The sequence below is a fragment of the Mauremys mutica genome, chromosome 4 (genome assembly GCF_020497125.1).
Source record: "Mauremys mutica isolate MM-2020 ecotype Southern chromosome 4, ASM2049712v1, whole genome shotgun sequence".
Classification (NCBI taxonomy): Eukaryota; Metazoa; Chordata; order Testudines; family Geoemydidae; genus Mauremys; species Mauremys mutica.
The window spans coordinates 119857224-120097967 of record NC_059075.1 but is presented as its reverse complement, the minus strand read 5'-3'; the positions used below and the strand labels follow the sequence as shown (position 1 = coordinate 120097967).

The window sequence follows — 240744 nt, the reverse complement described above, 5'->3', positions numbered from 1 at the left end:
TGTAGTTCAAAGACATAGAAGCCAGCCGTTCTGGGAATTCTAAGTACAGTCACCAACCTTAACAGTGTCCCCAACTACCATCTACTTCTGAACCATGGACCACAGACCATCACCACGCTGCAGAAAACAGCCACTACACTGCCCCCAATGCTGGCAGTATGAGACAAAACCCCCACATTACCCTACACATGATCTATCCAATATCCTGTCCTCATCCACTAAAAAGAGCTCTGCCCCAGTCACTCTCCCAAAGAAACCCAAGGCCTCCACAACAATTCAGATCCAAGCCAAGGCCAACTTTCCCTACATTCATCATGGACATACAGGCCACCATCCCTTGATACAGGGGACTAGACCATCAACAGAAGTCTATTATTGTAATGCGAGCACTCACCAGAGAAAACAGCTGACAGTGGGTAGGTGGCCAGGGGAGGATAATGGAAGGCGAGGGGGGCCATTTGCATTGACGTGTACACCCCAGTGTTTATTTCCAGACTCTGGCATTTAGGGTTTCATTCTAAACCTCTGATTTTCCTACTTCTGATTATTTTAACCTTAACTCAAGCCTACCCAGAATGGCACAGTTTCCACATGCCCAAAAGCACCACGACGTTCAGATCCTCTTGGATAGCAAGGACTGACGTACAGCCTGAATTATGCCTGCTGGAGAGCACCCAAAACTTTGCCTCTGTCCCTTTTGAAGAGTGGATCTCAAAGCATCCCACAGGGACTGATCTGACCTCCTGGGGTGGGGGGCAACTTTCCCTACACTTCACAGGGCATGGGACTGGCTTGCTGAGGTCAATAGTGCTGCCTAAGGGCAGTGATAGAAGGTGTTTTTAAAGCACTACAGCCCTGAATGCTGTCTTGGCTGAGAGGCAGAGACCCACAACTCCCAAACACTGCTGCTGGTGAACGGTGTGCCCTTAGAGGGTCAGAAACCCCCAAAATCCCCCCTACCTGGGGAGGAGGTAGCCAGAGCGAAGCCATGGCCAAGAGGTTGCTTTCAGTCCCAGCCACTGCTGCAGAGTAGGGAGCAGGGGGCTGGGCTGGAGGTGTAGTTTAGAACCACAGACAGCAGTCTTGGCTGGGGGAGGGCGTAACTGGCCTAGTGTCCTAGGCAGCCTCCTATATACCTGACCATTAAATGCTGGTGCTGGTTCTGAGGACTCAGCACCTCTGAAAATCAGACCACAAGCAAGGCCAAGAACCCAGGAGTCCAGAATCCCAAACCCTAGATCCCCATTCACAGCACCAATACCACCATGACCCCGGAGAGAGAATATTATTCAATGCAGGTTCCGTAAAACAGCTCACACCCCATTTATTATTTAAAATATTTTGTTACAAAAGGAAAAAAAGAAAACATACAATGCAGTATAAAAGATTGACAACGTCATCAAGTTTATTACACAATTTCCAACCTATCAGAAAGAGACAAAAATCAAATCACCGAGAACTGGGGGAGGGGAATTGGGGCGTTGCTTTTTATTTTTATCATCCCCCCTCCCCCAACTATTCTGAAATAAACTAAAAATTTGTGTCATTACGTAAAAAAACAGAACACTCTCCTGTCAAAGGGTTTTCTGGTATTTTACACTTCTTTTTAATGTCACCTCACTTTAAGTTTCCGGTTTTTTTTTTCATTTTCTTTTTAAAAAGACATCCAGAGCTGGCCTTTGCTCACTGATCACTGTTCTTATGGAGGTGTCACTTCACTTCACCAGCCTCCAGGCAGGTTGTGCACTCTCGTCCCCTGCCACCCTCACGGATGTGCCCAACTGGAGACCCCTGCTGGGGGGATAGTGCCCAGGTTTTGCCCAGCTGTGTCCACAACTTGCCAGGAGGGCCACACTGAATGGCATGAAATGCAACAGGTGGTTGCTGTCCTCAGTCTTACATAAAGGTGCAGGCTCTGGAGACTACAGGTCCAAGCATACAATATGTTATAGCTTGAGCTAAGTGACTGGAGAACTGCATGCTGGGATGTGTAGTCTCCACAGGCTGCCGCTCAGATAGGCACAGTCTTGCAACACATGCAGGCTGCTCTCTGGCCACCTGTCCCCTACAGCATCCTTTGCTCAAGGGAAAATGGCTCCTTCCACACCACCTATCCTACCAGCCTTCGAGAATCACCAGCTGAAGGCTGTGGTGGAAATGGTGGTTATGTTTCCCCCTGGCCCTTCAGGCATCACACTGTCGGGCACAATCAGCCCCATGTGCTGGAACAGACACCAAGACTACTTAGCTAGATGCAGACCAACTCTCAGCTGCCCCAAACCCTTTGCTCACCGTCGCGCACCACAGAGCAATAGCGAGCAGCGGTGCTGTCTAAAGAAACCCCCCACGCAGCGCTTGACTGGGAGCTCCTATTCCTAGAGCGTTTATGAAGAGGCGGGAGTCTCCAGCAGAGTTCTCCATCCCTGGAATCAATGCACCTCCAACCACGCAAAAAGGTTAAGCAGCTCGCCAGGTTACCAGTGGTTGGGCTCATCCAGCCAGCCCCCAGCCCACCCCATCTCCATCCACCAATATCACAACACTCAAGTCTCTGCCCATGCTGCTTCCTCTAAAACAAGGAAGGCAGCCTCTCTGGGAGGAGGCTGGCTCTGGAGAAACAGGTGGCTAGGGCTTGCGGTAGGGAAAAACGTGAACTGGAACAGTTATTGCATGAGATCAGCATGGAGAGCCAGAGGTGTTGAGTCCAGCCGAGAGGGGCCACCTCTGTTCCGGACAAGCCCCCTAGAGGAGCCGTGGCAGAATGCAGAGGATTCAGAGGCGCCTACAGGAACGGCAACTGGGAGCAGAAAGAGGTGATGGGAAGTAGCAGCCAGCCTGCACTCCATGAGGTGGGGGGAAGAGGAAATGCTGTTATCTAAGCTGCGTATAATGGGCCAGCCAAGCCAGGCCTGGAACTGGCTGGGAGAAGGGATCGCACTCCTCAGGAGAGCTCCCCCACACAGGACAAGAAGACAGTGCACCATGGAAGGACATGAATACTGGCCCCAGTGAGCCAAGCAGGCCAGGCGCCAGACACCATGCAGGGATATCTGCGCCCCCACCTCCAACCCTCCCCAGCACACACGAGGGTGATGGATTCCCTTCCAGCTGTCCCCGGAAGGGCCACGGAGAGGAAGGAGCTCACAAGCTTCCATGGAAAAGCACCATTTCTCTTTGGGTCCAAGTATCCGTGGACTGGAGCACGCCCTGCTCACAGTGGCCCCGACGCTATCCCTCCCTAACTCCACGTCTTCCAGCATTTCCCCAGGAAGCAGCAGCAGCGAGTGTCGGTCCCGAGGCCACCGTGTGCCAGCTGGAGTCCCGCAGGCGACGTGGCTTTCCCTGGGTGCCTGGAAGGAGCTGGGGGCAGTGGGGAGGAGAGGGGTGGAGCGGCCTCCGTCCTTCAGTCCTGATCGAGGTGAGGAGATACAAGTCCATTAAAAACACTTACTGCCAACCAAACTCCTGGAAGGGACAGAACAAGACAACAGGTCACAGTCTCCCTGCTCCACTGACCAGGCAACTGAGTCGCTGCTGAGGCCAACTGCTCAGCAAGGATCTGCCTGGGGCCCAGTCAGCCTCCCCCACTGGAGGCAAAGGCCCCCCACAGACCTGCCTTTTAACATTTGTCTTCCTGCAAGTTTGGTGCTGACAGGATCAAAGTACAGGATTCACAGCCTTGGAGAGGGAAGTCCTCCACCCCCAGGACAGGCTCCATCAGATGAGGTGCCTTGTCCCTGCCCCGGTGGCCACGTCTAGGGGCAAGGCAGGCACTCTATCTCCACGGCCCCATTCTGGCCTCGGCTGAACAGCGGGGAACGCCAAGGAGGACAATTCATATCTAACAGAACGTGGACTCTCCAGCGAGGACACTTGTGCACTAGGAACTGGACTGAGATCAGCCAAACTTGCACAGGTCAAATCGCCAGAAGGTCATGGCCAACCCAGGCTGGATTGGAACCGGTGACCTAGAGGGGAGTTATTTCACCTGGAATATTTAATGACACCTAAAGTACATTCTTGGCTGATCCAGAATAAATCCTGCAAGCCACACAGGTTCTGTTGAGAGGGAACTTGCCCCAGGCAGTTCTCTACACCAAAGGACATGCTAAAGACCGGGTTACACTGGGTATTTCTAGAACGTCTTTCAGCCGAGGATCTGAGTGCTTCACAAGGGTAATGGGTTAAGCCAGAAGCATGTGACAGGTAGGCAAATACTACTGCCATGGGGGGGGGGGGCAGGGGGGACTGAAGCACAGAAAAGGGAAGTAACTTGCCAAAGTTCACTGTCAATCAGTGGCAAAGAGAGCTGGGCTTCATTCCTAACTCCCCCTTTCTTTGATTTAACCACCAGGCCCCCTTCATGCCTTGACAATGCTCACACTGGAAACATTTTGGGGTGGGGGATGAACATTTAAAAGCATAAAGCAATCGTGGGTTTGAAACCCAGGGCTCCCCAAGAGACCAATGGTTTGATCTGGGTAAGAAACACACAGCAGCTGGCCCAGTCGCAGTGGGGGGCCTCTCGGTCTTACCCTGGTACAAATCAGTAGTGTGTCGGGTGTGGCAGTGCTCAGAGGTGAAGACACTCCAGCAGTAGGCAGATTATTTAAGAGGCACCAGCCCATTGCCAAATAAAATCCTCAAAGCAGCACAAAACGCAGAGCACTCTCCCCGCAACAGACTAAGGACACCACCATCCTATGTCTCAGAGGCAGCCCAGCCGGTGCACTGAGACCCGCAGGGAGAACTTTCCCACACAGCAGGAACGGGACCAAAACACCATGGCCTCTCGGGAGGATACTGGAGGCTGGTCTGTAGTTCTAATGCCGCCCACCTCAGTACAGCTAGAGGTAGGGGAGGCAGCAGAAATCCTGGCATTAGTCCAGGATGGGGAGAGCTCCCATGGGATGTTATGTTTGCAGGGTTGATGCTTTGTAATTTCTGAGTCAGCTGGTTCCTTAGTGGCAGCCTCTCTCTGAGGGGAGCAGGGGCAGCGTACGGGTCATGCTGCCGGGCTATAGTCAAGACCTTCAAAGGCAAATCTAGTGGGTAACGGTTTTTAATTCTTTAGGACCGAGTGCTGTACAAAAGCCCCGACGCAAAGCAGGAGAGGCTGTACACGTGGGTGACACAGGGGAAACTGTGCCGTGCCCCCCCCCCATTCGCCCCACCCACCAAGTGATTCTGAAATAGTAGGAGTGACAAACCTGTTGTGGATTGAAAGGTACACATGGCCTGAAGCTGGCAGCCCTGACCCATCAGCCCTAATTTAAAAGGTTGCATGGCCCTCTCCAGTAGAGCTATAATAGAACCAGAGACCTATAGGGTTAGAAGGGACCACAAGGGTCTAGTTCCAGTCTGACCCCCTGCCAAGATGCAGGATTTGTTGTGTCTAAGCCATCCAAGACAGGTGGCTGCCCAGCCTCTTTTTGAAAACCTCCAGTGAAGGAGCTTCCACAACCTCCCTAGACACGTCTGTTCCACTGTCCTCCTGTTTTTAGAATTAGGAAGCAGATTTAATCTAAATCTGCAGTGCCGTAGCTTGAAGCCATTGCCTCTTGTCCTGCCCTCTGTAGCAAGAAAGAACAACTTTTCTTCATCTCTTTTATGGCAGCTTTTCAAGTATTTGAAGACCACTATCATGTCCCCCAACTATTGGGCGGGGGGACATGCTATTGACATTTATAGCCTAAAAATCCAAGAAGCTTTCGTAGTCTGCCCAGCTACCACCACGTGGGCAAAGCCACTTCTCCCCAGCCAAGCCACCCACCAACAGCAGAGCTCAATGCCCCTTGGCTCTGAAGATGGTTAACAGGAAGTGAGGACACTGCAGGGTGCTGTAACCAGCCAGTGAAGGACTCTGGCAGGCTAACCCCAGAAGGGAATTCCATAGCTGGAGGATACCTGACCAAGGAAAGCCCTGTCCCTCACACTGCCCGCATTGAACCTAGAAAGGAGGACAGAGTGCAAAGGGCAAGGAGCTCGCTCTCTGCTGTTCGGTGTGGGCAGTGTAGGTTCACAGCCTGCTACAAATCAATCAAGTGAAGACACTGAAAGGAGAGGAATGGGGCTGGAAGTGACTCTGCTGATGCATGTGAATGAGTAGCAGCACCAAGCTGGTTGCAGTTTCAATGGAAAACCACTAATGAGGGACTTCAGTGCTGGTTATTCAGCAGCCATCAGAGGAGATTAGGGGATATTCCCTTCTCTTCTCCCCTAGGGCTTTCCCTCTTGGAACACCCGTTGCGGGCAATGAAAGATCATTTGTTGCTTGAGATCCAGAGGGTGGCCACTGACTGTAGTTACCATGTTAGCCACGGACAGTCAACTGCTAAAAGCCAGGAGAAATGGACTGCATAACGTCCAGTCTGCATCCCTAGGAGGTTGCTATGTCCCTCTAGGGGAAAGGGTGCTCCATCGGCAGCAGGTAGATGGCCCCGCAGCACGAAGAGGATAGAAGGAGCAGGGCCTCGGGCCAGCTCACCTTTCTCAGTGGTGCCGGTCCCTTTCTCTGTCCCTGTCCCGATGTCTCTCATGCTCCCGGTTCCTTTCTTGGAAATAATCCTCGTGCCGATCCTCATTATGGAGCGGGTCCCGGTGCCTCCTGCTGCTCTCACGGGACCGACTGGGCGACCTCTCCCGAGACCGGTGTCTTTTTCTGGAAGACAAGGCCAGGCGCTGAGCATCTCCCAAGCCGTGCTCCCCTCCAGATCTTCAGATAAAGGGGCTGCTGCCTCCCACTCAGGTCTTCCCCAAAGGATAGTGAGCTATGCCTGCCCCCCAAATCTCCACCAGAGGCCCAAGATGAGAGCAAGGAGTTCTCCCCTTCTACTCTGGTTGGCAAGGATTTACCTGGAGGAGCTGCTGCTGGCACCCATGCTGTAGGACTTGGCTTCAATCCCATGAAGACAATCCTTGAGGGAGGAGATGAGGACGCGGCACCGCTCGTCGTTGGCTACGCGAGACTGTTTGATAACGGCGATGGCCGTAAGCAGGGTCTCTATGGCATCACTGTAATCCCCTGCAGGAGATGAGGAGAGGGGTGAGGAAAAGGACCGGGCAGGGAATGGAGGATGACAGGTGTCAGGGGGACGCTGTTACCTGCGCTGGCTCCGGACACTGCTTTGGAAATGGCACTGCTGGAAATCGCTCGGTTCCTGTTCATGATCTCCTCAAACTCGGCTTCGCTCACTGGGGGAAGCAGTGGGCCCAAATCTCGACTGCACAGAACAGAGCATGCGCCTGTTAGCTGGGCACAGGGAGAAAGCTCCCACCCCTGGGGACTGACCCGACAGGTGCTGAGGGTCAATGCCCACCTGGCAGAGCTCCCCAGGGGCACCAACCAGGGCGCATCCCAGGCTCACTGCCCACTTGGCAGAGGTTCCCCAGGACACCAACCTGGCACCCCATAGCAACAGCTTTTGCCCTCTTGGGGTCCAGTAGACCCAGATCTCCTGCCCCCACAATCCCAGCCCGTCCTTTCCAAATGCAGCAGAGGCTGCAGCTGCTCTCACCTGCTGTGGTTATATGCTGCAGAGGTCTTATAGGTGTCCAGCGGGGGGGCCAGTGCTGCATTTGGCGGGGGGAAGAAGGCAGGGTTGAGGTGCAGGGCAGGAGGGACTGCCCCTGGAGGTGGCACAGCCAGGTGGGGGGGCAGTCGAGGGGGAGGGGGCATTAGATGCTGGTAGTGGATTCCTGGCGGGGGAGGTGGCACTCCAAAGCTGGAGGAGAGAGGTGGCGGGGGAGGCATCGGGGGAGGGGGCAGGGCCATGAGGGGCATGGCGGCAGGGGGGCGGTTAAAGAAAGACAGCACAGAAGGGGGCTTCTCCACACGAGGGGGCGGCACGGCATTCTCCGTCGGCGTGGCTCGGCCATCCATCGTATCCCAGGAGTCCCGAGAGTGAGCCCTCGGCGGCACCCCTGTTAGCCAGCAGAGAAGAGGAATGGCCTGTGAGCATGGGGGTGACTTCACCCATAGGAAAGCCACCTGAAGGGAGCCAGCTGGTGCAGCAGCCCCCACAAGCCTGGGGAGGGGGGAAGGAGGTGGGGGATGGAATGACCCAGTGACTGAGGGAGGGACATATCGTCCCCTCGACCCTGCACCAGCCCCTATCACCTCCCCGCCTCGAGATCGGGGCACCCATCTCCCATGGCCACACGCCTGATTTCAGCAGAGTCTGAGGTGCCAAGAGAAAGATCCAGCCAGCCAAACGTAGCCTCCACTTCCACGGGCCTCAGCCAGTGCGTGATTGCTCTCCACCAAGACATCAGGAAAGCTTCCAAGGCAGTGCCCCAGTGAAGAACACAAGGGATGGAAGTTGCAAAGCAAACTGATTACCCGGGCAGAAGCCAAAAGCCCTGACAAATGGCAGGAGGCTGCAGCAGAGAGGTCACCGGGCACCGCGTGAGTCAGAGCGTGCCTGTTTGTTGGTTAATACAGCTGGTTTGGGCCTGCACAGAGGCAGAGACTGAAATCCTGCCAATACTTTAAGTGAGCCTGACCCAGAGAGCCTGCAATCCCCTAGGGGAGTGGATTATAAGGTGAACAAACTTAGAGGGACATAGCTTGGATCCAAAACTCCCATGGCTACCAAGTACTGGAGAGCAAGTAACCAGATGCTGACCATGAAGGAGTCTGAGGGGGTTAGATCTGCAGCAGACATGCAGATGTTGCTCATCTGCAGCCATGGGAACAAGCCAAGGAATTACTACTGCAAGGAAACTTTCCCTTCTCTAGCCCCTTTCAGCCCAGAATCAAAGGGCTGGAGACACACTGAGGCCTTGCCTGCCCTGGTGAGTGGTCCTGTAACAGCCACTGGTGCAAACCCCCTAGTGTCCATGGTAAACTGCTATGAGCTGGCCTGGTTTCATCCAGGTAGAAGCTCCATTAATGCCAGGTGTTGGTCGGCTCCATCAGGATGAGCACAGCTACACCAATGGCTATAGCCAGGGCAATTCTCCAGTGCAGACAAAGCCACAGCCTCACAACAGCCCTGTGAGGTAAGGGACAGAACACAGGAACCTCTCACCTACCACTGAAATGCAGCCACCTCCATGGCAGAAGGTGGCAGCGGTCTGACAGTGCAGAGCACTTCCTTTTGACAATTCAGGATGGGCAATGGAAAATTTGGTGTTCCACTGCAGCTGCCTGGGGCACGTGAAGGCTGCAGGACAGTCGCCCAGTTGGAATTTGTCCAGGGCACTGGGGGCAGTAATTCTCCTCTTATGAAACGTGCCATGTGATCGACAATGGCCACAGGTGACCAGTTTCACCATGTGTGTCCCTGGAAAGATGGCACCTCCAGCTGCACAGCGCCCCCTAGCTGGGCGGGGCTGGGATGTTGGGCCATCAGACTGAGGAAAAAGGCCATTGTACAAGGCCCATGGTGAGGCCCCAGCTGGATTACTGCGTCCAGTGTTGGGCACCTTACCTCCGCAGGGATGTACAAATTCTGGAGAAGGTCCAGAGAAGAGCTACTAATAGATATGGAGGGTCTTAGCTATGATGATAGGCTGAAGAGCTTAAGCCCATTCAGTTTGGAGAGGAGGAGGAGGAGGAGGCTACGAGGGATCTTCGCAGTCTATGAGCACCTAAAATGGGATCATAAAGACTCGGGTCAGGATCTGGTCAGACTCGGCAGCAACAGGAAAAACACGCAGAGACTCCTGGGAATTCAGCCCCCACCCCAGGGTTTTGGTTGGTTCAGGCTGCTGAAGCTCTGCTCAGGATCTCTAGGGCCCAATGGGAGTCTCCCCTTCCTCATGCACCCTGCGCCCCACCCTGGTGGCGGGCCTGTCCCACTTACGTTTCCGAGCCTGTGCCTCAAACTGTGACAGGTTCTGCCGGGTGGCCAGTCTCACCTCCACCTTATCCCCATTGAGGATCTTGCCAGGCAGCAGCTCCAGGAGCTTGTGGACTGAGTTCTCGGAGGCAACTACCACCTCTGCATACCTGGGGGGAGCCAGAGACAAGCAAATGATGGCAGGCCAGTACCCCATCACATCAAGGGACCAAGCCCGCCCGCCCTCCTCCCCCGACCACAATCTGTGGGGACAACCCAACAAGCAACCATGGGTGCTTCAATCTACACCTCTCCCCATGGCCCAGGCAGCATAGAGAGCAGCAATTCACACCTCTCACTATGGACATCCGTCTGCAGCTGAACCCAGCCCACCACCACAGGGTAACCGGCATTCCTATGTTCCTCCCATCAGCTCCCCACCACCTCTTCACTACCTCATCCTCTGTGCTTTGGCACACTAGCTCCATTCACACAAGCATCTTTCAAGCCTCCACACAGCTCCACAAGAAGGCTGACACCTTGCTGACACCTTGCCCACGGGGAACAGGCCGACGATCATGGTGACAAACCCATTGGAGAAAAGGTCCACGGTCTCCCGCAACAGTGTTCACTCTTTGGACTGGCCCAGTGCCAGAAGGCCTTGGGTCCCCCTCCAGAGCTCTCACCCTTTAGATTGCCCATTGGCTCGGTTCTCCGCAAATTTCAGCTCCACCACATCGTAGACCCCCACGGAGCGAATAATCTGGATCAGCTGCTGGTCAGTTGTCCACTGATTGAGAACAGGTGGAAGAGGACAGCGTTAGCAGCTGAGGCCCTATGGCAGGATCTCTGGCCCACACACCCTTGTTCCAGGACTAGCATTATCTATCATTCACCACCACCAAGGCCCACCCTGCTCAATCTCCCCCTAGGATCTTTAGCGTAGGCTCCAGTTTCTGATGCCACAAATGCTTTCAGCAGGAAGACGATACAGCCCAGCCTAGTAACCCTCTGTCTGGGAGACACCAATCCCCAGGGAGGCAGCTGTAAATGACAGTCGTAAGATCTGAGAAAGGGCATCATGGAGAGCTGTGGTGATTGAAGGGCTGTGCGTACAGAGTTTGAGCAGTAAGGTAAGATTCCCCCCCGTGCCACTCCACCAACAGGTCTGGAGCAAGAAGGATCACAGGGGTTGTGGGGCCAGAGCTCAGTCTCCAGGCCCATTCAGTCCTTGGCTTCTCTCAGGGACTACCAACAAAAGGGACAATAAGTCCCAACCGTGTCAGTGGCTTGTGTGGTGGGGACATCTGTTCTTCAGAGAGCCACCACCTCATGTCATATAAGCCAGCCCACAGCCACAAGAGCACATAAGTTGGCCCAGAGCCATCACCCTCCCACTGCACTGCTCTGAAGTGTTAAAGGCTCCATATCCCAGTCCCATGCAGACCACACCATGAGATCACCATTGGCCACAGGTGGTCCAGGTCTCTGTTCTACCACACCTCACTAACTGTTTGATCGCATGGCCCTTGCAAGCCCAGGATGGGGCACTGGTTCAGTATTGACACAAAGGGAAGAGAGCCCCCTATATCACACCCTTTTCTACAGAACATGGGTTTCCTTAGAGGATCCCCATCCACGTACAGACCAAGCTTGATTTCACTTCACTTGACAGCTACGACTGCAGCCCAGGCTGCAAGCACTGAAGACACCGCATCTGTCCCCAGTAAGTGGAGGACAGTCATACTAGGCCATGTGCTTCCAGCAGGCATCAGTGACCTAACTCACCCAGGAGAAGCTGCCCACATACACGGCAGCCCGTTTGTTGCGCAGGCCGCTGTAGGTGTACAGGATGGCAGGCGATTTGCTGTTTGACTTGGGGGACTGCTCCTGGCGGATCTCGGTCGGTGCCTCCGAGCTGCTGGTGCGGCTTTCGGGTGGCTGCGAGCTTGCTGCTAGCACGTCGTCGTACAGATCCATCTGGTCGGCATTACTGAATTCGGAGTCCTAGGACACACAAGATATCAGTGAGCATTTCTGTGACAAGCCCACGGGGCCAGTTTACCAGCTCGGCAACAATCAATCACTAGCCAGTCATGTCAAGGGAGAGGCTCCAGCAGGCTGGAGGTTTGCCCTGCCCAGTGCTTCTGATCTGCTGGTAAACAGCCTGTGCGCCCAAGAGATTAAACACTAAGCACAAAACAATCCTGAGGAGGAATCATTCTTTCCTGCCCAGACTGAGTTTCATTAGAACACCCACTCTCAGAAGCCAATGGGAAGGAACGCTACTGGGCTGAGAAGTACCATGTAACAGGGACACTCCTGGTTCTTCAGCCTCTCTGTGTCTTCCACATCCTAAATCTGAATTACCACCTTGGGTATAACATTTTTCCTGCCTGATTCAGACTGTAAGTGGCTTGGGCAAGGACTCGTTTCTCTACGTGCCTGCAAAGCTCCTGCCATAAATTTCAGATGAAGGAGTTCAATGACAGAGAGGATTTTTCTCATTGCCACCAACACTCTCTGAGAACCTCAAATCCAGATTGGTCTCACTAGCCCCACCTCCTCTGACGTGGAACAGAGACCACGATTCTGCCAACACAGGAGGCACAGTGGAATGTGGCTCTATCTCCTGTAGCTGTGTGGGCTCTGCAGCCTCATGGGAATAGTGTGTGTGTCAGTGTGCAGATGTGACTCATTCGGAGTCACAAAAAGGACAATGGTGTAGGACAGGAAGTGAAGAACACTGCATCCAAATGCAACTATGAGGAGAACTTCCAAACGCAGAATGGAATCTGGCTAGGGCTCCTCTTCTGATCACGAGTGGCCAAGACCTCTGTTTTACAACTGATCCCAGAGGCACAGCACCCCCGGGTATACTTTTGGGGCACTGATTCAGCACTCAGAGGAAAGAGCATTGCCTTCTGCAGCATGTGGGCTTTCCTCTGTGATCTCCTGGCCAGGCTTAACTTAGGAGACCTGAACCCGAGGTGGCAAGAGGCTTTTGAGGAAGCAGTGCATTCAATTTCCTCCTATCGCTCTTTTTAGACCATAAAGCATTAGAGCCCTTAGCTTATTTTACACCAGTTACTGTTACAATAAATGCTATGGTCCTTTCAAAACTCTTATAAAGCTGTTTGCTTTATTGACACCCCACAGCAGCAAGTGCCACAGGTTAACTATGCATTAGCAGCCATTTCATATGCTTGAAGTTAATTATCTTAATTCATCAAGTGCACACTTGTTCTTGTACTGAGACAATATAAGCAGGAGTGTAAATCCAGGATAGGCCAGAGGCATGAGATCAAGAGGACAATTCCTTTGAGAAAGAGAGCCATTTAAAAGCTATTACACACATCTAAGGGCCTGCTCCTGCTCCCAATGAAATCAAGGATAAAATGGCCAATGGGTTCAGTTGGGCGGGATCTGACTTGATGCATCATTTCTACGCTAAAGTTCCTGAAGTCCAGGAAGGTACATGCCTTAGTCCAGGGGATGAAACAGATCACCCCTAGTGCCTGGACCAGTCCATCTCTCCAGGGAGGGGTGACCATCCTCCTGCCTTGGAACACTAATCCTACATTCCTATAAAAGTCTCCACAGGGGGACCTTTCTGGATACTTGGTCTAAAACTGCCCTCTTTCAATCTCCTTCCATTCGTCCTAGCTAGACCTTCTACCACTCCGTAAGTCATCTTCAGATCCATGGCTCCCCGCAAACGGTTCTGCCTCCCCATAGTCATCGCTTAGCCAAGCCACAAATATTTTTTACAACTCAATCTCCCCAGCTCCTGGGCATTTCTCCTGCCCTTTTCTGAACCCCTCCTCCCCCAATATATTGCCACCTTTTCGATAACAAAGTGCCCAGAACTGAATTTTGTAGCTGGCATCCCACCACTGAAGTTGTACAGAGATTGCCTCCCTGCTTTGTAATGGGCTGTGTCTGTAAATGCAGTGCTGCAACCGCTGCTGGAATACTGTGTCCAGTTCTGGTGCCCACAGTTCAAGAAGGACGTTGATAAATTGGAGATGCTTCAGAGAAGAGCCACGAGAACGTTTAAAGGATTAGAAAGCATGCCTTACAGTGACAGACACAAGGAGCTCAATCTGTTTAGCTTGGCCAAGAGACTGTTAAGGGATGACTTGATCAGAGTCTATAAGTATCTACATCAGGAATGATGACTGGCAAGTAATCGAGATTCAGCCCTAGAAAGGACTTTGAATGCAATCCACTGCTTGGATCATGAGTACTCCCACTATTAACCAGGTAATCTTGGGTCACGCAAGGAGACTGCTGATCCATTGCTGTCGCAAACTGGTCTGGCAAGCTCCACATTTGATAAGAAGAGTATTGACATGAGGAACAAATATTTAATAATGGGCTCTTCAGTCTAGCAGAGAAAGGCAGAACATGATCCACTGGCTGGAAGCTGAATCTAGATAAATTCAGACTAGAAATAAGCCATAGATTTTTAATAGAGTAATTAACCATTGGAACAATTTACCAAGGGTTGTGGTGGATTCTCCATCACTGAAGATTTTAAAATCAAGATTGGATGTTTTCCTGAAAGATCAGCTCTAGGAATTATTTTGGAGAAGTTATCTGGCCTGTGTTGTACATCTGGTCAGACTAGATCACCACAATGGTCCTTTCTGGCCTTCGAATCTCTGAATCAATATCCAGAACCCCACATTTGCTACAATTCCTCAGTTGTGGAATCCACCACAGAACGCGTTTTCTCCCCCGACACAGAAATCCCCTTCCTTTGCATTTATCTGTGTCCAGCTGCCCTTTTACACTGCCTGTGTCTCCCCATCCAAGTCAAAATGCCTGCCCTCCAACCAGTCAATTATTAGCATACTTTGTAAAGCGGGGACTCAAGTCCCTTTTCTTTTTGGCTACTGTTGTGATTACAGGAGGATTGCAGCTAGCATCCCAAAGCGTAGCCTATCTTCTAAAGCCAGCCTCTTCCTTTCTTTAGCTTTCAGTCACATAGGGGGAGATATTCATAGGTACAACTGGTGTTAGGTGCCTAACATTGGCAGTCAATGGGAATTAGATGCCCACTTTTGAAAACCTCCTCCATGGGTTTTCCTCTTTAGTTTCTGCTTACAAATGTGTTGCTCTTTTCTATTAACCACCCCCCAACCCCCCGTTAATTTAATTTAACCAGGTGCTACTGTGTGCCACACAAACCCGTTAATGGAATGCTAAGGTGGCCTGGTTGTACTTTCAACATCTGCCAGACGACCAGAGCCAGGCCAAACGTGGTATTTCTAAGGTAAAAAGCAATCAGAAAACCCTGACCTTTAGAAAGGCACACCAAAGAGCAGGGGCTCAATGAAAGAAAACACCTCTGCAGATCAAACATCCTAAGGTCATCTCTGTGCCACTGCTCATGCCCCTCACAACAAAGTCCAAGCACAGGGCTGCAGGCTGGTTCTCAAATGCAGCATCTGGCAGGCAATTCTCTTCTACAACCTCAGACACACAAGTTTCAGAGTAGCTGCCGTGTTAGTCTGTATCCGCAAAAAGAACGTGTAGCATTTTGTCATTTGTTTTCATTGCCATCAAAGTTCAGTGTGTCATTATTGACTTAGATCTACCTATGTTGTATGCAGTGCTGTTATAGCCATGTTGGTCCCAGGATATTAGACACACAAAGCGGGAGAGGTAATATCTTTTATTGGCCCAACTTCTGTTGGTGAGAGAGACAAGCTTTCTAGCTCAAACAGAGCTCTTCTTCGGGGCTGGGAAACTTAATTAGAGTGTCACAGCTAAATACAAGGTAGAGCAGATTGTTAAGCGTAAGTAGTTAACCTGTATTTCAAGGTGAAGTGGCTTGTTAACACCCCACCAGTCACAGGGAGGAAAGGAAGGGGCGGGGGAGCAGCTGGGGTGTAGATGATAGTGGGTTACAGATTGTTGTAATAAGCCATACATCCAGTGTCTCTATTGAGCCCATGATTTTCAGTATCTAGCAAAGTTATAAATTTAAGCTCCCAAGCTCATCTTTTCAAGGTGTTGTGCAAGTTTCCTTTCAGAATGACGACTGATATTTTGATCATCATGGTAGTCCCTGAATATGACATACATACATTTGGGGGGGGGGGGGGGGGGGAGGAGACAAAAAACAGCAGCATCACCTTTCATGGGCAACCGAAGAAGTTTCTTAGCCACAAAACTGATCTGCCTTCAAATTCTTGCTCTAGGCTAGATTTAATTCTGATATATCTCTATGCTATATTTAACCTGGAGTATATGTGGAGTTCCACTTAATGTGTATTTTTCATACGTATGACTTGCCTGGAATCCTAAAGTACTAAGAATATTTCTCAGTATAAACTGCTATCTTATTTCTACTGCAGTAGTGCCTAGTGGTTCCAGTCCCAGAGCAGGACCCCATTGCGCGAGGCACAGTGCATCTACAGCAAAAGACAGTCCCTGCCCCCAAAGAGCTGACAATCAAAGTAACGAGCTGAGGCAGATATGGCAATTTCCTGAAATATTGTGTAAAAGTTCATGTATTATTGTGGGCCGGCATTGTATGTAACATCTTGGAGGGGGGCAATGCGACAGATAAGAGACCTGGGAGTTTAAAAGACTATACTGAAAATGTGCCAGACACATATGGACTTTGGGGGACAGTAAGTGTGAAGTCAATTTCCTGGGGAACCCCTAGGGAGAGGTTAATGCAAATTCCCCACCTCCTGTTATGCAGTTTTGAAGCTCCACCCTGAACAGATTTCAGAGTAGTAGCCATGTTAGTCTGTATCAGCAAAAACAATGAGGAGTCCTTGTGGCACCTTAAAGACTAACAAATTTATTTATAAGCTTTCATGGGCTAAAACCCACTTCATCAGATGCATGGAGTGGAAAATACAGTAGCAGGTATATATACACAGTACATGAAAAGATGGGAGTTCTAAGGTGCCACAAGGACTCTCCGTTGTTTTTACACTGAACAGAGGATCAGTGTCTGCTGATTACCCATTATTGCAGGTCAAGATCAAAGGGCTGAGCTATGTAAAGAAACAGCTGATCTGCCCAGATGGGGGTTCTGGATCTAAGACAGATGAACTTGTAACCAGGGGGAAAACCCAGTTCTGGGTTTTGAAGGACTAAAATCTATCAGAGCCCTGGGCGGGAGTTGGGGGTGCCCTCTGGTAAGCTTCTGAGCAGTCATGTGAGGTTTTCTTATTGTTTTAATAGGTTTTCTCTGTAGTCCTTTTTAAGAATAAACGTAGGAGCTGCATGGTAACTTATAACTGCTGGCAATACACTGGCCATAGCTCTTTGGAGAGGCGCTGTTCTTCTTAGGCAGTCTGGCTTGCTGGGGATATCACAGTCCAGGCTGAGCGCTCTGCAAATTAAACTGGGTGCCCCACAAAGGAGAAATACAGATGCAGTTGCCCTGACCCTGTGCCATGTGTCTCTAAGGTTGCAGCAAAGAGCAGTAAGATGCACTGCATTCCGTACAAAAGGAAGTGCCAAGACTGCAAGGTTAGACAATGTGAAGTTGGGAAATGCCCGTTAAGGTTCTACAGAAAAGCTATGCCAGGCCGTTGAACTCTCCTCCATTCCCATAACTGCCTCCCTGTCCTGTTCATCCCACCATACTTCAGCCAGCAATAGCCACCTGTTTCCAGCAGATATTTTAAGAGAGGGAAATAGAAGAAACTGGACTGTGCTGCATTGTACAAAGACCTTTCAAGATATACAGGGGCTGAGGCAAGGGCTACACAGCCACACTATGCTTGAGATTTTCAAAGCAGGCCAGAAGCTAACATATTAATCAATCACCTTTATTATCGTAGTGCCAGGGCCAAACAAGGGAGGAGCCCCATTGTGCTAGGGGCTATACACATTATACTAAATGGCCCCTGCCTTGAACAGCATACTGTTTATTTAAACAAGACAGACACAGTTTGAGGGAAAGGGGGTAGTACACACACAAGCAGAGAGAACTATGTGATGACAGCAAATGTCATGTTAACGCAGCAATTTTGGGGGGTGGGCAGGTGGGTTTATTTTGGAGGTGATCAGCTAAATGGAAAGAAAGGGGAAAGAGGTGAGGGGGGCAAAGGCAAAGAGGGATGAGGTAGGTGTGGACTGAGTGAAGCTGAAGTGAAGAGTCTATGAGGGAGGGGGAGGGTTGGAGCAAACAGACAATCTACACAGAGCAGAGAAAGTCTAGCCAAAATGTAGGAGGTTGTCTGAATACGCAGAGGTCCTTGCTTTGGCTGCTTCTGCTCCTACCAGCCAGAACTACATCTTCCATTAAAGTCAACCTGTGTGGCTGAATCCCCTATGTTGCTTTGACAATCTCAGCCTATACTCTTCAATGTGAAGGTAAGGGAGCTGTGCATGCACATATGTGCAGTCTGGCACTTCATGAGCTTGGGAAGAGAGGGTGGCAGAGAGACACAGCATGCAACTTTCGAAGGGTCACAGCTACATGAAATCATCTCCAATTTTCACAAGCCCTTCTCAAAAGCAAGGGCTATTTCCAAGACAAATTTCCATTTTCTGCCCCCAGCTATTTCAGTTGCAGAGGTGATTAAAAAGGTTACATGAATTTTAACAGGGAAAATAGTTTTGTACTCATTCTCAAAAACTGCTCAGCTGTTTCTGTTTCTCCACTCCCCAAAAAAGTCACCTTTGCACACAGACCAAGCCTGAAAGGTGAGTTTCAGAAAGTTACAAGTGCATAAAAATAGGGGGTTGGGATGGAAACCATTCTGCAGCCTTAATTATGCTATTTGCTGCTGCTCCAGCTATAACTTATCAAAGATCTTCCCAAGGTTTGTTCACTTTTCCATCTCGTCTCACCCTAATATTGTCTTTGCCATGAAGAGAACTGGCTTTTCAGGGCCTTTCCGCACATTGCCATGTGCTGGCTGTAAAAGACTGCCTTTGTCGCCTCATTCACTAGGACAACAAGAGCACTTTACAGCCCATCTCCACCTGGGATTGTATGGCAACAATGTTCTGCAGCTAAGATCTCCCTGCTGCAACTCAAATCCACAAACATGTCTTTATTTGAACCTTCCCAGGACCGAGTCCTTGACTAGTTGTATGTTGATTAAGTGGTGCATTTTTAGATTTAATTACAATCTTGTGCTCTGGAATTATTTCGTGAACAAATAGCTGCACTAGAATTTTTACTTTGCCACAGAATGTAACACTTATCACGGGGACCAGGAGTAGGGGTGTCTTGTCACAGGATTGAGATCCAACATGCAACAGGATACAGAAGCCCCGACTCACTAGCCACTATTAGGGCTTGTCTACACTTACATTTTATAGCCCTCTAACTTGCTGGCTCGGGGGGGTGAAAAATCACCCCATCTGCAGAACATTGAAGCGCTTTAAAGCGCTAGCTTGGACAGCGCCCCCAGAGCGCAGAGCTATTCCCCTCATGGAGGTGGATTACCAGGAGCTATAGCTCAGTGGTTTGGGCACTGGCCTCCTAAACCCAGGGTTGTGAACTCAATCCTTGAGGGGGTCATTTAGGGATCTGGGGCAAAAATCTGACAGGGACAGTACTTGGTCCTGCTGTGAAGGCAGGGGACTGGACTGGATGACCTTTCAAGGTCCCTTCCAGTCCTACACTTCTAGGAGCTCTCCCACTGTTCACGCATAACCACACACACACATCAAAGCAATCCTGGGGCAGCACTTTGAAGTTGACGTAGCCTTAGAGAGACAAGGTGAATGAGATAATGTCTTTTATTGGATCAACTTCTGGTGGCCAACACTTGTCTCTTTCATTATCTCACCCATCTTGTCTGTCAATATCTGTGGGCCAACATAGCTACAACTCTGCAAACTACCCACAATCACACCACAGCCTCTTTCTCTTAGCACTGTTGCTTTCTAGGTTTCGTCCTCCCAATGAAAATGAAATTCCATGGCCCTGGTTATGCAGGATAGACTAGATGGATCACAACGATCACTTCTAGTCTTAAAAACTACATCTATTCATGTGTGTTGGAGATGTTTTATCTGTGAATGTTTTCATCATGCTGTTTATTTCCAGAGAACCACTGAAGATGTTGAGTAAGACCACATCCAATACAGATTTTTTTTCTGCGTCCAGTAAACATCTTTCTCCCAACTCAACACATTGCCTTTTATTACCATTCTTGGTTTCTGCTTTTCCAGCCACTTCTGAAGCCATGTGAAAATACTCACAGTCAACCCAACCTGGATAATTACTGTGGCACAATAAGTGCTTTAAAGTCAAAATAACAGAAAGCCAATAAATGAGGGGCTTGATTGTTTTTCTTCATAATTCCATGATGCTTACGCTGCTCATATGTCTGCTATCCTCCAAGATGTTTATAGACTTTTATTTTAATTAGGAACTGATAGACCTTCCAAACAGTAATTGCCAGGGTCTCTCTTTTTCCCTTTTCTGAAGTCGGTAGCACATTTATTTTTCTCCAATCTCCTCCCCCAGGGCTTTTCAAAATAATCGCCAATGACTCAAGAAATCTGTTAGTCATTTTCCATTACCCTAGAATGCCTATAATCCTGATACACTAATCTGCATATGTTTGTATTTTCCAAGTTCTCTCATACCTACTCTCTTTATCAATAACTACTAGGTTCTCATACTGCCCAACTGTCCAAAGTTACTTTCTCGATTTTGCTTGTTAAAGGTTAACTGCAAGGAAACTAAATTAAGCATATTTCTGTGCTGAAATGTTTCAATGGCCACATCCCTGAACATAATTCTGACCTATCATTATAGCATGGGATCCAGTGAGACTTGGATAACCATGCTGTACTCTAGGATGCTTTCAGTTAATCAGAAAGTCCCAAGAGGATTCCAAACAAGGGGACATGTTTATTTTAAAGTTAAAACTGCTTTCTGTGGGGGGATGAAGCCTGGCTATTGGGGGTCCTACAGCACAGAAATACCATAATTTTTAAAAGAAATGCTTAAAAGGTAAGATTTCAGAAAGGCATTCAAGACCTCATCCATTTAGAACCATCCTCAATTAATGCATCTACTTCCAATCAAGCACTCCTGTTTCTCCCAGGATAGCTGTAAAAGCCTCTCACATTTCCCTTATGGTTAACATTCTTTTTTGCCACTGTTAACTTTTCCCTCAAGGCTTAACTTCTGGTATAGTCTCATTTGGTAACCTCCCACCTTTTCAGAACAGGGGGTTATTGCCTTCAAATTTCTGTTCAACCCCTCATGAGGCCACACTGGCAGTCTCTTGTTCTTTGCATTTTGCTCCTGGAAAGTAATCAAGATTGATTGCAGTTTCCTGTCTAAGAATCTCTAACCTTCTTCCATGATCTCAGACTTAGCATTTTCATCTTCAAGGAGCTGAACTTGCTTCCATTATACCCACCTGTCCAGACTTCTTAACTCTCCAAAATTTGCTCCTCTGAAATCTAATACCTTTGGACCACTGCATTCATGTTCCTTACTACACTGAATTCAAGTAGCTCCCAAGCTTCCTTATTACTCACACAGTCTCAATAATTTTCTCCTTGTAAATCTGGGATAGATTTTCAGTTCCTGGTATCATCAGGGTGATTTCTTTGTAATTTAGGGACCTCTCTGATTATACCATTATTCAAGCAGATAAACTTCCTTAAGAGCTCAGCATCTTGAAGTCCGGAGTACCCCAAATCAGGTGGTGTTCATGTGCCTACAGTCCCAGAGAGGTCTCTAGCAGTTACCCCATCTAGCTCTCTTCTGGTTTCATTTCCTGTCTCTTACCCTCATGTTTTGCAGAAGAGGATGGCTAGATTCCCAATCTGTTGTATCCACCACTGCCCTCTTCTCCAACAATACAGATCTCCCTGTCTTAAGGGATGTTTCAGTCCAATAGGTATTTCCCACTTCTTTCTCCCTACTGCCCATAGATTGTAACCAGACAAGCACAAGCTTCAGCTGAAAAAAACGTCCCAGCAGATTCCAGTCATGAACCCAGATAATGACTTAAGACTTCCACTCTTTGCAGGCTTCTCAAGCTCTGTGGGGATTTTCAGAGCCACCCTTCAGCACAATAATGCTCCTTTGCTGGCACACAAGCCCCATCACGTGCCTTTACCAGACGAGTAGGAACCAGACCCACCTCTGGTCCCTTGCAGCCTACTTCACAGCCTCTGAGTCTCGGGAGTTTAATATCCTCCGCAAGGGGGCCCAACCTTCTCCAAACGCCCCCCCCCCCAACTCCAGGAGGCTTCTCAGTAACTCTCTGCAAATCTCCGCCCCACCCCTTGCCGCGGATGGGGGGTGGGGCTTTCACTCGCCGCTCACCTGGTTGAACTCTTCGTCGGCGTAGATATCGATCAGATCCACCCCCTCGGACATATTTCCAGCCGCGGCGGGAGCCAGAGCCCGGGAGCACAGGAAGGAAGGAGGTGCGGTGCACTGCGGGGAGAGGCGGCTCAGTAACACGGGCCGGCCATGTGCGCCCGGCCTGAATCTACCCACCCCCCCGGACCTACCCACCCCGGCTCCCTTCATCTGCCCCCCCGCCGGGTTAGATCCACCCCTCCTCGGGTCTGCCCGCCAGTTTCACCCAACCCCCGGGAGAGCAGGGCCCGCCCGGCGCTGCCCTGGCGAGGCGGGCGCAGGGACGCGGCTCCCCCCGTCTCAGGGCCCTGCCGCCGGCCGACCGGCCCCCCCTCCCCGCGGGCCCGATCCCCGCGCCAGCCCCGCTGCATCGCGTCACCGGGGGCCCCCGCCGGCCCGTTACCGCGCCGGGGCCCAGCGTCCCGAGCAGGCCCGAAGCGCGCGAACCGCTCACCGCCACAGCCAGCGCCGTCACGCCACGCCCCTTCCGCCGCAGGCCCCGCCCCTTCCGCCCCCCGCCCGCCGGGGCCGGAGGTGCCATAGAGAGCGGGGGAGGGCGGAGTAGAGCGGCCGGGCCCAGGGAGCGGGATGGCGACGGCGATGGGGCTTCGGGTGAGCGGGGCAGGTTTCTCCGGGGGAGGGGCGGAGCCTGGCGTTCAACCCCCGCCCCGCGTGGGCTCCGGGCTCCCTGCGGGGGGTTGGGCGGGTCCTAGCCCCTCCCCCCTCACGCGCCCCCTCTCTCGGCAGCTCCTGTCTCTCTCCCGAGGGGCTCTCCGCGCCCGGCGCGGCTACCGGGGGGGCTCCCCGGCCGACTCGCGGAAGGACCTGCTGGAGATCCCCCTGCCCCCCTGGCAGGAGCGGCCCAGCGAGCCCCTGCAGGCCAAGAGAGCCCGGCTCCTGTACGAGAGCAGGAAGCGAGGCATGCTGGAGAACTGCCTGCTGCTCAGGTAAGGGCGGCCCGGATCGGGCTGCTACGTTCCCTGGGTGGCTTCGCTTCCTGCCCCCTTCGTGGGGCACGGGGCGGGCATGAGGGTCTCCGCCTCCCCAGCAGCTCTCCCGGCCCTCCTTGGCTCTGCCGGGCTTCCCCGTTCCCCCACGGCGGGGAACCGAGGTTGCCTTTAGGTTCCGGGCCAGGTCCTGTGCTGTTCAGTGTCAGTAGTGATCTGCAGAGCGAGGTCACAAACGTGCAGAGGACACGAAGTTACTGAGATTAGTCAAATAACAGGGCACTGCCTGGAACTTCAGCAGGACCGAGCCCAGTTAGGGGAATGGGCAGCACCATGGCAGGTGAAATTCAGTGCTGATAAAATATTTTAATGCTGTCCTATAAATCAGTAGTGCGGCCTCAGCTGGCTAATGCGTGATGTATTGTTACCCCATCTCCAAAAGGGTGTTGCCGAAAAGAGGTGGTTGAGAATGATCAAGAACATAAGAACAAGGGCCTGGAAAAACTCTCCTACAAAGAGAGAAATTAAAAACTGAGATTATTGTTTTAGAAAGGAGACAAGTAAGAGGGGACCATACATTGATAAAAGAATGGCTGGTCTAGAAAAGCAAGGTTGGGAGCTTCTGTTCTCCCTGCCTCATAACAACAGGGCTGCCGGGGGGGGGGCAAGTGGGGCCCTCATGAGAATATAGTATTCTATAGCATTGCAACTTTTTTTATGGAAGGGGCCCTCAAAATTGCTTTGCCCCAGACCCCCTGAATCTTCTGGACAGCCCTGCATAACAAGCACAATGGGGCAGTCAATTAACTAGAACACTGGGAAGTTCAGAACTGATAGAGGGGAATCCTTTTTCACACCGTACATAATTAGCTTGTGGAACTCCCTACCACAAGAAGTCGGTGAGGTCAGGAACATGGTAAGATTCCCAAGTGACCTGACATTTCTATGCATAGCTAAAATATCCAGAGTTATAATTAATGATAACAGATGATGGCAGGGATATTAGAGCTCCACTACAGGGTTACGCTGATCTTTAACTATTAGAGACCTGGATGAGCCCTTCTTGGGGGTAGATTATGTCACACCTGCCTGCTGCTGGCACTGGCCAGAGTCATACAGGATGCTGGGCTGGACGGACTCTGGCTCTGAGCCTGGCAGTTCCTATGTTCCTCGTGCTTCCTGGTTTCTCTCTCTCCTCAATTAGCCTCTTTGCAAAGGAGAATCTGAACAGCATGACTGAGAGGCAGCTGAACCTCTATGACCGTCTGATCAACGAGCCCAGCAATGACTGGGATATTTACTACTGGGCAACAGGTACTGTATTGCAACAGGGCCCTCTTCGGGGGAGGCAGTGTGGCCTAGATGATAGAGCAGTGGGCTGGGGCTCAGGAGACCTGGGCTCTATTTCCAGGTCAGCTACAGGTCTGCTGGGTCATTTCCCCCTCCCTCTGCCTCAGTTTCCCCATCTACAAAATAGGGGTAATGACACTGATCTTTGTAAAATCTACAGGAGCTAGGTTTTATAGCTGGGCCCTGTCTCCTATGAAGAGGTGGAGCAGAAAGCTTTCTGGGATGTTGAGTGTATCTCAGCTCACCTGGGCTCCACACACAGCAATATACAATATGGGGATCAGAATAGCAACTGCAGTGACTCTTGCTCAGAAAATGTCCAGGGCTTCCAATCCTCATGCTTCAAGGCACAGGATGATCATAAACTGAGGGCAGGAAGTAATTCCCCTGTACTGCACTAATTGAATGGGTGCAGGGTTTTACTCCCTCTGTATCCTAGAGCTGTTTGCTGCCATCTGAGATGGGTCTCACTAGGAGGAGTGGTTAGCTGCTCTGACCTGAGTTCCCATGGTGTTTAGTGAAGCAGACTTGAAAGAGGCATTACAACTTTAGAGGGATATGAGACTGGGTTCAGTGTGACTCCTGATTGGCTGCACAAAGATGAGAAGCTGGTGACTTTGAGAAATGGGGGTGGGGATGCTGTGTCTCATCCTGTGTCCTTTCTCCCTGAAGAAGCAAAGCCCACCCCGGAGGTGTTTGAGAATGATGTCATGGTGATGCTGAGAGAGTTCACCAAGAACAAGAACAAGGAGCAGAGGCTGCGGCAGCCGGACCTGGAGTACCTCTTTGAGCCTTCACAGTGAGGCACCCTGTCTGCTCCGGGATCCTCTTCTCATCCCTAGCAGCAGTGGCTGAGGTGCCTATACCTATTTGGCAGCCTGCAGTGCTGCAGTCCTGGTTCCTGGAATCCTCCACCCCGTGGTTGCTTCTACCCGGGTTTCCAAACCCCACTGAATAAAGTTTCAAGCACTATCCCTGACCGTGAGAATTTCTACGTGGATTTGTCCCACTGTTGTACGGGTGCAGCAGTCCACCTCAGAAGTGGCTGCATTTCAGTGGCACTGTATGTATATAGCTTGTAGAGCATCTTGGTGTGAGAGAAATAGAAGGTGATAGCATTATGACAGTGTGCTTTGATTCATTGTGTAATTCCTCTTGTTTGACCGTGGGGGCCTCTCTGATGGCTACAGTCTCTCCATTAACCATTTGTTGTAAATCCTTGTGGCCAGGGCCCACCAATGGGTAAATTCAGTGTAAAGGGAGGGGCGGGGTGGGGGAGAAAGATAGACCCATCCAGCAGGAAGAGTATTCACCACTCACTCTTCTCCAGCCTCCTATTTAAATACACTTGCTCTAGGAAGGGAACAGCAATGCTCAATCCCTTGTGAGGTTAATGACTAATTATGTGCCCAACCAACCCTGCAGGCTGAAAACGGTTTGCTTAAACTGAGCAGTCTCCAACCTTTTCCAAGAGTGAATCCTGTGCAATTATTTTTTGTTGCAGAAGCACCTATGAGTTGCAATCATGCACCAGGCCCCCATTGTGCTATGCCTGGGGTTGTGCAAACGCAGACCAGGTGGGCAGTTCCTGCCCCAAAGAGCTGCCCTTCTAGAGAGTCTCTCTCTTGGCCGCTCCCCTCCCACTGGTGTTCAGATTGTGTCCCTACAGCAATTGCTGCCATGGGAAAGATGCTAGGAGTCGTTTTGATGAGTTTAGCTTCATTTATCGCAATGTATCAGCTGGAGAGGAGGAGGAGCCAATGCCATGTGACCAGCCTGTTCTCATCTACTCCTTGGACTGCACTCCCAGGATGCACCTGGCCTGACTGCCATCTCTCTCTCTGGTGTTATCGGTAAGGCCCTGTTAAATCATGGCTTCAGGGACTGCATGGAAATTGTGAAATTAGCCCAATATTGTGATTTTTCCAATAAAGGGGGGAGACTGCAGTGGGGATGGAACAACTCACAGTAATGGGGTGCAGGCTGGGCTGGTTTCACCAAATGACACTGTCCATCCAGCTCAGGCTGTCATTAGAGCTGCCTGCCTGGCCAGCAGGGAGAGGGGAGCAGTGCTGACAATGCTGCGGTTAGGAGACATGGCCCAGCAGCAGGCCTAGGGGAGACATGGCAAGGGCTGAGCCCAGGATCTGCCACTGGGTGCGTGAGATGGTGTGTTAGGGGGCCCTACCCCAGTGCTGGGGAGCGGGGTGGAAAGATGGATTCCAGACTCACCTCCACTCTTTGCCAGGGCAGGGCCCCCTCATGCACCTGGTTGTGTGCCAAGTGCAGATCCTAGTCTCAGCTCTTGCAGGGTTTCCCCTGGGTCTGCCAGGGGCTGCTGTAGGTCGAGACAGCCCAGGGCTCCTAACCACTATGTGTTATTGGTGCCGTCCCTCTCTCCCCACCAGCCAGGCAGGGAGCAGCAGCTGCAGCCTAGACCGAGATGGCCTTGGACAGCTGGTGCCATGTGGTGAAACAGCTGCACCGGCCCACCATCCTACCGTGCTCCCCAGGATAGGACTGACCTGTTGCCTACCCCCATGAGTAGCTGTGGCTTCAGGCAGGAGGTGGAAGCCAGGATGCCTGCTTCCACCGCCCCATGGGAAAAATTGCAGCAGTTTGGGGCAGGGAAAGGGGAGACTTGGGGGTTGTGCCTGTCCTGTGAAATTCAAACATTGAGCTGTGACAAACACCCTGCAATTTATGCAGCGCCTTAGTTATAGTGGCCAGGCCTTCATTCCTCCTTTCTTTTTCTCTTCTCTCATCTTCCTTTCCTGCAAGCAGCCTCTGCAATGAGGAGACCGAAGGTGCTGGCCGGTGGTTGGCTTTCAGAGCCCTGGGATTGTGAAGGGAAGAGGTGGGGCTGGCTCTGGATAGCGGGGGACAGTAGGTTTTTAAGTATCTCATTGCTACAGGGAGGTGATGGGTCCTGTCATTTCATTGCAGGGCAGAAGACAGGACCTCTGGCTAGTGGAAAGAGGGGAGCAGGGACACACATAGCAACTGCTCTGTTCCCTTGAAGCTCTTGGGAAAGATTCCTAGCTCAGTGTCTTTGAGACTCAACAGGAGCTGTCCCAGGATCAAGGGAGATTAGCCTCAGCTGCAGTACCAAGGAATGGCTGTGGGGTGTTACTGCCTCCTGAATGCTGAAGGGCTGGGAGCTAAGCAAGGTGAAGGCTCCCCTGGGTTTGCTACCCGATGGCCTGGCCAATCCCTCCACCACTTGCTCTCAGCCAAGCACCTTGTGGCGGCATCTCCTCGCCCCTTGCTTTCTGTCTGCCTAATGCAGTCGCCACAGCCCCACTGGCTGCTCTCCCTGCCTCTGTTGCCTCACAGTAATGTGGGGACATGGGTGCAGCAGGCGCTTGGGTACTCTGGGCACCTGTGCCTGTGTAGTGCCCTCTGCGTGGCTCAGGGCCCATCCAGGCCAGATGTGCTGCAATCAGGCAGCAGGGCTGGAAATACCTACAGTCCTCGTCTGGGATGTTGGCCTGCTTTGTGAGTGCTTGTAAAGTGCTTTGAGATCCCCCTGCAGCCTGGGTCTCTGCTCCCTCCTGCTGGAAGCTGTCCTGTTTCTCCATTTGGTTGCTATGCACCGGTTGCTAGGATACTGGCTGTGACTGGACAGGCCTGCACATTCCTCCAGCGAGCTCCTAACCCTGCCCAGCGCCTGCCAGGACCTTGCCAGAGCCTTGCCTGGGGCAGGTAAGGGGGGAGCGGGAGAAGGGTGTGGGGTAGGCAGAGCTGGGAGGCGGCAGAGTGAGCAGGGGAAGCTGCCTGTGTGGTCCCTCTGTTCCCAGCACCCTCCCCAGCCCAAATAAGTGTGGCTCAGCCCTGTCCCTGCGGGATTGACCCTCAGTGCTAAGGGGGGACGGCTGGCTCCATGGTCTCTCTGCTGAGCGTGCCAACAGGAGGGGCAGCCAGTGGCAATAGCCATGATGGGTTTATACTGCTCACTGAGATCCCCAAAGCCCCCCGCCCCCTCAAAACCTCCTCCCTCAAGGATCTGAACAGCTGTCTACCAAGGTCTGCCTACGTGCAGCCTGGGGTCAGATGGGAGCCAGGGGAGGTGAAAGACCCGGAATTCCTTCTGTTGGGCCAGCCAGTGTCTCTGTTTATGGCCATTGGACTTAGCTGATGGTGGAAGAACGGGCTTCTGGCTCAGCAACATGTGCTGGAGCTGGGCTGGGTTCAGTGGCATGGCAGGGCCCAAATCGGCCCAGGGCTCTCCCCTGGGATCTGCCTCTCTTGCTCCGCGATCTGCCTGATCACTGAACAGGGAAGAAGTCTCACCCCCTGATTTTGTACAAAACACTTTGTGATGCAGCCCCTCTAAGGGCCTCTGCCTCAGCCTGCAGACAGCCTGGAATGATGGCTCTGAGAAGGGGCAATATCCCCATTCGTCTGCACCTGTTAACTCGGAAGCCGAACAATGCGGTGGCTGTTAACATTGTCAGTTCTTTCACTGTTGATCAAAGCAAATGAGAAAGAGGAGGGAGGATCAGATGATTGCCAGCTCTTTGGGGGCAGGTCTTTTTGTTCGGTTTGTACAGAACCTACTGGAATTCCTAGACACTACAGTAATACAAAGAATAATGACGGGGAATTTCATAACCTAGTGTGGGTAGCGCCTCCTGCCTGTGTCATGAGTGAAGGGGTGGAGCTTGGGTTGTGGGCAGAGCCTGGAAAAGTACCAACACGTCTTATTCCTGCGCTGACCCTTGGAACTCAGAGGTGGGTACAAGCCCCTGAGTTACCCAGGCAGCAGCAGGAAGGCCAGGTGCCATGAAGGGGGTTCCAAAGAGGATGGATCTAGACTGTTCTCAGTGGTACCAGATGACAGAACAAGGAGCAATGGTCTCAAGCTGCAGTGGGGGAGGTTTAGGTTGGATATTAGGAAAAACTTTTTCACTAGGAGGGTGGTGAAGCACTGGAATGGGTTCCCTAGGGAGGTGGTGGAATCTCCTTCCTTAGAGGTTTTTAAGGTCAGGCTTGACAAAGCCCTGGCTGGGATGATTTAGTTGGGGATTGGTCCTGCTTTGAGCAGGGGGTTGGATTAGATGACCTCCTGAGGTCCCTTCCAACCCTGATATTCTATGATTAAGTAGTTTGGAGGGGCCTTCTCTGGGGCTTCTAGAGTTCGTAAGGACAGCTCCTCGGGCAGAGTACAGCAAGAAGATGCTCAGCATGTGCCACTTCTTTATTGGTGGGGGGGATGCACATATGCTCCTGCCATCTGAGCCTCTAGTTGTGCTGGGCCCGACCCTCTCCGGTAAGTTCCTGGACTGTCTGCAAACTCCAGTCTGGGGCCAGATCATCCTCTCTGTAGAGACAGAGCCTCTTGCTAATCCCCAGCCTACACTGGATAAAACTGCCCCAGAGGCGATTGGGTGGATAACCAGACTTGGGGAGCTCCACCAACAGGTGCAGGAAGTTCTCTGCTGGGGAGCTGGAGCAGAAGGGCTCAGGGAGGGGGAAGAGAAGCCGAAAAAGGAGCCTTGGAGGAGAGGAGGGAAAGCAAAATCTCCTGGTAACTCTCTGGGTGACACTGTTAGTAGGTGACCCTCTGAACCCCTCAGTGCCAACTGTCAAAGGGTCCCTTATCCTGTAACAGCAATGTCTAACAGGCCTGACAAACCCGCTATGCCTAGCTGTCAGGCTATTTATCCAGAAATAGCATAGTGTAAGGTATCAAATGAAATCTGGCATCATGCTGGTCACTAATACCATTGTGAAATGTACGTACTGAGCATATAAATTAAAAGTGATGTGTACATCCTGGCACTGTGTCTTAAAGTCTGTAACCAGGCAGAGCTGACCCACAGGTTTCTGCCAGACAGGAGAGAAGATATGTCTCTGTATCATGTAAATTAAGCCAAATCTGTCTATGACATACACAGGAGGATGGGAAGACACTGGAGACTAGACTGCAAGGCCTGTCTTGTCAGAGTTGCAAAGACAATGAACTTGGGGGGCGGGGGCATAAGGGAAAGGCAAAAGGACACCTTCAGTCAGGCAGCAAAAAGATCAGCACTTTTCCCATTAATGAAAGTTGGCTTCTGGCCTCCTGGGCTAGTGATGCTGGGAGGTTGCCTCAGATGAGATTTTCACCTGTTAAAAGTTGTTGAGGCTCTAAGACACACACGTACCTTTGGTTTTATGTGTAACTGGCTGCTCTTATTACCCTTGCTCGGTAGCTCTTCAATCTTAACCTTTGTTAATAAACTCGGATTGGTTGTCCCTGTAAAGAGATGCCAGGGCTATGTTGTTATACTGGAGTAGACACTCGGTTGACTCAAACAAGCTGGTGGGTGTATTGTTCCCTTGAGAGTAGTGAACATAGTAGTTACTGTGAGGGTTCAGTGTCAGGGGCTGGACACTATGGGGGGATGATTTTGAGGAGTTTGTGGTGTACCAAGTATTGCCCTTCAAGGCAAGTAGGGGCTGGCAGAGCCCTGGGAGAGTGCATGAGTGGCTGAAGGGCTGGTGGGGTCAGGACACCCAGCTACCACCAAAAGTCTTCCTCTAACTGAGATGGGGGTAACACAGTGACTCATGGCCCTGGGCTCTCCCAGAAAGTGTCCCATAGCCCTGGGCTCAGCACAGTTCCCTGTCACCTCCAGGCCCTGGCAGGATCATAGACTATGAGGGTTGGAAGGGACCTCAGGAGGTCATCTAGTCCCACCCCCTGCTCAAAGCAGGACCAGTCCCCAGACAGATTTTTGCCCCAGATCCCTAAATAGCCCCCTCAAGGATTGAACTCACAACCCGGGGTTTAACAGGCCAATGCTCAAACCACCGAGCTCTCCCTCCTTGGAGTCAGAACTGTGATGCTGGGACTCAGGGCTCTGGGCCCTTCCCCTGTCCCCAGGAGATCCAGGTCTCTGCGGTCCTTCCCTGCCCTGACTCTGGGGTCCGCTGGCTTGCTGCCCCAGAAGGGCAATGGGCTCAGAGCTGGGCTTTGTCCTTGCCCCTGCTCTGACATCACAGTGCCACAGGTATGACCTCACACTCCGTTGCCAGGGAGACACCGGAGGAGCAGCTGAGCCGGGCAGGGTAGGTGGTGGTCTTCTTGTCCCCATGCTCAGCTGTACCACGTCCTCTGTCTCTATAGCCGCTGGGCAGCCTGGCCCCCGAAGATCCAGCCCTCCCTCCACCATGGGGCGCCTCCCTCTGGGCGGTGTCTCACCCTATGTGAGGACCAGCACTGGTGGGAGCGTGGACCCTCTGAAGTTCTACGCCACCAGCTACGGCACGGCTTACGGTAAGGGCCCCGCAGGAAGTGTGCTGTGTGCAGGGCCGGCGCAACCCATTAGGCGACCTAGGTGGTTGCCTAGGGCACTGAGATTTGGGGGGTGGCGACCGCGGCGGCTGGATGTTCGGCCGCCACGGTTGTCGGCAGTATTTTGGGGGCGGAACCTTCCGCCGCCTAGGGCGCCAAAAAGGCTGCCGGCGCTCCTGGCTCTGTGGTTGTGAAGGATTAGGGGAGGGGATGGTGAAGTCCATGCCAGCCCTGGAGCTGGTGCCCCAGCAGGCCATGTGAATGACGTTCCCTGCATCCCTGTGTGCTGGCCATCACTGACCCGCTGGGCTCAAGGAGCCAGCCAGCAGCACTTCCCTTCCACCGTGCACCACTTACCCACAGTGCACTGCTGGCCTGACCCCAGCCTCAGTATCCCAGTAGGGCCAAGACCCTGGGCAGCTTCCCTAGCAAGGCCCCTGTGTCCCCAGCGCTAACCCACTAAGGACTGAATCCCCCTCACAGCTCCCCACCATGCTTGGCCCTGGCCCTGTCCGCAGTCACATAGTCTTGAACTGCCTATCTGTGCTCTCTGGTCCCCTCTAGTGGCCAGAGCCTGTATAGCCATGTATGAGTCCTGCCCTGGTGCCAGTCTAACGGACCTGCTGCTTCAGCTCAGGCTCCCAAGTTTAATCCCTGGTGATGCCAACTGCCGAGGTGCCATTGCAATTTGGAGTTTGGGGATTGTCCTGGAAGAGCAAGTCCTTTCAAAAGCTCTAACAGCATTAAGGGCTCAGGAGGAGTCTCCCAACCTGAGCAAGTGTCTCTCTCGCCACGGGCCCCCCCCATTGCCTGTGTGGCTGATAGCTGCGATTCCCCTGTTCTCTTTGGCAGGGCAGGAGAGATTCCATCCTCGCGTTGGCTACCACTCAGGAGCTGGGTACAAGTCCAATTACCGTCCTGTCGTCTCTTACAAGGCCAGCCTGGATCAAGTGGATAATCCAGCTGTGGGGTAGGCTGTACTTGAGGAGATGAGAAGGGCTGGGTACAACTGGGATTGTGTGCAGGGTGGGGACCGTCCCATGGACTATAGACACCTCTCCCACCCTGGGTGTTATCCCAACAGGACAGCCCTAGGAGTGTACCCCAGGTTGGTACGTCTCCCTCACTGCTCCCCTCTCACCCCTTGGGGAGGTGGGTGTATCAGTGCAGAGCTGGGATCACGTTCAGGGAAGGGACTGTCCTGCAGTGTGGCCTAGCAGATGGAGCAACTTGCCTGGGCCTCGGGAGATCTGGGTTTTCTTCCCAGCTCTGTCACTGGCCTGCTTTGCCACCTTGGGCAAGTCACTTCCCCCGCCTGTGCCTCCGTTTCCCCATCTGTAATGACCCTGATCTCCTGAGCACTGTGAGATCTACAGAAGACCTAGCTATCATTATCCCACACTTGTTCTCTTCCTCCCGCTCTAGACAGCTCCTTCAAGATAACTATGACACAGTGACCACCAAGCACTTCCGGCCCCTCCAGCTTCCAGATGGCAAGTACCCCCTGCCCTGGAGCGTCTACCAGCCGGGGAGCGGGTTTGTTCGAGACAAGCCCATTTCCTTCCCCACCACCAAAGCCGTAAGTGTCCAGTAAGCCCTGGCTCTGTGCCTGGCCAGCTCATGGATCACGACCCTGTCCAATATGGGTTTGCCATTGGCAATGCAGCCTGGTGACATTGTGACTAGAGGATTGTGTAGATGGTACGTTCCATCCCAGAGCTAGTGCTAGATTGTGGGGCTGGGGACAGAGAGGGCCTTAACCCTTTAATAATTATAAACAATGCAACTCTTTTACTTTATTAACTACATGCAACAAGGAAAATGGAACTTACAAAATTAGCTTTGGTTGTATCCATCTGTTGTCTCTTGTCTTAGATCATCAGGTCTTTGGGACAGAGCTCATCCTGGTTTTGTGTCTGTACAGCACCTAGCACCTTTGGGTATGTCTACACTGCACACAAAGCCCAGGTTCTGACTCAGGTTTGAGCCCAATTCCCCCTTCCATCCACACACACATTGGTCTGACTCAGGTCAGCAAGCACCCAAGAGCCAGGTCATAGGACCCTGCTAGACTTTGACTTGGGGCCAAGCCCTGGCATTTTGCAGTGTGGACTCAACTTAAGCCACAGACCCGAGTCAGGAGGTCTGCATAGTGTAGTATGGACACATTAGCACAGCTATGAGACCCTGGTCCAGTGACTGTAAGCCCAGGTTTACAATGCCATGTGGACACTCCAGTGCAGGCTTGGAAACACAGAGTCCACAAGCCTGGGTCCCACAGACCCGGGTTTACAATGCAGTGTAGACACAGGGCCTGGTCAGTGACTGCAGCTCCTACATGCTACTACAACACAAATAATAAACAATAGCACACTTTGGTTCTGTTCAGATGGGAATATAAATACCTGACAGTGTTAATGAGCATCCACAGGCCTTGAAAGTGCTGCAGTCTGTCTCCTGAGCGCAGGCTCCGTCAGGGAGCGGGTCCCATTGGCATGATGTGACCTGAGAGGTGGGGGGTTACCTATGTGAAATGAGTTTGCGGGGAGGTCTCAGTCTGGATTGGACAGGTGCCCCTGCTACATGCAGCGCCCGCACAGGTGGGGTGGGTTGGCAGCTTCAGCAGATAGGGCAAGGACTGAATGGGCATGAAGTCTGCCCTGCCCTCTCCCCTTTAGAGGGGGGAGCAGCGTTGGGGCTTGCACTGCAGCTGGGGGCATCCAGAGACAGTCAGCATCTGAGGGTGCTGATTTAACACACGTACAGGGGTCTGCGCACTTGCGATGTTCCTCCCCTCCTTGAACACTCCCCATCACATCCTCCAGCAAAGGTCCAGATAAGCCAGGGGTAGGCAACCTATGGCACGGGTGCCGAAGGCAGAACGCGAGCTGATTTTCAATGGCACTCACACTGCCCAGGCCCTGGCCACCGCTCTGGGAGGTTCTGCATTTTAATTTAATTTTAAATGAAGCTTCTTAAACATTTTAAAAGCCTTATTTACTTTACATACAACAATAGTTTAGTTCTGTATTATAGACTTATAGAAAGAGACCTTCTAAAAACATTAAAATGTATTACTGGCACGCGAAACCTTAAATTGGAGTGAATAAATGAAGACTCGGCACATCACTTCTGAAAGGTTGCCGACCCCGATACAAGCCGTTCCTTGGCTCCGATCACCCCCCTGTGGGGATATAGAGGCTCAGCAGCACCCTGTGCAGCCTTGCCCATCCTTGCTGAGTGGGGACCTGGTGCTTTGCTGCCATGGAACTCACCAGAGGGGCTCACTCGGCAGGTTAAGAAAGTCCACTTCGATACACGGGACCAGGGGCCGCGAGCCATCACAGGGCTGGAGCCCAGACAACTCCCTGTCCTGCACAAGCCACAGGGGAAAGGCTCTGTCGAGGGGGAGAACGCCAGACACGTGAGTGCAGCACCGGCTCTCCCTGGGCCTTGACCCGCTGCTGGCACCAGAGCAAAGGAGATGGAATTGGGAGCCACCCAACACTTGTCTTGGGCATTGCAGCAAAGCAAGGGGGCAGCCCTGGTGTGCCTGCGTGCTGGAGTGAAGGGGAGATACCCTGGCACCAGACCAGAGGGCTCCTGCCAGGGCAGGCAGGGGAGGTGGGTGAGGGTCTTCTGCCAGGGTGTGTGAGAGCCCTGGGTGGGGGTCTTCTGGCAGGATGGGTACTAGGCTGGGAGGTGGGTAGGGGCCTACTAGCAGGCTGGGTGCAAGGCTGATTTCCCCCCCCCGGTTCACTCGCTCTCTCCTGCTCCTTGCAGGGCCCTCTGTACATGTCCACAGAGTATAACTCCAAGTTCCGCTTCGACTTTCCCGGCCAGCCAGGTACGGTCCTTCCTTGAGCCCCTCGCACCCTCCTGAGCCACGTCCTGGGGCAGCCAACCAGGCCTCTGCCATAGGCCCATTCATAGGAGCTACATCTGTACCCATGCCACCTTCCAATTCTCAGCCATCCCCCCTGTCTAAGCAGCACTGGGCCTAGCCAGGGCTTGGAAAGGCACACCGGGTACTCTGTAATGAGCCGTGCCCCAGCCTGGGGCCAAGGGGCATTGCGCTGCTGGAGGATGCTGTCTCTTGGCTGAGACAGGAAGCCAAGGTCCCAACAGCTTGTGGTTATTAAAGGTCCGCTGGGACTTGTGCTAAGAGCAGGACTTTTAACCCGTTTCCCAGCCAAATTCCAGTTCAGGCACTTACCTTCTGCCTCCCTAAATTCCCCTGGCAGTTTCAATTGGCCACGCTCTTTGTTTCCCCTGCCTATCCTACGTCGTTGTGTCATGTCGCTGTGAGCTGGTAAGCATGTTCCAGCCCAGAGGTGGCTGCATTGCAGTGGTGGGGAAGTGGTCCCATGTCTTAGTGGAAACCCCTTTACGGTCTGTTGGATGGAAAGTGCTATGTACAAGATGACTTGCTATTCTCATCCAGCAGCCCCTCTCCGTCCCCTGCCTGGGAGCACAACCCCCTGTCCCTCTAGCCTTAAGGGATGGGGTTTCCCTGCTGATGAGCTGTCTGACCCTGGGGAAGTAGGGAGGGGGAGTTACTGGAACCCCTAACACGAAGGGAACCCTAGGTGAACTATGCTTTCTACTGGCTAGAACCGTCTGGGAATGGTAAGGGGTGTGGGGTTCCCAGGGCCGGAGGAGCATGGGGAGCTCTCTGAATTGTCCCTCTGGGCATGAGCCATTCTGGGGTTCCCAGTTCCTGTCTCCTGCACAGACCATGCCAGCTGCACAACTTCACCCCTGTCATTCGCGTGGTTCTTTGTCCTTACGATCGCGCTCGCCTCCACGCAGCCACCTATGCTGAGGTCACCCTTCAGGCCGGCAGCGTCAGAGCCAGGGTTCCACGCTCAGCCCCCTATCCACCTGCACCACTACACCACAGCCAGAGCCCAGGCTCACTTGCTGTTTCTCCGGATCTTTCCTCCCCCTCCTGTGTGGCCTGGTCCCACCGTCGTCACGGCCCAGCTTATCTGAATCCATTGGTTTGTCCGGCGATCATTTCCTCTCTGGTGCTCTCAGCTCCCATGTGCGCCACATTTTTCATTCAACCGGCAACCCAGTTAAGTGTGAGGCTAATGCAGATGCAAGCCGGGCTTGCCCTATGGGAAGCCCTGTCTCCCTCTAGTGGCTAGACCAAATGGAGGTTGGTGAGCCAGCTCCCGCCTTCATTAACAGAGCTGATCTTTCTGCTCTGGCTGGAGATTTTAGAGACAGAGGTCGGAGGCTCAAACCCCAAGGTGCAGCGTTACGTGACTTCAGGGGCTTAGATATGTTGGTTGTTGCCCAGCTTTGTTAGACTCCCTCTGGGAATGTGGGTGACCGTGTACTCCCCCGCCTCGTCTCCCGTTCCAGATTTCTTACAGAGGAAGACGATAGGAGCCAAGGAGGAGACGGGATTCACTGAGGGCACCCAGCAGAACCCCATTGCAATCCTGCCACCTCCTCTGGGAGAGCCAGTAGGTGCTGGGCCCTGGCGCACTTCCCCGGTGGTCATCTCTGTGCTGGACTGAGTGGAGCACAGCACCGCCTTTGGACCTGGGGTGACCCAGCTGTGCATGCTCACACTTACCCAGGAGCCTGTGCAGCTTGCCACCCCCCCCCCACTCCCCTGGTTTCCCAGCCACTCCAGTGGGTTTCTCTTCCCCCTGCCCCTTTTGTTCGGAACCGTCTCTGAGCGGCAGCTGGGGTGAGGCTGAAGGCTCCTGTGCCCCGTCAGGGCTTCCCTGGAACACATGCCAAAGCTGTTTGGGGCCCAGCATCCCAAACACCATCCCCCCCCTCACACGCACACACAGCTCAGCTACATGGGGGAAGAGAGGAGAGGTCGCCTCCAGCCTGGCATCAGCCCTACCAGCCTGGGGCCTCCATGTCATGGGCCAGCTCCATACCCCGGCAGATTCCTTAGTAAGGTCTCAAGGGATCCCCCTTAGATCCCAAGGGGAGGAGCTGGCCAGGCCTGGCCCAGCCTGTCTGGGGAATCCTGGGCCCATCCTGCGTTGGGAAGGGGCCTCACTGCCAAGTGTTTCCCTTGCAGAGGAGCCAGCCTGGCATCAGCATCACCAAGACAGACTTCCTGCCCAGCGCTTGCCCCCATGTAAGAGGGGCCGGGAGCGGGGGAGAAGGAGGAGCAGAGGGAGGATGGCAAAGGATGGGAGGGGTGGGAGGGTCACCCAGAGATGGGGGGCAGGATGGGCAGAGTGGGGGAGTCACCCAGAGACTAAGTGGAGAGGGCAGAGTTAGGGTCTTTCCTGGGCTATAGCTCCATGCCAGGGAAGCCATTTGGGGTGTCCTCTCCCAGGATCCTGTAATAGGTGGCCAAGCCCCAGTGCTTGGGGGGCTTCCAGTTCAATCAGGGCCTGAGAACCCGCAGAGGCCGGGCTGTGACACCCTCTGCCCTGCTCCCCCATGCAGGCGAGCTGGGTGGCTGCAAAGTCCTTGGGATGGGGGAGGTGACACTTTGCCCCTGGCTGCATCACTTTGTCCCAACTCCTGTCAGGGCGATGAGTTCCTGCCCGTGCTGTCGAAGGGCTCTGAGCGAGAGACGGGATTCAGCCGGGACAAAGACAACGGCCTCAGTGCCATGGTGAGCGACCTGCCTGCCCCCCCCCATCCTGCCTGCCCCCTCCAATCTACTGGCATCCTGCCTGCACCCCCCATCCTGCTTCCAATCTGCCCCTGCCTGCCTGCCCCCTCCATTCCACTGGCACCCACCATCCTTCCTGCACCCCCCATCCCGCCTCCAATCTGCCCCCACCTGCCTGCCTGCGCCCTCCATTCCACTGGCACCTCCCATCCTGCCTGCACCCCCCCATCCTGCCTCCAATCTGCCCCTGCCTGCGCCCTCCAATCCACTGGCACCTCCCATCCTGCTTGCACCCCCATCCTGCCTCCAATCTGCCCCCGCCTGCCTGCCTGCTCCCTTCATTCCACTGGCACCCCCCATCCTGCCTGCACCCCCCCATCCCGCATCCAATCTGCCCTCGCCTGCCTGCCTGCCCCCTCCATTCCCCTGGCACCCCCCAACTTGTGCTCCCTCCATCCCACCTCCAATCTGCCCCCGCCTCCCTGCCTGCCCCCTCCATTCCACTGGCACCCCCCATTCTGCCTTCAGTCCTCCCTGCATGCCTGTATCCTCCTCTCTGCCTGTAACCTGTCTGTGTGCTGTCTCCTCCCTCCCCGTCTGTGACTGCGCCTCCATTCACCTGGTCTCCTCCCGCCCCCCAGGGCCCGCCACATGCAGCACCCCAGCCTGGGGTCGAGGGGTCAGGGCCCCTGAGCCACACTCAGTTCCGAGGGCTGCAGAGGCCCCTGCAGACCCAGACCACCCTGCTGGGCCGGGAGTACGTGGGGAACAAGGTGAGTGTCAGCATGGCCTGTGCTGCCTGCCCAGCATCCCGCGGGTCCCCTCGGGCCTAGGCCAGCTTAGCCCTGTGTCCCCCCTCTAGGAACTCTCCGGATTCAGCATCAACAACAAGAAATATGTGACGCCCCCCTACGACCCAGACTTGCCCAACAAGTACCTGAGCAGCTACAACTCCAAGTGAGTCTGAAATACTGCCACCTCCTGCCCCTGGGGGAGCTCTACCTGCCTCCCCACAGCCCAGCCTGCCTCTGGGGGAGCTCTACCTGACTCCCCCAGCCCGTCCTGCCCCGGGGGGGGAGCTCTACCCTGCCTCCCCCAGCCCGTCCTGCCCCGGGGGGAGCTCTACCCTGCCTCCTCCAGCCCGTCCTGCCCCGGGGGGAGCTCTACCCTGCCTCCTCCAGCCCGTCCTGCCCCGGGGGGAGCTCTACCCTGCCTCCCCCAGCCCGTCCTGCCCCAGGGGGAGCTCTACCCTGCCTCCCCCAGCCCGTCCTGCCCCGGGGGGAGCTCTACCCTGCCTCCCCCAGCCCGTCCTGCCCCGGGGGGAGCTCTACCCTGCCTCCCCCAGCCCGTCCTGCCCCGGGGGGAGCTCTACCCTGCCTCCCCCAGCCCGTCCTGCCCCGGGGGCAGCTCTACCCTGCCTCCCCCAGCCCGTCCTGCCCCGGGGGCAGCTCTACCCTGCCTCCTCCAGCCCGTCCTGCCCCAGGGGGAGCTCTACCCTGCCTCTCCCAGCGCTCTCCCCTCTCTCCATGTGCATGCCCTGTCTGTCTCTTGGTCTGAGTGGGAGTGGCCTGACTAGGTGTGTGTGTGGGAGGGAAGCGAAGGGGGTCGCCCGGCCTGTGGGGAGGGGGCTGGGCAGCTGACAGACCCAGCAGGACGCAGCGCTCTTTAACTCTGTTTCCTCCCCTCTGGCAGGTTTTATGACAACACCCTCAAGGGCGTGGACCGTGAAGGATGGACCCGTGGAGGAATCCAGCCCCAAGAGCCGGGCGGCTTCGCCACTAACAACCACGTCACTGGACTGGGCAGCAACCCCAATGCCACGGAGACTCTGAGACTGGTCCACCCCCATGTCGGCAGGTGAGGCTGGCCGGCTCCCACTGCCCTCCACCCTGCCCCTGACACCCTCCTGCCACTCCTCTTCCCTCTGTGACGCTCTCCCCCTCTGCTCCCAGGACGATCACAACGGTGGACCCATTCTATCGCGACACTCCTCATGACAACCGCTTCTCTGCTCTCTACCAAACCGCCGTACCTGAGTAGGTAAGGGGGCTGCGTGGGCTTGCTGGGCACCTCCCAGGGCAGCGGGGCTGGGATTGCGCTGCCCCCCAGCTATGCAGTGGAGCACCAGGGCACGCACCCATCAGAGACCTGGCCAGTCAGCTGTGAGCACTCAGTCCTGGTGCCGGGGCGGCTCCAGGCCCCAGCACGCCAAGCGCATGCTTGGGGCGGCAAGCCACGGGGGGCGCTCTGCCGGCGCCGCGAGGGCGGCAGGCAGGCTCCTTCCACGGCTTGCCTGCGGAGGGTCCGCTGGTCCCGCGGCTTCGGTGGACCTCCCGCAGGCGTCCCTGTGGAGCGTCCGCTGGTCTCGCGGCTTTGGAGGACCTCCGAAGCCGCGGGACCAGCGGACCCTCCTCAGGCAAACCGCCGGAGGCAGCCTGCCTGCTGTGCTTGGGGCAGCAAAATCCCTAGAGCTGCTCCTGCCTGGTGCTGGAGCTGATGAGGCCAGGTGTCAGGATCTGCTGGGCCTGGATCAGGCTTTCTGCTCCTTCCAGGGCACAGCTCATGGCATTTCCCTTCAGGGGACGCTGGGAAGGGAGTCCCAGGCCCTTATGAAGAGTGGGGAGCACGACTGCTGTGGGCTAGGCTGCCAATCCTCATCCCTGTCCTTTCCCCAGCCTTTGGGGAGGTGGTATGGGTTCCCCAGGGCCACTCCACATTCTCCATTCCCCTCTTGGGGTCCCTCCCCCGACTTTGCCAGATTTCAAGGACCGCTTTGCCTCTTCTTTGCTTTCTTGCAGATCTGTGCCTCCACCCCGCAGGAGCTGGTCTCCTCTGGCGAGGCAGGGACTCCAGGGCTGGTCTCCCCAAGCAAGGCAGAGGCTTCAGCATCTCCCAAAGACTTTACTTTTCCAAGGATATAAAGAGAAATCATCACCCAGTGAAGGCTCATTGGTTCTCAGTGGCCTAGCTGCCAGCCCCCTTCTCCTTAGATCTCATAGACCTCTCCTCCTCTTCCCCATGGCCCCCATAAACTTCTCCTTCTCCTCTTCCCCAGGGACACCAGCACGCCCTTCCACTCCCATCCCCTGCTGTTCTCACAGGGGAGCCCTCTGCTGTGAGAGCTGACCCCAGCTCTCACCCCACGCATGGTGGCACCCATGTGCTGCCATGAGAGTCGGCAGTTCCATTCTCCTGGCATTTGGGCCCCATCCCTCACGGTGCTGAGCAGTGGGAGAGGAGGGTGCCTGGCACCACGCAGGATCAAGCCCTTTGACTCAAGACGGGAAGCTGGGCCCTGTGTGTGAAGCCGTGAATGGAGTTAACCGCTAGACATATGCTGCAGCCACCTGGGCTACCCCAGCTCACCACAGGGTCTCTGCAGGGCCTGGCACCGTCCCTGCAGGGCCCTGGGGCTGTTATCAGGGGGCCTAGAGCTGTTCTCGCGGGGTCTGGGGGACTTGTAGCTTTCACTGGCACTAGGGTTGCCTTGATTTGGCCATTAAATCATCGCCATCAATGGAACAAGGCTCATTTACAGCAGTGGAGGAGCTGGTGATTTGTTCTTCAAATGTAGCCCTGTTGCTAAGGCCACCCAAGACCCAGCAGAGGCTGCTGAGCTCTGGAGACAGGGGACGGAACCTGCCCTGCAGAGGCACATTCGGATCCAGTAAGGCTAGGTCACACTATAATCACCCCCTGCCTGCTCGGCAGAGTCTTCACTCAACGGCTGCTCTCCAGACTTAAATCCAGGGCCCTGCACTGACTCCAGCTGAGTAACTCTGGGTTGCCTGGCAGGATCCCCCTCTGCCTGGCTGTTTCTCTTTCCCAGCTCAATCGCAGTGCTGCTTGTGATGGTGGAGGCAGCTGTGTGGTGATGCTGCCTGGCTCAGTTGCCCCAGCATGGCGGTAATGCCATCCCGCTCATGCACGTGTGTTAGGAACCGACTGGCGAGCTTTCCCTTGTGCCCTGAAAGGAGCAGCGTTTGGCCCAGCGGCACTGTGGCGGTACCCAGATGGGAGACGGGTAATAGCAGAGCGATGGGCTGGAATTGTCTCTTCAGCTGGTAACTGTTAATAGACAGTCTGACACACCACTGCGTTTCCTCCTGGTCCTGTCACACTGTGCATCTACACACGCATTTAATGACTGTCTTCCCACTGCTCCCCTCCCCATCTCAAACAGCTGGCAGCTCGATTCCCACACTCTCAGCATGTCTCATATTCACCGACACCGCATGGGGTGATGTACAGGTAATAGGATCTTTTCCCGTGCCCCATAACCTACTGTACGGTGTAGTGCACACACACACACACACAGAGTAGTCTCCACACTCCCAGCATGGTGTGATGGTACACACACAAAGCAGAGCTTACAGACACCCAGCATGCTGTGATATATATATACTCGCACCACATTCCCTGCATCATGTGATGCACTCACATACCATAGGGTCTCCACATTCCCAACATGGTGCGGTGTACATGTGCCCACACAGTCAGAGCTCCACAGTTCCAACATGGTGTGATACACACAAAGACAGAGTAGGGTTTCCAGCCTCCCAGCATGGTGTAATGTTATATAGATTCACAGTGGGGGTCTCGATTCCCAGCATGGTGCTATGCTTGCACACACACAGGTAGGGTCTCCACACTCCCAGCATGGTGTGATGCCTGCATATACAATAGGGTCTTGAGGCTCCCAGCTTGGCATGATGCACACACGCAGAGTGGGATCTCCCTGCATGGGGTGATACAAGATGTAGGCCTTTTTCCCTGCTTGGTGTAGTATTGACCTTTTGGCTCCTGGGGCTGCAATGCACACCCTCTGCACTCCTGCCCTTGGTCTCAGTTTCCACCCCAAAACATGATATCTCCCTCTTTCCAGCTCTCATGTTTCTCTCTGGAGGGTAGTTTCATTTCCTAGTGCATGTTCCATGAGCTGGTGTGGGGCCTCTGACTTTGACAACAACGAGCGCAATCAGTGATACCAAACAAGCTGGCCTCATGTTGCAGGTAACACTACCAGGCTGCAGCTCTGTTTTCCAGCACACCTGAGCCTGCTGACACCTGATTCCCCGCCACACTCTGCAGAGGGGAAAGCTGGCTGGGGGCTGTAGCTTTGCCCAGCAATCCTGCTACATCTCACAGCTTCTCTGGCTACAGCTCACTCAGAGCCTTGAATTAACACATGTAACACTAGATATTAAAGGAAACTGCAAGTGGGAGGTGAATTCTGAGTGACCGTGTGTGTGTGTGTCATGGCCTGCATCATGTTTGTAGTGTGTGCAGTAGTATTTAGAGATGGGTAAATCCTATTGGTTCCATCAGCCATAGCCCCTCCTGCACACCTGGGCTAGATTCTCCCCCATAACTGCATCTAGTTTCCATGTCCCAAGTGGCCAGCTTCCCACAATCTGATGGATCTCACCGCTGGGAACATTTTCCTGGTAGGCAGCCTAAATTTTCCCTCATCCCATTACTTCTACTTCCCCTCCCTCCTTCCACCCACATCCCTGCCCCCAAGAATCCCTCCATCAGCTTGACATGCTGCAGGGACTGCCAGACTGCCATATTCTCCACTGCCACCTGGCTCAACCAGGCAGGATGGAGTTCACTCCTTTAATCTCTCCTCATAAACCAGCCCCTCCAGCCCAGCTGGTTCTTTTTGTTATGCTTCTCTGACCTCCCTTAAGCCTCTCTGGTGATGTGGGACCCCAACCTGACTACAGTTGGTCTGTCAGCAGAGCCAGATAGCCGGATCTCCGTGCCCTTATGAGGATCATGATAATAGGTCAGAAGCATTATCCCCATTTTACAGATGGGAAAAATGAGGCATCCAGCAGGCTAGAGCTGGGAATAGAACCGAGGTCTCCTGAGTTCTAGTTCAGTGCCCTGTCCACTACCTTTGCCTGTATAGTACAGAATCACACTTTTTTATTTTTTTATTTTTGCTATCTTATCACATCTAATGTCCTGTCCCTTATAACTCAGATCTCTGCCTTAGCCTACTGCCTGCTGGATTTCTTGTTCCTATTGTGCATCTATCTATGGGATTATATTTCTCCAGCTGGATTAGCTGCACTTTCCCAAAATGGGTCTCCCTGTGCTGCTTGCATTTGTGTTTGAGTGCACAGCAGTTCTGGATCTGACTCTGTGTGTGTGTGTCTGCCTGCCTGCGTGAATCCCATGCCGGTGAGCATGTTTGTGTGTATGCATGTACATGGCAGGTGATTCCAGAGAATGATGATGCTCTAGGTAATTGACCATTGTTTCATGGCTGTTCAGAGCACCAGCAATGCCCTAGCACAGGGGAGGGCAAACTCCAGCCCGTGGGTCGGATCCGGTCAGTCAGGGCTTTCAGTCTGGCCCACGGGATTGCCAGCCCTGTGATGCAGCAGGGTTAAGGCAGGCTCCCTGCCTATCCTGGCCCCGTGCCACTCCTGGAAGCAGCCAGCATCACATTCCCTGTGGCCCCTAGGGGAGAGGTGGGGCAGAGGGCTCTGTGTGCTGCCCTCGCCTGCAGGCACCACCCCCCGCAGCTCCCATTGGCCAGGAATGGGGAACTGCGGCCAATGGGAGCTTCGGGGGTGGTACCCACAGGCAAGGGCAGTGTGTGGCAGAGCCGCCTGCCCCACCCCCACCCCCACGAGCCATCGCCGGACATGATGGCCACTTCCAGGGGCCAGGACAGGCAGAGAGCCTGCCTTAGCCCCACTGCACACCGCTGTTACCCCTGAGCCTCTCAAGGTAAGCAGCGCTGGGCTGGAGCCCACACCCTGAACCCCTCCTGCACCCCAACCCCCTGCTGTGAGCCCCCCAACCCCCTGCTGCACCCCAACCCCCTGCCCTGAGTCCCCCTGCACTCTGCACCCCAACCCCCTGCCCTGAGCGCCCTTCTGCACCCCGCACCCCTCCCACATCCCAACCCCCTGCCCTAGCCCTACAGTCATGGCCCTACATACAATTTCCCCACCCAGATGTGGCCCTTGGGCCAAAAAGTTTGCCCACCCCTGCCCAAGCATGAAGCGAGCATATGGGTGTGGAGCTGAAACGTATGCTGGTTGTTGATTTCATCTCAGAAGACAGACAGGGCTGTACATAGCTCTGAAAAAAAAATTCCCTGTTACCTTTACAACCATCTGGAGTGAGACTCATTCAGAGCAAGCGTTACTCATGACAACGGATATATAAAGGACTGAGGAGGAGTTAGTACCAAAATAACTAGCCTGGGGACACAGCCACCGAGTGACTGGGGATAAGGGGAGAGCTGGCAAGGACTGAACCATGGTACACTGTTCAGGGGGTGTATGAAGGAGGCTGACCAGCTTGATGGCTCATCCCGGTAGTCAGTCACAGTCATTGCCTGGAGTAAGGGCCTGCTCCAATTTCCCTTGAAGTCAATAGACAACTGTCCATTTCCATGTGGTGGGATCAGGGCCTGAGAGCAGCGTCCACCACAGCACAGGTTCAAGAAGTGTGTCCCCGTTGTGGCTGTGTGCATACACGTACGTGTGTGTTTATGACAGGCCCTCATACTGCCCTGCGTGTGATTCAGTGTTTGCGCGTGCTAGCCCTGTGCTGTGCACAAGTGCTGCTTGATATAAGTTTGCTAGTGAGAACAGGGTTAACTCCTGTACCACACATGCCCATGGGCTCACGTGAGCAGGCCTGGCAGAAGAAGGTGCATGCTTGTAGCTACTGTTCTAGCCTGCACTTGGCTTTGTGTAATTAATCCTGCAAAGGGGTGCTAGTGCACAGGCCGCTGGCTGATGAGCTGGTGAGACTGCTCTTTCTCCTTTGGCATCCTTTGCTGTGTTTAAAATGAAAATTGTCTCAGGCAGTGATCAATCAGGGTCTGTTACAGAGGCGCTTAGCGCCCCCAAGGAAAGCAATGGGACTTGCTGCACAAAAGAGAGGGTGGGCTTGGAGCTGAGGCACTGGAAGACCTGGGTTCAGTACCTGGCTCTGCTCCAGATGTGTGGGACCTCAGACAAACCACTGCATTTCTCTGGGCCTCATTTCCCCATGTGTAAAATGGGGATAACAATCCTTCCTTTGTCTGTGTAGACTAGGCACTCTTCAGGGGAGGGGCTGTCTCTCACTGTGTGTCTGTGCAACACCTGGCACAAGGGGCCCTGATCTCAACCAGAACTGGGACTGCTCCTGCTGTGTGTCTGTGCAGTGCTTGACACAACGGGGCCCTGATCTCTGCCGGGGCAGGGACTGTCTCTCACAGTGTGTCTGTGCAGCACCTGGCACTATGGGACCTGATTTTGGTCAGTGCCTCTAGGTGCCGCTGTAACACAAATAATAATAGCAGACCTCAGAGCCTGTGGAATTCAGCCCCTCGGGAACTCTGGTGGGGCACCCAAAATTAATGAACGGTTCTGAGATTCTGGGGCTCCCAGTTTTGTTACAGGTTGTTTAGTGTCTGCGCACTGTGAGTAACACCGACTGCTCCTGGGCCCTTCTTGTACAGCAGCAGTTCTTGCCTCCCAGTCATTCAGTGTGTGACAGAGTAACACCCGGACAAACACACACACTCTCGGGCTGGACAAACAGGCAGTGGCTGTTTGTTCTGGGCGATGCACCATTAACAAGGGTGGGGTAGAATGTTGGGCTGACCCAGGGGGAAAAGGGAAGTGAGAGGCTGGCCTGACCTGACCTAGGGCCATGAGGGAGGGAGTAAAGGGGATAAGGGCAGTCCGACCCAGGCTTGTGATAGGGGGTTGAGTGGCTGCTTGACTGATCCCCCACCCTGAAGAGTGAATTCTCAGCTTTTAAGTGGGTGCCACTACTAGTGGTGGTGGTGGGAATGGACCTCAGACTAGTTTAGCTAATCGAAAATATTCTAATCACATTCTTATCCCACGGTTAGTACTGAGGTATTGTGCCATGAGATGTGAGGGGCTTGGAGTCTCAGCCCCCACTACCAGAACATGGGACACTGGGTTGCCCCATCTGTAGTTGCAGCACAGGAACAAACTGGACACACATTACACTCTCTCCTTACTTGGACAAAACCCCCACTGATTTGGGTCCTTAGTACAGGCTCCGTCTTTAGTCTGGCAAACTCCTGTTGACATTGGTGGGAATTTTGCCTAAGTAAAGTACAGTATCCCACATGCAATCTATGGGAGATTGTCATTGGGACAGCTGCCACTGGAGGGCTGTCTGAGTATAATTTTTCCCAGGGAAGGTTTTTTGGATGACATGGCTGATTTGAAGAGGGAACTAAGGCAGGAGAGTGGCTGGGTACAAAACACCTGGAGGGATGTGTAAGAGGCAATAAAAGATACACAACTGCTGATAGATAACTATAGCTCAATGCATCCTTTGTCTTGGTGGGATGAGATGGGGCAAAAGTAGGGTGACCACTTGTCCTGATTTTATAGGGACAGTCCCGATTTTTGGGTCTTTTTCTTATATAGGCTCCTATTACCCCCACCCCCATCCCGATTTTTCACACTTGCAGTCTGGTCACCCTAGGCAAAAATGGGGGTAGGGGTTGGGATCTGTGGTACTAGATCAGCGGTCTTGGTTCTGCCCATGATCCTTTTCTGTGACAGTGGGGTCTCCACCTGGTACTTCAGAGCCTGGGGTTGTTAAGCTATTTCTCTAACCTGGGAATGAGGCAGGGTGTGTTGAGAGTGGTGTGAATGGATCTGGAGAAGGTGTCTGTCTTCTCCTGGAGAAGGGTGAGAGCTCACTGCCAGCCACAGGGAGAAGGGTAGAAAAAAGGGGAGGAGAGAAGATAAGCTCTCAGACTGAACCAAAGTAACTAGATTGTGCTGAGGAAGAGAAATTATGGCTTTTTTTAGTTATTTCTGGAGGAGAGGAGACTTAGGAATGTCAAAAGATGAGGAGCTGCAACAGTTTCCATGAGCAGAACCTGGATACAGGAGAGGAGCCAGGACTTGATAATTTAAAACTCACTGAATATGAGTGAAGCAACTAGTGGACAATGTTTGGGAACATTAGTGTAAGAAGAGTAGGTACTTGGGGTGGAACAGAATTGAGGGTGGCAAGGAATGAGCTGAGGGAAGGGCTAGATGCACAGCTCGTGTACATCTGCATAAATCCATTGACTATATCCATTCCCACCAGCCGAGGAGCCAGACTGTCATCTCCAGCAGGGCCACCAGCTCTAGGGATAGGTACATGATGCAGACCTTTGCTGTATTCTCAGAATGCAGTGGACACAAGGGTCAGTGCAGGGCAGTCAAAACCCAGTATCTCAAAAGGGATAAGCATGACTGAGTCTCTGGAAGAAACCAGGCTGGGTGACGTGGTAGTTTATGGACTGTCCCTTAACATGCACATGCATGCATGTTTGTGTGTGCATGGATGTTTGGTGTGTGTAAGCCTTCGGATACCACAGTGGTGGCATGGTATATGAATCTACACAGAATAGAATAGAAATGCATGCATGTTTGTATATGTTTGCTGTATGAATTTAGGCACGTTTGTGTGCAAATGTGCATGAGTTTTCTGTGTGTGTATGCATGTATGTTTGGGCAGGTAGGTGAATTAAATATTTGTGTATGGCATAGCTTGTGCATGGGTGTAAAGTCAGTGTGTGTTTGTTTGCATGTAATTTGAATGTGTATGTGTTCCTTACATGTGCATATTTGTGCACAAATACTGTATATGTGTGCATGTTTGCGCTGGGTACTTAGGGACACAGGTGAGTGTGTGAATGCAGATATGTATAGGCATGTAGGTGATTTCAGTATTTGTGCATGGCATAGACTGCAAATTCAGTGCGTTTTGTGTTTGCATGCAATTTTAATTTGTATGTTTGTTCTTTATGTGGGCATATTTGTGGACAAATACCATACATGTATGTATGCTTGTGTGCATATGCCCAGGTACATGGAGGTGAGTTCATTTGGTGTACAGATCTGCATGTACATGAGGTCAGCATGTTTGTGTATGTGCCTCTTGATTTTGTTGTAGGCACAGGAGCTCATGTATGTAGGCATGTGGATCTCTTGTGGGCTGCATTATGTGGGAGGAAGGGGATACTGAAAAGATACAGGATAAACCACATATGAGAGAATTTTGTTTTCAATGTGATTTGGTTGAAAATTAATGAGATTAAATGAGAAGGGGGGGGGGGTAAAGGCAGCTGCTATGACCTCTGGTAACCTCTGAGCTAATTGGCTTCACTCTGTTGGGAGATCAATAAACTCTTGTCAGCACAATTCCCATTCTAGCCTCTCACAGGAGCTCACAACAAACCTACCAGGCCTCTGGGTAACAAACAGAAATACCCCACCCCCAGCCAAGAGTTGGGACTGGGACACAGGCCTGATCCTTCTTTGGTATCAAGACATTCCTACAGGGAGGGGGACAAACAGGGTTTATTATTTATTAGATTGTCACTGCCAGCCATGTGCTCACAAGATACAGCTATACAAGATACAGCTATGAAGACAGTTCCACCCCTGAGGCTAAAGTGCCATAGGATTAATTGATAAAGGAATAACTCTCCTGATCTAAGGAACTTCCAGGGTACCAGCCCAATCCAAGCCATGCAAACTGCCTGCCTAATCCAAGCCATAAAAGCTGCTTGGCTTGGGAGAGCCTGCCTTTCTAAATGCCAGCCTAATCCAAACCATGTGAGCTGCCTGAGTTCCAACCAACTCAAGGCTGGTTGAGTGTATGAGAGATGGTTGGGGTCTTGTGGGAGGATCTTTGTTGAGTTTGTAAGGAAGAATGATTTTGTGCATGCACAGGAAAGCTGGTTGGGTGTATGCTGGAGGTTGTGGGTTGGATGTGAGTGTGGGGGGTGGATTAGGTGGAAGGAGAAGACAGAACTGGTGTGGTGCTGTGTGTATGTGTTGGTTGAGGGTGTGGAGGGTAAGGATTGATGGGTCCTGTTTTGTACACCTGGCTGCGTGAGCAGGGATTGTTAGTGTGGTTTGAGGTGTGCCCAGGGGGTTGCCATATGAAGGAGAAAGGACAGGACAGAGAATTCTAGGAGACTGAAATCCCATGAGATCGAATGCCATTAATAGGCTGATGACCCTCAGCTCTACATCTCTAGTGCAGGGGATGGCACTGATGTGTCTGAAGGAACCTGGACAAAAGGAAGCTGGCTTCAGTTAAACCCAGGGAAGAGAGTACCCCAGGTAATGTGAGTAGGAAAAGGAAAACTTTCTGAGGCAGTGGCATTTGCAGAGGCACTTGCCAAGCATTCAAGACAGGGACAAGTCTTGGGGTGCTCATCACTACTCCTGGATACACAACAACAAGAGTAGCCAGGGATATCTTCTTCCTGCTTTGACTAAACAGAAGACTCTCTGTTGTGCAGGGGTGTGTGTCTGTGAGGGAGTTGTAGAAAGGTGTGCGCATAGGATGTAGCAGAAGTAGGTTTGGCGGTGGTGGTATGCAGAGAGACCTGCGGTGGGTGTAGTGGGGGGAGTTTATCAGAGTAGCTAGGAGGGGAGTTGTGTGGTGGCTATAGGTGGGGAGTCCCTCAGTGTAGCTGGGAAGGGGGTTGTGTGGGGGCTGCAGGAGGGGAGGGGAGTTCCTCAGTGGAGCTGGAGAGGGGGTTGTGTGGTGGCTGTAGCTGGGGTATGGAGGTTGTGCGGTGGTTGTTGGAGGGTAGGGAATCTCGCAATAGAGCTGTGCTGGGGTTATGCAGTGGGTATAGCAGGGGAAGGGGTTGTGTGATGGGTGTAGCTGGGGTGTGGTGGCTGTTGGAGGGTAGGGAGTCTCACAGTGGAGCTGGGCTGGGGTTGTGTGGCGGCTGTAGGAAGACAGGGAGTCTGTGTAGTGTGGGAAAGGGTTGTGTGGCTGGTGTAGTGTGGCAAGGGGTTGTGTGATTGGGTGTAGCTGTGGTATGGGGGTTGTGTGGTAGCTGTTGGAGGGTAGGGAATCTCTCAGTGGAGCTGGGCTGGGGTTGTGCAATGGGTGTAGCTGTGGTGTGGGGGTTGTGCGGTGGCTGTTGGAGGGTAGGGAGTCTCTCAGTGGAGCTGGGCTGGGGTTGTGGTGTGGGGGTTGTGCGGTGGCTGTTGGAGGGTAGGGAGTCTCTCAGTGGAGCTGGGCTGGGGTTGTGCAATAGGTGTAGCTGTGGTGTGGGGGTTGTGCGGTGGCTGTTGGAGGGTAGGGAGTCTCTCAGTGGAGCTGGGCTGGGGTTATGCAATGGGTGTAGCTGTGGTGTGGGGGTTGTGCGGTGGCTGTTGGAGGGTAAGGGTAGGGAGTCTCTCAGTGGAGCTGGGCTGGGGTTGTGCAATGGGTGTAGCTGTGGTGTGCAGGGCCGGCTTTAGGCCAATTCCACCAATTCCCCGGAATCGGGCCCCACGCCTAAGAGGGCCCCGCGCCCAGTGAGAATCCCTTCCCTGGCTAGAGACCCCTTTTTAATTTTTTACTCACCTGGTGGCGCTCCGGGTCTTCAGCGGCACTTAGGCAGCGGGTCCTTCAGTGCCGCCGAAGACCTGGAGCGAGTGAAGGACGCGCCGCCGAAGTTGCACCGAAGACTCGGAGCACCGCCCGGTGAGTACAAGCCCCATGTGTTTGGTTTTTTTTAAGTCATCCCTGCGGGGGCCCCGCCAAAACTGTTTGAATTGAGCCCCGCACTTCCTAAAGCCGGCCCTGGTGGTGTGGGGGTTGTGTGGTGGCTGTTGGAGGGTAGGGAGTCTCTCAGTGGAGCTGGGCTGGGGTTGTGCAATGGGTGTAGCTGTGGTGTGGGGGTTGTGCGGTGGCTGTTGGAGGGTAAGGGTAGGGAGTCTCTCAGTGGAGCTGGGCTGGGGTTGTGCAATGGGTGTAGCTGTGGTGTGGGGGTTGTGTGGTGGCTGTTGGAGGGTAGGGAGTCTCTCAGTGGAGCTGGGCTGGGGTTATGCAATGGGTGTAGCTGTGGTGTGGGGGTTGTGTGGTGGCTGTTGGAGGGTAAGGGTAGGGAGTCTCTCAGTGGAGCTGGGCTGGGGTTGTGCAATGGGTGTAGCTGTGGTGTGTGGGGGTTGTGTGGTGGCTGTTGGAGGGTAGGGAGTCTCTCAGTGGAGCTGGGCTGGGGTTGTGCAATGGGTGTACCAGTGGAAGGGGTGCAGTGGGTGAGCCTGGGGCTGTAGCCCTGGCGTGTCTGTGCCCTGTGGGGACACGGGTTCTGGGGGGCGGGCCCCGAGTGTAGCCGAGGCTGTACACGGGGGGGAGGGGGGCGAGGCCCATGTCAGGTGCGAGCGAGCCCGCGCCGGGTACAGCCAGGACGGCAGCAGCCGGCCTCGGGAGTGGGCGTGTCATAGGGGCGGGGCCTGAGGACATCCCGCCCCCGCCGGCCCGAGCGGCTCCGCCATAGGCGGGCTGTCCCGCGTGGGGGTTGCCATGGAGACGAGTCGCTAGGCGCCGGGTGTGTGGGAGCCGAGCTCAGACCGAGCCGGGAGCCCCGGAGCGAGAGGCCGGGAGGCACCGGGGGCCGCGCAGCGCCAGGGCCGGCACCACGCGGGGGGGAGGCCGATCCCGGGTAGCGGCAGGCTGCTAGCCCCGGGAGGGCGATCCAGGGGGCACCGGTCCGGCCCTGGCAGGGGGATCCCGGGGCTCTGGTCCTGGCCCCGGGAGGCTGATCTGGGGGCACCGGCCCCATAGTCGGGAGGCTGTTGGGGGTCCCTGGTCCCGGCCCTGGCAGGAGGAGGCAAGCGGGCACCAGCCCCGGCACGGGGCACCCAAGGGGGCACGTGCCCTAGTCCCGGGAGGGCGATCCAGAGGGCACCAGTCCCAGCTCTGGCCGGAGGGGTGCAAGGGGGCACCAGTCCCAGCTCTGGGAGTCTGGTCGGTCCCAACCCTGACAGGGGGGACCCGGGGGCGGGAACACTGGTCTTAGTCCCAGGAGGCCAATCCAGGGGGCACCAGGTTAGCTGGTTGTCATGTTCCCTGTGGGCTGCCCCGCTGGAGGCGGTGGCTCTCGTTCTCCCAGCAGCCCTTGGCCATGAGAATGGGCAGCGCAGGGTCCTCAGGCAGGGAGGAACGGCTGCCATCGGGTGCGGAGGAGCAGCTGAGTGGTGGGGATCAGACACTGGAGCTGACCGGGCGGCACCTGAAGCGGCTGCCAGGCCCAGTGTGTGCCCTGGGCAGCCTGCAGAAGCTCTACATCAGTGGCACGGGGTTGCGGGAGCTGCCCGAGGAGATCGAGGGACTGCGGGAGTTGCGCATCCTGGCACTGGACTTCAACAAGCTGGAGGAGGTGCCTGAGGCACTATGCCGCCTGCCCCGTCTCACCCGCCTCTACCTGGGCAGCAACCGCCTCTTTGGCCTCCCTGCAGAATTTGCCCAGCTCCAGACTCTGCGCTGCTTGTGGATTGAGAACAACTACCTGTACCATTTTCCTCGGGCCTTGCTCCAGATGCCTGCACTGCAGTCCTTGCAGATGGGTGACAATCGACTCCGAGCGCTGCCGGGCAGCCTGCCGCGTATGACTGGCCTCCGGGGACTCTGGCTGTATGGGAATCGCTTTGAGGAGTTCCCACAGCCCCTGCTCCGCATGTCGCAGCTCCATATCCTTGACCTGGACCGCAACAAGATCATCGACTTCCCAGACCTGGCCCACCTGAAAGGGCTACGGCTCTTTTCCTATGACCATAATCCAGTTAAAGCACCACCCTGTGTGGCTGACACTGTCACCCTTGTGGGTGATGGGGCCCAGGAGCTGATGGAGGCCAGGGAGGAACGTCTCCAGAGCCTGCGGGAGCAGGAGGAGCAGGATGAGCAGGAGGAGAATGGCTCAGAAGCCATGCAGGGCACCCTGAGGAACGACTCCTCTCTGCTAGAGGATGCTGAAGGCAGTTTCTCTGCCCTGGAATGCTCCCCAGAAGAAACATGAGAATGGGCACTACAACAACATGGTTGCTGCTCAGAAAATCTGGTGGACACTGGTGGGCTGGTAGATCCGCTTCTGCGCTGCAAGGGGTGAGAGTTTGCATGGACCATCTCTGGCCATGGGTAGCCACAGTCTCCCAACTAGGGTCATGGGTAACTACCAGTCCAGGGAGTCATCATCTTCTTGCATGTGACAGGAAAACCATGAATCAAAAGGGTCGCTGTTTCCTTGCTGGGACCACAGACAGCAAAGGGGAGCATCATCTATCTGCAGGAGTGCTGGGAAATCACTGCACCCCTGAGGTATCCTGCATAGCCACAGGACGTGGGGGTTGGCAGGGTTGAAACCACAATGCTGTTGTGTTGGATAATCCCATTGGACCAGCTCTGTGGGAGGATGGTCCCTGTATGAGATGGGCATTGATAAGAGCTGGCCTTTTCAGAACAGCCAGCCTGTGGTGGAAGCCTGGAATTGAAAGGACTTTAATGTGACAATCTGTGGCTGTTTGGTTAGGTATCTATGAGTGATCCCTGCTCCTAGCCATCCGGCCCATTGCCACGGGACTCAGATGCAAGACAGGAAAAAGCCATGCTGTTTGGTTTGGTGGGGTTTTTTTAAATTCCCTTGGACTCCACACCCTGGAGGGCTACAGGGTTCGAGTATGAACAGAAAAACTTCTCACATCCTAGAGATTCCTATTCTGCTACTGGAATTAGACTCAGAGAGAAACGTCTCCCAAGCTGCTCCTTCCAGCTGTCAGCTTTGAAAAGAAGCTGATAGGAAAGCCTTGTTTGTGCGCAGCGCTCCCTCTCTGGCCTGGAAAGGGTTTTAGCCTCCGCTCTTTGTATGGTGGGAAAAGGAGCCCCGTGCGCTGCTTTGCAGGCTGCCTGGACTTTCCATTCCCTTAAATGGGCACAGAAGCAAAAGCTGGTATGAACTGGGCCACCAGGACTGTGTGCGTCTGGGGCATTGGGGTGGCAGCAGCAGGACTCTCTCTGCTTTCCTCCTGGGGGTGGCAGGCTCATTCTCCCATTCCCCCGCGGGCTAGATTTGTACCAAATCTAAGCAATAAAAAGTAGAAAACTGAGAAAATCTGGTAGTGAGAGAAAGAGGCTCCCAGGCTGATTCTCAGGGAGGCTGCTCCGGGAGGCTGCTGCCAGGATGGTTTATTTGGAAAGAGTATGTAAACAGAATCATATGGCCTGGGGAAAGGGAACTGGGTTCTCAAGCATCTGTGTTATTTTTAACATTTTGGGGAATCTTGTTTCCTCTCTCTGTCCGTCTCTGAACTGTACTGTCTTCTCTGCACTCTTTCTCGCTCTATTCCATCCCTCCCCCTGCCGCTATCATCTGTGACTCCCTCTGCAGTGCTACTCCTCCCTCACTTGGAGCTAGGTCCATTCTCCTTCCCTCCTTTCCATACCTCTCTTTGAGCTCCTCTCCACAGCTCTCTCTCCATCTCCTCCCCTCCACACTTCCCTGGGCTGTGTTCACTCTCAGCCCAGCTTCAATCTCAGTAACTTTATTGGCATGGCAAAGTATACCAGTGTTGCCAAAGTTAATACACTTTGTCAAATCTCTGTGCCTTGGTCAGGGTTTTAGAGGAGTAACTGGGTTTTATACCATGTGGCCACTATGATCTATTGTGAATTTGCTGGCCGGGGGCCAGGTAGCATTAAGACATTTCCACTGTCTTTTTCCTTTCACTCAAAGTTATGTCATTTTTCTTCTTTGCTTTGCAGCAAAGAGTCTTGCTATTTCTGATCACTTGGAAAAGTCTCCTCTTCTTTTGGATCTCATGCAGCAGAATAAAAAGTGCCTGACAGTTTCAGTCTCTCCTGTCACCGTGGGGTACAAAATTGGCCATCCCTGGGTTTCTAGTGGAAAGTGTCCTGGCTTCCATTTTTGCTTTGGGATCACTGCTTCAATACTTGGTGAGAGCACAGCTCTGTTTTACACATTGTCCTGTAGACAGGGGGTCTGCTAGTGTGAAGGGAGCTAGAGCAATCTAGCTGCTTGTGTTGACGATGTTTTCTAATCCCAGTAGCCAACATACTTTTCTTTTTTTGGGGCTTCATGCAGTGTCTGGAAGAAGGTGGGAAGATGCTGCCTGTGTAAAAGTGGAGGGTGATTTTAGCAGTGCTTATGTCCCTTCCAGTGCAGCCTGTGTGCCAGTTGCTGTACTCCACACTCCCCACCCATAAAGATCTAGCAGTAGCTTTATCTGTGGGTTGAAGGTAGCCAGAGGATTTTAAAGGTCTGTAGCACATCCTGTAGCCAGTTGGGCCCTTCCTGCTGCATTACTGTGAGGCCAAGGTGTGGCTTGTTCAGGTGGATTCTGCAGGTGTCTGCACAGTAACGTTTTAATTTGCTTTGGGGCTTTAAGCCTGTGATTTTTTGGACTTTTCTAGGTTGAGCTGACAGGGCCTGTGTGCTGCTGTAGCAGGTGTCTCTGTATCAGGTTCAGGTGCCTTGGGTGGGGATTAATCTGCCCAGTACTGATAACAGGAACAGTATGACTCGTGTCTCTCAGAACTGCTCTGTCCCTCTCTGCGTCATTTTTGCTCCGGGGGCTGAATTGGTCTGTGTGACTAGGGGAGGCCCAAACTGCATGGTCTCGGTCCTGGAGCTAGCCCACCTGTACCTGAAAACTACGTCCTCCCTCTCTGTTGTTCTGTCTGAGCCGTGGGGTATCTCTTTCTGAGCCGTGCTCCCTCTGTCTCTCTTTCAGTGGTGTCTTCGCTCGCTTGCTCCCACCTCATTTGAAAAGCCCTTGTGGCACCTGAGGATGTGCCATCCCAGCTGCGTACCCGTGGTCATGAGTAGAGAGGCTGGAAGGACAGGCCAGGCTGGGGCAGACACAGGCGGTGAGAAAGGCTGACTCAAGCTGCTGTTGGACAAATGGATTCTAATTGTGCTATCGAAATGACGGCGGGTGGAGGGGAAGACAATGACTCCTGACAGTTACAGCCCTTAGTGCTTCCCTGGCCCTTGTATTTCAAAGGACTGTACTGATCTGAGCTCCAGAGTTCTCCTGCCTCTTCCCCCCCGCCCCCCTGTGAGTTAGGGGTGTATTGCATGTTATCCCCATAGCACTCCGCAGTGATCTCCCCTCTAAGCCCACTGCTGCTGCCTGCCCTAGCTAGCTGTGTGCACTGGGGCATGCCTGCCTGAGGCTTAGCACACACATGGGTTTATTAAGCTGGGTACACTGAAACTGCTGCCTGGGAAGGGCCTTTTATTGCTGATTGTCCAGACTCCGATGAAATTGGTGGTGGGGATTCCTGTACCTCTTAGAGGTGTTTTGTTGAGATCAGGAATGTTGCTTGACTGGAGTAGTTAATTCATTCCCCTCTTCCTCCTGTTTCAAGTCATTTCTCTGCTCTCTTTCTCTTGATCAGCTTCAAGTGGTTTTATTAGGCTTCTTAAGGGAACAATTTCAAATGATTTCCTTTGCCGTTTCTTATAGTAACATCCGGAGTCAGCAAGAGGCTGCCAGGTCGGGGGAGGGGATTGAGACACGAGTTACCTTCCTCCCCCTCTGCCAGAGGGGGACACTGGACTGGCGGCAGCTGCTGAGTCAGCCCAGGAATCTTGTGTATGTGTGTCAAGAATGCAGGTACCCATAGGAACATTGCTTGTGCTAAGGGCTGACTCGCCCTGATTATCTTAATCCTCAGCCTTACTGAGCATGAAGTCTAAATCCTACTGCCCATTTGTGATGGTGAAGTGAATTTCTGCTGTCCTGCTCCAGCCAGGATGAGGGAAGGTCTCTTAGTCTTCCAAAGACCGGATCAGAGCAGTGAGTCTATCTCATCTGGTATTTCACCTCCTTGAGGCATCAGAGCAGATCAGGGATCAGCTGGGCCTATATCCCTCCTCCTTGTTATAGTATAATAGACCTGTGGTCTGTCTAGTCTGGTATCCTGCCCCGGCAGTAGCCAATATGCTCCTCCGCATGATAAATCTAATTGTGCAATATCATAGCAAGGCGGTAGGGGGTGATAATGTTTCCTGATCCCAGACGGTGATCAGCTTTTGCTGAAGCATAAGAACCTGTGGATCTCACTGAGCTCTTTTCCCCCATAACATCATGCAGCAGTGAGTTTCACAAGTTACTTGTTGGAACAGTCCAAAGACTGTTTCTGTGGAACAGTCCAAAGACTTCAGACCAAAGGTTTAAATTTTTTATTTTAAAAACAGTCAGAGTTGCAAGACGTTTTAACTAGAGCTGGTCAAAAAATGTTCAGATGAGACAGTTTTCTCAAAACTTTCTGCAGGAGCATAGGGATTTTGACAAAATGTTGTTAAGAAATAAAAGTAGAATTGAAGTGTTTCGTCAAAGTGAAGGTCAAAGTGGAATGTTTTGACCTTATTGAAATGGAACATTCTGATTTTTCATTTTGAAATGACTTTATTTGGAAATTTATTTTGTATTATATCATTAACATATAAACTTTTTCAAAAGTCAAAATCTGAACGAAATGTTTTGTTTGACCTGCAACTAAATTTTTTTGAAAATTTCATTTCACAGGAAATTTCATATTGTTTGTTTTCATGTTGGTGTGGCGCAAAACCAAATTTTGAAATGTTGGAATTTCCTGCAGAATAAAAAGGCTGCGTTTCAACCAGCTCTAATTGTAACCAATAAGACTGCAGTATGCAAATGAAGTAAAGTCAAGTGCACTGAGGGTTACCGAATGTTTGTGAGTTGTGAAGTTCCAGAATTATGTCGAGATCTGGGAGGCCTCTGTCTAGGGTTTCATCCAGGGTTGGCTTTGTTGTCTATGTATCAGGTATGACACAGCTATGCTGCCCAGTATCATAAGTTCACATTCCAGCTGGGTTGACTTAGCCTTTTTTCTGAGAGAGATAAACTGAGCACCAGGCATTAATCAGAGTGGTCCGCTCTGCTCTGTATGGACATTAAGGCTCCCAGGCACTTTTATAAAATTAGGATTTTCCCCTGCTCTCTGGTGTTCTAGCACAGTGGTTCTCAACCAGGGGTACGTGTACCCCCTGGGTGTACACAGAGGTCTTCCGGGGGTACATCAGCTTATCTAGATATTTGCCTAGTTTTATAACAGGCTACATCAAAAGCACTAGCAAAATCAGTGCAAACTAAAATTTCATATAGACAATGTCTCGTTTATACTGCTCTATAGACTATACACTGAAATGTAAGAACAATATTTATATTCCAATTGATTTATTTTATAATTATATGGTAAAAATGAGAAAGTCAGCAATTTTTCAGTAATATCGTGCTGTGACATTTTTGTATGTTTATGTTTGATTTTGTAAGCAAGTAGTGTGAGGTGAAACTTGGGGGTATGCAAGACAAATCCCATTCCTGAAAGGGGTGCAGTCACTGTTCTAGAGTGTGCTGTATCCTGGCTGGATCCCATCTTTCAGAGGTGCTATCTGAATGGTTTATAGCAGGGGAATTTTTTGATCAAGGTATAGTCAAGGTCCGGACTCCAGAGAAACATTTTTCACACCTCAATAACAATAATGATAGTTAAATAAAAAGATTTCATGGTCTGTTCAAAAGCCTCTGGCAGTCTGGATTTGGCTCACGGTCCGCCTATTGACTACCCCGGTTCATAGTGTCTGAAGTGCTTTGGGATTGAAGACGCTATAGTAATACAAGATAGTGGCATTCACACCTCTGTGTACGAATGAGACAACCTGCATGTATAGAGAGTGGCATGTATGCACACCACTGCTTTCTACTGAATAAAATCAGAAATGGTTTTCTGTATGTCAGAGGCACTCTACTGCTGATAGCTAAGGGAGATTCCCCTTTAGCTCAAGGAGCAGGCGTCTATGCTTTTTGAAGCAGTAGATCTGAGTTCTATCCTCTCTATCACTTTGAAGGTCTGATTGGCCCCCGTGTTCAACATAATGACAAGCACAAAGTTCATAGATGGTCACATTTTTGTTGCAATCCCATAGAAAGGCATTTGGATGCTGAAATAACACAGTTTCCCCTCCTTCTTGCCCTGCTTTTTTGTTGGGGTGATTACTTCTGCTGCTCCCCAGGTCTTCTGCCTGGATGCCCCATGCTACCCCCATGAGTCTGACTTCCCCAGGCTCCCTCCGTCTGGCTGCCTGCGCTGTGCTTCCCTTGTGGCATTAGACTGCCTATTTTTCACTCCCTTGGAGGGCATTAGCTGGAGGAAGTCGAGAGAGGGTCCACAAAAGGAATGGGATCCAATCTGGGAGGTCGGTTTCAGGCACAACAATTGCATCTGCACGGGGATCAGGATTGGGCCTGCATTCCAGGAGAGCATTTTCAGGTCTGGTCATGAGCTAATCTGACGCTGCAGGAATACAAGTGAGACTTCACAGCCCTAGTACTGTATGCAAATAGCTTCGGGATGAGTGCATCTTTGGGTCACAGTATAGAGCATAGGATTTGTATGTATATAAGCGGCATATTCTCCGATATCCAGCGTGCACTGCTTTGTGTCTTGTTTTAATCACAGTTGTTAGGAGCATGCTTCTGTTTCCATCTGCTCCTGCTGACTGCAAACATAAGGCAGCCTAGGAGAGAGGAAGTCTCTCTTTAGAAGGGCATGATTCTGAAAGGTTCAGGGTAAACAAAACTAGCAGGTTCACCGCAAAAGGGATTAGCACTTTTTGTTACCTCTCCCTTCAGACAGGGGCGGCTCCAGGCACCAGCGCTCCAAGCGCATGCCTGGGGCGGCAAGCTGCGGGGGGCGATCTGCTGGTCGCCGCTAGGGCGGCAGGCAGGGTGCCTCGGCGGCTTGCCTGCGGAGGGTCCGCTGGTCCCGCGGCTTCAGCGGACCCTCCGTGCTTGGGGCGGCAAAATGTCTAGAGCCACCCCTGCCTTCAGAGAACCCTTAGATGTACAATGTCTGCTGGAAGAGAAATGTGAATCAGTCTTATTGACTGTGGCAAGTGGGTTCATATGACCATTCTGCTCTTTACACTGAAACAATCCAAGCATACACAAGACCTGATCCTCAGAAGGTATCAATTGGTCTAGTTCCATTGACATCAGTGCAGCTACACCAATTTACCCTAGCTGAGGTTCTGGCTCACAACGTATACGTGAGAAGTCTCGATGTCTCAGGGCAATGATCCCCCTACGCCCAGTGGTCATAGGAGGGAATATACAAATCCCTAACTTTCTTGGGTTTCAATCTTGGGCCATATTTGGTACTCTGGCTTCTGAGGTAGAGGTGTTTGTGCTGTTCTAGTAGGTGACATTGGTGTGGCTGGCACAGTGCGTATTGTCATAGCGATTCACAAATTGTATGTGCAATAGGAGATGCAAGGTTTGGGAACACTGGCCTAGGGCTTTTTATCTGCTTCTGGCTCGCTCATGTAGAGTAGGGATCTTCTCAGCAGGTTCGGAGTGCTGCTATTTCAGCCATTTCTGCGTGCTGAGAAAAGGGGTTGGCACATGGACTGGTGATTTGAAGTGTGATTCCACTCTGAAAAGTGAGTCTGTAAAAACCGCAGGGGGTTGCTCGGCAGATCTACTCCCTGAGTGTTTTCAGAGTCCCAGCACATTTTGGGCACTTGAAAATATTTAATAATATCTGGTTGCTTTATTGAGAAAAATACATTTTGGCTGTTTTTCACACCGCTTAGCCTTGCGGTGCGAACACAGTTCCAGGAGAGTGAGCTGGATTCGATTCCTTCTGCACTGACACCATCAGCAGAATTGTGTACTCAGGGTCTGTCTGCATCGCAGTTAGGGGTGTGATTGCAGCACGTATAGACATACCCAAGCTAGGTTTTATGGAGCTAGATCAAAGCTAGCTCGAGTAACCATAGCAGTGAATCTGCGGCAGAATGGAGGGCAGCTGCTTGAGTGTGTACCTAGGGCAGGTGGGCCTAGCCCAGGCAGATGCCTGTGCTGCTGTAGCTTTACTATTCTTGTAACTGGAGCTAGATCAAAGCTCACTCAGGTCTGTCTTCACATGCTACAGTCACATCTCCTGATTGCAGTGTAGCCATGCCTTAGTTCCAGTCATTTACACATGTGCAACCCCATTGAAGGCAAAGGGATTTCACCAGTTTTGCTGAGGACGTAATCTGAAGATGGGGGCTGCAGAGATGTCAACAAAGGTCTAAATTGGCCTGCAGAAACTCTCTAGCTAGTGATGATGTAGAAGAAGGAAAGAATTAAATTTAGCTTTCAGAACCTAGGGTGAGTTTTAATGGCTGGCTTCTTTTTACTTGTATACTAAGGACATTTGACCTGGAATCATTGAGAGGCGACAGATGTAGAATGTCACGGTGCCATTTCTATAGTGTCACTTTTCAGAATAGAATCGCACTTTAAAGTCAGTAAGTGAATTCTGATAAAGATTGAGGAACCTTTGCCATCAACCTTGGCTTTGACCAGTATACGTTCTGTCCTTTGGACTGGTTCCTTAGCCAGACTGTTGATTTGTGGATAAAACAGATTAACTGAGCTGTTTACAATCTCTTGCACTGGCAAAGTTTGCAGATTCCTCTGAGAAATAACAAAGGCCGTTGTCTAAGATAATCTTTTCAGGGGTTCCGTGTCTAGTGAGTTTGGCCCTCGGTTTGTGGTACTTTCAGTGGTGTTCAGGATTTCCAGTTCCAAGAAGTTAGTGTAATAATGCACAACACTCATATCGAGTCTGTTCCACACAAGGAAGCAAACAACTGTCAATGGTCTGCCATGGTCTTGTTGGCATTCCATGAGGTATCATTGACTCACTTGTATTTTTGGTGTACTTAAAGCATATTGGACAAGCTGGTCAACTTGCTGACATGTACCAAACCAAAGGAATAGGTCAGTTTCTTTGCTTGCCTTTCTGCATGCCCATTAGCCAGTGGTTATGGGCCTACTACAGGAGTGGATGGATGAGGATGTGTGGCCTGCAATATGCAGGCGGTTAGCTTAGGTGATTGTGATGGTACCTTCTGGACTTAAAAGTCTCTGAGTCTATGAACCCAGTTGGAGAGCTTCTCAGTACATGTGGAGCACCTGTTCTGGCCAAATAACCCATCTCAGTGGATTGCCACCCTTGGGCTCATGCTGCCAGCATGAGACAAAGCCAGAACTGCCTGAGCTCGGAAGTGCTGAGGTATGGCCAACTCTTGCCATCCCCTCCTGCGGAGTATGGTCAGCTCCTCAGTGTTCCATGGCCAATTCTTTTCAGACTGCCTTTGGTGAAGGGGCTGCCTGGGGACTTGCCAGCTCTGGCGGTGTTCGTTCTGGCTTTTGGTGCCGCTTCAGCAGTATTGTGCTAGTTTAGCCATGTATCTTTTACTGGTTCCTTAAGTAGTCTTTCTTTCTTTCTTTAACTGGGTGTTCAAGGCCATGACCATTGGTGGTGGTGCTATCAGAACTTTGATTCCTGTGCTACTGCTCCTTCCAGAGTGCCTAGGCAAAGACTGACTGGCTGCCTGGTGCCCTCAGGGCCTTGGGCCTATCTCCTCTCCCGAGTATCCTTCTGTGGGTGCAGCAATGAGACACTTCTCTGAACTCATTGCAGCTCTTTGGCACTGAGATTAGTCTTGTAGTACACTGTCCTATTAATGCGCTTGGGCTTTGTGCCTTTGAGCTCCCTCTCCGCTGGAGTTTACCCTTGACACCAGTATGCATATAGAATTGTAGGACTGGAAGGAACCTCGAAAGGTGACCTAGTCCCCTGCACTCATGGCAGGACTCAGTATTATCTAGACTGTCCTTGACAGGTGTTTGTCTAACCTGCTCTTAAAAATCTCCAACGATGGAGATTCCACAACCTCCCTAGGCAATTTATTCCAGTGCTTAACCACTCTTGACAGTTAGGAAGTTTTTCCTAACGTCCAGCCTAAACCTCCCTTGCTGCAATTAAAGCCCATTGCTTCTTGTCATATCCTCAGAGGTTAAGGAGAACAATTTTTCTTCCTCCTCATTGTAATAACCTTTTATCTACTTGAAATATATATTATGTATATGACTGGCCGTTGTACCTGACACTGACGCCACAGCTTCTTGTGCGTTGTCTTGTGGCTGTGGGCTCTTAATGATGTGTGAACGCCTATGTGTGAGGCTTTTTAAGAGAGAAGTCTCACTCTCTTGGCTGCTGAAGTCAAAGACCCAGGGTGCAAAAGGTCTCAGTGACTGGGAACTTCATTAGCTGTAGTGGGTAGGTTGACATCTTTTGCGCCTGGTCAAGTCTTCCATATTCCACAATATGCTGGTGCAGTGCCTTTCCAGCCATTGGACCAGGAGGTCTCCTTTGCCCAGTCTGCCAAAGAAGACTTAGCATGCTGGCGATAGGCATTTCCCTGCATAGCTGCCTTCTAGGGGAATATAGGGTATAGAAGGGAGAGGTAGTACTTCTGAAAGTCAAGACAGTTGCACTCTTTGAGAGGTTCTTTTTCATTGGTCTTCACTTTACACCCGACTCTCACCTGTGACCCCAAGTAGCAGCTAGTATGCCACAATGGCCACACCACACCCCAGAACACTGCTTTGATTGATGGGCTAACCCAGGGAGAGGCAGGCTTTGAAACCAGTACAATAGATTCTGCTGTTCCCAAGAGAACTGTAGCTAAATGGCTCTTTGGATTTGCTGCTACGACCTGTCAAGGGTCCTTCCATTCACATAAGAGCAGTTTTGGAACTGTTGTCAAATCTGTCTCTGTTCAGGTTTGCAGTGCAGCCACCTGGCTTACTCTGCATTCATTTACCAAGCATCACTGTTTAGGCTTGGCTTTTCGGCAACAATCCAGGCTTGATTTATCAGTGCTTAAATTGCCTTCAAGGTTGGGCGCACCATGATGCTCGTGCCCCCCTGGATTTTATTTAATTGAGATATCTCTTGAAATTGTCCAGCAGTTGCATTTTTAGGAGATATCTTATTCTTCCATGTTAAAAATCTATTACGTTTCAAGGCACACATATCCCTTGTTTTACTCTATTATTAGTTCCCATTGCAGTATCTGGTACAGTTATGGTTTAGTATTCAAGAAGAGAATCAAATGAGATGGTATCTTTGGAGAACAGGAAATCACTTGTCTGTAATTTTTGTTCTCCTCCCAGTGGATTACTGCTCTCCTCTCCTCCCTACAGACCTAAGGGCTCTGGAGTTTCTGCCTAATAGTTTTGCTAATTGGCTGGTGGGATTATTTTTGCCTCTTGCTTTGGAAAGAACTGACCAGGGAACAAGGAGAGGCAACATAGTTATTGAGTGAGGGGGAAATGGGTGCGTGACATGAGACATCCCTTTACGGGTACCTAACTGCTTAGAACTTCACAGCTAGGAGAATTCCGTCCTGGTCTTATGCTGGTTTTATACACATAAAATCAGTAATCCACTGACATTGATGGGCCCGATGCCCAGCTGGTGCAAATCAGCATAGCATCATTGATTTCAGTAAAGCTATGCCAGTTTACACCAGCTGAGGATTTGCCCCTACATCTTAAGAACATATAAGAACATAAGAATGGCCCTACTGGGTCAGACCAAGGGTCCATCTAGCCCAGTATCCTGTCTTCCAATAGTAGACAATGCCAGGTACCCAAAAGGGAATGAACAGAACAGGTAATCATCAAGTGATCCATCCCCTGTCGCTTATTCCCAGCTTCTGGCAAACAGAGGCTAGGGACACCATTCCTGCCCATCCTGGCTTATAACCATTGATGGACCTATCCTCCATGAATTTATCTACTGGTAGTCTTTTTTGAGCCCTGTTATGGTCTTGGCCTTCACAACATCCTCTGGCAAAGAGTTCCACAGGTTGACTACGTGTTGTGTGAAGAAATACTTCCTTTTATTTGTTTTAAATCTGCTGCCTATTCATTTCATTTGGTGACCCCTATTTCGTGTGTTATGAGAAGGAGTAAACAACACTTCCTTATCTACTTTCTCTATACAAGTCATAATTGTATAGATCTCAATCATATCTCCCCTTACCCTCTCCCCTTCAAAAATGAGACTTCATCTCTCTGTTTCTATTTTTTGGCAATGAAGCAGGGACATTCCTTTTTCAATATCTAGCAGTCTACCCCCTACTGCTAATTCCAAAGTTTTATTTTGTTCTTCCCCTTTAGTTGCCTCTGTCACTTTCTGATGACTTCCTGGCACTTCAGAATTTCCCATGCGGTCCTGCATGTTCATTCTTTCACTGGTGTTATCGGTGATGGATTTTTGTTTTTTTTTAACAGCTTGTCAACAGGCCTCTCTCTCCGTGGATGATACACTGCGTGGCTGTCACATCTGCCATTGGAGAATCCTGCAGTGAATGGTTATTTCTGGATTGATCGAAGTAATTCATGGCTGGATTTAACTCTAACATGGGGATCAATACATATATTGATGAAAGCGGTCGTAGCCAAATACCATTGCCTGTAGCTCCTTTGCCATTTGTGCATAATGTTCCCCTGTTGGGGTGAATGAATTGGTTGCGTAACAGAGGGGTGGCACTTCTGGAAGAGCAGAATAAGTTCATTCTTAAATGCATCTGCTTGTAGCATCCACTGTTCTTTTGGATCAAAGTAGATAAACACTGGACCTACTTCTTTTCTGATACCTTTGAGCATGAGTTTCTTCTGTTTTCACAGACCTGGGCAGGTTAGGCTAAACAGACCAACCTCTAGCTCTGAACAATAGTCCTGTGGTCGTTCCTTGTTCCTGATTGTAGCAATGGTAGTTTGATCCCACCTGCAGCAATGCAACATCTGGAATGCAGATCACACTTTTCCTTGGCCTAAGATGTACCCCTTTGGCAGGTGATTTCTAGAGCATCCACCAAATATTTGGATGATGTCAAGTGACTGCAGCTCTGTTGAGTCTTTCATGTGTCTCATCAGTCTGGTACTGGAATTTCTCTTATGCTGAACTGATGCCAAAAGGTGGACAAAGGAATTTGTACTGGTTAAAATCAGTCGAAAATAGACTCATGATGACTCTTCAGACAGTTGAATTGCTTAATACTCTGGCCTCCCATCCAGCGCTCCAAAGTCATGAGCAAGTTAGCGTAGGTGAAATGTGCCAGATGCTCAGCACAGACATGCTGATCGGCACTAGCTGAGGATCTGGCCCATTGTTTTCCAAGTCTGGCGTAACGCGGACATTGTGGTGCTCACCTACGCTGCTGAGGGTTTGGACAGACTGAGTTTGCCTGTTTGAGGCTTTTTCTCTAACTGGTAAATAACAGTTTGTAAATGACTGTTTGTAGTTCCTGTCATGCTAGTGACAATCCCTGCTTTTACTGCGTGGTCTAATTCCTGCTGGAGGCAATTGCAGTTTGCAAGCGGTATTTTTCTTGGTGTGCTGATGGCAGGGGTGGCTGCTGGATCAAGATGAGAGAAATGTTTACCTGAAAGAATATTCAGTTCTCGACAACGTCGGCATGCTCTGTGAGAACAGCAGGTTTTGTAATCTCAGCTGGAGCTACAAAGAATCCCAATATAATACATTCAAGGGACTGAAAAGCAGCCAGATCTCGTCAGCTGAGAATTCCTCTGGCAGCACATAACAGAACCCCTGCACGACCACTCAGCCCCAGTGTAGGGGGCATGTCGGGGTTCGGAGGGGCAGTGGCCAGAGTGTGCTGCATTGTGGTTATGCTCAGCTTGTGTAGGTCACAGCAGCCCGTCCCAGGCGAAGAGTGGCGCGGATGCACTCTGAAAATCAGGGAGCAGTAACCAGCTCCCCAGTGCCTCCCCATGCTGAACAGCTGCCAGTGAATCTGTGCTCAGCTCCAAACATGCTTCCAGGCCCGTAACTGGATGTGGCTGAGTGTTTACCACAGGCTTACGGGTGGCATTTTTCAATCCGCTTTCTAGTTCTTCTGTACCATTGTGCTTAACAGACCTGCAAAGGAGTTACAGGAAATTGGGCTGATGCCCTTTTCTGCTTCTTCATGGTGGATAAATAAAATACCAGGAACACCAACTCTGGTCTTGTTGGGGATCTTGGAGGATGTGTACTTATGCCGAGTGCCTCATTTTTATGCCGTAATTAAAGGGGAGAAGGTGCTCAGGCTTTAACAAAGTCACTTGCTCCACAGTGTTAATTAGACATTGGAGTTAACAAAAATGAAACCAACCCGAAAGAATCTGAAACAGTCTAACTCAAAGTCCCTCCTTGGGGCCTGAGCCAAAGCCCGTTTCAGGTCAGTGGAACAACACCAACGGTCTTTGGTTCAGGCGTTTGCTCAGCTTTCACTCCCTGTGCTCCTCTGATGGCCGCCATGTTACTAGATTTCTAATCACCGGGGAGCCTTCCAGGCTTAATCCTGAATTCCTAGTGAAAAAAACAAGCAGAAAAAGCTCTTTATCCATAACAAAGGATCAATAAAAGCCACAAGCCCCCCCCCCCCAGTGATTCATCCTGGGCCCATCACCTATAAGCCATTCACCTCCACAGACTGACGCACATTTGTTGGCACGTGAATGTCAGGGTTTGAAATGTGCAGGGCAGTCTGAGTAGCTGTGCCTAACAGGAGATTAGTAGGTGTTTGGCTTGAACGTGACTTATTTGTTTCTGAGGCACTGTTAGTGACGAATATCAATCAAAAGCTCCCTGCTGTCAGAAACACGGTTCCTGTCACCTGCAGTCTAATGATGGGCCTGGATCTGTGTGGCTCAGAGCTGCAGACCTGTGCAAAGCGATGGCTTTTATTACACTTGGGATAATTTCGGCATTAGCAGGTTTCCTTCCTGCACATTTTCTGTGCCCATGGGGAGAGGGGGAGGGGAGGGTGAAGACTCTGTGGCTTGCTTCAGTTCCTTCAGCAATGGGGACTTGCCAGTGTTTTTGCACGGCTCTGCCTTGCCTGAATGCGCTTCAATCATCTTCCATTCCAGCAGCCATTGCTTTTAGCTGGGCTTTTGTGACTTCCGCAGGTCTGGAGAAAGCCCCATTTCATCGCTGTCTGTGCAGCTGCTGTCCTTAACCGCTTTCATTCACTTCCATGCTGGTCAGGTGCCTCTGTGAGTCACTCCTTGCTCTTCAGGGAATATCACAAAACTAGGTTTGCCTTGGGCCTCACGTATTTTTCCTATTAACCATAATACACCTTTAGTACCGTGACATCCTCGCCAGGTCTTTTTCACCAGTCCTACAGTAGCAGTACTTTTCTCCTTCACATTCTGATCTGGGGGACACAGAAAATGTCAACTCTGCGAGGTATCTGAATATTTGTTCCCTTTCTGGGCAGCTCCCAGATTTCCAGCCCATTGGAGGTGTGGGAAGCCAGTCAGATCTCTGGCGGTGTAGATTGCCATGGAACTGGTTAGTGCTGACGCAAGAGCCTGTTTGAAGCGCCCTAGGAAAGCAGTTAGCAGCATGCTGCCATTTCCATCTGCTTCTCTCAGACAGAAGGTTGTCGAGCAGGCGCCTAAGTGTGAACACAATTGATAATTGCTGGGCGGACCAGAGGAGCCCTTTCTGTCACACAGTTGGGGGCAGGCGGCGGGCAGCGCAGTGCGTTGTGGGCCTGTAGCGCCAGGTGTTTAGCCTTGCAGCAGGCAAACCCTTTGCTGAGCAGGTCAGGGAGTGGCTTTGCAGAGTGTCAGGGGTAGATGCCCCAAATTATTAAAGTGAAAACCTGGGGCAGTTGCCAAAGGGAGGGCGGGGGCAGGGCCGCACTTGCCTTTATCCATCCCAGTCAGCCCCATGTCCTCTTTCAGTCTAAACAAAGGACTCAGTACAGTGAAGGACCCAGGGGTGGGGGAACCTGTTTCTTCTTTGGCGTCTCCTGTCTGTGCTCTCCCAGCCCCTTCACTACCCCGTATTCCACCCTGCTCAGAGTCCTGCTGTGGGTTTGTCTCTGCCCTTCTGCTGCTGGGATTTCTTGGAGCCTCTTGTGCCGCACTCGGCTCCTCACTCTCATTTCTTTGCCAAGCCAGTGCTGCTGGCTATAGCGCCAAGAGCACACTGGGCCCTTGGCAGACCCATACGATCCATCCCCTCCCCCAGTCGCTCAGTTCTGACACCCCAATCTCCTTTCCTGTGCTTCAAAAGCCTCCTGCTCCTCTCCACAGGGTCCTCCAATGCTTTCCCTCTGGCTCCATGGCCCCAAATACTTCTCGCCATGGCTCCGAAGGGGTTGGGAGGTCTGACAGAATCACCTTCGACCAGGGTTAAGGGGCCTAGAGGCCCATTGGCAAGCGGGTATGTGGCAGGCAGGGAGCAGAGGCCCGAGGGAGAGCGGGCATGCAGGCGGCAGGCAGGGAGCAGAGGCCATGCTCCCAGCGGCAGGGTGACTGGCAGAACACTGCTGTTCAGGAGGCCAGGCAGAACGGTAAGAGAAAAGAGAAGCCAGCCAGGTCAGCACTGGGGGCTGGATCTCCCGGGTTTCCAGTGAAAATCGGAGCGATCCATGTTATAAACATGGGTCAGGAGGCTGGGGTCACCCACTCCAGCTAGACAGTCCCCAGCCTTTGGAGAGCATCAACATCTGGCTAGGCTTTGTAGCCCTGTATCTATTGGGTTTCTGGGAACCGGGCGGGCGGAAGCCCGCCCAATGCTAAAGGATCCCCCCCCACAGCCTAAGGGGAGGATCTACAGGACCTCAGAAACCCACTAATTTCGGGGGACAACTAATAAAAGAACAGGGACAGGAGTGTGGTCAAAGGGTCATAAGAAGGGAGCCTGATGGGGACACCGAGCAGAGAACCCTGGACAGCACCCACTGCTCCTCGAAGGCGTCAAGGGAGCCAGTGGACGCCGCCCAAAGGAACTCTGCCCGGAGACGTGAACGGACAGAGGATCGGAACCAAGCCCCACAGTCACAGGAGTCTCCATTGGCCAACCGCCTCTCCCTGGTCGCATAGATGGCCATTTTAGCCAGGGCGAGGAGGAGGTTGACCAGCCAGTTTCCTTAGCCCACACCCGCTGGGGGCAGGAAGTGCATTTTGCACAGCATTTTGGGTCTCCTTACAGCCCAGCCCACCCTACCCCACCCCACCCCTTGGCCACATCCAGGCCATGTCTTGGCAGGCTGTTAGGGAAGCTGAAACCACAGAGAAGATGAAAATGCCTCAAGAGGGTGAGGGCAGAGAGAGGATCCATTGAGCCCTGGATCGCCCCACGGTGGGAACACCCCTTCCATCCCATTCTCCCACCTTGTGTCCCTTGGTGGGGCTGTGCATGAATCACGCCCTTCCCTCCCCTCCCCTCCCGCATCCTCAGCGCCCTACTGCAAGTGACCAGAGAGAATGCTGAAACCCAAGTTATTTGCTATCCTTTATTATTCAGAAGAGAGGCCGCCTCCACAAAACGAGGGGCCAGGTCTCCAAAAATATGGTTCTTCAAAAGAAAACGCTCCTACCTCGTAAATATCCGAGATGATGAAATCACGCTGGCTTAGTAGTTAGTAGTTGAGTTATTTGTCTCCCTTTATCATTTTTTTTGGTTTGTTTTCTCTGTTTCTGTTATAAAATTACGGCAACGCCATGAGTTTAACATCTCTTCAACCCAAACACAATAGAAATGAGGCAGCAGCAGTGTCTAGCCCAGCTGCTGCTGTTGCTGCTAGCAAAGAAGTCTACAGTTTAGTCATTATGTATTTTCGTTTTCCTGTATTTTACACACCAGTTCGATGGTTATCAGCACATGAAGAAGAGCTACCCGAACAAGATACAGCAAAGAGCTCTAGAGTTAAAAAGGAACACGCAACTCCTGGAAATCCAGCCATACAAAAGAAACCACTTCTGGGGAAGGGAAGGGAAGCGGGTTAGCCCTGGCTGCTAACCCAGTGGGAACATGGGCAGAGAGGCCATTTGGTCAATAACGAAAATAGTACTTTGCATGTCTCTAGCACCTTTCATCGAAGGATCTCAAAGTGCTTTACTCAGAGGCCGGATTTGTCTCCTCTTACTCGTGTTAAGTAAGCAACTTGCTCCACAAAAAATACCACTGAAATCAGTGGGGCTTCTTGTGGCATTGGGTGACAACGCCATGCTCCTATGGGGATCCAAAGCTGGTTCTTGTTGATTAAGCCTCACAACCTACCCCCCAGCAAGGTAGAGAAGTATTATTAGCCTCATTTTACAAGTGTGGAAACTGAGGCACGGTGAGGTTTAGTGACTCGCCCACAGTCACACAGTGAGTCAGTGGCAAAGTCAGGGATAGAGCCCAGGAGTCCTGGCTTCATGTCCCCTCTGTACTAACCATTAGACATGCCGCCTCCCAATTAGTTGAATGGCAAATATTGCCCCTCCACATTACTGCCCTGCTTATTATCAGCCAGTCAGTGCCACCATTGCTGTTAACCAGCGGCATGAAACCCGTTCAGCTCATCTTCCCCTCCTCCTTATAAAGTCTCTTTTATTACAAAAAAAAAGAGAGAATATGAAAAAAATACAAATATTCTTTAAATGATTATTTCTGTCAAGACTGTCCAGCACTTTAAAGAGGGACTTTCATCGCAGGCAAAACTTTACTTTGATGCATAAATACATTCCTTTTGTGGCTTTACATCTCCACATGACATTAGCTGTGTACATTTGTCACATGGCTGCCAATGAAGGAATGGGCACCTGGACTTCTGGGATGTTAGCTACCCCTGTCCCTTTGCTAGCCTGGATCTCCCAGCACTTCATGAATTCAGCCTGGGCTGGCAGTAGGAGGATTGTTGTTGTACCAAAGAAGAAACAGAGTCCCGTTTAGGTGCAGCAGTTTGCCTGAGGTCACATAGGGAGGGTCAAAACTGAATCAGATTCACTGAGAATTTTGGGAGTTGTGGAGCCAAACCCCAGCCTGGGGGCGGGGTGGGTGGGGGGTGGAAGGCCGCCAGGGAGCAGGAGTTTGGAGGGCAGCTCCACTTCACAGACCCACAGGACCCCAGGGCTGGCCTCACCTTAACACCTCCACAAGTGACAAGTTTACTCTTTCCCAAGGGAAATTGGTTGGGGTTGCACACGTTGCCCTTCTGTTTCTTCCACTGTCCAGCAAGAGCCACAATGCCAAAGTTGAGACATCGCAGTTGTAACCATGGCTACAGCCTGTGAAGCCACAGAGGCAATGTTCTGACAGGAGTGGGTGGACTAGTAAAACGCCCCTTGAGTCCTGAATATTTTCGTGCCCAAATGAGCCCAATTCTGTTCATGCTACTGCCTGTGGGTTGTCGCACTCGTAATTTGGCAGTGTTTGGTCAGTGGCCAACCATACAGGATCCTAGTCACAATTTTAGCACAGGTTGGTGCAAAAGTTCATACCAGAAAGTTGGTTAATTTTTTTTCTCTTGTTACGAATGGTCCCATCATGCAATCAGTGGAGCAGAAACACCAGCATGTGCTTTAGATGACCAGTTACACATGCTGACTAACTGAGGAGTTGATTCAGTTGTGAACCACTGCTGTCACCCGAGCTATGGCTGAATAACAAATAGTGTATATTAGAAAGAACAGGGCTCTGGATTACGATAATTCATACCATAGTTGGACTAGCTCTAGCTCTGACTTTCCCGGAGGCTCAGGAAGAGGCAGTGAAAGGGCTGCAGGCGAGAAACCGTTCCCGTCAACATAGCTCAGCTCAAATACTGACACGGGAAGCTGCGTATTTTCAAGTTTGCTTTGGCACGAAAGTCCCCCTTTGCAAAAAGTATCCCTCTGGAATGTTTCCTTGCATCTGATTGGCTGAGAGCTGCATGGGTGGGGCACAAAAATAAAAAGACGCTGTTGCCCCTCCCACATCAATACGAGTTTGGTTTTTATTTCTGTAGTAAATTCGTAACTATTTCACCTAATGAGTGCAGATCGCTAAATGCCGTCTCACCGTCTCTCTCTCTCTGTGTGTTTTTAAGTGGTCTTTTCTTCCCCACGGTCCCTGCTCCCACAGACCAATAAATAAATCTAACAGCACTTCCTCGGCGTTGAAGAACTGGCTCAACTGAGAAGAAGTGATGCCACAAAATGGGGGAACAAGAAAGAACCGAAAGTCCACCCAGCCCTTCCTAGGAGATCCCAACCCTTCCCCCCATCACCCGTAGGCCTTCCTCCGTCCTCCTGTCATGGGTTTATTGTTAATTTTATAAAAATGTGCCTATCACAAATGTCTCTAGGCACCTGCACATCATGTAGAAAAAACACCATAACACAATGACTATGTCAACCAAATAAAAGACTCTTATGCCCTAAAAAATAGGCTAACTACTGTACAGAGCCTATCAGTCACCCCACTCGGAAGGCCTGAGAGAGTAGGTGGTCCTTACATCACACTCACAAGGTTAGGAGCCTTGGTCTCTCTTGGCTGGATGGAAGCAGAAGTGAATGCGTGCTTTGAGAGCCTTCCCCAAGACTGCCCCATAACATCTTAAAACACTTAAGATCATGAATGACCTAAGACTGAGAGTGACATCAATTATCAAGGTGGCACCCAAGGAGGTAGTCACACAGGTAGCGAGGAGCTAACCACGCTGGGATTTATACGTTAGTAGTGACACCTTGAATCACACCTGGAAGCTCATTGGAATCTACTGTAGCCTCTGGAAGAACAGGTGTACCATTTTCACTGTTTTGCACCAGAGCTACAACCCAGATTATCTCCAAAGGACTGCCAATGTAGAGTGCACTGCAGCAATCCAGTCTGGAGGCCATCAATGCCTGAATAACAGTCAAGGTCCAAGTGAGATGGTCACAATTGTCTGACTACAGGCAGAAGACTAAAAGCTGCCAGTGATGCCTGAGATTGCAGGGGGGGGGGGGTGGAGTTTTGACAGCACCTCCAAATTGGACTTGCACTGATAAAAGGTGGAAACAACTTTTCAATAACCCCCTGCCATACACTCTAGCTGGGACCCAACCTACTAGCATCATTGGACCAGGAAATGGAGACTGTGCGCTACCTGCCACTGACATAACAATGACATTGCTGTGGCCTGTAATGTCTCAGTCTCCTCTGCCCCGGTGGCCTCACACACAAACTGAATAGGACCTGATGGAACTGCAATGTACCACACATAAACATGCCCTTGGGTCAGTAAAGCAATTGCCCAACACCATCTGCCCCGAGCAGACCTACGCAAGCGCCATCTCATCAGCCCTAGCTATAATCTTCAATAGACTCAACCAGCTCTCAAGGTCCTCAGCTCCAAAGGCTGCTGGCAGATCTACAAGGAACATGGTAATACCTGACCTTTGTCCACCACTAGGAGCTCATCAGGCAGCAAGGCTAGTGCAGCCCTCCATGCCACAAACTGAAAGGAATCAAGGCAACTCGTGGACTCTACATGACACCGAAGGTGGCCTCTCACAATCTCTTCAGTGATCTCAGCTAAAAAAAGGGTAGATTAGAGCGAGACCAGTGAGGCAGACAGTGTCAAGCGAGGACAGCGTGTGCACGGACCTAGTGAGGACTGCTAATGAGCTGCAGCTGGCCTGGTAGGTAGGCATTAATGATCTCACCCAACAATGGCCACAGTGTTCCCTGCTCCCCACCCCAGCTCTGAGGGTTCTAGAACATCACAAGGGAAACTGAATAGATGTTGGCGTCACCCAGAGCAGCATGCCAAATGACTCCATCATCCAGCCGGGCAAGAGTGCAGCAAGGCAGCCTGGACACCACTAAATGCAGAGCTCCCTTGGTTTAGGGGAGCACCCTGATACCTGGTTGCACCCCTGGAACCCCCCCCCGCTTTCCCCCCACCTAGGTGCCCTAGTACCCGCCCTGATACCTAAACATCCACTTAGCACCGAGACACCCCAGCACCCACCCTATCACACCATTCACCCACCCAGTAGCCACCCCAGGCACCAGCCTACCCAGTGGTCTCAGTACCTAACTCACTCATCCACCCAGCTGCCCCTGCAGCAACCCCAGGCACCTATCAATCCCAGTATCCTCCCTGACACCCTCTCCCTCTATCAGGTCTGCACCCCTTAACCCCCCTCCCCCATCTAGCAGTCTTGGCACTCCCCCCCCCAAGGACCTCCATCCTCCCATCTATCATTCACAGCACCCTTGCATCTACCCCGCTCAGTCTACCCAGCAGCCACCCTCCCACCCAGTGGCCTCAGCACCCATTCCACCACCCAGCCAGCTGCCTAAGCACTCAACACACCCTTGGTGGGCAGAGCAAGGTGTGTGTGTGGGGAGGCAGAGTGAACGAGTCCCTTCAAGCGCCCAGCAGTGGGTGCTGCAGCCCTGTGTGATAGGGGGCTGGGGGGAGGGGGGGCTGGGAATGAGTGAACTGGTGACAGGAGCTCGGGGGGGACGGACTTTTTTGGGGTGGTGGTGGTGTGGAGATGGTGAACCATTGTATGGGGCCCCAGTGAGAGGAGTGGCTCAGTGGGGAACGGATGACGTGGGGATGCAGAACAATGGTGAGGAGCCCAGGCCTCAGCAGAGGAGCAGCCATGGTGCCATGGAAAGAGGGTCCCAGAGGGCCATGCATAGCAAGGGGGCAGCTGTGCAGGCCCAGGGATTGGGGTGAGTGGGCTGGCACGTACCGGCCTCCTGCCGTGAGTCTAGTTCAGGGCCTGAGCGCTGTGTTTCTGCCAGCGGGGGAATCAGGGACCAGCCCCATGCGCTGATCGGGGACGGGCAACTCTGGAAGCACCTAGTCTCTGTGGGGCTCCCTGGCCAGCCCCCCGGGCAGTAACTCCAAGGGTGCTCAGCCGGAGCCAGAGCCCCAGCACCGCTCTGCCTATGGCCCTACAGTGCCCCCTGGTGGGGGCTTTGCGGCTGTGCAGGCCCTATGGTTTGCTCTCTGCAGGCCAAGGGCTCGGGCTCCCCTCCCTGTGCCAGCGCCGAGTCAAAGGGCTGCAGGAATTAAATGAGGGCTTCTTGCCCTTGCCTGAGTGTAAGTGGCTGTTCAGCGGCTCCTAGTCCCATGGCTCAGCACCAGCCCTGGCTTGCAGCCCAGTTGGGCAGTTTCCAGCTAGCTCTCTAGCAGGGTCCCTTGCTGGCTGAGTGAGGCCAATGCTTAATTCAGCACGCCTGCCCCCCAGGCTCAGGCCTGATGGGAATAGAAAGGCACAGTCCCTTCAAAGGGGCCGGGGAGGGACCGGGGCATGTCAGAGCCCTGGGGCTGAGTGACGTGCTGGGCAGCAGGCAGGGCCATATGGGGAGTGCTGGCCAAGGGGTGCTCCTGGCTAGGCCAGTGCCAGCCGCTCCTTGCAGGTGGCGGTGTAGGCAGTGGTGTAGCAGCAGCACTGGCGCGCTCACAGCTATGCCAGTCTGGCCCCCTGCTTGTGGGGAATGATGGGCGGCAGGGTGGGATGTGTCCGCAGCATTCCCATGCCCCAGCACCCAGGGCTCTGGCGTCCTTGGACACCTAGCAGGCTCCTCAGGGGCTTCTGGGCGACATTAGTTATTTTGTGCCCATTTGTGGGCGATGTGCAGCCCCTTTGCCCCAGTGTCGCGCTGCCAGGAAATGAGCAGCAATGCCCAGAACTGTGGGGGTGAGGAACAGAGCACCCCTGGGGCCCAGTCAGCCACTGCAGCGGACATGGCCCAGTGAGGCACCCGGAATGGGCTCAAATGGGCCACCATGAAATAGCCGCCTGCGACCTCAGCCCACCCAGGAGAGCCCATCATGGGGCCGCATCACTACTGGATTGAGGAGAAGGGGTGGGGGCATATCCAGCCCCACAGCAAGTGGGAGACCTTCACAGACAGCACCTCTGAGGCCTAGGTCAGGTTGGGGGCTGGGTGCTGAAGGGGTGGGCTGAGTATGGGCAGGGTGTGGGGTGTCTCGGGTCAGGTTGGGGGATGGGTGCTGGAGGGGTGGGCTGAGTATGGGCAGGGTGTGGGGTGTCTCGGGTCAGGTTGGGGGATGGGTGCTGGAGGGGTGGGCTGTGTATGGGGAGGGTGTGGGGTGTCTCGGGTGAGGTTGGGGGATGGGTGCTGGAGGGGTGGGCTGTTTCGGGGTCCATATGCCTGGGAGTGAGGCAGTGTTTCGGAGCTGGTTTGGGAAACTCTCTCAGTTCGAGCAGGACGAGGCCCTCACCAGCCAGAGGGCGGTGACTACAGTCAAGCTTCATTAGCCCTAAAGCCGAGCCCAGTTTGGCTACCAATCCATCTGTTATGGCTTCCAATCCCATATACCACAGAGTGGTCATGAGGGGAGACCCTGCCTGGTGGGCAGCTCCTTCCACCTCCCTCCCTATCAAGCATGGACTGGCCCCACTCCCCATGTGGCATCAATTCCTTCAAACCCCATGCACCAGCCAATTAAAAAAAAACACATCCCGCATTGGGATCATCACCATCCTGTGGGATCAGGGGTTGCTCCCAGGCAGGGCAGAGAGAGAGAGAGAGCGAGCGAGACGTGAGCAGCCTGCACGCAAACATGTGACACTTACAACACGCTTATACACACACACAGCAAACGCACAGGAGGCTGTTGGAGTGGCGCGGATTCCCCCAGCCCTGGCCGGGATGGGATTCTAGCCGCTATTACTTATATTATTCTTATTACTCTTACAAGTTTTATTGAATTAAAAATAAATGACCTCAAGGAGACCGAGGGCGTGTCCCCCTTGCCGGCCCCCCTTTTAGGCCCACGCGCCCCCTAGGAGATGCTGGCTTCCTCAGGGGAGCGCTCCCAACAGGCCTTGGGCTGGAAGAACTCATAGGAAGTCTTGTGTGGCGGAGGTGTCTCCTCCTCTCACCACCTCATGGAGCCAGTTGCGCCAACACCACTTCCCCGACCTCCAGGGCCAAAACAAACCAGCGCCGAGGCTCCTTCCCACCTAGAGGGCTGGCATCTCTCTCTCGGCGTAACGAGTCAGGAGGAAAGGTTAAAGCAGGAAGTCGGGCACTAAAGGTGCTCCCATTGGTGCCGGGTGCCCCGTGGACACAGCGGGCGGCCAACGCTGCTTCCCAGAGTTTGGAAACGTCGCCAACTTCAGACCCTCAGCTCCTTGTCAGCCCCAAGCTTGTCCCCTAGGGGGACCCCAGGTGCCTCTGTTGTGCATAAAGTAGTGAGAGCATGGCCAAGAAACGTCTACTTGGAGCGGTGAAAGCCAGACAGAATTCTCAGCTGCTGCCGCTCAGGCCTTCAACTGGTGCCACTGTGCCACGGCCTGCCGGGGATGGGCGATCATATCCTTCCAGTGCTTCACCTCGCCGGGGCCACTCTTCCAGGACAGGTAAATCTACAGGGAGAGAAACCCAAGAGTCACTCACTCCCCCTCCTTCTGTGCCTGGACCACAGCTCAGCTCTGTACCACCCCCTGCCAACAGTGCGGCTAGGGTCACCTTCCTCCCTGCTGCACTGACCCCTTCGGCCTCCCTTTAGCTTACTGGATTCCTGCTCAGAGACTTTAAAGGCCAGAAGGGAGCATCATGATCATCTAGTCTGACCTGCTGCACATTGCAGGCCACAGGACATCACCCACCCACTCCTGCAATAGACCCTGAACCTCTGGCTGAGTTACTGATGTCCTCAAATCTTGATTTAAAGACTTCAAGTTACAGAGACTCCACCATTTACACTAGTAATGTCCTGCTCTGGCTCCTCATCCACACCCTTGTGGTCCTACCCATGCCCGTATCTCTCCTCTCATTGTCCTCCTCCCTGTATGTTCCTTCCTATTCTAGTGCTGTCCTTCCTCTTTCCACACTAAGTCCTACGGCCCCCATGCCTGGACCTGCCTCCCAATTCTTGTCCCCCAAGCAAGCCCCTGCCCTTGTGGGAGCCGGCCTGATGGACCGGCAAAAGAGGCATGGTCAGGCCAGCGAGGTGGTTGGCTGGTGTGTCTGGGGGAGAAGAGGACCAGCTGGCTACGCAGGCCCACTGATGAACGGGAAGGGTTGCAGCTGCCGGGGAGCTGCCCTTGAAATGCTCTGGCTATCTGGAGATGACCCACGCTCTGAAGCTGACTGATATTCAGCAGGACGTGAGGCTGTGTCACTAACACGACACCTCTACATTGCTAACCACTGGCAACACCCTTCAGAGAAAAGCACCGACGACCCGCTCATTCCAGGCAATCTGGCACAGTGCAGAGAAGCTTTGCAATTAGGCACTAGGGTCCTCTTTGGGGCATGCATCTCTAGCCACTAAATCTCATCCTTCCCCCCCCCTTGGGCCTCCCATCCACAGCCTTGTTCCACGGACCTCTTGTGATAACATTGGCTGATATCCTGCATCCCTCCTCTGCCAAGCAAATTTGATGGAGGCGTCAGAATTAGCTACAAGGCAATGCAAGTGAGTGAAAACCCCTCTGCACAGGCTGGGTTATTTTTATCTGCCGATTTTCTATACAGCCACGTTGAAAATGTGCGTGTCAACCCTCCTGCATGCTGACAGCTGAGACATGCACTAATGGAGCCTTGTGATTGTCACTCAAAGTAACAGGATTTCATAGCTTGACTTAAGGTATGGTATATACTGGTAATTATTCAATCAGAAGTTATTATCATGTTGCCAGCAGCAGAGCTGTGGTTGAAGTTGTGGAGGGCAATCTATTCTCAATCTTGGGCTGCAGTTGCCTAGAACATATTTGACAATTTTCCTTTGCAAGTTTTTTTCAAGTTCTTTGCTCTGTTGCTTGGAACTTTCTCAATAAATTTCCTTTAGTAATGAAATGTCTCTCTCTCTCTCTTGCCCTGCCTACTGTACCACACTCGATCTACCTACCTACCTTCTGACACAGACATGCCCAGGCAGGTATATTACATCTGTGTCCAACCATCCTCCAGATATTTCAACCAAGGGGTCTTGTGGACTCTAAAAGCTAAGAACAAGCTAATTATCATGGTTATTGCAGGATGTTTGTACATACGGGTCCACTCATTCATTTCCTGAATACCAGATACTTCTGGGAATGGCATGGGCCTGATCCCGCTGACGTGACCCCACGCCTGCTGATGTGAGGGTGCATGTGAGGTCACACCAGTGGGGGCGGAGTGGCGCACTCTTCAAAATGGTGTCCTCCGTCTGATAACGGACAAAGCCTTGTCTGGTTTTGTCTCAGTACCGGAAGTGGGACAAACCACCCAAAAAGAGAACTGTCTGGTTCAAAACTGGACAGCCGGCCTCCTATCTGTATGGGAAACAATTGTAGAGTTACATCACTTGTAGAATATTGGGTTCCAAAGCTATGGGAGGTGAAACTTGTCGCCTGAGGCAGGATGGGTCTCCAAAGTGGACTCAATCAACACTGAGAACAATGGACATCCATTGACCCAGCCCCGTTCTGGGTTTGCAGTCAAAAGAACGCCAAGGAAAGACTGTGACTAGGGGACCATCAGGACTTAATTAAATGCCCCAATTCTGAACTGAGACAAATATCTGGGACTGTACAAGGGAAGGAAAAAGTGCATCCTGTTTGTGAGCCAGCAGAAGTTCAGGCTCAAGCCATGTACAACGTACATTGACAGACCTACCCTAACGGCTCGAAGGTAATACGGTTAGAGACAGGAGAGAAAAAGGAGCCATTTTATTGGTTTCTGTCTATTTCGGGAGGGCCACAGAACAAAGGACAGCGCAAAGTGGCCATGAAACACACTGCAAATGAACTCCGCAGCAGTCAGAGCAGCTGTGCGCCTGTCAGAGTCTACCCTCACTTGAAACTGGGCGGTTTCAAAGTGAGGACCCGCATGTCTTCCCCCCACCCCAAAATCCTAGGGTAGGTCTCCCCTTCGGCTGCCACCACCCGGTCAATTCCGTGGGCCGGGACACCCCTGTTTCCCCCCTTGGGAACACAGATCAATTCACAGAGGAGGAACCTCCCCCCTCTTCCCTCTCTCCAGCCTGCTCTGGAGACAGAGGTGCCTGGATTCAAACGCCTTGAATCTCACACACACAGGGAAGCAGCCCACTTCCCCCTCCCGTTCCCCTGAATTTCCCCAAGGGAAGGAATTAACCAAGTCCAAAGAAAAGAAAAGAATTTATTAAGAGAACAAAAGAAAATACAGAATCTCTATGAATCCAAGCTGGGCACTCATAGGGTATAACCTTGCTAAGTTCTGGAGAGAATCCTCTCTCTTTCTCAGTACAACCAGTACAAGCAGAATTAAGAATAATCAATAACAAACACACAGAATTGCAAACATAGGATTATTAGATAAGGACACAAAGTATCTTTCTAATACTCACTATCTTGACTAGAAGAAATTAGTTCAGAAAGGTGGAACTTGTAGGGACTTGATTAACTCGTCTGGTCTCTTGAATTCCAAACGGCCAAAGACAAAGACCCCCCCAAACAGAGGGAAAAGTTCCCTCCTAGGAGTTTCAAATTCTCTTCCCTGATTGGTCCTCAGGTCAGATGCCCACCAGGTACTATGCTTTAACCCTTTACTAACTATTCATGACAGCGCCCAACGTGGATCAGCTGCTGTGGGAATGAGTTGTACAGAGAGCGGCTAGATCCCTCAGGAATGAATGAAAATGTGGGGAATGCAGGTCTGGGTGTGACTCCCAGCAATGGGGCCAGCCTGGCACAGCCCTCAACAAAGCAGCCTTTCGGCTGGAGATGGGGTCACGGAGTCACAGGCTGGGTGCTCCGGAACTGCTCTGAATGAAGTCAGACAGGACTCTAGTGCAGTGTGTCTCCCCTGAGGGCACACTCTCACCAGGGCACGCCTCCTTGGCTTCAGCACCTCCTGGGTCTGACCTCGGAGCGTTCAGCTCCCATGTTCACAACGTGGACACCTGGGGAAGCCTTACATGCCCCCAAAGGGACCGTGCACCCCCACTCCGCAGTCAGCAGTGATTCCCAGCCAGCGTGGAAAACAGAAGGTTTATTAGTCGTTGGGAACACAGTGTAGAACAGAGCTTGTTAGCACAGAAATTAGGAACATTCAGCAAAGTCCATCCTGGAGGGCAGGGGGTAATCCAGAGCCCTGGGCTTTCCCCTCTTCAGTCCCCCCAGCACAGACTAATCAGCTTCCAGCAGCCCAGCCTCTGTCACACCCAGTTTGCCCCTTCTCCAGGGCAAACGGGTCACCTGGCCTCCACCCCTCGCTTTGTTCTCCAACATCTCCGGCTGGCTCTTGCAGAGGATGGGCCCTGGCGATCAGTTGCCAGGATACCAAGTGTTGGCCATTGTCTGAGCCCAGGCAGCCACACCTGCCCTCTGGGGGTCTCTGTAATGATTACACACCCTTGTCCCACCACCTAGAAGTAGACACTTGAGTAACACCTAGGGGAAACTGAGGCACACCAGAGTATTCAGAACATCAAGAACATTCCAACTTCATCCCAGATGGCCAGAAACTGGTGAAATTGGAAAAAGAATGAGAGCGCCAGAGGTGGATGGAGGAGAAAGGCTGCAAGAGAGAGAAGGCAGCCCAGGAAGCCGCCCATTGGAGACTGATGGAACTGGAAGACTGAAAGCATGAACGCAGGTGAGCTGGAGCTCAGAGTGCTGGAATTACAAAATAAGAGCCCTCAATCCAGAGGTACTGCCCAGGGATCAACCAGCTATGATAAGCGATGCCAAAGCTGCAGGGACAGGCAATGCATAGATTACCTTTGAGAGGAAACACAGAGTACACCAGATTCCTGGTGCACAAAAATGACTGTCTTGCTTCTCAAACTCTCTGTTAAAGCCTTACATGTGTTTAATTATACGGATCTGTGGGAGGCTCTGGTTTATGATCGGTCCAAGGAAACTACTGAAAACGTTTCAAATCCCCCGAGGTATATCGCCTACAGTTTAGAAACCTTAGCAAACATGATCAGATGAGTCACGGGAAGGAACTATGTTTATAAAGTGTGTGATTATTGAACAAGTGGATAAGGAGTAAAGGGGCAGAGGATTGTGAAAAGCTGGTCGACACGTTTGCCCATGAGCAGTGCTTTGATGCCTGCAGCACTGATGAAGTAAGGGCTGCAGTGTGGGATAAAACCCCAATGACTGTAAAAGATGCAGCTGATCTATAGGTGCAAGACCATTTGTGGAGCGCACGCCACAGAGGGATGGGCAACGTCCCGGCATAAAGGAGGGTCCCTGATTTGTCCCAGGGAAGAAGGCAGGAGATGGTGTTGCCAGGACGGGACCAATAACAGGTTCCCAGCCCAGCGGGATGGTCCCAGAAGCTGTTATCTGTTTGAGTCTACTGAATGCATGCGGAAGCAATGCACTTCCTATGTGGAATCCAGACGCCAACCCTGAACTGGCCAGGTTTAGGAACCCCCACTCTGGAGCCCCCCAGGGTCCATGAGAGGGTCCCAGTTAATTTTGTCCAGATTGACCTACTGGAGGTGGACAAAGATGCCAAGGTAAGCAGCAGAATGTGCCGAGGCTGGAGGGACATGGGGGTCCATGACCCACTTGTCAAACAGGATATGATTAAGGAGTCTGATGTGCTCCCAGGGGAGAGGGTAAAGCCCCTGGCCCTGGGAGAATCCGAAACCATGGGGCCTTTGGCTCACACTGAGCTCGAGGGGGAAGGTTTAAAAGGTATTTTAAGGCGGGGTTCTCCAGAATATACCTGTGGATGTGCAAGTGGGGAAAGATATTTCACTGCCTAGGGCTGTTAATATTGTGACCTGCAGCAAGAGGGAATGTCCTCCCCAGATCCCAGACATACACCCTGCAGAGGGGAGGCAGCTGAAGGGGGAGGTGAGACCTCCACACCCTTAGCAGCGGAGAGCAGCGAGATGTCCACAGAGGAGGGGGACGAGGGATCAGCTCCCTTTCATAAGGCAGCCCTCAGTATAACTAAGGCCAGGAGAGTTTGCTGCCGGACAGAATGCATGGCTTCCGCAGCGGCAGCAGATTGGTGTACATTGCAGGTGTCTGGAAGACCAGGGACTGGGCACGCGAGTGTAACAAGGTCATACAATTGTAGAGTTGAAGGCCAGAAGGGCCCACCAGGGCATCCAGTCTGATCTCCTCCATTCCACAAGCCGCTAACGCCACCCAGCACCCGCACGCTACACCCAGCAGGTGGGTGTGCTAACTGCTAGCCTGCAGAGGGGAAGAGTAGCAGGCTTGCGGAGCCTGGAGCAGAGCACTTGGGTTGCCTATAGAGTTGGGAGACTTTCCTCTGGTGGGCACAGAAAAACCTCTCTTATGCTGAATGCAGGTGGTAGTGATTCAGCCCGGCCACCTGGGGTAACCCCCAGAAGTGTCACATCTACCTACTTACTGTGTGTGATCTATCTAATTTAATCTGTCTATCTACATGCCTGTCACTGTAGCAAAGTCTAGGAAGCTTTTCTGAAAAGTTTGTGCATAATTGGTTCATCTATTTTTGAATTATAAGAGAGGAGAAATCCCCCCCTTTTTTCCCCTTTAAACAATCCTGGGTCAGACACTCAGCTGGTGTACATCAGTGTAGCCTGTGCTGAGCTCACCAAGGTGATGCTGGTTTACACCAGCAGGGAATCTGGCCCCCTGTCTCTCAAGGATGGCGATGGTTAGAAAAATGGCTGAAAATGGCTTGTTTGGACTCAAGAGACCTTGCTCCCCAAGGCCCTGGAGAGCCCTCCTAGCTACAGGACAAAAAGTCAAAATCTCAAAAACATTTGTGAACTCAAAAATCATTTTTTCCCCCATTTCAGGTAAATCAAAACACCAGGTTTCCATTTTCACCTCCCACCCACTTTTTAAAAACCTTTCTTTCAGTCTAGTTAGCTTACATTTCAAAAGGTGTTTCACACCACAATGCTGGAATTTGTTGTTTTGAAAACGATGACATGAACCATTTCAACAATTTCAAAACTTTTTCCTTTGACATTTTTCCAGTTGGGAAAGGCACTGGCCCCAATCCTGATTTGAGAACAGCTTCAATTTCAACGTACTGGCATTTTTGTGACGAAAAACTGAGTCACGGAAAAATCCCATCCCGCTCTCATTCTGGCCTCCTGGTGTTTCTGGTTTGAATATCATAACCAAACCTGATCCTGCCTGATTTTATAGGAAAGAGGCACCTGTTCCATAAAAGAGTGTCTATACTTGAGCTGTCCAGCTCAAGGAGTCATACCTACGCTAGTGCTGATCAACTAGCATGCTAAAAATAGACGTGTAGTCACAGCAAGCACAAGTGGTGGGAAGGGTTAGCTGCCCCAGTAGGATCCTGTCTGAGATGCTAGGTATATACTTGCTGCGGCTAGCCCTGCCCACAGCTTGCACCCCCATGCTGATGATCTGTTTTTGGCACCCTAGCTCCATCAGAGCTAGTGTGGGCATATTTACTTGAGTAGGAATTATGCTCCAGCTCAAACTGTGGACATACCCACAGACATGAAGCAGCCCTGCAGGGGGCTGGGAGGGTCTTGGGTGATTGGAGGCTAGTTGTTCAAATGGCTCCTAAGTCACATAGGCACTTTGGAAAATCCTACCCATGATGACGCTGTATTTGCAACGTAGCTGAGTTAATGTTGCTGCAAACCTTGGAGCAGAATCCAGCCTCGGTTATGCATGTGTATCCTCACTGATGGTCACCGGGTTGCATTGGTACAAAGGGGGACAGAGTTTGGGCTGTCTACTTGTATCACTATCATGGTAGCACCTAGAGGCTCCAATCAAGCTGTGCTAGGTGCTGCACACACACTTAGTGAGAGGCACCCCCTGCCCCACCGAGCTTACACCCTAAATAGACAAAGGGTGGGAGAAGGGAAGGATCCTTCCCCGTCCTCGGACACATGGAGAACTAAGGGCCATAGAGGTGAGGTAACCGGCCCTATGTCACACAGGTGGCTACGGCGGAAATGAACACACAGCCGCGGCTGAGGCCCAAGCCAACGCAACCAGCCGTCCTCTCACTTTGTGGCCTGACTGTGCTTAAACTCTCAGCTTCTTAATGCCACCTTCATGTTTCACTTTTAATGTAATAGACGTGGTGTTTGTTTTATTGCAGCCCGGCATGAGGGAATAATTGACTCCCTGCAGCATGCAGTAATAATAATGAGATTACCACGTCAATGTATCATCATTACCCTAATGGGGGAAGAGTTATAGATACTTAGTGTAAATCAGATTTACAACAGATTTATTTTTTGTAAGTACCGCCTGTAATTTTGTCTTTACAAATAAGGGGCCAGCTCCCCAACTGGTGTAAACTGGCTGTACCTCCATTGGAATCAATGGGTTAGCTCCTTCCCCAACTGGTGTAAATCAGCATCATTCCACTTGAGTCAATGGGCCAGATCCCCAGCTGGTATAAATTGGCCGTAGCTTCACTGAAGTCCATGGAGCTCGTCTGATTTACAGCTGCTGAGGGTCTAACTCAAGGTTGTTAACTGGTTCTTTAGTTAGGACTTGGGGTGACTCAGCCTTGGAATATATGTGCAGTGAGTGTTTGATGTAAGATCAGAAGGCGCTATATCCAAAGTATATATCCCATCTTACTGGTCCCGATCTTGTCTCCATTACTCACACAAGCAGCCCCATTAAAGCCAATGGAAGTACTCTCCTGAGTAAAAGTCACAGGATCATTCCCCACAGCACGAGATATTTTTCCTCCATACGACAGCTTCGTTGTAGGTGGAGATTACACTCTACCTAGAACTGCAGCGCACTGAGCCTTTCATTTTATCTCCCTATAAATAGAGTTTCATTAGATTCAAGTTCACCCTAAAGCAGGTTCTGCAGTACACTGGAGAGACAAGTGTAGCAGAAAAGCTTAGTCAGAGAGATCCATTAGACACAGTGGATGGCTCATTTCCTTGGTATCTCGGTTGTTGGCTGGATTAGCAACTCTTGGATCATGTCAAGTTGGAAGCTAATACAAGGAGCTGAGACAGTGGCTGACTGGTTGCAGAGTTTAGTGCCAGATCCAAACTTTCCCAGAATTCAGGTGCCTTTTGGGACCTGGGGTTTCTTCCAGGATTGGCTGTAGTTCTTTGGGTGGCTCCCCCCATGCGTATGCAACAAATGACTAGTGTTTGTATTCCGTTGCCATTCCAGGGCCAGGAAGACATGTTGGAAGGTCACATGGCTTTTGGGATGGGATCTCATCAGCATAGGGTGATGGGAGCAATAGGAGGCTGTGGGAAAGGTGAGGAGACTGAGACACTGAGGTGTGGCTGCTGCAAGCAAAGTTGTTTCGGCTTGCTTTTTATTGACTGATGAACCTTTGTTTATGTTAATAGAGTTACCTGGAGAGATGGGGGGCTCAGTGGATGGGTACCGGGCTATGGGGACTTTTTCCTCCAGGGCACTAGTTTGAATTTAGGTAGGTAGGTTCCCATCTGACATCTGTTTGGTGGCTTGGGTGGGATGAATTCAGTGGTCTCGGTCCACTTCCTAGTGGATATATATCTACATCATGAAACCAATACTCTCTTGACGGCAGTCTCAAAAGAGAGGTTAAGGCTTGAAGGGGGCAAGGACCATGAACTCCCACCTTTCCATAAAGGTGATCTTCCCAGGTCAGAGATGAGGGACAGCACTGTTTTTGTCAGCTGTTCCATATCAAGTGGCATGACAAGGTCAGCAAATGAGGATATTCATAGCTGAACCTAGAAACTGCCTCCCATCAGCCCAGGTTTAGGTTCAGTAGTTTTCTGAGTACAGACGTATCATCAGGAGGGAAGATCAATGAATTATGAAGTGTGTGTATCAAGGAATGCTGCTACACAGCTGGCAAGCCCGTGGATAGCAAGCACTTCAGTGGTGCAACAGGACTGCCGATGATGGGGACAGACTGAATATTCAGCCTGACCGCCTTAAGGACCTAGCTAGAGATCAGTCTGGGCGGTGCCCAATCTGCAAGGAAGCGACATTCCTTTGGGATTTGCCTTGATGATGATGATGATGATGATGATGATAGTGATGGGGTTGCTCATGCTGTGCATGCTGGGGATTAACAGAAGATGCCCCATGCCAGGGCTGTCAATCTAGCATCTTTCACCAGCACTAACCTCACATGAACATTTAAATAGTTAACTGCGGGGGAGGGAAGGGAAGGTGGTCAGCCTCTTCTTGCTCAGGGAGAAGACTTTAGACAGACCGTTTGACCTGAGCGCCCCCATGTGGTCACTTATTACTAGCGGTTGGCCTCTCAATTGCCTTGGCTTGCCCACGGACTTTCAGGCCATCTTCACAATTGGAGCTGTGCAGTGCGATAGCTGGGCTCCATGCTGCTAGCTGAAGGTTGATTCCTTGCCCAGCAGTGTTCCTTCTGGAGCATCGGGGAGTGGTGAGACTCGCTGTCCCGATGCAGCTCAGCTGTCCTCATTAGAGGCAGCTATTCTCGAGTCGGTGTAAAGGAAGTGGTGTCTCTTCTGCCAGTGAAATCCTAACTGCGCAGGGAAGGACAGACTGGTGTCTAACAAGACACTTGTGGCCAAGATTCTGGACTCAGTAGTGGTAACAGAGCTGGAGGAACATCTAGACAGTCATGTTCAGTAATGAAATAGCTGCCCAGATTCAGTTGAGGACACAGCACCAAGAATCCCCTTGCTAGTGTCAGGGATGATTTACTTACCGCTTTGCAAACACAGAGCAGTTCTTGCTGGTGTTATTAGATCTATGGGCAGATGTGGATATTGTGGATAGTTGATGCTACTGCCTCACCTAGATGATTAGTGGAACAACACTGGGACTGCACAGGACTGCTACCAGTCATGTTTTAGGGAGCTGTCCCAATTCGTATTGTATTTCTGGGTTGATACTCACCAGACTGTACTGGGATAATGTGCCATGTTCTCCACATCTGTGGGTTGTCTCCAATGCTCTTCAGATGCGGCTTCTTGGAAGGATACGTATCATCTATGGTCTGGGATTTCACTGCTATGCTGATAATACCCAGCTCTCTCTCTAGAAACATACTGATATTTTCCTCTCCAGACTCCGTGAGGAACATGCTATGAAATCCATGATTAGATAACGTGAAGGTGGCTAAGACTATACCCTGGCACAGCTGAAATAATGCAGACTGAGTCAGGCTGGAGATATGAGGAGAGCATATCTCCCTGGGCTGCTCGGCCTTCAATGGGCTGAATGTCGTTCACACACTGATATGACTCCCTATCCCCACGTGCCCTGAAGATGGTCCTGGCCATGTTATAGCGATTCCCTGACTTATACATAGTTTCTCACAGTAAATCGATTCCCCGATCCCTGAAGGCTTCACCTGATTCCAGGCTCTTCACAGTCCAGAATTCTCTAGGTGGCAATGGAGGCATTGGGCACTTTCTGGCTTGAGCACCATGAGCTTGACACTCCAGACAGGGTATTGTTGGTGAGTTTTCCTCCCCTACAGCACCATCATTTCCACATTATGCCCTCTGTGTGACGGACTCCTCTGTGTGCTGAGAGATGAGTTCATGAATCTCTTATTTCTGTTTAAGGCACTTCCGGACTTCCCCATTATACTCCTAAGACATGGTTTGCATTAATGTCCCTTCTTACAAATGGACAGTTGCCCTCTCTTCTTGCCTGGGGCTACGTTGCTTTGGTGGCACCAGTTCCAGTGGCCTGGTACAATTCCCTTTTCTTTGCATCAAGCTAGCGCAGGGCAGAGGAGCTCTGTTCGCCATGTTGCTGAGGCACATTTGGGGTGCTTGCAGTGAACTCTGCAGAGAGCTTTTGGGATTCCCCAATTGGCTCTGCTGGCTGTGGTGTTGTGCAACACCTTGATCTCTGTGGAAGGTGTGATATGGATCCCCAAACTCCAGAAATGCCTTGCAGAGCCACCTAAAAGATACGGGTGTTGGAAAAAGGCCCAGCAGATCAAACGATTGTTGCTTGTATTAGCAGCTGGCTGATGAACAGGGAGCAGAGAGTAACTGTTAAAGGGGAGAACTCTGAGCGGGGAGCAGTATCGAGGGAGGGAACCTCAGGAGTCAGTGCTAGGACTCCCATCACTTAATATTCTCCTTGACAGGCTAGGGGAAGGTGAAATTCACCAGCTTTGCCTTTGCTGCCCAAACCAGCCATAGCAAATTCAGGGGAAGGGGACGCCAGCAGCAAAGGGAGATCAGTGAGGTTCAGGACAGCCATATGAGGCCATCCGCCTTGGCAGAGGAAGAAGTGGCACAGAGACAAATGTGGGAAGGGACCAACTATCTACAGAGCAAGGAGGCTGGGAAAGACGCAGGGAGGAATAGCAGCTGAGTGTGAGCTTGCAGAGCGGCCCCATTGTGAGAGGAGTCAGTGCTGATCTAGGATTGGGTGGATTGGGATCGTGTGACATTAAAGATAGGGAGGAAATAGCGCCATCACTTGTTTGTCCCGGCTCTTCCTGCTAACACAATCCAGCTGGGTCAAAGCCCTGACGAGCACAATTGCCACTGCAAGCCTAATTCGAGCAGGCTATTACTACACCGGTAGGGGTAAAAGTCAGGCAGCTGTATGTGTATGTGGCGGGGAGGGCGAGTTGACGTACAACCAGCCATTTGCACACACAGTCCTGATTAACTGCGCGTACAGACTAGGCACGCAACTGCATATGCATTTTCGTATGTACGCAATGGAGCACCTGGAATATCACGTCCTTTGGGACTGAGTCCCACTGCTGGCGTGTGTCCGGCTACTATCTTCTATAGCTCCTCATCTGTATCACAACAGCCAAGCTATTAGCCTCCCCTGCCTCTACCGTCCATGCAGCTCTTCTTACACCTCCCTGGACAGTTTCCAGCCCCTTCCACCACCTAGCGGCTTTGTACTGACTGGTGACTGAATGCGCTTGGCAAGAGTTAACTCGGGAGCAGTCAGGAGGACAAAGCCCTCTCTATGAAGCATTAGCATCCCAGTGTGGCCCAGCAGGGGTTAACAGTGTGCCCCAGGCTCCTGCGAGCCCTCTTTGCTTTGGCTGTGTCTCCCCTCCACTCTGTGAGTCCTTAGTGAAAACACTGGCCAGTGCTGGAGCCAGAACAGACCCCCGCAGGACCCCACCTGACACTGCCTCCCAATGTTGACAATGCCTATTATCTATACCTGTGACGTGTGCAGATCAGCTGCCCTTATGGTCTCTGCCAGTGGTATGTGCCAGTGGCCTAAGCCCTTACTGCATATCCACCGTCTACATGCATGTGTGTCACCTATGCATACGGCCTAGGGCAATGCTGTGAGCCTGTGGCCTATGGCAACGGTGTGAGCCTGTGGCCTGAGGCAATGATTTGAGGCCGTGGCCTATGGCAATGCTGTGAGGCCGTGGCCTAGGGCAATGTTGTGAGGCCATGGCCTAGGGCAATGCTGTGAGGCTGTGGCCTACAGCAATGTTGTGAGGCCATGGCCTAAGGCAATGCTGTGAGACTGTGGCCTAGGGCAACGGTGTGAGGCCGTGGCCTAGGGCAGTGGTGGGAGGCCGTGGCCTAAGGCAATGCTGTGAGCCCATGGCCTATGGCAATGGTGGGAGGCCGTGGCTTATGGCAATGCTGTGATAGTGTGGCCTAAGGTAATGCTGTGTGCTGGAACAGGCATTTTAAATGGAAGCATTTCAAGGTTTAAAGCCCTCTCCCTGTCCCAGAGGTGGGAATACAAAATATGCGTAGTGTGCCCCTCTGAGCGCTGCGCTGGGACACTAGTGAAGGTCCAGCCTTGGCCTCCCACAGCCCCTCCTCTCTGTGCTGACAGAACCCACTTTCCCGCCACCCCTGTTACCTGCAGGCCCAGGAGACCTGTGGCCCTGGGACTGTCTGGCGGGGGACTCACCTTGCCAATGACGTCATTCCGGCTCAGCCTGTCCTTGTCCATGACGGTGATGATGATGGTCGTCTCTCGCAGCTTCTCGGTGGGGATGTCGAAGATGAAGGACTCGTTGAAGACTGGGTTCAGGCACCGCTTCATTACCACCGTCTTCTTCTTCTCCACCCTCTTGTCCTTGTACATCAGCCACACCTTGACGTAAGGGTCTGCCACAGAGAGGAGAGGGCACAGTGCTCTTAGGCCAGGGCAGGGCTCCTCCCCCTTCTGCTCCTTAACTTGGCCTGTCCTCAGGTTTCCTGGCTCTCATGCCAGGGCCCTCTCTTTCAGCTGGTAGCCTGCAGCCTCCTGCTCAGTGCAGGAGAGAGGGGTCTGTGGGGTAGCTCCCCTTTTTGCTGCAGGATGTACTGGGGAGCTGAGACAGGTCAGGGGGACTCTTGAGTTCCTCCCAGTGTGGGACAGAAGAGTCTCAGAGCTGACTGTTCCCTGTGGAAGACAAAGGAGGACTCTCTCCCTGGTGTGGGACAGAGGCACTCCGGACAAGTTCCTCCCTGAGGAGAGGCAGAGGGGGACCTAAGGTGAGGAAGAATAGATTGCAGTTACCCTGCATCTTAGTATGCTGGGGCGAATGGCCCCTTCCAGGACCCCTAGCTCGGTACAGAAGAAGGGCCCTGATTGCCAGTACCTGACGTTCCCCCGATGTCCATGGCTTTCAGATTCCGTGCTTTGATGATATTCACAATGATGGAGTTACCAGAAGGGTTGTAGCAAAGGGACAGGAGAAGTTCTCCCCGACTTCCCTGCAGAGAGGAGAGGTTGTTATAGACTGGGAGAACTCCCCGGGACACCAGCTAGCCTAGCTCAACCAGAGCACCTCGGCAGCCCCGTCCTCACAGAAACCACCTTCAAACATATTTATGGCTGTAACATGCTTTGCTTCTCCCCCACATCCGAAGAAGCTGGCTGTCTAGGGGTGGGACAGAATATGTAGCATGGCTTCAGCTAGCACCATTATTGGAAACAAATTCACATCCACATGGATCAGTGAAAGTATCCCACAGCTGGTGCCAGCCCACGTGTTTGCAGTTGGCTCTAAAGCATGGCCGAGAACTCTTTTCTGTTAGCAGAGTGTCTCCTACAGGATGCACGAGGCCTTAAACCCCTTCTCAGCTGACAGTGGGTAAGACCCATAGGCCTTTGGATTCTGGATAAAGAGTGGATGCAGTCCCCAGGGCTGCCAATACTGCCCCTTTACCGGTACCAGATTCATGGGACCATCATAGATTCATAGATTTTAAGGTCAGAAGGAACCACTCTGCTTATTGTGTCTGACCTCCAGCATAGCACAGGCCAGAGACATGGCTCTCATCCCAGCCTCCAGGAGTGTTGCTGGGATAGTGGTAGATCCCTCTGGGTATCTCACAGAGGTGAGGATTCGGGGATGTCTTCTCAGGGACCCTTGCTGCGGCAGCTCCAGGATGTCCCCTGGGAGCACTAGGCTATTCTAGTCACTGAGGCCAGCTAATAGCCACGTACACTAAGCCAGGGCATTAGAACGCTGGCTAAGCCTCTCTCTGAACACAAAGCAAAGGCCTTACACTTCCATCGCTGCAGGGTTTCAGCTCCTTCCAGAATGTCTGCATCTGGGTCAGGTCCAACTTGTTGAGTGGAATGGACACCTCTCCGATGGGGTCATTGCGACTGAAGCGGTCATAGTCCAGAACCTGGAGATACAGCACCCGCTGCACCACCTTCTCGTATGGGAAACCTGCCAAGGAGACCAGAGCGGGAGGTGGCTACCCAGGAATGTGGCAAAACGGCCAAGTCTGGCAGAGCCATTCCAGATCCATACACATATGTAAACCCAGGTGGCATTCACACAAAAGAGACCATCACTGGCATGCGTCTCTCTAGCCAGTTCTGGCTAGTATATGTTGCTGGGATCAAACAGTGAGTGGAGAGGGGGCACTGGGTAGAGAGAGACACACTTTTCAGTAATTTTATGGCCTCTACTAATATCTGTGGTTACGAGTAATAATCCCTCATGCTTCATGCCACCAGCTGGCCACTGCCAGGGTCAGGAAGGAATCCGACCTTTCACAAACATCATTCCACAATTGGCTGGGTGCATCATAACTGTCTGTGGAGGGGTTTGTATCTTTCAGTGAGTGATCAGGTATTGACTGTTCACCAGAGGCTGGACCCTGATTGATGGTGTGATCTGATACGGCAGGAGGTCAGATCCCAAAGGTGTGATCTTATAGGTCAGGAGGCAGGACGGTCTAATATGGTTTAGCAGAAGCGGAGACAGTGGACCAGGTAGGCCAGAGATGTGGCACACAAGGTGGGACACAGGACTAGTGTGACCAGTGGTTCAGTATGGGGAGGCAGGAGAGGGGATCACAGAGCTGATTGTCCATTGGGGTTGCTGTGGGGGGTAGGTCACAGAATCCCACGCTGGAAGGACCAGGAGGCAGGACATTTGGCCAGACAGGGCAGTGGCTCAAGTTGGGGAGGTAGGAAAGGGTGTACTGGTGCTGACTGACCATGCTGTGATCCAGCATGGTGGGGAGAACAATCGTGTGGAGAGATCAGCTGTGTGGAGAGATCAGCCTAGCAGGAGCTCACTTTGGGCTCCAGTCTGGCAAACCCAGGAACTCGGACTCACCTTCTGTCTCTCTAGGTGTTCATATGGCCAGGGCCGTCCCTAACTATTCTGGGGCCCTATGCAGCTCCCCTGTGGGGTGTGTGTGTGGGGCCCCAGGCCTCCATGGGGGGAGGGGGGCTGGCCTCAGGCCTCTGCATGGAGGGGGAGGGGCTGGCTTGGGGGACAGTGGGGAACCACCCCCCAGCACTCACCAGCGGCATGGCTGAGGCTGGGCCGCTGCACTTCCCGCCACCAGGGAGTGCAGGCCCAGCCCTGCCCGCATTCCTCAGGGGAGTGGGGGTGGGGCTGGGGCGGAGCAGGGGCAGGGACCATGGGGAAGAGATGGAGCAGGGGCTGGGGCAGCATGCCCCAAATTGCCAGGTGCCCTACGCAGCTGCGTACTTTGTGTATGGGTAAGGACAGCCCTGCATATGGCCCTCGTCACCACAGTATCTGAGCGCTGGGAGGCATGAAGTGCTAACCCCATGCTAAAGCTGGGGCCCAGAGGCAGTGGAGAGGCGGTGACTTCCCAGGGTTAGCCGGGGGTCAGTGGCTGAGCTGGGACTCGCTCCTGACCCACGCCCTGTCTGCCCGCCTCTGCCACCTACCTTCAAAGAGGAAGGTCTCGTTCCAGTGCGGATTCAAGTTCTTCCTCTTCACTTTGGTCTCCAGCTTGTTCTTTTTATCCGGCAGCAGGTAGATCTTGACGAAAGGGTCACTGGTGCCACTGAAGTCCTTGGCTGGCAGCTCCTGAGCCTTCATGATCTTGACAGTCAGGGTGGATTCCTGGAAGTTGTAGCCGACGCTGAATTGGATTCGGCCGAGGTTCTCCCTGCTGGAGCTGTCGTGTCCCTCATCATCCTCAGAGCCTGGGGAGAGCTGAGAGGGGACAGAGAATGGAGAGTCAGCCTGGAGAGCTCAGCATGGGCTAAGCACCATCGCCAGGGAGAGACCCAGAGATCTATCTATCTACCTGTCACCTCACCAGGGTATCTATGATTTATGTTCAGTCTTTGAGCATCTCCTCCTGTAGCTGCCCTTCCCCCGCCCACTCTGTCCCCCTCCCTCCCCAAGATGGGACCAGAGCGGGAGACTGGGCTGATTTCTCCCCATCAGGCAGCTCGGACTCTGCAGACCCAAGAGGCATCTCTAGTCGGGGCAGAGTGTAAATCTGCAGTGAGGAAGGGGGGTTGAATGCTCCTGGGGAGGGGAGATCACAGCAGTGGGATGGGTAACTCAGTCACTGGGTGGATGAGGCTGGCTTCCATCTGCCTCTGAGGAATGTTACGGTATTGCTTAAATAGCCAGGGCCAATCCTGCAGCCCTGATGTGAGTGTAACGCGAAACACAGCACGGGCTGGGTGCCCCTCTGGGGCGGTTCCCCATAAAGAGGTTTCTTAGGTGGCAGCTGCTGTTTCCACATGGCAGAGCTAGTCCTTTAGCTCAACCAGTAGAAGCTCATGCTTTTAGACCAGGTTCAATCAGCTGCTGCCCCAGCCAAGGGGAGGGTGAGAGGTGCAGTCGGTGAGAGGGAAGCATGCAGGGTCAAGCTCTCCGAGGCAAGGCTCTGCTGATTATCAACCTGCTTCCTGATAATCAGCAAAACTCCCTGGGCTTCGGCGGGGCCAGGTTCTGGTTTGGGAGTAGAGAAGGTGTCTATGGTCAGAGAGGGAGGTGAGTTTCTTCTGGAGCCCTCTGTATGTCTGGACAGCTCTGCAGAGCTGGGCTAGCATTTCATGCCAGCGTCCAGCTCAGTGCCCTCCAAGAACAATGGACAAAATCCCACCCTTGCCTGAGAGAGGGCAAGTGCTGCCATGCATGGCTCAGGCACAAGAGCTGGCTGAGATGGCCCCCTGCTGGGAGGTGGGGCCTGGTGACTGGTAGACCACACCCCCTGGAATGTGAGGCCAGCCCCCAGCTGGCACGGGAGCCCTGGGAATGCTATGCACAGGCCCCATCACGCTGCTTGCACCAGAGAAGGCGCTTCTGACAGCCAACTAGCTGCATAGCCCATTTCCCTTGCTGTCACCACCCGACTGCCCCTCTCAGCTTGGAAACCAGCACAGGCGTGTCAGCTGAAGCTGGGGAAGAACTGGCACAGAGCTGTGGGCAGGCAGGGCCTGCTGGGGACAGGTGCTGCATCAACACAGCAAATGAGTCTCTTCAGGCCGCTAGTGGAGCTGAACCCAGGACTGTCTGTACAAAAAGCACAGGCTTCTACCATTTGAGCTAAAGGACCGGACCTGCCAGCCACCTGGAGTAGCATATATATAAGCTCTGTGATTTAGCCACCAGAGCACTTGGTTACTCTGCTTCTTGTCAGCGACGTGTTGAGCCAACTCACTAGCCAGCAATTTACCCTGCTTGGCCTCAGCCGCCGGCTTGCCTGCCCTGGCAATCAGCACTGCCTGTTTCTCATGGGCCTCTCCAAAATGCCCTTGCTTCTCCAGTACCAATTGCTAGCAGGAACGGAGCTCACAGGCCGCCGCAACCCAGCTCAGCTCCCTCTGCTTGTCTCATCTAGGCTCTTTGTGAGCATTTCCACTGATGGGACCTCCCCAGCCTCAGTCCATTGTCAGAGCATCAGCAGGCACCTCATCTAAATGTGCTCTTCCCATGCTTAGGGCCCTTGCTTCTTGTTAAACTCCAGTCATTCCCAGCTTCCTTTCTCTTATCTCTGCTCTGCTGCTGGCACAGAGGCCTATGCCTCCCTGCTCCCTGCATTTCTTTAAGGCACGTATGCATAGCTCCTGTGACGGTCTCTTAGATGGGAGGCCTTCCAACTCTCCCAGCTCCCACGCTCCCCTTTGTACTCCCTGTTTTACTGCTCATAATAACGAATCAGCGATTAATAATGACTATCTCAGTTGCACCACGGCTTCCCCCTGGTGGTGTGCAGGGGAATTATCATAATTCTGCTTTCACACTATACTGTATCGCTCCCCAGATCTCTCCGTATTCCATGACGAAAAGCTTCCTTATGTTGGAGTTAAGGTTGAAAATACACATCAATCATTTCCAGGGAAATGGTCTTAAAAGGATGTTTTGTTTTAAACAAAACAAAACAAAACCCTAGAATGCCAGGAAAATCAAAATCCAAACAAACATCTGAAAGGTTGAAAATGTCAACAGTCAACGAAACAGACTTTACATTGGCCTGTCCCTCCACACCCAGGGCATGCGCTGTACAAAACATGCCTATTTTGCTGAGGACTTTAATACACATGCCGGCACAGGCTAGGAACATCTTTGATCCTGAGTGGCCCAGATTGTGGTTTGGATGACAGGGCTGTGGAGGGGAGCGACTTTCCTTGCATCTCTGCATGTTACCCAGAGCTGGGGACTGAGCAGGCAGGAGTGAGCAGTTGCTGCGTACATGGAAAGGGTCTTCCCTCTATTCCCTGACCAGAGCAGCCAGTACACGGGGTGTTGTAATTTGCGGCTGGTCCGGGCCTGCAGTTAATCACTACCCTGCAGAGCAAGGGGGAAGCGGGGGAGGGACTGTAACACAAAAGGGTGTCTCTGAACTATGATGCCCCCTGGGCATAGACACCAACTCTGTGAGTGCTCTGGGGCTCAAGCACCCATGGAAAAAAAACAGTGGGTGTTCAGCACCCACGAGCCACAGCTGTTCTGCAGCACCACCGACCAGCTGGGGTGAGGCAGTTTGGCAGCTGGGGAGAGGCGCTTGGGGGAGAGTGGAGAGCAGCGAGCAATGGGCGGGTGGGGCCTCCGAGGAGGGGAGTAGAAGGGGGGGCTCAGGGTGAAACAGGGGTGGAGCACCTACAGGGAAAAATAAAAGTCAGTGCCTCTGCCCCTGGGGCTTCTCAAGAGGTGGCGCAGTTGATATACCACCCCTTGCATAGGGTGGTGCCTAGAGGCACAATGTAACCCTATAGTTGCCTGCTTGCGTATGAGGGTTCAAAAAAAGAACTAGATAAGTCCATGGAGAAAAGGTCCATCAATGGCTATAAGCCAGGATGGTCAGGCACGCCACCCCATGCTCTGGGTGTCCTTACATTGGCACAGACTCTGTGGGTGCTCCACCCACCGGCAGCCCCCCATCAGCTCCCCCCCACCCCGTCAGTGCCTCCCACCCGCCGGCAGGCCCTGCGGATCAGCACCTCCCGCTCCTGCCCCATGCCTCCCGCCCACCACAGTCAGCTGTTTCACGGCATTCAGGAGGCTCTGAGAGGGAGGGGGGAGGAGCGAGGACATGGCCTGCTCGGGGGAGGGGGCAGAACTGGGCGGGAAGAGACGGGGAGGGGGTGGAGTCATGGGGGAAGGGGTGGAGTGGGGGCCTGGGGCAGAGCTGGGGGTCGAGCACCCCCTGGTACTTTGGAAAATTGGCGCCTGTGTGTCCTTAGGCTTCTGACTGCCAGATGCTGGGACTGGACGACATGGGATGGGTCACTCGATAATTACCCTGTTCTGTTCATTCCCTCTGTAGCATCTGGCACTGGCCACTCTCAGAAGACAGGATACTGGGCTAGATGGGCCATCGGTCTGACACAGTCTGGCCGTTCTTATGTTCAAGTTCAAAGCATTTGCTAACCCTTATGCCCAGTCTCAGCCAGTAGTGCTCTGGCATGAGGCCTTGGAACTGGAAACTCTTTAATAAGGACTTTAGGCAGGGTGAGTTTTACATTCTGAAATGCTGTGTGTGTTCAGAGTTTCCCTAAGCCCTTGATGAATGCTACGGTGGCTTCAGGAGATACAAATCCACAGCACGTACAAGATGCTAAATGTCTCTCCTGACTCCCATGGCAAGGTCAACACTTTCCAATTACAAATCTCCTGCTCCTCAGCACCTGGCCTCAAATCATATAAGTTCTTCTAAAGAAGTTCTAGTTTGGCGGGCTCCAAACAGATATAACAAAGGACCGAGCGCTCCTAAGCTGGGGGACTACAGTTTTAATGTTGGTTTCCTGAATGGTCCTAGAGTGGGCCAAAAATGAATTTCTATCCCATTGAAAGCTCTGGGATTTTGAAATTTGGTTTCGCCCCCAATTGGGACAAAGAGTCAAAATCTTGGAATTTTTGGCAAAACAAAATATTTGGAAATATCCCCTTTCAGTCTTGTCAAAACACATGATTTCAACCAGGTCACGTTTCATTTTGACTAACAGAATGGAATTAATACAATATAAATGTAGAAATCTTTCAAAATCATCCATCTTTTTCAGGTTTTGAAAAACAAAATGAAATGAAAATTTCAATTAAAAATGAAACAAACATGTTAATTTTGTTTCGAAATGTCCTGTTGAAAAATTTAGACTAAAACAATATTTTCCTGCAAAAAATGTTTTCAGTTCATCCCTGGCAAGAAAAGTTTTTGGTCAGAACATTTCGGCCAGCTATACATGTGGGTTTTAGATGCTTGGGTCTCCTGCCCCCCACTAACAGACACCCCGGTTCTGCTGCCCTCGCCCCACCTGACCCTTCTCCACTGCCTCACACATAGAAGCACTGCAGTAGTCCAGCTTAAAACACTTGTGAACGTGCATCTAATGACTCATCCCACCAGCCTCTCCTGACTTTGCCAAAGTCCACACTGAGGCCAACACAGACTAAAACAAACAAGGAGTTTCCAGACTGAGCTCTCTTTGGCTGAGTCTGCGCTCACAGAGCTGCTTCTAATTGAAGACATAGGAGAGATCTGGTTTAAGCACAGTCGGTTCAGTGTGTCCATGCTGGAGACCTGTTACAGTTTTCCCCATACCCACACTGCCCTCTAGGTATCTATCCCACAGTTCCCAGAAGCAGAGGCTTTTGGAAGATGTTGCAAGGCCAATGGTGCCATGAGGGACAGTTGTGGGAGGACTGTTTGAACCATGTGGGTTGTTACGCCAGCAACCTCTGTTCACGCTGCCATTATCATGCTGCAGACTGATTTCTTAGCCTGTCCCATCCTAGTGCTCCATGGCAGGAATGGGCACTGTTTAGGACACTTTTGGGTGTTGATGGGAGGTATTTCACAAGCGAGGGGCTCAGGCTGCGCTCTGGTCAGCCCCAAAAACCCTCCCCAAGAAATGAGGAAGACGGCTGTTCTTAAACCCTCACATCTCCCAGACGCCTTGTGCATTTTGCGTCCAATGTCCCACAGCTTTGTACGTGAGCCTCGGAGCAACAGCCTGACACTAAGGAAGGAGAAGTTCAGGCAGAGATATTAGAAGCAAGGTTCTTAATGGGTACGGTAGAAACCACAGCAGGAACAGACCCATTAAATCACCTGCTGGCCAGTGCAGGAGCTTCCCTTCAGGGCATCTAATAGTGCTTTGCACTGGTTTCTAAAGGACTATCTGGTTTCTAGACGACTCAAGTGATAAGGCTTCCACCCCTACCCCGGGACCAGTATGGAGCGGCCTGGCCTGGTGGTCAGCATGGTGCTCAGGAACCAGAGACCAAATGGCAGGTCTGAAGGCAGGAGCCAGTGTTAGAGCCAAAAATCGAAGCCAGGAGGAACAGGAAACAGAAGCTGAAGCCAAAGGCCATTGTTGCGTCAGAAACCAAAGAGCCATAGCCTATGGTTGGAGCCGGAGCAGTTAGAAACCAGGGCGAGGGGGTCCAGGGACTGGAAGGAGGCTGAGGGCGGGAGCTGGGAACAGGACAGGGTTGGAGTCCGGAATTGGGGACGAGGCTGGCACGGCAGGTAGGAGACGGCAGGGTCTGTAGCAGCAGCAAGCCAGGAGCCACCTTTTTGCACAGACAACTTCCTCTGTCTCTTTCTGGCTTAAATAGTGTACGTGGCCCAATAAGGGACTCCAGAACTCCTCCAATCACATCCAGGGTGCGGTGCCTTTAATGGAGCATAGGCCTTTCAGGCTCCCAGTTCTCCAGTCACTAGTAGAGCTGTTGAGTGGTGTTGTGGTTGTGGCCGCAGCCTGAAGGCCCAGACTTAGGACCCGTGGATCCTCCCACTGACAGGCTCATTGTTAGGAAGTATGAGCAACCATGTGGCTGACCAGGGAGGAGGTGGAGGTGCTGTGGCTGTGCAGATGCAGAATGGAGAAGTCATTAGTGGGGATGAACCAGGGGGTAGGGGTAGGTGAGCCAGCCGGTCTGTAGTAGCCCTGTCTGGATTGCTCGGATTCCTGTCCTGGCTGGACTGGATGAACTGAGAGGCCTTGTGGGTGCTGGTGGCTCTGCACTTCTCCATTAATGACAAAAGCCCCTTCTCGCCTCTGGCTTCTCCGGATCCACTGGGAGCCTGAGTCACTCAGACAGAGCAGATGGCTTGGTGCTGTGGCTTGCGGCCCAGGGACTGTTGGGAGGGCTGGCCGGGGCTTCTCTTGAGGAATGGGGAAAGAAATAAGAGATGCAGACATATAAGAAGGGCAGCACATGCCTCTGCTCCATTATGGGTAGTGACGCTGCCAGCTGCAAGCCATTCCATCAGTACAAAGGCAGCCTGGAGGAAGCTGGAGCCATTGGCCCAAAGCAGATGTGGAGGGCTTGCCCGGGAAGTCCCCAGGGACTGAGCAGAGGGAGGACTGCATTGGCACATAGCTGACAGATGTGCGTGCTCTTCGTGCCATACTGTGCACCGAGGAGAAACCTTCCCGGCATCTTGTCAGCAAGGGGAAATGTGGAGCACAGTCTGAGCACTGCCACCAGGAACAGGCATTGCCGGCCTCTTCAAGACCAGTACCTCTCCTTCCTCCGGAGCTCTCAGCTCAGCTAGTCACCTCAGCGAGAGGTAGAGGAGCTGCCGGTGAGAGGAGCACCAAGAAAATCTCAGGCCCTGGCTCTGACTGAAGCAAGGGTCAGGGGCAGCTCTGATTAATTCATCAGTACGATGCCACGCATGGAGACCCCAGGCCCCGTCTCCTCAAGTGCTGATGCTGAGGTCCCTCCTCTGCATGTGGCCCTCATGTCTCTGTGGGTGTGCACATGGCCTTGGGACAGGGTATCCATGTCTAGTCACAGGCATGGGCTCCCAGATCTCAGAGAACAAATCCCTTCATCCTACAGGCTTTGAGGGGTTTTAGGGGCTGGCCATTCACTCCTGGCTGACTCTCCTGGATACACAGCGTGGAAGCAGGGGCACATCCACATCCGCGATGAAGGAGCAATCTCCTCTGCATCTTGCCAGGGCCTAGCTGAGCTCCTCAGCCCAGAGCCCCCTGTGCTTGTTGCACTCTCTGGCAATCCTGTCTGTCCCCAGCAGAGATGCATCTGCAGGGCATTGGGGAGCGGAACTCTTCCCATTACGTTTAGACAACTAGATAATATCTTATGGATTCCTGGGCCTGTGGCTTCATTGCTGTCCAGGCAGCTGTCAGAGGGGATCAGTCTCTCTCTCTGTCACTGGCGTCTCCTCAGACGGCTCCTGGCTCCGCTCCGCGCACTCATTTCCCTAGGGTCGGGAGCTCCAATTAGCCAAATTCTTCCTGACAGCCTGCCTGTCACATCACAGCAGCCATCTCCCCAGAACCAATCCAATGACCCAGGCTGCGTCTTGTCGCGAGCAGCCCTGGGATAGCTTGGCCTCCTCGACCCAACACAATGGAGGCACTGGGACCTGGCAGAGGACGGGACCCTCACGCACACAGCGGCTAATGGCGGGGGCGTATGGCCTGAGTGTGTGAGACAGAAGAGGGCTGAGCGGGGAGAGAACTAACATACCCAGCTATCTATGCAGGGGCGGCTCCAGGCACCAGCACGCCAAGCGCGTGCCTGGGGCGGCAAGCTGCAGGGGGCGCTCTGCCGGTCGCCGCGAGGGCGGCAGGCAGGTTGCCTTCGGTGGCATGCCTGCGGAGGGTCCACTGGTCCTGCAGCTTCGGCAGACCTCCCGAAGCCTGCCTGCCATGCTTGGGGAGGCAAAATACCTACAGCCACCCCTATATCTATGGGGAGGGATTTCCATGCAGTACCATCTATCAGGGAGGTGGGAAGAGATACCTAAAGGCCCAAAACCAAGCTGGGATGATGCTCTTCAACATCCCTAAATAAAGGCTCAAGAGCAAATGATGGGGCGGTGGGAGATGATAATGGCTGGTGCTAGTGGAGTTCCTCATGTGTGAGAACTGTTGAGAGAAGGCAGAAGAGCCAGGTATTTCCTGTGCTCCACTCTCAGTCCCCACATGCTCCAAACATGAGACCTCCTGACATCCGCCAGGCCCTTGCAATGCAGCGTTTGCCATGCGTCCCTTGACAGCCCCATTCACTGTCTGTGTGACTCAGCTCTACATTTGTGGTTTCACGCGGTCATGTCACCCCAGGGGGGCATACACTGCATCCCCAGACACTCACCCGCTAGGACTGGATCTCAACCCCTTCACTGCTGCCCTCTGCCGGTGCTCCTGTGGTACCATCGGCTGGGGCCGGTGTTCCTGCAGGGCAATGGCACTGCGTTCCAGCAGGGGCTTGGGGCAGCACAGGAGCTATCGAGGAGCCAGTCGGTTCAGATTTGTCACAGACTGATGCTGCCTTAGGAAGCTGTCCAACCATCTCCTCCATTGGATGGCCCGCCCCCCTCCACCCCCCACACCAGTGCTTAGAGAGCTGTTGGATGGATGGACACTCCCCGCCCCCAGTGCATTAGGGACCCACTAGTCCGCCCCTCCCTGCACCACACACTAGTGCATTAGAGATACAAGGGTACACCTGCATTGCAGCCAGAATGTGATTGCAGCTCAAGCACACATACCCGAGCAAGGTTTAATCTAGGTAGCCTGGGTGCCGGAGCAGTGGAGCTGCAGAAACACGTGCTTCAACCCGGGCTAGCCCTGCGTGTAATTACCCAGGGGTCTGGGCAGGCTGGTACTGCTACTGCTGCTTCACTGCTCCAAGACTCACGCTAGCTAGATCACCACTACCCTGGTTAGGTCTACATGGGCTGCAACCAAGTGTAGACACCCTCAGAAGCAGAGCTGGTCAAAACATGGCCCGTGAAATAGCTTTCCCTCAGAAAACATTGAGCCAGTGAAACCAAACAAGGGGAGATTATCAAAGCTTTTCACTTTGATGGCATCATTTAAAATGTAACATTGTAACATTAAAGTCCCAGTGAAACCACTTTTCCATAAAGTTCTTTCAGTGTGTCTCACATGAAAGATCTCTGACTCTTCGTTCTGTGGTGAATTCTGTCGCTCCGAGGTGGGAGGAAGGGAAATCTTGAAATGTCAGATGGAGGAGAAGTTCCCTTTCCTGACCAGCTCTGCTCAGAAGTAAAGAACGCTGGACATGTCCCATTTCTTGCCATCCCCGCGAGTATCACACTTTTCCAGGAGCCACCAGGAGCTGGGCAGGGAGGCAGCCAGTGAGGCTGCTCTAGCTTTTTTGGGTATCGCTGATGAGCACAGTCAAAATACACCTCTGAGGACACATCATCAGATCCCTTGGGATGCCTGGTTAGGTCATCGTATAGGTCCCTCCCTGAGTCACTCAGAATGCAGCTTGCCGGGTTGCTTGGAGACCTCCCAGGGTCGTTTGGAGGATTCCACCATCAGCCTTTGAAGCTAGTTGTGCTGGGTAAGGAATCTAGCACAGACTCATTCAGGGGTCCCAGCAGCAGTTACCCTGATCTCCCTGAGACAAATCCACAGGGCCCCCTCTCATTTTGCCTTTCCTCAAGCCAACCACTGAGGAGGGCACAGAAATACATACATCGAGCAGCAGGGAGAAGGAGAAACCCAGGCATTGCCTTGCAGGGTTTTGCTGCCCTGCCTATACGGAAGAACTGACCCTGAGCCTGCCCTTAAAAGTTATTGAGCCAAATTCTCAGCTGGTGCATATCAACGCCGATGGACACCAGCTGAGAATCTGTCCCCTCACCTCCTGCATCCTTGGGAAAAAGCAGGGAGTTAAGTGGCAAAACAATTTTGTTTCCTTGTCCTTCTGCTGTTCTCCCTCTCTGCAATCATGTTATGTAGCTGGGTAATGTGTTTGGGGAAGGATAGAGCTTGTATCAGATGCGGCACTGGATTGTTAGCTCCAGCCGGGGTAATTACATTCCGTCTCCCCCGCACGTGTCCCTGTCGGTGGTGCAGGGACACAACTGTCTAGGGGAACCTGAGGAATGTGAATTTCGAGCGGGGGAGGAGAGTGTTTAAAGGGGGTCTAGGAGCAAGGGGCGACACTGACGAGCAGCGATAGTCTCCAATGGCAAGGGGTTAGGCTGTGGAAGAGTCTCCCCAAAGGCAGTGGTGGAAGCAGGGAATGAACATGTGTTGTCCAGGGAGGGGCAGGGGGAGGTGTATTCCAGCCAGGTCCTCACAAGCCTTGTTCATCTCTCATTTCTACAAAGCTTCCCGCCAGCGGTGCCCTGTCTATGCCAACATGTACTCCAGCACTGTGAGCTTCCCCACAGCAGTGTCCTGTCTATCCCAGCACGGACTCCAGAGCTGTGAGCTTCCCCTCAGCAGTGCCCTGTCTATCCCAGCACGGAATCCAGAGCTGTGAGCTTCCCCTCAGCAGTGCCCTGTCTATGCCAACATGTACTCCAGCACTGTGAGCTTCTGCTCAGCGGTGCCGTCTATCCCAGCATGGACTCCAGCGCTGTGAGCTTCCCCTGAGCAATGTCCTATCTATCCCAGCACAGACTCCAGCACTGTGAGCTTCTGCTCAGCGGTGCCGTCTATCCCAGCATGGACTCCAGCGCTGTGAGCTTCCCCTGAGCAATGTCCTATCTATCCCAGCACAGACTCCAGCACTGTGAGCTTCCCCTCAGCAGTGCCGTGTCTATCCCAGCACAGACTCCAGCACTGTGAGCTTCCCCTCAGTGGTGCCCTGTCTATCCCAGCACAGACTCCAGCGCTGTAAGCTTCCCCTCAGCAGTGCCCTCTCTATCCCAGCACAGACTTCAGCGCTGTGAGTTTCCCCTCAGCAGTGTCCTGTCTATTCCTGTATGGTGCCAGCCGTGTGAGCTTCCTCAAAGCAGTGCCTTTGTCAATGATGGCTCAGATCAGGCTCTTGCTAGGTCTCTGGGAATCTGTATGTTGTGGGTCTGGAAGGCCAAGTGGTGCTATGGTAACAGTGTCTTGCTCATGACCTGGAACGGACAAGGGGACCTCCAGAGCCAGGGTGTGCGTCTCCACAGCCTGAGCTAAAGAGCCAAACTCCTCCCCTGTGTGGGCCAGGCACTGAGCAGTGGGCTTTAGGCAGGCAATGCTGCTGAGTGGGCCGGGCCCCCTGAGGAACAGCCTGAGGAAGGGTGCTGGGGAGCTGAGAGAGCAGGGTGCCACCATCCTACAGAGCAGCTTCCCTCCTCATTACAGGGCTGGCAGGCTCAGCCACCCAGAGGGATTCCTCCCCTCAGTCCAGAGAGGCAGGGTCGGGGAGCAGTGAATGGAAGGGAGAGGGGCTGGCAGAGTAGGAGCCAGGGCCCAAGGAATTAGTGAGCTGCCTGCTGGGGGAAAGGAGACTGCCTGAGAGGGAAGGGGAGGCAGACGGTAGAAGGGGAGGGGCAGCAGGGCAAGAGGAAATGGCGAGTGAAGGAAGAGGGGAAGGAGAAGGAGAGTGGAGGAGGAGGGGTAAGGGAGGGGGCAGGGTGAGTAGGGAAGGTGGATGAGGAGGGGGAGGGGAGGAAGAGGGGAGCAGGATGAGTAGAGGAGGGGAGTGCAGGAGAGGGTAGGAGGGCATGGAGGGGTGGGGAAGTAGGGGAGAGGAGTAGCCAGAGGGGGAGGGGAGGGGCTGGAGGAGTAGGGGAGTGGAAGGGAGGGACTGGAGGGGAAGGGGAGGGCAGGAAGCTGTGGAGGGGAGGGGCAGGGGCTGGAGGAGTAGGGGAGGGGAGGGGCAGGAGGGCATAGAGGGGAGGGGCAGGAGGGCTGGAGGAGTAGGAGAGTGGAAGGGAGGGGCAGGAGGGCAAAGAGGGGATGGGCAGAGGGCTGGAGGAGTAGGGGAGGGGAGGCACAGGAGGGTGTGGAGGGGAGGGGAAGGGGGCCAGAGAAGTAGGGGAGGGAAGGGGAAGGGCAGGAGAGTGTGAAGGGGAGTGGGAGGGGCAGAGGGCTGGAGGAGGAGGGGAGGGGCAGGAGGGCGTGGGGGGGAGAGGGCTGGAGGAGTAGGGGAGGGGAAGAGGGCTGGAGGGGGAGCGGAGGTCAGGAGGCCGTGGAGGGGAGGGGCAAGGGGCTGGAGGAGAAGGAGAGTGGAGGGAGGCACAGGAGGAGTAGGGCGTGTGCAGTGAAGTGAGGCAGGGCAGGGCAGGGCAGGGCATGGGGAGCACAGGAGGAGAGAGGCCACTGGTTGCTAAAGCAGGGCACATTGTCCAAGGTGTCTCTGTGCCCAGGCAGAGGGCCCTGCCCCGTACCATGCTCCAGGGGCTGGCCTGAGCATGGGGCCAGGGTAGGGGGCAGGAGATGCAGGCTGCCACTCAGGGCCCTGCCATAACCTGTGAGGTTTGGGTGGCTTGGTGGCAGCCCATGGCCTGGCTGTGCATCTTCCTATGGGGCAGGTGCACTTGGCGGTGGCCCAGCAGTTCATTAGCTCCAGCCTCTGACTCCACCAGTGTGTTTAACACGAGTGAGCCACTTCCTGCAGGGGGAGACACCAGGGGATCAAGCAGGGGCTCCTTGCTGGGCCTAGAGGCCTCCCCCAGGACTGGTGCACCCAGGCAGGCTGGTACATAGGCAGCCAGAGTGTACGTGAGTGTGGGGGGCCACGGGTAAGACACGTGTGACCCTATGGGTGTGTGTCGAGGCCAGGAGGCTCTGGGTGTGAATGTCCCTGCACTGGGTGTATGTGCACCCCCATGGGCATTAGCCTGGCTCGGGGTGGAGGGGCGCTGTATGACTGGCTAGAGCATGGCTCTGTGCTGTGTGTATCTCTCTGGGCTTTGTGTGTGTGCGTTGCTGCATGTCTGTGTGCTATGGCCATTTGTCTGTCTCTGCTGCATGTGGACAGGGCCGGCTCCAGACCCCAGCGCGCCAAGCGCGCACTTGGGGCGGCATTTTGCCGGCAGGGCGGCAGGTGGCTCCGGCGGACCTTCCGCAGTCATGCCTGTGGATGCTCCACCGGAGCCGCGGGACCAGCGGACCCTCCGCAGGCACGTCTGCAAGAGGTCCCCCGGAGCCGCGGGACCGGCGTGCTTGGGGCGGCCAAATTCCTAGAGCCGCCCCTGCATGTGGAGGTAATGCCCCCACACCATGCAGGGTTCGGTCCCCACCACAGGGTCCCCAGCCTTTAGGGGGAAGCATATCCATTTCCTAGACCACACGCTATCTTCCCTGCCCTGCAGCCAGGCTCCTCCCCCTGCCCGAGCCTGCCATGGAAGCTGAGCTGCCAGTCCCGGAGCCCCGGGTGGGGTGGCTGGACTGGACTGCGTGACCGAGGGCCCTGGCAGTGGCACTGGCCTGCGGGAGGTGCCCTCCCTAGTCCCTCCCATGTCCCTGGCTGCCTGCTGTCTCCCCCGGCAGTAGGAGGCAATGTCCCATTCCCCACGGTGGGCCCAGCTATGTGACCCAGTCGAGCAGAGTGCCCCATCTGCTTACAGCTCAGCAGGGATGTTTTAAAGGGCACATGTAGCCCAGACAAGGGTGCTGGATTGGCCCCTGGCTCTAAGCTGGGCAGCTCCGGCCTCAATCCACGTACACACGGGACCTAGGGAAGGAGCGGGGTCTCAGGCCCACGGGGTGGTGCGTTGATCCAGGAGGGTGGACGCTCCCAGCTCCTCCTCTCCCACTGCCTGGTCCAGGCCCAGGTGCTGGGGTCTTCTGGGCAGAGAGGAGGGCGCAGTTCTGGCTGCCTGGGCCAAGGAGCCTGGGCTCCCAAGCCCTGGCCATGCAGCTGGGGGTGGGGAGCAGCCAGTCTGTCCTTAACCTCTCTCTGCAGGGGTGTGCTCGTCCCGTATCCCCTGGATGGGGCATCCCAGCCCCCGGGGCACATCACTCTCATGCTGCAGTGCGGAGGGGCGTGGGGATTGCTTTCTGGCTCACCCCTCTTATCGCTGCCCTGCACCCCAGTTCAGGGAGACGTTGCTTGGTTACTGACACTGCTCTTCTCAGCTATGCCACAAGGGGGCACCACATGATGCCATAATGTCCATCAAGAGAAGCAGAGGCCATTCTTCTAGCTCCGGATCTTGTGGTGAGACAAGACAGTTTGTGAGTTTGGGATGGCGCTGGGGTGTGATGGGGGTAATGTTTCTGCCCTGCTGAGTTGGTGCCATCACTACAGCCCTGATCTTGAGCCATGTGATGCCGTGGCCAAGCTCCCACTGGCGTGAATGGTGCAGAATCAGGGCCCAGTGAGGATCACCCCCAAGGGCAGGTCCTGGGTTTGGGCCCATCTCTCTTTAGCCCCCAGCAAGAGGGTCACACAGAGGGAAAGAGCCAGCTGTGTGTGAATTCCCCCCTGAGCAAGCTCCTAAAGCAAGTGTCCTGTCTTACCCCCCAGCCCCAGCCTCTCCCCAGGCTCCCCACTAGTGTTCCCTCTAATTTTTTCCATCCATGTGCGGAAGGAATTTTGTTATGTGCACCATAGGGAGGTAATGTGCGGATGTGCACCACCAGTAGAAACCAAAAACCTAGCTATAATATATATTTTAAAAAAGTTACCATAGGGATAATTACTCCAGCCAGGACAGTGTAGGCATTTTAGAACTCGCTACTCAAAGAATTAAATTTAAGCATAAAAAAGAAATAAAATGATGACATGCACAGACCAGTCAAAACACTAAAACAACACACTTTGAAAGAAGTATCAAGTTACAACAACAACAATAATACAAGTATGTGTTGGGAGGTGAGCGTGAAAACTGTGTGTGTGTGAGAGAGAGACAGAGACACGCTGTGTATATGTGACAGAGACACAGTGTGTGTGTGTGTGTGCGTGTGACAGAGAAAAACACAGTGTGTGTGTGACAAAGAGAGACACACCCTACCCCTTTAAGTAAGCTGTCCTTTAAGTAGCTCAGCACTCAGCAGTCTGAAGCCTGCTTGTTCAGACACAGCAACAGCTGCCAGCAAGCTCCCTCTGGAGCCCTGTCGTATCCCCCCCCAACTCTGTGGAGATGAGGTACAGTGGGTGGGGGGGGGACACCCTGACATCAGCGCCTCTTTCCCCCGCCCCACTCTGCACAGCAAGCAAGAGGCTCCCGGGAGCAGCTGGCCAGGGGCTCCAAAGCAGAGAGTAGGAGCAGCGAGGCAGTAGAGGCACTTGATAGCCTGCTAGGCAGCCACCTGGCTGCGCAGCTTAGAGGGAACTTCCCCACTGAACATCCCTGCTCCAGATTCTTCCCCCCACAAATGGTTGGTATCTTCCCAAGAGGCATTATTTGCTGCCTGCATGTCTAAGGTCAGCACCTTTGTCTCTCTTCTCTGTCCGCATGGGTTGCTTGCAACTCCTCCAATCTCAAGGTTGCAAACTTTAGTGAGTTTCTTGGCATATTTCTCAAAGCCCCAGTTCCTGGAATTAGGGGCTTCTATGAGACTCTCATCTTTCATTTAAAAAAACAAAGCAAGTTTCCTGCCCTCCTGGCAGCACAGAAAAGATTGAAAATATGGCCCCCTGAATACTCCAAAGCCAGACAAGAAATGAAAAGAACCCCAAATACAGTATTTTTGAAATCTTGTGATTTCTTTAGCCAATCTCATGATTTGGGGGATGATCTTTGAATGCATAGGCTGAATCGTGTGATTTTTGAATGCATGGGAAGGGCAATCCTGACACTGAGTGTTCTCAGCATGTCATTAGCTCCATCAATAGTGATGGCAAATAAAACCCCTCCCTAATAAATAGATATGTCACCTCCATCCAGAGTGGTGCCTCCCCCTTGGCTGGGCACCCTCTTTCCTTCCTGCCTGCTCTAGTGCAAAGCTCCCCCTGGCCTCCTTGAGATGCTTGGGAACCCTGGGCTTGGTGTCTCTCTTCCCCGTCCTGCCTCACTAAGGATTCAGCACAGAGCTCTGGAGAAGGTTTATTTACTCATTTCATCTGTGCTGGGCATAGGGTGACCAGACAGCAAGTGTGAAAAACCGGGACAGAGGATGGGGGATAATAGGAACCTATATAAGAAAAAGCCCCAAATATCGGGACTGTCCCTATACAATCGAGACATCTGGTCACCCTAGCTGGGCAGGTGCCAGAACACACTCAGCCACTTCAGCTGCATCCCGGCCTGTCAGCAAGGAGCAGAGTGAGAGCTTCACAGTTGCTGATCCAACACACTGCCCAACTCTGTGACAAGGGGGTGCCCCTGGGGGCCATCTGGGGTTTGCTCAGCCCTCACAAAGGAACAGAGAGCTGTCCGCGAGATGAATGAGCCTGGCCAGCCCTGTCTCAGGCGCCCCTGCCACTATTGCGCATGTGGCAGGCTCCGTGCTGCCTGCTCCCTGAATGAAGGGCTTGTCAGGGCTGACTCCAGGGAAATGGATACACAGGGTTTGGGGAACAAAGGCTGGCCTGAACCCCCACTTAGCCGTGTCCCAGCACTGGCCCAGAAGGGAACGGTAGCTTGGCACATCCCAGTGGAGATCCCCCAACCAAGTGTGAGCCTGGAACGACCTACCCATCACCCCAAAGAACGGGAGCCTAGAACATCTCAGCAACGATCCTTGGATGAAGCATGAGTCTAGAACAATCTGCCCATTACCCACAAAGAAAATGTGAGTCTAGAACATTTCCATGATCCCTGAATGAAGCAGGAATATGGAACAACCTGCTCTTTGCCCCCAAAGAGAGTGCAAGTCTAGAACATGTTGGGAACAACCCAGAACAAAGCAGGAGCCTAGAACAACCTGCCTATCACCCCTGTAGGGTTTGGTAGCCTTCAATGTCTTGGCAACAGTCTCTAGAACAGCCTGGCAAACCCTGAGCCTTAAAGTTCCCAGAGTGCTCTTTGCAGTGTCACCCACTGAGCCCTGCAGCCAAGGGCACAACTGGACCCACAGTGATTGGTTTTCAGTGGAGATGTAGCTAGGCTGCAGAAATGGGGTAGCAGTGCTGGCTGTGGGGGAGCTCCTAGCTACTCCAGTCCCAGCAGGAGGCACTATAGGGAGTGGAGCAGGAGTATTGGGCATAGGGCAGTTCAGACAGGATCAGGGGTATCTCCAAGTGAGAGGCACAGAGGTTCTGGCCTGCACTCACCATTAGCATCTCACTGGTCAGGGAGTTCACCAGGTCCGAGACGGACGAGCGAGGCTCTGTTTTGCGGTCAGACTCGTCATGCTGGGTCTGCCCGGGCATAGGGGCTGTGTTCACCATCTTGCCTCCAGATGGCAACCTTGGGAGAGAGGAGCAGTATGTAAGAGAAGGGGGCAGGGTGCCACGTCCGAGCGGTGGGTCAGGCCGTGCCAATGCAGCCTCAGCTGCTCTCCATCATGGCTGTATCCTGATGCCAAGATCCCCCTCAGCATCCCCTGAGACATCCCTGTGTATCCCTCACACCCCGGGGTGACTCCTCACCCACTTGGCCCTGAGAGAGTTCTCCTCATACCTCTCACCCATTTGACTCATAACCATGGATCCAGGCATGCCCCTCAGATGGGCATCTGCCCATCTCGTTCACTATTGCCTTCAGCCTGGTGCTGATCCCATTTGTCCTGGCCTCCGTCTTGCTCTGGCCCTATAGATAGAGGCCTTCGTGTCTCCCCAGCCTCCAGTAATTCCCACCCCTTGGATGCGGACCTGGGCACTGCAGGCCCTCCTGTCTTGCACTGGGAGAGATGGGGGAGTGGAGGCAGAGCCTAAGCTATTGCTTCTGCGTCTTTCCACTGACACCCTCCCCTGCCTCTCATACCCATTAACCTCTGTGAACACACACGCTCCCTCTCACAAAGAGGCAGCTGCCTTTGTTTGCTTTCTCCGCCAGGCAGGCACTGGCCTGACAGATGAGTTGTCTGCCAGCCCCGGCACATGCAGAGCACCTGGGGGAACCCGAGTGCCAGGTGCTACAGGACGTCAGCTCTGCAGGCCAGCGGCGATGGGACAAACTCCCCCAGGGCTCGCAGGCCAGCAACATGGCAGCTGTGCTGCAGCTGTGAGTCCACGCCAGCCCAGTCCTGGCAGCCCCATTATGGCCTGTAACCTACAGCCAGGTCCTGGCAGCCCCACTATGGCCTGAAACCCACCAGCCTGGTCCTGACAGCCCCACTATGGCCTGTAACCCACCAGCCCGGTCCTGGCAGCCCCACTATGGCCTGTAACCCAGCAGACAGGTCCTGGCAGCCCCACTATGGCCTGTAACCCACAGCCAGGTCTTGGCAGCCCCACTATGGCCTGTAACCCAGCAGCCAGGTCTTGGCAGCCCCACTATGGCCTGTAACCCACAGCCAGGCTGTGGCAGCCCCACGCCCCCCCCCCATGTGACATCCCATTGCAGTTCCTGGTGTGTTGGTGGTTCTCATTTACGGTGCTGGGGGAAGCTGCCTGGCTATGCCTCCTTTGCTCAGCACCCTGCCATGTGAGCTGCCGTAGCCTTGCCAGGACTCACCACCCCACTAGGAAAGTGACTTTAGGGTCTCCCACATGCAGATAGGCCTTGCTCAGTGTCTGTCAGCAGGGCCTCGCCCTCCGATCCATGGCTCCCCTGCCCATGCCTGGAAAGGGTCTGATCCCAGTAGGTGCTGACTCCAGGAGCCTCTCTGTACATATGCTAGATCAGGGGTGGCCATCCTGAGCCTTAGGAGGAGCCAGAATTTACCAATGAACATTGCCAAAGAGCCACAGTAATACGTCAGCAGCCCCCCATCCGCTACCCCCCTCCAGCCTCCAGCTCACCGGCAGCCCCGCCTCCTCCCTCCCCACAACTCCTGCCCACCACAATCAGCAGTTTTGCAATGCGCAGGAGGCTCTGGTGGGGAGGAGCGAGGGCATGGCAGGCTCAGCGGAAGGGGCAGGGGCTTTGGGGGAAGGAGAGGAGTGGTGGCAGGATCTGGGGCAGAGCAGGGGGTTGAGCAGTGATCACCCCACAGCACATTGGAAAGTTAGCATCTGTAGCTCCAGCCTCGGAGTCAGCTCCTATGCGAGGAGCTGCATATTAACCTCTGAAGAGGCGCATGCCACCCCTCTGTTAGATTGCCAATATCTCCTCTACCTTTCCTCTCCCACTGGCTGCCCCCATTCCCATCTCTCCCTCTTTCTGCCTCTAGAAGCTGGACAAAGCACACAGCACCCAGGAGCTGTGGGTTCACTGGGCCAGCTTGTCCCTAATTGTGAGCTGGGTAGAACCATATAGCACAGGGAGCAGGGCTGGGTCAGCCCAGACATCTTCCCCAGACATCCAGGAAGCCAGATCCACCCCTGATACACTAGCAGGGATGAACCCATCCTGTAAAGACACTAAGGAGCAGCCTTCACTGGTTCCTCCATTTTCCTGACCATGGTGATGGTGCCGTCTCTCTGGCCCGGGACAGCCAGGCCCCCAGTGGCCTGGTGTTCATTCACATACACACATGGGAGGTCCTGGCTATGCTTGTCCTGGCCTAGCAATTCAATGGCCTTTCTGTGACAGCAGCTGGATCGCTAGGTGCAGTGAACAGCAGTGCTGGGGGGGTTTGACGGCAGCAGCCCCAGCGCAGATGCTGCAAGAGGAGATGATGCACATAGGATTGGCAGTAAGGAGAGATCCAAGGGATGAGGGCACAGGAGCAGAACACTGGAAAAGGCACAGAGGAGAGACACACAAGCCCACATGCTGCTCAGTGTACATGGAAATAGAACAGCAATGGAGAGACAGGCACACAGGGAGACACAGGCACACAGGGAGACACAGGCATACAGTGAGACGCACACGGGAGAAAAATGTAGAGACACCAACATGCAAGGAAATATACACAGAGACACACATACACACATACACACAGACCCACGTGCAGAGACACAAAACAAAAGCATAAAAAACCCTCAAAGAAACACACAGAATCAGACACAGATACCTACTGACCCACTCACAGAGTGACACATATCTAAATCTTCTAGACAGTGGCATCCACACACAGTCTCTCTCACACACCTAGATCCAGGCACACTGATACGCTCACAGATAGATACACAGATCTAGACAAAGTGACACAGACAGTGACACTCATAGACCTAGAGGCACTGATACACTAAGTGACACACACAAAGATCCAGATGCACCAATACACTTGTAGACGCATAAGACAGGCAGATCTAGATACACTGATCCACTCACAGGCAGACTGACACACACAGAGATCCAGACACGCCGATACACTCACAGACAGAGTGACACACACACAGATAAAGAAAGAGACTGAAATAGCTGGAGAGGTAAAGTCAGGTTAAAAACAAAGAGAGAGAGAAAGTGTGTGATTGATAGCTGGAGGTGTGAACAATTCAGAGGTATTTTGTCAACCCCAGCGCATCGACACAGCTGCAAAGCTATCTGGGAAATGGTTAGCACCGGCGGAGCTCACAGGACAGCAAGAGAGAGAGAGAGAGAGAGAAGGGAAGAGCAGCAACTTCCACCACAGGGCCTGGCCTGCCTCCTGAGGGAAGGGAAAATGGGAAGAAAGCGTGAGGGGAGAGAAGGAGACACAGAGAGAAATTAGTAAACGAAAAGCAATCACCACACCGACAGGACTAGGCACTGGACTGGTGCCACCAGGGCTGACAGGGGGACAGGGCTGAGCAGCAGCAGCAGCAGCAGCAGCAGGGCTGGAAGGAAGAAGCAGAGAGAAGGGAAAGGAGGAGACATTACAATGTGATACATCACATGACCACTGTGAACAGAAGTGCTGGGATGGGGGGTAATGGGAGACAGAGAGAAAGAGAGACAGGGCCTTCCATGGACCCCAAGCCTCAGGAGCCCTTAGCACTCCTCCCTCCCACCACACCGGCCCCCACAAGCTACATCCCCCTATATCCCACTGAGACTGGAGGGGCAGGGGAGCTTGTGGGGGGAGCAATAGACGGGCTGGGAGGATGTAGAGGAACAGGGAGGAAGGGAGAGTGTGAGGGGGAACAGGAGATAAGAGTGGGGGGAACAGGGAGAGAGGTGAGGGTGTGGGGGGAGCAGGAGCCTATCATTGTCATCAATTCCAAGGCCAGAAGAGACCAGTGTGATCACAGAACTGCCCCAAAATAATTCCTAGAGCAGAGCTTTTAGAAAAACATCCAATCTTGCTTTAAAAATTGCCAGTGCTGGAGAATCCACTATGACCCCGGGGTAAATTGTTCCAATGGTTAATTACCCTCACAGTTAAATATATACGCCTTAGTTCCAGTCTCAATTTGTCTAGCTTCAACTTCCAGCCATTGGATCATGTTATACCTTTCTCTGCTAGACTGGAAAGCCCATTATTAAATATTTGTTCCCCATATAGATATGGACTGTGATCAAATCACCCCTCACTCTTCTCTTTGTTAAGCTAAATAGACCTTATAGTGCTTGAGTATAGCACTATAAGGCACAGTTTCTAATCTTTTATTCATTCTCGTAGTTCTTCTCTGAACCCTCTCTAATTTATCAACATCCTTCTTGAATTGTGGCCACTAGAACTGGACACAGCATTCCAGCAGCAGCCACGCCAGTGCCAAAAGTAGAGGTCAAATAACTTCTCTGCTCCTACTCAAGATTCCCTTGTTTATGCATCCAAGGATTACATAAGCCCTTCTGGGCACAGCATCGCACTGGGAGCTCATGTTCAGCTGATTATCCACCATGACCCAAAATCTTTTCCCAGGATAGAGTCTGCTTCCCAGGATAGAGTCCCGCAACCTGTAAGGGTGGCCTACGTCCTTTGTTCCTAGCTGTACACATTTACATTACATAGTAAAATGCAAATTGTTTGCTTGTTACTTACAATTACATTTTGAGACCTATCAGCGAGCCAGCTTTTAATCCATTGAATATATGCCATGTTAATTTCATATCATTCTAGTTTTTTAATCTGTCATGTGGTACCAAATCAAATGCCTTACAGAACTCTAAGTCTATAACATCAACATTATTACCTTTATCAATCCAACTTGTAATCTCATCAAAAAAAAGATCTCAAGTTAGTTTGACAGGCTATATTTTCCATCAACCCGTGTTCACTGGAATTAATTATTAATTATCCCCCTTCAGTTCTTTATTAATCTAGTCCTGTATCAGCCGCTCCATTATCTTACCCAGGATCGATGTCAGGCTAATGGGGTATGAGGAGAACAAGGGTTAGGAGGACATGGAGTGGGGGCATGGGGGGGGGCAAAATGGGGTCACTAGGAAGATGCAGGGGAAACAGGCTGGGAGATGGGGTCCCAAGAGGCTGACAATGGCAGGCGGTGCCTGGGCTATCAGAGGAGGAATATGGAGAGGTGGTGAGGGGAAGGGAAGGAGTGGGTGATGAGCTCACTCATTGCAGAGAAAGAGGAGGAGGTTGCAGGGCATGGACAATTTGATCACCTCCCCAAGAAATCCAGCTCCCGAGGGACCCCCATCCCATCCTCGCACTGCACAGGGGAGGTGAGACTGGTCCTGTCTGGTCAGGGTTCCAGGATGGCTAGACAGAGCCCACCTACCTCTCCCCAAAGTCCCCTCTTGCAGCTCTTTGTTTTCATGAATGACAGGGTCTCTGTAAGGACAGGCTGATTCTTCCTAATAGGGACAGTGCCCTATTCCAGCTGGATCTGACAGCGCAGCCTTCCCCCCTCGCACACAATTCCAGGAGCATGCCCCCTGCTTGCTAACTCCCACTGCAAAGCCAAAAGCAACTGCCTGTGGCTAGAGGAGCTTGCAGCAAAGGCCTAGGGCCAGCAGAATGTGGTCAGTGTGGGTGTGTGTCTTAGAAGTGAGCCCCCTTTTCTAAGTATGGACACCCCAAATTCACTGGCCCTTGCGGCTTAACAGCACTGAGAACTGGCCACTGAGGACGATCTGGGCAATTGAGTCGGGCACTGACTGGACCTCGTCATCTGTGATGAGATGTTGAGCTTTCAGGGTAGGCTGCTTAGGGTCAGGGCAAAACCTTGCTTTGAATAATGGGCATGAGGCCTCTGCTGGAGTTGCCTTTCTCCACCCCTCTTGTCTCAGGCTGGATGACTGCAAGCACCATCCCAAGGACCAAGCTGTTGTGCACCAAGTGGAAGTCAAGTCCAGCAAAAGTCTTCCATTAAAGGCAATAGTTTAAGACCAGGAGCAAGGTCTGCTACAGTGCTGAGGAGAACCTAAATACAACCACAGACCTGGTCAGGGTAAGAGGGGAATTTTCTGTGGCGTTTAAACACACATCCACCAGTGGATCCTTCGGGGGCAAGAGGGGGACTGTCCCTGGGGTTACACACATACAAACACACACACACACACTCCTTCCTGGGATGAGGGGAACTGTCCCCATGTTTGTTCACTGCAGTTTCTCCCACGTATGCCTCCCCACTGGCCCATCTCTGTCTGCTGAGGAAGACGAGGTATGTGTGGGCAACTTTTCCTTAAATTAATCCATAAACAGATTCACGAGGCCTCAGGTTGTGGAAAAGGGACTTGCCTCCCTAGCACTACAGGGGGTGCTCTCACCAGGTCAGAAGGAGGGTGCGGGGTGGGAAGGAGGGCAGGCTATTCTCCTAGGACCAAGGTGGAAGGTACAGAATGGTATCAGCAGGGGGCGCTCTCTCCAGATTGGAGCATGCTGAGCGCCCAGTGGGAGATCAGCTCCTAGGTCAGTGTGCACAGAATGGATATGTGCCAGCAGGGGATGCTCTCTCTGGGCTGTGGCGATCTGGGCGGGACATACTCAGCCCACCCCCGCTAACAGCATCAGATAGGGACAGACTGTGCAATTAGATGATCAAATTGGAAGTGCTAAAATATGTAGTGAAATATAACCACAGCGAGGTATAAATAGTGTGTGGGTGAGAACGGTGCCAGCTAATTAACACACTGATCATGTGGAACCGACTCTTTCCTTCTTCACACCTCCTCGCAGCTAGAGATGGAATTTAACACGCACTTGGAGCTGCTCGAGGCCTCTGCCTCCAGTCAGCCAGGCCCCCTCCCCTCCTGATCCCAGCAGGGGAATGAGATGGCACAAAACCACACAGGAGATGGGGTGGGGGCTCGTGGCTGTCACATCACTCCCCTCCCCCCCCCCCCCACGAGGACAGCAGGTAGCTAGCAGGGGAAGCAGTCCCTGCTGGGGAGCAGCAGAAAGGCAAAAGGATGCTGGCAGATTTGCTGGCCATGTGGCTTAGGCAATGGAAAGATCAGGGTATAATGTTCTGGGGGGTGTCTCCCCCCAGTTTCCTGACCAGGACTTTGGAACAGCCCAAAAAGCATGGCTCCACCCCCACACTCACTGCTGAGCCCCGTGCCTCCCAGGGCAGGACTCAAGGAGTTTAGGCAGGGCTGTGTGGATGCCCCTGCAGTGCAGGCATGATCCATAAAACTCAGAGGGTAGCACGCATAGACACAGCAGAGCTAGCTGTGATCTAGCCAGCTGGGCTACCAATAGCAGTGAAGCCGCAGCAGCATGGGCTGGCCACCTGAAGGCCAGCCAGTGTGGGTACGTACTCAGGCGGCTAGCCAGTGCTGCAGTCCATGCTGCTGCGGCTTGAGTGCTATGCGTACCGAGCTAGCTAGATCGGAGTTAGCGCGATTATGTCTACACAAGCGGTAATCAGTCCCTAATGACAGTGTAAACATAGCTATGGTCTGAAAGCTCCCCACAGACCTAAGGCCTGCTTCCCATCTTTCCCTGGGGTGAATCTGGAGTGACTCCAGAACAGTCCAGGGGCTGCATTGGTAAAGAGTGAGAAGAGACTCAGCTCCCTGGAGCTCACTGCCCTGAAACACCCAGTCACTCCACTATTGACTCATGGCTGCCAAGGTGCTTGCACATCTGCCCACATGGGATGTTTCTTGCCCAGCACCTCAGAAGCTGGGCCTTGCGGGGGGAGGTGGTGGGGGGGACCAGGAGGGAGTCAGGGCTCACTTGGAGGAGGCTGGAGTGAAAGAGGTTGTAAGGAGAGAGCCTGGAGCGTTACTGGAGATTGGAGAGGGCTTGGAGCAGCCTGAGGAAAGGGGTGATGGGGAAGTTCTGCCCTCCATTTTGTCCCATTGCAGCCCTGGCCCCCTCCTCCCTGGGGTCTCCATACTGCCCAGGAGCCAGCTGTGGGCCCAGGAGAGGAGAGGCTGCCAGAAGCCAGGGAGTGGCAGTCAGGAGCGGTGAAAGCAGCTGCTTGCCACCGGTCCATGCGGCTGGCAGCAAGAGGAAGGGAAACCTTAGCCCCAGAGCTGCTAGGAAATATCCTGCCATCCCTCTAGCCAGAAAGAAACCCTGGGATCCTGGGAAACAAAGTATCAGAGGGGTAGCCGTGTTAGTCTGGATCTGTAAAAGCAGCAAAGACTCGTGTGGCACCTTATAGACTAACAGACATATAGGAGCATGAGCTTTCATGGGTGAATACCCACTTCATTGGATGCATGTGACGACGAAGTGGGTATTCACCCATGAAAGTTCATGCTCCATGTGTCTGTTAGTCTATAAGATGCCACAGGACTCTTTGCTGGGAAACAAAGGTAATTCTCAGATCACAGCTCAGCAGCCAGCACGGTGGCCCAGGGGCATGTTCCACCACAGGAGGTGTATTTGGCAACAAACAACGGGGCGGCTGTCACCTCTCTGGGTCTAATGTGCAAATACCAGTGACTGTGTCGGGTCTCTCAGGAGAACAGCATGAGAGCAGTAGATTCCCTCTTCACTGACTCTTCCCTCCCCTCCCTGCAGTTCTACCCCTGCCCCAGGCCAGCCAACACCGCGGAGTTAAGTTAAATGCATGGGATGGAATGTTGGCCCCACTGAAGTCAATGGCAAAGTTCCCCTTAACTTATGGGGCTGGGATTCCAATCATGGAGGTCTTGGTTCTCCAGGATGTGGTGTACAGGGGATTGAATGAAGCCAGGAACTTCCTGGCAGGAGGTCATTCTCCAGCTCTCTGCTGAAGCACACAGCACCTCTGAGTGACCACAACCAATACCACCTGATAATGCACCAAGGAACTGAGACTGGGGGACTTGCCATGTCCTTTACTAATGAGCCCAGTGGACAACAAATTGCCCTGAGGTCCTCCTCTCGTCCTTCTCCATTCTATCGGTCTTGTTCCCCTCTCTCCCCTGGATCTTTTCAACTCCTCTCCTTTCATGTCTTCGCTTCCCATTGTCCTTAGCTAAACAGGGTGACGATGCTCAAAGGCGGGAATCAGTGTGGCCACCACCCTGCTCCCTGACACCCATCAGAAGGGAGGGGAGGGGATGAGACATGGAGGTGAATGAAGCAGGGGAGGTGGCAGAAGGGAAGGGAAGAAGGAGGATGAGGACAATTCATTTCTGCCTGAGGGAGGCGTGATTCCCAAGCCCCAGCGCTCCCCCAATAGGGATGCAAACACCAGGACTAGGTACTAGGGAAAGACGAGGGAACCTGCCACACGGCTTTGAAACAGCACTGTGCCCAGCACCCGAGCTGCTTGGCATTCCCTGCCTCCTGCTGCGCCAACCTTCCACTCTCACTGGCAGTGGGAGCTGCCACCAGCCTCCTCCGACCCTCGGTGGGGCCCTCTCTTCTCCTCCTGCTGCTGAAGCGCCCTCTCCCTTACTCATACCTCTTGTCCCCCTGAGAGTTCTGCGCCTGCTGGTTCCCAGCGGTTTGCAGATCGGGTATATTGGCAAAGTCGTCCTGTTCCGAGAGTCCCAGAACCAGGGATAACACCACCATCCGGCCTTCCCTGCCCAGGCGGGAGCCGCCACAGAGAGGACGAGAGCAGGAAGCAGAAAGGAAAGAGAGAGAGAGAAGAACAAAGCATGAGAAACAAAACTGAGAGGAAAACAGCACCTTAGAGACAGAGTGTGAGGCTACTCAAGGTTGGGATAGATATCCACAGTACAGAGCCACAGGCTCCCCACTTGGAGATAACATGGAATACAGAGTAGATTGTTGGACAGAGAATCTCCATAAGGTGGCAAATGCACTTGGCACTTCTTTCTGGCCATGGAGACCAGGGCTAAAGTCAACCAACCATGGTGCCACTTTTCAGTAGGAAAGAGGCGCTTGCATTATTCGTGGGGAATACGTCACCAGTGGACACTTGAGAATCAGCTCCAGAAAAGATTGTCAATCTCATGCAAGGCGTCTCAGACCTCTCTCTAGTGTGGATTGCATCTTAACAGAGAGGCATCCCTCAGGGGCAATTCCCCTCCCATTGGTGATGGCCTCTCCTCTGGGAGTTGTGACTGTGCAGGGGATGAAGGTTAGCAGAGAAGACAAGATGGAAGTGAAGGCAGGTGAACAGGGGCTGAAGGGGTTGGAAGGCAAGAGAGACTGGGTAACATGGGAAGGATGGGCATTAAACAAGGATTGCTATGGCTATGGGAGGTGTCCTGGTTCTGAAAGAGAGGAGTAACGGTGTGCAGCGGAGAGTGATCCTTGGTGGTTTGATAGCTGGGGCTTGTTGACGACCAAAGCTCAGCTGGTCTGTGGATAAAGGTGAGTTGGTATTTTACTGTTGCACTGGCAACCACTGCACAACTTGCCAAAATGCATCCTGGCCAACTCCAGAAAATCTCCCAGTGACTTCAGGAAGAGTTTCATCTGGATTTGGACCTTCTTCCAAAGCATCACATATTGGCTGTAGAAGAGGGAGGATACCACGCTAGACAGCCCAATAGTCTGATCCAGGATGGCAAAGCCTATGGTTATATGCTTTCTGAAGCACATTCATTTCGGGTGATAGCTTTCCGTAAAATTACCCCATCCTGGGATGATATTTCTCTCTCTCACTTCTCAGCCCAAACAAGAAGATTTATTTAATGAAAAGTTTGGGAAAATTCCCTGTGTCTGTATTTGAAATTATCCTCATCTAACTGTAATCTAATCTAATCTAATCTAATTTGAGGCAGGTGTGTATTGGAGAGATGGTAGTGAGGAATGGATTGACAGCTCTGCATTGGGGAGCTGCCATGGGGAACAGTGGTGGTTGGATACAGGGATGTTGGTTCTAGCAGAGGAGGTCACAGAAATGTTGATTACTGAAGGCAGCCTGGCTTTACTGCAGCTGGGTGAGCTGGTGCTGGAGATGGATGGAGTTGGAATAAGGTGGCTATTGGGGAGCTGGTACTTGAGAATGATTATAGGAGGCTGCTGTCAAATCAGGGTGGGTATGGAGATTACCTATGATGCAAGCTGATCTGGATGCTTGGGACAGAAATTGGCCTGGTAGCGTGGGTAGGTTGGGTCAGAGGGTGGGGATACTGGCGGTTCTTAGTCATATGCAGATTGCCATGGGAGGCAGTGAGTAGTAGGAGCTAGAATTGAAGGAGCGTTCATACCAAACGGGGGAACCTCTGGAGAGCTGGTGTTAAAGGGCAGGTTTTCTGTGAGGGGAAAGGGCCTAGCTTAACACATTGGGCCCAAGCCATCTCTGCTTTAGCTCTGCGGGGGTCAAAGGCATTTCCCAGGTCTGGACTGATCTGTTGTTTCCCCAGCTCAAGCTGCATGGGCTAAGTGAATAGAAAGGTTCTCCGCAGAGTGCTCATCGCTCAGAAGCATGGACCTTTGGAATGAGTGTCAGCTCCAATTTAAACCTCACCCCTGCTGGGAGGCACAAGGGCTTTTCAATTCTGAGTGAGCAGGACTTTCTGACCTTTGTCACTGGGCAGCGGTTCTGTGGGTCCCAGGCTCGTATGTGTTGTGGAGACAACAAATAGCGTCATGACTCCGGTTCAAGAGCAGTGCCTTTGCCGCTGAAGTGTGATGCAGCCGCTCTGACACGTACGTGCCACTACTTATTACGGCTGACGAGAGTGTCTTGCAGATGCTTTCGCATCTCTGAACTCACCGCTCTCGGCTGGCTTAAAAAGGTACTGGGGCACTCTGGGCAGGGGCGCTGTGTAATTGGATTTGAAGCTGCTGCGTGGCTTGAGATCAGATGATCATTGTGCGAGGCAGGAAAGGCCAGGTATGGGAGCAGGAGAGGTCAGGACAAACAGCATGACACTCGGGAAGGAGCCAGGGTAGAAACAGCCTCCTCTTGCTCCTCACAATTCTAAATGTATCTGTGTTACAGATCATGAGAGATGGTTCGCTATTCATCGGAGAGGGAGCACTGTGCTGCGATTAAGGCACAGAGTAGGAGTCAGGCCATCTGAAATTCCAGGGTGGCCTTGGACAAGTGTAACCCATGCGAGTTAGGCACCTAAACACCTTTGAGGATCTGGGCCTCAGCTTCTGGGCACCTCAGTTTCCCACTCAAAAGGGGGTTCATCATACATTTCTGTCTCACACTGCAGCTGGGAGGACGATCTCATTCAGGTACAATGACCCAAACTAGGTGCCCTACACACCTGAATCCACCTTTAGGCCCCTCACTAAGCGGCCTGATTTTCAGACGTGCTGACCACCTGTAAATCCCACTGGTTTTTAAGAGGAGCTGGCACCTCTGAGAATCAGGCTGCTTCAGCGCCTAGTTTTAGGCACCCACTTTTGATGACATTGGCCTGCTTGAATAAGGCTGGGCTTTTCAGAAAACCTAAAGATCCGAAAGCTGGTCGCTTAATTCCCTTCGTTGCCTTTGACAACCCCAGCCCTTAATCCTCCCAGCAGCAAAGCAGGACAGAAAGGCGTTTTCATCCTGCTTCACAGAGCGGGACGTCGAGGCATGGAACAGTGCAGCCGTGTGCCCAAGGTCACACTGGGTATGTCTGCACTGGAGCTGTAGGTGTAAATGCCGGCTCGTGGAGACCTACCTGCACTAGCCTTCGCGTGCTAAAAATAGAGTGTAGCTGCGGTGGGAGGGACTAGCCACCCAAGTGTGTGCCTAGCATCTTGTATGGGCTCGTACTTGGGGCAGCTAGCTCCTCCCACCACTACACTTCCATTTTTAGTGCACTAGCTTGATCAGAGCTAGCAAGGACATGTCTCCTCGAGTGGGAACTGCCACCTCTTGCTCCATACTCAGTGTGAGTCAGTAGCAGACCTGGGGTTAGAACCCAGTCCGCCTGACTCCTGTGAACCCCTAGAGTATGCTCGCTCACTGACTGATGCCAAGGGTCTCCCCTCTGATCAATGGAGGCCTGGTATCTGTACAGCACTTTGAGAACATGGGTTGGAAGATGCTAAGTGCATGGAGTTACTATTATTAATGTCCTGGGAGCACACCCTTCCTTGCTGAAATAGGGAGAAGAGAGGGTCTATGCAGGAACCTCCCCAAGGCTGGTACAATGTCCATCTGGTCCCCAGGGCAGTGTCAACTAGTTTGGACTAAAAGGAGCCCAGATACTCCTCCATCTCCATTTAGAACATTTCCCTCTCCAACATTTCCCTCTCTCCTCTGTCCCCCAGGTTCAGTCTGACACTATCTGCTGGGATCCAGCCCAGGCAGGACTCTTTAAAGGGAACATTTTGAAACTCTGGGGGAAGTTGAACTTCCAGGTGAGGGAGGGACCATGGCCCAGGGATCACTGTTGTTACCCTACAGTCCCAGTCCTGCAAGGGGCTGGGGGGGGCGGTGCACTAGGTGGCCTCAATTCCCCTCTCAAAGTCATTAGGCACTGAGGGTGTTCAGCACCTGGCAGGACTGAGCCCCACATTGCTGGATTGTGCTCTAGCTCTACCACAGGTTATGGGGTGGGATGCCGGAATCACTGGGTGAGGTTCTCCGCCCTGTGCTATGCAGGAGATCAGATTAGATGATTAGAATGGGCTTAAAGTCTATCCAGCTGTGCAAAGGATGGCACGCTGAGGTGCTGTGACTAGCCAGGGAGCCTGCACCAGCCAAAGCAATGAGGACTAGACAGAGTGAATGGGGTCTGATCCTGTTGGAGCTGCTGCCAACAGAAGCATGGGTGATTTTGCGTTGGCAGAGGCCTAGTGCCATCTGACTCCACTCCTAGGTAAAGCGCTTCTCAGAAGTCAGGACCAGCCAACAGCATGGCAGCAGCTGTGGGGCAGGGCCCTGCAAAGATGCTTGTCTTGGGTTATGGGAGGATTAGGAGACACCGAGTGCAGAAAACAGTGGCAAAAATACCCCTGGGCCCTGGTCCTGTTGTCTCACTCTCTGAGTGTCACTGCTGTGTTTTGTTTCTTAATGGAACTAGAAAGGTTTCCTTGGGTGAATGGGAGGCAGCTCAGATGGGGGAGAATACTGAGAAAGGTCACACAGGGTGAGACAAAGGCCAGACAGTGGGAGGGGGAAGGAGAGGTCACATGGGGCCAGACAGTGCTCAGACAGAGTGGGAAGGGCTATGGAAGGTCACATGGGGCCAGACCAAGTGGGAGGGGCTACAAATGGTTGCAGGGGATGAGAGAGAGCTCAGACAGAGCTAGTGAAGATCCGGATGGGCTTCTACTGCATGGTTTGTATCTCAGAACTGCACTGCAATAGACAGAAGGAAGGACAAGAGAGATTGAGAAATTGGCTCCAGACATACACAAGAGAGAAAAGAAGGGGAGAGAGAATGCATAGGTGCTGGAACTAAGGGTGCTGCTGCACCCTCTGGCTTGACATCATTTCCATCATATACAGGGTTTACAGTTTCATTCAATGGCTCTCAGCAACCCTGCTATACAAATTGTTCCAGCCCCCGAGAGAGAGTGAGGATCCCCCAGACCAAAATGGAGTGAGAAAGAAAGAGAAAGACCTTGACCAGATACTAACTAGGGCATGCACTCATCTCTGCATCTAGAGACAGGGAATGCAGGCTAGCCCGGTGTGCAATGTAGATTTGATCAGTGAGTCTGGGATGGCTGCATTGCACATGGTGAGACAGGCACATCATCCCAACCAAGTTCCAGCTGAGCCTTTGAGTCTCCTACAGATACTGGACATTTTAGGAAAGCTTTAGAGATTTTTTTAAGCTGTTTTATTGGGACTATATTTTGTATTCCTCCACCTGTCATGAGCCTGACTGCTCAGGGCTCAGAGAGAGCCATGAAAGAACCCAAACTAGCATGCATGTACCTGAACATGCCACAGATTTAAAGTCCATTATTCTGGGCCCTTTGAGGGCCAGAAGTGCTGGGTCCCATTGGGAAGCAGTTGGAGATCGCCCCTTCCTGAAGGTATAAAGCTGGGGCTCTCCTAGTCTGGATCACATCTTCCTAGAGATTTACCAAGCTTCCATCCTCTCCCATTTCTGATCACACCAACCAGCTTCCCTCATGGGCAACTCATCCCCATGTCAACCACAGCAACTGCTTGCATGGAAAAGCAATACTAGGCAGATATTTCTGTGCTCTGCATAGCTACAGAATAGCCCACTCCGCTCCTGCCTACTGGTTATGCGGGGGGGCACTGGCATGCCTGCCTTGCTATTTAAAGGCTCAGCTCCCTCTCTAGCAGCGAGCGTTTTCACCCACTTGAGATCCCAGGATGCTTTGCACGGATGACGCAGCCTCGTTAGTGTAGCCTCCTGTGGGCCTCCAGAGGTTAATAAATGCATGTGCATTAAAATGAGGAGGAGCGGGAGTTTGATGGTAAACAAGATGAAAAACAAAGTTAATGTTTTTTTGGAAGTAATGGAACTAAATGGCTGTGCTCCTTGAAGGGCAAAAGCAATAGAGCTGCTCAGCTCATTCTCTTTCTGTGGGTACTTTTTTCAACCAATTAAGGCTGGAATAAGCAAATGAAGCTGTGCAAACAGAGAGGTCTATAATCCTCTGGAGGGCTAATGAGATTCATCTATAAATCAGGAAGCAGGCAAATGGAGCCTGCTATGAAAATCTTTAAGGCTAAGGCCAGGAGGTAAAAGGGCCTTGGTGCTGAGCAGGGTGTGAACAGCCACGGAATTGGCTGAATTAATAGCAAATTAACCCCAAGGATTCTGATCACCATCATTGGTGTAGTGAGTTTGCAACTTCCATCCAAGGATCTGAAAGAGCTTTACGTATGAATTACACCTGACGCTCCGTGCCCTCCATTAGGCAGGATGGATTCCCTGCCGTGAGTCAGAGCCTCAACTGGCGTCAGTCAGCGTGGTTCCTTACCCATCTAAGTAGTTACCTGGCATCTGAGCACCGCCCACTCACTAATGGGTTTTAGTCTCAGAACACTGCTCTGAGGTCAGGAAGCATTATGCCATTTCACAGATGGGGAACTGAGGCACAGAGCAGAGTAAGTGAACAGCCCAGGTCTCTTGAAGCCCAGTCCAGAGTTCTAACCACCAGACCATCCTTCCCACCCACCACTGAGTCAAGGGAGCAATGCTGACTTACACCAACTGCGGATCTGGCCTATTCACTCCAATGGTGTTACATCAGTTTACCCCAGCCGAAGATCTGGCCCAACGTGTAATACACTCCATGGGAGTTACAATGTGGTTCCCACTGTATATGATCCCCACTGGCTAAAGAGTGAATGGAAGAGCAGGGCACCTTGGGAGAGTATTGGCAGGGGAGGGGCACATGCTCAGAAGATAAGTGAGATTGTCATAAGCAGCAATACAGTGACAGCGAGGGACTCGGCTTAGTCCATTGCGCTGGGAATGTAAAAGCCATCACTGATAGGAGACGCATTTACAACTGATGAGAGATCGCCCGCCTCCAGCTGCTCTGACACAGCTGCATTTAGGGATCACAGCCGTGAAGGATCTGCGGGCTAACACTCCCATGGATAAGCACAGACAATTGCCTCCTTCATGGTGGGAATGTTAGTTTCCAAGCAGTACAAAGAGAGTCCACCCCACGGCGGGAAGAGAATTCCTGTCCCTGAGCTGACAGGCTTTCTCCTCTCCTGAAGGCAAGATCATGTACTGTCTGCAGCTGCACCTAGGGATGGATCCAGGACCACACGGGCACTTTCTCCCGGGTCTGATCCAGGATTTGGTTCAGCCCATTCTATAGACAGTGAGGCAAATGCGGAGCGAGGAGCCAGACCTGCAGTTCCCCAAGTTTCTGGGGTTTTGGAACCAGGATTCAGCAGCTCTGCTAAGACGGACTCAACAGGCCTGTTCTCCTGCTTTGGTAGAAGGAAGTGGATGGAACTTAGTAGTTCCCTGAGGCAGGAGGGCTGGGCCCCAAAAGTTCCTCTCCAGCCAAATTCACAGAATGCTTTAGTCTGAGATTTTACTGGATATGTGGGGTAAAGTGACTGGATTTGATGGGAGCAGAGAGGAGGGAGGGAGAGAACCTTTCCCCAGACACATTTGGAGGGAGAGGAAGGAGAGAGAGCCCCTCTCTTCCTCAGTGTCTCATGGATTGGGGACAGAGAGCCACACAGGGTAACAGCTGCCTCTGCCATGTGCAAATAAGGATCAGAGCAGTGAGAGGGCTGGTGGCGTTGCCCACGAGAGAGGAAAATTCAGTGGCCGGCATGGCATTGGGTGCCTGCCACTGGCTAGCAAAGAAGGAGCAGGTGAAACAAATGAGAGAGAGAGAGAAGAGAAAGAGAACTTACAGGAAGGACTTCACGTCCAAGCCTCGGTTGCGAATCTGCCCCACCACGTGGTCCCAGCTCCCGGGGTTGGAGCGGCTTCGGCCGCCAGCCGTCCGGTGCTTGGAACCAGCCGAGACCCCTTGCCGCGACTGGCTGCTCCGGCCCCGGGGGTTGCCGCCGCTGGAAGAGGAGCTGGTGTGAGACTGTAGGTGCCCCAGGCTCTGGCTGGTGGTGGGCTGGCTGTGGTTGCTTTTCTGGTGCTGGCTAAGCGGCTGCTGGAGGCTCTGCTGGCGCATCAGCGTGCGGGGACGCTGGCATTTCAGGTCTCCTGCTGAGGTGGGGATATACTCAAGGGTAGTGGCTGTGGACATGGTGGAGTCCTCGAAACTTAGGGAGGGGGAGGGCAAAGGAGAGGAAAGAAAGGAGAAGAAGGTGAAGGGGCAAAATTGGAGGAAGCAAAAGAAGAGAGTTAGACAGCAGATGCCCCAGCGTGGCGCGCTCTCTGCCGGGGGCCTTCGGAACCAGCAAGCCGGCCCTCTAGGTCTTGGCCCTGTCTCTGCCTTCCCAGAGGCGCAAGCTCTCTGCCCCATGGCCATCTCGCCTGCCCGTCCGCCCCACTCCATGTCTCCTAGACTCTGTCCGATCCTTGAGGGCTTGGTATGTCCGTGCCCGTGAACCGACGCTGGGGATACTGCTGTCCCTGTTCCTTTCCCACTCGGCTCACGGGAAGCCTGCGCCTTCTCAGTACACCGGCCGACCTCCTTTCTGAACTAATTAGGCTGCTGCGAGAAGGCGAACCCCCCAGTGTCTGTGCTGCTTCCAGTCACGTGGGAAACGCCTCTCTCCCCATTGGCTGCAGCTGGGCAGCCACTCAGTCCCTCAAAGCGACTGTGAGGTTGGGGGCTCTCCAAAGTCTTGGAACTGGGCTCCTCAGCAAAATTCAGGCCAAGCTGGTGTGAAAAAGGCGCATTCCCAGCCACTCATGTTCCAAGGTCAAACACCACAGAAGCCCCTCAAGTGTACTGTGCACATTCCCTGGGGCACAGCAGCAACGTCAGGCCTGGCGCATGCATGGGGCAATGACTTCCCAGTATTCTCTCTCCTGACTGGCTGCCCCTTCCTCTGCCCCCACCACAAACATGCCGGTGATGGCATAGTGCCAATTGGGAGGCAGCCCAAAGCCCAGCCATGAGGTGAAAGCTCCTGGACTCAAGCTTTCCTTTGCCCTGCAGAGAGGGGGAAGATGCCTGCTTGTCTCTTGCATCTGTGTTTTTTAGCTTTCGGGATGGCTCTGCATTTAAGGGCCAGATGCTCAGCCGGGGTAAATCAGGGCTGCATCACTGACTCCAAAGGGACAATGGCCAGGTGCAATGTTTGAACCCTGGTGGAAAGGGCTGGTGGAACAGCTGAAAAATACAGCCAGCTGCCCACATGGGGACAGGGGCACATTTGGGCATGAGATACGGAGCGCATGAGCTGACCCAGGACAGAGCACATGGCAAGATAATGCAATGGTACAACTAGCTCAGGGGTCGGCAACCTTTCAGAAGTGGTGTACCGAGTCTTCATTTATTCACTCTAATGTAAGGTTTCGCGTGCCAGTAATACATTTTAATGTTTTTAGAAGGTCTCTTTCTATAAGTCTATAATACATAAATAAACTATTGTTGTATGTAAAGTAAATAAGGCTTTTAAAATGTTTAAGAAGCTTCATTTAAAATTAAATTAAAATGCAGAGCCCCCAGACTGCTGGCCAGGACCTGGGCAGTGTGAGTGTCACTGAAAATCAGCTTACGTTCCGCCTTTGGCACTCGTGACATAGGTTGCCTACCCCTGAACTAGCTAACCATGCAGCCAGACCCATGGGTGATCACACGGCTAAACATGCAGCCAGGCACATGGTAGAGCACCCAGATAAACACACAGTCAGATACATGGTAGAGCACCCAGACAAACACAGCCAGATACATGGCAGAGCACCCAGATAAACACACAGTCAGATACAGGGTAGAGCACCCAGATAAACACACAGTCAGATACATGGCAGAGCACCCAGACAAACACAGCCAGATACAGGGTAGAGCACCCAGATAAACACACAGTCAGATACATGGCAGAGCACCCAGATAAACACAGCTAGATACATGGCAGAGCACCCAGATAAACACACAGTCAGATACAGGGTAGAGCACCCAGATAAACACACAGCCAGATACAGGGTAGAGCACCCAGATAAACACACAGCCAGATACAGGGTAGAGCACAGCCAGACAAAACTGAGCATGCAAAGTAGCACACAGCTGGGCACACGATGGAACACGTGGCTAGCGCCCCAACTGGGAATGCAATGGAGCACCTGGCTGAAGACATGATGGAGCCCACAGCTGAGCACACAGTTCCTGGATATTTGACAAAGCCCATTGCTGAGCACACAGCTGTCACATGAGAGCATGCACCTGGAGCACATGGCTGGGCTCAAGGCAGAGCACATGGCTGTGCACGCATACAGAGCACCCAGTTAGACCCTCAGCTGGACAGTCAATGAAGCAGGTAGCTAAACGTGGTTGAACAGAGGAGCATGTGGCCAGGACCCAACTAACCTCTTTGTCCCCCAGCTCTGCTGCTGCCATGAGGACATGCCTTCGGCTGAGACGTCCCTGTAGCAGCCGGCTGGGGTGAGGCCAGGGTATTCAGCATCCACCCTGATGGTCATTTCAAACCTAAGACCCTGCATGGTTCCCAAGAGTACAAAGGAAGAACAGCCCAGCCACGGTGGCAGCAGATGCCACCTCCGTGGCACATACCAGCCGGGCCCTGGGGGAATCGCTTCCACCGTGGCAGCAGCAGGAAAACCTTGTCTACTTTCCATGTGGGTTTGGGCTGTAATTATGGCTGAAACACAATGGTGAAGCTGCGCCTTCGTGCATCACGCAGAGAGCAGAAAGGAGAGAGGGAGAGAAAAAAGTAAGATTGAGAAAGAGAGAGATCAAGAAAGAATAAAGGGAAAGAGAAAAAGTGAAGTCCTGAATAAGCAGAGAGTCCGCCTCAAAGACCCAGGTGCCCTGGAGAGGTGTGTCACACAGCTGGCATTGCCTCTGGCTTGGTGTATATTTTTGGGTTCCTTGGCAAACGTGATTCGGAAGGAGCAACGCCATCTGGGTGACGAGTCCCCAAGGGCGGCCCCTGTGCTGCCTGGTATGAAGCAGAGATGGGCCTTTCCCAGCCGCTGCCTTCGCTTCCATGCTCGGCGACCTCATTTCAGTTTTCTATCAAATCCTAAATTAGTCCAATTTACAACCTCTCAATCACAGGAAACTAAAATTGGCTGGTCTAGGCCCTGAGCCAGCGGAATATATAAATTTCTATCAGCAGTAACTGACGCATGGGAGCTGCTTCTGATGCAGAGGGGACTGTACGAACCTGGCATCAAGCACACCTGGCACTCTGGCATCTGCTAGTACCTACTCTCACTCCCACAATACTGCTATTCCTATGGCACAAGCGAGTGAAGGTCGACCTCCTCCAGACACACAATGCAATGGAGAGCCCCATCACAGGTGTCAGCTATAGGAGCGGCTGTGTTACTCCCCAGCAAAAGGAACTTCATTAAAATACAACCAGGTCTGTAAAGCAGATCAATTCCCTCTGCTAGAAACCTTCTTAAAACAGGGGACATTGTATTTAAAAAAGCAGTAAAGACAAAGCCAAGGGGAAATTCATGACAATGCAATTACAGTCTAGAAATTCAGAGCTAAATTTTCTCAAACACCCTAACTCTGTCCCATTTCCCACTCTTAAATGCACTAACCACATGTCATAGATTGGTGCCTGTGCCAAGTGCTTCAAGTCATTTTCAAAAGTTTGTCAAATCTATCTATCTATCTAGTTACACCCCGCTATCTATCTATCTATCTATCTATCTATCTATCTATCTATCTATCTATCTATCTATCCTTATGCACACTCATCCATCCATCCCACCTTCGATGCATATATCCATCCTTCCATCTATCCATCACTACTCCCACCCCCATGGTAGTTGAACACCTGAGCAAGTCCTCTCTGGAACAGGTAATCTGTCTGGGGACCATATATAGAAAGTGTGATGTGAGTGTTGTCCTGTCTTACTCCAGTGAGCATCTGTGGGTGGGAAGGAGAGATCTTTACTCTGTATCAAATGGATGGGGGCAGGTGCTCTGCTTGGCACAGTCCAGAAGCGTGGATTTGAGGAGGGATTGTAGCTGGGTATGTTGTTTCAATGCAGCGATAATGCAGTTTGCATGTCATAAGACAGAAAGGGGTCTCTATAGTAGGGGCATGTAGCTCATATAGGAAATGTATGGAAAGGGCCATTGGAAAAATGTCTAAGGGATACAGAAGGTTGTTCAGGGACAGAGTTAAGGTTATTTATGGAACCTTAACTCTGAATTTCCACAGTTTCTTTCTTTCTTCTCTTTTTTTGTAAATTGAATCTTAACTTACAATTTCCTGGCTTTCAAATTATTCTTTATAACAATAAGACTCTAACAAAATTTTAAATGACGAATTTGAATATGTTATTAAAACCTTACTGGCATCTTAACAAAGCATTTTGTCTGGGAATTTCCTTAGTTTTTTTTTAAATGAATATATTTCAACACAATTATATGTGAAAACACACCATACATCAATATATGTTCTTCTACTTTGCTGTATTTCTAGTTAGGGTGCAGAATTATATATGATATTTAGTGAATTACAGCACAGCATAGTATCTGAGTTAAATACTGCACCATTGGAGTCTGTATCTTCCTGGATCTTGGGCAGTTTAACCAACAGAGATTAGAAATTTAAGGCCAGATCCTCAATCTGATGCAAATCACTGTAGTCCATGTAAATGAATAGAGCTACGCCAATGTACAGCAGCCGAGAATCTGGTCCAAAACCTTTAAGCCAAACTGAGTTACGAGTGTTCTAAAGAAACTCTGTTTTTTTCTAACTCTGATAAACCTCAAACTTTTCCCCAAGTTCCCCTCTGACATCAGACTAAGGGAGCAAAATTTTGGGGCCCCAAAATTTAGTTTATTGCAAAAGTTAGGCCAAATCTGGACATAGAATGGACTCCAAGAAGTCAGTACTGCTGTTAGCCCCCTCCATGGGGATGGGGCTAAGAATGGTCCTGCCCCCAAGGGTAGGAATGGGATGGCCCAAGAGTGGGGCAATCTACCAGCTGTTTCACTACACAAACCAATGACTCCATATTGGAGTGTTCATCCATTGGAGCAATCCACTAGTAAATTACCAGAGCATCATCTTTGCCTTGGCCCTTTCTGTAGGTCCTCACATCCAGGCTGGGTCTACACATTCTCCTGCACACCATCTCTAAGATCCGGCCTTCCTTTTCCATCCATACCTCTAATAGTTTCATCCACGCGCACCCCGTCTTGCCCAACCTCCTCCTCTCTGGCCTTGACAAAAGCAGTCCTGCCCCACTTATCTCCTGTTCAAAACACCATCACAAAGATCATTTTCCCAGCTCGTAGCTTTGACGTTCTCACCCATCTCCTTCCACCGCTCTGCTGGCTCCTCCTCCACCACATCAAAGACAAATGACTTCTCACTTTCAAGGTCCTCTCCGGCTAAGCCCCATCCTACCCAATGTCTCACCAATGCCGCCAAGATGTCGGATCCCCTTCCACTTTGCCAGGGCCTCCATCATCCACTTGTTAAATGTTCAGACAGGCCCCTTCATGCTCTCTCCCTCACGCACGGCAGAAGCTCCCCATGGACATCCACAAAGACACCTCGGTGTCCTCCTTCAAACTCTCCTGTCTAGACCCACCTGTGGTCTCTAGCCTTCTACTTTGATTGTAAGCTCTTTGGGGCGGAGACTGTCTTTTTCCTGTTTGCACAGCGCCTAGCACAATCACAGAAATAGAGGGCTGGAAAGGACCTCGAGACGTCATCCAGTCCGTCCCCCTTACCTAAGGCAGGACCAAGTGTACCTAGACAAGTGCTGACAGGTGCTTGTCAAACCTGTTCTCCAATGACAGGGACTCCACACTGGGGCCCTGGGTTCTGACTGGGGTCCCCCAGATGCTACCGCAATGGAGATAATGACAATGCTTTGCCAAGGATCAAGGGGATTCTCATCACACAGGGGGTTAAATCCCTATCAGGTGACGACGTGTTTCCTGCCATCTCAGACATTCCAGACTGCCCTGTCCGATCCCACTGGGGTGGGGTAATCCCCTCACATGACCCCACATTCTCCTGGACCCTCTGCCTGACCCCAGTGTGGGGGATAAGCCACTCAAACAGCAGGATATTCACCCAACCCCGTGCTCTGCTGGACCCCACGCTGCAGTGCCTCGTGGGGCCGGGCTGGGCCTGTGAAGCACTCTCACTCACTTGGATAGGCTGAGCTTCCCTGCTGCTAGGTGGCTCTGCACCGTGTGCCATCGGCCTCTCCCCGCCTTCCCATTGCTGGGCTCGCTGTGGGCAGACAGGCTGCTCTTCATGCCGTCCTCTCGGAGCTGCTGCTTCTCCCCCAGGCGTCCTTCTCGCTCCCCCGCCAACCCCGAAGCGGAAGAGGCGGCCAACTTAGCGCCCGACAGCAGAGAGCCACTGGGGTGGGCCAGATCCACCAGGATGGGCGCGAGGGGGGGGGTGGCGGGGAGGAGGCCACACGTGGGGGGAGAAAGAGAGAGAGAGAGAAAGAGAGAGACAGACAGACAAGAGACAGACAGACAGAGAGAGAAAGAGAGACATCAGCACTGCAAAAGAAAGGGCTGAGGGGGAGCCTTCGGCAACAGGGAGAGGAGAGAAAAAACAACAGGCGGCCCCGGCTCGGTGGTGAGTGTGTGATGGCAGCAAAGTTACGTTATCCCATAGACAACGAGGGGTTAAACGATGGAGAAAACTGTTAGGAGAGGCACCAGTACAGGCAGAGGGAGAGAAAAGCCATGTTAGTGAGAGCTTACCAGCACCAGAGTCACCACCACACAGTGCAAATGCAGAGTACACGCTGAGGGGGGACCCAAACGCGCAACCCCATCCTGTGCTGCAGACAAGGGGGGCATGGGGGTGGGGGAGGGAGAGCAGAGGGGACCTGGGGCAGCGGGAGGGGGGCGCTAGCCTCTCTCAGCGAGTCACTTAGGGCAGTGGTTCCCAATCCATTGGGGCAGCTGTTCCAGTCTAGCAGGTGAAGGGCCTGAGCCGAACCTTGGCCAAGTCAATGGCAAGCTTCTCACTGGCTGGCGTGAGCTTTGTATAAGGTCCTGAGGCCACCGCTGTGCCAGCCGGTGCCCACCACTGCTTCCCATTCGGTGGGCTGTGCTCTATCCCACCCTGGACCTTGGGTCCAGCCTCGAAAGGGGGCAGCCCGATGCAGCGGTGCCTTGTGAAGGGCCACTGAAGTCCCTGGCAATGCTCTCTCTGACCTGGATTTGAGCCTAAGGGAGTGAGGGGCTGAGCCCAGGGAACTGGCCTAGCGTACCAGTACTGGCGCCCGTGACAGTGGTTGGGAACCACTGAGATGGAGGGGAGGGCAGGAGGGGTTGCTCGTCTCCATGGCTGTCTGCCCATGGGGGTGGAGTGTGTCGGGAGAAGAGGTGGAGCAAAGAGGAAGAGGAGGAGGGTGAAGGGGAGGAGAGGGTGGGTGGGTGGGTGGTGGGTTGCGCATATACTCACTACACATGATCAAACCAGGTAACGAGAGACTCACTTGAGGGAAAGTCGTGGATCACCGTATGGGGCGTAAGGTGAAATGTTTAGTATAAACTCCTTGGGAGGGTAGGAGCTCCATTTCTGCTGCACTGTGTTGTCATTGTTATTCCAAAAGTCTCTGTCTAGATCACTACATCAGCCGGAGAAGAGGGGAGAAAGAAAAGGGAAATACAAGAGAGAGAATCTGAATTCCTGCGAGGGGAGGAAGGAGAAAAAAAATCAACCCCCTCCCCCCCAAAACCAGAAAGAAGCCAGGTTAGAAAGGAGAGCAGCTCCGTCTCCTCCTGCGAAAGAAAAGCCACAGCGGTAGCAGCATCGGCCTGCCACACACATACACACCCACGCACACACGGAGGGAGGATGGACTGGGGACAAACGGAGGAAGAGCATCAGAAAGACGGAAGCAGGCGCCTCCAGAAGCTGGTAGGAGAGAGAGAGAGAGATGGAGCGCAGGTTAAAGGAGAGTCCGCTGGACACAGCAACCTGGTAATGTCTCGCCAGGCTCCCTGCTCTGTCCCTGGGAACAGCTTCAAGGCAGTTCTCGCCACATCCCAAGTATCCTGCCCCCTGGATGATGGCAGAACTGATGGCTCCAGGCATTCAGAAATCAGGAGGCACACCCTCAAAAACATGAGATTGGCCTAAAAATGAGGCAGTTTGGGAGTATTAGGGAGTCACGCTCTCAAGCTTTCTTGGCAACCATTACTGGGCTGGAAATGCACTGTAGGTGTTACCACAGAAGCTGAGATTCTCACAGACTCATGAGCCCAAGAGATGGGGTCATCAGGAAAACACCCAGTTGCTTGAGACTCGCAATATAATCGCTAGAGCTGGCAATGGGGCAGTGCAAAATGTAGCCCCCCAGCATTGAGACAGTAGCAGAATCCACTACAGTCTTGGAGAACGACTGACATCTTTCAAGACACTGGAGGTCAGCATGGTGTGGGGAATGTCATCTTCAGACAAGGGGGAAATGAGCTGGCAGGACTCAACACCCAGTTCCCAAGGCATGGGAAGAGGTGGGATTTGGGGAATGGAAAGATTCTAAGAACATTTGATAAAGTTGGGAGTCAAGCTAGGGTGATGGTCCATCAGGGTCTCCCCAGATTGGCCTCTGAGAGACACTGAGCCAGGACCATAGTCAGATTTGCTCAGCCATCACTTCGCGATTTGCTAGAAACTTGAGCTGGAGAGAGGAGAGGGACCTGGGGAGCAATTCAAGAGACACACAGGACTAGTATTTGAAACTAGCCACTAAAAACCTGAGAGGGATGGCAGATGAATCCACCAGGGGGTTCTTATTCCCTGTCTGTCTTCCACCTAGATAGGCATTGTCCATCACCAGGACTCATCTTAATACAGCAGAGGTGGAGAACCAAAAGCTAATAGCACCCTGCTCCAGATGTAGGGCCCTTCTCTAATCCAGAGCTACTGACACCTGCTCCAGATGTGCAGCCAGGATCCAGAGCTACCGACATTTTGCTCCAGTTGTGCAACTCCTCCCTGAAGGATCCAGGACAGATGAAACCCTGCTCCAGATGTGAAACCTCTCCCTGCAGGATCCACAGCTGACACCCTGCTCCAGATGTGCAATCCCTCCCTGCTGGATCCAGAACTAATGCCACTCTGCTCCAGATGTGAGACCCTCCTCTCCTAGAAAACCTGTACCAAGGGTAACCCTCTTGTCCCATCCTGTGGGACAAGGTCAGTCCCCACTTGGTGGTGCAGCGGGAGCCAGGGAGCGTGATTCAGCAGGGCGTGCACTGCGACTGCCTGGCTGTACATCTCCTCAGACTCTAAATAGGTCACTTCATGCCACGGACAGATCAGAGACAAGCCGTATCTACCCATCGCCTCCTGACTTCAGAGAGCCGCCAATGGCTTCCTGGTGCTCGACCTGAAGTACGTGGGATCCGACAAGCAGCACCTTTGAAGTCAAGTGGTACTGCGGCAAATTCATCAGAGACTTCAAAGGTCCCCGGCAGGCTGCATGCCTGCACTCAGCCCCAGCTCCCCTCATTAATTCCTCCAGTCCTCCTGCGGTTCTGGCATGAAACGGCCTCTCCAAACACACAGAGCGAGATGAAAGGCCGAGGAGAGGGGGCCGTGCGTGCCCCAGGGGCCACTGCCTTTAGCCTCGGAGCACAGGGCTCGCTCACAACCCGGTGGAGGGAAGGGGGAAAGGGAGAAAGAAAGTGGAGGGGAGGCAGGGAAGGGAAAAGAGGGAGGTGGGGAGAGAAAGAGAGAAGAGAGGGTGGAGGAGAGAGGGAGAGACAAAGGCTCTCTGATTTGCAGCTCTCTCCCTCAGTCAGGGCCAGCTAGTTGGGCATCGGAGGCTGAGCTGTCTGGAGAGTCTCTTGTCACTGGCGTTGGAAGACCCACGAGGCTTCTGGGAAGTGGCAGCTTTCGAGTCCCGAGGAGAGAGAGCGAAGAGTCTCGAGTGGGCGGCGTACCCCTTGGGGAGTAGGCAGACCCTTCCAGAGAGAGAGGGTGGAGTGTCTGAGGAGTGGATGGGGTGAGTGTCTGCAGTGTAGGATGGCATGTCTCAGGCTAGCTCTTTGTCCCCTGAGTGACTCCTCTCCTCAGGGGGCAGCCTGCACACCACTCCTCTGCGACTCATCACGGACCTCGCCTCTCATCACTTCACCCATCAGCGGGGTCAGGAACATCAACCAGGTCTGGAGCACGCAACGGGGCCGCCATGTGGGCACTGCGTGAAGGGGCATGTTGCCCAAGGTCCCCTGGCCCATATGAGGACAGGCGCTGCCACCCTTGGACCTATGCTAGGGAAGATCCCATGCACCCAGGGACCCTCTGCGCACATACTTGATCCACCAGCCAGAGTGCCACAATAACTGCACCACTGGCAGGCCCATGGAGGGGCAGCCCTGGTCACGGCGGGTGAGGAGAGAGCTTGGCATGACGTAAACTCTGCAAGGCACCACATAGGCTTAGTGGCAGGAGGAAGCAGCCACAGGCCCACTGGAAGTGGCCGCTCCTCAGTAAGGCAGTGGAAGGCGACAGGCTCAGCCTGGAGGAGCAACAGACATGACAATGTCCCTCACCAGGCTGAAGTGCGTCAGTCATCCACCCATCCCTCCTCACAGGGCTGCCCCCTCCCCGGCGAGCTGCCCTCCCCCCAGCCGCGCAGGCCACACAGAAGGGAACAGCAGGTTTCCAGGGCGGGTGTGTGGGGAGGAACAGGCAGAGGGCTGACTGATATCGCCGTCCAGGTGCAGGTGGGTAGGAGCCACCTAGGGCCCAGTCATAATCACATGGCCCAGTTCCCCTGAGGGCCCATCTTACTGCCCCGGTGGGCACTGCCCTATTGCATAATGTTACAGCACCCCAGGCCCATCACTAGCCCTTCACACCATTTCTCGACCCAAGTGCACACGTCCTAGGAGCCCTCCTGCAGCACAGCCCAGTCACGCATTACAGCCCTTGGCCCCACATCCTTTGCAGAGTGGGTGTGGGAACTGCCCCACTGGCGTCTCTGTCTTTGGATGCTGCCTTGGCCTCTGAACAAAGAGAAGCACCGAGACAAGTCCTGGCTTTGGCTGATATTCCACCAGAGCGCACCATGGGAGTGCATGAGAATGGGGTGAGACATCCTGGAGACAGCCGAGTGAACAGCAGGGCCCCCACTTGTTGTGAGACAGAGAGAACCTGAGGTGTCCCCTATCCCTGTAGGGCAGAGGGGACCCTGAGACGTCTCCCCTCCCTCTGTAGGGCAGAGGGGACCCTGAGACGTCTCCCCTCCCTCTGTGGGGCAGAGGGGACCCTGAGACGTCTCCCTTCCCTCTGTGGGGCAGAGGGGACCCTGAGGCACCTCCCCCTCCCTCTGTGGGGTAGAGGGGACCCTGAGGCACCTCTCCCTCCTTCTATGGGGCAGAGGGGACTTCTGGGTGCTGAGATGTGAATAGAGAAGAATAAATCTCATTGTGGTTGGTTCAAGCCAAGCAGGCTTCTGCAGAAGGATGTGTCCAGCGGGGCTGGGATGGGGTGGGCATGAGAGCCCAGATTCAGTTGGTTACCTCAATGGCTGTCAATGTGGAGAGCAGCTAGGATCTCTGCCCCTCCATGTGCCCTGGCTGCCCTTTGGGGAACATGGGCCATGCAGGAAGAAGGAAGAACCAGGGGAACTAGCTGTTGCAGGACCTGGTCTTTTATAGCAGACCCTGGCTGGCAATCAACAGCCCCTGCGGGCATGATGCAGCATGATGGCCTAACAGCCTCACCAAGCCCTGCCACCATGGCTACAAGCCTGGCATGAGGGACCTGAGACCCTGGCTTTGCCCACCCTGAGGAGACAGCTCTGAGCACTCGCAGCCCTGGGGACAGTCCCCTGGGCTCCCAGGAGGTGGTTGCCTGCTGCCTGAGGCGGGCAGGGAGACATGAAGCCTGATCTGGCTTTGGTAGGCTCTGTTCTCACTCAAGGCTGGCGAACAGGAGCAGCACTGGAGTGTTTAGATGGGAGGGGGGGGTGTTGGGGCAAGGGAGAACAGTTTGTGGGTCGTGACTGGGTGCACATGAGGCAGTGGGGCAGTCTGAGGTTGGTGTCTGATCGGTGTGGGGGGCTGTGTGTGTCAGGGAGGTGTCTGAGCTAGGGGAGGAGATGGGGGTGTTTGGGGGTTAGGCAGCTGTGTGCCTTTGGAGAGGTGTGTGTGCTAGGAGTGATGGGTGAGAGAGTTTGGGGGTGCAGTGGTGGGCTAGTTTGTTTGGGAGCACAAGGGTGTATTTGGGGGTGGGGCTAAAAGAAGTATTTTGAGGTGCAGAAGTGTGTGGAGTCTCTGAGCACGGGAATATTTGAGGGTGCAGGAGTGGGGGGGTGGGATGGGATAGTCTGGAGGCATAGGAGTGTGGGCAATGCTCTGGGGAGTGTTGGGGTGCAGAGGCATGGGGCTGTTTGAAGGCATCACGGTGTGGGAATGTTCAGAGTTTCTGGGTCTATGGATGTGTTTGTGGACATTGAAGGAATATGGGGATGTGAGGGTGTTAGTGGTGTGTTAAGGCTGTGTGGGAGCAGCGTGAATGGGGCACAGTCTATGGGGATGTGCAGGTATTGGTGGGGTGTGGAGGCTGTGGAGGGTGAGGTGTATGGGGCACAGTGTGGGGGGATGTTTGGGTGTTGGTGGATTGTCTTGGCTGTGTGGGGGCAGGGTGTGAGGAAGTGTGGGTGTTGGTGGGGTGTGGAAGCTGTGTGGGGGTGGAGTATATGAGGCACAGTGTGTGGGAAAGTGTGGGTGTTGGTGGTGTGTTAAGGCTGTTGGGGGGCAAGATGAATGGAGCTCAGTGTGTGGGGATGTGCAGGTGTTGAATTGTCATGACTGACTATGGAGATATGTGGGTGTTGGTGGGGTGTTAAAGCTCTGTGGGGGCAGGGTATATGGGGCACAGTGTGTGGGGATGTGCGGGTGTTGGTGGATTGTCTTGGCTGTGTGGGGGCAGGGTGTGAGGAAGTGTGGGTGTTGGTGGGGTGTGGAAGCTGTGTGGGGGTGGAGTATATGAGGCACAGTGTGTGGGAAAGTGTGGGTGTTGGTGGTGTGTTAAGGCTGTTGGGGGGCAAGATGAATGGAGCTCAGTGTGTGGGGATGTGCAGGTGTTGAATTGTCATGATTGACTATGGAGATATGTGGGTGTTGGTGGGGTGTTAAAGCTCTGTGGGGGCAGGGTATATGGGGCACAGTGTGTGGGGATGTGCGGGTGTTGGTGGATTGTCGTGGCTGTGTGGAGGCAGTGTGTACAGGGGCACAATGTGTGGGGATATGTGGGTGTTGGTGGATTGTCATGGCTCTGTGGGGACAGGCTGAATGGGGCTCAGTATGTGGGCATGTGTGAATGTTAGTGGGGTGCTAAGGCTGTGTGGGGGCAGGGTGAATGGGGTGCAGGTTGTGGGGATGTGTGGGTGTTGGTGGGGTGTTGAGGCTGTGTGGGGGCAGGGTGAATGGGGCGGTGTGTAGCGATGTGTGGTTGTTGGTGGATTGTCATGGCTGTGTGGGGGAAGGGTGTACAGGGTGAAGTGTGTAGGGACGTGCGGGTGTTGGTGGATTGTCATGGCTGTGTGGGGGCAGGGTGTACAGGGTGCAGTGTGTGGGGATGTGTGAGTGTTTGGGGTTCAGGAGTTCTCAGCTCCTGGGAAGCTGCCTGGAGCAGACACCACTCCCCAGGGCAACACCTGAGGCTTTCATCCCTTCCCGCGCTGTCCCATGGCACCTACTTGATGGTTTTCTTTTCACTGCGCCCTCGGCTGGAATCCGGGGTCCCCACCGTCTCCAGGGAATTTTTATAACGTTTACCCTATGGGAAAAGAAGGGAGATAGGTCAAGGGGTAGGAGCCAAGAAGTTTCAGACTGAATTTTTGGACACAGGCTCACTTGTGCTAAAACCTGTGAATTGTCTGGGATTTGTTAATTTTGCTGAGGCCAGTCTGCCCACTGCGAGCCCCAGGTACCCGAGATAATCAAACTCACAGTTTTCATTTGCTGCAGATCAGTTTTCTCCCTGTCCATCTGGCTCTGATAGTGATTATGATATAAACACTTTGCTGGCTAATGTGATGGTAGCCACATGACTTTCTTAAGGTCCCACAAGGAATCTGTGGCAGAGCCAAGAATTGAATCCAGGTCCCCCGCATCCTAGTCAAGTCCCCTAAACACAAAGCAGTCCTCTCCCCCACTGACAGATAGCTATTTTAAAACAGCCATCTAATCAGGGAGACGAAACAAGATCATGTGACTTAAGTGCCCAAACTCCCCCACCCCACCCTGAATAATGTCTATTTAATGTGACTAATTCTTGAACCAACAGGTTGCCCATGAGGCCAACCAGAGCTTTCCCTGGTGCCATCTCTATCAGCACACTGTCTGCAGGGTGAGGGGAATGTGCAGCTGAAGATGGGTGCTGGATTTTGGGGGATGTTCATTGGATGAGGCCATGATTAAGTCTCATGTCACAGATTGTCAGGTATATTCTGACCTAGTTTTTGCTCCTTTGTGGCTTCCAGTTTGTCATTCACTTCAGCTGCCCACCTGGTTTTGCTTGGAAAAATCCTGAAATTGGTCAAACTCTCAACATTTCCGGTGTGTTTCCCTAGACATCTGAAACAGGCAGAGAGCATCATGGGAAAGGCATGCCCCAGAATTCTCCTTGCTTGGCCATCACAATGGAGCTCTTCCAAGGAGTTAGTTTGGCTGACCTGTGGCCCCCTACTGCTTCTGCTTAACGAACGCAAGACAGAGAGCCACAGTCTCCAAACCCAGCCTTCCTCCCTGCTGCCCCATCACATCCGCAGCAGGGGAGGAACAGCAATTTTAGGATTAATTTAACTTTAATTAATTAAGTTCACAGTAAAAAAAAATACCCATGTCACAAGATAATGAAATGTGCATTTGTTCCTAATTGGGGCTTGATAATAAGGCCACTTGGTAGTGATTTCCGATGGCAGGTTCAACGTGCTGCGCGATTCCAGGGCAGACAAGAGCACAATTAGTGCTGATTAGCAAACAATCAGTGGATGACACCGTCCCACACAGGTGCAGGTAAAGGGCCCCCCCTCACAGCTCTGCGGGGAACCCACCTAAGAAAAGTGAGAGGCCGCCAGGGGCTTTTTAAAGTCTCAGCTGCATGAAATATGCTGGGGGGGGGGGGGAAGAGGACAAGAAAGCAGCAAAGTTTGGGGGTGCTCTGGATCCAACAGGAGCTCTGGATTGAGGGGTGGGAGAAAACAGGACAGCACTGGGGGAGAGGAGGGGAAGGGAGCTGGCTCCAGGCACACAGATAGAGCAGGATGGGGCAGGAGAGAATTTGGATCTAGGTCAAGGTGGGGATGAACAGCAGAAGATAATTTGGATCTGGATCAGGGCGGGACGACAGAGAGTGGCACAGCAGCAGATGTGCATGTGAGGGAATCTGGGTCTGGACTGAGGACGGGGGTGACAGTGGGATAAAGCTGGTATGTTTGTGGGCAGGAGGGTCAGCAATTTGGATCTGGAAAGGACTGGACTGAGGGGACAATAGAGAGTTGGAGAATGACCAGTCTGATCAGGGTAGGGGAAGGGATTCTGTGGCCGGGGAGGGGTAGGCTACCCATGTGAAATGTGGAGTCAGACTGACTGCTCTCTCTCCCAAGGCCTTTCACCCCACCCACACTGTCCCTGTGAGCTCTCCAGGCACCCACATACAAGAATGGCTCACTGCGGTTAGTTGGGGGTAATCTGCCCACAAATTAAGAAAAAGCCTGGGGAGGATCACAAACGGCCTGTTAATCACCATGAGAAATGCAGCCCACAGGGGAAAGGGGCTCATTTACAGAGCCAAGGCAGTGCAGCTACTCCATGGCTAGATTGTGGTTTGCTTTTTCCATCCTAAGCCTCAGCCCCTCATCTCCCTCTGTGCCCTTCAGAAACACCTCCATTCTGCTTCCGCTTTCTCCCGTGTGGTCTCCTGGAAGAAGAGAGAGTTCTGGAGGTCACTCAGACAGCCACAAGGGGTGCAAATGGAGACGTTTTCCTCCTGATGTGCTTTTGGGAAGGCACCTCACCAGAAATGGCTTGGCCTAGAAACTCCAAGTGCCCTCCACAAGAGCACGTCCTCGAACATGCCCTAGAAGGCCAGGTGGTTAACTTCGGAGCCAGTCACCACGAACGTCTGAACTTTGGAGAACTTTGCCAGGACCCAGTTGAGCTGATAGCTTTTGCCAACATCAGGTTGAATTCAGCATCTCCAGAGCTCTACAGCTGCTGGCAGAGCGTAAGGTCCAGCAGGTGAGCTCCTGTCTTTGCTAGCAGCACAACTCGGAGACTTTGTCACCTTCATCAGCCAACCAGCTTCGGTTTAAGCTGCTCCCTAGCCAGCCACACTCCCTCAGCCCAGCCGCTGCAGTTCAACAAGGCTGCAAATGCCCCTGGCCCAGCTCATGAGATCTCTGAGCTCCATCATCCAAAAGGTCTAGGTTAGAGGAGGTTACAGACACGGCCAGAGCTGCCTGCAGCACGTGGAAACTCTGTCCTGGGAACCTCTCGTGTTCCAGGCCCCTGTAAGCTCTGTCGTTAAATGATGCAGGTTCCAGAACGGCGCAGACTCTGCCAAGAGCAGGCTGCAGTGTCCGCAGGCTCCATTAGTGGAACTGCTCAGGTGTGAAGCAGGTAGGGGCTCTGCCAGCACGGCCTCCAGTGAACTCCATTCATCAAAATGTTCCCATCCAAGGAGGTTTCAAGCTCAAGCCAGTGGAGTAGTTCTTTCCAGTGAAATGCTGAATACCAAGTACAGTGCCAGCTTGACACCACATTTAGGACTGTAGCAGAATATAGGGGTAGATCCCTGTCTGTGCCCCTGGGATGGTGCAAAGGGGAACAGAGCCATCAAGGAGCCTAATGACCATCCCAGCAGGATTAGAAGTGGGCACTTCAAGAGGTGTCTGGCTGTTGTTCATACTAGCTGGAGAGAAGCATGAGTTAGAGGCAAGTGATTTAGGGTGGTTGGTACAAGGGATAACTGGTTGCCTTGGTTACAAAGGGATGGGTCTTTGGGGGAGGTCAAAGGAGATGCAACTCACAGAGCAACTTCCACCAAATTCAATGGGAGCTGGATCTGCTTCCTGCTGAATGTGGCCTACATGCCAATCTAGGACGGTTGTGCACACTTCCTGAGCTGAGCGAGACACATGACATTGCTGCTGATGGGTGGGCTGAGAAGAGCTCTGGTATCTGACATGCTGGGACAGCCCTTGCGGGCTGGCTTCCCTTTCCTCAGTACGCATCTAGCCGCCTTTCTGTCCTAGCCCATTTTGTCCTTCACGCTTTCCTCGCCCTGCTCCCCCCTTTGCCCATCGCATCTGCTTTTAGATAAGACAGCGGGGACTGGGCGAGGAAACTGTTTAGCTGGGGACAATCACTAGTGGGCACCTCAGAGGCAAGGATACAGGGAAACTGAGTCAGAGTGGGATAACCGCATGGCCATGGTGCCTTGTCAAGGGCAAAAAACTCCCCTCCACAGACACTGATGAGCAGGGCGCCGGTGCAGACCAGCGTGGGGACGAGATAAACCTGAACTGCTGGCCGGCACCCACTGCACTGTCAGTGCTCCCAGTCAGAGCGCCCCCTGCTGGGCCCAGGGAAGGCTGCAGCTCACCTGCTGTGACTCCAGCTGGTTGGATCTTGTGCATAAGGCACAGGATGGGGACGCAGAAGATCTGGATTAAATTCTTTACGCTGTGTGACTGTGGGGCAGGTCACTTCATCTCCCATGGGAGTTAGAAGCCTAAACAGCTTTGAGAGTCTAGGCCTCAGTGCCCCACCTGCAAAAGGGGATTGTGGCGCTCCCAGGGTTGATTCGGGCTGTAAGCTCTTCCGGCCAGGTGCTGACTCTGACTCTGTGTCTGTGCAGCGCCTGGCAATGGCCCAGCAAGCTTGGTGGGGGGCCTCTAAGAGCTATTAGCACAGAGATAATAACGAATCCCAGAGCCTACTCATTATCTCCCCAACCCCAGGTACATCGCTGAGTTGAGCCAACCTGGCCCCAGGGCCAGGCTATGAGGTGTCTCCCCTTTGTCCACTTCCCTGCCCGTTTGTTCCATGCCTCCGCCTCCTTCTCAGCCCTTTAGTCATTTCAGGCCACGGCCCGGGCTATGAAGGACCTGGATCCCTGTGCTGGAGGTGAAGCTGTGTCACTCCTCTCTGCCCTCCTCCTGCATTCTCCAAACTCTCTCTGTTCTCTGAGCCTTTCCCACTCTACCCCCCCCCCCCCAGGTCAGCAGCATCAGGCCAGCCACGTGCTGAGGTAAGGGGGTGGGGGGAGCAGCTCACTCCTCCAATGCTTCAGTACAGGCTGGTCTGTGCAGCAGCAGCTTCACCCCTGCAGGAGCTAGGCAGGTGCTCACCGGTCAGTGCTGGCTCTGTTGGGAAACTCTAGTTGGGCAAGCCTGCTCCCTGTGTCAGGGAGACGGGGCCACACCCTCAGCTGGTGCGAACGTGTGCAGATCCAACAACTGCCATGCACCCGCTGGGGCTCTGGCTCATTGTGCTGTGGAGACGCGGTGCCCGGCTGGCCAATCCCTGGCTCCCTCGGCCAAAGGGGTGACTGCTCTGTCTGTCAAGGTCTGAGGGCAGCTGGGCATTGTGGAGTGGGGTGAGTGTCTCTGAGGGCAGGAGCCTGGGTCCCCAGGAACACAGGCTCAGCCACCCTCGCCTCCCCTCGGGGCAGCCTTGTGCAATGGCTCCCATTACCAGAGTGCATGCCCACACGCTGCAGACGGGGGACTGACTGGCGGGGGAGAGGGAGCTCTCACTTCAGGCTCTCCCAAAGGGCATGCTCTGCTGCGACATCCAGTATCTCTCTGCACAGGGGACAGGAGGGACTGGGGTGCAGGGAACTGAAAGGGGGCTCTGTGGGCAGGCTGCTGGACGGGGACAGAAGACAACCAGACAGGCAGGTCACACAAACCCTTGTGCCCAGCTGCCACAAACCCAACAGGAGGAGTCAGCAACCTAATCAGTCAGGAGGCGGAAGAGAGGTGGAGGGTTCTTTGCCAGGAGTGCAATGGAGATGCTCTGTGACAGCCGATTTCTGCCACTGCTCCCTGGCACCTGCCCCGCCAAAGTCACAGGGCAAGATGGGAACTTGATTTCCCAAACTCGGCCAGCAGGATGGAAGAAGCGCTCCCCCCCCCCGCCCCCGGGCCTCCTTCCTCCGCTTCATCCCAACCCTTTCCTCAGATCCTGCCCCCCAGCCCAGTCTCTTCCACGCCCAGCACCTCTTCAAGGAGGCAGGGAATTGACAACCTGTGTCCCGCTCTTGGGTAGCGGGTGGAGGGCTGTGATTTCACCTCTGGGGCATGGAGGAGCCTGAAGGCACGCTGAATCAGAAGGGCAACCACATGCTAGCTACCATACCCTGGGATGTCTGCCAGGTTCGGTCGGACTGGCTCAGCAGCCCAGCTACAGAGTACTGCCAGGCCAGCGTGACTCAGAGCAGCCACAGCGAGCAAAGGAAGACCCGGCACAAGCCACTGGAGGACACAGCAACACTGGAGAACTGGCCGTTGTGGGAGCTCCTGGGTACTTCAGGCCCAGCCTCTCCCAGCAGGGGGCACTGTAGGGAGTGCTGGCTGTGGGGGAGCTCCCAGCTATTGCCGTGCTAGCCTCTCCCAGCTGGGGGCGCTGCAGGAAATGGAACAGGAGTCATACCAGAGGTTCCTAAATTGCGATCTGGGGAGCACTTGTGCATGGGCCATCAGGTAATACTGCTGCTCCTCGTCCTCCTTATTCAGTCGCATTAAATGAAGATAGAAACACATTCAATACGTTTCCTCAGGTCACTGCTCCATGGCGGGGGGGCTGGCGTTGCCCAGGGCTGTTGCACCTGGGAGGGCAGGTGTCCCTGAGACAAGCTCAGGATGAAAATATGGGCCATGCTATGAACCAGGAGGACAATCCCCTGGCCTTGATGCTGTGATTAGAGTAGCCAGACAGCCAATGGCCAGGAGGCCCTCAGAGCATCTCTGGTTCCAGCCTCCCTGACAAGCCAGCACTACAGGAGTGAGTGAGCCGGCAGCTGGCTGCGGACAGGCTGGGCATGTTTCAGCTGCGTTTGGGGAGGAGGTGAGAGGGTTTCACCTTCTTGCTTTTGCTTCTAAATTTAGCCCGCTGGAAGAGCGGACTCACTCGTTAGCAGTCTGTGCTGCTTGCGCTCCCCGGCGCGTGCATACTGACGGACTGCGGTGGCTGTGACCTTCCCTCCTCATCAGCTGCTGCTGCTCCTGGTCCCCACAGGAGACTCCTGACAGGTGGCACATGGCAGCAGCGTCTGCATTAACTCTCATTAGCCCCGGAGAAGCTAGTGGACCTGCCAGAGCTCTTTCCCTTTAGCCAGACAGGACTCGGAGTAGGCGAAGCAGGGGGAGGAGAGCCAGTGGTCAGGTGCTGCTGCTGCTATAACACAGAGATACTTCTGAGCTGGCCCAGCTCTTCCTCCATCTCCCTTGGATTGGATGGAGGGGAGGCACTGCCCTGTGCTGCTGGCCAGGCAATGCTCTCTCAGCATAGTGGCTGGATGCCTGGGTGAGGGAGGAGGCCGGCTGGCTGGCAGACGGCGGTAACTATGGTTCAGGATAGACAGGTAGATACATGGGCGGCTGGGGAGTGCCAGGAGACTCTCCTCACCATGGCATGGATCTTCGGCCTACCAAGGGGACCTGTTAGGGGCTGTGGCTCTGTGACCTTGGGAGAGGATTCCTCCCTCTGTCCTCAGTGCCCAGCCCAGCTACTCTGGCTTGGCACTGGTTGGGCATGGATTTGGCCCTGCAGCGCTTACGCAGGCAGAACTCTATTACCTTCCAGGGCACTGGCCTGGCTACTGGGAACAGGATGCTTCTGAGGGATGGAGGGAGGGTGTTGGGGGTGGGAACAGCGGCAGAGTCTTCAGGACGAGGAAGTCACCCTTCACCATAGGCAGCTGATCACTCCACGGCTCCCCGACCCCACTGAGCCAGCCACTAGCTCCCTATCCCTTCTCGTTACCCTCAGGCCGCCTGGAGAGCTGGCCCCAGGCAGCGGCCAGGGCTGTCCTTCCCCTCCCAGCGAGTCCTTGTTTCTCTTGTGTGGCTGGCTGAAGTGTTTTTGAACCTGGCCCCAGGCCCAGTTACCACTGAACAGGGAGCTCTTCAATTCATCTCACTTCCTCCCAGACTGCCTGGTTTATTAATTTGGCTCCCGGCCGCAGGGCTTTACTTATTAATGTGGCAGTATCGCCGCTTAACTCCCTTGTTTGTGAATGTAAACATCCTCGGCCCTCCTCGACATTCCACACGCCAGCTTCCCCCGGCCATAAATCACGGGAAGCCAAACAGCCTGGATCCGGGCGGTGGGGTGACGGAGCCAGAGAGTTGGCAGATAGAAGCTGGGGTGGGGCTGCGCTGATACCTGCTGGAGGGCTGGGGACGGAGAGCTGCCTGTGCGTGTGAAGGTGCAGCAGGGAGACGATCCTAGGAACGTTCCTCTGGAAGTACAGATGCTGTCTCCTTTTAATGCCAGTTTTAAAAAGAAGGTGCTATGGCTTTTTAATTGCTCCTGGTGCCCTGCCTCTCCCTCTTGGGCCCAGGCAGGCGGAAAGGGGAGGTGACATTATTTCTAGCGCGGTGTTTGTTGTTTGGAGAGTGAAAAAACCCCCAAAATAGCCGCCTACTTGACCCACTTTCCAATCTCAGCCGTGCGCAGAGAGGCTTCATGGTGGAAGGAAATGAAAGAGAATGTGCTACTGAATCCTGGACAGGAGGGCACTGTGGGGAATTGGGGTGGGTGGGGGCCGCAGGGCACTCTGGGAAATCTGGCCAGGCAGGGGCCACAGGGCATTGTGGGGAACTGGGGTGGGCGGGGGCCGCAGGGCAGTGGGGGCCTGCAGGTCCATTCATTAGCATCATTAGGGGATAACGCAGCAATGCTGTGCAGCCTGCCTCCCCCTGTGCTGCTCATGCCAATGCAGAGCCAGAGCGGAGCAGGAGAGGGGCCAGCTCATTACCATGCATCACCAATATATATATTTATTTCGAAAACTTCCCTTTATGCTGTACAAACATTTTCACCCAAACATTTAATTATCACATCTTTGAAGGAGCAAAATAAAAGCTGCAGCCGCCGCCACCACAGAGCCTCACTTAGCAAATGCCTCTCACGGCTGCGCTGCTGTCACTGTGGGATGGGACTCCAGTGGCCCCGGACACCAGTTTGCCCACACATCCAGGGGTGGCACCTCTACTAGCCCTCCCCTGTGAACCCCAACTGACTGCTCTTCTACCTGTTACTAACACCCCAAGTGGCTCCCCTTATCCCCCCACAGTACACCCCAAATTACCTCCTTTATGCCTCTCACTGCATACCCCAATGTGTCTCCATAGACATCTCATTGTGCACCCCTAATTAAACTCCTCTGCCCTGTACCCCAATTCCTCCTCTTATGCCTCATACTGGGCCCTCAGTATCCGCCCTTCATTCAAATCATGTGCAGTTTTCTTTACACAGAAGAGGGAGCATCTTACCCCCCACTCTCATACCCCAGTTTGTTCCTGACCCCTGACACCCCATGAGCTCAATTAGATTTATTTAGTAGTGGTTTATTTTCATAACAAGCAACTTTCTTTCTGCTGGGGAATGTGAGGGCTGTTAGGAAAGTTACATTTTGTCACTCTGCTATTTAATTAACAATCTGAATGAATTAATAAGTAAAGGATCTTGCTGAGATTCCAAATTAATGAAACAACTGCTACCCCAATCAGAGGTGAATGGAAGAGCTGCTACTTCTCAGACAGACAAGTGCATTCTTAGAAATGGTAAGGTGGAAAATCAAGCCTTGATCGTTTCCAATTTCAAGAGGCATAAAGAGCAGCATCAGAGAGTGTCTAAATGAAACATCTTATTCCCTGAGATTAAGCTTTGTTAGACCAGAACTAAGTCTGAAAATAAAGTGCCCTGTAAAATAATATTAGGGGAAAGTTACAGGTGTTTTAAAAACTCTCCAAACTCAGGAACTGCATGGTTAAATTTCTGACAGTCACCTTAACTCTGCCCCAGGATCCCTGCCCATCCTCTATCAGGGGCACAGTGGTTCTCAGCAGCTGTCACATGGAACTGAAGAAAGTCCCATGAGTACGAATTATCCAAATAGCACCTCCCAACCACGCCTCCTACACGGTACAGGGGAAGGGGGCTCTGTGAGGTATTAGGTGAGTGCTAGGGTGAACTGAGGGCAGAGATTCTTCAGATCCAAGCCCTTAGCCGGTGAGAGCCCTGATTCCATCAGCAGGCAGCACATAGCCAACGGCCAGCTGCTAATGCCATGTGCCAGATTTTGCAGGACTCAGGAGGTGGCTGGGCATGACACCCCCCGCCCCGGGTATATATGTGAGGGACTGTGTGGGGAAAGGCATGTGCTGGCTAAGGTATGAGGAGGCTGCAAAGCCAGGACTACCTGTCTCCTCCATGGGGAGAGGGGCAGAGGTACAGGCCCAGCTGAGATGGATGAGGCACCTGGGGATTGACAGCCAGCCTGGGGGAGGGTAGACCTGGAATGTAGGGGGCAGCTGGAGACTCTGACCCTTCCAGGAAGGTGGGGAAACCACATGGGCCTCTCCTAGGGATGCCAAATTTCCCCAGCCCAACTCCCTGCTGCAGCCCAGGAGCCACCCAAGGTAGTTGCACAAAACTGAACACCTTAGCCCCGTCCCTTCCCTGCGGCCCCGCCCCTGCCCTGAGGCCCCACCCCCGCTCACTACATTCCCTCTCCCTCGGTGGCTTGCTCTCCCCCACTCTCCCTCACTTTCACTGGGCTGAGGCAGGGGGCGTGGGCTCCAGGATGGGGCCAGAAATGAGGGGTTCAGCGTACGAGAGGGGACTCTGGGCTGCAGCAGGGAGTTGGGCTGGGGATGAGGGGTTTGGGGTGCAGAGGGGGTGAGGACTATGGGTTGGGGGATGAGGGGTTCAGGGTATGGGAGGAAGCTCTGAGCTGGGGCAGGAGGTTGGGGTGCAGGGTGGGTGAGGGCTCTGGGTTGGGGTTGCGGGCTCTGGGGTGGGGCCAAGGAGGAGGTGTTTGGGGTGCAGGAGGGGGCTGGGGCAGGGGGTTGGAATGTGGGTTTACCTTGGGTGGCTCCTGGTCAGCGGTGCAGCGGGGGGGCTGCACACGCTCAGGAAGTGGTCAGCAGGTCTGGATCCTAGGTGGGGGGCTCCATGCACTGCTCTCGCCCGCAGGCACTGTCGCTCCTCCCCAGCTCCCATTGGCCATGGTTCCTGGTCAAGGGAAGTGCAGAGCTGGTGCTCGGGCAGCATGTGGAGCCCCGTGGCCCCCAGCCTAGGAGCCGGACCTGCTGGCTGCTTCTAGGGTGCAGCGCGGTGCCAGCCAGGTCAGGTAGGGACTAGCCTGCCTTAGTGCTGCAGCATCGCTGACTGGACTTTTAATGGCCCAGTTGGAGGTGCTGATTGGAGCCACCAGGGTCCCTTTTTGACCAGGTGTTCCAATCAAAAACCAGACACCTGGTCACCTTAACCTCTCCAGCCAGTGCAGGGTGCGGCAGGTGTGACCAAAGCCTGTTTGCACTGGAGTGTAAGGCTGGGCTCTGCTGATCATAGAATCATAGAATCTCAGGGTTGGAAGGGACCTCAGGAGGTCATCTAGTCCAACCCCCTGCTCAAAGCAGGACCAATCCCCAGACAGATTTTTACCCCAGTTCCCTGAATGGCCCCCTCAAGGATTGAGCTCACAACCCTGGATTTAACAGGCCAATGCTCAAACCACTGCGGTATCCCTCCCCACGAATGCCTGGCCAATGTCTTCTCCTGGTCAGCTGTGTGCCTGGACTCCCCACGCATGCTGGCCTTGTGCAGGCCGTTAGTGTGGCGTGGGGCTCAGAGAAGCCTGACCTCCGGGCTCGGCCCTTTCCTTTGATCTTGATTGCTTTCCCTGTCTGCAAAGGAAAACCCAGAGGCGCAAAGTGGGGCCTGAGAGGGGCCTCGGGGCTGGTCCCTCCTCAGTGCTCTGACCCTTCTGGCCTCTTCCAGGCAGGGGGACTGTAGATTTGTGTGTGTGTATGTGAGAGAGAGAGAACATGATCATTCCCATCACTGGGAACATGTCTATACCAGCTAAGGCAGGGGATCACACTGTCACGTTTGAGAACTCAAGCACACCACTGCATGGGCCAGGAAAGCATTCCTGCCCCGACTCCCCCATGCAGTCTGGGAAGGACTGGCCTTCCTCTGAAGAATTCAGGTACAGCTGGGAGAAGGATCTTGCTAGACCCATGGCTTGATCCAGGGTGGGACACAGAGAGAGAAATGTAAAGAAAGGAAACTGCCAGGTGTTGTACCTGGTCGAGCCAGCCAACCACGTCAGCGACAGCACCGCACGGCACCCGGGCTTCTAGCAGCGAGATCCCTCCCTTACTGACTGCTCTGAGTTTGGGGCTGCCCCACATTCTGCAGGGAGCAGGGGGTGGCTGCTCTGAGTTTGGGGCTGCCCCACATTCTGTGGGGGGTGGGGACGGATGACAGAGGACCTGCTGGCTGTGCTATATTCTAAGCTGTGGTTCAGAGGTGAAGGAAGCTGCAGCAGCTGAGGTTGGGGGGGGTGTCTCCGGAGTGGGGGTGGTTCCACCCCTGTGCTCTGGTGAGGGGCTGGGTTGAGGTCCTACCATTACAGGTGAGGAATTGCTGGGGACTGTGGAGTCTCTGCTCTGGGCCGTGACTCATTCAGGAGACGCTACCCCAAACTCCCTCTCTGCTTTAAACCAGCGGCTCTGCCAGACCCTAGTCCTCTCTGGCCGAGCACTGGCCCTGGGCGGCTGCTCCTCTCTTGGCTGCCCTAATTTCCCTGCCCTGCGTCTCATGCTGCTCTCGTTCCCCACAGTCATGGATGATGCTGCTGCTGCGCGGATTGCCCATGCCGTATCCCGCGTGGTGTAATTAAATCCCTGCTGTTACCTGCCACCCAGCAGCCCCACCCCCTGCCTGGGGCAGCCTCACCCCCCAGCTGTTCCTAACCCAAACAACCCTCGGGCAGCGAGTCCCCCCCCCACCAAGTCATGGCACTTACCAGTTTGCGCTGGCACCACTGGCAGATCCCGCACAGGACGATGGTGACGCTAAGGCTGACGGTGATGATGGCTGAGACCAGGAGGACATCGCGGGAGGGCACTCCTGGCAAGAGGAAACCACAGGATCAGGCCCCTTGGCGAGGGGGGAGAGCAGGCAGAACAGGGCTGGCAAGGGAGGGACACAAAGCTCCCACTGGCCTGGTCTGTCCTGAGCCGAGCTCCTGGCACAGTCCCTGCAGGACGGTCCCAGGCACAGATGCTGGGGAAAGCTCAGCCTTCGGGGAGAAGGACAGGCAGCACGGGCAGAGCGCTGAGGATGGCAGTGGCCATGTGGTTGGTCAGACAGAGTCTGGACAGGTCACCGGTCACACATGGGAGCACATGGACCCACCCCCACCTTGCAGCACTTGAACTCTGGCACCATGACTCATGTCCCAACATGGTGCCCAATCCACTCTGACACCTGATGGTAACGTAGACCATCAGGGCCACCCCGCTGTGGCCTCAAAGGATGAGGTGTTACACCGAACACCTACCCAGGCATGCATCCAGACGCATAAGCCGCCCGACAGCGAGATCCCCTCACCCTCACCCAGACGGAGGGAGCAGCGTGGGACAGCCACCAGCGAGAGCCACCCAGACATGGTGCTACACGGGATGCCCAGCAATGAGAGCTGGTCCATTCTAACCCAGACAGAATGCAGTCTGTATATCAGAGCCATTGGCTCACAATTAGTTAGTGTATAAGGGCAGCACCTGCATTCCAGTCCAGATCAGGCTCCCACACTCTAAAAACACTCCCTGAGAACAGCCCCTGTCCAGAGAGTTTATAATCTCGGTTACACACATCCAAATAGAGCACAACAGACTACGTCAGGTGTCAGGCCAAGCCAGGGCCCTGCTTGTTCGTGGATCTCACAAGACATTGTAGCCAGATATATCGAACCTCCTCTCTAGATCACATTGTAGTGGGATAGCCCATCTCTAAGCCAGACACCATGCACTGCATACAGGGCACGATAGTGAGGATTCACTCTGTCATTTGATCTGTTTATTTTCTAAAATGTGCCAGCCTGACGGGACATGGCTGACAAAGTACAATGGGGAAGTTCATCCCTGGGCAGCTTGAATTACGTGCCTCTCCAATCTACTGGAATTCTCTGGAGGAGTCAACTAACGAACGCAGAGATTCTGGGCCTGACAGTGTGTGTCATCAATAGGTAACAGAGTGTTGCAGTCAACCTGCCCTTCCCATATTTCTAAACAGCAGGAGGGGGCTGGCTAGACAGAAGGAGAGGGTGGAAAGGGTTGAGGACAACTGAACTAGTATATAAGGGAGGCATGGCTGATGGGCTTTCAAAAGAGTTGTGACCAAGCACATCACAAGATGTTTTAAGGAAATTACCGGTAAGTCATCACAGGGTGAAAGGTAATCTGTCCTGGATTAGAAACTGGGTTAAAGACCGAAAGCAAAGGGCAGGCACAAATACTCTCTTTCTGACACAGCTAATGGTGTCATGCTTCAATGTCCCATCCACTGGTAGGACGCCTGGCTGAAAAGTGAAGCAGCAAAGTCTGCAGCTGCCACGGCACTGATTTAATTGAGTGAATACTAGCAGAAGCCGCAAGGAAGGGTTCAGTGAATCTAGGAGATTAGGGCAAGGCAACGGGCTATGAAATTCAGCGGAGATAAGTGCAGGATAATGCATGTTGGAAGGAACATTTTGAACTACTCCTACCCCGTGATGAGCTCTAAATTAACCATAACCACTCAGGAAAAAGGCTGAGGCGCCATCGCAAACATTTCAATGGGAACCTCTCAGTGCGCAGTGGCAGGCAGGCAGAATTGCAAACAAGATGTTTAGGCAGGAAAGGGATAAAGGAAAAATAGAGTATAAAAGTGCAGCTATTCTAACACCGTTCTGTACATCAGTGATGTGCCCTCATCTGGAATACTGTGTGCCACTCTGGGTGATCTATCTACCCACCTCATTCATAGCCATCTATCACCAAACAATACAGCATCTAGACCAGGGGTAGGCAACCTATGGCACGTGTGCCGAAGGTGGCACGCGAGCTGATTTTCAGTGGCACTCACACTGCCCGAGTCCTGGCCACCGGTCTGGGGGCTCTGCATTTTAAATTAATTTTAAATGAAGCTTCTTAAACATTTTAAAAATGTTATTTACTTTATATAAAACAATAGTTTAGTTATATATTATAGACTTATAGAAAGAGACCTTCAAAAAACGTTAAAATGTATTACTGGCACGCGAAACCTTAAATTAGAGTGAATAAATGAAGACTCGGCACACCACTTCTGAAAGGTTGCCGACCGCTGACCTAGACCCTTCCAAAAGGATATTGCAGAAATAGAAGCGATCCAGACAAGGACAATGGAAATGATCTGATGCATAGAAAAACTTCCATGTGCATAGAGATTACAAGGATTAGGACTGTTTGGTTTAGAGAGGAGGTGAATAAGAAAAGACGTGCCAGAGGTCTATAAAACGATGAATAATACAGACAGGATAAAGTTGGTGCTCTCACTCGCCTTGACTAGGGCAGATCCAATTTAGTTAAAAGGCAAGACATCTAAAGGTAACAAAAGTAAATACCTTTCTATACAAAGTGTAATTAACCTGTGGAACTCCTTGCCACAAGCTGTCAGGAAGGACAAGAGCTTAGTAGACTCCCAAAAGGATTAGACGTGTATATGAATATTAAGCATCTCCACAGTTACACCAGCTGTGATACAAATATATGGTGAGAGGCGTCAAATTCTATCCTTGAACGATTCTCATGGGCACTTCCCCACCCAGTAAAGAGCATGTGAACCTGCTCCCCTCCCATCGGCTATCTCCTAGCTCCGGCTCACCTCCCCTATTGATGATCATACAACTGTTGCCCTTATTCACATGGAAGAGTCCCATTCAGAAAGTATTTCATGTATTTTTAGCTTTTTAAATTGTAACTTAGCAGCTGGCAAACAAGGAGGAAGAGCCAGCTCCCAACAACAAGTGCTGGGAACCCAATCTCTCATGTTTCAAGACCCAGGCTCTCCACTATCAGCTTGGGGCTAGGAAGAGACCTCCGCTACGGGCCACTTAGTGTGCAGCAGTCCATTCGGGGGGAAGCACGTGGAACTGAGCGCTGCTGACACAGCACAGCTGGCTAGAGGCACTGCTGGCCTGGTATTTGGCAGGCCCTGTGCTGCTAGGTGAGTCAACTCTAGTGCAATGGATTTACACCAGGCAGGGTCCGATTAATTTCATTGCTGGTCACGGTGCATTCCCCTAAGTGACAATACATCCCGGGGGAGGCCTGCCACAGCATCTACGCTGCATCACTCCAGTCTCATTGCAAATGGGCCTGATTACTCGGCTGCGTTGTCTGGGCTCTCCCTGAATGTTGGCTTTGGGGAATGAGTCACTTTTGTTTACTCAAGCCTGAAAGCTGGATTCTCCCTGTCTCCTGAACCCTTCCATTATCTCCCTTATTGCTTCCCCTTTAGGAAACGTCTGCGAGTGGAGGTGGGGCTGGGAGAAGAGGCTGGAAGGATGCCCAGGCCCAAAGTCAGACATTTCTCCCCTCACCAGGCAAGGTCTATATAGCCTGGGCCACAGCAATGCAAGCGCCCCCAACTGCCCCACTAGCTAGCCTGGCCTTGGAGCAGGGATGGAGAGGGCAGAATCCCATGTCAGAGGGCTGTCTCTGCCAACAGAAGTGCCAGTTGCCATGGTGCCCTTAGTGGAGCCCTGACCCTCTGCTATAAGCCTAGGCCTGACTGGACCTAGGGGTGGAGGCTCTGCACCCCATTCTACATCTTCTGAGCTGTTCAGTCTCCCCAGACCTTGGGGCCTGTGAGAGCCAGCGACCTTACAGCAAAGGGCTTTGTACTCCAGGTCTCCTCTTGATGGTCCTCCCCCGTTGGGTGATTGACATTCCCATTGTAGGGAAAGGCTGCCTGGGCCCAGCAGGGTGCCGGCCCAGCACTGCAGGATCGATGCTGACAAGGGAGAGCGAGAAAGACCTGGCAGCCCCGGGCATTGACACACTCCCTGGGAGCCCACAAGAAAACCAGGTGACAGCACAAACAAATCCCAGTTGGGTGCCTGCTAGTGAGCTAGGCTGGGGCCACAGATCTCTGTGCGTGCGGGTGTGTGAAATGGAGAGCGTTACACGTGTAGCCCCCCCGCCATGATACTGACCGACCATCCCAACCTCACTGGGCCCACTCGTGCAGCGCCAACACAGGGAAAGCTCCTGTTGACGGGAGCTGGGCTTCTGGGTTGACTAGAGGCTACAGGATTTGGCACACAAGCACAGCTGGAGACACACCTGTCTCTCCCCGTTTGAGGGTTGCTCCCTGCAGCCCCTTGCCCACGCCTTGTCCTGTGTTCAGATCCCTGAGCGACAGAGGGGGCGGGGGGAGAGGTCACAGCACTTTCTCGGGGAGGTCATTCTGCGGCCTAGTAACACACACTTCAGGCGCTGTCCAAATAATCATCAATGCTAATGAATAATTAATCGCTGTAATAATAGTCTATTAATAATTCATAGAGCCATACGCATGCCACTCTTAGGAGCTGGCTCCTGAGGCCCAGCCAAACATCAGCTCCACTCCTTGCTATCCCATGAGACCCACCTCAGAGCTCTGTCTCATGCTTTGTCATGCAGGGTGACCCTGGGCCTCCCACTCACTGGGGGTGTCTATGAAGTTGGTCCCACATGCGCCATCACAGAGTGGGAGGCTCCACCCTCGCTCGCACCCCATTCTCCCGGCTCCTGCTCCCCTGCTCCCACCCACCTGCCGACGCACGCTGCAAACTACACGCCTCAGCCCTGAGAGGGAGCAGGGCTGACGGCAGCGCTGGACCCGCCCTGTGTAACTGGTCTGCCAAGGCAGTGGCAAGGTGGGGAAGCCTGCGCTTGCTTAGTGTGCTCGGCAGGGGTGGGGGAGGCAGTCACTGGCACAGCCCCCTCTGCTCCTGTAGGGGACGATCAGCAGGAACATGGACAGAGATTCCTCCCAACCTCAGATCAGGCACAGAGCCTAAGACTAGCCTCCTCCAACCCAATGGCGAGAACACAAAGGGGAATGATCTCAATAACACAGAGCCATGACCCCCTTTCCCCACCCCCTGTAAGTCGTCAGACCCTGGGATGCTGCAGGTTTCCTAGGGGCATGCCAGATTCCAGAGCTGGCCAGGGCTGAGCCGCATGATCAGATAGTCACATTCATGGAGGAGGGACCAGGGGTAGGACACCAGTAGGGTGACCAGATAGCAAGTGTGAAAAATCGGGACAAGGGGTGGGGAGGAATAAGGGCCTATATAAGAAAAAGCCCCAAATATCAGGACTGTCCCTATAAAATTGGGACATCTGGTCACCCTAGACACCAGGCAGGTCTGCAAGGAGGATACAGAACAGTCGGGCTGCTCCTGCAATATCTCGCTGTGTTCTCCGCTTGCACAACCGCACATCCCTCTGGTGTTTACATACCCTCCCTGTGTCTGTCTGCTGCATCGTGCCTCCATGGGCAGGAGAAAAGACAGCCTGGGGATATGACGCCTTGCAGGCGGGCCGGTTGGTTCTCCCAGGCACAGCCAGGATGAGGTGGGTCAATGCTTGATCACGAGACCTCAGACAGTCAGATGCCAGAGTGTGGCTAGACAGGCCCCATGGAGCAGCGGCGGGCTGCCCGAGGCAGTGCGGCTGGCTGGTGACGCAGAACATGACACTTTTCTCTTGGAGTCTGTTGTGAGCTAAAGTCCCAGCACGGTGCTAGGGGAACCTGTGCAGCTGGAGATACTGGGCTAAACCAATTACTGATGCAGCTACAGGGACTTCTCAGGGGAGTTACCCCATGGTGAAATCGGATCAGCTGGAGGAGTAAAGGTCAGCGTTCTGGCCTCTTGTGGTCACCAAAGCTCCTCTACAGAAACATGCCCAGAAGAGCCCTCAGGTCCTGGCCAAATTCCAAAGCCAAACAAACTCTCCCCAACCAGGGTAAAGTTCCTCTGTGCAGGAAACAGAGCTTTCCTGGGGGCCAGTCCCAGCCCATGGAATGAACTCCCCCAGGAACAAAGGACCACCCCAAACCGCCCCCAGCTTCCGCTCCAAGTGCCAGGTGCGTTTCTTTGCCTTTGCCTTCTCTGACATAAATACAGAGCAGCATGCACATGGAAAAACCCCATCACACAGGACACTCCCCTGCACACACTCTTGCCCCCGGGGAGAGAACAAACATGAGACACGTTAGTCACACTGGGTAATGCACGATTGGAAGGCGCTCGGACACTCCAATGAGCACGGTAGAGGAACCTCAGGGAAGAGAAAAGAACTCTGTTTCCTTGCAGTTACAACCCCAGAACAGAGATTCTCAACCTTTTCCATACCGTGACCCCAGCCTACAACACAAAAAATGTCAGGACTCTTCTCCCCTGCTTCCATCTAGCCATAAAGAAATGGAGGGTTATTTAGTGATCCCCTAAAACCTGTTGGGAGTCCAGATATCCAGGATAGAAGATTCTTTTCCACCTCCTGTCTCTCACACTGTTATGCTGTGGAGAAACAGCTGCCTTTTCCCACCACTGAGGTGGCTGCATTTCAGCCGAGAGCAAGTGACCCCTATTATAATTCTACTTGCCCCATCTCCCTGAGGAGACTTCCTGTGCTTTGAGGTTCTTAGAGGAAAGTGCTGTGGAAGTGCACAATGAAACAGGGATGATCCCAGGTGAGACTTGGGCGCAAACGGCGGGGGGCCAACGGGCTGCGCAGCTTTGCAAATGCTCCCAGCTTTCCTCCAAAAGAAACGTTTCTTCTAACGTGTCGAAGGTGAGGGGGAAGCTTTAGCTGAAGGAAATGTCCTACCAGTAACAGAGGTTGCATTCCTAGAACACTCCCCAAAGATCCCACGAGAGTGTCACAGCCCTGCAGGCGAGCATTATTCTCCCCATTTTATGGATGGGGAACCAGAGGCAGAGAGAGTGAAGTGACTTGCCCTGGCTCATACAACCAGCAGTCTTACAGCTGGATCTCATCGCTCTGGGCCTTATTTGGACATCGGAGACAGTGGACACAGAAGCTAAATTAAGTCACACTGGAAATTGGGTTAGGAACCATTGGCTCAGCTTTCTGAGAGAGGTGGGGGATTCTCCATCATTCAAAGTCTTTACATCCAAACAAGACATAGTCCAGCTCAATCAGTGGTTATGAGCCAGACGTTGTAATCACTGAGGGATGTTCTGTGGCCTGTGACTCACAGGAAGTCAGACTAGATGGTCTTTTCTGGCCGTAAAATCTATTAATCTACCTGCATCGACGCCGATGGGGTCTCTAGGGTGCTTGACACTAGTGAATGTCGGGTCAGTAGCTGCCTTCCTCCTGCAAGCCTTGGAGTTTTTAAATAAAGCTGGATTTTGAGTGAGCTGAGCCCTAAAAAGAATCTGACAAGTATCTTCCCTGGTGACAGCTTTGTCCCCACACATTTGGGTCTCTTAAAACAGCCTCAGGGGGTTTCAGCAGGCGACACTTTAATGACTCGCTGCTGCGCAGAGGGACAGCAGTACAAACTCCAGCCCAATGGGGTCACTCTTCCTGGCACTCAGAAGTGGGGCCTGCAAAGGGAAATACCCCACAGCCGTAAGCTGAGCGCCGTTCATAAATCACTGGGGATGGCTGGCATTTGTTGCAGGGCTCGGAAGGAGACGAGGAACAAAGTCACTGAGCTGCTCACAAAAAGGTGGAATTTATCATTCAAAACAGCCACTCTCCCGGTGCACTGGAGAGCAGCCAGGACCGGGTCCCTCTCCAAACAAGGATGTGAAGGGTGATGCTGGCATTGACCAACCGGAGACCTACACATCAGTGCTGGGAACAGAGGGGGGAAACTAGCACAGATGGGCCAGGACTGATTTTCAAATGTGGCTTTGGAATCCCACAGCTGGGCATCGGCAGCATCCATCATCAGCATCTGTCAGGGGCTCAAATGCCTGGCTGAGTCGCCCAAATGTAAGCAGGAGCTGGGCTGGAGTCCTGCTGAGGTGCCCAGGTTTGAAAACTGCAGAGGGACAAATTCCTGCCCTTCACTACACCTTCCCCCGTACTGCAATCAATGCCCCGGTCCTGAGACTCACCATCCTGGAGTGCCCCCCTCACAGGAAGACCCAGCACTGTTGCACTCTGCCTCAGTTTCCCCACAGCTATCTTCAGCCTCCTCTAGCCACAGAGGTGACTTGCTACAGTGTCTTTGTTCTCTGAACAAAAGTCCAGCCCACCCAGGGCATCCCCGTCCCAAACACATACAACACAAAGTCTTTGCCTTAGTCTCCACCATAGCCCAGCCCCTGCTTCCCCAGGGGTCTGTCTTCTCTCCTCTGATTCAGGCACTCTTCTGCCCACCCTCTGGGCTCAGCTTTCACCCTGCCTGGGTCCTTTCTATCTCCCTCCTGGGCTCCTCTGGGTTGCTCTCTGCCCTCTCCTGAGCAGCCACTCCCAGATCCTGACCTGGAGTCTCCCACCCTCTGCCAGCCTCATCACAGCCCTCTGCTGTCCTGTCCAGCCAACTCTCTACCGCTTCCTCCTGGGTCCGACACCCAACACAGGTGTAGCAGGGCAGGGCTAATTAACAGGGCTGTCTGGCCCAGGGCTTCCTGGCCCTTAAACGAGTGGGCTGCCTTGTTCCAGCCTCACATACCTGCCCTCCACTGCACCTCTGCACTCCCCGTGGGGGACCATTCTGACCATCAAAGCTGACCTTTGCATTGCAGAGCCCAGAGAGTTTCAGCGAATCCCACCTCAAGCCCATAGCTCCTGGCTGAACTAGGGAGACGCCCTCGTTTTGCTTTAAGGACTTTGAGCCCCATGTCCCAATGCAAATTGTTCCCATGATTCATTACCCGCCTCCAGCACCCAGGGTTAAAAATCTGCACAGGTCTAACCTGAGTTTGTCTGCACAGGTGTGGCCGAACCCTAGCAGATGCCCTCCCTTAGCACTCAGCTGGCGGGGAGATATTTATTACTTCGGGGGTGGGGAGGTTATTATATTACAGGTCTGCAGGCCTTTTGTCAATGTCTGTGGTGAAATTCCTGGGGCCAGGAATACACTTTGCGCAGCCTAAGGACAACACACAGGGATACCAGGAAGCATTGATGATTATTTTAAAGGACCTAGTTGAGTGTGGTATGCTAAGGACAAGCCAGCATGGCTGCTGGCGCCGTAACCTGCTAGGACCCTCCTAAAGGCTTAAGACAGTGACTGAGGGAGGAGCAGGCAGCAATATCATTCACACTCAGGAGATGGCTGGGAAGCTCAGGGATCCAGGGGTGAGAGTTTAAAGGCCTAGCATGGATTCAAAGTGGGCTGTCAGAAATAAGGACCTGATCCAAAGCCTGTTACATCAATGGAAAGACACCCATTGATGTCACTGAGCAGTGGATCAGGCCCCAAAGGAAAAATAAGTGGCCAGTTCTCATCAAGGAAGGCTTGTCTAGTGGTTAAGCTACCAGATAGGGCTCAGGAAACCAGCTTTCACTTTCCAGCTCCGCCACAGACTCTCTGTGGGACCTTGGTCAAGTCACTCAATCTCTCTGTGCCTAAGCTTCCCATCTGTACAATGGGAATCATCGCTATTCCTCTGTTCAGAGGGATGGTCTCTCACTCTGTGTCTGTGCAGCACTTTTGTGTGGCACTTTTGTCCTCTTCTGGTAATGGCTGTGACCCAGAGATTGATGAGCCCACTACAGGCTAAGCTGACTGAGGCTGGTGTTTTAGCTCAAGCAGTTGAGGCTCATGTCTTAAGATGGAGAGAGTCCAGGTACAATCCTCACTGCTAATGACCCACCTAGGGCATGGCGTTACCCTACCATCACACACACAATGCACTGTCACTACAGCGAGCAGGAATTCAGAGCAGGGTGCCCCACGGACCAAGACGAGGACCGGTGTCCAGGAGGTTTATTAATGATTTGGAATGGGAGTTGAATATTAAGGCAGCCAATCTTGCTGATGGTACAGAATGCTTTCGGTTAGCAGACTTTGGAGGGCAGCACGGCCATCCAAAGGGAATGAAGAGAACAATGTAATTGGACAACAACGCGGCAGGCCAAATTCCTGCTAGACAAGTGCAAAGAAATGCCCCTTGGAAGGATCTATTTAAACTCCTCACACCCTGATTGGTTCTGAATTAGTTATAACCCCTGAGGACAGAGACCAAGGTGTCACCGCAGACAGCTCCGTAAAGCCTGCTGCTGAATGCACAGAAGCGGTTGGGGGTAGGGGAGCAAATAATGTGCTAGGCGCAGTGTGTACGTGAGGCCAGGGCATGAGAGCAAATATAAAATAGGAGAACGCCATTCTATCCAGCAGCCGCGCGACTCCGCTGCCTTCTGGGCACCTCCGCTCTGAAGCAGGGAGCCGGAACAGGGGAGAGCAGGAGACTGGCGGTGAGAGGGAGTGCAGGCACAAGGAGCGGTTCACAGGAACAGACAGCACCAATGCTAAGGGTCTGATGCTTAGTGGGGCAGAGCTGAGGAGGATGTAATGTAGCTTTAAGCCACTTGTGTGCTGGGCCAAGATCCTCAGCTGGCGTAAACTGGTGTAGCTCCACTGGAGTCCATGGAGCTATGGCAATGTACCCCAGCTGAGAACCTGGCTCCCTGTATTCTGGGGCTGTGCTGGCCCCTCGCCAGTGCAAATTACAGCAACCTCAAGGATGCTTCAATGTATGAGGGCCGCTGGGAAGCAGAGAACAGCCCTGCACCCTGGCCATGCCCCCTATGCTGGGGATGGGGGGGAGCTGGCAGCAGGGCTTGGGCAAAGCCCTCACACCAGCCAGGCAGGACAGATTCCCTACGGCTATTTAGACGAGGAAGGAGAAGGGCGAGAGAGAGGGCTCTGCACACCAATGAGAAGGTCCCATGCACTGTCTCCCATTGGACGGGCAGGCTGTGAAACCAAAGGGGAACAAACATGATTGGGATGGAAGGAAACACTGCTGCTTTACACAGCTCGGAAACAGCTTATGGAACTCGCTTGTCCACATCAGAGCTGTGGAGCAGGGACAGGCTCTTCCTATGGGCAGTTGCATGCAGAGAGGTCCAACTTTTTCCCTGCCACGGGCTGGATGCAGTTGTGTGGGGCACCTTTACGGGCCACACAGGGAAATATGTGCATTACACACCGGCATCCTCCACGCGGCGCGACCTCACGCCGACGGTGTGCGCGAGATCACATCATGCGCAGGACCCCCGTGTTGTAGAGCAGGTCTTCAGGGGGGGTGAGGGGGCGGAGGCATTCAGGGAATCATCCCATGGGCCGGATCTGCCAGTAGCCACCCTGGCCTGGCTGACAGGGCACTGGGCTGGAAGTCAGGAGAGCTGAATTCCTTTTCCAGCTCTGCCCCGGACCTGCTGTGTGACCGTGGACGAGTCCCTGTGCTTCAGTTTCTCTGCCCCCCTTTTTTTCCTATTGAGACTGCAGGCTCTGAGGGGCAGGGACTGTCTTTCACCAGGTGTTTGCACAGCACCTAGCATGACAAGGCCCCCATCTTGGCAGGGCTGCTTGGCTGGGTTTGTACAATGCCTGGCAAACAAGCCCCCCTCCAGCTTCTAGGCTCTCCTGCAATATAAATATTAAATAATAACCGATCATTCATTCACCAACCACCCTTGTTATCGAGGCAAATAGTTTAATGAAATTCACCCAGGGATCAGCCGCTTCTCTGTCTCAGGGCAGCTGTGGCAGTGACTGGGGCTGTCCCTGCATGCCAATGACAAGTTAAGGGTTATCAGCCCTCATGTGCCAGAGCATAATTGTGATCACCCGAACTGTGCCCCCTGCTATGATGTAGCACAACAGATACCCCCTGGGCTTTCACCTGCTTCCTTTTCCTGCAGCCTCGCCAGCACAGCAGGGATGCCTCTGTGGAGCGGGATGCAGAGCATCAAGAAGCAGGGGCCTGGGACTGGGTCTTGTGGGGCAGCGCTGACAATAAACACTGCTCTTCTGCTTTACATGGCTACAGAGTCGCCACAAAGGACCTGGCCCAAAGCCCGCGGAGACAAAGGAACGGCTCTCGGCAGCTCCAGGCCCGGCTAGTTTACAATGTTGACACCAACAGTGCTGGTGTATACACCCTCCTCCGCACTGAAGAGGAAGGCTGGCCCAGTGGTTAGAGCACCAGCCTTTGCTTTGGGAGATCTGGGGTCAGTTCCCTGGCCTGCTGTAGGCTGCCTGCTTAACCATAGGCAAGTCACTGCCCTCTCTGTGCCTCAGTTTCCCAGTCATGAAATGAGGATGATAGCACGGCCCTGCCTCACAGGGGAGATCAATCCAGTGAATGTCATGAGATGCTCAGATCCTATAGCAAGAGAGAACTACTTGAACAGGGGCGGAGAGAGAGAGGCTTTCTCCAAGGACACTGGGGTGAGGCCCAACTCTTGCAAAATCAGGCTATGGGCTCTTCAGTGCAGAGGCAACCTCAGGTGTCATTGGTTCATCTACCAGTGAAAAGCTGCATTACCCCTGGTGGGGCTTGAACTTGTCACTCTAGGAAGTGGAGGCATTGCCAAGCCTAGCTCCAGCAGGGAAGGCTGGGCAGCTGTGCCCAGCACACTCAGCCCCCTGGGGACAGGACTGGCAGGGCAGAAAGAGCTGGATCACTGTATTTCCTGCTAGTTTAAGATCTCCAACAATGCGAGGCCTCAGACGCTTGGGCAACCATCTTTGTCCTAGAGACCAGCACCTACAGAGGCTGCAGGTACAGTAAGGACGTGTCTGAGCACAGCTCAGTGGCTGTCTATTGGTGAACACATCTGGCCACCAACCCGTCTGCCCTCACCCACAGCTTCTACACCTGTACATCAGAGCACATGGTTCAGCAGAGACCATCCAGCCCCAGCTTCCAGCATTGCTCCAGCGAGTCTGCCTCCAGCTGTGCCTGCCACCTGCACCGTGCTTAGAGACCTGGGGAGAGGGTGGCAAGACAATTTCCAAATGCTTCGGGCCTTCAACCAGCGGAGAACGGGAGAAAGCAGGGCACTAGTTCCACCAGTTGCTGCTCTCCAGAACTCTGCTCCCCACTGGAAAGCCACTGCATGGGCTGTGTTCAGCACTCGCCAAGCTAAGCGAATGCAGCAGTGGGGTCGCTGACGGCGCCCCAGTGAAACAAACAGCTGCTCCTGGGGAACTGGCAGGGTCCCAGCACCTGCCTGGATGGCTGCTCTGAGGGCTTGACACCCGCCTAGGCAACTGAGATCACTTGGTGCGGCCTGGCCAGCATAGCCCTGCTACAGCACAGGTAACAGCTCCAATTCTCCATGTGGCCCCTCCATCCCCTCATATCCGATCGCTCACCCACCCTGTAGCACCGCCCGATACCAGACGGGCTCATTCCCCATGCACCAGGGACTGTCCTCAGTGGGGCCAACCCCGCCGTCATGGCGGGAACACTAACCCACCTGGCTAGTTGCTGTTGAGACTGCGTGCGCTGTCAAAGGCTCCAGGGGCCCACGGGGAGGCTACAGCTCTGTCTGATTGATGATGCATCTCTTGCTCTCGTCACTCCTGGCTGCCAATTAGCGCACATCTCTGTCCCACTTTCAGTGGGCGCCTGTGCCAGATCTCTCCCTTTCATCAGCTCCTGCAGCTGCAGGCAGGGTACAGGGAACTCCCCCTGCCCCCAGCACATCCAGGGGTCAGCTGTCAGGCGATGGCCAGACTCCAACCCATGGTGCAGGAGGACCTCGGCTCCCAGTCCTGCCTGCCTTCCCCTGTAAGGACGCTTCACATGGAACGGGGCCGTACGGGTGGGTGGCGGGAGCAGCGCTGGGGCAGCCTGGACCCGTATGGCTGGATGGCGGGAGCAGCACTGGGGTAGCCTGGGCCCGTACAACTGGATGGCGGAAGCGCATTCACTGTTGAATGCTGTCATGTTTCTCTTTGTAAATACTCTTCTGCTGGGAGCTGGCTGTCACCCTCCCAACGTTATCTCATTCTCACCGCCGAGACCCGAGAGCTGATTGGCCGTGACACACGGAGAGCTGCCCACGGCTTGTCGGCCTTCTCCCCGGAGCTTCCTGTAGTGTGTGCTGATCTTCAACCTGAGCCAATGTGTCACCACTTCTCCAGTGCTGGCCTGAGGGGGCAGCCTCTCGGGACCTCAGCGAATTACACTAATGACTCCGTCGCTGTGTCACCACAACAGAGGAGCTATTCCTAGACCACAGACGCAGCTTTTATTAATAACCCTCTGCAGAAGAGCAACCTCCCACACCCCTTCCATCATGTTCTGAGTGCTTTTTTCTCCTTCTGCCCTGTTTAATCTCATCCTTTCTCTCCTCCTCTCCTCTGGACAGAGGCAGGAGATGGGAGGAGAAGTCATACCCACGTAAAGAACAACAGCCTGCCAACTGCAGATGATCTAGTGACAATCTGGCCAGCAAACAGCCACTGAGATCCACTAACCTTTGCAAAGCTGTCTCAGGTCTTTGGGCATGGATGGTCTCTAGCAGCATCAAGTATTATTCCCAACCCCAGTCCAGTCCAGTAATGCTCACATACATCCCGAGGGAGGAAGGGAGTGCAGGTAAAACATCTCATTCGGCGTGGACCCAGGGGCAGATCTGGTATAAGCAGGTGTGACCCACTAAAGTGAACACAATCTGCTCGATCAGGGCTGAATCTGGCCCATGGAGTACACTACTGGTAGAGGAGAGCCAAAATCAAGTTCAGAAGAGGCAATGTGTCTGGAGGAGGGGACCCGGGGCGTGGTGGGAAAGCAGGCTGTGGGCCTGAGAGGATATGGCAGGGGGATGGGGGGAATCGCACTCTGAGCAGGGTATGCTGAAGGTGGGGGCCGCAGAGTGGTGCCAGACAGGCTGTAATAGGCCAGTTGTACACAATGCGGTCTGGGAGGGAATGGGTATGGTTGCAGTTTGATGGTGCTGAAGGGGTTGGATGAAGACACCTGGGCCTTGGTCAGGTGTGTGGGGCTAGATGGGGTGACAGTTGGGCTTATACATTTATCCTAATTATGAGCTGAGCTCCACTGTAAAAAGTGAGTGAAAGTTCATAAAATGTCACCATGACCTGTAACCACAAACATTGATGGGAAATGGTGCAAGGGCGGGAAAGACAGACGGAGTCCAAACCGGCCCCCTGCCATAACAAGGACTGCGTGAAGATCATGCCTGGTAAACAAAGTGTGGAACCAGAAATCAATGAAGCAACACAGGTGTGTCAGAAACGAGGCCTAAGTGGTGGACAAAATAATGAGGGGGTGGATCACTCCACCCATCGCTCCCTGCAACTGAGACTTTGAGGGGGTAATTGCCTAACAGGAGCAAGCTGCACCATCCTGACCGCCACCTCCGCTGTCTCCTGGGCCTTCATCATCCTGAGCCTGATGTGTCCTGACCAGACCGGGCCACACAGAGCGACACAGAATACATCGCCACCTCCGCCAGCTCCGGCTGAATCCCAAACCGCATGTGGGATGAGACTGTTTCCCACCATGAGCCCTTTTCCTTCCCCGCCTTATTTCTTCTTTCCTATCCCTCTCCTCCTTCCCTCTCTCTAAGCAGTCTGGCTTAGCCGGCCATGACTGTACATTCTGCAAACACTGCTGTAAGCCTGTGACCAAGCTAGATGAGACATGTGGGCCTCAAGCAGGGTGTGCGGGCTGTGGGCAGGCTGTGAGGGGCTGGATGGGGCATGCGGGCTTCGGGCAGGACGTGCGGGGTTGCATGGTGTATGGGGGCCTCGGGCATGGCATGGGGGGCTGGAAGGGATGTGTGGGCCTCAGGCAGGGGCTGCAGGGCTGGATGGGGCGTGTGGGCCTGGATGGGGCATGTGGGGCTGGATGGGGTGTGCGGGACTCGGGCATGGCATGGGGGCTGGAAGGGATGTGTGGGCCTCAGGCAGGGGCTGCGGGGCTGGATGGGGCGTGTGGGCCTCAGGCAGGGCGTGCGGGGCTCGAGCAGGGCATGAGGGGCTGGATGTCATTTCTTGCACTCTCAGAGACAGGCTCTGCTCCCCGGCCTATCTAAAGAAGCAGCCCTTGTGAGCGCTGGTGCACTGTGGAAGGCAGAAGGCGGGAGGGGAGGGATGGGGAAGAACAGCTCTTTCATACTTCCACACGGGGAGCCTGAATCTTTAATGGAGTTTGGTAATGAACAGTAAATCACTGAGATAAACGAGCAGCGCACAAGCAGGGCTGAACTGTCAAAAGGAAAACAGCACTGCTTAGCGAGCGGGACTGTGCCCTGGGGGCAGCCTGCAGCTGCCTCCCTCCTGGCTGCCCCTCTCAGCACTGCACTGCCTGCTAGGCCCAAAGCCCTCCCACTTCCCTGGCCTCTGATTCCCTCAAGGGTCCTAGGCCCAACTCCCCTTAGCCAGGACTTCAGGGTGTGCCCCAACTGCCCCTGTGCCTCCCTCTCAGACGGGCTCTGAGCCCAGACTCCCCCAAGGCCTCAGAATCTGCAACCTTCTGCACTCTCAACCTGGGCTCACCACGAACCTGACTCCATGTTGTGCCTTGAGCCCTGGTCCATCCCGAGCCTGGACCCCCACTGTTGCATGTGCTTAGCTAGCGAGAGCTGAGTTCCCCTCCCTGATGTGCCCTGAGCCTCCCCCTGAACCCTCCCTGAGCCCAGCCCACACCCTGGCTCTGAACACCCTGACCCTGGCTCCAAATCCAGATCCCACTGAGCGAGCCCATCTCTAAGGGACAGATCCCAGAGGAGAAAGCAACCAAGTAGAGCGCCTGAGCCACCGCCAGCCCTGTGCCCTGGGAGAGGATGCTCCGAGGGGTTTCTGGTGATCCCTGACCATGCCCCACAGCAGTCTCAGCCTGCTGGTGGGGAGCAGAGACCTGTGCTCCCTTGTGTGGGGCTGGCAGCGCGCTCCTAAATCCCTGGCACCGGGTGCAGCCCTGTTGCTGGCAGAGCTGACGGAACACAGTGTAACAAAGGCTGATGGCTTGACTGGAGCCCAAGGAATGGCTGCAGCAGACGCCGCTGGTTAATGGGGTACAGCAGGGACAGGGAGAGCCGCAAGCATGGCCCTTCAGTCCTTGGCTTCCCCCGTGGAACTGAAACCCCTGCCCTGAGAGGGACAACCCCTCCCCCTGCACACCTCTGCTGGGGGCTCCTGTCTCCAGGTGGTAGCTAGTGGAGAACAGCGGCTGCTTTCACAGTCTCTCTGGCCCCATTAGTTCTGCTAATGCAGCTATAGCCCCACTCAAGCCTCCTGGGAGCTGGTTAGTGCATCCAGCCCAATTAGAGTCAGTGGAGCTAGTTAACCCCATATTGGAGGCTTATCCCCCAGGGGCTCTCAGCACGGTGATACAGAAACTGTCTGGGCCAGTGTGGACACTAAAGGTATCTAACCAGAAGTGGGCAAGGGTTATGGATTGTCGGGGCAGACACATCTGTATTGTTGATGGGGTTGGCCAACAAAAGCCTGGTGCCGAGTCGGCATTGCCCGAGGCTTCAAAACTCATGATCCGGGCCCACAAAAATCATGAGATGGGCTTAAAAACCATTTGAGCTTTAAACAGAAGAAGGTGGGGGTGGGGGATGCTCCTTAGTGGCATTCTGGGTTTGGTGCCATGTGGGGGGGGTGTCACATTTTCAAGGGCTCACACTGGGGACTGAGATTCATATGCAGGCACCTGACTCCGGTAGCTAGGGCTTGAAGTCTCTCTCTAGCATGAGCAGAACTGGACCCGATGTCCCCTTTGATGCCTGTTGTGCTCACAGATGAGCTGGCGAAGGATCTGCCGTAGCCCCACTACTCACACTATTGCAGAAGAGGTTCAACCCCGTGGGGGCTGGGGGAAGAGATGAACACTGGATCCAAGGGGCCATTGGGGAGGGATACTGCAGGGCTCACAAGGCATTGCTTTCGGAGCTGGGATTCTCAGAGGAGCCTAAAGAGTCAGATGCCTGGATCCATTAGGTTCCTTTGACCATCCCAGCTTCAGGTACCATGTCTGCCCCTTGAGCCAACGCCTTCAGAAAGCCATGACAAGTGCTTCCCCCTGGAGCTGTTGCCCTCAAAGACTCTGGTCAGAGCTCTCGGCTGACTCCCTGCCTCGTCAGACGAGGACAGGGTCTGGCTGGGATTTCTTGCATCCTGGAGGCGACAGCCACCATGGCCCTTCCTGGGGTGCAGGACCTAGACACTGTATTCCTTCCCCAACATCAGCCCAGCTCCCATGCAGCTGCCAGCACCATTCTGTACTGAGCCCTCCCTCTCTGCTCCTGCTTCACACAAGGCTGCGGTTCTTTATTTCACCAGCCTAGCCCCCCTACAGCTTCCCTCCGCAAAGCCTGTGCTAGACATGAAAGCTGAGGAGGAGGCAACCAGATATTCACGGTGCTACTCACGAGGCACTGAACTGCTAAAAGGAGCTCCTCCAACACAGGCTGCATTTAGGCTACAAATGAGGGATCTGTCCCCGCTCTCATGAACCATGGGGTGAGGGGGAGGGACGAGCGCAGGCCCCATGGGATAAAGAAGAGACAGATGCTCGGCTGCTTTGATTAGAGGCTGCAGAGCTGTGAAGAAAGATTTCTCAGCCTGCATTTCCCCGGCAAGAGAATTTGTATCTACAGATGTCAAACTGCCTGCTAGGAAAGGCATGTTCTGCCCCAGGGACTCCTGGGCCTTGCTGTGCTCCCTCATTTCCATGACCCCAAGCAGCTGAGGGCACCCCCTGCTGGTGCCATGGAGACACTGCCATTCCTGACAGGTGGGCCAAGCGATGACTTCACCTCAAGCAGCTGAGGCGGTAACCCAGTGCACAGTGTGTATTACAGGCCCCCACTGTGCCTGATCCACAGAGGATACGAGTCTGCAACAGCCACTGTTGGGAGTTCTGGCTGGTCCAGTCTAGCTCATAATTTTAGCTCTGGAGGTCGCCGGTTCAAACCCTGCTGTTGGCCACCACGGCAGCTGTCTGATGTGCGGTTCTTCCCAATCTCAAGCCGCTGCAAGCATCCCCTGCTGGTACCAGAGACACATTGTTATACCCTGGCCCCCACCCTGCATGGCTGCCTTGTCTATTTAGATTGTAAGCTTTTCAGGGCAGGGATCTTCTCCTACTCTGGGTTTGTGCAGCACCTAGCACAATGGGGCCACACTTTTGATTGGCCCTTAGGTCCTACCATAATAAACATGAATAATTAATCCCCACGCTCAGTCCTGGAGAAACGCTTTCCCCTTTGCACAGATTCAAGGCCACCCCACGAGAGCGCCCCCTGCTGCTAACACGGCTCCAGTCCTCAGCGTTTCAGGTGGGAGGGTTCTCTCCCCCAGAGCACCCCCAGCTGGCACAAGAGGGAAGTTTCTCATCCTCTAGCCACTGTTGCAGCCCCCTGTCCCACTGTACTGGCAGAGCAACCCAAGCCAACAGCAGAAAGAGTGCCACCTGCTAGCACTAACCTAACATACCCCATCACATGCCCCAGGCCAGGGGATAGAATGGCATTTGTCCCTCAGGTGCCTGGTTGCTGTTGCGAAAGCCAAGTGGCTCAGAAATGGAGCCTGCAGTCTGTGTGCCAGATGCCGCAGCCTGCCCAGTCGCAGGCTGTGTAAGGAGCTCTGGCAGAAAGAGCCAATTCTGACACCCTCTTCCCAGAGCAGCCCGGTGCTTGGCAGAGGCAGAATGCCCCCAAATTGATTCCTGATGTCTGTTCCGCCTGCATTTTAAGGGGAGGACAAAAGGAAGCAAAGAGACAGGAGAAAGAAGAGAAAAACCCAAGCCCGTCTGTGACATTTTGAAACACGGCTCAGATTATGGTACCAAATGGAGACAATGGCTCCCGTCTGTTCCCCTACTGCCGCTGGCAGCTGCTGCACCGCCTCCCCTCCCTGCCATTGTCACACGGGCCGTGGTGACATTTGAAAAGAGACACACACTAAAAAAAATAGTCAAGAAGATCGGGGGAGAGGTTTTTTAAAAGAGGCTTCCAGGTGGAAGCACTGCCTCCCCTGATCCAGCAGGACACGTGCTGTCCTCAGGAAACCTGTGCCGGGAGTGTGCACTGACAGCACCACAGGGGACTGACTAGGAAGGAAAGCAAAGAAGATCAGTCTAGGGGGAAGTTCCGGGAGGAACAGAGCTAAGAGCTCCAGGAGCTGCGCTCAGAGCTTTCTGCGACCCTGGGTGACAGTAATGCATGGCTCACATCCACACCACCTTATAGGTGGGGGGACAGGCACAGAGGTTGAGGTAGCCGGTGGGGAAGTTTGCGATGAAACTTTTTGCATCGGAAAACACCCATTTGTCCAAACCCAAACTTGTCACAGAAATGGCCACGTCTGATGATGATCCAGAGAAAGTGGGGTACTGCCAGAGGGGCAGCATCCAAGACAAGGGCACTGGGGTCCGGGAGGGACATGGGGCCAATGACAGGCGGGACACCTGGCCTGCAGAGGGTGCTTTGATGACTGGTGAGCTAATTCCTGAGACGACCAGCAGGAGGCGCCGGCAGGTGAGTCTGATTACAGGGCCCCAGCCAGCCAGCATCACTGCAGCAATGACCGGCCTGCGGCTGACCAGCTGCAATCCGTGGGATCTTTAGAGAGGGATTTGGTGTTTTCCCAGCAATGAGAGAATTACACCTGGCCCCTGCCCTGCCATCCCATCTCATCGGGGCAATGGGGAGCATGCAAAAGACATACTCATCCTGAGGTTTAGCCGGCTCGCTTCCTGATGAGGCAAGCTAGGGGGATAGGATCAGCTCCCTGGGCCTCAAGCTGTGGGAAGCCTATTCTCAGGCACCCAGAGCAATAGAGACCAGCTTTTTGGGTCTGGCCCAGGGGGAGACCCATTCCCCAGGGCCCAGGACAGATAGAGACCAGCTCCTTGGCTCTGAAGCTGGTGGAGACTGGTCCTTGGCCACCTGTTACGATAGGCCTCCAAGAACCAGTTTCTGATAGCTCCAGGCATGGGGAGCTGGTCTTCTGCTGTGCCAAGTCTGGAGGAACAGGTCTCTGCTTTTCCGAGCTGGTCTCCTGTTGTTCTGGGTCTCTGACGCAGCAGGAGATGTGTTCCTCAGGACCCAGAGCAGCAGCAGGCCAACCCTGTAGGCCCAAAGAAGCAGGAAGGCAGTTCCATGGGACCCAGCACAGACAGAGACCAGCTCCCTACACAGAGGGAGCAGTACCTGGAGGCCTAGAACAGAGAGAGATTGACTGCTAATGACCCTGAAAGGAAGATGATACACTGACGAAGACCCAGGACTAGGGAGCAGATCTTTGTTCTAGGCCTGTCTCTGCCACTGAGTCATTGTGTGGCCATGAGCGAGTCACTCCCACACTCTATGCCTCAGTTCCCCCATGCAGGGACACTCCTTGAGTGCAGTGGGATTTAGCCCATCTCCCTTCGTCAGTGTCGTCTGAGTGCGGTGACATCCCAGCACTGCAGAGCACTGGGACCTCAGTCTGGTCAATTTGGCATCCCTCTCTGGGTTGGTATGTTTCAGATGAAAAGCCAACGTGAGCCAGTAAGTGGGGCGGGGGCAGGGAAACGGGTGGGCATCTCTCTCTCTGCTTCACAATGCTCAACAGAGTCTTTGCCAGGATGGCGCCCTAGTCTCACATCCGGCCTTATAATCTAGTATTCTTCCCTTGTATTTTATTTGGAAAACGTGATTTATTTTTGAACAAAATCGAAGCGCCTTCGCCGAGCCCAGCGGCGCAGCACTGCTGGCAGGGAGCATCTGTCTTTCTGGGACAAGGCAGCGTCGGTGCTGGGGCTGGCTGGAACACGTGCTCTTCATCCCAACTGCCCCATGATAAAGAGGCTTTGCTTTTGTGCATGTTGGCCGAGCTCTAGGAAGCGGAAGCTCAGGGGCTTGTCTTTCATTACCAATCTTTTAATCTCCCTCGGCAGATCCATATTCCAAGGCTCTGCTTTTTAATTGGTGTGTCCAGAGAACTATATTAGGCCTTGTAGATAATCCCCCCTCCCCTTTTCAAGTCGGGCTGACGGATATCGGTGGCTAATCTGCCCGGCTGCTTTTCACTCCGCTCTCTCAGCCGCGCAGTCCCATAATTCATCTCCGCATCACTAATTCCTCAATGGACAGGAAAACGACCACCTTGGAGAACCTGGCATAAATCAGAAGCCAAAATACGCTGCATATCATTGGGAGGGAAAAAAGGAGAGGATTTTAATGGCACTAACGAGAGGCCGTCAATGAAACTATCAGCCCCGTCAGGCTGGAGGGGAAGAGCTGGAAGAGCGCAGTAATCGCTAATAGAAAAGCAGGGCTGAGATTTGATGCAGGCAAGGGAGGTCAATGCGGCGCAAGCCAAAAGAGCAGGCGTTTGCTGGTGCTTCTGGCTGGAATCAGTGGGTGCTTTTTATGGCCGCAGACAATCCCACAAGTCAGATGCAGGGCCTAATGGAAATCAAACCCCACCACAAAGCCAACCACCCCCTGGGATAAAGGAGGGTGGGGAGTAGGGTATGCAGCCATGTGTTCCTCTTGCCTGCTGGGGTGTGGGGTGTGCGCACAGCACTGACAAGTAGATGTAATCATCTGTAGGGGTGAGGGATAAGCTGTCGGAGAAGATAGGGAGGCAGGGCAGAGAAGAGAAACAAAGAATTTATTAAGCATGTAGCTGCCGTGGCGACATGGCTTGGGTTGGGAGATGCAGCTGGACAGAGGTTTTCTTTTTCGAAGCAGCGGTGGGACACGATGGATCCCCTGTGCACCAGGTAGGCTACTGGGCTCTTTAGGAGAGTGACGCACCAGGTCTGGGCCCCTCCTAGCCATCTTTCTCACCATCACGTGCCAGGGAAAGAGCAAAAAGGGAAAACGCCTCGATTGCATCAGTAATAACGAGTCTTTGTGTAAAACACACTTAGCAACTGTTGCCTAGAAGGGAATTGGGAGCAGCCCTTAATTTCAAACATTTATAACCTGAAACCAGATAAGCTGCTGAGAGAGATGTTCAGCAAACTCAACCTGCCAGCACAGCCAATGAGAACAGCCCCCAAGGGGCTGGGGAAGAAAGCGGCCTCTCTCCACGGTGCTGATCTGAGGCTCTGTCCCTCTGGGCCACCGTACAATGGAGCTGAGCTCTGGACCAAGGGGGAGTCAGCAGGCTCTGAGCTCGAGTCACTGCTCAGACTCAGAGCACACGTGGAGCATGCATGAGGCTGGCTGCTGAGCAGGAGTGATTTCGGAGCAGGATGCCGAAGCTGAGGATTAGGCGAGTTGAGTGATTCCATTCACTGCAGCACAGGGCATAGCAACGTGCTGCTCATTTGATCAATAGATCATAGAGTCCAAGGCCAGAAGGGGCCATTGTGATCATCTAGTCTGACCTCCTGTATAGCACAGGCGAGAGACCTGCCCCCACATCATTCCTAGAGCAGAGCTGTTGGAAAACATCCAGTCTTGACTGAAACATTGCCCGTCATGGAGAATCCACTTGACCCTTGGGCAACTGTTCCAATGGTTAATTACCCTCATCCTATTTCCAGTCTGAATTTGTCATTGTCCCTGCCCTGTTGCCCGGCTGCATCAGCGCTGTGCGGAGGTTGGATCCGCACTCGTGTCAGGAAATTCAATGCCTCAGTGGCCTCCTTCCACTACATGACTGCACGATGTATGTCAGCTAATACAGAGAGAAAATCCCTACAGTAGCACCTAGAGGTCCCCTCTGAGATCAGGGCCCAGAGTGAGAAACAGTCCCTGCCCCAAAGAGCTCACAATCCAAAGAGTGGGAAACAGAGGCAAAGGGACTTGCCTCAGGTCAAAGGAAGAGGTGGGAACAGAACCTAGCTCTCCTAGGTCTCATTCCAGTGCTCTACCCACTAGACCATGGGGCAGCCGCACCAGAGAGCAGACCATGGTCCAGCTGATATACCTAGCCCCACTGGGAAGCAGTGCAGAATCCAAGACAGCAGGTCCTGTCCATAAAATTATACTGCATGGTTGGGAACTCCCTACTCTATTAATCCCTCCTTCAGACACCCTCTCCCAGGTAGCCTGATAGAGTTCATCCATGAGCCGGAGAAGTAGTTATGTCTGTATTAAGGGTAGTGCCTAGATGCCTCAATGGAGATCAAGCTCCCATTGTGCTTGGTGCTGTACAAACACATAGTGAGGGACAGTCCTTGCCCTAAGGCAGATCAGGGCCCTGTTGCACCAAGCACTGCAGAGACATACAGTGAGACAGGCCCTGCCCCGGCTGAGATCAGGGCCCCATTGTGCCAGGTGCTGCCCAGACACACACAGAGAGACAGGCCCTGCCCCGGCTGAGATCAGGGCCCCATTGTGCCAGGCGCTGCCCAGACACACACAGAGAGACAGGCCCTGCCCCGGCTGAGATCAGGGCCCCGTTGTGCCAGGCGCTGCCCAGACACACAGGGAGAGACAGGCCCTGCCCCGGCTGAGATCAGGGCCCCGTTGTGCCGGGGGCTGCCCAGACACACAGTGAATGACAGCCCCTTCCCTTCAGCTTTTACCATCTGAATAGACAAGACACGGTGGGTGGGAGGAAGGATTATCACCCCATGGTGCAGATGGGGAAATGAGGCCTTGCTGACATGGGAAAGTTGCACTTTAAAGTGATCTATAACCAGGTCCAGGTAGGCTGGTGGAGATGCTTTATTTCGGTTTCAAGGTGTCCTATTGTGGTTTAGCTTAAACCTGTCCCCAGCTGACTTCATCTAAAGGGAATAGAGCCACTTGAACTGGGCTCAGCACAGCCACACCGGGATCTGTGTTGGTTTCACTAAATGGGAATCTGAGCCCAGCCTGCCTCCATCATAGCCCAGGGCTCAAGCAGGAGCCCGTCCTGCCCCTCAGTTGTGATTTATGCAACCAGAAGATTTTGACAAATTCAAACCATTACCCCACCCCCCCGCCTCCCAAAGCAACTTGCCTGACTCCATATTCAATCTGTTCTCTGGCTACCCACTGAATTTTGTGGCTGGGGTGTATTGTCTGATCTTTCTTTGTCTACTTCGATTGACAGCTCCTTGGAGCAGGGACCATGTGACCATGTCATTCTGGGCACCCTTGAAGCTAAACAAATACATCAAATAACAGCAACAGAATGCAGTTTCTATAGCATCTGTCCTTCCCCCTTCCACAGGGCTCAGCCTGCCATACAAATACAATACAATAAATCCAGCCCCAAGCACAAAACAAAAGGAGAATGGATCCAAGGCGAAGAGTGGCCATTGTGTAAGAGAGAGATGAGAAATACAGTCACAAGTGCATTTAAAAAGGTAGAATAGTTGTGTGCCACATTTCTCAGCTCAGGGTTAATCAGAGAGTCACAGAGACACAGGGCTGGAAGGGACCTGAAGACAGTTGTGGGATGATGGGATGAATGACCCTGCGGCAAGAAAGAGGAAGTAAGGTTGCTCTGGGAAACTAGTGTGGGATTCTGTTCTGAAACGTGACTGTCAGCAGGGCTCCTTTGTACTCTGCAGACGCGAACCCTGTCTGGATTCAGGGTCAGGGCTGATAATACGTCCTTACCTGCTTTGCTAGTCCAGCTGAGCCCGTGCAGCCAAGGGAGAGGGAGCTGGAGTCTATTATGCCTTGTGCAACAGCAGCAGAACTGATAACAAAGGCCCCAATTCTGCAGTGAGCTTGGCGGGGATGGATCCCTGCAGCTGCATGGAGACCCACCGAATTCAAAGGGGCACCACGTGGGTGCAGGGCTCTGTCCGCATGGAGCTCACTGCAGAACCAGCCTAGTTCCCAGTCACTTACCCCTGACAATGCACTGATGATAACTAAGTGCACTGGAGCTAGAAAGCACTGAGACACGGAGCCCGTGAGTCACTTTTCAGATCAGAACCAGAACCTAGTTAATCCCAGCCTCACCATATGCCACACCTGCTCTCTGGGGACCAAATCCTGCCCTCACGCACACCCACGTGGGTCAGGAGATGTCCCACGGATTTCAGCAGAGTGATTCCTCATTTACACCAGTGTAAGGGAGGGCAGAATTTACGCCTGGGCACATCACTTTACTGACACAAAGGAGCTTTTGCTACCTGACCCGCAGCCCACTGACAGCACTGGAGAGACTCCCATTGAGTTCAGTCAGCGCTAGACTAGTCCCTTTGGTGCCGAACCTGCAAACCTTTCTGCACATGCCATGGAAATCGTCCCATTGTCTTCATGCTAAAGCACGTGGGACCGAGGGTCTCGGCTTGCAGTCAGCAGGGTCACGGAACAGCAAGCTGCAATCTGTTTTGCATTTGCCCAGCATCAAAGCATCAGGCATTTGTCTGCGAAGTTCTGACTGCAGAGTCCTTCCGACTGATGTTAAAAACACAAAGACGCTCAGATGCCGGGCTGAGCTCTGCAGGGCTGGCAGGCAGAAAAAATCATCTTTTGACTCATCAATCGAGCGCGCTCGATGCAGAATCCCCCAGAGATTAAAAAATACAAAGGGACTGAATGTCATTTCAAGAGATCCAACAGGCCAGATCCTTAGCCAGGGGAGATCAGCACTGAAGCCACGGGCTATTTACACCAGCCAGTGATCTGGCCTCAATTTCCTCCCTTGAACTCCAACATCCCTCCGTCTTCTGCAATGGCAATCACAGCTTTGTTCAACGCAATGTCACTTGCTTGTATCAATTCGACCTGCTTTATATTTCAAGAGCAAGAGAGGGAGGAAAGATCCTGCATCTCGAGCAATATCCTGACCCCAACGTGAAAAGGGACTTGCGGGGACTGGAATGTCCCCTCCTTAAAAAGTCAGGCTGGGTATTTCTTCCAACTTTTCCACACAAAACATAATAATGTCACCTCTGGGTTGAGAAGGAAGAGGAGAGAAGTCGGGCCGGAGAGGTAAAGAGTTTGGAAAGTTGTCAGCTTGCTTCTGAGCCTTTCTCCGTAGCAAAGCGCTGGGTCAGCCAACAGCCATAACAATAAACTAATAATAAACGAGCACTACAAACCCAACTCAGCTAAGGAACGAAGGGGACGTTGAGCCCTGTGCATGGGGGTTTAAGCAGGATTTAAGTGATGTCTAGCCCTTGCATGGGCCAGTTTCACCCTAAGTGCATTCTGGCAAGAGAAAAAAATAAATAAAAGGCAAGATCTGTTGACTGCAGAAAGGGATCCAAGCAGCAAAGCTCAAATGAAGGACTGTCTCTGCTTAGGAAGAAGCTGTTCCAAGAAGAAATCAAGCCAAGATCCTTTGCATCCAAAATCTCATGGGCTACCCACCAAAGTGAAGGAGTCTTGGCTTTTTCTATCAGTCAACTGCCCTCCCTGAGGTTTTTGGTGACACACTGCCATAGGTCACTCCTAGGTCCCCAACCACAACATGCTGATCGCTCCCAGCCTGCTAAGATCAGGCAGGCGCAGCACTGTGCTTTCAGGCAAGCAGTTATTGGCTCTTCTCTTGCATCAGGCACCACTGGTCTGCGGGGTTGCCGAGCAAGAGCCTTACCCTCTGTGCCACCGCACCACAAGATCAGACAAGGGAACCATCGTTAATACCCCACCACCAGAAGCTACACCTGCCTACTCAGCGGGATCAAGTGACTAGGAGCAGACTGCTGATTGGACACCACTTAGTATAACGCTTCCAGTTCCTCCCCTTGTCTGAACAACTAGGCTTTTAGGCCTGTCGCTGTGCAGACCCATTGAGAACAAGCTCCTGCTACCCAAGCCAGTCTTCCGACTTGCCCGGACTCCGTCGTGCCAAGCCTGTCCCTGCCTGCTACCTACACTGACCCTGCACCTTGCCTATCCACCTATTGTCATCCTCTGGCGGACTGAGATCCCTGCTGCTGAACTTGTCTACACCCTGGACTATGAAAGCTGGCTTGCCCTTCAGACAACTACCCCTCCCTGATCTCCTGACAAAGCCCAGCTGCTCCCCGACCATGCGCATCGACAATGCCCACCAGCTCCCTGACCTCAGCCCTGATCTCAAACCCTAAGGCCTGATTGCTCCTAGCAGGCCGTGACAACCTGTGACTTTCTGTGAGTCCTGCGATTGATTCATGCCAAGATCTTCGGTATAACTATTTGTGTTACAGGGCACCCGGAGGCTCCCAACCGAGAGCAGGGCCCTGTGGGGCAACAGCGCCTGGCACAAAAGTATTTACAATCTAATGAGACAAGCATTATCCCTGTTTTACACCTGGGGAACTGAGGTCCAGAGAGATGAAGCAACATGCCCAGGGTGACCCAGGTAGTCAGTGGTAGAGCAGGGCATTAACTCAGATCTCCTGACTCCCAGTGCAGTACCTTCCCTACAAGCCATACCATAAACTTCCATGTGGCACCACTGTTGTGGAGGTGACACATTAAGGAGGGTTACTGGTTGCAGTAAAGCTGGAGAGGAGCTTGCTCGGGAGTCAAAGGTTCAAGCTCCTCAGCATGGATATAGATTGGCAATGCAATTCCTTTTCCAAGCCTTAAAGTCTGCCACAGACAAGTCACCCGTGTCTCCTGGTTATCCCGTGAGACCGGAGCAGCCTTGCAAGTCCCACATGCCTGTGGCAGGAGTTAATAGGGCTGTGGAGTGGAATTTTGCAGCTGACTTTTTTGTGCTGTTCACAGTTCAAGCGAGCCACGAATCACAGTGAGCTGAGCTGATGTCACGGGACAGCGCAGCTGGGTCTGACCCTGCATGCTTGGTTCGAGGGAGTGGAGTGCTCCCTTTCCCCGGAGAGTTCCCAAAGCAAAGGACAAACCAATGAACCACAGAGTTAATTGGGAATCCAGCTCATGATTTTTATAGCAATCTCATAATTTGGGCTGGCTGCATCTGCCTCCTCCAGTGACACGGTAGGTCCTAGGGGTCCCAAACAAGATCAGGGCCCTTCTGCGCTAGGTGATGTACAGACACACAGTGAGCATCCGATCTCAACAGACAAGAGAGACAAAGGGTGGGGCTGAAGGGAAAGGTCACAACCCCCCTTTCACAGGCAGGACCAGAGGCACACATGGATTCAAGCGAAACCATGAGCCCTGCAGTAACCACCTTCTCCCCTTGGTGGGCTTCCGGCAGCGCTGACCCTGCCTAGGAACTAGTGGGGCAGAACAGCCACCACAGGACAACTACTCTCCTTCCCACTCAGGTGGGCGGAGAGGGAACGGGAAGGGAGTGGGTGGAGCCACCCCCACCCAACCCACTAACCAGGGCAGAGAGAAATCAGCTGAGGCAGCAGAGGGTCTAGCACACGTCCACATTGGAGCAAGGGGATACAAGGCCCAGACTGTGGCTCAGAGTCTGTTGGATTCTTGCCCTGCCCCTTCATTGGTCTAAACAGCCCGGTTACAGGCCAACCCTCGGGGAGTGGCCCCAGGGTTTCTGGACTCAGTGTTGGCCACACTGTTACCCTAAGGGCTGGCTAGTAGTTGTGTGCCTAGGCCGGTCCGTTTTCCTGCCAGTTTTGCAAGGCTGGACTAGAATTGCGACCTCAAACGCAAACTCGGCAGCTGTTCAGAGCGTCGCACTTGGGCTAGCGCTTAACACAGCAAGAGGGACAGCAAATGTGCATTATGAAAACGCTCAGGACTCAATTTGAAAACCAAATGTCTTCATGCGTGGAGGCAAAGCACGTCCTGGATGACACCACGCTGTACTTGACGTCTGAAATCCAAACCGCCAGAGCACAGAAAAGATTCCGGGTGATTATTTGGAAGGGTTGAGAAGGGCTTGTTTTCTGCACGCTGCTAACTCAGAGCTGTCTGAACAGATTTCCTTGAAATCTGCCAGAATCACTGATCTCCAGGCTCAGACCAAGCGTGACACGTTTCAGCTACAAGGTAATTTGAGGAGAACCTTATAAAACCCTGCTCCACAGACCCTTGCTCACGTAAGTAATCCTTGCTCGTGCGTGGAGCCACACTGAACTCAATGGGCCTTCTTGTAATAGCTGCTAGTCTGAGCTAGATTTGCAGGACCAGGCTTCAGAAATGGACCATACACTGGTCCAATGCCTAGGACAGTGGGGCTCCAGATGGCTAAGATCTGCAGTCAGTACCTCACTGTAAATGATACCACCACCAGGAGAGGTCCCCTGTGCATGCAGCCGGCAGCAGCCCACTCCATACACACCCTGGCCAGTGGCGTGGATTAACTTGGTCTCTTCAGCAATGAAAACATGTGCCGCTATCACTTGAGCTAAGGGCTCCTTTAGCTGCGGGTGAATGGAACCTGCACTCAGCCCTACAGCCACTGGCCTCGCACTAGGCCCAGGTGGCACGGGCCCAGCATGCTGAGCAGCTGCGGCTCCTGTCCAGGACTTCGCCTTCCACAGCTGCTCAGCTGCGCTCGGGAATGGGCCTGGGGAGGCCCCAGTGAATGGGGGTGGTGGGCTGGGGCTTGCGCTTCCCGCGGTGCTGGGACAGGGGAGCCCCAGTGGTGCTAGCCCCGCACAGGGCTGCCAGGAGTCTCTGAGCTGGGATTGGCTCTAGGGAGCAGGGGCTCAGGTGCCCCCACTCTGGGGATTAGAGGAACAGGGCCGGGTAAATCCAAGGTATCCAGCCCCTTTGAAGAGCAGACCCTCCTGCCAACTCAACATCTAGTCACTTACAAAGCAGAAGTTTAGATCCTGCAGCCCCCCACAGCTTCCCACACACCCCTGCAACCCCCCATGTGCCCCTGCAGCCCTCCCACACTCCTGCAGCCCCCCACACTCCTGCAGCCCTCACCATGCCCCTGCAGCACTCCCCCAGCCACCCACACACCCCTGGAGCCCCCCCCACCCCTGCAACACCCACACACCCCTGCAGCCCAAACTGAAACTTAAACAAACTGTGACCACAACTTTTGCACCAAAACATCACAACTTTCTTACAGCCTTCCAGAGAGCCGCTCAGGACCTGACATCAGTGGAAAGGCTCCTATTGACCCCAGGGAACAGGATAACTCCCCCATGGGTTACCAAGCCAGCCAGCGCTGCACGCCTGCAGCATCCCCCTGAACCCTGTGGGCCGTCCAGCTCCATTCTCCTCCTCTCACCCCAGCCCCAGTTCACAAACCCTAGGCTACCAGCTCCCCAGCAGGGGAACTGACCTGGGACAAGAGGCAGGAGTGACACGAAGACCACCTCCTTGCCCCACCCCCCTACTTCCCCCGGGTTACCTTCACTCGTCCAAACCCAACTCCCTGCCTCACTTCAACTGCAAGCTCTTCTGAGCACGGACCTCCCCGAATTATTTGTCCATAAAGCGCCCCCAGCACTGGGGCCTCGGTTAAATAACATCACTGCCCAGGAGAGCTCTCCATGGTTCTGAGGGCTGTTCAGTCTGCATGGCTCAGCGGGGGCCTGATCCTAAGTTCACTGAAGGCAAAGCGAGTCTTTCCACTGACTTTAATGATGGCTCAAGGCCTTGGCCCTGATCACGGTACTGAAATAGATGAAGTCCAGTCCCTGGATGGCTGGAGGGACAGTCACTAGCCAGTCGGGGAAGGACAGTGCCTGGCATTACCGTTCCACACCGTAAACCTTTCCAACTCTGATTAGTACTTTACAAGGGAGGGATCCTTACGCCCATTTTATGAAGAGGGAAACTGAGGTACACAGCAGCAAAGCAGGTCAGCAGTGGATGTGACTTAGCTGATGGAATTATCCCCTACCCCTCAGCACGAAGAGTGAACCAATCTAGCTGCTCGTCAGCTGCGTACAGAGCAAGGCTGGCTTCACAGACAAGGCACTGGGGATCAGAAGCTGTGGGTTCAGGTCTTCACAAGTCACTTCTTGTCTCTGTTCTCCATCTGTAAACAGGGGATAATTATATTTCCTTTGGCCCTACTTAGACTATAAGTCTCAGATCCTCAAAGGTATCTACTGCCTAACTCCCTGTGAGGATTTGGGCCTGAATTCTTGTGAGCAGGGGCTGAGTCTCAGTGTGTGTCTGTACAGTGCCTAGCACAACGGGACGTGATCTCAGGTGAGGTGCCACCAGCTCTTCCCATTGAGCGAGGGGCCACTCCTTCCCCTAGGCTGGGGACTGGAGAACGCGGAGCAGCAGCACCCAGGTATTCCCAGCCTGTCGGAAGTCAGCCAGGGTAGTGATGCACGCATTTCCCGGGCAGTGAGAGCACTGACCCTGGTTTCCTGATGAATGGGCAAAACAGAGCCCAGGTGAGGTAGGGCTGGGAGAGGGAAAGATGGTTCCATAACGCTTTACAGGTGACACTCAGGCAACTGACCCCAGAGGCGAAAGCACCGTGACTTACATCCTAAGTGCTAAGTTACGATGCAAAGCAGCAAATTAATTCCTCTCCCGCCCCCCTCCTCAGCCAGCTGCAGCCTACAGCACAGAAAGCATGGTTGGGACAGGGCCGCCGTGCTGAGGACACAGATTGGAATGAAGAGCTGCAGCACCCCTGAAATCAAGCTGTCAAGGCAGGAAGAGTTATGTCAAGCCATTTCGGAAAGCAGATCCTTCACTCGTCGGTGATGTGTTTAACAGTTCGGGCGGGGGGGATTAGCTTGGCATGATGGAACAGATTATTGCTGTTCTCGGTTTGTTAATTTCATGGCTCTTATACCCTAGTGACTAAGGAAGGGAATGTGTTCATCTTCTCTCTCTCTCTCCCTCTCACACATACACACACACCCCTTAACGTCCCCCCCACATTAACTCCCTCTCCCTTCCCACATTCATTCATGCTAAGACAAGGCCTGCGCCCACACCCGATCGCTCACACTCACACACTGGGAAACACAAACGTTCCCCCTATGCCACACTTTTCAAATCAGTCTCTGACGCCCCTGCCTTCGGCACAATGCACACGGCCGTGCTGATAAGGGGAGCATGGGCCCGGCCCCACATGCTGGAGGGAGAAGGTACATGGCAGGTACATGGGGATTGTTACTGGGGTGGGCAGAGTCATGTTTCCCCGTGGGCAGTATCCCTGGTGGGGAGGGGGGCACAGTAAGCTTGCTCCTGGACAGTATGGGGGGCACGTCTGGTGACACCCCTGCAGCTCAGTATCACATTGGTGTGTGCTAAGTTCCCCTCCCCACATCAGGGCTCCTGCTCTCCCTGCCCAAGGAACCTGCTTCTGATCTTCTCCCAGCTGTGCTGTGTCACATCCCTTAGCCCGATTCGTTCCTGACTGGGAACTGAAGGGTACTTGGCCTGGACGCGTCGCCTGCCTCTGATCCCGCAGCCCAGTGTTGCCAGGGAGATGGGCTGACCCTGCACTTGTTACCTCGGGGCCTCAAGCCCCAGGCATGTGACAGGGAAGGGGAGCTGCAGCTGGAGTCCCCTCCCAGCTAGTCCTGGGATGATGGTGGCCTACTCTGGACAGGGCCCTCTCCCCCGCAGGCTGCTTGGTGTTCCGCTAGCATTCACCATTAGCATCAGGAGTGTGTGCCTCCCCCTCCCACCCCGCAGCAGCAGCAGGCTGCTCGCTGGCCCTGCTAACTGGTCCCAGCCCATCTCCCCTCTGCACCTTGCCCCCTGACCACACTGGCAACTCCAGACGGGGTTAAGGAGGCTGCGGCAGGATGCTCATTAGCAGAGAAATGAAGTCAGGCACGAAGAACACAAAGGTTCTAAAGCAAGGACCTTGCTGAGGGCTGCCCAGGACTGGGATGGGGCCAAGGGGTCATCAGAGCCAAGGGTGGAGGGAGGTCACTGTCTGCGATGGAGGGAGAGGGGACCTGGGTTCTGTCCACCCCAATGCAGGACCCACTCTTTCCAGGGCTGAATTCCCACAGGAGCAGGATCGGGCCAACTCTTTCTGCACATGAAGACCCTGCCCGATCCAGGCAGGACACGACTCCCAGGGAGCAATACGGGAAGGGAAGATTGAGAGCCCTGGCTTAAGTGTTCCATTGGTGGACTTTAGCCTCTCACTAACATCCCTGCTTAGCACTTTACAGGCGCCAGCCAAGGCAAGCCAGGTGGAGAGTACGAAGCAGGCGGATGTCGTTGCTCTCAGGCGGGTGCAATTAGAGCTGCTCAAATTCATGTCATAGACTCTAGGCTGCTGTCATCCAACAGGGATTCTCCTCCAACTTGTGTGGTTAAGAGCTGGACGGGCAGGGTTCTCCCCGTACGGTGCTCTCAGTGGGTTTCCTACGTGCTGCAGTGACCGCTGTAAAGCCCACGGTGGCTATGGCCTTGCTAAAGCATCACCACCCCCTTTCCCAGATGGGGAAACTGAAGCACCGAGTGAGGACGTGGCTCAGGCCCAAGGCCAAACTGAGATAGCGGCAGGGAATGGAACCCAAGAGTGCCTTCTCCCTGTGCTGTAGTCCAGCTGCTAGCTCCCACCTCCCTTGGACAGCTGAGGGCCCTCAGACCACCCCCTCACCCTCAGGGGAAGATTGCTTGGCAGGGCAAGTCAACAGAGTAGCCCAGTTTCAGGCATTTCCCTGGCCCTCGTTACCCTGGTCGCTTAGCGCCTCCTGGACAGTTAGGCCATGTCAGTGGGGAAGGGCAGGGCTAGTACCTCCACTGAGGAACAGAGCAGTGCAGCAGCTTGCACAGGGAGTCTGTGGCTGAGCTGGGAATTGAATCTAGGTTTCCCAAATGCCAGCCAACTGTCTTATCCATTAGGCCATCCTGCCACCTAACCCTTGGGCCCCAGTCTGAGCACATCTTGACCCCAGGCTGAGCCCAGCAGCTCTGCCCAGAGCCCAGCCCCGTTCAGCGCTGTCCTAGTTTCACATGTTCATCGCACTCCACAGAGGCGAAGTTTCAGCTGCAGTTTCAAGCTGGTTCTAAATGAATTTTTCCAGGCAATTAGCACTTGTTAATTAGCCAGGGAGGCTGCTGGTGCCCAGCCCACGGGGCTGACCCCCAGTGCAACCCGGGAGAGATGCCCTGGTCTGTGTTCCCTGGGGAGTTGGGGAGAAGCTGTGTAGCGAATGGGGAAAGGAGCAGCAGCATGAGAGGCAGAATAAAAGTACATGGGGGAGAGGAGGGGACGGAGGACAAGGGAGCCCGTGGGGCAGGCAGCAGCCAGCAGGCCACACTGCCCTGGGGGAACAGAACGGATCCCAGGGGCAGGGGGAGGCTGAGAAGTGACAGGGGCTGGCTCAGCCCTGCCTGGCACAGGTCAGTGGGAGGGTGAAGGGACACATTGGAGATAGATGGGCAGACAGGAGGGGGTCAGGGTAGCGTCTCATTGGAGAATCCTGCCTGCCTTTGCCCCTGGGGAGGCCCCCGACACTACAGACTCGGACGGCTCCCAGGCCTGCGTGGCGTTGGGGTTGTAAAGGGCCGTGTGGGACAGAGGCTGTGCTCATGGCTCCTGGTGCCACATCCCCTGTGCCGAGACTACATCCCTTCTAGCTGCAGTGACACCATTCCACTGAGCACCAACAGGAGCCATGGGGCTGGACTAGAGCCAGCCTGGGGTAACAGGAGCCCCAAGGAAACTGGGGACAACTTGGAGGTGCCCAGAGTCCCCCTCCACCAGCACAGCTGAGCAGCTGCTGGCCAGGTGACCAGGACCAAGTCACCACTGACCGGGTAGCAGAGAGGCTACTTCCAAGGATGGCCCAGGAGAACACAGCCACTGGCTCCTAGCAGGAGGCCCAGCTCCTGTTGGGAGGAAAGCAGGAGAGAGCTGGAGTGAGACAGAGCCTGCCACTAGGCACTGCACATACCAGACACCCAGTCTCACTCACCACCTAGGGGCAGTGGGGCAGGGCCAGAGGCTAAGTGGGGAGAGAGACAGGGGTTAATGGTGCCAGGTACGGATCGATCACCCTATAGCATCCCCCCACCCTGCTCAACATCCACTGCTCACCCCGGTGCAATTCCAGGACTGCCCCCGCCCAATGCCCAGCCCATCACCAGCAGCTGGAGTGGGGGAGAGGGGCTGCCACAGAGAAAGGGGTCACACAGGAGACACAGAAAGAGGCTATGGAAAGTCAAAGGGCAGTGCAGGGGAACGCAGGGGCAGGCTCAGAGGGAGAGACAGAGGGCAGGGTAGGTGAAAGGGAGAGACCCACACAAACTGGAGAAGGCTACAGAGCAACCTCCGCCCTGGCACAGCCCCGGCAGCTGCAATGGGATTAGCATCGCTTCGCATTAGGACTGAATTCAGCCTTACAGCTTTTCATGGTGAACCCCAGTTGGGCTGCTCCATTACCGTGACCACCCCGTGACTTTCCCGAGGTGAGAGCTCCCCCTGGCCAATGGTGCCAGGAAGACAGTCCCATCCTTCTTACTCTCAGTGCTGAACCCCATGCTGTCAGTGCCCCCCAATCCCAGCCAGGCGAGTGCTCCCCCTGCTGGCCACAAAAAGAGCCACAGGCTGCAAATGGAGCAAAGCCCATGGTGGTGATTAGAGGTGCAGGTGCCATGACATGCGGGGTGCACTGGAACAGCTGCACTGTAGCTAGGGAGACACAGGTCCCTGGGTGATGCAGCCCTTATTAAAAGGCTGGCCAGGGAACAGGCACCGACTGGGACCCCTGACTGTCAGCAAAGCCATCGAGAGGGGGTGGCACGAGTTGAGAGAGGGGAACACCTGGAAGAGCGAGGGCAGAGGGTGACACGGAGTGGTGAGCCAGAAGACGACTTGTTAGCAGACCGAAGATGCCTCAGCTCTGCTGCTCACTCAGCCTTGTGACAAGACAAACTGTAACTACTGCAGCCCTAAAGCACAGGGCCACAAAACGCCACAGCAGCTGGAGACAGAGAAGACAGCAAAGAGAGAGAGAGGCGGCGGGGGGGCTGAGTGAGGAGACCAAGACAGAATGTGAGGGGGAGAAGAGATGTGTATGTTGGACAACCCCATTGGGAGAGGGAGATGTTAAAAGGACGCTGCCTGTAGTACTCTAGTCAACAGGGCCGCAGCTACCTCATCCTCACAGCCGAAGCAGCTCTCCTCTAGTGGGCGAGGCCGGTGTTCGTGGTGCTGACGAGCCAGCAGTCAAGCCCAGCCAGTGACTATGGCATCCGGAGGTGAATGTCAATCCCCGCTGACGTCTGCAGGTCCCTTAAGAGACCTGGGGCAGTGTGTGTGTTTGTTATACAGGGCTGTGCGTCCACATCTGAACCTTGAAGCTCAGGGTCAGCTCTAGTTCTTTATCATTTCTTTTAACCCATGGGGCACATATCAAGATGGCTCCCCCATGGCTTGCAGTCCCTGTTCCTTTGCCGGATCCCGGGGCTCCCTTGCCAGAGCCAGGTCTGTTAGCAGAGCAGGAGTTGTGGCTCTGACGGATGCCATGATTCATTTACCAAGCTGCTCCTCTCATCAGCCCGGGCTTTTTCTGGTGGCTGGTAATTGCTTCTGGCTGGAGGCAGCACGCATGAGGACAGAGACGAGCGCACATGATATATACAGTGCTCGTTTGTTCTCCCTGCCCCTTCCTTCTCCAACCTGCCATAAATCTCTTTTATCTGCTGGTGCAGACAGCGCTGGGTGCGTGTGAGAGAGACAGCGAGTCCCGCGGCCCGGAGAGACCCCACTCGCCTGGCTACCAGATTGCATGGCGGTCGTCTGTTGTAATTTAGGTTAGTTGGCTCTGACAGGGCCCTGCGCCCAATCGATCAGGGGAAATGATCGTAATGTCAGCCCCTCTCTGGCTCCACACCCACCCTGACAGATGACAAGGGCAGTAGGGCTGAGGCCTCCGTCTCCTCCCATGGACAGCTTGAGCGGCTGGTCACTCACTGGGATGCTCACGCCATATACTGTCTGAATCTCCTTCCTATGCCGCCATCTCTGCCCCAGGAAACAGAAGGGCGGAACAGGGTCGCGGGGGGATGCCAGCTACCATGGCAACCTTGCACTGCAACCTCTACAATGCGTCAGGGAGCCAAGGGGGTCACTGAGTTCACGAGAGCCCCACCTGGCCCTGTAAGGAAAGTAGGCTTAGCCAAAAATGGCAGAGGTGCAGGGGGCAGCACCTGTCCCACTCGCAGACCTCCTGGCTCTCCCAAGGCCTGAGCTACCTGCTCCATCATCCAGGCTCCAGATCTCCTGGTTCCCTTAAGGCCTGAGCTACCTGCTCCATCATCCAGGCTCCAGATCCTGTGGCTCCCCAGAAGCCTGCACTGGCTGCTCTCCCACAGGGTTCCAAAGGACTCTAGCCCCTTTCAATGGGAAACCGGGATCTCTTCTTTGGGGTGGCCCAAGGAGATGCCTGAGCGGTGTAAGAGTGAAGGGGGAGCTGCCTCGGCTGCTCAGCATGAAATGGACCTGGGGCTTCCTCTCTTCAACAAGGGGGAGCCAAAGGCATGAGGTGCCCACATGCCTCTGGAATTAAATGGGATTTAGGTGACTCACTTCCAGCCGAGATCCTTGTGCCCTGGCCTCGTCCAGAGGCCCCCTTCTCCATGCACAGGTCCCTGTGGCACAGACTCCCAGGTAACCTCCTGGAGTCTGTGCCAGGCCCCACTTTCATCCTGAGAAGCAGGGAGAGGGAGCTAGTGCTGAAGAGTGAGTGGAAGGCATGGAGGAGGCAGGGCAGTGGCTGGGAGCTGAGCAGTGGGAGTATTGGTCAGTAGCTCTCTCATCAGTATTCCACATGATTTGGTTTTCTGATGGAATATAATTCCATTTTGACTGCTTGTTATTGATGACTAGATTACCTGCCTCGTTAGCACCGCAAAGGCCCAGCGCCAGCTTCGTAAGGCACACCATAAGCTGGTGCCACCCAGCTGCCCTTTGGGAGTCGCTCTGCCACCGGGGACTCCCTTCCATGCCCTCATGGCCCTGTGCACAGGGGTGCTGGGGGTGCGGCAGCAGCCCCCGGCTTGAAGCAGTAATAACAACCAAAGATGTGGTTTCCATCATACGCAGGGTTTACAGTTTTGTTCAATGGCTTTCAGCACCTGCATTATAAAAATCGCTCCAACGCCCCTGCCTGCACACACTGGCATCATTGCACACCTCTTTGCATGCACACATGGAGGGCACTGGAGTCTCCATTCATGTAAACCTCCCCATTCTCTCGAGGAGCAAAACACACAATCATGTGCATGTGAACATGCGCACAATCACACGCTGCATCCCACACCTGCACACACACAAAGTCATACGTGTGCACAAACACACGCACACACAATCCTGCGCTGCATCCCATGCCTGCACACACGCAATCATACGTGCACACAAACACACACACACACTCCTGCGCTGCATCCGGTGCCTGCACACACGCAATCATACGTGCACACAAACACACACACAATCATGCGCTGCATCTCACGCCTGCACACACACAATCGTACCTGCACACAATCACGCACTGCTCTACAAGTGCTGGCGCATATGCTTTTCTGTGGGTGCATGATGCAAATGCAGGGAATCATTACAGGTATACACAAAGCACACTTGCACCCCCCTCTCCAGGTACTCATACACATTTGCATATACACCTCCAGACACTCACCCTCCCCTGCATGCCCTCTCTTGGCATTTCAGTGTTCCTCCACAGGCACTAGCATGTCTCTATTTGCATCTTCTTCTCAACACTCATGCTTCCATGAGTGTGCTCTGCAGAGGTGTGCACCAGGACACGTTGCATAGGTGCACGAGTAGAAGCAAGTGCTCTGCACCTCTCAACTCCCCGTGGACCTACAAACCAACACTCCCACCAGCACAGGGCAGAGCAGCTGTTACAAAATCAAATTGCAGTAGACACCAATTCCATCTGGCAGGCCTAGTGAGACTGTATCCCCAGCGCAAAGGAAGGCAACCTCGCCATGCAGGCTGGGCAGATCTGGAGAGGAATTCAGGCTGGCAAACTTACTCGAGAACAAAACAACACACTCAGAGAAAACAGTAATGCCATTCAAACTCCCAGAGAGCCCCATAACACTCCAGGGACCTTCAGAAACTCAGGCTGAAGGAGAGAGGAGGCCTAGATCATGCAGCATTGCCTGTACTCACAATTTTGTAGAGTCTCACAGTATTTGATGTTTTTCTTAAAGCCCCAGCTCTTGGAGGCATGTAATTAGGTGAGAATCTCAGTTTCTGTTTAAAAATATAAGTACGTTTCTAGCCTTGGTAGTTGTGGAGAAAAGCTTGAAGATATGACCTGAGTGTGACCTAAAAGTTCAGAACCTAAAAGGCAAAGGAAAAAGGTCCCCATCTTTTTTTTTTTTTAAATTTCATGATTTTGGGGGAGCCGACTCATGATTGTTGAAGTTGGGGGTTGGCAACAGTGAGAGAACGTATTCCATGTGCTGTTAAGACCCAACACCTAGAAAGCCCCATTCAAGTTATTTCACCTAATGGTTTCCTGGGACATTTCCCTAAGTTCTGAGGCTTGAATGGTCTTGTATTTAAAAGCACTAGACCAGGCCTCAAGGCTCAATTCCTGGCTGTGCCACAGACTCTCTGTGTAACTTCCGGCAATTCACTTCCAGGCTTCAGACCCGCATCTGTAAAATGGAGACAATAGACCTTGCTTTGTCTGTTTATACTCGGAGCTCTCCAGGACAGGGCCTGCTTCTTACTCCATGCTTGTAGAACCCCTAGCATGGTGGGTTCCTCATCTCAGGTGGGGCCCCTGAGCATTACAATAATACGTATAATAAAACACACAGCAGCAGAGATCCACAACCAGGGGGGTATCGGCGCTACCAGCAAGCTACTGTGTTGCTTCCTCAATAAAAGAATAACGCAATGACTGAGCAATGATGGCTTAACACATGAGAGTCCAACCGGCGCCCTGCCTGAAAAACGAGCCCCCTAACTCATCTTTGCCTCGCAGATGCTCATTAATCAATCATGGAAGGAAAATACAGAAGCAGAAAGACATTTGTCATCTGCTTTATGGGCTTTTGGTTCTCTCTGGCACCCAGGATTGAACCGTAAACTGCTACAAAACGAATGGGTGGAAAAATGTATGCCTGAGTTCAATCTCTGCACCAGTCCACCTGCCAGAGGGGAAACACAAACACATGGTGCCCCATTTGATTCCCCGTTGCCCTGCACCATGTGTTGTCGCTGAGACCAGGGGAGAGAGCATACGCAGAGCAGCCATAATGCGCTGCTAGACCGGAATAGGGGAATTCTGCGATGACTTTCCCCACTGCTCAGCATGTTGACCCCAGGGGAATCAGTGCTACAGACAGAGGCCTTCAAGCAACAAAGACGAGCAAGGAATGGATGGAACCTCAGCCCTACTTTTCTCAAGATACGCATCAACGACCTACCAGGCTGGAGCAGTCCCCAGATTCTCACTAACTAACCCAGGGCTCGATCCTCGGCTGGCGTAAATCATCATCACTACATTGACATCCGTTTCTTCCAGCTGTGGATTTGCTCTGACATGCCTGCTCTGTGCAGGTGACCTGGTCAAAAACTTTTCTCCTCCCCAGATGGCTTCCCAAAGAATCTCTTGCTTTGTACAAACCTACCACAACACGTAGGCTCTCCGGGTCAACCAAGAAGACGGCCAAGCTCATGACTGTTCAGAGAAAGACCCAAAACAAGCTACAATTTAATCTGAGAACCATGGAAACGGAGCACATTCTAAATTATATATTCCTGAGCTTCATACTGAATGCATCAGGGAGCTTCAGTCTGGCTATAAAAGCTTTACACTGTAAAGAAAACACTAGGTAAATACAACCCACTGATAAGACTACTGTGGAAAGTCTTTGGCAGTATATGTTAACTCATTCTGCCCTGCAGCGGCACAGGCTGAGTCCAGACTTTTCCTAACAGGGCAGAAAGCTGGAGGAAACCCAGCCCTTTGCAGTTTCACCAACCAGTGCTGAGCATGCACAGGCGCTCTCCCAAAACCGGCACAGAGCAGAACTAGGGCAATCCCCTCAGCTGATTGGTATTCTGTTACCATCCCAATCCAAGCAACACACACTCCTACCATCACAAAGCACTAGACGACCAAATGCAGAAACTCAAGCAAACACACTCCACACCTACGTAGCCTGCCTCCCAATCTGAAATAATACCAGCAGCAAGACATATGAATAAAAACAATCCCAGGGAGAATTTAAAATGCGCAGAATGCTACATGTAGACTGTGTTCTGGGAAAGAAGTGATCAAAGCCTTCCCAAAGCTAAAATGTTAGAGATCTATGCTGAGAAACTTCATTCCACGCCAACGAACTTTCTACAAAGAAATGGGCAAAATACAGGCTGGCCCTCCGTGGTTATAGAATCAGCAATCCCAAAGTGGGACTAGAAACAAGGAGACCCATGAGTCACTGGAAACCAAGGGAAGAAATATGTAATCGCAGTGACAGAGAAGAGTGAACCTGCATGGCACTTTCTATTCCGCTTTTCCGAAGATCAAGAAATATCAGAAGGATTGTTGGACAAAGGGAGCAACCTCCCCCGAGGCCACAAGGATGAAAAACGGAGTCTAATTCTGGGGGACATCAAAGAGACGTCAGCAATAGACTGCCAATGTGTGGCAACCAGCCACTGGCTTAGAAATGGACGACGATATCAAATGGACACATGACGCAGGAGCCCTACAGGGCTCTATTTTGAGCTGATATTGAACTCTGTTGTGTAGAAATTTGGTGACTCTCAGATCCTTTGTCTTGCCAATAACGTTTATTGACTTGAAATGCAGTGCACCACATCCTGCTGCTTCACACTATGGATGGATGGATGATCAGCCCCAGTGTTCCCAGTGCCCACTCGTTCCCAAAGACCATCAGTACAGATACTTGCTTACTGACAAAGGAATGCAGGGGAGGGATAGCTCAGTGGTTTGAGCACTGAACTGCTAAACACAGAGTTGTGAGTTCAATCCTTGAGGGGGCCATTTGGGGATTTAGTTGGGGATTGGTCCTGCTTTGAGCAGGGGGTTAGACTAGATGACCTCCTGAGGTCCCTTCCAACCTGGATATTCTATGATTAGGAGTGTCTAGCAAGTAAAAGCCTCTGTGGATGGCTACCACCAGAGAGACCCACTGCAGAGGAAGGCAATGTATCTATCTCAGTGAAGCCAAGAGTCTGACACCTCCCAAGGCCGTGGTTCTTAACAGGGATGCAAGCAGGTTTCAGGGGGTCTGCCAAGCATGGCTGGCATTAGACTCTCTAGGGCCCAGGACAACAGCCCAGGGCCCTGAGCATCAACATCTGGGGCTGAAGCCTGAGCAACTCAGCTTTGTGCTGCCACTTGTGGCATGGGGCCCTGGGCAATTGCCCTGCTTTCCACCCCTTAATGCCAGCTGTGGCTTTTATATGGAGAAAAACAGTTATTGTGACACAGGTGGGTCATGGAGTTTTTATAGCATGTTGAGAGGGGACCGAAAGAAAAAGGTTGAGAACCCCTGTCGCAAGGAACAACTGCATGGTCACTTCCAAGAGGGGGTCGGATCCTCAGCTGGTGAAGCCGTGGAACTAGGCTGACTCACAACCACAAGCTCATTTCTACCAGTCCGAGATGGCAGTGCTGATCAGCCTCTCTGCATTAATCCAGAGGCCTCTTCTCTTGTTGGGATATAGGGAACATGGGGTCAATCACAGCCCATGGCATGCCCACAGTGTTACTGTGTATGAGCTCCGTCTTCAGCGAGACAGACTGGGTCACTGTCTCCTCATCCCTGGGAGGAAACAGCACTGTATGCTCAGACCTTCGCCCTCTCCTTCCCCCGGTACATGCATGCTCGTGTGAGATCCCGACTTCTCCACCCTCCCTGCATCCCCACATGCAAACAGCAGCACATACCCAGAGAGACCCTAACAGCAACTGTGTGAAAAAGTGTAGAAGAGCTTCCAATAGCGGAGCCAACTTCTCCTAGCAGAAGCCACAACAGGGGATGGAGCAGGAATCCAGGGTATGGAGAGAGACAATGTCATCCGACTTGCAGCCCCAGGGGTTGGGATACAGTAGTGGGGGTGGGTCTGGGTCTCGGCGCTGGGGGCTCCTGGGGGCTGGGATACAGCAGAGGGGATGGGGATGGGTCTCAGTGCGGGGGTCCCGGGGGCTGGGATACAGCAGAGGGGATGGGGCCGGGTCTCAATGCGGGGGGGTGGGGGAGTTCACAGATGCTGTTTGCCTGGCACTGGGCCTCTAATTCCTCCTCCTCATTTGCCAGCCATCTCTCCACTCTGATATTTTTAGGTTGCAGTTGAAAAGCTGTGAATGTGCAGCTTTCGCACCTGTGCAAACTCGCGAGTAACAGAGTGTGTCGGCCAGACTCTGCCCACCACGGCTGGGACATGCGCAAAGCGCTGCCTCGGGCCTCCTTGCAGCTCCAGGCCCTCAGAAGCCACCCCCTGGTGCAAACCAGCAATGGGGGATGGGCAGAAGAGGAGAGGAATCTCTCAGGCACAGGAGAGAAAGGGGTGGGCCGAGGAGAGGGCCACCCGCTACAGGAAACTCCTAATGCCGCCCAGGACAGACCCAGGAAAAGGCCTGCTGCATAGACCATCCTGCGCTGCCAAACTCCAGCCAGCACAGAGCAGGGGACACATCCCTGCCTGACACTAAAGAGCAGTCAGGGTTGTGGGCCCTTCAGATACAGCCTGCACCTTGTTTGCTTCAAGAGACCGAACAAGTCCTAGACCATCCACCTAGACCGCCTTTCCGGAGAACAGTAAAGCAGGGAGATGTTCCTTGCAAGGGGCCTCAACCGTGGCCAACCCTGAACTCTGTCGGTCCCCCTGGGAAGCTAGGGCCCTTCTCTAAGAATGCCCTGGCCCCCATGGGTTCGCCTTGGGGGTCAGGAAACACGAGTCCCTCAGCTCCTGGTAGCTGCTAGGGCAGCATAGGCTGGGACAGAGCAGGGTGTAGGACTTGGGTAGGATCCCATTAAATAAATTGGGTCTCCCCGCCTTCTACTGCGGAAGCTGCAAGAACCTAACAGGTGGGGTTGCCAACTCTGACTGAAGCTATTCTGGGAGAATTTTCCCCCCAACATGATGTGATGTCATTTTCTTAAAATATCCTATTAAAATCTCCAGGATTGCTTTCAACAGTCACCAGGAGAGCGATGCCGATTCTGGGATACTCCAGGCCAATCCTGGGGGGTTGGCAACTCTACTAAAAGCGCAGCAGCTAGGGTGCTGGATTTGTGCACCATTGTGAAGGTGGCATTTGGAAATCAGCAGGATCTGCGCGGTTTCCCCACACTCGGAATGCTTTGTAAGACATAATGATACAACATGGTGTCTCCAAGAGAAACCGAGTTCTATGCCATTATCTATAGCTAATCATCAGCCCCTTCAATGGCACCTCCTGGAAGCTAATGCAGAGCACTGAATGCATTTGTGTAACTCCCCTGACAGAGTAAATGTGGAATAGGGGCCTATCCCTTTTAGTTTACCCCGTATCACAGTATTCACTGTTCTCCTTCCTTTCCTTCTCTTGGGCACTCTTAAATGCAGTTTGGTGCACTACCCGCTCTGCCTGCAGAGAGCTTGCCTGCGAAGGAACAAGTGCCCCTTTAAGAGTAGGGCATAATAGGAACCCTCTCTAAAGTATAAAGCAAAATGTCCGGAGAAGGCTCTCAGTATGGCAAACTCTCTGGCTGCATGAACTAAAGGTACTGACTTAGGAGGCCTAAGCTCTGGTGTCTGTCCTGGTTTTTGTTCTCCTTTACCGTGTTTTCTGGGGTTGTTAATAATCAGGTGATAGATTTCTTCCTCACACATGAAGTTCAATGCTGCAGGATCTTGCTGACCCCCTCCATCATGCCCCTTCTCTGTCTCAAGCCAGAAGCCCCCTGGGACAATCACCTAGTTGTCAGAGTTCTTAAGATCCTGAGCCACCATCTCCATGGAAACGCAATTTGCCCAGAGCAAGAGATTAGGGGATGGCAACTCAAGGCTGGACAACTGAACTGGTGCAAGTGGGCACTGCAGGGAAGCCTGGGGCTCGCAGTACGACCTCAGGGTTCCTGAATGAATTTCACCCCGGGCTGATGCACTCCTTGGGGATGAGACGCTTCCTACACTTGAACTCGGGTGTGGAAAGCACAACCACACCCTCTGCCCCAGCCTTCCCTTGTGCATTGCTGGAGCTAGCACCCTGCTGGAGAAAGCCAGAGCTTCATCACTGCCTGTGATGAAGTGTCAACTACCTGCTACACCCAAAGCACAGTCTTCTCCTGCTAGTCTCCATGGTGATCACACTAGGGGTGGAGGCATGTTCCATCCTCTCAACCCAGCTGGCCCCTGTGACTGAGAGCCCTGCTCTCCCTTCCCAGCCACAACAGCCAATGAGGGGGTCACAACTGCTGAAATCAGGGGCCTGAGGAATCAGCCACTGGGTGGGGTGCGAAAGACACTTCCAAAGCTCTTCCGCTAATAAATCCCACCACACAAAAGCATTTGGAGCAGCCACAGCCCCCGCCCAGGCCCCCGGCTACACCTGGACCCATCATGGAACCATCATTCACTGCTGTCCCACTCTGCACACCTCTCACCTAGTCATGTCTGGGGAAGGGCTCTTCCTGGCCAGGCCTCTGCCACTGGGCTCAGACAGGCAGAGATCTAACTGTGCGAGGGGAATCAAGAGACCATGAGGGACCCTCTACACATCAGTGCTTCCACAACCCCCACTGTCCCCAGAGTCCCTCCTCTTCCTCACCCAGAGAGCGGTCTTTACTCATCCAGCATGTACCAGGCTAGAGAGCTGGAGGAATACAGAATCATGTGGTGGGGGCCATGATGAAACCAAAGTGATTTGGGTACTATATCACCCAGCACCAGGCTCAGGTGTGAGAGTGCCCAGGACAACACTGAAACACGATGAATATACACATACGCCACCCTGGATAAAGCTAGGGCTCTACCAAATTCACAGTCCATTTTGGTCAATTTCCTGGTCATATGATTTTTAAAAATCATAAATTTCATGATTTCAGATATTTAAATCTGAAATTTCATGGTGTTGTAGCTGTAGGGGTCCTGACCCCAAAATGGGGTTGTGGGGGGTTGCGAGGTCATTGGGGGGGGTCATGGTATTGCCACCCCTTACTTCTGCACTGCTGCAGGTGGGGTGCTGCCTTCAGAGCCGGGTGCCTGGCCAGCAGCTGCTGCTCTCCGGCCACTCAGCTCTGAAGTCAGTGCTGAAGTAAGAGTGGCAGTACTGCGACTCCTCCTATAATAACCTTGCAACCCCCCGCAACTGCCTTTTGTGTTGGGACCCTCAGTTTGAGAAACACTGGTCTCCCCCAGGAAATCTGTATAGTATAAGGTTAAAGTACACAAAAGACCAGGAAATCTGTATAGTATAAGGTTAAAGTACACAAAAGACCAGATTTCCCGTGGGAGACCAGATCTCACAGTCCATGATGCATTTTTCACGGCTGTGAATTTGGTAGGGTCCTAGGTATAGAGGTGTGACTGTTTGTATGGGTGTGTGAATGCATGCCTAAGAGCCTGGGTGGCTGCCTGTAATAACAATACCTATGCGTGTGTGACTGTGCATGCGGGTGTGCGCGTGGACAGGTGCTTGTTTTTGCTGAATTAAACTCTACCCTTTACAAGGACTTTTTTAATGTATGTAGATACATTACTTAAACAATACAAAATTAGTTGCCTGACGTCAAACTAAATCCAAAGAGACACCACCCTGCAACATGCTCTAGGCAGCTACGCCCCACCGTCTTCCCTCTAGCAAAAACCTCTACAAACAGATGGTCTTTACACTGTGCCTTGAAGGTCAACAGACCTGAGCTCTGTCAGATCAACAGGGGAAGCAGATTTCAAAGTCGAAGGCCCTTTGCTGACATTTAGATCTAGGGAGGGGAGAGGAGAGCTTATCTCAATTGCCACCCTGGTGCCAGGGAACAAGTGCTCAGGAAGCCAGGACTCCGATAGCCGGGTGCATCTGTGAGTCTGTGACGAAGTCTGGGTGAACACATACAAGTGCCTGTAGTTTTATTTTGAATGTGTGCACGTATGTTCCTTTGGCAATGCCACTGGATGCCTGTGTTGTGCTGCAGGGACATGTACCCATGTGTGTGCGCACTGCATGTCTACACGTGCTGGTGGTGCAAGCGGTGCAGGTGCGGGTATATGCTGGTGGTGCAGGTGTGGGTGGGTGTGCATTGCATGTCTACATGTGCTGGTGGTTCAAACGGTGCAGGTGTGGGTGTGTGCATGCATTGCATGTCTACTCGTGCTGGTGGTGCAAGCGGTGCAGGTGTGGATGTGTGCGTGCATTGCATGTGTACATGTGCTGGTGGTGCATGCAGGCATATCTAGCCAGTTGCCAATGGGATCAGTTGTAGTCAGCAGTCTATTTGTTTCCTTAGCAGGTCTCCCTGCAACTAGGAACAGGGAACTTGCAAAGTGATGAGCAGCTGCCCAGAGCCCCTGGACACTTGAGTCAGTTACAGCCCATGATGAAGAAGGGTAGGTCTGGCAGGTTGCACTGGTGCCACCTGCCTTGATCTGGTAACTTAGCCAATGTCTGATGCAACAGCAACACAGCATCAGTGTCTGCAGACACTTATTGCATGAGTGATGAGCAACGGTCTACTGCCCACTCCAGCAGCCCATGCCCGTCTGGGGGGTCATTACCGTGGACAGACACTGATGGCTTACAGGCACCAGGGAGAGGAGAAGGAAGCGAGGTCACCTGGGAACTAATCTAACCAGTCATTCCTGCCACTCAAGAGCAGCTTGTGGTCATCGCTGAGGTACCACCTTCACCCCGCCAGGCTGCCCTGCAGGGAGCTCAGGAGCCAGCCATCATCCCTGCCTGCTGCTCAGGACCAGTGTTGTCTGGCACCTGGAAGGACCTCGGGCTCTCAAGGTGATTGGAATAAGTCTAGAGCAGGAGTTCTCAAATTTCATTGCACTGCGACTCCCTTCTGACAACAAAAATTACTATACGATCCCAGAAAGGGGGACCAAAGCCTGAACCCAACCAAGCCCCGCCACCCTGGGTGGGGTCAAAGCTGAAATCTGAGCCCTACCGCCCCAGGTGTGTGGGGGTGGAGGGGAGGGGACAAAGCCCAAGCCCTGCTGCCCTACTTGCCTCAGCAAGTCTAACGTCAACACTGGCAATCCCATTAATAGGGGATCGCAACCCACTTTGGGGTCCTGACCCACAGTTTGAGAACCGCTGGTCTAGAGTCCTGGCTCAGCTAACCTGTGGTGCAGTCTGGTACAATAGGGGCCAAGAACGCCCCTGGAAGTGTGATACAGCAGAGCAAGCGCATAGCAGGGAGTCAGGACTCCTGGGTTCTCATCCTCCCTCTGGCACTGCGTCACTCTGGGACCTTGGATGAGTCCGGTAGGTGTCATTTTTAAGCTCAAGTCAGGCACCTAAATCTGTGTTTAGTCTGCTAAAGCAGTGGTCTCCAAAGTGGGGTGTGCGGCAGGAGGAGCAGCGCCCCTTTTTTTTTCACCCCCCTTTGGCAGTTCAGCTGGGAGTCCGAGCGGCTTCCCCGCCACCCCCCTTGGCAGTTCGGCCAGGAGTCAGAGCGGCTTTTTTTTTGGTTGCTTCGACAGATCGGCCAGGAGCAGAGGGTGCGTGCTCAAAAATTTTTTACTGATGGGGTGTGCGATCAAAAAAATGTGGAGACCATTGTCCTAAAGAAATGACCTGATTTTCAGAAGTGCTGAAACCCTTGCAACGCTGGTTTGAATGGAAGGTATTGGGAGCTTAATATCTTTAGGCACTTATCAGGGGCCTGGCCTTAGCCCAGCGAATAGGAATGCATGGGCTGTAACTCAGGTTTCCCATCTGTGAGAGGAAGGTGCTAATTAGGGCTAGTGGCTTTTATGATAAATGGAGGAGAGAGAGAGTCATAAACCTAGAGCAAGAGTCCCGGGCTGCCTCCCTTGAATCCAAAAGCCCTGGATTTGGCAATAAAATCTGCTTTTAAAACCATGTAATAGCATTTAACTAAGGTGATTTAAGCCTATTTAACACAGCATGCGGGAGGAAGTGAGCGATCACTGGTGCCTCTTATCTATTCCCTCTCAGCCTCCGCAAAGCCAACAGGTGCAAACAGCGCCACACAGACGCTACCAGCTGTGCAGATCTGATCCACATGACCGATGACACCCCCTCCCCATGCCAAGGTGCTAGGCCACTTGCCGTCATGTACTCTCCTTTACCTTCCCCCACAGCTCCCCTACCCTAGCCCTGATTAGCACCTGCCATCCAACCAGGCAGCTCTCAGTGAAACTGGTTCAGCTTTTACCACCACAGCTGCCCCCATACATCCCACCATGTCAGAAGGCAGAGGAGTTAATATAAAATAAAAGCCACAGAATCCATAGTGCCTGTGTCCAAAACGCAGCCTGGAGAATATTTAATAGTGCGCTGAGAGCTGCGGAGGCAAAGTGCTACCAAGCACTAAGTGTTATGATGATTTATTCATTATTATGATCAGCTTGTCAAGCCTCATGCTAAGCAGGGTTTGGCCTGGTGAGTGCTTGGATGGGAGACCTCCGACGAAAAGCCATGGGCTTAAGGCAACGGTGGCGTTTGATTCTGCAAGAGGCACTCTTCCGCACAAGTCTGATCTGAAGCAGGGCACCCGCCTGAAGCTAGGGGGTGCTGTGCTGCTGCCAGTTATTTTTATTATGCTAGTGTCTAGGCTCCAACTGAGATCAGGGCCACATGGTTCTAGGTGCTGTATAAACACACAGTAAGAGACAGCCCTTACTGCGCAGAGCTTACAATCTAGGTAGACCAGATGCACAAACGGTAGGAGGGGAAACTGAGGCACAGAAGGGCCATGACTATCCATCCCTCCCTGCATCTGTCTGTCTGTCCATCCATCCCCCCCATACATATCTATGCATTTCTCAGGCACCTAAAGGAGCAGAGAGAGGCGACTGCAGGGACAGCAGCGCTTAAGATCCATTTACAAGGGACAGCTGGCCTGTCCCTACCACTGCACAGGCTCTGCAGTTTGCTGGAAGCTATTTACAGGTCAGTGAGCCATAGCAGGTCCCAGAGAAGGCAGCAGGCACAGCATGGGATGAGCGCTCGAGTGACAGGGACTTCAGGGCACGTGTCAGCTCATCAGCGTAAGGCCATGTTCAGCAGCGAGGGCTCAGGCCCGAAGCACTCCAGAGATCAGCCCGGGGCAAGCCAAGGCAGCTCTGCTCACATCTTCATTCCTCCCCAGCCCGCCTGATGTTTGAAAGCCCCGAAGGTGACGGAGGGAGAAGCCGTCTCAGTCAAACGCCGAGCGAGAGAAGCCGGGGCTGGACGGAGCAACAGCCACTCGTGCTGCCTCCACCGGTGAGAGCTCGTTTGTCTCCCCTCCGCTGGGACTGACCACGCCGCAGGGGGCTGCACAGCAGGGTTAAGGCTTTCACTGGACACACTCATCACACACGCCTGCCCATGCCCCTCCATGGCCCAAGAGTCTCTACCCCGCCCCCACCCCAGTGACTCTCAGCCCGCCACTGAGGGGCATGAGGAAATCTCTTCCCCCCTATTTCTCCTCTGTACCCTCAGGCCTAGAACAGGCCAGCCCCCTTCATGTATCCCTGCCACCTGATCACCCCAGCTCGAGTCACCTCCCTGCATGAGTGTGACTGGCTTATAATGCCCCCTCCTCTAGGTGCTCTCCATACCGAATAATCTTATGACCCCCTCCCCCTGCATTCCCCATATCTATATCAACAGCCCCACCGCACACACCAGGTGCCCAGTGTCTGTATGCTCAGCCAGTGCCCCGCGCCAGTTCTGAGCCCCGCATCCACAAGCCAGCGAGCTCTACTTCGTAACTCTCAGTCCTGCTGCCCGGGTGCTCAGAGCTAGATGATCCTACCCCACTGCATTGCCAGACAGTGACTGTCAGCAAGGGCTGTGATACTCCCACCGCTCCTCAGACACCTCTTGGCGACAGACACCCCCCCACCCCCTCACACACACACAGGCACACACATGCACCCACTTTCTTTAGAGAGAATTTCTCCATCAAATACACCAAGTCCCATAGAGCGTACACAAGCTTCCTATCCCTGCCTCCCACACGGCTCCCTTCTCCCTCTCTCCTCCGATTGCTGCTGGGCTCCCAACTCCCCCGCCCTTTTCCTCCCCTACCCTGTCTATTCTCAGTGCTCGGATCCCTTCCTGTTACCAAGCCTGGCTCTGAAATACCAGTTCCACCTGCTGAGCAGGGAAGGAATGGTTAGCTGAGTGCTGAGATCCCCTTGGTGCTGCTTGCATTCTGGGGGCTCTCCCCACTGGGCATTGCCCCCAGGCACCCCAAGTTCTGCCATGTGTCTGTTCAGAAGCATGCAGGCTGAGGGAGACAGGGATTGCACATCAGGATTGATCCCAGGCCCCGCTGTTTTTATCCCTGTGTGGGCAGAGTTACCAGCTGGAGACTGCACCCAGGTTACTGTCTTCGGACTGATGGTTCCTGTCCTTTACCACCTGGGCATTGAATCTGTGCCCAGCAGTGATTTACCCAGGGAATTCACCAATCAGAGATTGATCCCTGGCACCCTGGTGCCTGTCTATGGACTATGGAAGCAGGCGACCCATCAGGGGCTTATCTCAACCACTAGTTCCTGGCTGCAGACACTCCCAGCTAGGGACTGAGCCAGGACCCCGGGTTCATGTTCGGTGGTGAACAGAGGCAGTTAGTAGGCAGGGATTGAACCCTGGCCCCTTCATTCCTTTCCCAGGGAACTGAATTTGAAGCCAAATGTTCTGGTTAGTATCTTAGGGGTCTCCCAGATCATTAATATCCCAACAGGCAGGGATTGACCTGCTCCTCCTTGGGGGCTCTTCCAGTTGGGTCTCCAAGAACTGCATCAGACCCTGAAATCCTTCGGCTGGCTCTGCCACTCTGCAGCCTGGACAGCCTCTGTTCTCTTGGGACTGGTCATGTGCAGGGATACCACAAAGGGATCCCATTCCTAGGCTTCCTTGTGTAGCAAATATTCCCACAGAGATGGGTTTTCAGTTCCCTCCACCTCAAATCTATCAATAAAGAGATGATTTGCAGAGCCACCCTGTCAAATTCCAGGTCCTTGTCACTAATGAGCAATTCGTCCTAAGGAACAGAGCCTGGCTTCAGGAGGTGGGTGTGTGAAAACGATGCACAGAATCATGCAAAGAACTAAAGTTTCCCTCCCTCACCCCAACTCACAAATCCCAGTTGCCTGCAAAGAAACAAGACAAAACATCACAGAGGTGGCAGCATCTTCCCCTCACTCTCTTATCCAGCTGTTTGTTGCTGAGGTGAAGTGAACAATCATCACCTGAGAGCACCCAAAACATTTCACAGATCTTGCATCCAGGGTCATTCACGGAGTGCAGCCACCTCCAGGGTGGAACACAATCGCATGAATCTGTCTTTCAGACAGAGAATGAAGAGCTTCCAGATCTGAAACTTCTGTAGAATTTGGCCCAGGCACCAGAGTTAAACTACAGCAGGGCATGGACTCTTTAAAGACTACAAAGGGTTAAGTCCTCAGCATTACATCTCATTGGAAAGACCTCAGCACTGACTCCAGGGGAAGAATGCCACTGAATCACCAGCACCACTTCCTCAAGCATTTGAGCTTTTCCCTGGGGCTCTCCCATCCAAGCACTGACCAGGATTAACCCTGTTTAACTTACGAGAGATGACAAGATCACAGCCCAAGGTGATGCAGCTGCAGGTACAAGCTAGCATCAGGCAAGCTGAAATGGAGGTCACCCAAACTCTGGGCTTCTGGTGGGCAGTTCTACAAATGGACTGAGTGCAGCTCAGCTCTGCTTGGGGACAGGCAGGCAGAGAGGCTCGCGGACGGCCTCCAGAGAAATCTCACCGAAAGCTCCGAGGGGAGCAGGTTTCCAACTAGCACACAGGAGGCCTGGGGTTTTGGTGAGGTCTCGCCAGTGAGGCTGGAGGAACAAGGCAGCACCGCAGAGAGTAAATATTGGAATGGCAGAGCTCAGGTGCATCAGCTCTTAGTACCCTAATCATACACTGCGGCTGCTAGCAGGCTTCGGTCCCCACCTGCCATACACAGCCATCCACCTGGGGAAATGGAAGCCAAGCCTCAGGTCGCTGTCTATTGACTTTACTGAGACACCCAAAAATAAATAAATAAATTGGAATACGGTGTTTGCAGATCCCATAGCTCCCCTGAGATTACAGCCACACCATGTTTACTTACAGCCAGCTTATAAACACCCCTACCCAATTCATACATCCCCAAGCACAGCACACTCATTACACAGCACCCCAACCCTATGCCCCCTACCCAAAACACAAATACACCCATACACAGCAGAATCATTACACACCGTCATACAAGACACTCACCCCCACATGCAGCTACACAAAGCAACTCATAAACAGCCATGTAACACAACCTACACCCCCCAATATAGTACACCTATGCACAGATGACACTCATTACGTACATACTTAAAGCAACACAATCTTACACAATACAGACACACACACAGTACTCATATACAGCCTCACACACCTCTATGCGATACACATACATAGCTACACAACCTAACACCCCTCCATATTCCTATATATGTATACACCCACTCAGAACAAACTCTCCTACAACTATACAAACACAACCCTACACAATGAACACACACAATCATGCAAGCTACACTCTCTCCACCTGTCCAAAGCAACACTCACCTATGCACACAGCTGGGTATAGTACATACAGACACCCATGCAGTGTCCTGAGGGCATTCTGTGCAAAAAAAAAAAAGGCACCCAAAAATTTAAAATTCCGTGCATGACATTTTAAAATTCTGCAAATTTTATTTGTCAAATAAATGTGAGGCTCCAGCATGGCACTGGGGAGCACAGGCCACTGGCTGCACAGAGGTGGGAGATCACTGTGCAGCTCCCCCCCAGGACACAGACTCACCCAACCCTGACACAGCACAAGGACCGGGCCTGCCCCAGAAACACCCCAGGGCCCAGCCCCTCCATGCTGGGTGCGCCAGGTGTGGGTAGGCAGGTTCAGCAAGGCAGGATCCAAATGTGGAGGCGCTTGGTGTGGGGAATCCAGGTGCGAGTTGAGAGGGTTCTGTGTGGGCCAATCTGGGTGTGGGCGGCTCAGTGGGAGATCCAGGTGTGAGGGGATCTGGATGCACAGGGGCTTGTTGGGGGGGGGAGGTTCTAGGTATTTGGGGGGGGGGGATGAGGCTCAGCAGGAGGGCCTGGATACGAGGGTCTGGATGCACGGGAGTTGGGCAGATGGGGAAGCAGCTCCCTGTACAGCTGAGGAGCGATGGGCGCAGGAAGCATTAGGGGGGTGGGGAGGGAAAGAGTTTGCGAGTTTCCTACAGCCAGGGTAGAAATCTAGGGGTGAGTCTGACACGGCCCCAGATGCCATGCGGGGGAAGAGGAAGTCCTGTCCTCCCCAGCCCAGCCGGGACTAGCAGCTGAGCCTGGCGCAGGGTAGGAGCCACCAGCCAGGTCTTCCCCAGTCCTGCCCCTCGCCCCACAGTGATTTACCTCTCTGATGACTGCCCTGGGCACCCGAAACATACTGCTGGGCAGGGTCTCGTGACTGCTCTTGTGGCGTCCTTTTGTTTCCCCATCAGAAAGTCATTTTTCTGTGTGGAAGCAAAGAAATCTGCGAGGGACATAAATTCTGCGCATGCAAAGTGGCAGAGAATTCCCCCAGGAGTAAGTGTGAACTCCTACACAAAGCAACACATATACACACACCTAACCCAGCCCTACACACAACGTGCACACAATGTACACTGGAATACACCTATGCAATAGTGCGGTCTAACACACACTCATGTACACACACATGCCAAGCCAGATCAGGAGAGTATTTCTAACCAGCCGCACCCAAAGCAATCATCACCCAGGACACAAGGTGGCCCTTCCCACCCCCTGGGCCATTTCTCCTACAGTGAGATCTTCCTGTTGGCAGTCGCAGCACATGCCATTCTGTTAACTAGCTGCCATTCATTGGCACTCCCTTGAGCCTGAACTGAAGGGAGGCTCACTCCAGGCCACTGCGATCCAGGCCAGGCTGGGTGACAACCCCTGCAGGAGGCTGGCCCGGCCCAGCTCAGTCCCAGCAGGACTTTCCTCGGATTCTAGGCAGGGCAGTGACCCCAAACGCAGGTTCTGGCCCCTGAAATGGATCTTTGCAGGGAACACATGCAACCCCCCTGTGCCTGCTGAGGAAGTAACAGGAAGAGAGGCAGGCTGAAAAGGCAACTGGCAAGCCCACAGGAAGCCTGGCCTCAGCTCCCACATGTCTCTTTGTGTCACTTTCAAACAGCCTGTCCTTACCACTCAGGTAATTTCAAACACAGTTCTGCAGCCGAGGGGACACAGCAGCTATACCAGGGACATGGCACACACGTGCCTTACTAGCAAATGGGTGTGCAGGGGGCTCGCAAAGGGACTGACTTCCCATGGGGCTGCCCAGCAGGGGTGTTCTCCTGGGGCTGGAACAGGGCTCTCATTTACCCTGCAATCGAGAGGGCGGGAGCACCAGAATGGGATTTCCCTGGGGTGGAGGTGGAATCAACCCCCAGACAGACAGACAGACAGGAGGTGAAGACTGAATGACAGGGAGCAGGAGCAGGAGCAAGCGCAGGAGGAAGGACAGGCTTGAAAATTGAAGGGAAGAGAAAAAACAAACAAGGGAGGGACCAGTGTAGCGACATGGGTGAGCAGAGAGAAGTGATCAACAGAGCCTGGGAAAGCAGGGTCAGGACAGCAGTCAAGGGTGCTGGGAGAACAGTGGGGGTGAGGGGAGGAAGAAGGAATAGCAACTGCCCTTTCGGTCTACCTCCTACACCCAGCTGCCCAAAACCTCCCTCAGCTCCGTCACCAGGGTTCCCATCAACACTCACCCCTCTGCACCCCACTGTTCTGCAACAAGTGTCCTGCATTATCACCCTATCTGCCTGTCCCTCCACCCCATAAGCATCTGCCTATCCATCCATGCACATCCATCTCTCTCTCCCCCCCCCTCAGGTGTGTGCACCTCCCCCCCCCCCACAAAGTGATGCTAACAAGCCAGTCGTGCTTGTTAAACCGGCCCTGTGATCCCCCCTCCACTCCCCCATGCAGAACTCTCCAGGCTGCACGGAGCACGGAGGTGCTCAGATAACGCAGGCCAGCTGCTTCAGCTGGGGGCAATGCTCCTTTGCTGCGTCCAGGGCACAGAGAGAATACTTGGCACAGCACAAGGACACCTTGTGATCCAGCCGCACCGCCCATCAGGAGAAAGCCTGACGTCACACTAACCAGCCCCCTTCCTCGGGTCTGTGGTGCCTTTTAGTTTTCACTTAAGCAAACCACAGAAGGGTTTTCAGAGTGCTGCTGTGGCTCAGGGGTCACTGCCGAGTCTCTAATCAGCCCTGGCCCCTTCGCTGCCGGCTAGCGGGATTGGGGAGCCCAGGCTGAGTCAGAGAAACAAACCCAGCGATCTTCGCTTGAAGGCACCGGTGGAAGCTTTCATGTCACCGGAATCAGGCAGGAATGGTGAGGAGCATCTAGCCCAGCAAAATCAGCACCCAGTGCCGCTCCCACAACCGGCACGGAGCTGGCACCATGCAGTAAGTGAGCCGCATGACAGCCGCCCACAGCCACAGCTGAGAAAGCAGCCGGCTCCCCCAGTTTGCTCCCTACCACTGCGCTCTCCTCATTCCCAGTGCATGGCACCATTGCAAGCGCTCAGTCAGATTCAGCCAAAGCTCCTGGACCTTGGGGGGAGAGAGAGGTGAGAGCGCCTGCCCCAGCAATACCCTAGGGCTAAGCATCATAGAGGCCCACAGAGAACCAGAGACCAGCATAGGATTGTCTCCTATGCCCTGCAGTCCAAGACTTTGTCCAGAATGAATTCTTCAGAGTAGCAAGGCTCGGAATGGGGACAGCTGCCCTCAACCTGACACTGGGGGTAGATCCCAAACACACGCTCACTGCACTCCCTTTATTAGTGTACAGCAACACTTTGCTAGCCTGTAGCACCTTCCCACCAGGGATCTCTAAGCGCATTGTGGATTAAGCCCCGCAGCAACCCTTGGAAAGAGGCAAATGGGGTAATAAGCTGGCAGGCACCACTGCCCCCTACTGGATGGAAGTGGAACTGATTCCCCATGTGTTCAAGTCCCCATGCTGCTGCCAGAGAATGGAGATTCTCGTTTGATGGGGAAGGTGCAGGCGCCTGTGCTTTTAGAGCAGCACTGTATCGCTGTGGGCACAGGGAAGCCACACAATAGGTGGACACAAGGTGCAGCACAGGGACAACTGTGAAGCGCTGGGTGACAGGAGTTCTGTTACTGTAGTAGCACCCCTCTTTAAATGGAGGCATGGGGAGGTCCTGGTCACACACTGCCTTAGTGACAAAGCAGGAGCAGAAGCCCACTCCTATGCTCCAGCCATGGACTCTCCTCACTCCCCGACCTCCTGCAGGTGTTAGACCGGAGTGCTCGGGGAGGAGTGAGGGAACTAGCCATAGGCATGAGTATCCCTATCTTCTGGTTTCTGCTGGGCCAAAGGGATCCCAGGACTCAGAGCACTGCTGGCAGGGGCCTTGGCATAGACTCATGATTACCATAGCTACTCTCCCTAGGAGATGGGCTCAGCCAGTGTGGGAGGCCATCAGCAGCTTCCACCTGTCAAGAATTGATCCCCTCACGCTCCACCCCTGCGGAGAAGCACCTGGGCATCAGGGGCAGAGGAAATGAGGAAGGAGCCTGGTCCAGGAGCAAGTACCTTGCAGCAGGGGCAGACAGGCAGCCAAGCCCCAAGCTGGGCTGGCAGTGGCTGCTGCTGGGCAGGAGCAGCACTGATTGCAGGAGAGAGGCAGCAATTCCGCACCGCTGTGCTCGTTAAAGGGCAGCCAGAGGAGGCGATGAGGCCCAAACACACGCTCCCCCTACATGCCCAGAGCCCTTCCTAGCCACATGGACACCCCCCCCCCCACAGGTATCCCAGCCTGATTCCCACCCCTGTCTGCAATCAGCAGAGCACACTCTGTGCAGGCCTCCTGCCCCACTGCACTCTCAGGCAGCCCATACTCACCCACATGTGGAACCGCCTCTGCTAACCACATACAGCCCTCTGCCCTCCTCCCTGGATCACAGGCCAACTCCCTGTGCCCCCTCACTCACAGATCTCAGTCCAGGTGGTCTGCTCCCCATTATGCCTTGCAGGGCAGTCACTCCCCCTCCCCTTTGATCACATATCCCAGGGACCAGGCTGCCCTTTCCGCTGCCCCGTCCCTTACACACCCTGGGGCAGCAGCATGCACAGAGTGGGAAGGAAGGTAATAGACTGTCTGGTAATAATGTCACCATTCCTAACACTCAGGAGTGCGAGGACAGCGAGAGGCGTGGCTTGGAAGCAGGCAGACTCTGCAGACAATGGTGCCAGATTCACAAAAGCTCAAGGCCAGATTTCAAGGGCTCAGCACCCACAAGCAGGGCCAGGGTTTCAAAACAGCTCAGCTCTCACTGAGGCACCTAAATAAGAGCCTGATTGATGTATCTGGTTCTAGATAACTGCACTGGGTCTGATATTGTCTGTGCAATACACCTGGGATATAAAGTGCAGGCAGTGTGTCCTAGAGCAGGGGTTCTCAGCCTTTTTCTTTCTGAGTCCCGTCCCCCCCGCAACATGTTATAAAAATTCCATGGCCAACCTGTGCCACGACTTTTTTCTGCATATAAAAGCCAGAGCCGGCATTAGGGAGTAGCAAGCAAGGCTATTGCCCAGGGCCCCACACCACAGTGGGACCGGCAAAGCTAAGTTGCTCAGGCTTCAACTTCAGCCCCAAGTGGCAGGGTTCAGGCCCCAGCCTTCAGCCCCTCATGGCAGGGCTTTGGCTTTCTGCCCTGGGTCCCAGCAAGTCTAACACTGGCCCTTCCTGGTGGACTCCCTGAAACCTGTTCGTGGCCCCCAGACCACTGGTTCAGAACCACTGGGCTAGAGCATGCACCACTGGACTGGGACTCAGGTGAGCTTAGATCTATCCCCAGCTCTGCCACTGGCCTGCTGGGTGACCTTGGGCATGCCACGTTCCCTGCCCTGTGCCTCAGTTTCCCCACCTGTAAAATGAGGATAATGATCCTGACCTTCCTTTGTAAAGTGCTTTGCGATCTACTGAAGAAATGTGCTAGTTAAGAGCTAGCTAATATTGTTACACACCCATTATGCTAGATACAGTCCTTTGTGCGGGTCAGTGCTGTGTCAGATGGGTTACACTGTCACTAAAGGCAGCCAAACTCAAGGGTTACACACACAGTAGAGACTGTTATAAAAAAGCTGTGGCCAGCTAGGATTTCACAGCTCTCACTAGGCCTCCATGGCAGCTTAGAATAGTACACACAAGGACAGAGCTCTGCCCCTACTGCTCCCAAAGCCCCTCCCACTTGAGTTTCATAGATTATTAGGGTTGGACGGGACCTCAGGAGATCATCTAGTCCAACTCCCTGCTCAAAGCAGGACCAATCCCCAAATGGCCCCCTCAAGGATTGAACTCACAACTCTGGGTTTAGCAGGCCAATGCTCAAACCACTGAGCATAGGAGTCTCTCCTATAGTTGTTAGCAGCATAACATAAGGGCTGAATCACACACTGAGCAGTTCTGCTTCCATGCAGTAGGAGTCAGTGGAGCACATCCACAAGCTGACCACACTTCTCGGTGCTCACCTAATCCATGACTACACTGATATGAGCACTGGGCCCAAAGCAAGACAAACAAAAACAGGATGGGGGGGGGGAAGTGGGGCAATTTACCCCAGGCCCCCACGAGAATTTTTCAGGGCCCCTGGAGCGGGGTCCTTCGCTCGCTCCGGGGGCCCTGGAAAACTCTCACGGGGCCCGGGGCCCTGGAGCTTCTTCCGCTCCGGGTCTTCGGGGCACTTTGGCAGCGGATATCGGAGCGGAAGGACCCCCCACCTCCGAATTACTGCTGAAGCGGGGGCCCCCCGCTGTTGCATCGCAAGAGCAGGAACGAAGTCCAAGCAGAGAGAGAGTGTGTGTGTATGCAGCCATCTTTATTCATTCCCAGCATGCTCTTATATACAACATGATAAGCAATCACAATTGCTAATTAGTTAATTAAACCCACACAGCCGCAGCTGTAACTCATAGGGTAATTATCATTCTACACACCTGTCTACCTATTCACAATTAGCTGGCCAATGAGAACAAGCCCAAAGCCAGCCCTTCACTCACAATTCTCAATCCAGAAGCCTTCAGCATCTCACATTCAATCCCACATCTCCCCCCTTTATTTACAATCAAAAGAAAAGGAAAAAAGGAAAACAAGATAAAAACATTCACCAAACATTTTTAACTTATAACAGCATAATACCACAATCTATCTTAATCAAATATTATGTTATTCATAAAACATTTGCAACTCATAACAGCATAACATTATAACCTATCATAAACAAAACTTTATAAGATCAACCTATATGACCATTCAATCCTTAACATATAATTTCAAAAACATCAAACGAACAAAACAAAACACAATAAACAAATAATGTAACCTCTGCAGGCCCCCCCCCCCCCTTTTTTTTTTTTTTTTTGAAAACATCCCTCAGCTGTCAGGTGATCAAACTGACACTGAGGGTGGTGGGGGGTCTTAAGAAAAAAAAACATCAAACCACATGACAATACAACAACAATTCTGGCCAGAAAACAGACAACACAAAACATAACAAGGAACATAAAACATAAATCTTAGTTCTAAATAATAATTGCATGGTACCACACAGATTTTTTTTTCAAACACAAAAAATCATCTCAAGTGAGTAATTCATTCATGGAGGATCAGACAGAAAAAGTCCTGGCAGAGCTAACAAACAGCTCTCCTCCGGGGGCTCTGGTTTCGCGACATCTGAGCGCGTCTCGTGAGGCTCCTCCGCATCTGCCTGCCGTCACTCCGGAGGACGCAACCAAGGCCGGACCCACCTCGCTGGCATCCACCTGGGACCCGCATCAGTGGCAACACACACATAACCCCTGCCCCACGTTAGCAAGTCAACTGGTCCTTTCCATATTTGCTGCTGATAATCAAACCATTTGACCGAGGGTCGGGGGGCCGCACCCTGCTCTTCCCCAGTCATCCCGTTGACATGTTTAATCGCGGGGGGCACCTGGCTGTTTTTACCAAGATGCAACCAATTAAGAGCTTGCAGCAACCGAGCGGCAGGCGTCTTATCCAAGGCGTCTGCCCGCTCACTGCAAATCCCCCCTTCTTGTCTTAAAAGGAGCGCCTTAAAAGAGGCATGAGCACATTCAATAATAGCGTGTAGTTTGTCTGCTTCAGCCTGAAGGGTTTGGACAAGCAGTTCTTTGGCTTGTAGCTCCTTCTTAATTTCACTCAACTCAAGAACCGCAGCTCTATAATGACGACGGTTATGTGCTGCATCTACTTTGGCTGCCGCAACCTGCTTTTGAAGGTTATTAACGTTTGACTTTTCTCTTTCGAAGGCAGTCTGTAAAGCTTGAATATTTAGGACTGCTTGAACCCGGAGATTCAGCTGCACCAGGTCTGCCTCTCTCTCTGCTAGTACTGTTTCGAGAATGGTGCTGTGCTCTCGCAAAGCAATGTTAGACTGACCAAAACCAGTGAGCTTCCCCCGTTCATGTTCCAGTTCGAGGGCCAACTTCTTGTTTATTTCTTCCAAAAGTTTTATCTTTCTCCTAGACTCTCGAAGCTCCTGGCTGGTAAGTGAAATTACTTCTTGCAGCTCTTTCTCTGACATCATCTTACTGTGGCTAACAGCCTGCAGCTCTATCTCTAAAGCTTGAATCCGTTCATGGGAAACCTGGTTATTTCCTCCATCAGCGATTTGTGCATCCCGTTCTTTTTGCACTGACTGGAGGTGGCTTTCTAACTCCACTATCTGCTGGTGAACCTGGGATACTTCCTTCTGAAGTCTTGAGCATACAACATCAATGGACTGCTTTTCACTTCGAAGTTTCAGTAACTCCCGTTTTAATTCTTTCACTTCCAAATCCAGCCGTTTCTTTGTAGATTTTAATTCACTAATCAGCTGGTCCTGGGAACTTGCATCTCTTTGATAAGCTTCCACCATTACCTTTTGCTGTAAGAACTGCTCCTTCAATCGTCTCTGCGCGGTGAGCCATACTGGACTCAGGGAGAAAACCTTCTTATCGCCCTGAGCCACTGATTTCCAGAGCTCACAGCCCAACCGCTCCCAAACAGTATTACTACTCGATTGAACGGAAAGTCCCCCTCTTCGTCCCCACCGCAACAGGCGGGATAACGCATCAGAGGGGAACTTTTCTCCCCACCGCTCCGTGATGCGTATCAAATCTGCTGACGCAGCAGTTCCCATATTAGCTGCTCACTTCTTGGTTCGAGTGTGCCTCCCTTGTCAGATGCCCTGCGGCTCCCAGCCGCTTACTCGAACACCCTGCGGCTCCCAGCCACTTGTCAGGTACGCCTCCTTTCTTCGGACGCCCTGCAGCTCTCAGCTGCTCGCTCGGACGCCGTGCGTTTTTTTTTTTTTTTTTTTTTTTTTTCTTTCTCTCTCTCTCTCTCTCCTCCGGCCGCTCGACGCTGGGACTTCAGGCGCGTCCTTCTTTTTCTTTTTATCAATTCAGGCCACCAACACTATCTTCATTCAAGATTGGCAACAGTGGTACTAGTACTTATCTTGTTTTAGTTCTGTTTGCCTTCTTGATAGTTCACGATTTGTCTTCTAGTGACTTCAGTTATGGGTTTAGTTCTTTTTGCATTTCATTCATTTCCTTTGCCTCAGCCTTCTCATACTTTCCTCTCCTTCTCCTAGTGATAACCAGTACAATAATTCCAGCAACAATTGCTAGTACCACCACTACAATGACTGCAATAATACCAGCAGTCAGACGTTTCATGGAAAACTCTGGGGGCTTTTCATCAACATAGTAGATTAGAGCTTGATCAAATTTTAGAGGTTCTTCACTGATGTTTATCTGTAGTGTGAGTCACCTTTGACATCTTTTTCAAAGTAGTAAGCCACGTCAGATATATCCACACTCTTGGCAGACTTCTGGGAAACATTTTGTTTCAGTTCAATAGTGATATAAGGTTTTTCATACACAACATCAGTTATATACTCTGGATTCAGCGAGTAACGCTCCTTAAATTCATTTCTGATGATTACCTTCAAAAGAGAAACATCCACAGCTGTACTTCTCTCACTGTGTTTTGTTTCAATGATGATCCAGCTTGTTCTGACTAGTTCACTGCACTGTAAGTCTGTATCACATCGGGGTCACCATTTGTTGCATCGCAAGAGCAGGAACGAAGTCCAAGCAGAGAGAGAGTGTGTGTGTATGCAGCCATCTTTATTCATTCCCAGCATGCTCTTATATACAACATGATAAGCAATCACAATTGCTAATTAGTTAATTAAACCCACACAGCCGCAGCTGTAACTCATAGGGTAATTATCATTCTACACACCTGTCTACCTATTCACAATTAGCTGGCCAATGAGAACAAGCCCAAAGCCAGCCCTTCACTCACAATTCTCAATCCAGAAGCCTTCAGCATCTCACATTCAATCCCACACCCCGCCGCCGAAGACCCCAGGCCCCCTGAATCCTCTGGGCAGCCCTGAACAAAAATCCAATCCCACTGGAGTTTTGGGAGATCCGAACACTGGATCCAGATCAGCATGCTACAGCGCAAGAGTCTCTCTACTTGATGCGTTGCTCTTCTGAGGCCGGCCAGCTCTTCTAACCCTCCGTGCCGGCAAGGTCTATGCAGCCCTGGCATTGATTTCCAATGCTGTACAATCCATCTGTTTACAACAAGGAGTGCGTGCAGTTCTATTAGCCATAACGGTGCCTGTAACAGCATATGCAGGGCCAAGGGGAAGGCACTTTGAATCCAGATTTAGACTGATGGTTGTTTCAATATTTTAGGGCACCTTCCCTCTTGAGTTGTGAGCTATGGCCCTTTCCTACCTCCTGTCCTCCAGGACTCATGCCTCCTCCCATTCCCCAAATGCTGGTTTGACACCAGATTTTCCTTTCCAGATTAGTTATGCTCCACATAGGAACAGAGGGGGGTCAAGTCTGCTTAGCCCCCTGCAAAAGCTAGAGCAGCATTGGGACTACTCTAATTTACACTTGGCTACAACAGCCCACAAGGGGCCATTCTTGCAAGCGAGAATAATCAGAATTCAACAAACAGCCCAGCCATGGCACCTCTTTCCCTGCCACACTCCCTGTCCTAGGATCTGTAATGTATGCGTGTGAAGGGCTATTCTGCTGGTTCTCTCACAGAATTCCCTGGCCACCAATTCCTCCTACTTAACCTCTTCTTGGATAAACTAAATGCTTTAGTCCAATCCTAGCCAGAGTTTTGGCGTGTCTAATAAGATGGTGCATATTGGGTGCTTACCTGAGATTCTTCCAGCAGCTAAGCTATAAATGAGAAAGACAGAAGCTGCATCATCTTTGCTGACTTTTCCTCTTACCCTGGGTATTAGCTTCTTTGGTCTCAAATAGAAAGAGGATCAGACTTGGACAAAAACAGCTACCAGCACAAATGGATTCCACCGGCTTGCTCACACACATCTGTCCACTCACCCCTATCCCTTCCCACTCCCTTTCTCACCCACCCACCAGCCTGGGAGTGCATGGGGGGGGCACATGCAGCGGGGCTCTAAGGCCTCACCTAACCAATGTGACTCTTGAAGGCTCAGTGCCCTTTACTGCAGGGGTCTCAAACTAGGGGTCGGAACCCTTCAGTGGGTCACAAAGTTATTACGTGGGGGGTTGCGGGCTATCAACCTCCACCCCCTAACCCTGCTTCACCTCCAGCATTTATAATAGTGTTAACAATAAAAATGTGGTTTTAATTTATAAGTGGGGGGGGTCGCACTCAGAGGTTTCTTGTGTGAAAGGGGTCACCAGTACAAAAGTTTGAGAACCATTGCTCTACTGAAAGAGCACAAGGCGATCTGACCCTACAGCAAGCATGGGGCGCCCCCATCCCGATGGCTAATGCAGGGGGAGAGGAGATGCTGGGTCTGACAGCAGGGACTCTGTCTCCCTCTAAGCAGCAAGGGGTGCTCTCCCCAGGTTGGTGTGTCCCAGTAACAAAGGGGGAGGAATCCCTGAGGTCTGCCAGGGCACGGGATGGAATCTCTCCCTGGCTGCAGCATGCTATTACCGTCTCTGCATGCAGGCGAGCATGGAGGCTGGAAGCCAGCAGGGAAGCTTGTTTGGCTTGTATCGTCTCTGTCCCCTGCAGGCACTGCGTGTACCGCCCTGGCGGGGGAGCTGGATCCAGCATGGATATGGGGAGCAGTGTGTGGAATCAATGACCCATGCAGCGAGGGCGGCCTCCGCCGTTCTCCCAGCTCCCCAGCTGGCTCGCCCAGGCTGCCGTTAAACATTTGGTGCAGCCTCCATCTGCCCTGGCTGGCAACGGGGGCAGCACACTTATGCCACTGGGCAGCATTATGGCTACACACACTGGCATTGCCATTTCAGCACTGTTTCAGGGGCAGCTGGTGCCCTCCAGCAGCGGGACGCCTCCCAGAGCGGCTTCCGTTTTAGAGCCGTTTGAGAGGGGAGAGAGCCGCACCACCACCCGAAATCACTTCACTTCAGAGCCTTCCATTATTCACACACCGCTAGGGTGACTGAGTGACAGGGAAAGAGGGACAGAAAGTGACACATGTCCAGCCTCTCACAGGAGAGGAGATGAGGGGAGAAAACAATCCCAGTGCTGGCCTCTCCCAGCAGGGGGCGCTATAGGGAATGGTTAGGCCAGCATATGGGGAGCTCATAGGTATCCTAGTCTCAGCCTCTCCCAGCAGGAGGCGAAATAAGACCTGGTGAAGGGGGGCTAGTTCTGATGAGCTCACCCAGCCCCTTTCTCTTTCTCTACAGTGCCTGCTAAGTGTCCCGATCACCAAACTGGCGAGTCTCCCTCAAATTCAATGGCCCCCAGGCTTACACGCAAAGCAAGCAAGTCACCCTGTGCACCATTAGTGACCCCTCACCAGCAACACCACACACTTCCCCCTCTCTTAGCCCCAATGACCAGCCGGCTCTGTGCCGCCACGGCCCCACCTGTGGAAAGGACCTAGTCCAGCTCCGACTCAGACCGAGGCCTGGCCTGTGTCTCCATCCAGATAAAAGCCAAAGTTTTCACCCTGATACCCCACTCTCTGCCTCTGCCTCTGTCCCAGAAATAGGCTCCACGCATATCCCATTACCTCAGATAAAAGTCTAGCTCCTACCCCATGTTCCAATCCCAGAAAAAGGCACAGTCCCCACTCTGCAGCACTGGCCAGGGAGTAAGTTGCATACCCTGGGCCTGTCTACACTGCACACTAAACCCAGGCTGTTACTCAGGTTTGGGCCCAAATCTCCCTTACATCCATCCTGACACAGGTCAGCAAGCACTCAAGACCCAGGTACTAGGACCCTACTAGTCAGGGTCAGTCAGAGCTTGAGTCCCACTGTGACTCAGGTGCAAGCTCTATCGTTTTGCCGTGTGGACGCAGCTCGAGCCGCAGGCCTGAGTCAGAAGGTCTGCACAGTGCAGTATGGATGTGTTAGCACAGTTATGAGACCCAGGGCCAGCAACTGCAAACCCAAGTTTACAGTGCAGTGCAGATGCTCAAGCACAGGCTTGGAAACACAGAGCCCACAAGCCTGGGTCCCACAGATGCAGTACAGATATACTCACCCCCCTTCCCCACCCCCAGGAAGGCACGATCCACAACAGACCCAAGACAAGGTGGCGGAATCTCTTAAAGCAAGACAGTCACTGAGACTCTAAGAGGAGCAGGTTGGGAGGACAACCAGGGCCTTTAAAAACCAACAGTAGCAGCTTCTAATCAATCCACCACTCTGAGCCAGCCCTTGTCAAGAGTTTGGAGTGGGAGTAATAGACTCATAATAGCTTACAACCAAGAGGCTGCAGCAGACGCTGGGGGAGCCTCGCTGAGGGCCCCAATAATAGGGAAATGCAGTCACCAGGGGCACATGCTGCAGCTGTGAGTCAATCACCAGGTACATAAAGGCGCTTGCTACCTGGCTCCCCACCACCAAACCAACCCCCTCCAGAGGTGGGTGCACAGAGGAGGAGAGTGAGCAGTGGGGCCAGAAGAAGGGGCGATGGTTAGAGGGAGAGCGGCAGGGTTTGGGGAAAGCCTGGATGTGAGGACAGAAGGAAAGGGAGGAGTCAAGGATATTCCCGAGGGCGCAGGCTTGAGCAATGGGCAGGAGGGAGAAGTGGTCAGTGCTGATGAAGACATGGGAGAGTTTAGAGATGTGGCCTAGGCAAAGAGTACAGGGCTGCAGAGATAGATCTGAGAGTGGTCCGTGAGGTGACAAGAGAGGATGGGGTGCGAGTTGAGGGGGAAAAGGGTAGTGGATGAATGGCAGACTCCTGGGAAACAGTACCGAAAGGGAGGAGGAAGAGTATCCACTGATGGTAACATGGAAGAGAGGAACTAGGAAAAGACACAGTCAGGAAACCCATGGAGGAGAGGGTCTGGTCAGTGGTGTACAAGGCAGCAGGGAGCTGGAGGTGCTGAATATGGTGGATAGACCCTTAGACTAGACTAGGAGGTGGGCACTGGTGAGTTTCAGCTCAAAAGCATTTTATTCACCCTACACACTATTTATATGGGTGATCTTCAGGAGGACAGGAGTTAGTGGCTTCCAGGCCCAAGAAATAACCAGGATAGAGGGAGGAACCAAGGAGTCAAATGCTCCCCCACCCAGGGCTATCTATCCATCCCACTGTGAAGGGCATGAGGGTCAGGTCTACCCCAGCACCAGCAATCGGACCACAGAAACCTGTTGGACTTGGGAGTCTCCAAGATCATGGGGAAATAGACTAGATGTGGTGCTGGTGTAGGTGTGGAACAGACCCTGCACTGGAATGGATGAGGGGATAGATGGACCACCCAGCTCAGATCTGAACTATCCAGAACTCACCCATATATGCATAGGCACCGACTTCCCCTCTTTCCTGTGGCTGCTCAACCCCCCTCTGCCCCTCGACCCTGCCCCCACTCCACCCCTTTCATGAGGCCCTGCCCCCATTCCAACCCCTTCCCCAAAGTCTCCACCCCAACTCTGTCCCCTCCCTGCCCCTATTCCAACTCCTTCCCCAAATCCCCGCCCCAGCTCCGCCTCCTCCCCTGAGTGAGCCACATTTCTGCTCCTCCCCGCTCCCTCCTGGACCGTGCTAACGCTGCCAAACAGCTGTTTGGCAGCAGCCAGGCAGGAAGCGCTGGGAGGTAGGTGGAGGAGCAGAGATATGGCGCGCTCAGGGGAGGAGGAGGTGGGATGAGGGGTGAGGGGAACTTGGCTGCCGGTGGGTGCAGAGCACCCACTAATTTTTCCCCGTTGGCGCTCCAGCCCCGGTGCACCCACAGAGTCAGCACCTATGCACACATGGGAACAAGCTCATGGCTGGAGATAAGGGGGCTCTTCTAGACCCTGGAGTAAAGCCCAGAGAATCCATTGCTTCCAGGAAGGCGTGTGCCAGCCCATCTGAGCTGATATGCAGATACTTACTGAAATCCCCCAAGACAATCATCTGAGAGCATCGAAGAGTAGCACTAACAGCAGAGAACTGAGCTGCTGTGTTCCAGTTTTAAGGATAACTGCCCCTATATTTTCCCTCTCCATCGTCCCTTGAGGGAATGCGCGTAAAGGTTTCTGGCTCCCAGCCGTCACCTCTCATGGGCAAAGACCCACGCTGCACTCCCTTTTGACCAGGAGCGTTAAGGCTGCACAGTTCCCTGCCTACACTGTGATGTCCACAACAAGGCAGACTGCCCAAGAGGCCAGCATCTGCACTTTGCTCTCTCCGTGAGCTATGGCCAGCTATTGCCAGCAGTTACAAGTGACCACACAGCTCTTTCTAAGCAAACACATTTATTCTGAAGGTAAAAGCATTACAGAGAAAGCACATACAACCCATAAAAGAAATGACATACATGCTAAAAAGCTTACCAGAGGGCACCCCCAGCTCCAACCCAAGACTCTGGTATTGGTCAGTCCTTCAAACCCCACAGCTGGGTTTTTCCTGTGGTTACACGTTTGGATCAGTCTGTAGATCAGGAACCAGAGCGAAGGCTCGAGTGAGTTCAAGCTTGTGCTATTTATCCAAAAGTCCTTTCTTTGTCTGTTGGCCTTTGGAGAGTCCAATTTGAACCAGCATATGCGAGGCTCCCCAGGTGGTGGTGCCTCTCCAGAGGTGTTATAACCTCAGGGCTAGTCTGCACAGGGAGCTTACACTGCCATAGTGACGTCTCTCAGGGGCATGAAAAATCCACACTCCTGAGAGCCGTGGCTATGCCAACCTCACCCTCGGGGTAGACAGTGCTAGGTCGACAGTAGAATTCTTCCATCGACCTAGCTACCACCGCTTGGGGAGCCGGAACAGCTAAGGGAGAACCCTGCAGCTAGTTCTTGGCCCAGACCAGACACTCAAATAAACTTCGCTCCTTAGTTGCCCATCTCACTCGTGATGAATAGGTCACAATGACGCTGCATGAGGTTCTGAATCCCCGAGGACCCAACGAGAAGCAAATGGATCGGCAGCAACATCCAAACGGGTCTCAGGGACTCCTCAGAGGCAGGTGACGCTCACCCACTGAACCATGAAAAGCACTGGCTTTCTCCACAACAGGCTTGGCAGAGGCTGACCAAAATCTTCCACAAGGGGAATCTCAGACCCTTGCACCACCTTGGCCAATGGGAAGCCAGGAGACCTACTAAAGGTGCCCAAAGGGAGCACCTGGTGCCATATTCGAGGCTTTCTTCCCCTGCAAAGAGCCAGCCTAATGGGTATCTCCAAAACTGCCCCTGCTCATAGAATCGTAGGACTGGAAGGGATCTCTAGAGGTCATCTAGTCCAGTCCCCTGCACTCATGGCAGGACTCAGTATTATCTAGACCAGGGGTAGGCAACCTATGGCACGCGTGCTGAAGGCAGCATGTGAACTGATTTTCAGTCGCACTCACACTTCCTGGGTCCTGGCCACCAGTCCAGGGGGTTCTGCATTTTAATTCAATTTTAAATGAAGCTTCTTAAACATTTTAAAAACCTTATTTACTTTACATACAACAATAGTTTAGTTATATATTATAGACTTAGAGAAAGATCTTCTAAAAACGTTAAAATGTATTACTAGCATGCAAAACCTTAAATTAGAGTGACTAAATGAAGACTCGGCACACCACTTCTGAATAGTTGCCGACTCCTGATCTAGACCACCCCAGACAGGTGTTTGTCCAACCTGATCTTAAACATCTCCAATGATGGAGATTCCACCACCTCCCTAGGAAATTTATTCCAGTGCTTAACTGCCCCGACAGTTAGGAATTTTTTCCTAATGTCCAGTTTAAACCTCCCTTGCTGCAATTTAAGCCCATTGCTTCTTGACGTATCCTCAGAGGTTAAGGAGAACAATTCTTCTCTCTCCTCCTTATAACAACCTTTTATGTACTTGAAAACTGTTATCATGTCCCCTCCCAGTCTCCTATTTTGCAAACTAAACAAACCCAGGTTTTTCAATCTTCCCTCATAGGTCATGTTTTCTAGACCTTTAATCATTTTTGTTGCTCTTTTCTGGACTTTCTCCAATTTCTCCACATCTTTCCTGAAATGTGGCATCCAGAACTGGACACAATGCTCCAGCTGAGGCCTAATCAGCATGGCGTAGAGTGGAAGAATTACTTCAAGGGTCTTACTTACAATATTCCTGCTACTACATTACAGGCAGGGCCGGCTCCAGACCCCAGCGCGGCAAGCACGCGCGTGGGGCGGCCCTTTCCCGGGGGGGCAGCAGGCTGGGCCGGCGGACCTGCCGCAGTCATGCCTGCGGGAGGTCCACCGGAGCCCCGGGACGACCGGACCTGCCACAGGCATGACTGCGGAGGGGGCGCTCGTCCCGCGGCTCCAGTGGACCTCCCGCAGGCATGAGTGCGGACGGTTCGCTGGTCCCGCGGCTCGGCTGGACCTCCCGCGGGCATGCCTGCGGCAGCTCAAGCGGAGCCGCCGGACCTGCGAACCGTCCGCAGCTGCGGGAGGTCCAGCCGAGTTGCGCGACCAGCGGACCCTCCGCAGTCATGCCCGCGGGAGGTCCGCTGCTCCCGCGGCTCCGGGGCGCCTCCCGCGCATGACTGCTTGGGGCGGCCAAAAAGGTAGAGCCGCCCCTGATTACAGGGAGGGATAGCTCAGTGGTTTGAGCATTAGCCTACTAAACCTATGGTTGAGAATTCAATCCTTGAGGGGGCCACTTAGGAATCTGGGGCAAAAATGAGTACTTGGTCCTGCTAGTGGAGGCAGGGGGCTGGACTCAATGACCTTTCAAAGTCCCTTCCAGCTCTATGAGATAGGTATATCTCCATATATTTATCCCAGAATGACGTTTGCTATTTTTGCTACAGTGTTGACTCATATTTAGCTTATGGTCCACTATGATCCCCAGATTCCTTTCCGCAGTACTCCTTCCTAGGCAGTCATTTCCCATTTTGTATGTTTGCAACTGATTGTTCCTTCTAAGTGGAATACTTTGCATTTGTCCTTATTGAATTTCATTCTATTTACTTCAAACCATTTCTCCAGTTTGCCCAGATCATTTTGAATTTTAATCCTATCCTCCAAAGCACTTGCAACCCCTCCCAGCTTGGTATTGTCCATAAACTTTATAAGTGCACTCTCTATGCCATTATCTAAATCACTGATGATTCCAATTCACTCCTCCCAGGACCAGCCCCCCTGGAGCGACCTTCCATCCACACCACTGAAAGACAACATGTGACCAAACTGGCCATGCACAAGCGGACTTGAAAGAGGGGGACACTTGTCCCACACTGCCACCACTTGGTCACGCACGTCACCAAAATCCCCCAGACACAAGGACACAGAGGAGAAGGGAAATGCCCCCAGACAGCCAAATGGGAAACTGGGACTGCACTATGAATAAAACACACACTCCAAGGTATGTGTGGAGGATCCAGAAAGGAACCCACTTCAGGCAGGGAAGGAAAAGTTGGACAAGGTCAAAAGGAACAAAGCATCTGCCAAACCCAGCTACTAGCTTCTTGCTATCACCTGCTGGCAATGGTCAAAGAATTTAGGCACCAACTTCCAGCTGCAGTCTCTGGGCAGGAGGTTAATGGGACAGCTAGGCCAGGGGTCGGCAACCTTTCAGCAGTGGTGTGCCGAGTCTTCATTTATTCACCCTAATTTAAGGTTTTGCATGCCAGTAATACATTTTAACCTTTTTAGAAGGTCTCTTTCTATAAGTCTATAATATATAACTAAACTCTTGTTGTATGTCAAGTAAATAAGGTTTTTAAAATATTTAAGAATCTTCATTTAAAATTACATTAAAATGCAGAGTCCCCTGGACCGGTGGCCAGGACCCGGGCAGTGTGAGTGCCACTGAAAATCAACTCGCGTGCCGCCTTCAGCACGCGTGCCATAGTTTGCCTACCCCTGATCTAGGCAAACATCCCAGGGCCCAATCCCAGCTAAAAGGCATGGACAGGAACACATGGCCCACCCACAATGAAGTCTTGGTCCATGGAGCAGTAGCACTGAAGTCAGTGGCTACTGACCCATATCACGTAAAATAAAGACCGGTCTATTTCAGCATCTCTCCTTTATTACAGTCCATATGGGCCTCCTGTTATTGGGCAGGCCACCTCTTGTGCATCCCTCGTGGCCTCAGGGCAGCCCTGCAAGTGGCCCTGCCTCAATTTCCCCCTTCAAGGGGCTTCTTCAATAACTCACAAACCCCTTATGTCCATTCACAGCCTGTGGTTTCACTCCCCAAGTCCCAAGTTCCTGCGCCAGAGCCTAATTGCTCCCAGACACATCAGGTCACTCGCCTCTGGCCTCCCTTCGCATCCCCCTTTGCAGCTTCCTGATACTCTTTATAGGGAATGAGCGGATCGCTCCTGAGGTGTGCCTCCTTAGTAACTAGGGCTGGCTGGGCCCAGGCCTTCAGACCTTAAAGGGCAAGCCACCCTGTTACACCGCCCCCCCCCAGCTTCAGAGCTTGTCTATATCCTCAGGTAAAGATTCATCCATCCCTGAGCTGGTGCAGAGGCAGGGCAATTTCAGTCCCCCGACCTCAGCCGCCCCCGCTTTCTCTCCTCTTGCGAGATTGGCCACTTCCCTTTTAAACCTCATTAACTCCACACAAGGTGACCTCCCCCCCTGCTCCTCCTGTCTCCCTCCTCCTTATCCTGCAGCATCAGTGGCCACCTCACCTGGGTGCCGGTCTGTCTGGCTTCCTGACGTCCCTAACGAGCCAATAGCACAGATGTCCCAGGAAAACAAGACAGATTGGACAGGGGGGGAGGGGGAGAGGGGGTAAACAAGAGACAGGGAGAGAGGTGCTTGGATACCATGGTGATGAGCCTGGTAGGAAGATGGATAGACAGGGGAAGAAGAAAGGTAGGAAGGGGAATACAGAAGGGATGGGGGAGGGGGGGGTGAGAGACGTAAGGACCAGATCTAGGTGGGGAAAAGTGGATGAGACAGGACGGGAGGAAAGAAGAGAAAACACAGGAGACTGGTGGAGAGATGGATAAGGAGGACTGGGCAATGGGGGTGAAGAGAGAGGAAGAACGGACTGATGAGAAGAGCTGAACATGGAGGGGTGAGTTCGTATTATGGGAGATGTCAAGGAAGAAGTCAGTCAATACTCTCCCTGGCCCCCTTCACCCCACTGATCCCCTCCGCTGCTCTCAGCACATGGCCTCCTTTGGTCCCCAAGTCTGTTCAGCCCCTACCCAGAGCTCCCTTGGAGGAGGCGGGGGGTGAAGGTTCCAGGAAGTCCATCTCTTCTCACTGTCTAACAAATCCTGCCTCATCCGCCTGCTGGGCGCGGCAGGGCATCGTCACAGACAGACAGCTCTGCAGCCCGCCCTTGAGCCCCACAGACTCAGGCCCACTCCATGGGCAGCAGCAGGGTGGGCTAGCAGCTGAACTGTGAAGCTGGATCCAGGAGAAAGAGTTCTCTGGCAGTAAAGGTGGGGAGCACAAATCAGGACTCCTGGGTTCTATCCCCACCTCTGTCATGGAAGTGAATGCCAGACATGTGGGTTATAGCCTTAGCTGTGACACTTAATTGACTATGATTCTGGAGGTCAGATTAGGGGATCATAATGGTCCCTTCTGGCCCTAAAATCTGTGAAGCCAAGAGGGAACTGGGAAGGCTGGGTAGGGCAGAGACTCTCTCTATGAGGAGGTCGAGGGAGTGTTGGAGAGTCCCATTGTTTGTTTGAAAGTGAGGACCCCACCACCAATCGCAGAAGAGGCTTGCATCCACCCCATAGGTATCCCAGCACCTGCTCCCCCCAGGAATGGGCCATGCCCGGCTGAGCCAACTGGCGGCTTTTCAAGCCACCCCACTTTATGCTTTCCCTAGCTCTCTGCCTTTTGAACACAGTCCCTTATTGCCAGCCTGCCGTCTGCTCTTCAAAAGCCTTTCCCCTGCTGAATTCATCCATAATACATATTGTAGCTGAGCCCCCGGGGGCTTGGGGTGGCAGCGATATTATCTACATCTGTCTTCATTTCCTTCTTTCTCTCCCTGGCAGGCTGAAGGCTGCGAGATCAGGCCACGGAAATCAGCCCCAAGCTCCTTCCACACTCATCATTCCTGGCTGGGGAGGGGGCACCCTCCTCCCACCCTGCCCCATCTTTCATTGGAAACAAAACTGGGGCTGGCCTATGCAGTTTCTGGGCCTGGCCAGAGCATATTCCTGTCTGAGGATCGCTCGCCTCCAACCCCACTTCCTGCTGCAGCAGCCAAGGCAGATTTAATTTTAGTAACCTGATCACACCTGTCACCACTTGGTGGGTGAGGGTGGGGTGTGTGTGTCTCTCTCTCCCCACCCCTCCCTTGGCATGGGAGCTATTCTGGGAGGCACCAGCACCTGAGAGCAGGAGAGGAGAAATTTTACAGCTAGTAGGCGGGAAAGGGAGGGATGAAGAGAGAGAAAAACCAGCAGGAGGCCAGTGGGAGGAGGAGGAGGAGGGAGGGAGCTTGTGATGCAACAGTTTCACACAGTGGCCTTTCAGCCCAGCAGATCCAGGTTCAAATGTAACCTTGGTCCCAAAAAAAGTGAGACCATGGGTCTTGATTTAATTTGCCTGAAAACCATTGCTGCAGTTGGTACAGTCTCTGCTTTGGAGGGGCCCAGGGGTGGCATGAAGAAGAAGCATTGGCAGAGTAGGGGGCCCAGAACTGGACTAGCAGGATGGTGCTGCAGGGCAGGATGGAGGGGCATTGGGAAACCAGGGGCCCCAGAACTGGACTAGCAGGGTGGGGCTGCAGGGCAGGATGGAGGGGCATTGGCAGAGCTCTATGAGAGCCCAGGGCTGGAACAGCAGAGGGATAACACAGGGCAGGATTGAGGGGATTGGCAAACCAATGCAGGGACCTCAGGAGCAGAAGAGCAGAGGATGCTGTAGGGCTGGATTTTGGAGCTTTGGCAGAGGCACATGCAGGTAAATGTATCAGCAGTGCGAGACCTGACATAACAGAACATGCCCTAGATCAGGGGTCCCCAATGCAGTGCCCGCGGGTGCCATGGCGCCCACCAGGGCGTCTAAGGGCGCCCGTGTACTGGCTGGCAGATGAGCATCCGCAGAAATGCCGCCGAGAAACAGCGTCATCCAGAGGCGTCGCCATCAAAATGCTGCCGATTTACAGCGGCATTTCGGTGGCGACACCTCTGGATGCTGTTGCTTGTCAGCAGCATTTCGGCGGATGCTCATCCACCGCCATGGTCCTCCGTGGCTCATCGTCTGAAAAAGGTTGGGGACACTGCCCTAGACCAAGAGGACTGAGGTGAAAGCTGGGGCAGAAATAGCAGGGTGGTGCTGTGGCGCAGGATGGAGGGGCACTTGCACAGGCAGAGAGGCAAACCTGGAGTAGTGGGGGGTCAGACGCAAGTCAGCAGAGCTGCACAGGGAGGCCCAGGGGAAGTGAACGTGGCTTGTTCATGGAAATGGCTCTTTGGCCTCTCCGGCCACCCAGCCCAAGGAGGGGATGGAGAGCGTTGTGCAGAATGGCTGGTAGCCTGGTTGAGCTCCTCGCTCTGTGTCTGCTTCTCCGCTGGTGATTTTCCCCGGTACATAAGCCCCGCTCCCCTCCCGGCTGTTCTGCTCATGTAAGTTCAGGGCCATTGTGCTGTCTGTACCAGGGCCCCAGGCTACAATCTTTTTGATGTTATTTCATCTTATTTTTAACCAACCCATCTTTTGTCTCCGCACCACAAGCCCTCAGGAGTCACCTTCCCTTCCACTCCCCTGCTCTGCCATCCCGACACCTGCCGCTCAAACACGCAGACCTTTTTATCCCAGATCCAGGAGCTCCCCCTCCCCTGAGAAAACAGCAGGCGGTTGGTTATTTATTCACCACATTGTGAGGGGCCATCACTCAGGCTGCCCAGCTCTGTTAGTGCAGCTGGTGATCAGAGGAGTGGAGGCACCAAAGGAACAGTGGAAAGGGCTGCCCCAGGGACATAGGAGGCTCTTCCAGGTGGGGTGCTGATCCCCCGCCCCCCAGGCCTTACTCACACAGTCAAGGGGGACAGCCACTATTAAATTGCCCCTGAACCTGCCCTCCCAGAAGTGCTGGGGACATCAGAAATTCTCACGCTGCCAGACACCAGAAAGGCATGACAGGGGTGGGCAGTCTCACTCCACGGGCTGAGATGGAAAGAGACAGAGCCTTATTACATGGGGACGGAAGAGATGGGAGGGGAGGGGAGGGTCATGGAAGAGAAATTTCGCTTTGACATTAAGGCATTAAGGCTGATCCGCTTTTTCCAAGAGATCAAGCCCTCAGATGTGCTACAGGAAATGTAACTCCCCTGGGAAGCTGGGTGTCATGTGTGGCATCACCCATTCCCCAAACCTCACAAAACCAGGACCGCCTCCCTGCTCCCTCCTCGCAATCCCTTGCCACAATTACTTGGAGCAAGAGCCTTCTCTGCCACTCTTGGCCTCTGGAAAATCTCTCTGGAAACCACCTCAGTTTGTTCTTGGTTTGAATTACACCTGTAATGTCTCTTTTCACCCTAGACTATTTCCCTTAATAATGGCTCCCAGCTCCTCCCATTGTTTAACTGGACTGTGGATTGTTTACAGTTAGGTAATAATTAATACCACCGCCTTGGGCTATAAAGCACCTTTCCTCCAAAAGTCCCAAAGTATTTTACAAGTCATAATGAATTATATTTCACAAATCTCTCAAGGCTGGTTGCTTCCTGCACCACTGAAATGCAGCCACCTCTGGAGAGAGGTACAACTGCTGTTTAACAACACACAGCAACATTACACAAATTTGCACCAGGAAATGAAGGGCGATACTCTTTCCAATTGAAAGTGGAACAGGAATTCATTTTTGCAAGATGTAAGCACCTGCAGGGAAGTTTGACCAGGATAAAGGGGTCCTGTCAGGGGGATCTTTAATGACCACACTTGATCAGCACCTTGGTTTTATCATACTTCAGCCAGAAGATGATGCCGCCTGCAGCAAAGTGCCCCCTAGCACCAGGCTGGGGCATTGGAACAAATACAGGCAGAGGGGACAGTGGCATCTACTGAGTCACCAACAGTATTTCCTGCAGCACCGCTATGTTTCCTGGACATCTCCCATACAAGTACTCACACCCATTGTCCAGGGAGCTGCCCATCCACATACCAATCCAGTCTCACCTTGCGTAACGCGTGAGCTCTAATGAGATCTGAGGCCACGGTTCTGTGCAGGCATTGGTATTTCTTTCTCTGCTGCTGCTCCTGTTTTTGCTGTTGTAGCTATTGTCCCTGTCTCAGGACACACTCCTCCAAAGGCTGCTCATGGCGTCTCCTTGTGATTGCTTTCAGACTAGAGATTTCAGCACAGGAACTAAACCAGGTCCCCCACCAACCCACTGCTGCTCACGCTGGTCTCCCCACACAGCAAGGCCCGTGCAGAGCTAGGTTTCTTGGCGTGCTGGCTGAACTTGCATCTGAGGAAGCCACACCTGCCGTCATAGCTTCTGTATCTGGCTGGCCTGCTTCCAGGCCACACAATGGAGAGAGACATCATACAGAGCTGGATTCTGCAAGAGGCTGAGTGCCCTCAACTCCCACAGATTTCAGTGGAATCTCGGTGGAAGCTGAGCGTGCTTGGCACCCCCAGGAGTTGCTCCTAGCAGGATCAATCCCACTCAAAATAACCCATATTTGTCCAGGGCCTGAGAGGGGAAATCTGTCATTGCCCCTACCTGGCTCCCTCTCCCTCCCCCCGTTTTAAGGCAGACATTCAATTCCATTCCATGTGGCATCTTTACATCCCAGTAATCTACCCTGCCGCACGAGAGCCCAAGGACCGGAGGGGAGAAGGACCAAGGTGGGGCTGTCCCTATGACAGGGAGAGGCAGGTACGGATGAGCACATTGGGATGACCTGGGGCTCAGGCAGAGTCTTTAGCCCAGCAGTGGGGCATGGGACAGTCATCCATAAATCATGGGGGAAAACGGGGTCAGGGCAGGATCTTTAGTGCAGTGGAAGGCAGTGGGATAGGATCATGGTGACAGCGGGTCTCAAGGTGGGGTTGAGGCGGGCACAGGGGACTTTGCCCGTTCGGAATGTTGGGAGGAGGAGCTCAGAGCAAGGGTGTGCTGGGACTAGGGGGCGCTAGTGCATGGACACTCAAATGCCACAGGGTAGGGGAGGGAGCCTCATTAGTGCAGCTAGGGGGCGTTGGACTAGGGTCACACACTTTTTGTGGAGCGTTACTCACATAATGTGGTGAGGGCAGCTCACTGCAGGGGCTGGGAGAGAGCTGCCCACACAGAAAGGCACATGCCAAACCTAGAGCAGTTCAGGCTGAAGCTGCCTAATCTGGGGACAAGCAGTGGGATTCCTCAGTGGGGCAGAGGCAGGCAGAGTGATAGATTCGGGGGCTCAATCTCCTGGTAAGGGGCCAGGACAGAACAGGGGGCTGCAGTAATGAAGTGGTCCACAGCAAGAACTACTCACACACATTGCTGGGCTTGACTTTAATTATCAGCTCAGGAGAAAGACATGGGCCCCATTGTGGATAGTGCAATGGAGATCTCTGCTCAGTATGCAGGAGTGGAAAAAGCAAACAGCACACTATGGTCCACAAGGAAGGTGATGGAGAGTTACACAGAGACTATTATAACGCCAGCGTGTAAAACAATGGCATATGGAATACTGTGTGCCATGCTAGGGACCCTGTCTCCAAAGGGATCGAGCAGAAACATAGGGATTCAGAGACAGGACTGATTAGAGACATAGGAAACTTCCATATGAAGAGAGATTGTGAAGACTGGGACTGTTTAGTTTGGAGAGGAGCTGAATAAGAAGGGGAATGATCAAGGTATAGAAAATACCGATTGGCACAGAGGAGGTAGATCAGGTTCTCCCATTTACCCTTGCACAGGATGAGAACTGGGGGCCAGCCAATGAAACAGAAGGGCAGCAAATTTTAAAATGATAAACAGAAATGTTGTTTCACACAACACATGATTAACCAATGGAACTCCTTGCCACACTATATCATTATGGTCAGTGATTAGCATGATTCACAAAAGGATTGCATGTTTGCACAGCTAATGAGAACATTAGGTAGGGTTATAAAAAACAATATCAGAATATGGAAGGGATATAAACTCTCCTGCTCAGGACAAAGTCAGACCAACTGAGGGTTTTAGGAAGGATGGGCCAGAGGTTAGGGCACTAGCCAGGCTTCTGGAGACCTGGGTACAACTGCCTGCTCTGACACAGACTTCCTGTGTGACCCTGGGCAAGTCACTTGCCCTCCGTGCCTCAGCACCACATCTATCTCCCGGGGTGGTGGAAGCACAAATACATTAAAGACTATGAGGTGCTCAGATACTAGAGCGGTGGGAGTCAAGTAAGTATCTAAGGCAGCTGGGATGACACTTTGGAGATCAGGTTATTCCATAATTGCTCACTTCAGGTATCATCTGGTAGTAGCCGTGGTCACGTAAAGCAGGGATTCTCAATCACTTTCTTTCTGAGCCCCATGCCCCAACATGCTATAAAAACGCCACAGCCCACCTGTACCACAACAACTGTTTTCTCCATATAAAAGCCAGGGCTGGCATTAAGGGGTAGAAAGCAGGGCAATTGCCTGGGGCCTCACGGAGCTAAGTTGCTCAGGCTTCGGCTTTATCCCTGGGTGCTGGAGCTCAGGGCCCCGGGCTGCAGTCCTGCCCTGGGTTCTGGACAGTCTAATGCCAGCCCTGCTTGATGGACACCCTGAAACCTGCTCACAGTCGCCCAGGGGGCCCCGGCCCCTGGTTGGGAACCACTGACATACAGAAAACTGGGCTAGATGGACCCATGTTCTGGGTCTGCCAGCTCCTACAGGCCCAATTAGCTGAAGCCTGAGCATCTCCTTCAAACAGAATTGTGATTACTTGGAAAATTTGACTACATTCCGAAGAATCCCCTGAAGAAAAATCCACCCCTCAACTCCACCCATCTCTTGGATCTCCCCAAATCTCAAGAAAACAGCCTGTCCTCCTGCACCTGGGAGCCCATCACTACTAGCCACCTTGGCAACCAAACCCTGCAGGTAACACCAGACCCCAGCCAGCCACACTCTGTTTGACAATGCCCCTTCCCTCTTCTTTTGCACTGGCAACAGACCCTTCTGCTGAGAGCCATAAATCCTAGCCCCCAACACCAGCGTGTCCCAGATTCCTAGGTAGTGCACCAACTGCTCCCTGTGAGCATGAGATCAGCAAAGAGCACCAGCCAACATGCCTCCCAAAATCCCTGTCCTCAGAGGGCAAGGGTAGGGAGCAGGTGAGGCCAGGAAGCTGTACCTGAGCAGGACCCCCAGAGCCAGCCAGATGGAGAGGCTCTCCTCCCCCTCACTCTGGGCTGACTGCTCTCAAACCAGCTTAGTGACTCGGGAATGTTTTGCTTGTGTGGTGTTTATTTCTTCCAGGAATAGCAGGTGCCACTGCTCAGGCAGCTCTGCAGGGTGGTGACTCATTTGAAATGAGTGGCGGTGACTTCCCCCACCAAACTACTGTAACTCCTGTCTGGGAAACTCCAGAAAGCCCACAACCCAGGGAAGGAGAGGAAAGGAATGGAGAAAGGAGGAGAAGTAGGCGGCTCCGCGGGTAGAAGAGAGGGAAAAGCGGAATAAGGAGAGGAAAAGAAAAGGGATATGGGGAAAGAGAGGAACAGGAGCAGAGATCTGACAGGATAAATTGTGAGCCGAGAACAGGAAGGAGGTAATGGGAGCAGAACGTCAAAGAGACGAAAGAAATGGAAAGGAGGAATGGGGCGGGGAGGAAAGGGGAAGATGGGAGCAAAAAGGGGATGGAGATGGGACGGAGGATGGAAGGAGAGATGGGGCAGAGGAGCAAAGGGAATGGGAAAGCAATGGGGCAAAGAGGAGAAGGAGAGATGGGGCAGAGGGGGAATGGGAAGAAGAGAGAGGGCCAGATGGGGGCAGAGAGGGAAGGAGAGATGGGGGCAGAGGGGGAACAGGAAGAAGGAATAGGAGCAGAGGAGGAAAGAGAGATACCATGGGGCAGAGAGGGAAGGAGGAGGAGGAATGGGGGCAGAGGAGGAAGGAGAGACAGGGCAGAAGGGAACGGGAAGGAGGAATGGGGCAGAGAGGAAGGAGAGATGGGGCAGAGGGACGAATGGGAGCAGAGGCAGAAGGAGAGATGGGACAGAGGGGGAATGAGGAGGAAGCAGAGATGGGGCAGAGGGGGAACGGGAAAGAGGCAGAATAAGGGCAGAGAGGGAATGGGAAGGAGGAATAGGGGCAGAGGAGGAGAAGGGATGGGAGCAGAGGCGGAAGGAGAGATGGGGCAGAGAAGGAATGGGGGAGAGGAGGAGGAGAGATGGGGCAGAGAAGGAATGAGGGAGAGGAGGAGGAGAGATGGGGCAGAGAAGGAATGGGGGAGAGGAGGAGGAGAGATGGGGCAGAGGGGTTACGGGAAAGAGGCGGAATGGGGATGGAGAGGCGGAGGAATGGGAACAGAGGCAGAAGGAGAGATGGGGCAGAGGGGGAACGGGGAGGAGGAGGAGGAGAGATGGGGCAGAGGGGGAAGAGGAAGGAGGCAGAATAGGGGCAGAGAGGAGATGAAATGAAGCAAGCGGAGAAGAGAAGGCATGAGAGAGGGGAGCTCGAGCCCCATTCTGTGGCCGTGCCCTGCTCCCGCCCCCCATTCCGGGGCACAGAGAAGTTCCACTAAGCAGCCGAGCCCTGCGCTCCCAAGCCGGCAGGCTCCCCCAGCCTCGCCGTCCCCACGCACCCAAGCCCCGGAAGGGCAGCACCAGCAGCGCCCAGCCTGCAGCACCTGGGCGAGCGCAGCAGGTGCGCGTCAAGCGCGGCCCAGGGGGGAAAGCGCTGCCTGCCAGAGGGCTACCCCGAGGGAAGATGGGGGGCAGCCCCCGGCCAAGCCCAGTCTGGAGAGAGGGGGACGCCGCCGCCGTCGCCCCCGTTCGGGCGGCAGGAGCAGCAGAGATCGAACAGGGGATCGCGCCGCTGCCCCGGTGTTCGGCGCTGTACAGCACCCAGCGGCTCAAGCAGAGCGCGGGCGGGCCCCAGAGACGCCCGGTGGCCGCGACAGCCCCAGACGCGCTGGGGGGGGGGGGAACGGGCTGGCTCCTACCTTTGCCGGCAGCCTCCGGGTCTACGTACATGGTCCCTTCCTGGTAGCCGCGGGCTCCTCCCGGGCAAGGCAGTCCCCGGACAGCGGCGCGGGCTGCTGGCTTTGTACGGTCCACACGGGCGGGCTCGGGGCAGCTGGGGGACAGCGAGCATCAGCCGCAGGCGGCGGGGAGCCGGGCAGGCGGGGCGGGCAGCCGAGCCCCGGAGCGGCCGGGAGCCGGCATGTGGGGGGAGCCTGGCTGGCGGCGGCGGCTGCTGCTGCGAGGGGCTCCGCGGAGTGACTCACGTCCACACTGGGGCATGCCAGGCTCCGGCGCGCTCCCCACACCCCGCCGCGCGTGCCTGTGTGTGTGCGCCGCCCGGCCCGCTGCTGCTCGCTGCTGGCGTCCGAAGGGATTGCAGTCGCCTGCCGGAGCCGGACGTGGATGTGCCGGCGCCCGCACAGCCGGACCGCGGGCCCTCGGTGTGAACCGGGCACCAGCCCTTCACCAAGGAGCACCCAGAGCCCACCCCGTGGGC

General features: G+C 53.3%; 5 protein-coding genes and 1 pseudogene across 17 annotated transcripts; 3 read left to right on the top strand and 3 right to left on the bottom strand.

Moving 5' to 3' along the window:
• Positions 1-1387: 1387 nt before the first annotated feature.
• Positions 1388-28362, bottom strand: CPSF7 (cleavage and polyadenylation specific factor 7). Of its 5 annotated transcripts, none has more exons than XM_045012795.1 (10): positions 27880-28362; positions 22075-22188; positions 11574-11792; positions 10472-10575; positions 9810-9955; positions 7518-7923; positions 7105-7223; positions 6856-7024; positions 6488-6661; positions 1388-3465 (listed from the first exon to the last, which is right to left on the bottom strand). In XM_045012795.1, exons 1-9 carry the CDS (start codon positions 28345-28347, stop codon positions 6493-6495), a joined length of 1914 nt encoding a protein of 637 aa, XP_044868730.1. In that variant the 5' UTR covers positions 28348-28362; the 3' UTR covers positions 1388-3465; positions 6488-6492. The 5 variants fall into 5 exon arrangements, with proteins under 5 accessions (XP_044868730.1, XP_044868731.1, XP_044868732.1 ...); XM_045012796.1 differs by having other exon boundaries at positions 1388-3409; XM_045012797.1 differs by lacking the exon at positions 27880-28362 and adding an exon at positions 22568-22722.
• Positions 22607-25531, top strand: SDHAF2 (succinate dehydrogenase complex assembly factor 2). Its single transcript, XM_045012804.1, has 4 exons — positions 22607-22725; positions 22861-23060; positions 24265-24374; positions 25083-25531. The coding sequence occupies exons 1-4, from the start codon at positions 22702-22704 to the stop codon at positions 25211-25213; spliced, it is 465 nt and encodes a 154-aa protein (XP_044868739.1). The 5' UTR covers positions 22607-22701; the 3' UTR covers positions 25214-25531.
• PPP1R32 (protein phosphatase 1 regulatory subunit 32) lies at positions 27979-43394 on the top strand. 3 transcript variants are annotated; one of them, XM_045012803.1, is made up of 14 exons: positions 27979-28115; positions 31525-31674; positions 32545-32662; positions 33118-33271; positions 34988-35116; positions 35476-35539; positions 37066-37169; positions 37748-37807; positions 38210-38296; positions 38938-39069; positions 39159-39253; positions 39989-40153; positions 40249-40336; positions 41095-43391. In XM_045012803.1, exons 2-13 carry the CDS (start codon positions 31569-31571, stop codon positions 40334-40336), a joined length of 1302 nt encoding a protein of 433 aa, XP_044868738.1. In that variant the 5' UTR covers positions 27979-28115; positions 31525-31568; the 3' UTR covers positions 41095-43391. The 3 variants fall into 3 exon arrangements, with proteins under 3 accessions (XP_044868738.1, XP_044868737.1, XP_044868735.1); XM_045012800.1 differs by lacking the exon at positions 27979-28115 and having other exon boundaries at positions 31419-31674; positions 41095-43390; XM_045012802.1 differs by lacking the exons at positions 27979-28115; positions 34988-35116 and having other exon boundaries at positions 31418-31674; positions 41095-43394.
• A 9305-nt stretch (positions 43395-52699) lies between these two features.
• LRRC10B (leucine rich repeat containing 10B) lies at positions 52700-59104 on the top strand. The gene is made up of 2 exons (XM_045012595.1): positions 52700-56977; positions 57580-59104. Exon 1 carries the CDS (start codon positions 53223-53225, stop codon positions 54111-54113), a length of 891 nt encoding a protein of 296 aa, XP_044868530.1. The 5' UTR covers positions 52700-53222; the 3' UTR covers positions 54114-56977; positions 57580-59104.
• Positions 59105-71311: 12207 nt separating this feature from the next.
• On the bottom strand, positions 71312-240531 carry SYT7 (synaptotagmin 7). 7 transcript variants are annotated; one of them, XM_045014213.1, is made up of 13 exons: positions 240227-240531; positions 156731-156834; positions 144375-144454; positions 138153-138284; positions 136838-137053; positions 130469-130834; positions 122684-122806; positions 113231-113366; positions 95815-96085; positions 94158-94327; positions 93245-93359; positions 92569-92768; positions 71312-79167 (listed from the first exon to the last, which is right to left on the bottom strand). In XM_045014213.1, exons 1-13 carry the CDS (start codon positions 240255-240257, stop codon positions 79063-79065), a joined length of 2049 nt encoding a protein of 682 aa, XP_044870148.1. In that variant the 5' UTR covers positions 240258-240531; the 3' UTR covers positions 71312-79062. The 7 variants fall into 7 exon arrangements, with proteins under 7 accessions (XP_044870148.1, XP_044870149.1, XP_044870150.1 ...); XM_045014214.1 differs by lacking the exon at positions 122684-122806; XM_045014215.1 differs by lacking the exon at positions 136838-137053.
• LOC123368158 lies at positions 220114-220795 on the bottom strand (annotated as a pseudogene).
• Positions 240532-240744: the final 213 nt, after the last annotated feature.

Bases quoted from the DNA above. Each gene is read 5' to 3' on its own strand.
- PPP1R32 (XM_045012800.1), top strand. From the start codon at position 31,491: ATGCTCAGCTGTACCACGTCCTCTGTCTCTATAGCCGCTGGGCAGCCT. The intron at 35,540-37,065 runs GTACGGTCCTTC...CTCCCGTTCCAG, and splicing joins CGACTTTCCCGGCCAGCCAG to ATTTCTTACAGAGGAAGACG. The intron at 37,170-37,747 runs GTAGGTGCTGGG...TTTCCCTTGCAG, and splicing joins CACCTCCTCTGGGAGAGCCA to AGGAGCCAGCCTGGCATCAG.
- SYT7 (XM_045014213.1), bottom strand. From the start codon at position 240,257: ATGTACGTAGACCCGGAGGCTGCCGGCAAAG. The intron at 156,835-240,226 runs GTAGGAGCCAGC...TCCTCTTGCCAG, and splicing joins CCCGGAGGCTGCCGGCAAAG to GAGTGCCCTCCCGCGATGTC. The intron at 130,835-136,837 runs GTGAGTGAGAGT...CCCCTCCCTAAG, and splicing joins GGGAAGCTCAGCCTATCCAA to TTTCGAGGACTCCACCATGT.
- SDHAF2 (XM_045012804.1), top strand. From the start codon at position 22,702: ATGGCGACGGCGATGGGGCTTCGG. The intron at 22,726-22,860 runs GTGAGCGGGGCA...CTCTCTCGGCAG, and splicing joins CGACGGCGATGGGGCTTCGG to CTCCTGTCTCTCTCCCGAGG. The intron at 23,061-24,264 runs GTAAGGGCGGCC...CTCCTCAATTAG, and splicing joins GAGAACTGCCTGCTGCTCAG to CCTCTTTGCAAAGGAGAATC.
- LRRC10B (XM_045012595.1), top strand. From the start codon at position 53,223: ATGAGAATGGGCAGCGCAGGGTCCTCAGGCAGGGAGGAACGGCTGCCA.
- CPSF7 (XM_045012795.1), bottom strand. From the start codon at position 28,347: ATGGCTATTGCCACTGGCTGCCCCTCCTGTTGGCACGCTCAGCAGAGA. The intron at 11,793-22,074 runs GTGAGCGGCGAG...TGTGTGTCCTAG, and splicing joins CCGACGAAGAGTTCAACCAG to GACTCCGAATTCAGTAATGC. The intron at 9,956-10,471 runs GTGAGAGCTCTG...GGCTCCCCCCAG, and splicing joins GCCAATGGGCAATCTAAAGG to GTATGCAGAGGTGGTAGTTG.